The 279,656-nt window shown below is 40.3% G+C and overlaps 15 protein-coding genes and 2 long non-coding RNA genes across 36 annotated transcripts; 10 read left to right on the forward strand and 7 right to left on the reverse strand.

Moving 5' to 3' along the window:
* Window positions 1–4,192: 4,192 nt before the first annotated feature.
* Window positions 4,193–7,440, reverse strand: c2cd4a (C2 calcium dependent domain containing 4A). Its single transcript, XM_085166063.1, has 2 exons — window positions 7,271–7,440; window positions 4,193–7,154 (listed from the first exon to the last, which is right to left on the reverse strand). Exon 2 carries the CDS (start codon window positions 7,126–7,128, stop codon window positions 5,785–5,787), a length of 1,344 nt encoding a protein of 447 aa, XP_085022189.1. The 5' UTR covers window positions 7,129–7,154; window positions 7,271–7,440; the 3' UTR covers window positions 4,193–5,784.
* Window positions 7,441–9,692: 2,252 nt separating this feature from the next.
* Window positions 9,693–100,464, forward strand: tln2b (talin 2b). 3 transcript variants are annotated; one of them, XM_085165948.1, is made up of 57 exons: window positions 9,693–10,014; window positions 46,504–46,680; window positions 46,768–46,865; window positions 47,054–47,183; window positions 47,838–47,993; window positions 48,438–48,580; window positions 54,769–54,896; window positions 55,193–55,256; window positions 55,416–55,520; window positions 57,282–57,437; window positions 58,169–58,270; window positions 58,390–58,466; window positions 61,831–62,014; window positions 62,231–62,344; window positions 62,760–62,868; window positions 63,472–63,680; window positions 63,927–64,025; window positions 64,679–64,846; window positions 65,202–65,496; window positions 68,919–69,085; window positions 69,756–69,884; window positions 71,277–71,390; window positions 71,566–71,679; window positions 71,769–71,903; window positions 72,105–72,233; window positions 72,371–72,473; window positions 73,199–73,407; window positions 73,863–73,982; window positions 74,150–74,347; window positions 75,756–75,895; window positions 76,418–76,511; window positions 76,963–77,052; window positions 77,168–77,290; window positions 79,498–79,641; window positions 79,866–80,051; window positions 80,176–80,316; window positions 81,033–81,214; window positions 81,987–82,119; window positions 82,237–82,338; window positions 82,454–82,624; window positions 83,338–83,484; window positions 84,575–84,676; window positions 84,805–84,924; window positions 85,593–85,739; window positions 86,645–86,811; window positions 87,163–87,346; window positions 87,701–87,826; window positions 89,791–89,907; window positions 90,361–90,546; window positions 91,027–91,134; window positions 91,843–91,948; window positions 93,222–93,346; window positions 95,763–95,885; window positions 95,981–96,043; window positions 96,144–96,326; window positions 96,408–96,533; window positions 98,291–100,464. In XM_085165948.1, exons 2-57 carry the CDS (start codon window positions 46,545–46,547, stop codon window positions 98,417–98,419), a joined length of 7,656 nt encoding a protein of 2,551 aa, XP_085022074.1. In that variant the 5' UTR covers window positions 9,693–10,014; window positions 46,504–46,544; the 3' UTR covers window positions 98,420–100,464. The 3 variants fall into 3 exon arrangements, with proteins under 3 accessions (XP_085022074.1, XP_085022075.1, XP_085022073.1); XM_085165949.1 differs by having other exon boundaries at window positions 79,866–80,027; window positions 95,760–95,885; XM_085165947.1 differs by having other exon boundaries at window positions 9,694–10,014; window positions 95,760–95,885.
* Window positions 80,821–87,166, reverse strand: LOC146515518 (uncharacterized). The gene is made up of 2 exons (XR_014875031.1): window positions 87,047–87,166; window positions 80,821–84,984 (listed from the first exon to the last, which is right to left on the reverse strand). It is a non-coding gene; the product is annotated as an uncharacterized LOC146515518 (long non-coding RNA).
* An 11,452-nt stretch (window positions 100,465–111,916) lies between the features above and the next one.
* On the forward strand, window positions 111,917–122,963 carry tpm1 (tropomyosin 1 (alpha)). 9 transcript variants are annotated; one of them, XM_085166260.1, is made up of 10 exons: window positions 111,919–112,171; window positions 112,563–112,688; window positions 116,358–116,491; window positions 116,747–116,864; window positions 117,176–117,246; window positions 117,983–118,058; window positions 118,255–118,317; window positions 118,428–118,497; window positions 119,121–119,199; window positions 120,171–120,396. In XM_085166260.1, the coding sequence occupies exons 1-10, from the start codon at window positions 112,058–112,060 to the stop codon at window positions 120,172–120,174; spliced, it is 855 nt and encodes a 284-aa protein (XP_085022386.1). In that variant the 5' UTR covers window positions 111,919–112,057; the 3' UTR covers window positions 120,175–120,396. The 9 variants fall into 9 exon arrangements, with proteins under 9 accessions (XP_085022388.1, XP_085022387.1, XP_085022386.1 ...); XM_085166256.1 differs by lacking the exon at window positions 112,563–112,688 and adding an exon at window positions 112,868–112,993 and having other exon boundaries at window positions 111,923–112,171; XM_085166262.1 differs by lacking the exons at window positions 119,121–119,199; window positions 120,171–120,396 and adding an exon at window positions 122,087–122,963 and having other exon boundaries at window positions 111,917–112,171.
* A 2,794-nt stretch (window positions 122,964–125,757) lies between these two features.
* lactb (lactamase, beta) lies at window positions 125,758–130,807 on the forward strand. 3 transcript variants are annotated; one of them, XM_085166252.1, is made up of 7 exons: window positions 125,758–126,294; window positions 126,400–126,466; window positions 128,103–128,293; window positions 128,399–128,696; window positions 128,789–128,954; window positions 129,092–129,631; window positions 129,788–130,807. In XM_085166252.1, exons 1-6 carry the CDS (start codon window positions 125,920–125,922, stop codon window positions 129,615–129,617), a joined length of 1,623 nt encoding a protein of 540 aa, XP_085022378.1. In that variant the 5' UTR covers window positions 125,758–125,919; the 3' UTR covers window positions 129,618–129,631; window positions 129,788–130,807. The 3 variants fall into 3 exon arrangements, with proteins under 3 accessions (XP_085022378.1, XP_085022379.1, XP_085022380.1); XM_085166254.1 differs by having other exon boundaries at window positions 125,761–126,282; XM_085166253.1 differs by lacking the exon at window positions 129,788–130,807 and having other exon boundaries at window positions 125,760–126,294; window positions 129,092–129,736.
* Window positions 130,808–131,074: 267 nt separating this feature from the next.
* nrg4 (neuregulin 4) lies at window positions 131,075–132,391 on the reverse strand. Of its 3 annotated transcripts, XM_085166269.1 has the most exons (5): window positions 132,103–132,381; window positions 131,873–131,912; window positions 131,660–131,753; window positions 131,366–131,518; window positions 131,075–131,246 (listed from the first exon to the last, which is right to left on the reverse strand). In XM_085166269.1, the coding sequence occupies exons 2-5, from the start codon at window positions 131,880–131,882 to the stop codon at window positions 131,174–131,176; spliced, it is 330 nt and encodes a 109-aa protein (XP_085022395.1). In that variant the 5' UTR covers window positions 131,883–131,912; window positions 132,103–132,381; the 3' UTR covers window positions 131,075–131,173. The 3 variants fall into 3 exon arrangements, with proteins under 3 accessions (XP_085022395.1, XP_085022394.1, XP_085022392.1); XM_085166268.1 differs by having other exon boundaries at window positions 131,660–131,912; window positions 132,103–132,391; XM_085166266.1 differs by having other exon boundaries at window positions 131,660–132,391.
* A 1,229-nt stretch (window positions 132,392–133,620) lies between these two features.
* On the forward strand, window positions 133,621–162,012 carry tmem266 (transmembrane protein 266). Of its 2 annotated transcripts, XM_085166251.1 has the most exons (14): window positions 133,621–133,852; window positions 133,963–134,019; window positions 134,440–134,537; window positions 134,878–135,272; window positions 136,702–136,801; window positions 142,614–142,802; window positions 155,234–155,388; window positions 156,432–156,505; window positions 157,396–157,452; window positions 157,625–157,763; window positions 158,338–158,453; window positions 158,832–159,024; window positions 160,695–160,757; window positions 160,834–162,012. In XM_085166251.1, exons 5-14 carry the CDS (start codon window positions 136,788–136,790, stop codon window positions 161,469–161,471), a joined length of 1,638 nt encoding a protein of 545 aa, XP_085022377.1. In that variant the 5' UTR covers window positions 133,621–133,852; window positions 133,963–134,019; window positions 134,440–134,537; window positions 134,878–135,272; window positions 136,702–136,787; the 3' UTR covers window positions 161,472–162,012. The 2 variants fall into 2 exon arrangements, with proteins under 2 accessions (XP_085022377.1, XP_085022376.1); XM_085166250.1 differs by lacking the exons at window positions 133,621–133,852; window positions 133,963–134,019 and having other exon boundaries at window positions 134,430–134,537.
* Window positions 162,013–162,653: 641 nt separating this feature from the next.
* Window positions 162,654–176,450, reverse strand: etfa (electron transfer flavoprotein subunit alpha). The gene is made up of 12 exons (XM_085166255.1): window positions 176,303–176,450; window positions 174,154–174,303; window positions 168,278–168,359; window positions 167,762–167,844; window positions 167,443–167,542; window positions 167,181–167,291; window positions 166,921–167,022; window positions 166,722–166,790; window positions 166,548–166,630; window positions 165,310–165,375; window positions 164,354–164,434; window positions 162,654–162,913 (listed from the first exon to the last, which is right to left on the reverse strand). Exons 1-12 carry the CDS (start codon window positions 176,339–176,341, stop codon window positions 162,878–162,880), a joined length of 1,002 nt encoding a protein of 333 aa, XP_085022381.1. The 5' UTR covers window positions 176,342–176,450; the 3' UTR covers window positions 162,654–162,877.
* LOC146515524 (uncharacterized) lies at window positions 167,840–169,463 on the forward strand. Its single transcript, XR_014875079.1, has 2 exons — window positions 167,840–168,103; window positions 168,187–169,463. It is a non-coding gene; the product is annotated as an uncharacterized LOC146515524 (long non-coding RNA).
* A 2,108-nt stretch (window positions 176,451–178,558) lies between the features above and the next one.
* Window positions 178,559–184,547, forward strand: isl2a (ISL LIM homeobox 2a). The gene is made up of 6 exons (XM_085166118.1): window positions 178,559–179,024; window positions 179,466–179,655; window positions 180,007–180,266; window positions 180,609–180,895; window positions 181,710–181,877; window positions 182,322–184,547. The coding sequence occupies exons 1-6, from the start codon at window positions 178,832–178,834 to the stop codon at window positions 182,436–182,438; spliced, it is 1,215 nt and encodes a 404-aa protein (XP_085022244.1). The 5' UTR covers window positions 178,559–178,831; the 3' UTR covers window positions 182,439–184,547.
* Window positions 184,366–242,740, reverse strand: scaper (S-phase cyclin A-associated protein in the ER). 3 transcript variants are annotated; one of them, XM_085166112.1, is made up of 31 exons: window positions 242,402–242,740; window positions 235,529–235,646; window positions 234,696–234,772; window positions 233,082–233,279; window positions 230,501–230,601; window positions 229,293–229,406; window positions 228,668–228,783; window positions 228,283–228,569; window positions 227,434–227,778; window positions 226,047–226,214; window positions 225,834–225,900; window positions 225,631–225,748; window positions 225,175–225,286; window positions 224,611–224,751; window positions 224,374–224,529; window positions 224,140–224,282; window positions 223,507–223,588; window positions 223,260–223,412; window positions 221,975–222,082; window positions 218,130–218,266; window positions 214,297–214,362; window positions 213,680–213,806; window positions 206,204–206,319; window positions 199,558–199,681; window positions 197,422–197,651; window positions 195,701–195,856; window positions 193,400–193,634; window positions 191,861–192,010; window positions 186,248–186,439; window positions 185,339–185,387; window positions 184,366–185,095 (listed from the first exon to the last, which is right to left on the reverse strand). In XM_085166112.1, the coding sequence occupies exons 1-31, from the start codon at window positions 242,570–242,572 to the stop codon at window positions 184,998–185,000; spliced, it is 4,455 nt and encodes a 1,484-aa protein (XP_085022238.1). In that variant the 5' UTR covers window positions 242,573–242,740; the 3' UTR covers window positions 184,366–184,997. The 3 variants fall into 3 exon arrangements, with proteins under 3 accessions (XP_085022238.1, XP_085022239.1, XP_085022240.1); XM_085166113.1 differs by lacking the exon at window positions 242,402–242,740 and adding an exon at window positions 241,152–242,115; XM_085166114.1 differs by lacking the exon at window positions 227,434–227,778 and having other exon boundaries at window positions 242,402–242,739.
* An 817-nt stretch (window positions 242,741–243,557) lies between these two features.
* Window positions 243,558–247,955, forward strand: rcn2 (reticulocalbin 2). Of its 2 annotated transcripts, XM_085166120.1 has the most exons (9): window positions 243,558–243,620; window positions 244,052–244,192; window positions 244,286–244,388; window positions 244,471–244,667; window positions 244,751–244,864; window positions 244,978–245,071; window positions 245,175–245,314; window positions 245,719–245,803; window positions 246,764–246,874. In XM_085166120.1, the coding sequence occupies exons 1-8, from the start codon at window positions 243,618–243,620 to the stop codon at window positions 245,764–245,766; spliced, it is 840 nt and encodes a 279-aa protein (XP_085022246.1). In that variant the 5' UTR covers window positions 243,558–243,617; the 3' UTR covers window positions 245,767–245,803; window positions 246,764–246,874. The 2 variants fall into 2 exon arrangements, with proteins under 2 accessions (XP_085022246.1, XP_085022245.1); XM_085166119.1 differs by lacking the exon at window positions 245,719–245,803 and having other exon boundaries at window positions 246,764–247,955.
* Window positions 247,455–259,352, forward strand: pstpip1a (proline-serine-threonine phosphatase interacting protein 1a). Its single transcript, XM_085166117.1, has 15 exons — window positions 247,455–247,568; window positions 248,547–248,647; window positions 248,735–248,809; window positions 248,937–248,971; window positions 249,062–249,168; window positions 249,285–249,347; window positions 249,888–249,992; window positions 251,073–251,118; window positions 251,351–251,430; window positions 251,957–252,055; window positions 252,140–252,233; window positions 252,414–252,501; window positions 252,602–252,678; window positions 253,394–253,491; window positions 253,659–259,352. The coding sequence occupies exons 1-15, from the start codon at window positions 247,539–247,541 to the stop codon at window positions 253,788–253,790; spliced, it is 1,230 nt and encodes a 409-aa protein (XP_085022243.1). The 5' UTR covers window positions 247,455–247,538; the 3' UTR covers window positions 253,791–259,352.
* tspan3a (tetraspanin 3a) lies at window positions 254,117–260,469 on the reverse strand. 2 transcript variants are annotated; one of them, XM_085166123.1, is made up of 8 exons: window positions 260,264–260,469; window positions 259,160–259,351; window positions 258,900–258,974; window positions 258,599–258,700; window positions 258,324–258,476; window positions 258,123–258,206; window positions 257,483–257,618; window positions 254,117–254,995 (listed from the first exon to the last, which is right to left on the reverse strand). In XM_085166123.1, exons 1-7 carry the CDS (start codon window positions 260,324–260,326, stop codon window positions 257,526–257,528), a joined length of 762 nt encoding a protein of 253 aa, XP_085022249.1. In that variant the 5' UTR covers window positions 260,327–260,469; the 3' UTR covers window positions 254,117–254,995; window positions 257,483–257,525. The 2 variants fall into 2 exon arrangements, with proteins under 2 accessions (XP_085022249.1, XP_085022248.1); XM_085166122.1 differs by lacking the exon at window positions 254,117–254,995 and having other exon boundaries at window positions 256,761–257,618; window positions 260,264–260,468.
* A 73-nt stretch (window positions 260,470–260,542) lies between these two features.
* On the reverse strand, window positions 260,543–264,702 carry ch25hl1.2 (cholesterol 25-hydroxylase like 1, tandem duplicate 2). The gene has a single exon (XM_085166121.1). The coding sequence runs from the start codon at window positions 263,900–263,902 to the stop codon at window positions 263,069–263,071; it is 834 nt and encodes a 277-aa protein (XP_085022247.1). The 5' UTR covers window positions 263,903–264,702; the 3' UTR covers window positions 260,543–263,068.
* Window positions 264,703–264,811: 109 nt separating this feature from the next.
* Window positions 264,812–269,866, forward strand: LOC146515531 (uncharacterized). The gene is given in 12 exon segments (XM_085166116.1): window positions 264,812–264,961; window positions 266,113–266,673; window positions 267,209–267,268; window positions 267,382–267,434; window positions 267,519–267,663; window positions 267,763–268,103; window positions 268,200–268,428; window positions 268,540–268,654; window positions 268,828–268,939; window positions 269,041–269,152; window positions 269,424–269,536; window positions 269,687–269,866. Coding segments are annotated over 11 exon segments (1,899 nt in total). The 5' UTR covers window positions 264,812–264,961; window positions 266,113–266,124; the 3' UTR covers window positions 269,757–269,866.
* A 2,361-nt stretch (window positions 269,867–272,227) lies between these two features.
* On the forward strand, window positions 272,228–273,366 carry ch25hl1.1 (cholesterol 25-hydroxylase like 1, tandem duplicate 1). Its single transcript, XM_085165282.1, has one exon. It carries the CDS (start codon window positions 272,390–272,392, stop codon window positions 273,227–273,229), a length of 840 nt encoding a protein of 279 aa, XP_085021408.1. The 5' UTR covers window positions 272,228–272,389; the 3' UTR covers window positions 273,230–273,366.
* Window positions 273,367–279,656: the final 6,290 nt, after the last annotated feature.

Below are 279,656 nucleotides of genomic sequence, written 5' to 3' on the forward strand. Positions count from 1 at the left end.
TCCCTCCCATTGTTCTTCCTTCAGTGCTTTTGGGATTTTTTAAAGTTTGTATTCTGGACTTTATGAGCCACAAAAAAAGCACGTGTTTCATTAACTTCAAGTCCATCTCTTCAACCTTATCTGGTCCTATCTTCTTGAACTTCATGACACCTGAACAAATTTTAGGGGAATGTTTTGGGGTTTTGTTTGTTTGTTTTGTTTTATCTTTGTTTTGGTTGTTAAGCCACTAAAACTGACTTATGAATGATAAAATCAAAAATCAAAATATTACAAGCAGACTGTTACAACAAAAACACATTTTCCGCCATTTCTTTAGTTCAATCTATGGGAAATGCCGAAGATAACACAATTTGATTCAGATAAAATAGTATTGTTGCACCAACACGATCAATCCCAAAGAAAGATTAGTTAAAAACTTGGTATAGCTCAGCACGGTGTGCAGTATGACCTAATTGGACAAGTGGAGGAAAAAAGAAACAGGCTTAAATCACTACCTACAGCAGATGAACAATGTCTGAAAGTCATGTCATTAAGAAACAAACAAACACACAGAAACAAACTGACACAGGTCCTGAGAGATGCCGTTCTGGCCTGTCAGTTGATTCATCAACTGTGCACTGAAGCCTCATCAGAAATGGTCTCAGTGGTAGGGTGGCTGTCAAGAAACCTGGTTTCCCTTCCTTTTTAAGGATGCAAAATTAAGATACAGAATACAAAGAAATAAAATACCTCGAATACCAAACAATGATGAATAACTAGAAATGAACAAGTAATAGTAACCAAAATCGAAGACAAAGGAAAACATGAACCTAAAAATATATAAAAACTATATGAGAATGAAGGCTACAGAAGTAATGAAAAACTGGACTATAAGGACGCTAAACAACAACAACCCAAAACATAAGCAGACAGACTATTTAATAAAAACCCATTATTGTTGACAACAACAAACAAGCAGATCATTACATGAAGGAATCTTTTAAAAAACAAGCGCGTCCATGCTCACAGGTGTACACACAGGTGATCACACACACAAACTACACCCTTTTTGGCTCCTACCTCAAAGCACACTGTGCGCTGTCGATCTTACGTGCTGCACAATAATGTTTAATATTTAGTATTTACTGTCATATTCCCATATATCATTGTGATGTTGTTTATTCTATTACTCTCGTTTTCTTCTGCTTGTTTTCTTTTTTCTTTCTCTACAGGTGATCCAGGTGATCGATATATGTATTTTTTTTTCTGCTTATTCTGTTGGTTTTTGTTTTTTGCCGTTCTCCCCCGTCCCTCTTCTCAGCTGTTTTTCTTTCCCTCTTTCTTTCTCCCTTTTATTTCCCCTAGTCAATTCTGTCCCGTATTCAGGAAGTTAATATAAAATAAACAATAAAAGGCAAAGCTGGGATGGTCAATTTGGTAAAGTAAATCCGTTGGGCATCTTTCTTCGCCTTTAGACAATAATTCTGATGGCAAAAGAGCCAAACGGGACAGGCAAAAAGGAAAAAAAAAAAAAGACAACAACAAACAAAGACAGGACAGTATAATAACCAAAAGTGTGGCCTTGTTTTCTTACAGCGGCACTGTGCCATAGAGGAATAATTGGCTACTGTTTCATTTTTCAGCATGGCAATGATCACAGACACATTGCCAATGTGGTAAATGTATACCTAGGTAGAAAACATGAAATACTATGAGCCATAGATGGGCCTCTCCAGAGCCCGGACTTCAACTAAGGCAGCTAACATTCAAAGAAGAGCTTTGAATGTCCTTCAAGAAGCCTTGAGAACTATTCCTGAAGAGCTGTTTGTAAAGACATTACAAGAAAGCTTGACTGAGAGAGCTCAGCTCAAACAATACTGAATCATGAATCAAAAAATGCCCACTTGATGCTCACACCCACTTGCTCTTATTTCCATACCACATCCTCCATTCCTCTTTCTTTGTCATCCTCTCTTATACGTACGCAACACAGGAGCCAATGAATATTCAGTGAGGCATTCACAACAAAAATGGGGGTAAAAAAATGCAAAGAGCTGATTAACACTGTACTTCTTGGCGTCAATATATGCAATTTTAAGCATAGATTTATTATTTTCATTTCATACTTTTTCAGCTGTGTTGTTACATACATATATAACATCATATAAAACGAACTAAGAAAAGCTCCACTTTAACTCATGTGGGCAAAACTGACATCTGGTTGATATGGAATAAATGACTGAGCAGTTTTCCATGAACAAAAGTTCAATAATTAAAAAGGTGGAGCAATAGCGGCCCTGCTGCCCAGAATGTTCAAACACATTTAAGTGACATGCTTAAGTGTTTGTCATATGTTTTGTACCATTAAGAGCCTGGTAAAACAGAAAACAAGATAAGGAAACTGGTTGGAACAGACTCTTACGTAGGAAGCTGTAAAGCTGTAAAGAGAGATATGGCCGGGGAAGGGGACGGTTTGTATATCTTATGATAACATTTTATTTCCATTAAAAGAAACTAATGGACACTAAATATGTGTGGATGCAAGAAGAGAGCTGAATGCGAAAAATTAATTCATAGTAATGAAGACTGAAACATCTTTTATTATTTCTACTCGTTGCTGTCACTTCCAGGTGCCCATCTAATGTACTTTGTCAATATGCATTAGCTGGGCAAAGGCATCCTGGTGAATGAAGGTAACCAGGCAACTGTTTTCAGACACTTGAGATTAAGCCAGTGCACTTCCCCCTTTGTACGTTTATGTTCATAGTGCAGAGCTTGTAAGGAGCCAGATGTTTCCTACAGATAGTATAAAATGAAGCTTCTAGTAATTGAACAGAAACACAAACCGAATTTGAAATATGTTTTCGGTTTTTACCATGCAGATAAAGACAGAATTATTAGCCCCCGTATGAAGTTCAAGGTTATAGTCAAAATTTTCACAGGTGCTTTTCTTAACAGAGCAAGAGATTTTCAATATTTCCAACAGAGCGTTTTTTAAAATACTAGTTTTCCTTAAAAAACAGCATCTTTAGAAAGCATAAATGATTTGTATTTGCACAAAATGAAATAATTATTGCAGAAAAAAAACTCAAATTACCGTGGTCAATATTATTAGCCCAGAGAAAAACTGTTCATTTTATGGAACCATAACACAAAACACTGCAGTGCAAGGATATTATTTAACTTTGTAAAGCTCAACAATTGTCAAATCAATTGGCACTTGAGAAAGCATCATACCAAAAACAAAATAAATCAGTTTAGACTTAAGAAAAAAAAAACCCTGCTGATCCTTACATAGTAGGAGATGGATATACAAAGCATTTCCAAGTGTCAAGAACTGGAGTGTCATCAAAAAATTCAAAGAGAGTCGCAGAACAAACTTGGCAGAGGTAGGAAGCGAAAGAGTTCAAAGACTCTGGGAAGAAAACTTTGTATGAGATGTGCCTAAAGACCCCAGAACAACTCTAGTGGCTCAGCCACGTCAGGAATCATAGTTATGATTATAGTGAATTATAAAATAGTCGCTAGGACAGGAATGGACTGCAAGGTTGCACACCAAAATAAATTCAAAGCTGGTTTTGGGTTGTTGCTTTGTCTTCCAACGCAACAACCAAAAACATGCGATGCCCCTGGTGAAGAAAATCTGTGGACTGAACTGAAGACCAAGGTTCATGCCAGAGGACCATCAGATCTGGAGGAGCTTGAGAGATTTGCTAAAGAAGAATGGGCTGGGGTTGCTCAGGAGTTGTGTGTGAGACTTGTTGAAAACTACAAGACTGCAGCCTGTTGTCAAGCAAAAATGATATACAACTGATTATTAGCACCTGGGGTCTAATAATTTTCTGTTTTACAGAAACATAAAAAATTAATAAATTGGTAGTGACCATCACTGTTAATTTAGGGCGGCTGTTGAATAAACCTTACATTGAGTGATGGCACTATAAAAATGTTTTTATGTATTAATCTTATCTTTATATCTGTGAATTATAAGTCATGCTGAGATGGCCATCTACTTGACAAAAAGGGTGGAAACAGGAAAAAGCCTGACAATTGTTAAAGTGAGCCCTGTTTCCATGAAGTTCAATTATGGCTTTAATGCCATCATTTCAAATAAATAACTAATACGCCCACTAATTAAAAAAATTAAAAATGCCTGTATGTGGCACCAACATGGACGCAGAGTGTGTTGCTACTGTTGACTATCATGACTAGAGAAATCATTGATTGACGGGGTAAGGGGAATCACAGGTAATTCTCTTTTATGATGGGATATTTCACAGTTGAACCAACAGTCGATACAAAATGATCCAGCCGTATCAGCCTCCTTACGGAAATATTGAAATACATCCATTGCAAAGCTGCTGTTGAAACATTTTGTTGGGGAATTTTTAAAGGCTTGTTTAAAAGAATCAATATGACCTTTCACATTACAGTAATACAAATGTGTTGAACAACCAACTAAATAAAAAGGTTTATTTTCACACAAACAATTGAGAGGGGATTTTCGGGCCTTTCTGACTATTGTGGAGCTGTAGTTCAAACTAAAGCTGTGTTTGTCCAAAGGCTTTTCTCAGGGACACCATTCAAACTGTAATCCAGTAAACATATTCATTACAAACATGTGGCTTTATAATAATTAAAATCCAGCAGGTTATTGTTATAGCTTTGGTAGTATTTTTTTATTGTTAATGTATTTGTTTATTTTTCCCATTTCCTTGCATTACTGCACATCATTTTGTTATGTAGTTTAGTTTATAACCAAAAGTTGTAAGCCCCCCGTCAGAGATATTCTGAGCCTGGAGAAACATATTAATCTTTAACCAGTAGTTATCGTGGCAGCTGGTGCTTTTAAGCCGGATCTTTATTACTCAGAGCAGCAGGATATGCTTGGAGCGTGTCTGCATTTAGAGGTGCTGCTCTGCTCGGCCGAGTAAACATATGTGTATATACACATATTGCACTAAGATGCTGGTTTTTGGCTATTAAGGTGGCTGGAAGGAGCAAACATATTTAGCTCGTACACTGTATTTAAGGAAAAGCAGTGCATTATATTCAGAAATTAAAGGGACTTTTTGTTTGTTTGTTTGTTTTTATTTCCCATTTACATTTTTGCTTTGCTGTATTCTAAATAAAAGAGGATATTAGCAGGTTATTATTTGATATAGATTGACTTGTATGTGAAGAAAGACTGTTTTTTTAGGAAATATGAGAAAAAAAATCTTTCTTTAACTACAATTTGGTGCATGAGATACTCTTTTGATCTTCAGCAGATAATAATGAAATATGGCAGGAGGTGGCTGCATTACATCTGAAAAAAGAAAACAGAGCTTCTCTTGTGCACTGCTGAAATTATACATACTCAAAGGTGAAATGGAAAAAAGCCCATGTGAGGTTTCTGGGTTTTAGATATATTTTTCATCACAGAAAAGGTCAGGAAGAGGACAAAAGGCCTAGGAGAAATGGAGATGGGAGCCATCTCACTCCAGCGGATGGTACAGCCACATTAACAAATTAATCACTGACAGGCTGTAAAGGGATATTTTTAAATGCATGTTTTGTTTTTAACTTTTTCTTGGTGATTTGGACTTTTTTATGAATTAAAAATGTCTCTGTCCCAGGCTCAGTTTGTAATATCATGGTGTAACTTGTCCTAAATTTAAAATTTAAAACGTACTCAAAAAATGTACTCGAGACAGATAAAGTCAACTTTTTCCATAATTTAATTATTACAGAATCTTCTTTTATAATCCAAAAATTTTAATAAATAATTCAGTACATTAAAAAAAACTGCCAAAGTACTTCACTTTATAAGGTTACAATGCTTGAAAGAGGCAAATCACAATCACCAAGCAGATAGTCTCTTTTCAGAGTGGACATTTTGTTCACGACTTTAAAGCGAAGGGACCGCTGGCTGAGGTCTTCCTCTGAGATACCATCAAAGAAGAAATCCTCATTGAAGATCGGATTACGGCTCTTTCTGATGACAGTGCTGCGTTGCTTCTGGATTTTTCCGGGAATCAGAGACAGGCTGACACTACAGTTGATAATCTTGGGGTCTACAGACAGAGGATAAAGGCCCTCTGCACTGATGAGTCGAACTCGCAGTCTTCGGTTATCTGGACAGTATTCTGCTGAGAGTCTCAGACTGCCCTCTTTTCCAATGGGCACCATTTTTTCCTTCATGACCCTCTCTCTATGCAGAATCAAGTCCATGGGGAAAATGGTGGGTGGTGCCAGGCTGTAGTTGCTGGGCAGCCCTTCAGCTAACCCCTCTGATGCCCTCCTCATGACATTGGGGCTGTTGTCGGTAGAGCTGCCTTCATCTGTGGACAGGGAATTGTTCCTAGACACCATTGCTTTCCTTATGTTCCTTGACAACAGCAGTTCATGGCTCAGCGCTTTGAAGAGGGAAGACTTGGCAGGGCACCTGGCCAGCAGCGGTGAGCTGAAAGGAGAGGATTCAGTAGAGGAAGTGGTATCACTGTCTAGAGTGGTCTGCCAGTTTAGGGTGTAGCCTCTTGGGGAAAGCCTGGAGGTCAGGCTGTTAAGGCTGAAGGAGGAAGGAGAGGAGGAGGGCGAGGTGGAGGGGGTGAGTTTGGAACACATGCTGGATCGACTTCTGGGCAGCAGCAGGGGAGAAGAGCCTGGATCAGAATGGAAAATTGACTCCTTTCTTCTTGTGTGGGGGCTCTCTAGTAAAGTGCAAAAGCCATAGCTGGTCTGGGTTTTGGCTAAGTGTGGAAGCGATAAGGCAGCCTGGCTCTGAGGGTCTGCATTGGTGCTCTCTTCATCACTGCAGCCATCGTAGGGGCTCTCATCCACACTTTCTACCTGAATAATGTGTTGGTTGAACGGCTCATGAAACGTCATCTCCGTCTCAGGGCTGGGTCCTCCACCTGGAGGCACCTTCATAATGCGAGCTGCTCGGCTTTGCTCTGTGTTCTTCTCCTGCAAGGACAGGATCGTTGGGGGAATGCAGAATTCTGGGATGTTGTCAGGGGTGATGATATTAGGACATAGAGAAATCCGTTTGGATTTGTCTGCCTTTTCTCCCAGCATGATGTCACCAAGTTTATAGCTGAGTTCTGCTGTCAAGGTAGGCAGGTTAGTTCTCTCCACTGACATGCGGATCCTCTCCACCATCCACATGGGTCCTCTGGTAGAAATCCAAAACTCTGTGAAAAAATACAATAAAATAATACTTGAGTTGCTGAATTATGTTTTGAAATCAAATGTATTCACAAATAGTCAGGATATCCCCAACAAGTACTTGGCAGGAAGGTTTTCTTACCTTATATTCTGGGGCTATGGATAATCCACAGTATTATCCCAAAAAAGGACAAAAGCTCCAGTAAGGTGCTGAAAGATAGAGAAGTTGTAAGGGCTCTCTTGACAGCAGATGGAGGTCCTGCAGATCTGTGGCTCTTTGAGAGACGCAGGCGGTTTAAATGTAGCAGGAAACCAATAAATCTAACACACGCCTCCAGCTCAAACAGGATCCTCCTGCTCTCCTTAGCCGCTGGTTCCCATGGAAATATCTGAACCACAACAAAGCTCAGTGCGCCTGCAGTGGCTGCCGTGCTGTTTAGCAAGATAAGCGTGTTACTGTACTTTGAAAGTGAGCAGCTGCTTTTTAAACAAACTGTTTTTAAACAGATAGATGTTTGTTTTTCCATGGAAATTAAGTTAGAAGGTGGGCTTTACCTTGTTCTAAGAACATAAAAAAGGGGATCTGTTTGATAAGAGTTCTGAACACAATTAAATAATAACTCTTGCCATTGATGTCTAAATTGCATTGTCAAAAGTTCATGACACAAAACTGCCTTGCGTATTAACTTTAGGAGACATCATTTGGTTTAAAGAGTTTAAGAAAAATAAGCAACCTGGTTTTTAATATAATGCTGATGAGTGTTTTAATGAAATAAAGGTGGAAATTTCTGTTGTTTGAACCAGGTGAGGTTGTTTATATTTGCACTCTTGTCAATGTCATACTTTTATGTAATGTGGCAATATGCATCGAGCATATTGGTGATGTAATGATGCAAAAGTAATTTACTGCCATATCACTGCATCACCAATATTCCTGATGCAGTTTGCTTCATTACACACATGTCCTTATAAATGAGCGGAGTACATTTTCTGTCTTGAGAGTACTTTGAATGTTTATTTGAAATTTGAGAGAAAGATAGCTTTCCGCACTACGGGACTGGAGTTTTATGAAGGAAATCATCTGTGAAATTGGAAAAATTAAGAATGTGCTAAATGTGCTTGCTGTAACTCTTAAAATGATTGCAAGAATTGCAACAATATTTTCGATGGCATTAAAATACAGGATCTTTAGAATCTCTAAGGGAAATAGATTTTTTTTCACCTTACTTCTATCTTTACATTACTTTTCTTGGTTACAAAGATACAATCTGGAGAACTAAAAAAAAAAATAAAATAAAAAAAATCCCATAACCTGATTCTTTTATATACAGATCTACTGTATTTATATAGATATACAGAGTATTTATCTATAAAAGATGACGTTTGATATACTGAAGAAGGTCCTATCACAAATCTGGCTTTTGAAATATCAATATCATAATTAAACAAAGGCCAATGATAACATTTATTGGTATACTGAACATTGCTCTTTAGATCTTCACATATCAATGCAATGTTATGTCAATGCTTCCCTCTTGTGGTGAGACAGTTTGACACCTAGATTTAATTTTTCTTGGACAGCACAACAAAAGTTAGCTTTAACTATTAGTTAAACTCAAACACTGCATAGGAAAACCTACATCAGTTTTCTCTACTTTTTTTTAAATTACCTGGTACTTCTACATCAAAGGCAGTTTGACCATCTTCATATTGAAAAGACCCAAGTGGAAAAAAAACTCCACTCTGAACACGACAAAGTTCAAGTGGAGTAACTTGGTTACTGCGTGTTACCAGGCAATAAATGACAGGATGATGTCAGAGCTAACGCCGTACCTGGAAAGTGTCCTAAACGAGAGTCGCTACTTAGAAATGTTTGTCAAAATGTTCACGCCGCATCACTGATTCACACGTACCTTTCGAACACCTTGTACCCTTTATAGTATTGTATTATTTTGTGAAGTGAAGGCTAGTGTGAGAAAATGAAAAAACAAATCAAACACATTTTGATTGGGCTTTGTAGACTAGGATAATCGGTCCATAATATGTGATATTTTAATAGTCTTTTTGGAATACCAATCATCCGTACCTATTTTGAAAAATACTGACAATACTTTTCACTCTGTCCGAGTCCATCCCTTATTTTTCCAGAGATGAGCATGTCCTTGTATTTCCTGACCATAAATGCTTCCATATCTCCATTAGGGGGTAGTATATGTTTAGAAAACAATAGTGCACCCACCGATAGGGGAGGTGCTGGCCATATTGATACATTAAATAATATTCTCATTTTGTCGCTAAAATATATCTTAATGCCTTATCTTAATTTGATTGCTTGATTCTTGGGTTAGTGTAAGTGTAATTAATCACGAAAAACAGACAGATACTCTTTTTCAATGTTATGTGGGATGTATGTTCCTGCACGTTATAGCAAGACTTGTGGAGGTTGCCCCCACTTTAAACATAAACCTCCATGCCAGGCTTCCATTAACGCTTAGTGTGAAGACACGCTTTTGGCAGGTGCTCTACACTGCACAAATTAAAGCATTTTCAAAATAAGAGAGGTCAGTCTCTCAGATCTTCCGTGCGTCTTGCCAGGTTAATTTTATCTGCTCATCGCACCGGTAAGGCTGTAAATCTGTCTTCATCGGGATACATATTATCTGACACTGTGCGTGAGTGTGACGCCGCTTCCTTTTTGCGGCGCACAGATTTGTGGTCTTTTTTTTTCTTCTCCCCCCCTCATCCTTCTCCACTGTACGATAAACGAGGAGGGGCTTGATGCCGTGGAGGAGGGAGGCAGTCAGGCTGAGCTGACCCGCTTGCGGTGTGTGTCGCTTCGCCTACATCCAAGTCAGCTCGCATGCACTGACGAGTGAGGGACATCAGGTAGGATTTTGCCTTTTAAGAGATTCTATCCAGTTTCTTTTTAAATCCTGGCGTTATTCTTCAAGGTGCTGTTCCTCCCAAATGATCTCACTACAGGGAGGCGGACCGCTCGATGTTGGCTCAGCAGAAGCGCTGACAACATTTCACATGAGCAGTCTGCAGACGACCTTTTCACTTGATTAGTGTGATGTTTTCCACTCTGGTATTTCCTTTTGCTCTTCTTTGGACCTGACATCTGTCGATTCGTTTGCGCGTTAAAATAAGACTGGTAAATCTAGCCCATTTCTTCGCCTACTGTATAACTGATTGCTTTTGACATTGACAGATAAGAGGTAACAGTATTTGATTGACCCACTTGTTTGGCGTTGGTGTTGCATTTTAAATATCTAGGCTTCCCCAGTTTCGTCCTTAGAAGTAGGCTAAATAGGTAACTAATGTTGCTCAGCTCCAGCATCCTCGCTGCTCTGCAAAAAAAATGTTTTGTACAGTAACTTGGACTTGACCTGAATGTTATCTGGATCGGCTCAACATCAAAGCTGACATTGACGATGTGTAGTGCGCATGCAGGGATGTAGCCACTGGTGAATGACTTACTGTAGGTTAATGAAAATGTAGGGAGAATAAAATACTGGTCAGTATGTTAAGACTGTTAACGCTTGCAGGGACTGTTGTGCTTTGCCTCAGTTTTAAAAATCTGATCATTAATTCATCTTAGAAGAAAGATTAGTGCTTTTCCCTCATCTGACACCTTTACCAATCCTCAGAGTGAACGTTCACCTTATTTTCTCCATGATGCCAACAGGGAAGATGCATAACTTCTGAATGAAGGACACGTCTCCTTAACCATTAGAAGCCCTTCTGCCTCATACAGATGCGCTGTGAGGAGAGCTTTTTTGAGCTATGTGGGTGTTTCACAGATACAGGACTGTCAATGCTGCTTCAGCACAGTGACTCTGGGCTGAAGGTGCCAAACTGTAAATCCCCGAGATGGTTTTACATTGAGTAACATGGATCATATGTGTTATTACTGGTTTGACTCATATAGCAAACCACGTTAGCTGCAGACTTGCACAGCTTCTTTTCTCTGTAATGAAAAACTGTTTGTTGTTGTTGTTGTTGTTTTTAAAGTCCATTTCCTCTTAAGTATATAATACAGCAGCTGTGCATTTACCACAAGAGGCATCCTGGATATTGATGGTCAATTCAAGGATACCGATGCCGTCAGGGAGTTTCAGACAGTGGAGTGACATGTTTTACCTGAGTGATGTAACTAGAAAGGTCAAGCTGTCTCAGCATGATGTCGACAGCTGAGATTCTGGATGGCTTAAAGGCATCACTGGCATGCTAGAGCTTTGATTCCAACTGGGAGTACCCATCCTTAAAATGCACTCCCAAATGGTAAGGCACTAGAGAGTGTGGGATAAAAGCTTCCACCAACCACACATTTCCAGCAAGAAATGGTGTAGGAGTACCTCTGTAGTGTGTTTAAAGCACCACTAATGCAAAACACTCTTGCATTTTACAAGGTATTTTGTGTGCCTTCCTGACTTTGTATCGCTTGGTCTTACTTTAAAGTGTAAGCATAAGCATCATATACAGCTGTGGTCAGTTCACGTAGACTAAATTTCATGGTAATTTGGGTCTTTAAATGATTTCATTTAACTGTTAACTGCACAGCATACAGCTTTAATGACTTTAACAAGAATTGGGTGCACAAGTTTGAATTTATTGGATTTTTATATGGATTTTTCTCTAATCTCGCAGTAGAGTTAGACAAAAAGGAATTTTATCTTTATGTTGATGGCTTGTCAAAGAAGCCGAGAACCCGTTAAACTTGGTGCAAGGTTGATAGTCTTTTAGCGAACCATATGATGTATGCAGATGATCTTGTGGTCTTTAGTCTTTGTAGTGCTGGTCTCCAGCAGCTCATCCACATACAGTGGTGTGGAAAAGTGTTTGCCCCCTTCCCCATTTCATATTTTTTTCTATGTTTGTCACACTTAAATGTCTCAGATCACCAAACAAATTTAAATATTTAACAAAGAAAATATAGGTAAACATAAAATGCAGTTTCTAAATAAAGGTATTTTGAAACTGCTATCTGTGGTGTATCCCACAGATAGCTGAATTCAAACAAAGTGAAGATCTCTCAGTCTAGAAAAGGTTATAAAGTGATTTCTAAAGCAGTGGGACTCCAGCAAACCACAGTGAGAGACAATATCCACAAATGGCAAAAAAATGGCACAGTGATAAACCCTGAGTGGCTGGCTGACCAAAATTAGCCCAAGAGCACAGCGACGACTCATCCAAGAGGTCACAAAAGACCCCAGAACAGCATCCAAAGAACTGCAGGCCTCACTTGCCTCAGTTAAGGTCAGTGTTCATGATGCCACCATAAGAAATAGACTGGGCAAACACGGCCTGTTCTAAGATGAAAACCCCTGCTGAGCAAAAAGTTTGTCTCAGTTTTGACAGAAAACATCAAGACTTTGGGGAAAATACTGTGTGGACTGACAAGACAAAAGTTTAACTTTTTGGAAGGTGTTTGTCCCATTACATCTGGCATAAAAGTAACACAACATTTCAGAAAAGGAGCATCATACTAACAGTAAAATATTGTTGTGTTAGTTTGATAGTCTGGTGCTGTTTCACTGCATCAGGACCTGGAAGACTTGCTGTGGTAAATGGAACCATGAATTCTGTTGTCTACCAAAATATCCTGAAGGAGAATGTCAAGCCATCTCAAGCTGAAGCGCGTTTGGGTTCAGCAGCAGGACAATGATCCAAAACACACCAGTTCTGATTGGCTTAAGAAAAACAAAATTAAGACTTTGGAGTGGCCTAATCAAAGTCCTGATCTGAATCCGATTGAGATGCTGTGGGATGAATTTTAAAAAGGTGGTTCATGCTCGAAAACCCACCAATGTGGCTCAATTACAACAATTCTGCGTTGATGAGTGGGCCAAAATTCCTCGACAGCACTGGAAAAGACTCATTGCCAATAATCACAATGCTTAAGTGCAGTTGTTGCTGCTAAGGGTGGCCCAAACATGAAATCAGGAAGGGTGGTAAACACTTTTTCACATGTTCTGTTTATGGTGTGAAACACAGTTTCACAAAAAAGCCCATATGAGCACTGTAATGATTTGTAAAGCCAAGGAGGATAAACATCGACGATTTCCAGAGTTTCAAATGTCAAATAATAATCTTACTGTCTATAATAAGGTCAGACATCTTGAACATCTTATTACAGAACAAAAAAAAGTTAATGCATATACAGATTGAATAAAAATCTCTTTAGATCTGTGGAATTACAGAAAAGCAAGTTTATGGAAATTTCATGTAGTTTATAATGTCACCATTATGTAATTAATGAAAAGAGCAAGACGGCTCAGTGCAAACATGTAACTGCTGGAGTCAGTACATTTGAAGCTTTATTAAGAAATCTCATATATACATTGATTTCCAGGCTCAACACTTAACAAATATAAGGTGTGGTACCACACATTATCAGTTTTTATTGTGGAGACATTGGTATAGTTGTTGCTTTGAGGGAAGGCGATTTGGGTGCCTCGCACTGAACGGGCTTTCAAGCATAGTCCAGAAATTTTCAGGGTAGAGGTAAAGTCTTTGGGAAGTCCATTTCAGTAGCTTATTGTTAGCCTGCTTTATCCATTCCAAAAAACAACTTCAGTGCATGTTTGGCATCATTGTCCTGTTGGAACACCCAACTGTGTCCAAGTCTAGCTATTGATTTGAGGTGAAGCTGAAGAATTTGAAGATAGTCTTCCTTCATTACTCCATCCACTGCAATGTACCAGTACAACTAGAAGCAAAAAAGCCCCAAAGCATGATGTTACCACCATCATGCTTGACAGTTGATACAGTGTTCTTAAATTCGAAAGCCTCACTTTACCATGCCTCTTGTCATTATGGCCAAATATCTCAATCTTTGTCTCAGTTGACCATAAAACCTTTTTCAAGAAGGAACTTGGCTTGTTCATGTTGGTAGCTGCATATTTTAGTCAGTTTGAAGGTGTCCGTTTTGTAGCAGAGACTTCTGTCTTGGTTCACACCCTCTCAGTCAGTGATGTGAAGCTCACTTCACTGTGGACAGTGATCTTGGTGTCCAGCCATTTTTAGTTCATGGGCACCCAGAGCCTTCATATTTCCTGGGTTGTTCTTGAACACCCTAACCAGTTTCCTCTCATCCAAGGGTGAAAGTTTAGGTCTTCTTCCAGACTCTAGCAAAGTGGAGATGAAAAAGTTGAAAAAGTTGTACTTGCATACCTTGGAATCTGCAGTTGTTCAGAAATGGCTTGAAGAGACCTTCCTAACTTACATATATCTGCAATCTGCAGATCGAGTTCTTTGGATTTTCTTTTCACTTGTTGTTCACAATATAGGCCCATGGCTCACCTGTGTTTAAAAGAAGAGACCTTCTCCTGCCTGAGCATCTACAATGAGTTCTGTACGCTTTCTCCACAATACAGTATTACACAGATATAATTAGATCTCAGGAACACCAATGTCACAAGCTCACATGCAGCATGCATCTGCCAGCGGCAACTGACTGCTGCTTCAAACAAAACACTAGATGCTATTCACAAGACCCAAGGTTATGAAAGCAGAGTTTGTAAGCTTCATCCAAAAGAGATTTGAAAAGTTTAGCTCAGAACACAAATAGAGATTCAACACTTCTAAGATTAAATAATATTAAATATTTCAGTTTTATTGAGCACTGTCAATTATAACCAAGGACTATTTAAATTGTGGCTTTTCACATTTATTGCCAACTACTGCGGAGGCCATTACTGCAATGATTTTGTATTATAGGAAGCTATTAGCAACATCTTTGCTATCATAGCTGTAGTTCACACTTTCAGCTCAGTGCCTAATTTGCTAATTTACATGTTTCAAACGTGTTCATGAAATACACCACACTCTCTCATGAAACGCTTTTAGTCAGTGTTTGTTCAATTTCTGTGTTCTGGGGCGCAATAAGTAACACTTAAAACTGCTCCATGAGAACAATAACAAGGTCATTCATTTACGAGTAACTATTTTGAGCCACAAAACATCGAGAACAAGCAAATGCTAAAGACAGGGCCTCCTGCTGTTCATTAGAGAAGTGATTTTCCTCTCAGCTGTTGTAGTTGCTCTGTCATCAAGAATATATTCCTGGTTGGAATTCCCCAGGAAATGTTCAGTTGGAGGGTGGGAAGTAAGGGTTCTGAGAGTCATTGGAGAGTGTGATTGTTGAACTATATTGGATGCACGAGTGTGTAGGAGGTGGAAACTAAAACACACCCCATGCTGTCGGTGTGACCCAGCCTTTGTGTTCTGTGTTTACAAGGGAAATAGATTGGTCCTGTGTTTTCTCTCGCTGCTGTCACTGTGATCACAGCCTCTTTAGGGGCTGGCTTGCGTTTAGATTACTTTCTGTAGAACAAATGTATGAGCTGGCCACCATTCCCAAACCCCTGCTATTACAGCAATCTGAAAGAACAGTTTCTCGAATTTTTCCATACAGATGAATGTGGCAGACAGGCAATTTGTTAAAGCTATATATAATGCGGATTTTTAATCGGCAAACACTTGACCACATTTCTAATTTGCTTTCAGATATGAAGTGAGGTTGAGCTCTCTTTCAATTAAGAAATGTAGTGGGATTAGATTAGACTGACTCCACACTTGATTAATAATGGTTGGACATTACAGCATAGCATTTAGACAGATCACATCCACAAGTCACTCAGTTGTTAAATTGTTGGTGCGTGAGGTTTAATGCAATATTGTTTTATTTCGGTGCTTTTAACTCACAGAAAAGTTCAGAAAGCAGTTCATTAATAATTTGAATTTCTATTATATACACATTTATATACACTATAAATGTGCTTTAAACTGGTGTGGCTGTGCCGGGATAAATCAGCAGACTCAAAAAGTAGGTCAGTAGATGCCGACATGATGTAGTTTAGGTCAGTGGCAGTCGCACAGCCTGTGGCACTTCTCATCAGCATGTCAAATTAAAATGCCGGTTTGAAGTACTAGACAACAGGTTTACCTTCATTGCAATGCACACAGTACACTATCCCAAATTGTGTTAGTGACATAAAGTGGCATCCTCTTACTTTCTGTGAATTTTTTTTCACATAAATTATTTGTAAATTGAAGAGTAATTGCTATTTTCCACCTAATTTGTGTGTGTGTGTGTTTTGAGTTCAGGCCACTTTGTTGACATTTAATCAAGCGGTGAGCACTTATCTAAATATTTGAACAAAGAAATTAAATTGTTTGCTCCAGTTCATATCGTATAAATTACTCATTGAGGAATCCGTTGTACTGGTAAAGTGCCAGTGATCAGGGTTGTGTTCAGCGCTGTTGACCGCACATACACAAGGATTTTTTCAGTTAAAAAAACCCGATCAATGCTTTGGTTTTGAAGAGAAACATGATCTACTTTACTTGAATCAAACTAATGATCAGCGCTGAAGGTCATTTGATACATCCCATTAAAAGAGAAGCACAGCTCAACTTATGCCCCTTTGTCCCCAAAGAGTGAATATAGTTAGGTATTGCGTTTTCATTGTAGGAGCTGATTTGCTGCGTTTTTTAAAGTCAGTTTATTTTCCTCTGTTCTTACAGTGCAAACGGTTGCTTCAGACAGGTTATCGCCTGGTTGTCTGTGTTAAGTTACAATGGTTTGCATGTTCTCAGTGAATAGTGACCATGCTGTAACCTGCCCAGTTTCTCTTTGCACCATTGTAGACTTACTGGTAGTGCCTCCAAGCTTCCTCTGCCAGAAACAGTGTGTTTGTGGGAACTTTGTATTGATATACTCAAAAGAAATCAAAGACATAAGTTTCTTGTGCAGTCAAAGTCTTCTGAATAGCACCATTATAATAATAATAATGCCAGCTGTAATTGCTTTACTACAGTCTAATGTACTGTATAGTGGTGTTTATTTTTGTTCTGCTTTTGAAGACATTTCCATGTCCAGTTTCTGAAAGATCTCTCAAAGACATGATGGTACACCCACGATCCTCTTTTGTGAGAGCATTTTTCACTGGTATAGAGTTCCCTTAAAATGCCACTCAACCAAAGGTCAATGACAGTGTTGCCTAAATCCAACTAAACAAGACACCTGACATCACTGATGTGCGTGATAAATGCATCAAAGACAAATCCAGAGCACTGTAACGAAGTGCAGTTAAGACTTGAATCCCTTGATGGACCTAAGACACATTTTGTGGCTCGAAGACAAAAAAAGAGTAGCATTTGAAATATGAATGTGTCTACACCCTGCTAAATTTCAACATTTCTAAAATCCAATACACCGCTAAATATCTAAAAAACAATCAAGTATGCGGGTCTATGACACAGATATGGAGGTTCAGGAAAATAAAAACATCATGGCCACTGCAAGTGCAGGTGTATGGAACATGCAGCTGCACCGTGGGGGAAAAAACAGCCAGAGTGTGTGGAAATATTTCACGTCTGTGTCACATGATCATAGACACAGATGTTTAAGATCTGTACAGATAATTCAACGGGTGCTGGATTCAGCAACAGCCAGATATAGTAACTAAAATGACATTATTATAGTATCTTGGTTTTGGGACAATTGACGTGGCAGTGGTTTAACATCAAGGTTAATTGTGGGCTGTCAGGTCCTTTGTGTGTACAGTAGCTGTCAGCCTGTTTTTGCGACTGCTTGGGGAAAGGACTCCCCTGTCTGAAGAACAGCACTGAAATTACTGCTATCCTCTGCTCTGATCCTCTGCAGGCTGCTGACCAAGCGAGAACTCCTTCTTTTCTCCCCCTCTCTCCCCCCTGGCTCAGGGCTATGTAGTGTCAGCACCTCAGTTCTTCTTAGAGAACTGTGGACTCTCACAGACTATCAAAGTTATTTTATATTGGTATGTCTAAAGTGCATTTAGCAGCCGGATGCTGTAAATTGTAACTAATTGTGTTACTTAAGCATTGTATATTTAGATTAGGTGTACAGTATCTTATTGATATCTTATTCCAGTGTTTTTCTCTAATTTTTCTATGCAACTTTGCACTGTCCACTGTTGTAACAAAACAAATTTCCCACGCGTGGGACTAATAAAGGTTATCTCATCTTATCTCATCTTATCTTATCTTATCTTATCTTATCTTATCTTATCTTATCTTATCTTATCTTATCTTATCAGGAGTAGTGGCCTTGTGCTTAGAGCAAAATGATTGTCTGATTACATTGAGCAGAAGACACTATCAGGTTCTTTTTGAGGGGTTTTAGCAATTAGAGCTCATACAGCAACTCTTTTGGACTGAAACTGGATGAACATATCTTGCTGTTCTTTAGAAACATGTAGGCCTTTCGTAGTCACACATAAAATTTTAAAAAGTAGCTTTTTCAAAATTTACTTAGTGCTGATGTCATTTTATGTATATGGCTACAGACTGACCACATATGAAGTACGCCAAAGACAGAGGATCAGCAGAGCTGTTTCACTAATGCTGACTAACAGCAGCTAACACCAGCAACAAAACAGCAGCACTTACCGAGTGCTGTAGGATATCTTCAACAACTCACCTCTGTATCGCTGTCATCGGTCAGAAGTGAGCTTCACTGACTCATCGACTCGCATCCCTTTCATAAACTTTTACAACCTCCTCCACAGTGAACAGATGTAGACGCACATTGACAACTGAGGTAAAGAGCGGACTTGCAGCCTACACTGTAGAGGAACATAGGCCAGAGTTTGTCCTACACCGATCACTATAGTTAGAATTAAGCACTTGAAATTTGAAAACAGAATCCAGCTGACCGCAGTGTGCAATCTACTGACATCTGGAGGTGATATTTTACACACTGTAACATTAATTCACCAAACAGTAAAGCTCAAACTGTTGCCTAACAGCTAAGATGTTCTGAATATAAACCTGCTTCGAGGCTTTTTTGTGTGGAGCTTGTAAGCACTGAATCTCCGTATATTGATGGCTTTTTGTTATTTGTCTGTGCATGTCTGTGCATGTTAGACCCTGTCTTGTGGCTTGTCCAGGGTATCCTCTGCCTGTCACCAGGTAGTAAAGACTGGTTGGAAAGCAGTTAAAACAAATGGATAGGTGGAAATAAAATGTGCAGCATGTAACACCTGTTCTTTTCTCAGCAGTTGCAATCTTCTGACCTCATGAGTTTTTTGTCACAACCTTAGTTGTTATGCTGATTCATTAGGCCAAGTCCAACATAAATCATAAATTACCGCTGTGGGAATAAGGATAGGGTTTAATGATACAACAACTTTAGCAAATGAGGATATTTTCATTCAAATCATGTATTAATTATACAAAATACTGATGCTATGTACTGTAACCTTGCTTGAGTGTACATTGTTGTTCCTAGAAAAGAACGAGCACTGAATATAAATGCTGACTTTCTTAAGAACATGCATTGTTTGGCAAACCCGTAATCAATTTCCTGTTACTGTGTGAGCAGCCACTAAAACAGAGAAGAAAGCAGAAGACTCATAAAGCAGATGTTAACAAATATTTCTCTCTCAATGTTTTTTTAATCTACTATGATTCCCAATTTGCCTGTGGTTGTTAATGTGTGTTCATCTCTTGCAAAGTAAAATCACTTTGACCTTTACAGTGGGAAAGGAAAAAGACTTTTTGCTATAGAGCTGTTGGAACGGTCAACAAAAATAGCCCATCATATCATGTGTGCATTATTTGACTGTTTCCCTTCCATTATGCTCTCTAATTTCCTTCCTGCAGTCATTTGCTTGTGACAAATCTGTTACAAGCACAGGGAACATGCCTGCTGTGAACATGTGCATTATGGTAAAACAATTACTCAGCAGAATAATCATGTTATATATAGAAGATTTTTTCTGTTTCACTGTGAGTTTTGAAGTAGGTTGTCAAAGACATAAAAACAAGTGGTGATTGTTTCAATGAATTGCAGAACATCCTGAATAACTTTATGATGTAAGATGAGATATTAAAAAGCTTTAAATAGGGTATCAGCATAAACCTAAATTGTGTAAGCGCTTGCATATTTCACAGATTTCTTCCTCAGCGCTCGAGCTGTAAGATTTGATTTTTCATTTGGTGACAGCATATCTTAAATGATACTGTGTGCAATATTAATAAGATTAATGCCACAGCTTTATCAATCAAAGTGATGACTTACTGTTTTTGATTCCCTTATCGTTAATGGGTTTTTTACATGGACAGATGACAGTTTTTTTTAGACAAAAAGCAGCACTGTGTCTGCAAGCTTGTGTAAGTTTTCAAGTGAGCGTCTTAGCCCCAGGAAAAGAGAGAACCCTGAATATCATAAAAATTAGATTCATGCAAGCATGCAGTTACATTTCAAATGTATAAAAAAACATGAGTGTTATTTAAAATCATCATACCTTGATGTGCATTTGTAGAATTTACCTGCGTTCTTCAGGAAAGAATTTGAATGTTTTCGGTTTTGAATGCAGGGCCTGAAGTGCCGCTGGCAGCCCAGTAACTTTGTTACCATCCCTTGAAATACTGCAACATTTGTCACATTCCTGTCAGTGCGGGTGGCATAGGGAAAAAATGATGCTGTTGATATGGAGCACGGTGTGCTGACACCAAGTATCTAATTCCATAGCATATGAGGATGACTTGCAGGACACATGGCTCGGCATACTATCTCTCCCTCATATCTTGAAAAACGGTAAAAACACAACTTCTTTCCCATTTTCTGTCTTTTTATAAATAATGCCTGTCAATTTTTTCTGTTTTAAACCCCCAAACTGCTGCTGCGATACAGATAAGACTTTGGTATTGTGTTTTTATGCATTTACTGTTCAACAATATACACAAACTGCTGTACTGAACCATAAATTGTCACGCTGATAATAGATGGCTCTATATGCACTGCTCACTTTACGCAAGGAATCATCAAACCATTTTCTCATAGTGACAAATGTGAACAAATTGCATGCGTTGCGCTCTTCCAAATATATGCAAGATAAAATGTCATGCAAAAGCCAAGCATCAGTACATTAGGCAGCCTGAGAAGTGTATTTTGTCAAAGTGGCAGACACGCGTCTTTTCTTTTCCCAAATTGAGATGCCGTGTGGATGTTTAAAATGATATGGTGTTACATTTTTGCCACTATTACCATCTGCTCAGTCCACTATATGGCAGCTGTTTGCTTCTCCCTCTCTCCGTTGAGTCTTCAATTTCCATAGACACAGAGATTGATGGAGCTGCAGCTAATGGAGGGCTGCTGCCCACCCACAGTGGACACGCTACACTTGTGAGGCTATACCCACAAGATGACACTCTCCTTTCGGTCTGGCTGATCTGGTGTCGCATAACATACCCAAGTGTATCTGTGCCAGGCTCGGGTCAAAGGTCGTTCTAGTACAAATGAGCGCAACTGGTTCTTTGCTGATCATGCTTTTAAAAACAGAATGACTTAGATGATTTTTGGGGGGCTTGATACCTCTGGTAATGCTGAATTTCTCCTGGTTTGCTTCTGGTGTGTCTCATTCATTAGCTATGCTTTCTGCCCTTTTCATAATCTCAAATCAAATGTACTGCTGCCACATGTGGGATTATTGATGCTGTTATTTAATGACTGTCAGGATCTCTGGCATTTATTTGTGATCTATGGTCTCTGTGAAGAGCTCATACTGGGAAACATGCACTATATTTACAGTTTGATTTGATTTCTCTGTGCCTGGGAAAAGGCTGTCATAAATTACAGGAATCTCATGGAGTGAGGCACTGTGAAGCTTTATAAATTCCCCACAGGGAGGAGGGACAAAGAGACAGTGGAGGAGGCTGTGCTCTGAAAGGGCGATCTGTATGCGACTTCAGTGGGAGACAGCATCCTCGACTCATGGCACAAGCTCAGAGGCATTGCTTAGAATGTGGCTGGCTTGTCATGTAAGGCGAGGCTGGAAACGCTTCTCATTCAGTCCCTCTTTGTGTTGGTAATGTTTTTCATGATCGCTAAGGGCATTTAAGGAGCAACATCTTCAAGATGCTATTAGATATAGTCCTGCATTTTGGTGTTCTTAGCAGTCTTTTAGCAAATGACACTATCTAATTTGGACCATCAGCCCGATCTGCTGCCAATTTTTCGGTGCATACACCAGCACAGCACATCCTGGGTGTCGTCCAGTGAGATAGATCTGTCTCCCTCTCTTCGGTGCAGAACCGTGGGACTAATTGAATTACACTTCTTAGTCCCATGGGAGTGCACAACTAATCAGCTGGAATCTCAGTGTTTGAAGGGGATGGTATGTCGTATCAAGGCTATACAATGCTTCCCCTGTGAGAAAGCGTTTGTATAGTTTTCTGTGACTGTAACATCTCCAAAAGGTGCTTAATCGATTGTTCTTTAACCTCTTGCTCCGTTTCCTAAAACTCATTTAAATAAATGTTTTAATAACTGTGTTTCGTATGTTCCAATAGATTGTATTAATGTATTCTATATATTATAAGGATAATATTAACTATTATTACCTATTTAGAAGATAAGCTCATAATATCTTTTACAAGACAAAGATGGACAAGGAAGCAGCCATACAACCCAAAACATCTCAAAAAGTGGCTTCTGAAAAGAAACAAGCCTCAAAGTCTTCTTCCCTAGATCCCTTATGTTTTCAACAAGAGATAGAAGCATGTTTAAATTGAGGTCTTTCTGTAAATAATCACGCAATCGAGGTGCACAAGAAGAAAATGCTGTTTTCCCAAGGTATGTCAGAAGTCATCATACATACATCAAAAAGAAAGAGTTTAGAAGAGCATATCTGGTAACTGGGACAGAGAAGGGTGCAGAAGTCAACTGGAAGTTTACCTAAAAGGGCTTTATAGGGGAAAATATGCCAGTGCTGTTCTTTGAGTAGTCAATAACAGCCCACCATAATAACCAACCCACCAAATCATTAGGAATGCAATGGTGAGTTAGAGACTTTGCTTTTGCAATAAAATGTAGGGATTCCTAGAAAACTGAACAAGAAGCATGCATAAACTTGGGAAATTATTAGGATAACAGACCTTTCCATGCACAAAGAAGAGGAATGTGTGAATGCCAAACATTATTAAATGTTTTAAGGATACTGTGAAGCCATATAAAATAATGTGAAAATGTCAGCAACTAGTATTATAAAACTTTCTGATCATCATAATTTACAGATCATATTAACAAAACACCAGCCTTTTTTTGCTCGTATGAAATTGTTTTTGTTTGCTTTGTTTTCATCATGAAAGTTAATACCATGCTTATAAATTGACCTCTGGTTGCAGCTGCATGAAAGTGTGTTCTTGATTAGAAAACCACTCTCTTTCCTTGTTAAACACAGGTAAGGCTGTGGGGAGAACTCCAGTTGTCTCCTTCGTCTACTGTGGACCCCTTCGTCTGTGGCTTTCTTTGTTGTCACCCTTTCATAAATCAGATTTACTGCTACATCTGTAGTGCCCATACTAATGAAGTAACACCCAGTGCAGAGACACAGCATTGATTTCATTTCCTGCCTCTTTGCCTGCTCCCTGGGTAGCTCGATGGAGATTACATGATGATATCATATAAAAGAAGAGATTAAAAAATCTGTATCCAACTGCAGTGTCACAGCTGTGTGCTCAGCTTCACAATTAGGTGCTGGAGTTTAAGAGGGAACTGCAGAGATGACCCTCGGTACCATGGGATACGTTTTTTTTTTCTCTTTGGAGATGCTTGGAGCATAATTTTTTGTCTCGTTAAACCACATCGTTTCAGATGGGGAGATTTTTTTCTCTTCTCTTTTCTTTCTTTGTTATTGTTAGTTATACCATATCTGGTTGGGCTGAGCCCATTTTTGCCATCAGAACTAGTTTAATTCTTAATTACACAGATTTAACTAAACGTCACACCGCACAGTTGCTACAGATTTGTCGGGTGGACATCAGTAACTCAAATCTCTGATTCCACCACATCCCAAAGGTGATCTATTAGATTGAGATCTGGTGAGTGTGAAGGGCGTTTGAGAACAATGAACTCACTGTCATGTTCAAGAAATCAGTTTGAGATTAATTGCGCTTTGTGACGTGATGCAGTATCCTGCTTAAAACAGCCACTAGAACATGGGCGCACTGTGTTCATAAAGGGGGGGTTGAACATGGTCAACAACAATGCCCAGGTAGGCTGTGATGTTTTAACAATGCTCGATTGCAACTAAGGGGCAAAAGTGGGCCAGGAAAATCTCCCCACACCATTACACCACCAGCACAAGCCTGAACCACTGATACAAGGCAGGATGGATCCATGCTCTTGTGGTATTTACACCAAATTTTGACTAAACTATCTAAATGTTGCAATAATTTTTCACATTTTCTATATTAAATATATACATTGTAGCCTCAGCTTCCTGATCTTTGCTGATAGAAGTGGTAGCCGGTGTGGTCTTCTGTTGCTGTACATAATCTGCTTCAAGGTTTGACATGTTGTGCATTCAGACATGCTCTTCTGACTACCTTGGTTGTACCAAGTAGCTATTTGAGTTACTGTTGCCCTCCTGTCAGCTCAGTGCAGTCCAGCCATTCTTCTCTGATTTTTGGCAACAAGGCATTTTTCCCAGAGAGCTGCCCCTCACTGGATATTTTCTCTATTTTAGACCATTCTCTGTGAACCCTGGAGACGGTCATGTGGGATAATCCTAGTAGATCAGGAGTTTCTATAATAACAGCCAAGTCACTTTCAAAGTCACTTAAATCACCTTTCTCCCCCATTCTGATGCTCAGTTTGAACTTCAGCAGGTCATCTCGACCATGTCTGCATACTTAAATGCTTTGAGCTCCTGTCATATCATTGGCTGATTATATATTTATGTTAATGAGCAGTTGAAAGGAATGCTTAATGAAGTGGCTGGTGAGGGTATCTTGTATTTAAAATCACGAACTTTACAAGACAGCTGACTGACAACTAATAATGAGACAGATTTTAATGTAAACAATAACATTGTGAAAAAATTATTAACACCAGGTTTAAAAAATTGCTGAGAGGAAACCATTTACAACAAAAAAGTGCAGCCAAAAGGTATAAACATGTTTTGCTTGCTTCTGTGTTGACTTTCTCAAGCAGTTTTATGAGCTCTATTGCTCATCTTTCTTTTTGATCGTGCCATTAAACAAATGGCAGAAATAATGCATTAGATGGAGTGCATTACAATAAATACTCATGCAGTTTCTAGGATATTAGAATAAATATTCTAGTTCATTCTTTGCTAACTTTATGATCCCCAAGAGGAAGAATGTGGAAGATTAAGATGACAAGTTGATGATGCCCAAATGTTCTTAGGAACAGATCAAGAGAGAAAAAGAAAGAAGCTATATTTTGACTGTTTAATAATAACGCTAACTCATATGAAGAAGAATGATGTACATATAGTATAAACAGCTGATATTTTTAGTCAAGATAGATAATCGTCCATCTGATGTCCTTTGATTTTTGTTTGCATGTTTTTGATGTTTTGGCATCTTGTTTCTACCTGCTGTAGTTTTTCCTTGAAATTGTCTCCGTGACATCTCTTTGTGGCAGATGATTGTCATGTTCTGATCAGGCACCACTGCCACACTTCTCATTTCTCATTTAATGGCAAACTGTGGAAAGCAGTTATTGAAAATGACATTTATTCTGAAAAGGGTGCGGATAACATACAATTTCTGAGGTGTTGTTTTGTGTAGATAATGGACTGTTATCATAGTTACTCAAAAAGCAGAAATAATAAGTATTCAAGTTATCAGCTGGCTCAGTGCCCCCATTTAACTAATTAGAAGCCCGTGTCAGCATTAATGAGTTGTGCGCAATGGTGGCAGAATTCATTGGGCTAATTAGTGAATCTGAGAAAGCATGACACTCTGTGGCAATTTGCTGAGCTATACAGTCCATGGGTACCTCATAACTGACAGCCGTATGCAGGCCTGAGAATGACCATGGGTATAATAACTGTGGCAATCAGCCACGGGAAACATTACACATTATGCTGATGAACTGCACGTCTCATGCTTTAAGAAATGGGAGTGTGATGTAAAGTCTGATTTGCTGCACGTGTGTCATGGAAAAATCTGTTCCGCTGAGTGAGCAAATTAACTTTGTGTATGCAGAAATTAGGAGCAGATGATGAGAATATGCCATGAAAGAAATCTTTGTAATCTTCCGAATTTACATTCATCCATGCTATCTGTTTGCACCCCAGTTGTTGCCTTTGAGCTGTTCAACAGTGAACAGAAAGGTCAACATCTGGGATAGATATTGTCTCTGAAATTATTGGGGAAAAGCAGAACATTGTGTTTATTTATAAACTCAGATACAGTAAGTTGATTTCATTAATGACCAACGCAGTGTGCCAAGGGGACCGCAAATTAACGTGGGGCAGCAAACAAATACCACTTGTGAGGATGCAAGTAATCTACTAACAACAACACAGGCACAGCTTGTTACTTGAAATCTGACAAACATGATAAAGTTGTAGATTTTATTCATGTGTTTGTGAACAGTACAGCAGCACGGACCAAATGAGAGGCTGCTGAAGGACAAGCGGTCTGCTTTATAACTGGAAGTGTTAGTGGATCGCTCTACCAATTACAGGAAAATTACTCCAATGTTGCAATATTCAACCCACTCCCAAAAGGAACATCTGTAACTATATTGGGGGGAAGTTTAATGCATTAGGGGAAAGGTGAATTTCCGTGGAATGGAGTTGTTTTTTGTTGCTTCCAGCTGGTTCTGGGACTCTGTTTTCAACATTAAAACATTATTGTGTTTATGGATGCATTCTCCTAACTATATACAACACATGGCCTGCCTGATTATTAAAGTAACTATAAAAATCTGCCAATATGTAGCTGACAATTTAAAACAAACATTTATGGTACCATAATTAGATAAATAATCATAACATATTGACTGGCCTAGTGTTTAGTAGATCAAGATTTTTATCAGTCCCACAGAAAGCAGATATGTGATGGTTATTGTTAATTATTTATAGTGTATTATTGTGTTACAGGACTTTATGGGTGAACCCAAATTACTATTATAACTTTCAAATTAGCTCACTCTACCGCTCCACTCATCTTGGCCACTTTCCCTGAATTTTCTCTCCATCTGGTAGCTGAAAGTTGGCAACCATGTCACAAACGCAACAATATTTCAGTGTGGAGGGACTAAACGCAAAGCAGAATTAAAGTAGACATTATTTAATAGGCAGTAGTACGAGATTAGCATGACAGCTGTGGCAAGTAGATGTTATTTTGTCGTTTTTGTTCTTATAGTAAGGCTCATCTTTAACATATTATGATGCACTCGCCTAGATGCACAAGATTGGAGAACAAAAGTGTGATGCTAAATGTCATTTCACAAAAAGATACATGACCCTTTTGTTACGTGCTGTGATTAAGATTCGAGGAGTAGCATGTCTTTTTCCATTAATATCGTTGCAGAGATCCTTTTCACTCCCACAGGATTTGTCATTTACCAACCACTGGAGAGAAACCTACACAGTTTCTATGTTTTTTTAACAAGTTTTTCCGACTGTGTTTCAGTTTGAGTCATTATATATATCGGGCAAACTGACACAATTTGTTTTTGGTGGTATGTTTAAGAAATCATGAGAATCTTTCAGAAGGTTAGAGCTAACCTGCAGAGCGTGGAGATGAGTGGTGTAGCTCAGGGGATGTGATATCCTCAAGCACAGACAGATTTTTAGATTATTAAATGGAAATCTGCCAGTGATACATTTTCCTATACTTGTTAGCAACAATTAAACCTACTGTAACCCTTTCAGGAAGTAACCTGTGTATCTTTATAGAGCAGACTGTCTGGGTCTTGAATGTAGCAGAAGGGGCAGAATACCTTTTTGTGAGCAGGACACTCTCAGCTGTTCTCGTAGTCACTTCATCCTTTGTAACAAGCTTCGTCGTTGACAGGCAGGGTAGAAAACGGTGGCATTTTCAGTCTTGAAACCTGTGCACATAAAAACTAGGTGTGTGCACGTGAGATGAAAGCACAGAAAAGTGCCTTTGAGCAGAAAGGCATCCTTGCGAGGGAACATTAATTCTTTGCATTCACAAATCAGTCGTTTCTCTTGGAAAACGGCACCATCATTCAAAGAAGATCGCTTGGAGCTCGGTTCACAGAGGGTCTCTTAAGAGGATAAGCGTTCAGGGACCAGCAAAACCATTTAGCTTCCCCAATGGCATCTAGACCATATGAGAAATATAGATTCTTACTGGACTGAGCTAAAATTTGCATACATATTCATCTAAGAAACACATCCGTTTATCTGAGTACACAGTTATAATCAGATTAACTGCTGTGGCTTGATTGATATATTGATAAGGCAGCTAACTGGAAATGCACTCACTGATCTGCTATGTTCAATGAAAGAATGATCAGCCTCAGATACTATATGTCTGATTTTGTGCCAATTTAAACCATGAACTTGAATCAGTAAATACTGCAATGTGGATCACAGCAATAGCAAATAAGGCATTTTATTTACTTATTTTTGCTCACTGGTGATTTTTGTCGATGTTCAGTCAAAGGTACTTTTAAGATAAAAGTTGAACCAACATAGATCTCACCTTGAGCATTGCCTTGAACATCCTTGTTAGACTCTCTAGAAAATTCTCATCTCTTATTTATTCTTAAACACTTTCAATAGAAAGAATTTAAAAAATAAAACACGTGTCCACTTCAGGCATGAACCTGTGACCTTTTGGGCCCATTCGGTTTCCTATGGAGCTAACTGATGCGACACTTAAGTAATTATATTACTCTGGACAAATTCAATAAATGTGACAGACGTTAGATGCACATAAATATAAATCAGTGTTGCTTTAAACAAACCTGTCTAAAACTAGTCTTTGTAAATGGGAAAAACACGATATGTGGCCATCTGTTCAAAACCATGCACTAACCAGCTTGGAAAAAACCCCAAACAGTTGCATTTAAGTGCTGCATTGCAATAATTTGCACTGCGGTTAGCTTCACAGCAAGAAGGTCCTGAGTTCAATTCCACCATCAGGCCAGGGCCTTTCTGTGTGCAGCTTGCATGCTCTCTTCATGTTCATGTGGTACTCCGGCTACCTCCCACAGTCCAAAGACATGCAGTTTGCTGGGGATAGATTAATTGGATTGGTTAGGTTAATTTTCAATGCACTAGCAGTGTGACCTGGGAAAGGTGTCTAAACTTCTTAGGAACTATGATTGTTCTGCTGCATAAGAATTTGCCAAAAATCACATCTTCCATGAAAACATAGCTTCCCTGAAACTAAATACGTTATGTAACAGGCTATAAGCCTATCAGACTTTTTCTTATTAGTGAGAAATAATAATGACTAGTTGTTCCTAAAATAAGTATCTGCCTTCATGTCCTTTCCTCTGCCAGTTAATGTATAGAGGTTTTCTCCCTTTTGCGTGTTGTTTCTTGTGAGTTTGGTCAGTTTTAGTTAGCTGAGTTTCGGTTTGATGAAGCCATCAGTTTAACTCTTTTATAGATTTTTTTTGTTCTTTTATACATGTATTTGCATTTTTATAAATAGTGGTTCAGATGTTTTGAGTAAAATTAAACCCATTTAAAAAAAAAAACTTATTTCTTTTGCCTCACCAGTTCAAAATATATGATATTTACAGTGGGGCAAAAAAGTATTTAGTCAGCCACCGATTGTGCAAGTTCCCCCACTTAAAATGATGACAGAGGTCAGTAATTTGCACCAGAGGTACACTTCAACTGTGAGAGACAGAATGTGAAAAAAAAATCCATGAATTCACATGGTAGGATTTGTAAAGAATTTATTCGTAAATCAGGGTGGAAAATAAGTATTTGGTCAATAACAAAAATACAACTCAATACTTTGTAACATAACCTTTGTTGGCAATAACAGAGGTCAAACGTTTACTATAGGTCTTTACCAGGTTTGCACACACAGTAGCTGGTATTTTGGCTCATTCCTCCATGCAGATCTTCTCAAGAGCAGTGATGTTTTGGGGCTGTCGCCGAGCAACACGGACTTTCAACTCCCGCCACAGATTTTCTATGGGGTTGAGGTCTGGAGACTGGCTAGGCCACTCCAGGACTTTCAAATGCTTCTTACGGAGCCACTCCTTTGTTGCCCGGGCGGTGTGTTTTGGATCATTGTCATGTTGGAAGACCCAGCCTCGTTTCATCTTCAAAGTTCTCACTGATGGAAGGAGGTTTTGGCTCAAAATCTCACGATACTTGGCCCCATTCATTCTGTCCTTAACACGGATCAGTCGTCCTGTCCCCTTGGCAGAAAAACAGCCCCATAGCATGATGTTTCCACCCCCATGCTTCACAGTAGGTATGGTGTTCTTGGGATGCAACTCAGTATTCTTCTTCCTCCAAACACGACGAGTTGAGTTTATACCAAAAAGTTCTACTTTGGTTTCATCTGACCACATGACATTCTCCCAATCCTCTGCTGTATCATCCATGTGCTCTCTGGCAAACTTCAGACGGGCCTGGACATGCACTGGCTTCAGCAGCGGAACACGTCTGGCACTGCGGGATTTGATTCCCTGCCGTTGTAGTGTGTTACTGATGGTGACCTTTGTTACTTTGGTCCCAGCTCTCTGCAGGTCATTCACCAGGTCCCCCCGTGTGGTTCTGGGATCTTTGCTCACTGTTCTCATGATCATTTTGACCCCACGGGATGAGATCTTGCGTGGAGCCCCAGATCGAGGGAGATTATCAGTGGTCTTGTATGTCTTCCATTTTCTGATGATTGCTCCCACAGTTGATTTTTTCACACCAAGCTGCTTGCCTATTGTAGATTCACTCTTCCCAGTCTGGTGCAGGTCTACAATTCTTTTCCTGGTGTCCTTCGAAAGCTCTTTGGTCTTGGCCATGGCGGAGTTTGGAGTCTGACTGGTTGAGGCTGTGGACAGGTGTCTTTTATACAGATGATGAGGTCAAACAGGTGCCATTCATACAGGTAACGAGTGGGGGACAGAAAAGCTTCTTACAGAAGACGTTACAGGTCTGTGAGAGCCAGGGATTTTCCTTGTTTGAGGTGACCAAATACTTATTTTCCACCCTGATTTACGAATAAATTCTTTACAAATCCTACCATGTGAATTCATGGATTTTTTTTTTCACATTCTGTCTCTCACAGTTGAAGTGTACCTCTGGTGCAAATTACTGACCTCTGTCATCATTTTAAGTGGGGGAACTTGCACAATCGGTGGCTGACTAAATACTTTTTTGCCCCACTGTATATTGTATATTAAATATATGACATAAATTACAATTACTAAATAACATTATAATTATTTGAATAGTATGAAAGTAAAATGTATTTCTGTGGACCACCCACACTGTTGCTCAAACATGCTGTCATCTCTGGAAAAGTGAAATGCTGAGAATGAACAGCTGTGCCTTAATCTCCTAAACTTTGTTCCTTCTTAATGTGTTCTTATGTTCTTCTGTTTTTGATGAAGTACTATAATTACAGTTTGAATTACATTTTCTTACTGCATGAGTCACACAGACTACATTGCAAATGCAATCACAAACCTGATGGTATGAAGTAACTACTAAACTTTTTTAAACTTTCTGCACAGGCACGGTTAGTGTGTTTAGTGAAAGCATGATCATAAACCTAGTAAATGAAATCATTATTCATAACTTTATATGACTAAGAACAAATAATAGTAAACTCAGCATTTATTTATTTATTGCAGGCACTGAGTTAGGAATGATTTGTAATAGCCAGGTACATATATTTATACCTTTCTGGGGAAAAGGATCATTTATTTGCATTTTGACAGCTTCTCGATGATTTACCTCTTGCTTCACCTTCAGGAGAAAATTGCAGTTTCCTATTCTGATCCGCCCGTCTCTAACACTTTCTGGCTAATGGGCCATCTAGCTACAGAGCGTTGCAGCATGATGATGTGCTTTGCATTCAGCTAGGAGTGAGAGTCAGGGAGTGCAGTGTTGTTTGTCTACATCCACATTAGATGTTGTGCATCCAACAGTCTCTAAGCTCATTACAGTAATCAGGTTAAAGAGAGGAGAACTGGGGAGTGCTTGGCTTATGGCATGTTTCCTCTGGACTTCCCCAGTGAGAAGGAGAACCTCTCACACAGGCTCCGACTGAGCTTGTGGGACCCAGCCCTGCAGACGCCTGCTTCTAATGATCGGCTCCTGCTGCTTCTGTTTGTATGAAACCCACACTGGGGTATCCAAATGCACCCATGCTGTCATAATGACCAGCTTGTAATTGTAAAGCCCTTCTCATACACGCCCATTCTTTTCTGAGTTTTTGACCCATTTATTGTGGTTCGCGGAAATACGTTTAGTGAATAGAAAATCCTGCTTTGTGAAATGAACTGTGTTTTTTGTACATCTGGAGCAATCTGCAAGAATGCAATGGATAAAAAACACATGAGTATTTAATGTTTTCACAAATCTGCAAAAATAGTAGGGAACCTGTGAAATATACTTGACTGTACAAAGCAGAGAAAAAATGTTGCCTTTGGTTTTTGTTAGTTATAGTTGTATGAGTCACAAAAGCTGTAATTCAGAGAAATAATAGTGTTTGCCCTGCATTTGCCTCTCCTGTTTATGCCTTGGTTTCTCCTGAAATTCTTGAACTCTTACTGCTGTTTGTGTTTCGCCTTCCTTGCAAGAAGCTGCAGAAAAGTTCACTAAAAGTGTTTGAGACGCACTTCAGCTGGTCTGTGGCAGTGATGGGTTGTCTCGCTGAGTGTTTGCGAAGCCATTCAAGTAAGTTCAGTTACCAGCCTAAGAACTACTTCTCTTTTTATTATCAATTGATTTCTTAAGCACACTGCACCCATTTTTTTTCCCGCTTTGGAGCTGACAAAAGCCACCTGACCTGAGAAATTCCCAAAACCAAGGTTTCCATGGCAACCAGCAGATGTAGAGCATGAAATATGGAGTCTGTGAGCCCTTAACTAAGCATGGCAGCATCCCTTAAATGCTCCTCCACTCCATAGCATGTGGCTTCCCTATCTTAGCGAAGGTCCATGTCTGTGATGCTCCTCTGCCCCGCTGAGCACACACAAAAAAGGCTTTTAAACAGTCAGCATGGTTCTCATCAGTTGACCGTGTTGCACAATATGCCAAAGATTTCCACGCTGTGTGTGGGAGGGTGGTTACTTGACCAGATGTTTCTGATGTGGATTTAAGCCAGAGATGTTTGTTTCAGCTAATCAAAAAGATTTTTTGTTTAGGGTTGGAACTCCAGAGAGTAGGTGTTGTCTGTGCTTCTAGTCTTATAACAATATGAGGTAAAAAAAAAAACTCTTTCCCCTTCTTCTTCTTGTTTTTTTTTTTTTATAATCAAACATGCCTTTTTCTAAAGAAAATATTGTTGCGACTTCTGAGGGCTATGGAGTTTCTATAAATACTTTTGTCGAATTCAAAAGTCTGAAATTTGCCCTTTTCTGTTTGCTGTTTCTGTGCGCTTCAAAAACATTCTTCAAAAAGTCTCCCAATTTGTCAGCGGGTCTCCTGCACTCAGCCTCTTCTCATAGAACTTTCTGAAGTGTACAGTGTTTGTGTGAGGGCACATTGTTGTATACACCTTCCCCAGCCAATTTAAACATTTGATTCTCCAGTGCTTTTAGTCCTTGCTGAGAGAAAAACAAAGCTGCGAGGAGTCACACAATGATACAGTGCCTGGAATGTACTCCCAAGCTAACTAAATAATGGGTTTTCTTGTTTGCCTTGGTCTTCCACAGTTTGCTCTAAATTTTTAGTTTCATTCGAGATATTGACCAATCATTCATCATTTTTGGAGAGTTTGCACTAATGAAAGCTGTTTCATTATTGACTGGAGGGGAAAGGTTCTCACTTAAGGGGCCTTCTCTGTACGTTGTGCATCTGGCAGTCTTTGTGCATGTACATCTTCTTCACTATACTGTAGGGATCAATGCACCACTAGGCGATTTCACAGACAGTCTCTCATTCTCACAGCTCAGCTCTCCACACATAATACTATATTATGTTTCTCCGCAGAACCTTCAACAAAGCAGCGAAACTGAAATGACACTTTCATTGAAAGGTGTTTTCATTTTTCAGACATGCTCTATCAAAGTGAATCAAAGTCAACTCCTTCAATCTCTTTTTCTGCTTAACATCTCAACGTACTTGTGACAGGATAGCTGCGAGGCCCTGTGGATCAGCCAGGATTGCATAGTCGCGTACACAGAAGAAGCAGCCCTTAAATTGTCGACGCTCACGCTTAGACGCTCGTCTGGTTGACATTTAAAAGCCAGCTTTACCTAAATTCCTTAAATAACTGCAGACTATCCTACACCCAGATGACCGCAGAAAAAGATGCAGCCTTGGACCAGAGGGCAGGGGGGTGATGGTGGCTGCTCCTTCTGCTGCTGTCCAGCCTTATATGTCCAGGAAAAGGTGGGCACGGCAGCAGCCATGGCAACTTGGGCAGAGTTGGTGATCTGGAAACAATGGGCCAACAACATAGCCTCTCCCTGAACCTCCTCTCGCATAGTTTCACTCACTGTCAACAGTAGATATTACACTTACACAGACCGTTTTGATTATTATTATTACGAGCAAAACTCCTCCTACAGTTGGTTATTATCAGACCTGTGGTCCCTTTTTTCTTCGCTCATGTCGCAGTGTGTTCTGATATCAGCTACTACACACAATACATGTGATTTGTAAGGATTTGAACAGAGATGTTGATAATCGTGTTGCCCCAGGCAGTTAAAACACTAAGTTTCATTCGATAAAAATGTGTCTAGGAGTTTGGGAACAGACAGGCATACACTACAATCATATTAGTAACTATTAGTGAGTTCAGTAATTATTATTATTATTATGTTAATAAGGGTTAAGGGTTAATACTTTACAACTGGGCTAATTATTCTACTGATGATGCCCTTAGCTAGAGCGTGTTTCCTTTGCTTTCCTTTGTTTTGTTTTGCTTGAAGAGCCAGAACAACGAATCTCTACCATTGCGTCAAGATCCCTTCCTTACAGCATGCCAGAGGATATAAAATGCTGATAGAGTCCCTCACTGTATCACACTTTGGAGCGCAGCCAGCATATGTTCCATTCCAATGCTCTTGATACTGTAATCAGCATGCAAGTGGTAGTAGGCAAGTGTCGGCTACTGAAGTATGAGAAAGTGACTCAGTGGTTGGGAGGCAGCGCAGACAGAAGATTGGAGTCACCTGATTTGGAGGATATGAGACTCCAGGCAGAATATACTGAGCGATCATGGGAGCAAGAGTCGTGAGAGTGCAGTCTAATACTTAATCCTCTAATACTGCTGTCTTTGATTGTCCACTGGAGGGTGATTCATTTTTGAATATTTAAATATGTGAAGTCTGTAGGGTTTGCATACAGAGTCCGGGTGTGCCATCGTGTGTTATATGTCTCAAGCTCTGTGCCGCCATCATCGAACATAAAAGACACGATTCCATCTCGTTTGTTTTTCTGTCATTAAAAAATTGTGCTGTTCATTTTTTAACAAGTGTTGTCATTATCAGTTGTCTGATCAGCAGACAGCTCTTGCAAGCTGGAAAGACGTCATATGTTTGATGCTGGTGTATGGCGTTGGAAGGGAGGAGAGAAACTGGTGTTGAGAAACTTAGAGTGGGGTTGGCATCTTAATTGTGACCTTTATAATTGTGATGCAATGATTTCATGAGCCGCGTCGGCCTTGTACTTACATATTCTTCCACTAATTACTGTCACATCTGTGGAGTTTTTCCTTGCTACCCCTTAATCTTCCCAGTTCTAAAATTGTGTTATAGTTTATCACTGGTATATACTGTATTCCTACTATCCAAGCAGAATGTTTGAAAAATATGGATGAAAGAATCTATAAGAACACATCGTCTGACTCGGTTTAACTTTGCTGTGTACTGAAATTTATTTTGTGTTTAGAAAGGTTGCATACTATACAGCAGCGGTCCCCAACCCCCGGGCCTCGGACCGTTACCGGTCCGTGAGTCGTTTGGTACCGGGCCGCGAGAGTTGAGGCTCAGGTGTGAAATGTATGGTTTTCAGGGTTTTTATCGATTTTCAGCGTTATTTTGTTATCGTTTTATCTTTAACTCGGTTTTCCTGGGTCTTTTCACGTGTGTTATGAATAAATTTTCTTTTTTTCGGTACCGGTACTAGTTTTATTTTGTTGTATTTTTCCGCGACACCTTAAAGGCCGGTCTGTGAAAATATTGTCGGCCATAAATCGGTCCGTGGCGCAAAAAAGGTTGGGGACCGCTGCTATACAGGGTGTTATTAGAGAGCAGTAGTTGAAATGGTTAATTCAAATTGACTCTGCCCTTTTCTTCTGTGTGACCCTCAATTTGCACAGGGCTCAGTGGCATGTACTGTCTCATTGACTAAGTTGGCATCAACTTAGCATTCATGAGCGTTTTGCTAAAGGTCACAAATTACAGTCGAGAGTTAAGATCTGTCTAGGATCGCCCATTCTGCTGATGTCATTCAAGCTTATCAAAAGGACATTAAGATCTGGATAAAATCCAGTTGTGCCTGTTAGAGGCACAAAAACACTGTTTATTTGACTTTGTATTACTCATTAAGGTGACATCCCATTTTTAATCCATAGGGTTTAATATGTGAGAACATCCCAAATGTGTTCTGTTGGGTTGAGGTCAGGACACTGTGCAGGCCAGTCAAGTTCTTCCACACCAAACTCACTTATCCATGTCTTTATGGATTTTTATTTGTGCACTGGTGTGTAATCAACAGGAGGGGCCAACCCCAAACTGTTACCAGAAATTTGGGAACATGAAATTTTCAAAAATATCTTTGTATACTGAAGCATTAAGAGTTCCTTTCACTGGTACTAAAGGGCTGAGCCCCACACCATAATCGCCCCTCCAACAAACTTTCCACTTTCCACAGTTCACTCAGACAAGTTATCCTCCCAACCGCCAAAACCCAGACTATCCATCAGATTGCGAGACAGAGAAGCTTGATTTGTAACTCTAGAGAACACATCTCCACTGCTCTAGAGTTCAATCGCAGCGTGCTTTACACCAATGCATCCAAAGCTTTGCATTAAGTTTAGTGGTGTACGGCTTGGGTGTAGCTGTTTCTGTGGAAACCTATTCCATGAACCTCTCTACGCAATGTTCTTGAGCGAATCTAAAAGAAAGTTGGCAACTTCTGCACTCTCTGCAATGACCGCGCTCATAGCCGTGTTTCTATTGTTCTCATTTGCTTCCACTTTCTTATAATACCAATAGCAGTTGACTGTGGGATATTTAGTAGTGACTTGTTGCACCGGTGACATCCTATCACAGTATTTACTGAGCTCCCTAGAGCGACGCATTCTATCACACGTGTTTGTGGAAGCAGTCTGCATGCCAAGGTGCTTGATTTTATACACCTATGGCCAAGGAAGTGATTGGAATACCTGAGTTCAATGATGGGTAAGTGAATACGTTTGGGAATGTAGTGCAGATCAGTTATTGTTGGTGCTCATGTTCTGTCTAAAGTGTCGCTGTTGTCCCATGTTGAAGTGACCCTCATTAATTAAACAAACCTCCTTTTATACAGCAGAAAATGAAGTTTTCTCCATCCATTATATCTCCCCCTATGAGCTGAGTGAGGTAGTTGATTGCATAACAAAACTGAGTTTTATTACTGTTGCACACAAGACACATCTCAGATGACAGGGTAAATGGCAGGGTGATGCCATCAAAAACTGAAAGTATGAGTGCAAAAATGCATATGTGAAGTAGGAGATGTCCATCAAGTGACAAACTGTGATCAGCCCAGATTGTTTAGAGGTACCTGTTGAAACTGTTAGAAGGAAACTGTCCTTTTTTGACATAAAATAAAAAGCAGTCTGCTTGTGTCATTCTTTTACCTGTGCTGGCCGCTGGGACCACAGAGATGAGATGTTAGAACTGAGAGGCAATACTACTTTTTTTTTTTGGTTTTCTTTCTGTGAGCAGCAACTAAACACAAGATTATAGCTGAAAGCAGCAATCAGAGGGCAAAGCAGTAGGCACCAGCCTGTACAGCAAGAAGAAAGATGTTTTTTGTTTTGTTTTTTTTTGGCAAGATCTAGAAAGTGTTTGAGTCGATACAGCCATTTCAATATTATTTTTTTTTTACTTTTATAGAAATATGTATCTTCTACACTGATTTCAACTAGCTGTAATAAGCTAAAAATAAATTTCTGTAAGAGTTCATCTGTGTCGGTTCTCTTAAAGTTTCCTTTAGATGGTGGGCCTTGTATTTGTTTGTATTTACTTAACCCTGAGTCACAATTCAAGTTTGGTTTTGACTGATCAAAATGTTGCTTGGATATTACTTGATCTCTGTATTGGTGGCTTTGCACTGATTCTGACTGTTAATAATGGACGAACATTTTATAAAAATCCAAAATTCCATGATAACTTTTGTGAGACTGGGTATGAAGGTGATATGTGCATGTTTTTCTGAAGGTTTGGGCTTTTGAACTCTGCCACAAAGTTCATTGAGGCTGAATATTGACTGATTTGAGGAATCTAAATCTTTCTTTCTTTCTTTTTTTATTGATTGTACAGTAGTTATCAGGAGAAGAACATGTTAGTTTTTGGCTGACTACAGCCTGTCTAACCTTTCCATGTGGACATTTGCATGTTTGCATTGTGTGTGTGTGGGTTTCCTGGGGATACTCTGGATTCCTCTTACGTGTTAGGTTAATTGGCGATTCTAAATTTGACATAGGTGTGGATGTGATCGGGGATGGTTATGTCTCCATGTTAGAGCTGTGATGGGCTGCTAACCTGTCCAGGGTAAATCCAGCCTCTTGCCATGTGTTACTCATTGGCCACCAAGCCTATGCTACTTGAGCTGAATAATCTATGTAGTGATACTAACAGTAAAACCAAGTTTGATTATTAAGATCAGCATGAGCTTTCTGATGAAATGCCTTTTACAATGCTGAAGTCCTTTTTTAGGGCAAATTAGAATAATTCAACTATATTTGTGGATTATTAAAACACAAACAAAAAAGCATCCATTGTATTTTTCTGGTATTAAATTATAATCTGGATTTAATTGTGTGGAATTAATGCTTTCCATACTGAACATAGAAAAATATGTTCAATCTGGAAACCCTCAAACCCACCATATGGTCGGCAGTGAGCAGTGCATAATAGGCACACCTGCGTGGATTGAGTGGTTGAATGTACTTGACAAACACCTGTTCTGTATTTTATAGTCGTAATAATCATAAATACAGCGATCACGTACCCAAATATGTATCTGTGACATTGGATAAATCTGTAAAGAATTTACTTGTTACTCACTCCTCGGCATGAGCTAAGTGCTGCTCATTAACAGGGTAGTGGATAGCAGATTTTAATTATTACCATTTTTAAATAATTAAATATTTTTCTAAATTTTCTACATCACTTTTGCACTATTTTTATGTTCGTTTGAAATTTCACAACGCTGAACTACTGACTCCAAACATAGTCCCCGTTTCATGTTATTGCATCACTTTGTCTGCCATAGTTGTTATCAGACAAAAAGCAGATGTAGGCCAGTGGAGTAGAGGCCACTTGGTGTAAATTCTCATTAAGAGATTTATGGCTAAAACTGTGCTTGATAATGATAATGAAATCATTGTGGGGTAAGATTTTCTGTTGGGGACTGATCTGTATCCATCAGTGTATGTCATAAAATAAAAATGTTTGGGCAACATCTGCCCGAGCCACAGTTAACCGCTCCCACTGCGCAGCCAGGCCAACTCACAGTCAGTCTCCCAACTTAGTGAATGGCTCAAGGACTGACTGACTGACTGACTGATTGACTGACTGATTGACTAAAGGACCAACTCACTGGTTGACTGAGTCCAGCTGCGAGGGTGGAGTTCTCCTCCTACAGAAGCTGTTTCTGCCTCCATTGATTAGGAAGCCAATTCTTCAAATCTCTAAATGAGGGATGGTACATTCAGAATATTTTCTGTGTTGTACTGAGTCCAAACTGCTGGACCTCCTAACGTAATGACATGTCAGTGTAACTTAGAAGAATTGGCATAAGGATGCACTTGCCCAAGTTCTCAATTTACCAGCTAATGTATTGAGTGCTTGTCTAACCTTGAAATAGAATAAAGAACTGTAAAGGTTTTTGTTTTTTTTATTCCCTGTCAGCTACAAGTGTAAGTGAATGCCATTTGCTTTTAAAAATAAAGGAGAAAGTGTTAGATGTATTGCTCTGTTTCTGCTGTGGATCCTTTTGAAGCAGAGCTGCTGGAGGATGCTCTACTTCACTGGATATTTTTAGTGTAAGAGGAGCTGTTCTCTCCCTTCTTACAACAAGGACAAGAATCATAATTTCTGTCAGTATCTGTACCCACAAATTGCATTACAGCAGTGTGCATCACCCAAGAGCAAATCCTATAGTCCACACAATGGGTTACAGCTGCAAGGTTCTTTTATAAATGTAGCTGGAAAAAAAGGTTGATGTAACTGTGAATGTCTCTCATTTTAGACTCTGGGTCTAATGCTTTTTTAATCGTAATCAACAAGCACTGCTTGACTACCAGCCCATTAGTTAAAATAGTACTGTGCAAACCTCTTATAACAGCTTGTTCATAGTAATCATGCTGAACTTAAAATAGCAAGGGTCAGTGCAGCTTTATCATGCTGTCCATTGATTGCTATGTCCTGCATGAGCAATGATTAATTCATTTATGAAACATGTGGAGGAAATGATAAGGGTTAGATGAAAGCCTTTGACTTATTAATTATTTGAATTGCATTCAGATTGGTGCAGTGACTTTCTTTCTGCATGGAAATGGGCGAAAGGACACCTTGATACAAAATTTGATCGTAAACCTAGTGTACTACTGTATTGTTGCGCTATATATTCCTTCAAAGAATAGATCAAATATGCCCCACCCATCATTCTTTTGGCATTCCTTGAGTATTTAATTTTTTTTGCATCAGTGTACCATATTAGCTTCAGCTGAACAAAGGGTGTCTCTGTGGCTCCATGTGATTTTCAGATTAATAACCTGGGGCTATTAAAGCAACAATATGCGTCATATCTTACTCTGGAAAGAGTCTCTGTTGTTTTGCAACAGCAAGAAGTGGCCAGTCGAGATCCTGATTGGTGCTACTTTTGTTTCTTTAATGTCTGTTTCATATGGACATCAGAATCTCTGGTTTTCTTGTCTGCTACAGCATAGAAGTCACACAGCCAGCACAGGAAGTTTCACAATTTCAGCTTACTGCAGCGACCATGTCTCTAGTCGCCTAACGCCAGTGGTTGGGGCAGGGTAGTTTGTAACCAGTGCAAGAAGGTATATAAGTGCAGTGGAGGTAGGTTAAAAACCATAGCTCATGCTGCTCTCCAGTGGCCACTTGCCAAGAACTCTTTATTGTTTTTAGTGTTGGAGAGTAACTGGTTATATGTAATAGAGTAATTCAATTATAAAATTAATGTAGCTGTAATCAGATACTGTAAGAAGGCATGTAATTATAGTTGCTAATCAAAATCATCGGTAATTTCTTTAGTGAAGTGCTTCTATGCAGAAATTAATTCTGTTGCTTTGCAAACATACTTCAGTGTTTATACATGAAACATTGGATGGCTTACAAAGAGCTTCCAGAATGTACTTTTCTTTTTCTTTTCTTTCTTTTCTGTTGTTTGAATTTGCAACACCTCATCTGCCTGCTCAACACAAAGTAAGTCTGCTATCCCTAAGCCCAGCTGGCCACGCTAAATTCAGTAGCAATGTCATCTAACAAGAAAATGTCTTCCAATGTTTTCTCTTTGACTTTTGAAAACTTCTCCTATATTAACTTTATTAATGTATAAAGCATATAAAGGTTGACAAACCTAAAGAGCAAATCCTGCAGTGTATGCAGGAATTTCCTACTTTGTTGTAAAGTTTGTTGGAAAACAAATCAAAAAGTAATTATGATATAAGATTGTATATAATAAACGGGGTGGCTCAAGTGGTATAGCGTGTTGTCTACTAACTGGACAGTCAGTGAATGGATCCCTGACTTCTCCAGTCTGCATGCAGAAGCATGCAAAGCACCCTCTGCAAGATAGCAGACCTGAGTTACTCCCAATGGATCAAACCGAGTGTGAACAATGGAATGTGTGTTTGAATGGGTGAATGAGACAGCTGTAGAAAGATCTTTGAGTGCTCAACTGAGTAGAAAGACGCTATACAAGGGCTAGTCCATTTAAATTAAATAACCTTTCATAAGGACCTTTTACAACTTTTGTCATTATGTTAACTGATTTGTCCTCTGATTGCTTGTTTTTCACCATTGTACCGGCTAGCTTTAGCTGACTTTAGAGTGCTAACTTCAGTGAATACCATAGTGTATGTACATATTTGGAGTAGCCTGATAGCTACATTTTCAAGAGAAGGTGAAAAATGAAACGCTATCTTTTGAATATTGCCCATTTTAAAAAGTCTGCACTGTGTTTGTTGTAAATGAAGTCATAATAAAGATGTACAGTATTTATGGTGGCTGATTATCGCCTGTTTCCTTTGTAACACATCTGAGCTTGGTTGCTCTCAGTTTGTGGAGCTAAATATGAATTTAGTTTGTGAATTGCTTATATATTGAATTTAAATCCATAGCTGATTAAAAAGGCCCTGTCTTGCCATTACATGCCCCGCTGTTGAACTTTCCGCGTTCCAGATGGTATCCAGAGGCATACAGTGGACATGAAGGGAACTGACCTTGCTTTCAGTCAGGCAGGGATAAAAGGCTGATGTTTTGCTGAGAGTGTCAATGCAGGATGTAAAGAGGTGGCAGAGGAGGTGGGGTGTGGAGCGGTTTAGCCAGTTAACATTTTCTCATTGCACATATGCTTTAATGCTGCTGTTCGAACAGTAGAACTGCTGAAGTCGGGAATTACTCTCAGCTCTCCATTCATACAACATCTACCTTTCAAAATAATAATACACCATGGGCTGAAGATAATAATGCATACTATGTAGCTACACTACCCGCTGTTTTACTGACGGCTTAGCTCCAGAGTTACATTCACTTGCATCCCAGCTTGTTAAAATCTAATCGTTGGTCTTTACAATAGCTGTGCTTAGTTTAGAGCTGCCCTGTAATCTACCTTTTATCCCAGAGTGGCTGTTTTTTTATGCTCACAGTAATAGCTGCTGATTGTGTAAGTAGAATAAGAGTTGTTTGCATCCGCATGCCTATTCCTGTGACTTTTCTACAAATGCAGCAGAAAAAAATTCAAAGAAATAATTTTGGTCTTTCCAGTGTTGTAAGTTGCAGTGGAGTGACCTTGGAACCCCTGATGCACTGTGTGAAAATATTTTATACTCAAAGAAAAAGCTATTATATATATTTTTTATTCATTTACATTTATCATTGTGCCACTGTTTTTTTTTTTTGTTTCTTTTTTCAGAATATGTCTGTGAAGGTTCTCAGTCATCAGTCTCTTTTTTCAGAAGGTTTTGTCAACCTAAAGCAATCATTTCAGAGAGCAATGTGCCGCAGTGTCACGTTATCCTTCAAGGATTGTCATTCGCACTTCTTTTAAGCCTCATTCTGAGTCAGGTTTTTCATTTTGTTTGGAAGCATTTATAAAATCAGGTCTGATTAGGCCCAATATTGTTTTCTGTCTAGCCACCTCCTCAGTTGTTCGGTGACAGACTTGTTCAATAATCCGAGCAGTTGTAGCTCTCAGGTTCTGCATTGCTGCTGGTGTTACAGTCAGTCATTAGAGCTGTATCCTCTCCAGATGGCTTCTGACTTCCATCATCTCTATTGAATTGTACACGTTCAGACTCCCCAGCAAGCTGCTCTTTGGCCATTTTCATGTCTTAATATTTGCAGGAGCAAACAAACCTAATCTAATGCAGGACTCTGCTGATGGACTAGTGATGGTCAAAGGAGATGGAATTACAGAAATGTTTGTCTACCGTGCTGTTTTAGTGAGCGTAATAAAATACAAGAATATGAGGTTGAACAGAGAGGCACACACAGTCTTGATTAAAAAAAAGAAAGTATATCCTCCTTAAATTCTAAGGTTTTATATACCAGGACACATATAAGTATGGTCTGGTCCTCAGTGGGTCTTGGAATTAGATAAATACAACTTCAGATGACCCATGACATATTACACTGTGTCATTATTATACAATCTAAACCAAAATTCAGGAGCAGTCCATGCACATCCTTACTGCTGAGAATAAATAGGAATTTAAAGGGTTAAGTAGCAGCCAGGTGCTGTTAATCAGATCCACATCATTAAGTAATTATCAGCAAGCGTCGCCACAACTGTAAAAGCAGATGTTTTGGCATTTTGCTGGTCTGCAGCATTCAGGAGTGGATTAACACAATGACAAGGAGGAAAGACATCAGCGGTGATCTTATAGAACCAATTGCTGCCCATCAGTCTGGGAAGGGTTATAAGACCATCTCAAAACAATTTGAAGTGAATTATTCTACAATCAGAAAAATTATTAGTGGGAAAAGTCAAATTCTAGGCCTCAGCCTGATTGAAATTCTGTGGCGAGATTTTAGAAGAGCTCTGCATAAATGAATGGCTGCAGACCTCCATGAACTGAAACAATGTTGCAAAGAAGAATGAGCCAAAATTCCTCCACAATGATGTGCAATTTAAAAAATAATTAGTTCAAGTTACTGCTGCTAAAGGTGATTCTACAAGTTACTGAATCATGAGGTGCACTTGTTTTTTTACACAATGCATTTCCATTTTGCCTTAATGTTAGTTAAACAAACGATGACAGTGTAATATGTCAGGCGTTGTTCGTCTCAGGCTGCACTGACCTAATTTTAAGGCCTCGTAAGAACCAGGATGAGTTTTCACTGACAGAGGGTGTGCTTTCTTTTCACCATGACTGTGAGTTTTGTCTCATCTTTTCTCGAAAGCAGAGCTGAAGAAGTGTTGAATGCTTTCGAGTGTTTGCATGAGGATCTAAGTGAAAATTTTTCTCTCACACTACTGTAAGCTCAGGAATTATCATTATCCTTCTGGATTTCATCATGTGGTTTCTGCACTACTTACTCTCTGATGTCACCGATGCTACTGACAACTTACTAAAGCGACTGTTGCTGCAGACCCAGTCTCCACAAAGTATTTGTCATCACAGGTAACTGTTACTTTTTGGATGAGACGGCTTCTGTTTTGAGAAACGTCCACAAAAATGCAAACATTTTCTGCTCCCTCCTTATATTTAGCGTGTGGTGGGAGATGCTACGGAGCCTGCTGTATCGTCAGTCTGGGGGTCTCTTGCTGCTTGTCTGGAAGAGTGTATTTGTGGAAGTGCTGGATGACAAAAACTCAGTGGGACTTCTCTACCAGCCTGCATAGAGGAAAGCTCATGCGGCGCCATTACCCCTTCTTCTTTGTGCTCATCTTTTCCACTTTGTTTGAAGAAAAACTCGTAGAAGGAAAGGAGCTATTGGAGAGGAACTCACGTCTATGACAGAGGCTCCATCACAGATGGTCTCATTCACGCCATCATTATAGAAAATTTACTTCGCAGACTTTCTCTGCTTCGACTCAAAGGGGGCCTGTGGCTCAGCACAAAAAAACTCATTGTTTCCGAGTGTGGCTGAAGTCTGAATCCTGTCAGTGTGAAGACTTGAACTTTTGCCTTTATATTCAACCATTGAATAAAATGCTAAAAATTATTTTGGTGTCACGGTACATTTTAGAACATATAATCAAAAAAAGCATCAGATAGTGAAGTGTTAATTCAGAGCATAAATGTGTCTCTTTTTGATTTTCAGCTAAATATCTGGGATTTAGATCAGCAGTATGAATGTCTCCAGGTTTAAATGGATTTATCAGGCCACTGGCGATAAACTACCCAGGCTATAGGTAGTTTTATTTTATATTTATAAATTGAAGGTCAAGGAAAGCTGGAGGAACTCAGTCTCTTTCCTTTTTTTGCACACGCCTAAGAATGCCAGAATTGACTCACCCTAATAGCAGTAAATGATAAGACACCCACTGATTTGTCTCACACTGAAGTCTTCTTCCGGAGGAGAGTGCGAACAGGGAGAAGTGAGAATAATGATGCAGGGGTGGGGGGTGTTTTGACTTGTCTCTGTTATTCTTGCCAATTAGAGAGATTTGCACTTTTTTTCCCCGCGCTCTTCTCCTGAAAGGTTATGTTTCTTGCCTTAGTTCAGCTAATTCTACATATACTGCAATCACGCGGAAGCTCTTCTTGGGGTAACACTTTAATATCAGAACAACTCAGAAATGATGAGCTGCTAAGGCAGAGCACAATACACATTCAATTCCAGGTAAAAATGCCCCCGCAGGAGGTAATTGTGAGGATTTGTTCTGCGCCTTTAGGTGTTATATTCGGCCCCTGAGATTTCCTTTTCACAGTTTTGACCTGAGTGCTGTTGGAGAGAGCGTTTTAATAATGACCTGTTGACATAGACGCAAACACATTGGAGCATTGATATGACTTCATAATCTCTCCTTCTGTGTCTTCCAGGAGTATAGGTCGGTCGCAAGGCCGTTATACTACCCACCAAGATGGTGGCCTTGTCGTTGAAGATTTGCGTGCGCCAGTGCAATGTGGTGAAGACGATGCAGTTTGAACCGTCCACCCCTGTGTATGATGCCTGCAGAATCATCAGAGAGAGAGTCCCTGAAGCCCAGACAGGACAAGGTTGGAGGATGATTGGTGAAGCTGAGTTACATAATGGAACTTTATGGGCTTCTACATTTGTATTCTCTGTTGCTTTTTGTGTTTCAGCCTCGGATTATGGCCTCTTCCTGTCTGACGATGATCCCAGGAAAGGAATCTGGCTCGAGTCTGGAAGAACCCTGGATTACTACATGCTGCGAAACGGAGTAAGATTTAGTCATATAGTCCTGGGTGGAGAACTGTCAGTGTCAGTTATGGGTTCTTAAAGTGATCTATATTTTCTAGTGGAAGCCGAGACATTTATTCCTCCCAGCTTGCTGGAAGCGGCAGTTTACGGCTGAGGATGATTAGCAGGGCTGTGGATGTCATCGCGTTTCCTTTGCTGTTTTCTCAGGATGTCTTGGAGTATAAGAAGAAACAAAGGCCACAGAAGATCAAAATGCTGGATGGTGCCATTAAAACTATCATGGTGGATGACTCAAAAACAGTTGGCGAGCTGCTCGTCACCATATGCAGTAGAATAGGTTTGTGTCTGTGCTATGAGTTCGGTGAAGATTAATCATGTCACGCCACCACCCAAAGCTTAAATTATTCATCTTCTGTTTTATTTTTAGTCAAAGGCATACCACTGACTTCGTCTTCAGCTACATTAGGAGACTATGTTATTATGTGCTGTTTAGTTTGTATTTGAAAAGCATATTTGTCTATGCTTGATAAAGTCCTAATTGTGTTTTGCTTAGACCAATGTGGACATGATTCATCGGGATAAAACAAGCTTGTTTCTAATCAGCGACTTAAGTATTCTTCCTAATGCCCAGAAAATGCTGTCACTCCTTGTCATAGAGGTGTTCCCTAAGCTGTATATTTCAATTACAATGAGCTGCTCCCATGCCTAATTGGGTGAGGAAGAGAGGGATGTGTGTCTGGCAGATAGCTTTATTGGAAAATGTTTATTTAGAGTAGGGCTTTCTGCTTGGCTTCTTCTCCACTTCAGCTTCGATTTTAGTTTGCTGGCTCTATACCAGCTTTCCTGAACTTCTGTTTCAAAGCAGAGAGAAATGGATAAAAAGAGAGTTGCAACAGTATTGCAGTGATGCTTTTCTGTGTCGTGATTATTGAACCACTTACATGAAACATTTCCACCTCCTAAAGAAAAAAATCCCTGGCTAACTTTTCAGGAATCACCAACTATGAGGAATACTCCCTCATTCAAGAGGTGCCAGAGGATAAGAAGGAGGATGGAATGGGGACACTGAAGAAAGACAGGACCCTGCTGCTGAGAGATGAAAGGAAGATGGAAAAGCTCAAAGCAAAACTTCACACGGATGACGACTGTGAGTGCAAGCTTGAAAAAGCCAAAATGCTACTGGAATCTTGATGGCTTTACGGCAGCCATCTGACTCAACACCATCATATGGACGTGTACTTTATCACTCGAATCAAATTTATTGCATTGACATATGAAAGTTAATTAATTTTGTGTTATCTTTTTCCCCCCAGAGGACACCAAAAATGTTTTTGCAAATGTATAAATCAACCTTCAACTAGCTTTCGTCTCAGCAGAAAATAATGCAAATGAGACTCTTCACGGCCCGTCAGGATTTTCACTTCCCAGTATTAAATTTGGTAGATTTTTTGTCAAAGCTGACGGGTCTGCAGTTCTCAAAATCTCTGGTTAATTTCACTATTACCATCCTCCTCTTGTAACATCTTTGTAAAACTGAATGCCTGTTCATTTTGATGTATTTAGTAATGGAGCATGTGTATTGATTGGGCAGTGAACTGGCTGGACCACAGCAGGACATTCAGAGAACAAGGGGTGGAGGAAAGCGAGACTCTACTGCTCAGGCGAAAGTTCTTCTATTCAGACCAGAACGTGGATTCACGGGATCCTGTTCAGCTAAACCTGCTCTATGTTCAGGTAAACTTGTTACACACATCTTTATAACAAGATAGCAAAAGAGAGACCAATAAGTGAGAGACCCCAACCCCCCAAATGTAAGGCCCATAATAACCAAGCATATGAAATATTTCAGACACAGGACCCAATAACTGTGTCGTCTTTAGTGTTGGGAAGGTTACTTTTAAAATGTATTCCATTACAGAATACAGAATACATGCCCCAAAATGTATTCTGTAACGTATTCCGTTACGTTACTCAATGAGAGTAACGTATTCTGAATACTTTGGATTACTTAATATATTATCATGCTGTTTACAACTACATGAATGTACTATTGCTGTGATTTATTACTGTTACTAAAGGTCCGCGGCTCCGAACCGTAGTAAAGGGACCTCTGGCTAATACGGTGGGTTCTGTGTCGGGCTCGTAGCCGAAAACTAGCTTTACTTTGTTGTCTGGGTCAACTTTGCTAGCGAGAGACAGAGAGAGGCGTTGAAAGGCTGCTCCAACGGAACTTGTTGTTTTTGGAGGAAAACACGAACACGGTGTACAGTCTAGTCTTAATAGCTTACTTACAACTGGGCTCGTCAGGCACTCTTCTTGGCTGCAGTGGTTATTATTATATTTACATGCTTCCAGCTCCCGTTTTTGCTCGATGGCAGCTCGTACTTATCCTTTTTCTCCCTCCCTCGCTCACAGACACATAACGTGTATGGCAGTCCATTCTCCATGCAGCACGGACTACACTGCCTATGATGCTACATTCTTTAGAGCTATACCTGTAGCATTCTGCCTATTAGCTTAACACAACAACAACAAAAAGGCCTCTCTCACCCAGGAAACACGCAGAGAGAGAGCGTCACCCTGTAACCATGGCGACCATAACGCTGCCGCCTGGAACAACAGAACGTAGCTGTCAAACAAAACCCAAACAGGCCTGACCCGCGACAATATGAAACAGGGAAGTACCGCCGTGTAATCCATTTATTTCAACAAAGTAACTGTATTCTAAATACCACCTTTTTAAACGGTAACTGTAACGGAATACAGTTACTCATATTTTGTATTTTAAATACGTAACGGCGGTACATGTATTCCGTTACTCCCCAACACTGGTCGTCTTTGTGCCTGTAACTTCTGACCAGGCCCCGACAGACTGAAATGTGGTTAGCTTAGATGTGGTCCCGACAGGTTTGACTTGTTTCTTCGTTCTTACAATACAACAGCACAACAACACGGAAAGTTTGATCACCAGATGATGAAAGTAATATTTTTTTTTTTGGCTAATGTCTGCGGCAGAAAAAGTTATACATAGTAGTAGGACAGAGTTATTCAGAACTTTCTGTTTGCTTGGCATTGCTCACAATGCATAGTGAATACGGTCTGATAGAGCTCTATCCATCCATTCACTTTCTTCCATTTATCCAATTCATTTAAGACAGGCTGGAGCCCATCCCAGCTGTCGTAGGGCAAAAGGCAAGGTGCATGTTGGACAGGTCGCTACTCTGTCACAAAGCTAACACAGATAGATAACTACTCATAACAAAACCAGGAGAACAAGCAGACTCCCAACCATCCCAGTACAGTGGCTGGCAAAAGTATTCGGCCCCCTTGAACTTTTCCACATTTTGTCACATTACAGCCACAGACATGAATCAATTTTATTGGAATTCCACGTGAACGACCAATACAAAGTGGTGTACACGTGAGAAGTGGAATGAAAATTATACATGATTCCAAATAAAAAAATGAAAAGTTCAAGGGCGCCGAATACTTTTGCAAGCCACTGTATATTCAAACCCAAGACCTTCTTGAGAACACAGTGCTAACCACTGCAGCACTGTAGTGACCCCTATGAAATGTAACATTCATGGGATTAAAAAACTGGAGAGATGTGATTAAGGCAGTATAGCTCAAGTTTGAGATTTTTTACAGTATTTTAAACGTGCCGTGCAGAGGTGGCGGATGCACCTGCACGGCATCCGCAATCCGCCACAATAAGGTCTTATGTGCAAATTTCGGTTTTCCTGTCAGACCAAAACAAACAAAATGAGATTAGCATTGTTTGGTTTATTTTAATTCTAAATTAGATTAGGTGTACATTTGCTAAATATGAAATAAAATGTAGCCCTTTTTGCACAAAGAAATGATTATTTATTTAACTCCCTTCACTCCTGTTTACTGAGGGACTGCGCTGCAAGCCTCTGGACAAAATGCCACCAATTTCCGTACAATGGAATTAATAGGACGTGAAGCAGCTCGGGGAATGGCTCTGGTATCAGCATACATGTACTCTAATGCTAAATGCTTTCACTGATGAGAGCAGCGAGCGTAAATGAAAAGCAGAGTATTCGCACACAGTATAAAACAAAACAGGGAATTAAAAGAAGCTAAAATGCTCCATTAAGCTGAATGGAACTACAGAGCCTGTCAGGGTTCGTCACTACAAACAAGGCTTTTTTTTTAAAAAATCCGCTATTTCTATAAAATATTGATTATTGCAGCTTTAAATCACATTTTAATTGTAAACAAATAACAAATAAACGTGTTTTTCTGTATACAGACATGCACTCCAGAAACACATCCCTAGCCAGTAGGGAGGAAATCCCCCCACTGACATCTGGAGATGAACAGCAGGGTGTGGAGTGCCCAGACAAACACACATACTGTACAGATGTACCCTCTGAGATTGAGGGAGAGCTCGAGAGTAGTGTTAATGCATTGGATGCTCCCCCTCACAAAAATGCATAATCTCTGAAAGCAGCAGAGATGTATATCGCGGCTGAAATGTATCTATACATATATAGTTATTTATATTTGACTCTCCCGTCTTTTCAGTTCCTCCTTTCCTTGGAAGTTCTTGAATATGTTCAGAATTGACATCCTGCCATCCACCCTCTCTGTCTGCTACAGATGCTCTCCTCCCTTCTATCTGTCTGTTCCTGTTGTTGCCTCTATTTTTTGTACCCTCCATTTCCTTATTTTGCAGAGTCTCTGTCTCCACTCCCTTTCCATCGCTTACACATTCTAACAGTCGCATACATCTCCACCCTGTTACCCTGGCACACATTACAACACTGTGTGTATCATGCTCTCCTCTCAACACAGGCTCATATTTCCTTTCACAATAACAACTCCGCCCCCTGCCCTTGCCCTCCCCCATCTATCTTTCCCGCGTTCTCTTTCTCTCACACACACACACACACACACACAGACGCACGCACACACTTGGCTCGGCACAAGGCAGGAGCTCTAATTTGTCATTGTGTTAAAAAGACCGAACACAGCCAGAAGAGTGTATCATACCACAGGCTGCTCTTGCTCTTTCTCAGTGTTCCTTTTTGAATTTTTTTAGCCTACAAATGTTCCTCTTCGCCCTCTGTCATTCATAATTCCAGCAATTCTTAGAAACTCTGTACTATTATTGTGTAACTGTTCATGTAGTTCATGACATCATTGCTGGTCACTATTTGACAGGACCCTCCTGCCTCCTCCTATGTGATCTCATATATGTATTCATGATTTTAAGCTTACATGATTTCAAACTCAAACACCCTATTATGCCCACACACGCGCGCGCGCGCACACGCACTCTCGCACAAACATTAATGAAAGCTCTGCCAGTAAAAGAGTAATCTTCTTTACCACTTGACCGCTCCCTTTGTATTTATCCTAAAACCAGCATAAATCTCCATAGCAATAGTATCACCCACTGAGTTTTGCTTTTACATTTAACCCTTGATCACTTAATCAGATGTATTACATGTGTCAAAAGTTGGCGTATTTCAGTGCAGGGTCAGGTTAAGAATTTGTCTTCAGGACTTGATATTCTACGGGATGTAACACAGTTATAATGCTGATATTTTAGGGGTCAAATTCAACCTTTACTGCACAATACATATAGAAAGAGAAGAGGAAAAAAGAATCCATTATTTCTAACTGGTTTTAATATTTCAGTCAAGCACTGCTATTTGACTATATACCTTTGCCATCATTTATTTTTGTGGCTATGTGTGCTGTCTGCTCTGCTTGGCCAGAGTGGAACAGTTGACCTCAGCGTTGTTGCCTCAGGCTGTATGTGTCACAGCTTCTGATGTCTTGTGCTTCACTAAAACCAGTTCTTGTATCACTTACCATATCTGCTTCGAGAAATTCGGGGTCTGTCTTCACTCTGTTGCCTTTTTACAAATATGGTATAATATTTATCCGACTGGTTCTGTGCCTAATGTGACGATTGATCTGAAATCAGCCAGACTGTCAATTAATTCTTTATCAATGGTCAGCTCTTACAGAAAGTATAAAACTCCTCATGAAATGCATAAAAATCAGCTTCATTCATAATTCGCCATCACTAGCTCACATCCAGCTGTGTGCCTGTCAATTTCCAGTAATGCACGTACACAATTAAACGACTACAAGCTAAACAGCATGCTGTATTTACATTGAATACAGTGACACCAGATATTTACCTCACTTTACAAGTTATATTATCCAACAGAAATATTCTGATTGCTGATTATTTGAGAGTCGAGCCATCATTTCTGAGCCAAAACAGCAATTGAGGATGAACCCACTTTGGTTTCTGGCTGAGTGACAGCTGTTACATTTACTCTGCTGAATATTGACTCCCTTATCTCATTGCGTTGAGGAACAGTGAAGAGCATACTTTGCATTTGCAGTCAACCTTCACTTTCATTTAAGTAAGGGTTTAGTATCCACTGATATGAAACCCCATTAAGTTTTTCTAAATCAGATTTTGTTAAAAAAAAATTTTTAAATAAAAACATAAATGAAATACCATGTGCATGCCACAGCTGTTCTAAATTAACAGCAAAAAATAATTACCAAAATTATTTTTTATGTTTCTTTAACGGTTAATCCACCAGTATGTGCAAGGTCTAATGAAATGTATATTTTTATAAAAAATATAATTATGGTTGTTATGAATGAATTTTCAATTTTACCGTTTTACAAAATAGCAGAAATAACTGTAAAGCATGTTATTATTTTCTAATTAATTACTTCTTTTAGTTGTTTAATGTTACGCTTGATTAATTTCTGACTTCTCAGACAACTCCAATGTACATACCCACTCAAAATTAGGCATAAAAACATGAATTTGTTATTTACTTAATAAATACCAGTACACACACACACACACATGGATGGATGAACTATGCTTTACACATTGTAATACCTCTTCATGATCGTCTGGTGCAATTGCCACCTAAATATTTTTTCTAAATACTTGTGAACCAACTGGTAGAAGGAAAACTCGGTGTACAGTGAACAGTGTGTAGCGGAGTGAATGGCATGTGTGAGGGCTAATTTTAGAGTGTCTTCTGTGTCCAGCAAGAGCTTATGTACTCCACAGTGAATTGCACTTGGGAAAAGACTTGATTGTGAGTAGAGGAGATTGTTGTTCTCATTACAGCAGTGAGCTGCTGCTTAGTGTTTCATTGATGTAATGGGACGTAAGAATGAATCAAGTCCACGCTGTGTACTGATACGCTAATGCTAAGAGCATGGATGGAGCCTCTATCACCAGCAAGGCCTCTCAGCTTTGCGGCGATTAAATTTGCAACAGTGAACTCGAAAGAGAGAGAGCCGGGGGCAGAGCTGACTGCCCCCTGGAGCACACAGGTACAAGCATTATACAGAAAGGCCTCTGTTTCTGTGTCGCTCTAAAAGGTAGACATATTATAAAGAGCCTGAAAATGTATTGAATCATAAATGTCATCTCAGCAGCACCAAACAGACATAAGGATTTAAAAAATCCTTCATTAGATTGCTTAACACCATACTGAGGACCATTCTGTGATGCAGACGGGTACTGTGAAAGACTGGTGCATTTTTGTGATATCTTTTCCTTTTTAATAACACATAACTGAGTGTGATGACAAATACTCAAAACTGTTACATTTGAAAGCCGCCAGAATTGCTTTCATTGTCACAAACAAATCTTATTTGGCTCCCCTGTGTGCCTTAGTCTGAGATATGATGTATATTCTCTAGAAATGCACTCAGTCACTTAGATGACTTCATTCGTGATGCTACAGTGCACGCAAAGCGCACAATGAATTGTTCATTGGAGAGCTCTGTTTGGGTGAATTGTGGAGCATTCCCGTGTCTTCGTGGTCTATTTCCTGGATGTGTGTTACTGCCTTACACTTATCCACCCATACCTCTTTTCATGTCTCCTCCAGGCTAGAGATGATATATTGAATGGATCCCACCCTGTCTCCTTTGATAAAGCATGTGAGTTTGCGGGGATCCAGGCTCAGATCCAGTTCGGACCCCACGTGGAGCACAAGCACAAGCCTGGATTCCTGGAGTAAGTTTTTATTATGAAGAAGATGCCTTGATACGAAGATTCAGAATACTTGTTTAGCACATGTTGTACTTTTATACACAGACTTATGTCAGCTGTATGGTAGCTATTCCCTTCCATCAGTAATGGTTGTTACTTCAGGGATTTCCTCCCATGGAAAGCTCAGGGGTGATGTCAGCTGTTACAACTGTTTCCTGATATGTAGGCAGTAAGGCAAAAATGACCTCATAATTAGAGGTATGTTAGAAAAAGGAAATGCCTGTAGCTGAAACCAGTTAAAATGTCATTTGTCTCCGTAGCCTGAAGGAGTTCCTACCTAAAGAGTATATCAAGCAGAGAGGGGCCGAGAAGAAAATATTCCAAGTATGTACATTACACTTCTCAAATGCAGCATGCAAAAAGTGTAGTGTGTTCTCTGTTGAGGTGTAAAATACTTACATAACAGGCAGTACATGACATTTCAAGCATATTTACATATGTACTGATAAGTTTAAGTTGGAAATGTAACTGTTGTTTTTCTAGGAACATAAAAACTGTGGAGAGATGTCTGAGATAGAAGGAAAAGTAAAGTATGTGAAGCTTGCTAGGTCCCTCCAGACATATGGAGTGTCCTTCTTTCTCGTGAAGGTAAGAGTTAGCAGGCTTTTTTTCCCCCAAAAATACATTTTTATACAATTAAAATAAAAATATCCTCACCTTCTCACAAAATAAGGTTAATTGTAATTGGGTCTTTCATAAGTTATAGTTGATGAGGGATTGTTATACCTTTTAGATTTAACCTATTTAAGTACAGCTTTAAATAATCTGGCTAAACTGGTGATTTTGTTTCTTTCCCCGTTGTTACTAAATGTGCTAGTAAAAAATGCAGTCCAGCAATATGAAACTAAAACCTAAAACAAATGTTAATTTAATGATACAGGCATGCAATGCTTTTGTTCTATAGAGTGGCAGCTACGACCAGAAAGCTGCCCCAATATGCAGAGTGTTGTCACACAGGAATGAGAGCTTGCTGAAAACACCAAAAAGCCCCATTATCACAACAAATCTGAGTCAGAATCGGAGTGGAAGCGTGTGCGCTTGGAGTTCAGCGCTGTGAAATACTTGTGACAATAGCAATTCTGCTCTGTTCTGCTTTGGCAAACACAAAAGTGGAATAGAAGTGCAGCATGTGAATGGGATAAAGTTGCAGCAGGTATTATTAAAGCACTCTGACAGCGGCCCATTTGGCTACGGACTTGCAGGAAAGAGGGAAAAGAGCGAATGTGCAGTTGTCTGCTGGGGTCTTAATGGACGATAAATGGAATGTTTGGCCCCATAGTTAAAGTACACTGCAGGGTTCAAATTATCTTTGTGTGCATGGAAGAGTGCATGTGCATCTATGTGTGCGAGCGCTGTCTGTGCTCGATGAGGAGATGTAGTGATGGAGGTTTCAAGACTCTTAAATAATTCACTCCAGCTGCACTCTGCTCTTGATGCTTGCAAGGGCAAAAGCATAGGCCTGGCTTTGTTGGAGCATTTAATGTAACCTTCCATTTCTCACCTATGAGTGTCTAATCACTGCAGGTTTTAGGGCGAAAAGCTTTGTTTTACTGTAAGTGTGTGTGTGTGTGTGTGTCACGTGGGGGAAATGTAAGAAGCATATTTTCCCTAACCGATAACCAAGGTTAAGCAGTTTGAAATGATATTATACTTTCCACTTGAGATTAGAATACCACACTTCCTGCTTGAATGCGGCCTTGGTAATTATAACATTGAGGTGGCGTACCCTAAAACAATGGAAGTTTTTAATAAACCTTTGCACAAAGGTATCATGATCACTGGGATAATGTTATCTGTCCTTGTGTTTAAGAGCAGTGAGCTTGAAAAGCTCTTCTACTTATTGGCCTTTGTGTGGTTCTCAGGGCTTTTCATTTTGACCCTGTGATAAAAACAACAAAAGGACTGGACACATTAAACATGAGCAGTCTGCACTCCCCGTCTCTGCTCACTGTTAATTTTTGTTTTGTCCTTCCTATTCCCCTTGGACGGGAGCCAAGTGTAGGCTTGGTGTCTCAAGTGAGCTGTAATAGATTTTCAGTGGGCAGATAGTGGTGGGGCAGTGGAGCTGGTCAGACAGAGAGCTGGTGGAATAGCATGCTGCTGTGCTGACAGTCTGTGGAGACCCTGCTCAATAAAGCAGCAGTTAAACAAGACTGAACTCTGCTGGGTCACTTCGCAGCTGCCCTTCTCCTCCTCCACGTGGGGCTTCAAGCCACAGACACAGCCATGTGTATTACGGCAGCATCGGGAGAACGGAACAATGATCTTGCGTTTGCGCCTTGAATGAATCATCTGTGTAGGTGTTTAAGCACTGACATAAATGTCGTCTGATGTTTTCTTACTTGACAGGAAAAGATGAAGGGTAAAAATAAGCTGGTCCCGCGGCTGCTGGGGATAACCAAAGAGTCAGTGATGCGGGTGGATGAGAAGACGAAGGACGTGGTGCAAGAATGGCCACTGACAACAGTCAAGAGATGGGCAGCCTCCCCGAAGAGTTTCACCTTGGTACTGTGTCCTCAGCTCCACTTAGAGTGTGCTGTTATATACACTTCTAGTCCTATGCATTATTTGTATGCAGAGTGTGATATATACAACTCTTTGCTCTTTCCCCCATTTTTCTTCACTTCCCAATACAAACAGAATCCTAAAAATTGTAGAGATCTCAGACTGCAATATTGAATGGTTTTTGGCATTGCTAGCCGGCTATTTCTTCTGACTTAACAATAGATACCCAGGGGGAGAATGTGCAGAATTTGAATGTTTTATTTATCTGAAACCTTTTTCAATTTTCTTTACCAGCTGTTGGCTGTTTTCTTTCTGTACTGGAAGGGGTCCACTCCATTTAAAGATTAATAGATTATGCAAAGTACTCTGAGGTATATTTGCCAACATTGATTTAAACTAAGAATACTCGCCCACGTGTTTCTGTGGAACGCTTTGAAGTGAGCAGTTTTCAGATTCACTACATCTCATTTTTAATCAGCTCTTTGGAGAAATCGGATGCTCCGTGGAAGCAGGTTGCTTTTTTTTTTTTTCATTAAAAGCAGAAATGAGGAAGGTACTGCCATGTTTATTCAGCCCCAGTAAGGTTTTTTTTTTTAATCTATGCACAGATAGTAAGGGTTTTATCACGCATAGAGTATTTCTGCAGTCTTGGGTAGATGTTACTATAAAATAATTTCAAATGACTAACTTGTCTTGCCCTGAATCTTTGGACTCTTCCATGCATTACAAAGGATTTTGGAGAGTACCAGGAAAGCTACTACTCTGTCCAGACTACAGAGGGAGAGCAGATATCCCAACTCATTGCTGGGTATATTGACATCATTCTTAAAAAGGCAAGTAGTTGAAAATAAAGTAAAAACACATATCTATCTGAATCAATATGAGATACATCCACCTCTTCACATATTCAGCCCACAGTATTCACTGGTGTCTGTTAAACTTCGCTCTGCAGAAGCAGAGTAAGGATCGTTTTGGCCTTGAGGGGGATGAGGAATCCACCATGCTGGAGGAATCAGTTTCCCCTAAGAAGTGAGTAGTATCTAGTGTATAAAAATGCTGACCATTGTGATTCTCTTCACACAGTCTAGTTATTCATGAATTTAAAGCTTACTGTTTAATTGTGCATGTAATTACATTTCTGCCTGCCCAGCAGTGTACTCCCTGAGAGACATGATGTTAGAATTAAACACAAAAAACAGCACTTTAAACCTGAGACAATAACATTAATGCTCTTCTCGATACCCCAGAATACAATTTGTTAAATGGGTAGTTGTGTGATTTTTATAAAAGCTGCCTCAGGGTAAAGCTACAAGAATATAATTTTATTTTGGAAAAAAAAGTTGCATCATTTGGAGGTCAAGATATATCACCGGTAAAAAAAAGAAAAAAGAAAAAAAGAAACAGCTTGCTAGAAGCTGTTTTAGTCAGGTATTTTTTTCCTATTTGGTTTCTGTCTGTCCAGATTTTCCAGTGTAGCTCAGTGACTGATGGAAATCGAGGTAAAGCAGCTGGACTGGGGCTCTGTCACACAGAATCTGGAAATTTGTTATCACTGGAAATCCACATGGCTGTCAGTGAAACCGCTCTGGCAGAATGGGGCATCATATTCCTGCTGCTTGTGGACCAATTGACTCATGTTGTGGTTCTCAGTACAAAAACATAATTGCTGCCTCTCAAAACAAGCCGTAATTAACTGGTGGAGTCAGGAGCATCTGTTGAGTTAGGCATGAAAACACTGTTTTTTTGTACAGTATTTCTTCTGACGTTGCCTGCGTACTGTGGGAGCAGTTGTTGGTGCGTGATAATTGTTTTAATTATAATTCTGTCATTTTTGTCATTTAAGTTAGAAACAGTCACATTGTCATTTTGAAGAGTTATTTAAAAAGATCCTCCTAAGTAATACAAGGGAAAAGGTTACTCTAAAATGCCTACATATGCAAGTAATTTAGTTTTAAATTTTGTCTAGACGTACACATAAATTTATGTGATAGAAGATCAGATTAAAAGCCTGACAGATGAGAAGATAAACATATACGCCCTATGATCTTGGCATGAAACTGGACAAAGACCAAAGGTAAACAAATACAGAGACAAAGGCTGACTATTCAGAGATGAGACAATGAGTGTGTAACACTCTTACAGTACTATCGAACAGTAATATAAATAGCAAAACTCATAAGCAGAAAGAACATCATTAACCTCCTAGGACCTGGCGTCCAAATATGCGGACATCACATTTTGGATTGTCTAGACCACAATACTACATTTTGCTCTACAAGAGCCTGATATCCACTTACAAGGACATTATACCGCCACTGTTCGATTGAAATTTATAAACGAATGTCCTCATATGTGGATATCAGGCCCCTGTAGAACAAAATCGAGTAAAAAGATAATTCTTTGTTTTTACACAATCATCAGGTCCCAATCAGCCCAAATAGCAAAGAGGATAAAAAATGCATGCCATGAAAGAGTTCGGGTCTTCAGAGGTGAAACTAAGAAGACTAAATGTTAGAACTAGAACCTAAATCATTTCACCAGGTTGGAAAATAAATCCAAAACCACCAAAAATCAAGGCACATGCCCCAAAAACCTAGGATCCTGACAATATTTGGTTTAGTGTCCCTTAGCAAATTGTACTTGGGCCACATAGTTTTAGTTGCCATCAACATGCTTCTGGCATGTTGGATAATTAGGATAACCGCATGTTTTTAAGCGCTTAAAACAGGAAGTACTTAAAACATGCGGTTATACTAATTGGGCGTTTGTAAAGTCAGCAAAGATGCACAGAAAAGAAGACCAGACACCAGCGAGGGAGGATAAGAAAGACAGACGCAACAACATTGCCATCCCCTATGTAGCCGGTGTATCAGAGAAACTCAGGAGAGTTTTCTCCAAGCACGACATCCCAGTGTACTTCAGACCCAGCAACACACTCAGACAGAAACTGGTTCATCCACAAGACAAAATTCCAAAACACAAACTTAACAACGTGGTGTATGCTGTACAGTGCAGCGAGGAATGCCCAGACCTCTACATTGGAGAGACCAAACGGCCACTTCACAAGCGTATGGCACAACATAGAAGAGCCACCTCCACGGGACAAGACTCAGCAGTTCATCTGCATCTTAAGGATAAAGGACACTCTTTTGAGGATGCCAACGTTCACATTTTGGACAGAGAGGACAGATGGTTTGAAAGAGGAGTGAAAGAAGCCATTTATGTCCACTGTGAGCGACCATCTTTGAACAGAGGCGGTGGTTTACGACACCAACTGTCTGCCATCTATAATCCAGTTTTGAGTCCCCTCCCCAGACGCCTTAACGCCCACTCACATCCTGGGCCATCTGACCTCAGGAAATCACATGATAGGGTGGGGCCAGGTTTCACAATGAGCTCACCCGAAACCCTGGCTGATTGTGACCCACACCCGTTTTCACACCTCGGCTCATGTGTTTAGATAGAGGATCATCAGGGGGTCCTTTGTCCCTCTTTGGGGGGAAACTCCCACTGAGTTTAAATCTGGGACTCTCCACCAGTTTATCCTTTAGAACTGAAGAAGCTTGAGAGGTGAAACGTCTTCAAGCAACTTAAACAAGTCCAGACGCTTTTCTTTCCAAGCTCCTTAGACTAGCTCAACTTTACTTTGTCACATCTGACCATAAAAATGTTTTCAAGAAGGCATCTGAGTTGTCCCTTTGGGCAGCTGCAAATTTCAGTCGAGCTTGAAGGTGTGGATTTTGGAGCACAGATTTCTTTCTTGGTCAGCACCCTCTCAGTCCATTGCAATCTGAAACTCGCTTCACTGTGATCAGTGACACTGGTATTCCAGCACTTTGCAGTTGATGCCAGGCTTAAGTCTTGGTGGTTTCTGGGTTGTTCCTGAACCTAACCACCTGATGGTGACATTTTAGGTCTTCTTTCAGACATTTGTTTGAAATGATGATCTTGAAATATGCAGTTGTTTAGAAATGGGTCCAAAAGGCCTTCCCAACTTATAAATCTACAATTCTTCCTCTTCACAAAAAACATTTCAAAGAAACCATTTGAAGGCCAAAGTTACTATGACATTCATGCCCATGATGATTGTAAGTAACCTTCTGACCACAACAGTATGTACAAGCATATAATGTGTATAGGGAACAGCTGTGGCTTTGGAAACAGAGTGGGTTGGCCACTAATCATATGGTCGGTGTTTTGATCCAAACCTCAGTGCTCCTAATGTAAGTGAATGGATGAATGTGGCTTCTAGTATGAAGTACATTGAGTGGTCAATTAGACTGAAAAATGTTACAAATATGCAGTCTATTACAATACATAAAGTTAATGTTTTGGTGTGATTAATTATAAAATTCTTCTTACTGCTTTCTATTTCTTTTTCTTTTTTAATAAGGTCCACAATTTTGCAGCAGCAGTTCAATCGGGTAGGCCGTGTGGAGCACGGCTCGGTAGCCCTTCCAGGTATAATTCGGTCTGGGTCTATTGGCGGGCCTGACACTTTTAATATGGGTACTATGCCCTCTGCTCAGCAGCAAATCACCACAGGGCAAATGCACAGAGGACACATGCCTCCACTGGTGAGTAAGCGCTGACAAACATGCTGGTCTTTTTTTCTTTTCTTTTTTGCTTTGATTCAGATAGTAACTGAAACTGTAGCTTCCAAGCTGTGGGCCATTTAGGAAAAAATGTGCGACCTAAAGAAATCTGATCAAGACAGTTTCACAATCTTGCAATCAGACTCCTTTTGTTAGGCCATTTGCAAAAACTGTGTCTGTGTTGTTTGTTGCTGTCAGAGTCTAGCCCAGCAGGCCCTGATGGGGACCATCAACAGCAGTATGCAGGCTGTGCAGCAGGCCCAGGCTGACCTGGGACATGTCGATAATCTGCCTCCACTGGGCCATGACTTGGTGAGCCATATTACAACCAGTTACTTCAGTTGTGGAAAATATTTCAGAACAGTTGCACCATGCATAAATGGTGCACTCTACCACATTCCCACAATCCTAGCAATCCCTTGAGTTGTGCTTTTCTAACACTCGAGATTGTGTGCTTTCTGATATTACAGCCTCTGGATTTGCAAAGCAAAGATGGCTTAAAAAGAATCAAGCATTCTAATCACATCAAAGTCCATCAAATATCTCAAATATAATTAGGATGTAGGACTGACTGTAAATGTGGAGGCTGTATTTAATGCTTGAGTGTTTCCAAAGCCATAGGTGTTGTACTAGCCTAGTCCTTTAATCCTGTGAAAGAAAGCTGATATGAGCTGAAAATCACACACTACGATGAATGCCAATAGCTCTCATTTTCCTCCACCAAAAGGCATCCAGGGTTTGGGTTCAGAACAAAGTGGATGAATCCAAACATGAAATCCACTCTCAGGTTGATGCCATCACTGCTGGAACAGCATCTGTGGTCAATCTCACTGCAGGTGAGTGCCCAGGAGAATGCTAAATAACTAAAAAAAAAAAAAAGAAAAGGGATGGCATATGTTATTATTTTCTGGTTTTATTAATTTCTATATATGAGCTTTGGTTTCTGAAGTCTGCACTGGGCATAGTGCAAATGGTGTAAATCAATGTTTTCCAAGTCAGCGTTACTGAGATGGTATTAAAACTAAAATGTATGTCTCAATTTTGCCTCATAAATATTTCTATGATTCATAAATCTTGAACTTGTTGTCCTGAAGCTGAGTTTACTGCCAGTGTCTCTTTCAGCGCCTCATGATTTTTGGCGCAATGCCAGTCAGGTTCCAGCCAGCCTTTTGCTTGGTTTTAATCTTACCTTGCCATCTGTTTGGTTGCACGTATGCTAGCTTCTCTGTCTAATACAAAGCTTTTTTGTCAGCGTGCTCATCTTCCATTTCAAATGGGTTCAAGCTACAGCACTGACACTGATGTGCTTGTTGCAGCATGTGAAACACAAGCTTCTCCGTGGCTTAGCAAAATTAAGGTGGCAACAGCATAACATATTAAGATGCACAGCAGAGATGTAACCCGATTAGCTTGTAATGACGACTATCCATCCTCTGCAGGTGAGCCGACAGAAACTGACTACACAGCAGTGGGCTGCGCCATCACCACCATCTCCTCCAACCTGACGGAAATGTCTAAGGGTGTTAAGTTGCTTGCGGCATTAATGGACGATGAGGTGGGCAGTGGACACAAGCTCATGGGTGCTGCCAGGATGCTGGCAGGAGCTGTGTCAGATCTGCTCAGATCTGTTGAGCCCGCAGCCGCAGAGGTGAGGCACCTGCTGATTATTGTAGTGATTTGGACCTCATCCTTATCTCTAATCGCAGTAGTCACAAAGGCACACGCAGTTTTGAACTGCATTTTTTTTTTATCTGTGTCCCAGCAAAGATGTATTACAGAAGGTTTTACGGGGATGATTTTTTTGATCCTAAATTCTGTTTGGATAATTCATGGGAGCCTCTGTGAGAGCAAGCCAAGCCTGTGTAATGAATGTGATGATGTCATTCCCATACAGCCCAGGCAGACGGTGCTGACGGCAGCAGGAAGCATTGGACAAGCCAGCGGGGACCTGCTCCGTCACATGGGGGAGGGCGAGACTGATGAGAAGTTCCAGGTTGGACGCCACCCCCTCACTGTTTCTATGACACTGCTGGCCAAACAGGAAGGCACACAGGCACACACATTTTCTGAACTCGCTTTAAAAATGTCAATACAAAATTATGTAATAACCTCAGACTTTATTATTAGACCCTCACTTTATGTGGATTTGAAACAAAGTGTCAGAAGGAGAGCTTTTAGTAGTAAAGTGGCAATGCATTGTTCCAGACCTCCACTAACAGAACCGTTTCAGTAGCCTTCTCTAGCTGCCTAATTTATTCTTTTACTCTGAAATTCATTTACATGCCACATACACCTTAGTTTAGATGTCGTCTCGCAGCTTTTATACCACTCTCTTTAGTGTTAATGCCTGGAGAAGAGGGCTCATAAATCATCCACGGTCTTGTTCTCATTGACCTTGAGACAGCGTTCTTCTGTTACATTAACATAGTTTGTATTCCATTTGCTATACATAGTAGCACAGATGTGCTGCCTAAAATTCTTAACCATTTATCTCTTTCTGTTATGTGCTACGCTTGTTCCACATGCATTAGCTGTGCAGTAATCACTCTATATAGATTGAAGAAACATTTACTTCCCTGATCCCATCAGTCACATGTTTGCAGCTGCGCTGTGTTTCAGTGAAGGACATTGATTAATATGTTGCAGGACACCCTGATGAATCTGGCAAAAGCAGTGGCCAATGCAGCTGCTATGTTAGTCCTGAAGGCCAAGAACGTGGCCCAGGTGGCCGAAGACACCATATTGCAGAACCGGGTGATTGCAGCTGCCACTCAGTGTGCCCTGTCCACCTCACAGCTGGTCGCCTGCACTAAGGTACTGATGTAAAACTTGTTCGTCTCAGCAGCCCAGTAGGTAAAGGACAAACTATCAACCAGAAAATGATCCAAAAAAAAAAAAAAAATGGGACATATATGACATATTTAAAAAAAATATGTAATACTAATGTTTTATCCAATTGAAGCAGGTCATCATTGTATTTGTTGAATTCTTTAAATAGCAACTAAAGAAATGTATTCCGTATATATGTAGCAATATGTTTTATTTTAAAGCCTCACTTGTTGCATTTGGTTAGATGAGGTAAGATTATTTGTAGATACAGTTTGTGTCTTCAAATGTTCTCTGTTTTGTTTCCTTTGACTATTTCTGCCAACATCTGTGTGTGGTGCAGGTGGTGAGCCCAACCATCAGCTCCCCAGTGTGTCAGGAGCAGCTTGTCGAGGCCGGGAAGTTGGTGGACCGTTCCGTGGAAACCTGCGTCAAAGCTTGCCGCTCGGCCAGCGACGACGGTGAGCTGCTGAAGCAAGTTGGGGCAGCAGCTGGTGTGGTGAGCCAGGCTCTCAGCGACCTCCTGCAGCACGTCCGCCATTATGCCAGCTGCGGCGAGCCTATTGGACGTTATGACCAGGCCACGGATACGATTATGAACGTGACCGAAAACATTTTCACTTCCATGGGTGATGCTGGTGAGTGAATACCTGTGTTTATTTGAATTGTTTTAATGTGTTTTGGCTTTATCACAGAGGTGCTGAATGGTATATTTGTGTTTATGTGTATGTTAAGGGATCTTAAAAGTCCTCGACCTGTTTTGAAAGCTAACACTGTTCGTAATGGCTTGAACCATGAGGCCGAAGAATTTTCAAACACAGTCGATTCTCAAGGGGTTATGGGAAACATGTCATCCAAAACCACTACAAGAGTACTCAATCTGGTCCCAATCAGCATCAGGAAGACTTTGAAATTTAACAGGAAACACATGACCTGAGGATTTTTTGAGGGAACAAATGTTTAAATGCTGAGGCACTGCTACGCTTTTTCTCTCTCATTTCTCATTGTTGAGTTGATTGTCAACAGAGTGTGTTGGTTGAATCCCAAGAAATTAGCATGTAGGCTGTAACGCATATAAATGTATTTCATAGTCTTCTCTGGGTGAGCTATTTTTGAGCCGGAGGTGGGTGAGTGGGGAAACACAGCTCTTTGTAGCAGGTGTGTGTGGAGATGCAACATATATCAAAAGATTGTTTTATTTGTGGGAACAGGGATGACTCACTAGAAACCTAGCTATGAGAGTAGATGAAGATGAAGATGGTGTGAACCTGCACGGCTACAGAAATTTCTTACTGATGCACTAGGTTTGCCTGTTAGGATGAATTAATATACTGTGCTAATTTGTCGAACACTGAAATACTTACAGCTGTAATAGCTCTGGTCGTGTAAGTTTAAGTAGTATGATTTTTCAAATTTACATAAAAATTGTTTTACCTCTACAGTCTCATATGTAAGCTGGTAATGAGAGCCGAACTTACCAGTAACAGTCATCGTCCAATCACATCAATTATGCCTTTAATGAAGATCTGTATGTATTAATGAGGCACTATTATAGTAAAAGTGTTAGAAATCCTTTTAGTGGCCTCACAAGCGTTTTGTCTACATTTTCATAGGAGGCAATATTTCCAAAACCTTTTAAAAAAATATGCTGGCTGTCAAGGCTGATACAGATGTTAAAGTTTTTGTCAAAATTTCCCGAGGGGCTTTTTAACACAGCAAGAAAGTTTTAATTTAGAAAGCATAAATTAATTCTGTTTGCACACAACAACTGGTGGATCATATCAGAATAAATAAAAATGACCAGGGTCAAATATTAATAACCCACTGAAAAACTGACCTTTTTATTGAGCCATAGCACAAACAACTGCTGTGCAAAGATTTGCTTTAACTCTGTAATGCTCAAAGCTTGTACAATCAAGTTATTTTATGGTGTTTGTGTTAAAGAGTCATCAAGAAATTGTCAAAAATTCAAACAAAGCCACAAAGTACAGATCAGAGGAAGGATGTGGAAGATTTCAAGGTCTCTGAAAAGCAAACTAGTGAGAGACGTGTCTAGAGACCCAACAATAACTGCCAACACACTAGTGAATGATTTAGATATGTCAGGAAGTGGAGTCTCGGAGAACACAATCACTATCCTGCACAGGAATGGAGGATGAGGTTTCACACCAAGAACAACTCAATTTCTGCACATGAGATACCTTCAAGCCTGACTGAAGAATCTTAAGGACAACCTGGAGAATGATTATGTATACTGGAAGCATCTCTTTTGGTCAGATAAGATTCAATTAGAGCTCTTTGGACACAGAGATGTGTGGAGAAAGAAGGGAGTGGTGTACAATAAAAAATTACCATCTTCACTGTTGAAACACGGTGGTGGGAGTATTATCCCTGTGGGGATGCGTCCGTGCATCTGTAACTGAGAATCTTGTCAAGGTGGAAGGAATCATGAAGAAAGAAAGATATACAAAGATTTTGAAAGAAGGTTTTGACTAGTTTGCTCAAAGCCCTGACTTGAATCTGATTAAAAATCCGTGGGTTGAACTGAAGACCACGGTCCATGCCAGAAGACCATCAGAGACTCAGACATTCGCCAAAGAACAACGGGCTGGGGTTGATTAGGAGATGTGTGTGAGGCTTGTTGAAAACTACAACAAACGACTGCAGGTTATTGTCCAGCAAAATGATACACAATTGACTATTAGCTTGAGCAGGCTAATAATTTTGACCCTGCCAGCTTTAGTTTTTTTTTTAATTTTATCATTTTGTTTTAAAGTAATATAAGTATCAAAACTAAAACTAGGCTGTTTGGGAAAAGAGTGTTAAAAATCACTGGCTTTCTAATAAAAATGACATTTTTGTGGAGGTGCTAATAATTCTGTCTTCATTAGTATAGATGTCGTCACTGAAAAGACAAAAGAAAAATGTAAATGGACAAATCAGCTGAATTTCAGTTGTAACAGTTGTAATTAGGGATGGGTATTGATAAGATTTTCACGATTCAGATTCCATTTTCGATTCTGTTTAACGATTCGATTCTTTATCGATTCTCTTATCGATTTTTTTTTTTTTTTTAAAAAGGAGAACACTAAGGTCAATTAGCTTAGATCTTTGTTTTATATCTTCTCTTTGAACAAGATAGAAATTTAGGAGTAACATGGCCTTACAAACCCAACAGTGAGATCTTAACAGATCCAACCTACGGCTCTTCAATGGGGTGTCACAGGGTCCCCAGGAAAAAAAATTGTGAATGTAAAATAATAAAATAAATATTCTTCTGTAGCAATTACACAAGAATATCCAGTAATGTCCCTGCCTACAATTAAACACATTCACTTACCGAAAATCGGGGGCATCTGCTGTGGCAAATGGGTGCAAGCCTTTTACCACAAACTGAGTCACTGCTCGGTGACATTCGTCTATCCTGGCCTGAAAGGAGACGCTACCGGTAGACTGCAGCAAGAACTGCCAGCATCTGAGCCAGACTCTGTCTGTCTCTCTCATCATGGTCACCTAAACGCACAGTAATGGCAGGTTTTGTAATAAGGCAGATCGCGCTAACATAATATGCACTGTTAGTTGATTATTTACCTGCCGTATTAACGGGAGAGGACGTGCAAACGTTACCGCTGCTGCTGGGTTGAGATTCACGAGTCCGGAGCGGAATTAAAAACACGACATTGATTTAAGGTCATCGCGTGTTTTGTGAGCAAATGCTTTTGCATATTCGTGGTGTTTCCTCCCTTAAATTAAATATCTACTTTGCAAGTATTGCAAGTTGCCCTGTTGTCATCCATTCTCGTAAAGTATAACCAAACTTTTTAGCGTTTGAGCCGCCATGTTTCCTGCCAGGTAGATGACGCTCCGCAACGTGGTGACGTCATTCGGGGCGACTGGAATCGATAAGGGAATCGTTTGCAAAAATGGCAAACAATTCCAAGGAATTGAAACAGTGGGAACCGGTTCTCAACAAGAACCGGTTTTCGATACCCATCCCTAGTTGTAATAGATCATTTTAATGTTTATACGGGGCACTAACTTGGTGTTTGCGTGTGAACAGGTGAGATGGTCCGTCAGGCCAGAGTTTTAGCCCAAGCTACCTCTGACTTGGTCAATGCCATGAGATCAGATGCAGAGGCAGAAGTTGATGTTGACAACTCCAAAAAATTACTTGCTGCAGCCAAGCTCTTGGCTGATGCCACAGCTCGGATGGTGGAGGCTGCTAAGGTAGGAAAGCATCAGGCTTAACCTCACAATGCAGTGTGGTTAACATAATACCAGACAAGCTAACTGCTTTCAGTCATTATTACATTACTTTATTGTACCTTATTATATTCTACAAAATTTAACCTAGCTCTTGATGCAGTGCATTTTATTTTGTTGTTGTTACATCTAGAACAGTTTTAAAGGAATTGAACTGAATGTGTTGCCTTTGATAGAAAACAAGTGTTGGCATTACTGTATGCACTATCTACTAGCATCATTTCACATCCAAAATAAAAAGGCTGCTGCATCAGTGGCTCTTAATGAGCCCCTGGCACTGCTGAGCAGGATATTATCAGTGTGAAATACGCAGGCATGTGAAACGCTGCTTATGGCTCGTTAGATGTTTTTGATCTGTGACACATTAATCACCACGTCACTGCCATTATCAAAGAGGAAGTGAGGATCTGGCACTGACGGTTTCCTTGGAAACTGTCAAAAAGCAGACAGATCTAAATGACTATTTCCATCTATTGCACAACTTGCATAACCAGAGTTGTTTAAACTTTTATTGCTGAGATCTGATAGCTGTTGTTAGATTCTGTATGTGCAGTACAGTATGTGTGAGGGAGTGTGTGTCCGCGTGTGCACATCTGCACATGTGTACATGAATGTGTGTTAATGCGTCCCCCAGGGGGCAGCCGCCTACCCGGACAATGAAGACCAGCAACAGAGACTCAGAGAGGCAGCTGAAGGGCTACGTGTCGCCACTAACGCGGCGGCTCAGAACGCAATAAAGAAAAAAATAGTCAACAGGCTGGAGGTGAGTTAAAGGACTCAATGTGTCATCATTTTTTCTGTTCTCTGACCTTGATCAAAACATAAATCTTCTTCTTGTTTCACCTTACTGACAAAGGTGTGACCCAAACATCTCTTTCTGTTATTGTATAATACCTGCAAAAAAAGATGGTGTAAAAATAAAAGGAGAAAGAAAACACTGAAAAAAGGATGCAAATAACCATGTGCTTCAGCCCATATTAGTAGAAACAACTGCTGGGCAATTTATTATATTTGTATTATTTCTCTTTCCCATAGCACTGTGCTATAAGCCCCATTAGTGCTGTGAATGAGCCACCTAAGTGTAAAGATCTGTATTTAGCCCTTGGTATCAGTTTGCCTCTAATGACTTCCCGCTCTCTGCACAAGAACACACAGTGCAGTGTTCAGTTTTCTAGGCACATAAACTATGCATTACAGAGGGCTAGAATAAGCCTGCTATCAGACATGCAGCATCTCAGTCATCCTTCTTGCATCAGATGTTCACAGTAATGATGGTAATAGCATCCTCTATCGAGACAGCATGTAAGCTGGGGAAGACCAGAATGTTGAGCATATCCAAGTGGATGTGACAAATGTAACAGATGACACTATGACCCTTAAGACCCCTTAATTTATCCAGTTTTATACAGACAGCATGATGAGCATATCATTTTTATGTGTTCCACTGACAAGCCACAAACTGAAGTGGCAGTGTAATAGGTGGGGTTTGTTTGTCTGTTTCTCTGCAAGATTATGCAAAAGCTACCAAGCCGAATTTCATGAAACTTGATTGAGTGGGTTAAGTTCAAAGGAAGAAGACATTAAATTTTCTTTTGTATACTGATCACATTCTTTAAAATAGCAAAAGAAAAACAAGGGCACTTGATCTATCTATCTATCTGTCTATCTGTCTGTCTGTCTGTCTTTCACTCTTTCACTTTAGGGTTACGTGAAGTATTTGCACCTCTGTGTAAATCCCACACAGAATTCAACCTTAATTTCTCTATATAACGATACCATGTGTTACGTATATCTTTCCATCAGTATCTCCTCACCCATTTAACAGCTTTGTTTTCAGTCCCGTCATTGCTTCAAACCCTGTCTTGCATCTATGAATTAATGTAAGCTACACAGGCTTTTTTTAGCTTTAGTTCTGGAAATGTGCCCAAGCGAAGGCAGTACTGATCACTTCATGAAATCATGACCGAGCAGCGTAGATCCATCCATTTCCCTCTTCTTCCAAAACCTTTTGGTTGTGACCCCTTTTAGTCTGATTAGAACTCTGTTGGAGTACAGAACATGACAGCATAATACTGCGCAGAGCAAAAGTGAACATTCCTCTTAGCCAAGCAGCACTCTCTTACTTACATTTTCTCCATTTGTGTCTTCTGAACAGATCGCTGCTAAGCAGGCAGCGGCTGCTGCTACACAGACCATCGCAGCTGCCCAAAACGCAGCTGCTTCCAACAAAAATACAGCCTCACACCAACAGTTAGTTCACAGCTGCAAGGTATGATCCTGTAATCTTTGTGATGTGCTCTTTTGTACTAATGTTATAGCCTGTATTTACATATAATACATGTTGTCACAGGGAGTGTCTTGTTTGGGAGCCTTGTTAGCACCTTTCTCAGTAAGCCATGATGGTGGGGCATATGAAGCAAACATTATGTGGTGTTTAATTTCAGATGGTAGCAGATAGTATTCCCCAGTTGGTGCAGGGAATGAGGAGCAGCCAAGCCCAGCCTGAGGAGCTGGGCCCCCAACTCGCCCTCATCATGGCCAGCCAGAGCTTCTTACAGGTTTGTATTTCACCTTGACACAGTGAGTGACTGTGACCCTCTATCAAAGGAATCTCATTTCTTGGTGTGTTTCTATTACTGTCTCTCAGCCTGGGAGTAAGATGGTGGCGTCTGCAAAGTCAGCAGTTCCAACAGTGGCCGACCAAGCTGCTGCTATGCAACTGGGCCAGTGTGCCAAGAATTTAGCTACCTGCCTGGCGGAGCTCAGGACTGCCACGCAGAAGGTATCCTTACATAACGCCGTCAGCATGATTCTTTTCACTGATGCAGGCCATCGGTGAAAAGATTCACTGTCCAATTAGAGTCTAATTCTGTGATCTTACATCAAACATTTACATGCAGGATCACATCTTGTCTGCTGCGTATGGCTTGTGTATGGCTTGTGGGGGGGGGGGGGTTTAATTTTTTTTTTTTTTTTTTTAAAGGCACATGAAGCTTGTGGCCCTCTGGAGATTGACTTAGCCCTCAAAACTGTACAGACACTCAAGAGTGAACTTCAGGATGCCAAGATGTCTGTCATCGATGGCCAACTCAAACCACTTCCTGGAGAAACGGTCAGTAAATAGAAACAATTCCAGTTTGTCAAGGAAACATTAGGCTAGAGATAGCTGCTGTGTAGAGATACCAAAAGTCTAAAGAAATCTTAACCATGAGTCAAATGAGTTATTTATGTGTTCTGTCGCTTATACAGCTGGAAAAATGCGCTCAGGATTTGGGAAGTACGTCCAAGACTGTGGGTTCTTCCATGGCCCAGTTGCTGACATGCGCTGCACAAGGCAATGAACATTACACAGGTAGTGTATTTTATACACGAGTGGGGCTGAGAAGTTTGAGCAGCCATTTAGATACATATGGAATACTGCCTGTGACTTTTATTTAAAAGGAATTCTCAAAATTGTGCCGAGTGTCAATGAGGATAAACCAAGCTAAAGATGTTATTTTATTTGTGCTGTCATTGCCGCCTTGAACCGAACCCCGGGAATCCAACATGGCTTCACTGCTTTGCCGTCGGTTTTGGCTCAAACGGGGATCTCAGTGGAATTGAGATGAAGACGGATAAAGAATAACATTTATAACAATGAGTGCTCCGAGGCAGCACTTCATGCTGTGGCCCAGGGTGCTGCTCTCTACTCATTAATCTTTTTTTTTTCACTGGATTTAACATTCCATCAGCAAATGGCTCCACTCTGCTGGTTAATGCAATTTGATGCAATTTGCAGCTTTTTCTTTTTTTTTCCCAGTTCTATGTGTAATAAGTTGAGGGGACCTCCAGTGTGAGGCTTTATTTATCATATTAAGTGATTTATTTAAACAATGAAGTTATTTGAGTATAATGATTTTTTTCTTTTTTTCACAGTGTGGTGCTGCTAAATCCTGCTTGTTGACTTGCACAATGTCATTACAGTTTTAGTAAAGACAGGACAAACACATAGCTCTCAGTTAGTACTGCTTAAACAGGGCTGCTGAAATGCGACACTGGAATTAATGTATTTGCTAAATCGTCACTCGTTTTTCACAGGTGTTGCTGCTAGGGAAACAGCACAGGCTCTGAGGACATTAGCTCAAGCCGCTCGAGGTGTGGCAGCCAGCACCAAGGAGCCTCAGGCTGCAGCTGCCATGCTGGACTCAGCCCAGTGTGTGATGGAGGGCTCAGCCATGCTCATCCATGAAGCACATCAGGCCCTGGTTCATCCTGGTGATGCTGAGAGTCAGCAGAGACTAGCACAGGTAGCATACCACTTATTAGCATATAGATAGATAGATAGATAGATAGATAGATAGATAGATAGATAGACTGATTGATTGAGGAGCACTGATGGCCCCTGTCTCCCTCATCTACTGATTTGTAAAGATTTTTCCATTACAGTCGTCCCCTCTACTAAGTGTTGCTCTTTTTTTCCTGTCTGCTATGCATTTCTCGGCTGGTTTCCCTCTCTCAGGAGATGTTTTGCTGGAGTAAAACTGTTCATTCTCCTGCAGCCCTTCAGGGGATAAACATATTGTTTGGCATATATCTGTGACAGCAGCATAAATTAGTGACACGGATTATTGTGCACTGTTGTGAGCCCAATTTGCATTTGAGATATTTCTCCACATATAGCTTTGCTCTGGGGCTTTGTTGTGTAGCACATTTTTAGAATGACTAATGACGGACCATTGACAGATGTTGTACTGTGTTGCAGGTGGCCAAAGCTGTTTCGCACTCCCTTAATAATTGTGTGAATTGCCTGCCAGGCCAGAAGGATGTTGACATGGCCCTCAGGAGCATAGGCGAGGCCAGCAAGAAGCTACTAGTGGACTTTGTGAGTGTTGCTTAAGCTTTTTCTTAGGGATTTCTTGCCTTTTATGTTTGCATAATGACATGAGAGTATTTATATATCAACCCTTTATCCCCAAACAGAATATTTCCTTTTGCCTGCAGTTTTAATATTCCAAAGTGTGGCCTAATGTGCATGCCTTGTCTTTGAAGCTCCCTCCCTGCAGTAAGACATTCCAAGAGGCCCAGTCTGATCTGAACCACACAGCAGCTGAACTCAACCACTCCGCAGGCGAGGTCGTCCACTCCTCTCGTGGAAGAAGCAGCCAGCTGGCTGCAGCCTCAGGGAAGTTTAGCCAAGACTTTGATGAGTTCCTGGATGCTGGCATTGAGATGGCAGGACACACCCAGGTAGGTTTCATGACCATACAAAGACTTCACGCTCCAGTGACACAGTTTAATAGTGATCCAGTGCCAGCAGTTCATTTAAAGCTTTTATCAGGTAAACTCAAAAGCTTCAAATGCAGAGTGCATCTTTGCATTACTTTACTAACCAAGAGCTATCGCATTCAGTTAGCCACGCTAATTCCTCCAAAGAGCTCTAAAGTATTCAGATGCTTTGTGTGATGTTCTTGTTCTGAATATTTTGCTCATTCATTCACAATTCTAAATATCAGACACTGAAGAGGATGTACACTAGTACACATGGGAAATTTTATCTCATGTGTCCTGAAGATACTCCCACAGCTTGGACTGGTTTGTAGGTCCTGACTCCTGTCTAAGTAGAATACTATCAAACTGATCGCTCACCACCCAGAGACTGTGCTGGTCACTCCATGGTAAACAGAATAAAGGCGAACTAGGTATGTTGCATAATTTGGGGTTACATGTTGAGTTCGTTCTTTACCTTTTATGGGAGCAAATTAGCTCCAATGAAGTGGTGTCCACTGCATATGAAAAGTAAAGGGACTGCCTTTCTTGTTCAAGACTGTTTTTAACCTGTACTAATCTCTTACTTTATAACAGCTATCACATTTCTTCAACATGTCTGCATGGAACTAAACACCTCAGATGTTTATTTTGTTTGTCCACAACACATTTTTTTTCATATTCCCCTGATAATGTTTGTGTTTTTCTGCCACAAATGGCTCATTTTAGTGTATAGTCTCAGATATAGCTTTTTCTTTGTAACCATGGCTTCAAGGCCAGCGTCTTGGAATCACCTCTTCACTTTTGGCGCTGAAATAGATTTTTGTGGGTACCGTTTAATGAAGCTGCCAGTTGAGGACCCATGAGGTGTCGGTTTCAAAGTCTAGAGACTCTGATTAACTTGTCCCCTTGTTCTTTTCTACACCGGGGGCTCCTGCTTCTCTTTTATTCTAGTTAGAGCCGGTTTGTGTTGTCTGTGAAAAGAGGCGCGCACCGTTGTCGGAAATCTTTCCCACACGAAATAGCCTAAATGTCTTGGAACATATTACTTCTTTAATCAGAACAGCAGTTTGTAGCTGTGACAACAAAAATTAGAGTTAGGCTTTTTGATATTGATAAACTTGGAACACAATAATATTGCATACAAATCATTAATCGATAATTGTCACTTATTCACACAATATTAATTTGACTAAAAAACAAACATTACATAAATTTGACAATCAAAGACTCAAAAATACCTGTTATGTGACAAAAGAGGATAGCCATTACTGTAAAGTAGAACACTCTAACCAATACTGTTTAATAATTGTAACACAACATTTAATACAGATTTGAAACCATCAAAAACAAAATTCACCTGAATTTTTCTTCTTCCTTGCATGTGCAGAGTAAGGATGACCAGATCCAAGTCATCGGTAATCTGAAGAACATCTCCATGGCATCCAGTAAGCTGCTACTGGCTGCCAAGTCTCTGTCTGTGGATCCAGGTGCAGCCAATGCTAAGAATCTTCTAGCTGTGGCAGCAAGGTGCGATAAAGTGCAAGCAGTACCTGAAATGTGTCAGATTTTCTGAATGCTATGTTGTATTTGCCAGTGAGGTGAACAGCTCAGTAGTATATATCATGTGAATCCTGGCTCAAGATCTGTAGCAAGTAATGATAGCTATAGAAAACAGCTTCTTACTACATCTGTATGCCGCTCCTACAGTGTGTCTGTTCGGCATTGCTAGGGGGAGTACGTATCCTCCCCTTAGTGGAGAGAAGCCAAGCAGCTGGTCCCGCAGGGCTTTAGGCCTGACTGACTTCTCTCTGTCTAATTAGGAAGATGGAAGCCTTGGCTTGAGCCTGTCTGTGCTCAGCAAGGCTGAACACAAATTCGAGACAATCTCGGCACTCCTGTGAGCTGTGTTATCCAATCGCAGCGAGAAGCCGGCAGTACCATGCTTGAATAGGGGGGCTAAAAGCATGTGTGAGTGAAGCCAGCCTGTGCGTGCATGCAGAGGACACATGTGAGAGCTAAAGAGGCTGTGTGGCTGCCTGTGTGTTTCAGGGCGGTGACAGAGAGTATTAACCAGCTGATAACGCTCTGTACGCAGCAAGCAGCAGGACAAAAGGAGTGTGACAATGCCTTGAGGGAGTTGGAGGTAGCTTTCCTCACATACAGGATACCACACAGAGGTTTTCTGGTTTCTATGCATGCCTGTATTTCATGTTTTTTAAATAAAGTTTATGAGTTTTGTATTTTTTTTTCTCACGGTTTCCCACTATTTTCCATTAGATTCCTCCTATATCGCCATGTTTTATAGCTGGATAATACATTCAGAACAATAGTACAGTAGCTGCATTAGCAACACTAATATAACAGGAGCATTTTTACATTCTGAAGCCTACCGATGATTATACTATGAATAGTTTTAAATGATATTAATATTGTTCATTTAAGGCCTTGATTATGATGATTTATCTCTGCACAGATCAATTTATAATTATAATGTTAGCCTCAGGTCTGAATTAAGTAGCTGATAAATTTCCAAGGATATCAACGTAGAAATGCAATATTGTAGTTTAAGTTGTTGCGTCTCCGTCTGTATTCAGGCTGTCAGAGGTCTGCTGGAGAACCCCAGTGAGCCCGTCAACGAGCTCTCCTACTTTGATTGCATCGAGAGCGTCATGGAGAACTCAAAAGTACAGGCGTATAAAATAACCGAGTGCACTATGTACACTAACTGTCAAATATTTTACATGGTAGGCAGCTGAAGAGCTAATCTGTCCACATTTCCTCCATTTTCATGTGCCTCAGGTCCTAGGGGAGTCAATGGCAGGCATTTCTCAGCACTGTAAGACAGGTGATGTGGTGGCCTTCGGGGAGAGCGTGGGCTTGGCGTCCAAAGCTCTGTGTGGGCTGACAGAGGCTGCAGGACAGGTGAGATCACAGCGCCATACTAACTCGCTCTGACTTACCCTGCTTCTGCGCTCGCCTTCCCTTTTTCTCTTTATTTTTAGATACCTAGAATTAAACACGCACTTTGTTTAGAAAAGCAAATTGCTATCAATTTTTAAGGTTGACATAGCCCAAGACATACGGTGTAAAAGGAAATTGAGACATCTTCACAAGGTGGAAATCACTTTCACGCATGAATTGCTGCCCTGAACCCTTCTAGTCGATACCCAACAGAGGTGCAAATATCTGACATACTCAGAGCAGACATTAAACAATCTTCACCCTGCCAGCTGACTAGTACCAACTTTGTGTGATGTCCTATTGGATCGATCTGCACCAGTCTAAGAACAGTGGAGGTATTAGCCTTGTGAATCAACAGCTATGAATGATGTAACGGATCTCTGCCTTGGCCATGCACTACTGGGTTTTCCCCTGGTTGTCCCTCTGTGTTGTCTTGCAGGTTCCTAGTAGGTGGGGTTAATTAGTACAACTGGGAGCATTTAAGATCTGGCTTTCTTAGCTTTTGCAACCTCTTTATTAACCGAGCTTCAGCCTGGTTATTTAAGGTTTTACCCCATACAGAATCACACATCTGACTAGGGATGGGTATTGATAAGATTTTCACGATTCCGATTCCATTTTCGATTCTGTTTAACGATTCGATTCTTTATCGATTCTCTTATCGATTCTTTTTTTAAAAAAAGGAGAACATTAAGTTCGATTAGCTTAGAACTTTGTTTTATATCTTCTCTTTGAACAAGATAGAAATTTAGGAGTAACATGGCTTTACAAACCCAACAGTGAGATCTTAAGAGATCCACAGCCTACGGCTCTTCAATGGGGTGTCACTGGGTCCCCAGGAAAAAAAAATTGTAAATGTAAAATAATAAAATAAATATTCTTCTGTAGCAATAACAAAGTATAACATAAATTATTCAGTAGCAATTACACAAGAATATCCAGTAATGTCCCTGCCTACAATTAAACACATTCACTTACTGAAAATCATCTGCTGTGGCAAATGGGTGCAAGCCTTTGACCACAAACTTAGTCACTGCTCGGTGACATTCGTCTATCCTGGCCTGAAAGGAGACGCTACCGGTAGACTGCAGCGAGAACTGCCAGCATCTGAGCCAGACTCTGTCTGTCTCTCTCATCATGGTCATCTAAATGCACAGTAAAGGCAGATCGCGCTAACATAATATGCACTGTTAGTTGATTATTTACCTGCCGTATTAACGGGAGAGGACGTGCAAACGTTACCGCTGCTGCTGGGTTGAGATTCACGAGTCCGGAGCGGAATTAAAAGCACGACATTCATTTAAGGTTATCGCGTGTTTTGTGAGCAAATGCTTTTGCATATTCGTAGTGTTTCCTTCCTTAAATGAAATATCTACTTTGCAAGTATTGCAAGTTGCCCTGTTGTCATCCGTTCTCGTAAAGTATAACCAAAGTTTTGAGCGTTTGAGCCACTTACGCGCCATGTTTCCTGCCAGGTAAATGACGCTCCGCAACGTGGTGACGTCATTGGGGGCGACTGGAATCGATAAGGGAATCGTTTGCAAAAATGGCAAACAATTCCAAGGAATTGAAACAGTGGGAACCGGTTCTCAACAAGAACCGGTTTTCAATACCCATCCCTACATCTGACATTTGATCACTACTTGAAATGCAGAGGAGTGGGGTCATCTTCTTGTGTGTTCCACAGAAAATGTCAGATGATTGTGGGACATCCAGTCCTTTCTGTTGTGCTCTGTTGGTGGCCACACAGAGTCATTGTCTTTGTTGTTTTGTGTGGGCTTTGGGTTGTTGTGGGTTTTGGTGTAAAGCTCTTGTCCACTCAGTCATAGATATAGGCACTCGCATTGTTGTTGGCGTAGAGTATTTCAGTGTTTGTGCAGGTTCTCTTGATGGTTTTCATGGACCATGGTTGTTCAACATTTATCAGCTCTTGGTGTCCCAACCACAGACTGTTGAAACTGTATTGGTTACATTGGTTACACCATATTGTCAAAGGTAATCAAAGGTTTTATAGTTTCACAGTCTGTGGTTAGGACCCCATTCCTATGGAGTGGGTGTGGCAGCCTTGGCCACGGCCTGCTCTGTATTCCCCTTTGTGTCCCTTTGTGTTTGGGGGCTATCCAGTGTAACTGGGAGCACATAACAGGCTTTTGTTTTCTACTCCACAGGCCTCTTATCTTGTAGGTGTTTCTGATCCCAGTAGTCAGTCAGGCCACGAGGGGCTGGTGGATCCCATTCAGTTTGCACGAGCCCACCAAGCTATACAGATGGCTTGTCAGAACTTAGTGGATCCTGCCAGCAGTCCCTCACAGGTAAGATCCATTAAAGGCTGCAGAACATTAGTCCCCTGGCATATGGAGACTGAGTAGTCTTTAATAACTTGCTGTTAATTCTGTCATATCTCTTTAATTAAATACAGTTTTTAAGAATAAACCTGACCTCTGTGTTTAAAGAATCAATGCCCCCATGCCTTACCTAATTTTATTTTATACAGCTGTTCCTCTTTGTTAATGGTTTTGGTTCATTTGTTCATAAGGTCTTGTCTGCAGCAACAATTGTAGCCAAGCACACCTCGGCTCTCTGTAACGCCTGTCGCCTGGCCTCTTCTAAAACTTCCAACCCAGTGGCTAGGAGACAGTTTGTCCAGTCAGCCAAAGAGGTGGCCAACACCACAGCCAACCTCGTCAAAACCATCAAGGTCAACTCCCCAACTGATCAAAACGTTGAGTGTAAATTTGTTACAGATATCTTTTTCGTCAAGTGAGAAGATACAGATGTGTGTATAAATAGTTACACACTTACAAAAACAGCCAAATGAACAAATATACATGACTGTCTTATTTCAGGCCTTGGATGGGGATTTTTCCGAAGAGAACAGAAACAGGTGCCGCGTTGCTACAGCCCCGCTCCTCGAGGCTGTGGAAAACCTGACGACCTTTGCCAACAACCCTGATTTTGCAAGCATTCCAGCTCAGATCAGCAATGAGGTATTCGTTCAGTTGATGCTTGTTTATAATGCTCCTTTAAAATGTCCTTCACCTTTTCTAGTTAAATGACGGAAAGTTAATAAAAATCTTTTCAACAACGCAAATGAGATCTGTGACTGGTTTGTTTTTTTTAGGAGCAGTGAAAATGTTCAGTTCATCCTACAGAAGATATTGCGCTTTTCAGTGTGATTAGATGTGTGTTTGTGACTTGTGTATTCAGTTTGCTTAAAAACTGCCTTTTATTTGAGCCAACAAGCAAAGGTTTGTGCTGTGAGCAGGAGAGGAAATTGAATTGAGGTCCAGATATTTCAGTTCCTTTTGTTATTGTCAAGGAAGGGCTCAAAAAGAAGGATGTATTTTTTGTTCAATCTGAGTGGAATAGTTTGCACATAGTCCTCTAAAAGCTTTATGGCTGTAATCTGTTGGAGGGCAGTGTTTAACGGCACTTTCTCTTAGCACAGCTGCTCTAATCTTCAGCTTGTTAATCTAATTGTCAAGGGGGGGTTTTTGCTCGTATCATAAAGACTGAAGGTGTTTCTTCGTGAGTCTGTGTAAAGCTGCCTGTCTAATCTCATCCCTCCCTTTGATTGCACCTTTGATCTCGCTCAGGTAGTCAAGGAATATTAACAACTGTCAGACCAGTATAGCTAGCTCTTCACTGTCGAGCTGTTACCTGGGCTGTTGTTTCTCCTACACTAATCTTTTCATTTCCACAGGGCTCAGCAGCACAGGAGCCCATTGTGCGTTCAGCCCGCTCCATGCTCGATAGCTCCACTTACCTTCTAGAAACAGCCCGCTCACTGGTCCTTAACCCCAAAGATCCCCCCACCTGGTCCATACTAGCCGGCCACTCCAGGACAGTTTCTGACTCCATCAAGAGTCTCATCACCTCTATTAGGTTTGTATTAATCCCGCCTGTGATCATATCTGTCTCTGCAGCCATGTCTTCAAAGTTTAGAAAGGTTTCCTTGCAGTGAGAGAAAAGAAATTCTCATATTGGAGGACTTTTTTGTGACATCTTTTCAGCTAAGCAGGAAATTGCTGCATTAGTATATAGCTACTGAGTTCCCCACTGCTTAGTAATAGATTAGCGAACGGTGGGGCCCGCTACGGTGGATCTGAAACACATTTCATTATGTGGTGTCCTACCAGCTCTCACGGCAACTAAGACCTACAATTAACAGACATTAACATTTAACCTTGACTGTCAGTATTTTTCGAGTATTCAAGCATTTGGAGGAAACGTGTTGCCACTTTCTCTCGGGAGCTGAATGAAAAATGATGGCGTTCTCATGCCTGCATAACAAAAATGAGTTTCAAGCCAGTGGCTGATTAGCTAGGCAGACCATTGTGACTATGTGCTGATTGCCTGGTAAAGCCCATGGTAATAATATGACTGCAAGATTACAGATTGCATTACAGATTCATTTGTGAGCTTTAGGGCTTTAGGTGAATATATATTTTCTCGTTTTTTGATCTTTATTTTTTTAACCAAGCAAGCTTCTTTTCCTTGTTTTTACTGTTTATATTTATCTAAGCTGATCTGCTATGGGTAGATATGAGCATTATTTTTCTTACAACTCAAATCTCCAGATTTTCTTATTATATATTTATTTGCACATTAAGGTAGAGACATTTGTCTCTTTTTTTCCCATTATTTCTGGTGACAGGGACAAGGCACCGGGACAGAGGGAGTGTGATTACTCCATTGATAACATCAATAAGTGTATCCGGGACATTGAGCAAGCTTCACTAGCAGCGGTTGGCCAGACCCTACCCTGCAGAGATGATATCTCCATGGAAGTGAGTTCAAATCCCCCATCAGCTGTATCCTGTGTGAGAGGGAAGAGGAACTTAATGAGATCTGTAGTCTTTCTGTTGAGACTTTTACTGTAATTCTCTGCTGTTGTAACTCACCAGGCACTCCAGGAACAGCTGACATCCTCGGTACAGGAGATTGGTCATCTCATTGATCCAGTCTTTACAGCTGCCCGAGGCGAAGCTGCCCAACTAGGACACAAGGTGCTAGTCTGACAGTGTATCTCTTCATTCCCTCTGAATTTAGGAGGCAAACACACAGTTTTGTATGTTTTGGTTCAACTTTTCTCTAACTACTGTCCTAAATGCTTTGTCTCAGGTAACCCAGCTGGCCAGTTACTTTGAGCCACTCATTATGGCATCGGTGGGCCTGGCCTCTAAGCTGCATGACCACCAGCAGCAGATGACCATCCTGGACCAGACCAAGACGCTTGCTGAGTCCGCCCTGCAGATGCTCTATGCTGCCAAGGAAGGAGGGGGAAACCCAAAGGTAGTGCACAGAGTCAGTTTTACTATTCATGTCGATGCTGTGTTTTGCCTGACTTCAGAGATGAGCTGTAATGGAATGGAAAACAACGAGTTTCAAAAATAATGGAACATCTTTGTCCATCGTTGTCAGTCCATTCATTGTTGCACATTAATGAATCCCTTCTTTCACAGTTTCTCTAATTCTTTCAGCTATAAACCATTCGTATTATCAAACTGAGCAGAACAAAGCCTCAGGAGTTCTTTTTAAGTTTTCTATGTTAGTGCTGGAATTGATTTTAAGATTTAAGTGATTTTTTTTTAAAACCTGTTCATTGCACAACTTCTAATCCCATAAAAATAAAATTATAAAAGCCTGGGGTAGTCAGACAATCTGATAAGAAAAAAAAAAGCTTCTAAGGAGCTCATTTCAATGTTTTATGGCTGTAATGATGGCAGCAGAGTTTGAGTAAAAGCACAATCATTTCAGAATGGGCTACATTCTGAGATATAGATTTACTATTGTACAAACTAGACTAAGTTTGAATTATTAGCCAGCAGGGATGATATCTGTTCTTAAATCAGAAAGGAACCAGCCTGGTGACACGTCCTCTAGTTGGACACTGAGTTCTTACTAGCTTGAGGTGCACTGTAGAGCTGTTGTCAAGCTGATGAATTACCTCCTGGCTAAACCGAGATGGCGTCACAGTAACGTTAATCAGCTGCCCGTGTCCTCAGGCATCCCACACACACGATGCCATCAATGAAGCAGCCCAGCTGATGAAGGAGGCTGTTGACGACATCATGGTGACTCTGAACGAGGCAGCGAGCGAGGGTGGCATGGTTGGGGGTATGGTAGAGTCCATCGCTGAGGCTATGGGCAGGGTGAGTAAAGATTGTTGTTGTCATTCAGTTTCAAGAGAATGTTTCTTGGGTACTTTGAGTGGATTTCAAGTTGCCACTTGACCCCCGACTTGTCTGAAAGCAGAATGAGCTTTTTCTCAAAGCCACAGTGGGTGTTCTGAAAGAGTGTGCTTGTGTATGACTCTTATTAATCCAGAAGATGGCACGTTTTAAAATCCACAGCCCACTGGTGATGTTAGTTTTCAGTCATATTGCTAGAGGACATGTGTGTTGACAGTCTAGTTAATAACTGACAGCGACATGTGCAAACTCAGATGTAAAGCACTTGGCCCAGTTCAGCAAACACCTATTTTTTCCCTTCTTGTGCCTTTTGCACTTTTAATTAGAATGTGCACGTTATCTAGAAAATGGAATATCTGTGAAGAACACAAAGTGGAAACGGCTTAATAAATGTATACATTTAAAAAAATATATCATTTGACACGTAACTGTGAAATAAATGGGGTTGTATCTGCTTCAGGGGAAAAAAAATAAGGTTAGAATTAGCAAATTCAGCACAGCACTTTTAATCTATTAATTGTAGACTTGTAATGTGGGAAATTACATATGAATCCTTCACATGTGTAGTAAAGAATAAAAAATTTATAATGTTTTGGTGTAATCTGACATCCAGGACATTACAGGTATTTTGTCTATACTTCAAAAATCTAAGATTTATTGACTTTGTCATTGCACTGCAACCAACATGTTTACTAATTCACTGGACATTCTCCAGCTGAAAAAATAAAACACTCAGCGCTCTCCCTTTGGACTCAGAGCACAAATGCATCTGAAAAAGGCAGATAGCATATCATCCTTACATATTTAATGATCAGCCTGATCTGTCTGGTGTGCAAAAATGTTCCATTTCTTTCTGGAACATGCATCAATGGACAAAGCAAGATACACTTAAAGGATTTTCAAATGATGCAGAATAAAACTAACTCTGTATTGTTCATTATTAAGCGTGTTCATTTGAAATTAGGTTATTGATTTTCTAATTCATATTTGTGAATATTTGTTTATGTATACACCTTAAACCAAATTTGTAGCTACCGTTTAATCTTTACAGCTGGCTGAAGGAACACCCCCTGAACCCGAGGGTTCCTTTGTAGACTACCAAACCACCATGGTCAAATTTTCTAAGGCCATTGCCATCACAGCACAGGAGATGGTGAGCATGCAAATGCATTACAATATTCATGCGTAACTCATGTCTGCAGTATTTACATTAAATCTTTAATGCCAATGTTTGACAATAGTGCTGAAGGAACATTAATCAGTTGATGCATATTCTCGCAGATGACTAAGTCGGTAACCTGCCCCGAAGAGCTCGGTGGCCTTGCCTCTCAGGTGACGGTGGACTACGGACAGCTGGCACACCAAGGATACCTTGCTGCAGCCACCGCAGAGCCAGAGGAGGTGAGAACACTTTTTTTCTTTTTTCTTTTTTGTGGAGGATGTGGGGGGAACGTTACACTCCTGTATGGAAAAAAAAAATCATTATTCATTGCATCTTTTAGCAATTGTGCTGCAGAAATGTCAGACTGAGTTATCAGCATAGGTCTGCATTTTACACCAAAATGCTTCCGGATGTATTTGCTCACACACTGATCAGAGCAGATGTTTGGTGTTCTTTGATATGACGCCTCTTCCTCAAGGCTGCACCAGCGATGTGAGATCAAACAGAAATGTAACCCTCCAGCATCAGTCTCTCGCAGCACCCACGGACTCTTGACTTGAAGCTCTTCTCTGTTGTCCAGAGGACAGCAATGTGTGGAAATATTGCTCTAATAAGCACACAGCTCTTATCAATATCTTGTATATAACAGACTGCTGGTTACCATAGCGACATTTCGCCTCTACAAGTCTAAAAGCCTATAGTGATGCTTGTAATGAAGTACCACCCACCCATGAATTGCAGTCTGGAAATTAAAGGTGTAGTGCCAGCATTCCCTCTCTGAGGGTGCTTGAAATCATTTATCACCCACCCGCTGGATAAGAGAGATGCCAGTTAAGGAGATTATTGTGTAGTATAATGACACAAATGAGATGGCTGCAGTGAAGCTGATGCCTGGTTATGCTTTCAGGTTGGCTTCCAGATAAAGACGCGGGTGCAAGAATTGGGCCATGGCTGTATTTACCTGGTCCAGAAGGCTGGAGCCCTGCAGCTCAGCCCTACTGACAGCTTCTCCAAACGGGAGCTCATCGAGTGCGCCCGTGCAGTCACAGAGAAGGTAAGCGATATGGATAGAAACCTAAACGGCTCATTCGGGGGGAAAAGCTAATTTTCAACATTATTTTGACTTTCAAAATCTCATCTATGTAACATGAATTCAGTTTTAGCATTTTACAAAATGGTTAAATAATTGCTCAGTGTTATAGCTGTGTTCTTTAATTATAGCTAATCACATGACGCTATAAAGAAGATAAACTTGTGCAGTAATATATAATAATACAATAATTTATTATTATTATTTTTTTAATCTTACATTTTGTAGAAAAAAATGATTAAATGAATCTAATTTTAGCGTCGTCTCACTGTATTATTGTAGCACTCATGAGGCCATGTTCTTCTGACCATCCTCACACTGTGCAGCTGACAATATTAATGTCTCCACGCTGTGACCCTGGCAGCTTCTAGACATGCTGCTCACACATTTTGTCTTCACTCCAAGGAAATGATTTGATTCGGCGCTCATATCAGTCTTGAATAATTTGTGCTCGCACACTTGTTGATATGTGAAGCTTGTGCCTTGTTGAAATGCACACCTCAGGGCCCTCCATTTGTTTATGAGTGATGAGCAGACACGGTTCTTCGAGGGAGTTGTGTAACTTGCAGCATTAGGCTCACTGACTTAATGTGAATGCATAGCAGACTCTGATTTAACGTTTAGTGGGGCCCATTCCTCTTATTCCCAGCTTCCTTGTTTAATCCATATCTTCCAGATGTTTCTGAACATTTGCAGGGTAACTCATTTCACTTCTAAAAGTCTAAGACGACACCTTATAGAAAAGCAGCTGTACAATCATTAAACCGGCACAATATATCAACAAGGTTAACTTTTAGCTGTTTTACTCCTTCTAACAAGATGTTTAAGGGACCTTGCTGTCTAACTATTGTAACACATGCATGTTCCAGGTGTCCTTGGTACTTTCAGCCCTACAAGCAGGAAACAAAGGCACTCAGGCCTGTATCACTGCAGCAGGCGCAGTTTCTGGAATTATTGCTGACCTGGACACCACCATCATGTTCGCCTCAGCTGGAACACTTAACCCTGAGAGTGAAGAGTCCTTTGCAGACCACAGGTGCGATGAGACACAAGCAAGACATTCAGACAAAGACCAAAACTCTAAACCTCCTGTTACCATAGAGTCCCATTTGAGATGTTAAAAATGTAAAATGGATTTACAGATTCTCGGCACATGGGAGTTATATCTTTAAGTTGCTGCACTTACACTGTTCTCCATACACTTGAGCCTCAGTCTTGTTTCGATGACTCACTTGAAAGAAATGCAGCTGCCAATAAAGCTAAATACTGACCTGCATTTCACATAATGTGCAGTAGTTTTGCTCAGAAAGCAGTCATGGCTTCCTTTCCTATCGCTGTTAAGTGTGACTTTGGAGCGGATTGTGTCACAATGTGTCCCATCCTTTAGGGAAAGCATCTTGAAGACAGCCAAGGCACTAGTGGAAGACACCAAGCTGCTGGTTGCTGGGGCAGCGTCAACCCAGGAGAAACTGGCCCAGGCTGCCCAGTCTTCAGCCAAGACCATCACTCAGCTCACAGAGGTGGTCAAACTGGGAGCAACCAGTATGGGCTCTGAGGACCCAGAGACACAGGTAATCAGAATCTGAAATAGAGTGGTTAAAAAGGTATATATTTATCTCCAGAAAGCACTTTTATAATTCAGCAGTCATCATAATATGGTACTCTATTATTAGTCATCTACTATCTTTCTTGTAGATAGTAGTAAGTATGTAAGATTTTTCTATATAATTGCAGTTTGATCTGATACACATGGTCTCTTCCTTCCCCTGTGTATATGTCTCTATCTCTACCCTCCACTAAGTCTGAAGTATCATGACAAGGTGGGAGTGATAAGGACTGCAGTGGTAAATCCTCTCCCTAGGGCTCAACTGATAAACCTTTACTTTGACCATTGTGCCGTATTGATTCCAGCTCTATCCCCCCAGGTGGTTCTGATAAACGCAGTGCGGGATGTGGCCAAGGCTCTGGCCGAACTCATTGGTGCCACCAAATGTGCTGCAGGCAAACCAGCTGACGACCCCTCCATGTATCAGCTGAAGAGTGCTGCCAAGGTGAGGAAATAAACCACTCAAACTGTCATATCTGTTTAGCTGTGCAGTGATTTTTTTTTTCTTTCTTTTTTTTTTTTTTTTTGTGGCGCGTATCTTTAATTTATTGTTCAGCTGAGTCTCGCTCACAGAGAGGCTGCTCCATGTAGATATGTATTTATAAATTTTCTCCTTGCATTGTTGCTCTAGTTTGATATATGTGGTTGCAATGCAGCGTGAAGCTGTTTTTTGCAAGGAGGATATGACAGCTGTTATCGGGATGTGTAAGATTTGTCGTATCTGTGGGACTTGAGCCATCACTTTCTATGCAGGAGAGAGAGGGAGGGGACTGTGTGCTTTACTGAAAACTATAACAAGATGTTCTGCATTGTCGCTGCTGGAACTACAGTAATGCAGGGTTTTTGTACCGGCTTTAATATCAGTGGAAGGAAGACACAGGCACAATGTAGAAGATTCACAGTGTCATAAAATTTAAAAATACAGTGAAGATGGTGGTGCACATCTAATGTGGTGTGCATATTGCAAAAGGGATCAAAAATAAATTATATTAATACAGCTGATAGATGGCTTTTCTATGTATGAAGAGAATACAAATACAGATAAAATCAGTAATCAACACTAATCAGTTGAATCAGTTAGCTGAGGTTTTGTTGGTCTAATTTATAATTTATGCATCCCCTATTACTGTTTCTTTTAAGGGTATTAAATATCTAATACACCCGACAGGCATCCAGCAACAGATGGAACAGGTGAATTTTTTTAAATATTTGGTCTGGAAACAATGGTTTAGAACAGGGGTAGGCAACTCCAGGCCTCGAGTGCCGGTGTCCTGGAGATTTTAGATGTGTCCATGATCCATCACAGCTGATTTAAAGGGCTAAATGACTACTCAGCATTTCTTGAAGTTCTCCAGAGGCCTGGTAATGAACTAATCATTTTATTCAGTTGTGTTAACCCAGGGTGCGATCTAAAACCTGCAGGACACCAGCACTCGAGGCCTGGAGTTGCCTACCCCTGGTTTAGAAAATAAACTTCTGGTCCAAATGGGGGTTGTTGTATAGCTTCCTGCTGGGTGTATCTAATAGAATGACAAGCTGCCCAGTCTAGAGATGGGTAAAGTATTTAAACCTGAGGTTTTTTTTTTTAAGTATTTCTCAAAAGTGGAAAGGAATTGACAAACCTCTCAGAATCCACTCATCATGTGCCACTGTCACCTTATCTTTATATATATATATGTTTTGCTTCTTTTGTTTTCTCTTTTTTTCTCAGCACACAGTGTTTACATCTCTACACCTATCTGTGAAGGTTAAAATGTTCTGACGCTTCATCCCTGGTAGTTGTAAGGGAACTGGTGTAAAAGTAAAATCTGCTAATTAATAAAATATTCTGACTTATCCACTGTGGTGACTCCTTGTAAATAAGGGAGAAGCTAGTACTAGACTTTCAGATAAGTCTAGACAGCAGGAAAAATATCTCCAAACCTCCTGTACCTGTAAATGTTGCTCATGTTTTCTCATATAAACTGAATTGGGGCCCACCCATGAACATCCTCATGTTGACAGATTGTTTCAGTTCATCCAACATATGGTGACCTCCAAATGGGACCCTTCCAAACCCCTGGTGACGTTTCTCAAATTCCCAAGCACATAATGTACACTTTGCTTGAATACAGCACAGACAGAGCAGAATGTGTCGCCATGAGTCAGTGAAATTTTAATCGCTTTTTTCCCCACACCTGTGACAGTAAATAAACTACATTACCAGTATTTAATAATCCTGTATTTTAATTTGAAATGCACCACTCTGTCTTTATCTCCATTAGATAAGCACCCTCAACACCATTTTCCCTGTATAAGAATCACTGAAGAGAAAAGCAATAATAATGTAATATGTTTTGCCATTGAGGAGAAAGAGCTCCACCTCCTGGTTTGTCTATAGGTCTCATCGTTGCGCTCCCTATTTGACAGGTCATGGTCACCAACGTGACGTCGCTCCTCAAAACAGTGAAGGCAGTAGAGGATGAAGCCACCCGTGGGACGAGGGCACTGGAAGCCGCCATTGAGTGCATCAAGCAGGAGCTGACGGTAAGCGCACCTGACAGGTCAAAGTCTTCTTTATGATTTATTTGGAGTCAAAATGTTGAGACCGTGCTTTTCTGGAAAAAAGATCTCAAAGAAGATATGTGTCTGTAATTCAGGGGAAAACAGAGAAGCTTTTTGTTCTGTGTTCTTTTGTTATGGCCAGTTCTTTTCCTCCTGATTCCTTCTTAACTCCTGCAGGTTTCCCACAGCACTTATCAGGGTCTGGGTAGCAGATGTGAGTGAGAAAAGAAGATTTTAAGACAGTTTTTTTTCCCTTGAATAAACTGCTAATTCTATCAGACGACCTTACATTCTAATTATTCTGGTTTCTATGTCAATATTTTCTGTCAATTTTAAGACTATAACTGCTCTACAATATTCACGTGCACTCGTATATTATCATATCTGAGCTCCATGGCTATATCAACCTGTGCTTGTGGCTCATCATCGTGTCAGGTGTTCCAGTCCAAGGACGTCCCAGAAAAGTCCACTTCACCTGAGGAGTTCACCCGCATGACAAAGGGCATCACCATAGCAACAGCCAAGGCAGTGGCCGCAGGCAACTCTGCTCAGCAGGAGGATGTGATCGCCACTGCCAACCTGAGCCGCAAAGCCATCTCCGATATGCTGACTACCTGCAAGGTGCTAATCCACGCCGCTCGACCAAAGCAGACCTCACGCAGACAGCACCAGGCTGCCAGGGAGCATGTGAGCCCAGCCTGTGGAGAGCAGATATTACAGAGGCTAGTCTACTGTATGTCTGCTCCCACTGCTAATGACTCAGTCACTTTTCAAAGTCATGCAGCGAAGCATCACTCAGGACGTCCTTCAGCAAACAGCAGGGCGCTTGTAAAAAGACAAAAATAAAACCATGTACAAACATTGCAGGCTGTGGTTTTAAAAATCAAAGCACAACAGTGACTGAAGACTTGATTTTCTGGTAGCTTTGAATTTTATCTGTAATTGGAACTGTGTAATGTGCAAAATGCTCTCTCAATGTGCTCTCCCTGACCCCACGTAGCGCATTTGCACTCGTGTTAAATGTTACCTTTCCTATGGGAACAATTTCAGTGTCCTATCCTAAATCTCCTGTTCTCCTGTATTGTTTTCTTACCCTTACAGCAAGCAGCATATCACCCTGAAGTCAGTGAGGAACTGAGGAGTAAAGCCCTGCAATATGGCTCTGAGTGCACCACCGGATACATCAACCTTCTGGAGCAAGTCTTGCAGGTTGGAAAGAAGTAGTCTCATAAATAAAGGATACAAGTGATTTTGTGTGCATCTCCTGGCCTCTTGCACTCACCCTGCACTGATAAAAAAAAGTCTCAGACTTCCTCATAGGATAAAACGTAAAAATTGTGTTAGGCCGCTATGCAAGCCTTTAGAAAATCTGATTTTGTTTTTTGTTTATTTTTTCTGTTGTTGAATATATTTGCATAGAAATTAGCAACTCATTCTGGTGAAATTGCTTTGTTGCAAAAATTACTGCATGAAGACTGCGTGAAGACAAGTGTGTCCATGTGAGACAAATTGCCAGTTAATGCATTAAGTATCATAATTACGGATCTCGTTTGCATAATTAATGGGCACATCATACCGAGTCTGGCAAGACATCAGGCACATGAAGGACTTTAAAATCCACAACATATAACTTAATTACAGAAATAGTTGCTCAAGTAACAAAAACGGATCCTCAACTTTTACATTCTGCAACATAGGTTAGTGTCTTTCAGCAAGTTAATTATAAATTATACTCAGAATTCTTAACATGTAATCAAGAAAGGTTAAAAATGAACAGATTCGTTTTGTAAAGAATTATCTCTGACTAATCTTTTACCTTGTGTTTACCTTTGCTTCTTGTGTGTGTGTGTGTGTGTGTGTGTGTGTGTGTGTGTGTGTGTGTGTGCCTTCGCACATGTTTGGCTCTTGTGTTTTCAGGTGCTGCAGAAGCCCACACCAGAGCAGAAGCAGCAGCTGGCTGTGCACTCGAAGCATGTGGCAGCGTGTGCGACGGAGCTCGTCCAGATCGCCGAGGCCATGAAAGGTGAGTCCAGACGCACAGCTGATGACACACACGCTCTCACAGAACACACAAAAAAGAATAGCTTGATAGTCTTTACTTACGAGTGACCCCATCCTGACTGATGTCAGGATTTTATGGATGCACATAAAAGTTGTGCATGCTTAACTTTTCAAGTGTTTCTCTAAACAGTATTTTTGAAAAGGACACATTCATTTTATGAAGGTATGGGTGATAACCATAAAGTTTTGACTGAACGCTTTTGTTTTATAAATGACTGTAGGTACACTTGATGTAAAACCCTAAAGAGAAAACTGGATAATACATTTTTAAAGGAGGGGAATTTCCCCTAGGAGCCAACTCAATCAGATAAAATGTAAAAAAAAAAAAACATGACAGGATTGTGGAGATGGCAGAGATTAGTCAAAGGAGCCCTAATCCTCTTGTGCGTGAATATCATGGTGCTAGTCAAGCTCCCAAACCTGTGTGTGTGTGTGTGTGTGTGTGTGTGTGCACACCCTGATAAAGATGGGTCACGAGAATCACTTTAGAATATTGAAATCACACCAAAGAGTGATTACCGTGCTGTCTTTCAAATTAAGCTCTGTAGGATGGTTATGACACAAACATATTAGAGTGTTTTTTTTCTCTAGATGTTGCAATGCTCCATCTGACAGGAGTAATAGATTGTGTTTGGATGAGAATTAGATTTCAGCGTACTGCCTGAGACACAGCGGGGCTATCCACTTCACCTCTCTAATGTCCCATGTGTTCTCTCCCTCTCTCCTCCCTGCTCTTTCCTTGCTGCCTCAGACGGAGGTAAGTGGGATACGGTCTGTTTTGTTCCTCCAGATCACCTTTCATGCAGTCAGAAGGGGGTAGAGAGTAGATGGTTTCGGGGTAGGGTGGGGGTGCAGAACAGATTTCCCCAGAGCTCGAGATAATCTATGAAAACATCGTTCCATCTGCTTTACCAAGCTGTTCAAAAATGGCTACATTTTATGGGCACTTAAAAACGTACAAAAAAACAACGATCCATCAAGTGTGCATTTCGTCTAATTTTAGCCATCTTAATCAATTTTCAGACATTACTGTCATACTGCAAACAGTTTGTGGGAATGTATAGAAAGCTCAGATTTAAGACATACAAGGCATCCTGCGTGTGAATAGGAACATTTGTTTGAAGCAAAGCAGGGCTATTTCTTACATAAAATTATACCATCACTTTTTTCTTGTACTTGTCTGTTCAAAAACTATTGCGATAATCACTGTTTGGCTACGTTTTGATCTCTTCCAGGATCAGAGTGCGTGGACCCTGAGGACCCCACCGTCATCGCTGAGACTGAGCTGCTCGGAGCAGCAGCATCCATTGAAGCTGCAGCCAAGAAACTAGAGCAGCTGAAACCCAGGGCCAAGCCCAAGGTAAAAGTGGCCCTCTCAACCTTTTCCACCCACGCAAACCCACGCACAGGTTTTTGCCATTAATCAGCAGGGAGACAACGTGGGGTGTAGGCAGGAAAAGGTGACACCGGCTTTGAAGTGGAGTCTTTCTTTTTTTCTTTTTCTTTCTATTAACCGAGCTGCAAACGTGGGATCATAAAAGGATAAAATTATTCTGTTACACACGCCGTGTTGACTCAGACAACTCGGTCCAGTGATCTAACTTGTACGACTTTCTTCAAAGGTAGTTTGAGACTTTATTTTGAGTTGCACTGCCAAGAGACGCAATTACACAGCTGGGTCTTGAAGCTTATTTTGGAAGGGAGTTCAAAAGTGCAATGAACTGTTGTGACCCTTTGTGAAAGAGAGGTTCTCTGCCTTATTGGACACATTTCCTTTTGTTTCTTTGCAGTGTTCATCATTTCTAAAAGAAACAGGGAGGTTTTCTCAGCCTGTTGTTCACCTTCCCCCACGCGCACATTGCGGTATTCCCTAAAAAAACAGAGCGACTTTAGCCCTTAACAAGCAGATAACTGTGCTTTTGTGAAGTCGAATTACTCGCGTTTTGTATGCAATACAGGATTGTGGTTTGAGGTGTGCTCTGCATGATTGTGTCTGTCTCTGGAGACTGGATAGTTAGATCTATGTGGTCTTGCTTTTTGTGCCTCTAGTGCTTTTCCCCTTTTCTATCAGTTCAAACCTCTGTCTGTGTGTGATTTCAAAATCTCTATATTTATAATACATCAGCTTTTATGAAGACTCTATAATGCTCTGCTTTGTACTACAATTCCAGAGCTGCAGACTGCATTTATGATGACCTTTGTGTTTATGAAAGGGGATTAGTGGGTGAAAGGCGCTTCCTCTTTTTGATGTCAGTGTCTCCCTCTAGTGATCTAAGAGGAAGCTTTAGTATTTAAAAGGTCCTGAACTAATCTGTCCTTGTGAGCAATTTATTTTTATTTATATATATACATTTGTAACTGTGCTGTCCTGTCATTTGTTATCATGTAGCTTACAGGACAAAACTAAATCCCAGGTCTGAGATACAGATTTTATGGGGATGTGAAGCAAGATGGTGAACTGTACGAGCTATTTTTTTTTTTAATATCACAAAGCAGGCCTAATGTCTCTTAAAAAAAACACATGGGTTCAAACAGATGTTTAGGATATTTGTTTAAAACTGCTTGAATTCTTCCTCGTCTCCCCCCCCCCCCCCCTTCCTTTCTGCTCCTTCATCCCTCCCATCCAAAAGGAGGGAGGGCTCTCCTGCCCCCCAAGCATGCTTCCTTGCTCCCTACCCCTCAAGCCATTGTAGACCTGGAAGCCTTCTCTGCAGGGCTCTGTCTGATATGTTTGATATATTAGGTTGTTATTCAGTCCAACTATATATCAAACATATTCCTACAGTGTCCCGCCCTGTCTCCAGCCGCGTGTGCCTTATGTGTTTATGGAGGTCTGTGATCAACTGCATGCTGTTGACCGATGTTGCAGAGATGGCCATTTGTTGAATGTCCTTGAACTGATGCCTCTTGTTTACTTTGGTGCAATGACTGGATTTATTATATCACATATCTGCTGCCACTTTGTGTAACGCAAAAGCTTAAGCAGTACTGCTTATGTTCCATTATCAGGACAAAGATGCAATTGAGGACAACGTGTTGTTTTTTCTTTAATTTTGAAGGTTTTAGAAAGCTGTGTGGGACATTAGTCTAAAAAGTAGTACGAGGCAGAGTGTTTAGTTTGGATATACTGTATTTTTAAGGCATTCTAATGTATTTATAAAGCTTTTTAACACTCTTGAATGTAAGGTTCTAAAATCATTTGTGGGCATAATTATTCCAAGTTGGCACAGTATTATGAGATTCTTGGTGCTGGGTTACACAACACATTAAGTTTAGTCATCTATAAAGATGTGTATAGAGAACAGATTAAAATTTTGAAAAATGAAGCAGTTTCTCACAAACTTGTGCTTTACCATGGCTTTGAGCTTTAAAGTATCAGCACTGAGGTTATAGCACCATTCATCTAATAACACAAAGGATTTATGAGCAGTATTTGCCAGAATATAAGTAAATTGTAATAAAAGAAAACACCACAATTATCAAAGCTTTGGCAGTCTCCGTATACGGGTGTGAATGCGCAAGAGTGTGAAGCAGGTTTTGATTGGACGGACTGTGGAGGATCCGAGCTTGGCCAAGACACGTTGTAAAAATAAAAGCTGAAATTGTTTTTAAATTAGGATTGTACTCTGTATTTTAATTAGTCCTCTAAATGCATATGAGTGACTTGGTCCCCCACCCATAGATGTGTCTCCCAGGAGTGTAGATGCAAAGGTGATGATGTCTTTAACTAATTAAATTCACTTTAAATGTAAGTTATGTGGTTTACCTTCCAGCAGGCAGATGAGACGCTGGATTTTGAGGAGCAGATCTTAGAAGCAGCAAAGTCCATTGCTGCAGCAACTAGCGCTCTTGTTAAATCTGCATCTGCAGCTCAGAGAGAACTGGTGGCACAGGGCAAGGTCAGTCTACACAATCTGCAAACCTTAGGCACTTGTAAAGTACTCTGTAGTAACACAGTGCAACATCTGAATTTCTCCCCCAAACTCTTCCTCAGGTGGGATCCAATCAAGCCAATGCAGTCGACGATGGCCAGTGGTCACAGGGTCTCATATCAGCTGTAAGTCGCTGTGAATTATTCTAAAACCTTCCTTCTATAACACCAAATGAGGCGTTAAATAAAGCCAACTTGTTACATGCATATTTCTTCAATGCTGCAGGCACGTATGGTAGCAGCAGCCACCAGTAATCTGTGTGAGGCAGCTAATGCTTCAGTGCAGGGCCACGCCAGTGAGGAGAAGCTCATCTCTTCAGCCAAGCAGGTTGCAGCCTCGACAGCTCAGCTGCTGGTGGCCTGCAAGGTGAAGGCAGACCAGGATTCAGAAGCCATGAGGAGACTACAGGTAGTACTGAAACACACTTTTTAATTCGTCCCTGTAAACGTTTATTGCGCGCGTACTAATTTTGGGGATGTCACTAAAAAGGTGGCTGGTAATGCTGTGAAGCGAGCATCGGACAATCTAGTCAAGGCGGCTCAGAAAGCAGCATTTGACAAGACGGAGGATGACAGCGTTGTGGTGAAGACCAAGTTTGTTGGAGGCATAGCTCAGGTAAGAATCCTGGAAAGAAAAAAATGTTTGAGGGCTAGAAGAGAAATCACTACTTCTCTGTGATGTGCCCTTTTCTTGCCAATATGCCAAAATGCCACAGTTGTTTTTCTGAAATCGCTGAGAGCTGCTGTAGGTGAGAAGCCCGTCAGTTTTGTTTCTCACTTGTTTACCAGGTTTGCAAGGCATCCACAGCTGAATATCTTTTGAAAGCCTTTAGTGTATTTCTCTTCCGGCAGAAACAAATAACAGTACTTTCTGTGGCCGTGACTGGTTTCCCATATTAGTGCTGCACCCCAGCTGGACTTCAGCCTGTCACCTGTCACTGCTGAGTACTGTATTCAAAAGACATCAAAAAGGTTTAAGTTCATCAGTTGTTGTTTTTTTTATTCTGGTTTGTTCACATTCGTACAGGGTGAACATCCAGTCCTCAAGGGCCAGTGTCCTGAAAAACATGTGTCCCTGCTGCAACACACCTGGATAAAATTAGTAGGTCATTGGCAAAGCTTTATAGAACTTGACTGCATGCTGAGGTGGCAATTCAGCCATTTGATTCATGTTACAGCAGCTCATGAATGAATTAACACGGTGCGACAAAAGTACTTTTACAAGTACATTTTTTCAGAAAGTACATTTATTTAAATGTACTTGAGTAATGTTAGAGGTTGCCATCTCACCATGCAGTCAGTTCTTGCTAATGGCCTACGGATTTTATTCAGGTGTGTTGCAGCAGGGACACATTTAAAAGTTTCAGGACACCGGCCCTCGAGTTCGACACCCCTGGTCTAAGTAGTTAACACGTTTTGATTCTTCACAAAAATGTCACTCGTATATTTTCAATTTAATGTATATATTTATAACGTAGTTACAGTCAGTTACCTATTTTATGGTTTGCTGAGGTTTTATTAGATGATGATCAGTGGCGAAGGGATATCCTTCTGGACGTGCGAGTGAGGGTCAATGCCGCATGGATGAAGCGGCGTCAAGTGATGGGTGTGCTATGCAACCGTCGAATGCCGTTGAACGCCGTCGAACGCTCAAGGCGAAGATTTACAAGACTGTAGTCCGCCCGGTTGCCCTGTATGGATCGGAGTGCTGGCCAGCCACCGCCAAGCACGAACAGGCCCTGCACACGATGGAAATGCGAATGCTCAGGTGGTGTCTAGGCCTCACGCGTTGGGACCAAGTCAAGAATGAAGACGTCAGAAAGCGGCTCGGCATTGCACCAATCACGGTGAAAATGCGCAAGGCGCGGCTACGGTGGTACGGACACGTATTACGCTCAGACGACAGCTCAGTGGCGAAAACGGCAATGAGGCTTGAACCCGGTGGCCAGCGACCCCGTGGCAGGCTGACGAAACGGTGGATGGATAGAATAAAGGAAGACATGAAGATCGTCAATGCCGCCCCAGAAGATGCCCTCAATCGTGCCAAATGGAGACGGATTTGCCGCAAAGCGGACCCTGCTATGCAGGACAAACGCTAGGAAGAAGATGAGGTTTTATTAGATATTTAAATCTGACAAACTCCATTATTAATGAAGCTGTCTGATAATTGAGTACAATCAGCTCAGTTTGCCATAAAATTTCTAGCAAAATATATTTCGTACTGTTTAAATTTATATTTCTATCTACATAATGAAAGTCTTGGTGTTCTGCCATGTTCTGTGCTCGGGACATGGCAGCAAGGGTTTATCATGTCAGCCTATCCACAGGCATAGTAGTGGTGAATCTTCTGTCAATTGTTCTCATTTTCCTCAGATCATTGCAGCTCAGGAGGAGATGCTGAGGAAGGAGCGAGAGCTGGAGGAAGCTCGGAAGAAGCTGGCTCAGATCAGACAGCAGCAGTACAAGTTCCTGCCCAGCGAACTGAGGGAGGACGAAGGCTGACGGACGCAGCGGATGGGGACGTGCGCTGCGCCGACGAGACCTTCTTGTCACGGGGAGATGCCAGTCAAGTATTGGCTGTTTCAACTCTCATAAAACCAAGGACAATATAGCACTTGAAGCAGGCCTGTTTGGTGATAAAACAAGTGCCTGTGCTCGGTGTATTTCTGTGTGTATGTGGCTGTGTGTGTGCGTGTATGTATTTGTCAGTGAATGGCATTGACATTCAGACTTTAATATGAAGAAAGCTGTTCCTATAAGCAAGTTGAGAAAGTTTAAGTCGTACGATAAACGTGTCATTAATTTGTGGGTGTTACTGCATCATGAGCATTACTGACTGTTACAATCATGAATCAAAGAAATCTTGTATAATCACTGAATGTTCTCAAAAGTGTTTGAGGTTTAAAACGAATAGAAAGGAACTGGTGATATCGATGTAACCGGCAAATTCAATCTAAGGGTCCACAGTTTGTATTCCAGGTATACAAAGCATTAATAGAAAGGCAGGAAGATTTCTCACGTCTCATTTCACCACTGGCTTGCATGCACCATAATGTCTAAACATATCAGCGAAGCTACTAACCAATAGAGTAGTATAGAGTGAAAAGGCACTTGTATTTTACTAAAAAAAAAATGTGAACATGGGGTTTGCTGTTAAACTAGCAAATCTTGAAAAGAGAAAAATCAATGATTATGATTAAACTATGTTGTTCTGCTTGATGCCAAACGATGAGGGTCTCTAAATGATAATATAACATGACCACTGGCCATCACTAGCTATAAAGATGTTTATTCTTGACCACTTTCTTATATAGGTATAATCTGTGGTATTCAGAGTATCTGGATGATATGTGACCAAATATGTCTTGCTGCTTGTACATTGTCATTTGATGTAACCCATCCCCCCCGCTCACAGTTCTTCCCACACACGCTTATGTAAGGAATACTTGTTTACATTTTTTGTCATGTTTGTTCTCGCTCGTCTTTGTGTTTTTAATTCCTTCTCCATTTACACTGGCCAGATTCTCTTTGGGTGTCGCCAGTGCTTTTATTCTACATACACGCAGTCACTGCCCCTGTCCTGTTAAAGTCATTTCACTTCAGATGGTCTGTCTATAGCAATACTTTACACTGAATATTTGAGAAAGATAATAAGAGTCTGCGCTGTTATTGTTTGGAAGGGTGTGCAATCATATTGAACTCTAGGCTCTTGAATGAAATGAGCACACACTGTGCTATAAAGTGGCTCATAACTTTATGCACTGAATTTAAAGCTCCCATTATACTGAATGGAGGACAGTTGCTTAACAAACTAGAAGGAAATGGCATCACACTCTGACAAAACTGATTTTCTTTTCCTTTATTAATATATAATGTATTTCAAATTTTCAGCATTCAGCTCCACCATCTGTCCGCGTCAGTGTCTGGTCTGCATTTTTATTTTTTATTTTTTGTACTAGTGCCTTACTTGAGTCTGCCCTACGAGCAGCTGAAAACCAGGCTGGGTGGGAGCCTGAGCCTTGTCCTCTCTGGATCAAAGCATTATGCCAGTCTATTCCCTATTGGGGTCTTAATTTAAAAAAAAAAAAACCTTTGCCATACAGTACAATGCCTTGGCTGGTGGCCTACCTGCTGACAGTGTTCTAATGCTGATATAAAAGGGCATCTGTCGATACATTAGGATTTAAAGACTAACGCTAGACTGCATTCAATGAGCATGTGGCAATTTGTGTATGAAGTTAAGAAATTGTTTAAATTCATTATGCCAAGTCCCTCTTAAATGTTTCATTGTCTAACCACTATAAGAATTAAGTTTCTATCAGTAAATGTACGAATTACCCTGAAATATATTGTCTGACCGATTTGTCAAAGTATTAATGGAAAATAGAAAAAGTTATTAGCTCTGTTTATGAATACGTGTTGTGCTTTCTTTAACAGAATCTGTTTGTTTTCTGATTTGATGCTGTATGTATGATATTTATCTGGTCACAAAAGTATTTTTTGTATTCACCACAAATAAAGCTTTCAGACAACCGGTAACATTAAAATGATTGTTGCTTTTTTTTTTTCATGTGAAATAGTGTCCCCTGCAGCTCTACTACTACTCTGACCCCAGATAAGGAGACCAAAGTCAGGCAAAAGTACGTCTACTCTTTAATATATCTATATACATATATATTAATTTTTGAAACCTCAAGATAAAAGATGTCCAGTCGAATAAATCATCCTGCATTCTTGCCAGAAGATGTCAGCATTTATCCTTCATAGCTGAATCAGGAGGTCAGAGGATGTTCAAGTGGAAGGACTGGCAAAGTTAGCCAGACCAAATATGGACATTGTGGATGCATTTTTTTTCTCCTTGCTTTACAGGCCAGACCTTGAAATATGCAACAATCCCCACTTAGATATTTTGGTCAATAATGAGAGTTCACAGTATTTTTATACTCTGGGTTACTGTTCCACAGCTACAGCCTTTATAAGCCTCATGTTTGAAGATTTAGTCAATCAGGAGAGTGAACTTGACCTTTTTTTTCTTCTCGGGTGATACATCGCTTATTTCGTACTAAAGCTGATCCTTCTGTGCTCGAAGAAAATGTGGGCATAGTGTGCAAAGTATGGTTAAAGGTGGCCAGCACAGCACACTGTCCTTCTAATGAACACCATATTTGGTAGTTTGAATGTTTTGGTCTCATGCAAGGCAAGGCCACAGTGAAGAGGGGAAACTGAAGCCATGTGTTTAAGAGCGAGTACCCATCTACTACTCACCCTCTCCCCTTCATCTCCATTCAGTGCCTGAGACCAAAAAGATTTTTGTTTTGTTTTGTTTGTTTTTTGGTGAACTTTGGAAAAACTCAGCAAATTTACGAGTTAATAGAGAAACCGTTCAATTCCTTCCTGCTATTGACCTGCACTTAATAATTTTGCCATGAGCTAAGCTGCATTTATTGCTTTCTTCTGCAAAACACAAAAAGGGGTATTTTAACGCACACCCTTTTACATTTTCAGTGTGTGGCTTTTCTTAAGCGCTCTGTCTTTATTAGTCACTTGGCACATCGCATATTAAACAAGTGGAGCGTAAAGGAAAGAAGATGCAAGATATGTTTAGCTTAATTAGAGGAAAGTGTTTAGAAAACAAAAATTAAAGGTTGAAGGAAACTTCAGAACCTGCTAATAGTTTTTGAGTATTTAAAAGCTTCATGACACACTTAGTAATCCCTTGCACCGACAGTGTAAATCTCCGGCATCCTGAATGTTCTAAACTTGCTGTGTTGGAAAGTTTGTTTTGCTGTGTCTTGTGCCATGCCTAATCCCTGCAGTCTGGCAGCCATTTAGTCTAGGCTTTGTTCCACGCTCAAGTTCCTAAAAGTGAAGCCAGGCTAACACATAGTTGGGCCAAATGACACTTGATCACCTCTACACTTTAATCATTTCAGAGCTAATCTAAGGTCTGCTTAAGGCTGATACTGGTTTATATGTTTTCCAGTTTCAGTGGCAGGCATTTTAATGTAAGGTCAGAAGTAATGCAGGAATGGAATTAGGGCTTAACACTAATAAAAGCCTATGTGAGCTTGGGAGTTGTCACACTGGAAAGCTGTGTAGGCACTTTTTGATAATGCTCTGTCAAATTTTAGTTTTCCATGTCCTGGTTTGGATTTCAGGGATTTCTTTAATAGTGTAAACAGCGGTGAATGCTTTATATATTAAGAAAAACATTCATAAGTCTCGTGCTAAAAAAGCCTCTGTGTGAACTCACTGTATCATTATTATTATTTTGAATTCGGTTCAGGTAAGGCTAAACCAAAAGACTGAGAAAGTATAAAGGTCTGTGAATTCACAGAGAGTGAGACAGCCTTTGCCCTGAGCTATTTTTTCTTTTCACTTTTAGAGAACGTGATGAAAGAGGAAGAGAGGTTTGGAAAAAATGCACATCAGGAAAGGCTTTTGGGTTTTTGGGCTGGGCCTTTTTGTCCACAGCGTGCTACTGAGGTTTTTCTCTTTTATGTTGTTGCCTTTGTGCACAGACAACATTTTAACCTGACAGTGTCCTTCTTGGGTCTCTCTCTGAACAAGCAGCCTGTGAACAAAAAGTTATTGCTAGCTATAATCTCTGGGAATACAAGATGTTTTTCTTTCCAAGCGCACTCATTCTTCCACCTTTTTTACAGTAACATGTTTTTTTTATATATATAATCCTACTGAGACACATATTTCAGTGCAAAGAAGTCTAGAAGAAGGCCATAAAAATAGCTTATCAGTTCTCCAGCAGCCGTGTCAGGCTGAAAGTAATTTTCAAATTATTCAGGCTGATAAAACACTGGAAACCAGTATTGTTTATGGGTTGAATGGCTACTTGGCTTCAGTCCATTTTTTCCCAAAACTCTTACAAGGTCCAGACCCAAACAAGGTATGATAACATAAAAGACGAAGATATTTAACAAGCTGTTCCTTACAAAACTCTCCATGGAATTTGCTTTTCCTGTTATTTATATTATATCTTCACAATATTAGCATGGTTTTAATGTATTTTCCAAATCTGAAATTCAACCCTGCGTCTGGGGAAAGGCACTTTTACAGCCAAACAAAGTTTTCTTCAGCTAAAATGATAAACCACTTCATGTCTCACAGATACTGCCAAGAGCTTTGTGTAAATATGCTTGTACTGTCTTGGTAATCACATTGTCTAACAGTTATAGAAAAGAATACAGTGAGTAATTACATTATGGTTTTACCTAAATGAATGAGGTCATTGTTTCAGAGGATGCCTGCTGTTTAGGCATACTCACATACCACTGCTCTGAGAAGCAGAGCTCCCTAACATAAACCTGGGAGACAGCAGCTGATGGATCTTAAAGAGCATTTCACTCCACTCTGGAAAAACATGACTATTTTAGGTAATTAGCGGGGTTGTCCCAACATGTTGACTTCTCCACTTACAGTAACTAACAGTGTATAACCTTTCATTTAAAACTAAACAGAGTCAGTATAGATGATCTCTTTCATAACTTTGAGCTCGTTATTGTCTAATTGCTGTGATTTCACAAACTTAAAACACAGGTTAAAATAATAGTACAGGTATGTTCATACTTGGGCTACATAAAATAGAATACACCAATTTCCAAAAGATAAGAGCATAATGGGTGTATTTTTTAAAGGTAGGTAGGTTAGAAAACAGTCACACTCAGATTTTCAATCGGCCTGCTGAGTGACAAAATTCACTGTCTACCTCTCCCCTGACAGCACAGCAGCTCCTTCAGTCATCGCTTAAGGAAGGCACAGTATTTCTCAGTCAGCAAAGACAGGAGGGCTATATTGGGACTGAGCTGAGACTGAAAACTTGGGTGCTAAATTTGGAGAGCTTCACAAGTAACATCAGGAATATCTATTAAATGATATCCTCTGACTCCAAACACGTTCTTCCACAGTCAGGTTTTCCTCAGCGACTTACTTACACTTTGCTCGGTTTTGCTGAAAACGGTGTCGCGATAGAGAGCTGAGGAGCAGCCTGTCTCAGATGGTGCTGCCGGATGCATCTGATCTGCAGAGCCTCCTTGGATTTAAGCTGTCCAGAATGAAACGTAACACTCCGCCATCCAAATGCTTCTGTCTTAATAAGGAGACTTTGCTTAGCACTCGTCAGATGACAGGCCGCATTTCTGTGGAGGAGAAAAAAAAAAGAGTCATTGGCTCCTTTTCTTCACTCAATCCTGTGGCCTCCCCACCCTGTGTTAAAGCTGAATAAACACTCTCTGCTCAGCGAGGTTTTCTCAACGCTGACATCAAATTTCACACAATTTTGGTGTGAGAACCTACATTTAATGTGGCATTCTATTATTGACTTTTGTTTGCCAGCTTGCCTGCATACATATATATATCTATATCTATATAGATATAGATATATACAGAGAGAGATATAGATATAGATATGTATATCTATAGATATATAGATATAGACATAGGGGGCTTGGGGGCACCCCTGTTATGAACACAGAACATACATACATAATACATATGTACATATTACTCCAAAGTAATATGTACAATACTGTGCAAAAGTCTTGAGCCAAACCTCATGTCTTCATACTTTGTTCTCAATGAGCAACAAAAGTGGTTTCAAACAATAGTTCTCCAGGCAGGTATTCCAAAGTTTTCCTTTGGACACTGACTGCTTGTCCTTATTCTTATCCAATCATTGCAAAGGAGGCTTTTTGTTTTTTTGATTGATTTTTTTTTTTTTTTTTGGGGGGGGGGGGGGTTGTTTGTGTGTTTGTTTTTGCTACCCCACTTATCACTGACCTATCACTGATCTATTCAAGCACATAATATGCACCCAAGGGATGCATATTATGAACTCAAGGGATGAACCAATGTGTGTCTGCACAACTTTTAAATTGTATCTCCAGGTTCTTTGTTACTAGCAGCCTGTTATAAAGACGCAAGTGTTCTCATTTTCTTGGTCAAATCTACAGAAATACCAAACTCAGGAGAAAGGCACAATGGTGAACACAGAAAAGTAATGTCAGATTTTAATCCACCATACAATACCATCTGGAAAACATCTCATTAACAAAACATTAAGAAACAATTATAAATACACTGCCAGTGGAAAAGCAAACCATGGATAGAAACACACAGTGGAACACTATCAGTGGTAGATTGGCCTCCCCAGACCCCAAACCTCAACATTATTGCAGCAGCGTGGGGCCATTTCGACAGATGGCAGAACAAAAGGCAGCCAATATCCAAATAACATTTTTGAATGTCCTTCAAGTCGCCTGGAGAGCTACTCCTGAAGACTACTTAAAGAAATTACAGAAAAGCATAACTAAGAGAATCCTTGGTGTGCTGAATAAAGGTGGTGGTTAAACCAAATATTGACTTTAAATCTTGCCTTATATGCCTTATATATTGTCTTTCCATGTATGTTCATGCATGGAAAGACAACTGTTTCCAATTTTTCTGATTGAGACTTTTCGACAGTAACTTCTTTGATTCTGTGGGGTTTTGATGAAAACAGTTCTGAAGATGCACTTGAAGGAACAGTTGATAGCAAAGCCATTAAGAGCATATAAAGGACATGTGCTAATTGCACAAAGGTCAAGATGTGATTGATTAGGAAGCTAGGAATCATAAAGGAATAGCATTTAGATACCTCAGCTAACTTGACTCTATTCCCATAAATATAGTGGTTTAGGCCAGCTTCTTAAGCCAACACACTGGGAAGCCACAAGCGCTCACAAATGTGCACTCTCATTGCAATTTATCTGCTTCCCCCAGGCCTGGAAAAAGGAAAGGGTTGCTTTTGCTGCCTTCCAAAACCTGACTGGCTCACTAAAAGTAGTTTGTGCAGAAAAAAAAACATGCTTTAGATGAGGGCCCCCCACAAATATGCCAGTGATCCCACATCTGTCCATTGGCTTAATTCTGCCTTTTATGAAGTGAATTTCAGTGTAAATAAACCATTAGGTTTGCATACAAGCACGCATCAGTGCTCTGAGTACATTTTGCTGATAACATTTTCTGCATTTGTACTGAAGTACGATTTAATTCATCTAATTCACGAAGCAAGATTTTACATTCATGTCCTGGTGCTTTTATTTAATAAAGGGATCCTCCCACCACCAGTCTTTCCTGTTCTTTTGACGGGAGTGTCTTCAGGCAGCCTCAGCATAATGATCCTTTTATCATACTGTACATTGTTATCTCTGACATCCAAGGTCCCAGGGCAGGAACTAAGCAGACCACACCAAATGAGTGTCTATTTATTTTCATGTCTATCCGCTCAGCTGCTTTATGACCGACTTTGCACAACTGTTTTATCTAGATCCCTAGCTGTGTGGTGAGTCGTCGCTTTGCTGGGAAAACTGTCGTGGCATCTGATCAAACGTGGGGCCACAAGACAGGCTTTGGTATGAAAATGCAGGTGCTGCAGAGCTGTGGGTTCCTATGGCATTTCTCGCTGCGGAGAGGCCACTGTGACCCAGGCACAGTGAACACAGTGCGTGTGTTCAAACAGCCAGCCAGAACCACACTGGAATGTCTCATCACCAGAGGTTCTCACACACACTTCACATTATGGCCCTTTCATTTAGTCAGCTTGGAGTCTGGAACTCATACGAAAACATGATATGAACCATCGTCTCCTGTTTTGGATTTACAACATGCAAAGTCTTTTGCTTACTGACATGGCAGTCGTAAGTAAGGAAAATTACTCTGCCTCGAAAAGAATTCTCATAAGAGGATGCATTAAGAAAAGTTTGTATGAAGTGATTTAGATTACATCAAGCAAAACCACAGAAATACAACACAATCTCAGCATCCTCCTCCTCTGGCCATCCGTGCCAGAGAGCTCTGACAGGCAGGGAGAACAGTGGCTGAGCTAGAAGTGCATACCAAGACATTTTATAGCCCCAAGGAATGGAAAGAAATATCGAGTATGCTTTTGGACCTCACAAAAAGCCCCCGCAAGTTAGCCCTCTTATGTCTACCTCACTTACACCAGAGAGCCCATATATGGACACATATATGAAAGGTTTTTTCGTTCGTGCGCAAACACGGAAACTTCTAGCCCTGTGACACGAAGGGCAAAAGATTGAAGGCAAATATTTGAATAGAGCTGTCCTCGAGATATTTGGCAGCTGCGAACTCAGATGTACAATGCGACAATAATTGGGTGAGTACGTCAGCAAGCACAAAGCAATAGACGGGCATTTAAGTTAATGATAGAAAAAAAAACACAGGAAAGAGGTTTAGAAAGATGTTTTAACAGCTTTAAATCCACCAAGAGTAAATTTTTGGACTCCTTATCTGGAACCGGGAGATGTCGAAGCTGCCTGTAAACAACAGTTCACTGCACTTCCGGCTTGACTCGCCCTTCTGTGTACAAATAAACACAAAGGCCAAAAAATGTGATTTTGCTGGAGACATATTTGTAAAGCTGAATGTCTCACAAATCAGTGTTTTGTATTTTTTTCCTTTCACTATTCGTGCCTTGACATTTCTTGGCTTTTGAGAATTTGATTTTACACTAGGATTGTGGCATGGCATCCCACATAAGTGTGAAATGAATCGTGACAGTTCCCCACAGATGCCAACCCCACCCGCTTCTAGTCTAAGCTGACTGAGCAGCATCAGATATGGCTTACAGTCTTCCCTCTCTGTGTGTCCCCCCTCTAAGAGGGGAAGAACACAAACAAACTGTCTGGGAGGCGCCCTGCCGAGGCCACAAATATTCCTCCATTATGACTTCTACCCACATTTGTGTTTGCTCTACTGAACGTGTTAACTTTTGGAATTTTTCTCCATGGCTCAGCTTGTTTTTTCTCAATAACTTGTTGTGGCTTTCGTATTGTCACAGAGCTTTTCTGCACACTTGAAAAATGAGCTTTAAATCTCAGCTTTGACCGATTATGAATTTCAAAAATGCATTTAGAAATTCATTTCAGGACTCTCATAGACATATGTGTTTTTTATAAAACTGAAAGGTTTGTGTCTCATTCGTGGACTGTAAGAGGATTTTTTTTTCCCACAGCCTGTGGGATGACAGATCCTTTCTTTTAACAGCAGCTACTTGTGCTGTAGCAAAATCTTGGCACTGGAAGAAAGCTACCCATCTTCAGTGGAACACCTGCAGCTGAATTAGGTTGACCTTCATACCTAAGGAATTTGCCTTTGGCGAAAACTGTGAATTCTGATCAGCTCATACTGTACTCTCAGTGTTTGTCATTTAAACAATAGGTTTGCTGGGATTAAAACAGAAGGAACGTGTCGGTGTGATTTACACCCTTAATGACAGATTTATCACCACACAAAAAGGAGCGAATCAAAGTGTCACAGCCTCATTGCAACTATCCATCAAGTTAAATACTGTAGCTGTCTCTGTGCCATGGTTGGATGTCCACATGGTTAGATGTCCACCTGTGCTCAATAATAAACCAGTTCAAGTCTTACGACTACCAGTATATGTCAGTGGAACATTACTGTGGATAAACCCATCGTCAGTAGGGCATGGGCTGGGCTTGGGTTACATCTTAAGTTGCACCCTCCCAGAACCCCATCTCAGTTTTTGCTATGCTAAATGCCCCTGCATGGAGCTATCTAATCACGGGGGTACCATCCCAAAGGGCCAAGAAGTTTTCTATCTATATATATCTGGATGGTGTCTGCAGAAACCTTAAGATGGTATTTGACGAGGGGTCTGCAATCACTGTACTTCACTCAGCAGCCATGCACTCAACATGGAGGAGAACCACCCTTGAAACGTTCACTGCTGTGTATCGGTGCAATCAGTAATACCGTGCATCATTAGAAAATAATCACTCACAAGTTGGCTTGTGGTTTCAACGCATATGGCAAAACCTCAGGAAAGTTTTTAAGTGTTTTCCTGGAAGAACTTCCAGTCTTTGCATCCGATAACTTTTGTAAATGCACACAACACAATAAACAGAACAGAAGCAAATGGATCCTTTCTCTAATGTAGTAACATTTAAGCCACGACTAGACCCTAAATATCTCTCCCAAGTGTCCTCTTATGCAAACATGGGTTCAGGCACAGTGGCCAAGTAAAGCTCGGCTACTCCCAGAGCGTCAGCTGAGGAGAACCGGACATTCCACATACAGAGTGGTCTGTCATTGTAGGACTAACAGATTAACTATTACAGTGTTACAATATTATAAAGCAGCTCCAAATGGCTGCTTTGTGTCATTTAAATTCGGGGGGATCACAAACGGTCCGTAATTGAAAGACTTTCTTTCTACCAGCTTTTGACCTTTTTGCGTCTATATTTATGTGTTTAACACGCTCTAATTCGATTATGTATGGCATCCTTTTTTAAACCCTTATTTATAAACATGTGAGCTACAAAAGCTTTCACTGATTTGAATTTGAATATGACGATAGCCCCACCTGTCTCACTCAGCTGTCCCCTCCTGCAGACCAAATCGTGATACGGGGAGACAATCAGAATTCCAACATGACAGAGTATCCCAGACCTGTCCAGAAAATAGGCAACAGTTGTCTGATTGCAAGTCTGTGTTTTCAACCCACAGTAGGACGGAATTCTTCCTTGACTGTGTTCCCCTCAGTTGTTTCCACCTCTAAGGATAATTGTTAAGAATATTCACGGCCTTTAAATGAGTGTTTACTATTTTCAACACAGTAAATTCTTTACTGATGCGGCAAAGCTTTGTGGGAGAAGACTGCACAATAAGAGTGAAGTTATTTATAATGTTCCAACAAGTAAGTCCCAAAAAAGCATTTATCTTTAAATCCCAGCTTCAATGCTGCATATTGTAGGACGTAGGCTTAGACTAGGTTGGCAGCTTTAATGGGCTTCGGAGACCGAGTTTTTTCTTTTCTTTCAAAGAGCTCAAAATTACATGTCTAGATCTTTTCTTTTTCTTTTCTTTTTTCATTCTGCAGCCTTGAAAAAAAAAAAACACTTTTTCCATGTGGTGGCTTTCTTAAATGCCTTAAGCCTCAAATACTGAAAGAGTTTGTTATTGCCTTCTCATTTGTAAAAATGAAAGAAAACTTAAGTGTTACCTTCAGCTCGGCTCTTGTGTGAGAGTACCTTTAATTTTCCAGTGGAATGCAACTTGGAGCTCGGCAGGTTTTCACTAATATCTGGATTTCATTCAAAATAAACATATTAGGCCCTGGGGCATTCTTAATGTGCCAACGATTTACAGTAAAACATGATAAAAGGAGCTTATTTTCATTCCAGGGGTGCTACAGGAACTCTAGCATGCCATTTAACTGGAAATCCTGTTCAAGATAATGAATATGGAATTCCAAATCAAGAACAACCAGCAGTGCACTATAAATTATACATTACTGAAAACATAAATGGCAAACTGTGCATAGGTAGTGTAACCAGAAACATTCACAATACTGTGCACAATATGGCAACAAACAAAGAAAGAAAGGACTGAACACTCAAAGCATTAAATAAATGAAGTAGCTTAATTTACTAAGTCAGTCATGCAAGACTCAGGAAAGACCTCTGCAGCAACCTTCCAGACGTCCTTATTTATAGAGAAAACCTTTCCAGAGCTTTGATTTTAGTGTGAGAGAAGAGCAGTTAGACACAAACTCTGTAAACAGTGTCTTTCACTGCCATTAATAATTAGAAAACAAAGGCTGTTCCCAGATTAGCAAAATGCATTTTCTTTTAGGGCTCATGACAGTCAAATGTAAATAAAAACAAAAACAACCACTAATGGCTCAATTGGATAGAGACAAATAAATCAATAGGATAAGAAGTCTCATCTTTCTCTGGCACTGTAAAAATCATAATTTGCTCCTTATTATGTAATTATTTCTTTTATTCAGTCTGCTAAGCATAGCAACAATATTCTATAAAACAGGCCAAAGCCTGAGCAAGACAGGGATTATTTTAAGAGACATATCTAATGCCTTTAGACCTTCCACTCTTGGCACAGTGTCTTGGATCCATTACAGACTAAGGCAGGTGCATGGAAGAGAAGTCGATCCTAAAAATATCCTTGAGAAGACTAAAAGACACTTGGAGTGTCCTCGGTCACCGTAGTAGTGTGCTTTGACTTTTCACTAAGTTACTGCAGAGGGATCATTACTTGATATAATTTCTGTTAGGCATATTGTTATAATCGCATTGAATAGTAATTGCTTAAATTTAGTAAGGCTAGTAATAAATATGCAATATGATGTGAAATTTTCTTCTTCATTAGTTTTTAAAACAGTAAACATTTCACAAATCACAAGTCAATCAGTGACTTAGCTGCTCTTATTGAAGTACAAAGCTGCCAGGATGCTGTGATGCCAGACAAATGACACATCAACGGTTTACATGAGGGATATCTGATACATTATCAGGTAAACACTTCCCTCTGTTGAGCCCCCTAGACTGTGAACAATGCCTCTAGGGCTTGCGTGGCTAACCAAAAGCATCTCATATCACAAAGAGCCACTACAGCATATTCCAAGCGAACTTACACTCAGCCACCCAAACACACTCAGGCAGAGATAAAGAGCTACCATAGACTACACGGTGACAAAAGCTTGTTCTGCAGCTGGCTCTGGTCCCTCTCCCAGCTTTTCCAGAGCAAGAAGAGACGCAGGAAAACAGGAAGGCACTGCCACTGTGAAGTAAGACCAGAAAACATAATTTCTTTGCAAATTAAACATATGCCAACTTTCAGAAACTTTGGGAAAGTGCAGGCCACTCAATTCAGAGACAGAGGCTGCATGTTGCTTTTAAATGGGTGACCGGGGCGTTAACGCAAACGTAAACAGTCTTTTTCTGCATCTTCTCTGACATTAAATGGCAGGAACCCTTTCCGTGGGAGCATACCCATACTCGTCACACCCCATATAAAGGCGTCTCAAATGTATGGGAGCAACGAATAGCCAAGCAGATCCTTAAAAAAACGCCGGAGCACCCACACACGCCTCCTCCCAAAAAGTATTGGATGTCCAAAGGAATCCAGTCACTCCCCCACCACCACCACCTTGAAAGTACATATTTGACAGTGCAAAGTCAGGCAGAGCCTGCACTCCAGCTTAGCCTTCAGTTAGGCACAGACGCCCCAGCCCCTCTCCCACTCTCTCCTTGGTTTTCCGTTGGACGTTTTGTCGGTGCCGCCGAACAACACTAAGCAGCCATGGATGCCATTAAGAAGAAGATGCAGATGCTCAAGCTCGACAAGGAGAATGCCTTGGACAGAGCTGAGCAGGCCGAGTCAGACAAGAAAGCAGCAGAGGACAGAAGCAAACAGGTCGGCTGTTTTTTTTTGTTTTTTTTTTGTCCTTCTTCCTTTTGTGGGAAAACCCGAAAGATGCAGTAAAAATGCAGGAATACCAGTTTAAATGGACCGCCTCCTTAAAACGGATTAATTATTTTCATGGATAATCCCAGTTAAGGATTAAAATTAAGAATAATCCATCCTGTAAACATTTTTTGCATTTTTAATGTCATTTTTGAAGAATGATAAAAAAAAAATCATCCTCTCCACTGTTTTAGCAACTGTTGATGTAACCCATAAACCATATAACCCAGAAATCATTTTTGATTAAGTCAGTTTAAGAGAAATGTCGCTTGATCGTTGAAAACTGCATGTTTCTGTTATATTCTGTTTAACTGTATAATTTGTTCATATGCATGTGAAGTTAGAGGACGATATAAGAGAGATGGAAAAGAAATTGCGTATAACTGAGGACGAAAGAGATAAAGTGCTTGAGGAGTTCCAAACAGCTGAAGAAAAGCTGCTGACTGCTGAGGAGGTCGCCACCAAGGTATCTGATCCTGAAGTGCATGAGCTTCCCTAACTTTTCTCCTGTCTCTTTCTTTCCCGTGTGCTGTCCCCCCTCTCTCTCTCTCTTCTCTGTGTGTATGCGCTTTTGCGCCTGTGCGCGCTCACGCAACTCCGACCCTCCGCTGATCACCCCTGAAACTGTCCTGCACTGAAACTCAGCTTGAGGACGATTTGGTAGCTCTGCAGAAGAAACTGAAGGGAACTGAGGATGAGTTGGACAAGTACTCCGAGGCTCTTAAAGATGCCCAGGAGAAACTTGAGCTGGCTGAGAAGAAAGCCACCGATGTAAGTAAGGAAGGGATTTACAATGTCACCATTCCTACACGCTACCCCACATCTTCATTCTGCCACCTCTGAGGGAAGCGACAGTTCACCACCACTGCTCCAATCTGTGGATGCACTACAAACTTTTATTTATTTGTTTGTTTGTTTTTAATCAACCATTTAGACCCGTAGCTGGAACTGTCGTTTCTTGAATTGTCACACGCACAATCACAGTCCAAAGAAAGTCGGTTTAATTGTTCAAATATAGCACTTTCAAAACATCTATTTTTAAACTCAGTTAATCCTCCCCTGGAGCCTCGTCGGTATTTCTGTACAAATTTGTAACAATCTCTCGTGTTTGTGGACCGTGATCTCCGCCTTTTAGGTCTTTTCAGAGCGATAAGTCATGCAGACTGAACGCACAGCCTTCCCAAAAAGCTCAAGCGCCTAGATAAATATAGCCCACTGCTTTATATGGTCAAGATAGAGCTCACATCTGCGTGCTGCGCTCTTTGCTGACCAAAGGGAAAAAAAGCGTTTCCCTATCAAAAAGTCTTGAGCAGCACACAAATTAAAAAGGAAAAAAGAAAAGAAAAGAAAGCTGCAGCATTTTTTTCGATTGAATAAACGGTTCTTTAAAAAAGAAGAAGAAAACTTTGTTTTGTTGCCCCACTGTTTTATCCCCTTGGTAATAAATGCGTGACAAAAATAAATAAATAAAATAAATTATGTAAAGAATTCAGATTTTGTCATCTTAATGGCCTCATAAAGATAGATTTTTACGACAGGGGTCCCTCGAATGACAAGAGGTGACGGCCAACATCAAGTTCGGCAGATAGAGACGTTTGCTTATAAAACTCAATCAGACGAATCCGGTTACAGAGGGGAAACAAGCTGTAATAATCTTTTAATTGGATCTGAAAGTAGGGGGTGGGTGGGTGGTTAGGACAAACTGGGTCAAAAGTCAATTGAGTAATTGAGTCTTCTCAGCTCGTATTTGATTGGACATTTCATTCCCTATAGAAAACATATTGTGGTGTGCCCCCCCCAAAGAAAAAGATATTTACCAGATAGTTTGTGGGTTGTTCGAGTAACTTTAACTACTACTTATGTTTTATGGACTTGTTTTTCCCTTACATATTTTATGATTGGTTGTTCCGTGATATTTGCAAAGTTTCAACGGCAGCCTGTAATTACTGTAGCCAGTGAAGACTTATTGAATGTCCTGCACTCTCCAAAACATTTCACTGCCACGTATGTACTGCTCGCGGCTGACCCGCAGAGGGGGCTGTAGCACAGTGTACGCTACGAGTACGCTCCGCTGTGTGTGGGTCTGGGTGTGTTCACGTCATTAAACGGCATTGGTATTTTGTATCTTTTACATTTTATTATATTTTATTATTTTACAGTGGCAGTGCAGCATGTTATCGCCGTCTAAAGTTTTGCACAACCCCGCAGGTTACCGGTTATTTTTTCATGCTTCTTTTGAAATCACCGTACTTCCTGGTAAATACATTCACTGCACAGTGCGTCTCCAGAAGGCTTGCGCACTCTTTTGCCTCTCTTCACGTAGCCCTCTGCACAACCAAGGACGTCACCTCGTTCCTGGTGAAATTCTCGGAAACTGTGCTGCAGCGCAAAAGTGTAGTGCTGTTTTTTATATTATATATCTAAGTATATACAACGGTACATAAACAATGGCAGGAGTGACATCGCTGGATGCAGTGAAACGAAAGATCAAATCCTTACAAGAGCAGGCAGACGGTGCTGAAGACAGAGCCGAGAGATTACAGAAGGAGTTGCTTGCGCACAGGAAAGCCAGGGAACAAGTAAGCATGTTTACCGCGCTTAGAGCCTACCTGCGAGCGCACAATTGCCTCCTTTTTGTCTCTCTCTCTCTGTATCATTTCCTGTGCACTTGTTTGGAGTTCATGTAGGGCCATAGTTTGAATTGATACACAGTGAGATAGCGGGATTGCTCTTGACCCATCCCAGTGCTGGAAGCTGAGCTTTTACTTGGCTCTCCGTGTGCCACCGCAAGTCTCAGATGAAGCTTTGATAGCCCGCTGCTCCTGGATAAGCGCCTCTAATTGGCAACGTTAGGCCGCTGATGCCCTGTTGGCTCAGCAGCAACTGTGGCACTTTGTGCCATTGTATTGTCTCAGCTCCTTAAACGACTTCACTTGCATTTCCTTTCCGTTTATATATATATATATATATATATATATATATATATATATATATATATATATATATATATATATATATATATATATATATATGTTGCGATCCTTTAATTCATTGCTCCAGCCCAACCAGGAGCAGGCCACACATTTGAATAAAGTATTTTCAGCAACCAGGAAACTACCACTGTGGCAACATTCGAAGGTGCCAGTGTGCTCTGTCAGCTTATGCTCTTTGACTTGCCCTTATAAGGACAATATAGTTTCACAGCAACGAGCAACAGAACATAGCGGTAGTTATCTATACGGGAAATAAATCTTAGTGCACAGGCTCGCAGCAGTCAGAGTTAATCTCTTAGTGTAACAGCTTGTAATTAATGTTGACAAACTATAATGTATTAGAAATAGTAGTGACCACTAATGGGTTTATAGGTCATTAGAAACTTCCTCATCATGCTTTAAAAACATCCAGTGCACTCTGGCCCAGCGCTGCACACTTTAACCTAAGGCTGCAGGGGAAAGCTTCTGAAAAGACTTTTGCCTCGTGTGCAGGCTTCTGCCGAATGTATCTGCTTTTCAGTGACACCAGTGCAGGTCTTGATCCCTGCTGAGCAGTGTCAGAAAGCAGAAGTAGCTACACGTTTGAATAATCATAAAAAGACCCACCTTTTTTTTCCAATGTGTACTCGTGTATATCAGCTTTTCTGCAAAGATACCACCTCATTTAACACAGATTCCATAGCTTACACTGATGACCAGATAAATTACACTTAAATGTTTCAAACCCCAGGGAGCCTACTTTGTAGCTGTAGAATGCAAGCAGTCATTTCCAGAATTCATTAATTGCGCCAGGCCCTTTTGACTTGAGCCTTGTTAATGTCCTCTCAGGGGAGCTCAGTAATGAGGCGCGACATTCAGCCTTATGTTAGTTTGGGGAAATTATCATTATACATAGTCAATGAGGAGTAGGCCTGGTGGGAGGGCTTTTCCCAACAGGTGGCTTACAGATAACACTTCAGAACAACCACTATTACACTCTCTCAGTGGGCATAAAAACAATGGTGGCGACACCTACTCTAATAAACCAAGACATTCACCAGTTGCTTTCTTTGGACCGACTTTCTTGTTGTGCTATATGTGACTGATTTGTTGAGCATACCCGCAAAAACAATCTCCCGACATGATGTTTCTTCTTTCCTTAGGCTGAGGGAGAGGTCGCTTCCCTTAACAGACGTATCCAGCTGGTTGAGGAGGAGTTGGATCGCGCTCAGGAGCGTCTGGCCACTGCTCTGACCAAGCTGGAGGAGGCTGAGAAGGCTGCTGATGAGAGTGAGAGGTGAGTTTTGTGAGGCAGCTCAGGCTCAGACAGGGAGGTAAACAGGCCGTGTGAACATGTTTCCACTCCTTTGTAGACGGGCCTCTGCTCTTTTTTAATATCGGAAAACATTTAGGTATTCACCTTAGGAGCACATTAAAGATTTACTTGCCAGCACTACTATTTAACCACATAGGGTCCTCGGGGAAAACTGCAGGAAGTCTGTCAGGTCTCACCACTTAATTCTTAACATTCTTTGACTGTTCCCACACACAGAGGCATGAAGGTCATTGAGAACAGGGCCATGAAGGACGAGGAGAAGATGGAGCTGCAGGAGATCCAGCTGAAAGAGGCCAAACACATCGCTGAGGAGGCTGACCGCAAATATGAGGAGGCGAGTTTTTTTTAAGCATTTAGCTTTGAAATTGATAGCTCGGCAACAGACATTAATTCAGTTATAACAACCCTGAGCTCTTCATTCTGTTAAACTTGTTTTTACCCAGTCATAACACTTGAATTTTCACTGGAAAGTTTTTAATATGTCCTGTATCCTTTAAACCTTGTTTATAATTCACCAGAATTGGAGTTGTAAGGATAATCGTAAACGGGTGAAACACTCTGGGCTGGATGTAACCCAGTGCTAACTGTCTCACAGTCATTTCATGGTTCTTTTTTTCTAAAAACTTTGTTGTGCTACACCAAAAGGTTGCCCGTAAACTGGTCATCATTGAGGGTGATCTGGAGCGTACAGAGGAGCGCGCTGAGCTGTCAGAAGGGTAAGTCCTTTTGCCTTTTTTTTTTCACACACAAAATCTTTGCTTAAACTTGCACGTATGCTGGAATTGAAATACTCAGGAAGCTTCGAGCGCTAACACTTAAAAGTCTAGTAGTTGTTTCCATTTGAACTGTGTGCCTTGTGTTCTTACTGTATGTGCTGATTATTTGCATGCCCCTCGTGGTTTGAATGGTTTTGGCTTGCACATGCGCGCCACACCCACTAACAGGCGTGCTCGAAGAGTGGAGGATGAACTAAGGGTTTTGGAGCAAAGCATGAAATCACTAAACTCCACAGTCATACAGGTACTGCAAACAGAAAGCATAACACATTTGTATCTCTGAGTGGCTCTTCTCACTGCTTCGCTTGCTGTGCTTGCTCCTCTCCTTCATTGTGCTCTTTAATTCCAAGTGCAATTAGACTGTTTCATGCCTAACATGGCAGGGGCTGTGCAAGAATAACACCACAGAAAAGCATGATGTTTCAATCCAAACAGATAAAAAACACACTGCTACTGTGTTTTCTCACATTCCTGCTCTGTTAAGGCACTTTTGAGGTACTTGGCGTTCCCTCCTTGTTAAAACCCTGTAGTTTTTATTTATTATTTTGTTTCCTCTCCCCCTCCTTCCTTCTTTTTCCCTCCACCTTTTTATTTGTGTCTACCTCCGGATCTGTCCATCGTCGTCTCCCTCCTTTTTCCTACTCGTCCTTGGCAACTTTATCCCCTAAAACACCAGCAAATGCTCTGAGCTTGAGGAAGAGTTGAAAACTGTGACCAACAACCTGAAGTCACTGGAGGCACAGGCTGAGAAGGTACGTGCCACCCTTCCGGGCGACTGCATGCTGTCAAACCCTTGCAGCTCCCCTGCAGACTTGATGGATGGGGCGCAGAAGAGCCTCTTCACTTCTGTTTTTTTTTTAAAACTCATTTCTATAAATGCAGTGAAAGTATTTATCTCAACGCACATGTTTGCGATTCCTTATTGCTGTTGTTGTTTTTGACCCACAGTACTCACAGAAGGAGGACAAGTATGAGGAGGAGATCAAGGTCCTCACTGACAAGCTGAAGGAGGTACAGTTTCACAATGCCCCATCTGGTGTTTTAGGCTCACACCAGGATAATTTACACAAGTTTCCACATCAAGTGTTGGACTGACATCTGAATCTGTCTCTGTAATGCAGGCTGAGACTCGTGCTGAGTTCGCTGAGAGATCAGTAGCCAAGCTTGAGAAGACCATTGATGACCTGGAAGGTATGCTTTTTGGGGGTTTTTGTTGGCTTGCTTTTCTGCCTCCAAACCCAGAATGCTACTATTATTATTTTTGCAATGTTTATTGTATCATTGGAAGTGTTTTGGGTAAGTGTTTCAAAAAATCTCCTAGGTCCCTTTTTCACATTTCTTTTTGAACTCTATCCTGCTTCATCTTCTCTTTTTTTTCAGACAGCATCTTATTTCTATTTTGGTACTTCTTATCCTTTCACTATTACATTTAGTTGGTTGCTTTTTTCAGTTCCAGGTAGGAAAGGGTGGTTTTAAAGTTAAGCAGCGATATCAGGCTTAGGTGTTGATTTAGTCCTATAAGCACCACATTGCAGTGAAATACAGCCCATTTCTCAATGGTGCTGTAGAATCTAACCTTAGATCTGCTGCACATCCACTCTGTCTTTCTGGTGTAACTTTGTTTCCTTTTTTCCCCCCTCGTTTTTCTGTCCTCTCTCCATGTGTGTTTTTTCCTTCCCTGTCCTGCAAATGGTCTGGATGCTTCACCTTCCACCTCCTTGTGTCATGTTCCTCCTCCACCTTTTGCTTTCAATCACCTCCCTACCTCCCGCCCCACCCCCAACATGCACCTTTCACTCCTGGCCCACCAATAGATGAGTTGTATGCCCAGAAACTGAAGTACAAGGCCATCAGCGAGGAGCTGGACCACGCCCTCAACGACATGACTTCCATGTAATTTTTCTACTTGCCGTACCTGCTTGTTTCCACCATCATGCCCCCTCTCTCGCCTCTGGCCTGCACCTGTGTTACCTGCACATCAAATGCCTCACCTCTTTTGTCTCCCTCATTTATTATTTTACATGCTCACTAGAACTAAACATCTCATCTATACTAAAATTCCTTTTTTATATATAGTCTTATATATAAAGTTTCAAGTCTTAAAACAGAAATTTGTTGCCTCTGTACTTGAGCTGCTCCTGTACTAGATAATCCTGTCTTTAATTGTGTCCTTATGATGATACTGTATGCCTTTTGTGTCAGTATCTTTGACGTTTGAGAGTACAGAAAAAAAAACGAATGAAGTCATTTCATGCATGAACAGAACGCAGAATGTTAATATTTAGATTCTTTTATGTTCAAGTGCCCATTGTAATATCGTTGGACATTTTCACTTCTTAAGCAATGCATGCAAGCTGTTGATTGACAAAAACTGCAATAATGATTTTTTTCTTTCACTGAAACTGGTTTACTCCCATTTCTACTAATATGGTCTACTTCCGTTGAGAAGAAAGGCCCACACATGTGTTTGTGATACCCTCCTTTGCTATGTCAATATACCAGGTGAGGAGAAGAGACCATAGCGTAGCACCAGTGTGGCTGAGCCCACAGTTTTTCCTAAGTAAAATTCCCAGTGTGTAAAGATGAGAGCCACAACTGTCTGTCAGTTGAGCGCTGCACCTCGTGATGTAGCAGGAAGGTGTTGATGTAATCACAGGAAGGACTTGCCCCAACCCTTCAGTGTGTGTGTGTGTGTTTGCAAGTGTTTTTCAATGCACAGGATGCATTTACACTGTGCATTGTGGTTTTTGTGGTGCCCTTCCGTGACTCCCGTGTGTCTGGTGTATTTTGGTTAGCATTTTACATTTCCGTAGGTCCCCCTCCTGCTCCCCCCAGGTTCACTCTACTTCTTCTCTTCCACACAGATAAATTGTTTACACCTCATCAAAGACGCCTCCTGCCGGCTGAGCAGCATCTGTCTGCTCTCTCCAGCCTTTTCTCCATTTTTTCCCCCCTTCCCTCTCTGTCTTTGCTTCCCTTTCCCCCTCATGTCTTCATGTCAACATTACTTGCATCCCATCACTTGTACAGAATCCTAGAATCTTTCTGCGTTGTGTAAAAAAAAAATAAACGTCCTTCCTTCTATGTAAAGCTGTATCTCTTTTCTCTGTCCTTTTTATTTTTCATTCATATTTATTTTTCACTGGCTCTAATAAAACCAGGAAGCCTTGATTTTAAGTTATGTTATTGAATCATTTTCTCCTTTTTTTTCTTTTCTTGCATCTCAACAAACCACTAGGTCCTCACTCTTCCATGGTGTAGTTTTATGGATTTCAGTCGATGTTCATTTTCTTCTTCTTCCAAAGTTTTTCTTTTCTGTGAAGCTGATATAATAGGAATATCATAGCAATACTGAAAGCACAGAAACCTCCAGCATCCGTAGATACTTGACTGAAAGCTGAGTCTAGTTGACTGATGCATGCAAGCACTTTTGAACATGTAGTATTGTGATGGGAGTAATTGGCAGGAAGGATGTTCGAGCTGGTGGTAATTGGCGTTGGGCTGTTATCAGCAAGACTGTGGCAACGTAGAGTAATGGGTGGCGTGCAGAACAGTATGTAAGAGTTGTGGAACCTCATCTGACGATGACATATTGGATGAAACTGACTGACATCAGTGATTATGACAAACAGGATTTGTATGATATATGGTATCTTGTCATATATTTAAATAAATACACCATGACACATTCAGAGTCTTTGTATTAAAGTCATTGCCATAAATTGGGAGAGATCAAGATTAGCAGGAGTGAGCATGAAACCAAATTTGGCCTAAAGACTGGCTGAGGTTTAGCAGCCACATTAAAGATACTTACAGGAAACTGAGTGAATAATCAAGACAGAGTAGTGATTGAATTCATGATTTATTTTTCTGTTTCTTCATTTTTCAACTTAAATGGTTCCATTTTAGGATTTAGATCTTTGGCTCTTTTTTTGTCACAATGCTCTATCTTCTGTTTCTTATTCTATGCACAGCCCTGGCTCGCCTCTTGCAGACAAAAAGAAAAAGCAGGAACCATCAAAATACTTTATTTTGTAATATCATTTATTATTATGGCTATTTAGACCTTTTACAAAGATTAAACCAATCTCTCGGTGCTCCTTTCTAGAGAAGGTAGATGTCAAAGGGTATTCCACTTTCTCTTTTCCTGTTTTCCTCTGATTTCCTATTCTCTCTGTTTTTTCAACTTGCTTTCTGACTGCAAAGATCGCCTCTACCATCGACTTGAGAAAAACCGCCTTCTCTCTAATGAACTTCGCGTGGCCTTGAATGAGGACTAACTCGTTCATGCGTTTGTTCCGTTCACTGCGGTTTTGCTTTCAGTGTGCGTATGACAATCGGACCCAGCGTAAGATCCAAAGCTCTTCCGTTTGCATTGCCCGAGTACGATGCCTGTGCTGCTCGATGTGTCTGTGTCGCTGTTGGTGGAAGTGTATTTGAAACCGTAAAAATCAGGGATTATCTTTAATTACATATAATTTTCTAACCTTTAGTTTGGCATTAATAAACTGTTATAACCAACACTATAACAATCTACCTGTATACTGTTGCTGTGTGTTCTGTATCAGTTGCAGTGTATTTGTAATCTGCATGACCGCTTGCTATTCTGTGTTTCTCTTGTTTGCTGTCAGTGCTGTGCAGGTCGGGTTAAAAAGCACTCAGATTTACCAACTGACCTGAACAATGTAGCCAGCTTGATTATTAATGCAAGCTAACCAGCTGACTCACTTGTGTGCGCTTGTGTGACATTAAAATGTTTTCATTTTGATTGTTCTAACAGAGAAAGTATCACAAGCTAAAGAAGAGAACCTCGAAATGCACCAGATGCTGGACCAGACTCTAATGGAACTGAATAATTTGTGAAAGCACGGTCTGACCCCTCCCCTTGCCCCTCACACACACATACACTGTGGTTTTGGCTTTATGTATTTGCACCTTGCTTACCGTAAACCCCTTCTTCTCGTACCTTGCCAATGGTGGAGAACAAACAGCCAGATGCTATTCTTATTGCATCGTCCTGCCTTCAGCAGAACTCAAAGGGGAAGTAACGCTTAACCATTCCCTCTCATGAAGCCTAAACTGAGAAACACGGTTGTTTTCGCAAGCCAGTTTTTATCTTTGCCTTTTGCAATCCTTGATTTTTTTTTTTTTTTTTGACAAGTCATCTGGTGAAATGACCATTGACCAAGTACCATTGGTTACAAGATTGTTTTCTACAACTGCCTTTAAGCTGATCTGGTACGTAGCATTCTGCCTTGATCATGCACATACCAAAGGACAAAGTGGAGAAATTTTGCACTTAGTAAAACCTCAGCATTACGCATACAACAAACTATGTTAAAGAAGAGTCATTACACCCCAGCGAATATACACATGAAAGTCACCACAAGTGTATGTATACCCTGACAGTCACTGTCAGTATGTATACTGGTGCTACTGTAATGTTAAAGAAATGGCACAAGATTTCAGCCCTTTTTGTTGTTGTTGTTGTTGTTTAAAACCAAGGTTCAAAATTGTTTCATTTTGTCTGTATAGTATGATTTTTGGTGTACCGGTAGTGCTTTGTTCTAGCATTGTTTTAATGTACACGTCTCAAGTGTCATCATATCTAAAATGTAAAAAATATAAATATAAATAAAAGCATGTTTTGAAAGTTTTGTAACTTTGTTTGTGGTGCATACGTAGACTTTTTGTTTTGTTCATCACAGGTGACCTGTAGTTGAATGAAGCTTGATTGCAGTGCAAAAGAAAAGAGAAAGCTTATTTAATAGATTTTATTTTATCTTTCCATATGTAAAATGTATTACATTTTTCAAATAGCTAAAAATTAAATAAATCTATTAATTTTGCAGCATTTTCAAAACTTCTTTTTTCTTTTCCTTGGGCCTCAGTTTGACTGCCATCTTTTCAAAAGCATTGTAATGTGTTTCTTTGGTTCACTCCAGCTCACCCAAAACAGCTACAGTATTTGTTCAGTTCAGTCATTTACCCTCTGAAATCTTCTAAATAATTGATCTAAGAAACTATAATAATTTTACAATAAAACATCAGATATACACTCACTGGACACTTTATAGGTACACTGTGCTAGTACTGGGTTGGATACTCTTTTGCCTTAATTCTTCATGGCATAGACTCAACAAGATGCTGGAAACAGCATTTGTTGTCGGTTAAGAGATTTTGGTCCATGATCCCCCGATAGCATCACACAGTTGCTGCAGATTTATTGGCTGCACATCCATTATGAGAATCTGCCATCCCAAGGGTGCTCTATTGGACTGAGATCTGGTGACTGTGAATGCCATTTGAGTACATTATCATGTTCAAGAAACCAGTTTGAGATGATTTGAATATTGTGACATGGAGCTTTGTCCTCCTGGAATCAGTCATCAGAAGATGAGTACACTGTGGTCATAAATGGAGGGACATGGTCATCAACAATATTGCGGCATTTAAATGATGCTCAGTTGATATTAAGGAGCCCATAGTGTGCCAAGAAAATATTCCCCACACCATTACACCAACAACCCAAGACTGAACTGCTGATACGAGGAAGGATAGAATTATGCTTTCATGTTATTGTTCTATTACAGCAGAAATCAAGACCAGATAATATTTTTCCAATCTTCTATTGTCCAGTTTTGGTGAGCCTGTGTGACGGAAGTGGCATCCAATCTGGTCTTCTGCTGCTGTAGCCTATCTGCTTCGAGATTCAGCGTGATGTATATTCAGAGATACTCGTCTGCATACCTTGGCTGTAACAATTAGTTATTTGAATTACTGTTGCCTTCCTATCAGCTCAAAGTAGTCAGGCCATTGGCCTCTGACCTCTGACATAAACAAAGGCATTTTCACTCAGAGAACTGCAGCTTACTGGATCTTTTCTCATTTTTGGCCCATTTTCGGAAAGCCCTAGAGATAGTTGTGTGGGAAAACCCCAGTAGTTTGGGAAATATTCAGACTAGCACATCTGGCACCAACAACCATGCCACATTCAAAGTCACTTAAATCACTGTAAAACTTTACCCATTCTGATGTTTGAACTTAAGCAGGCAGCCTTTTTATCATATCTGTATGTCTAAATGCAGTAAATTGCTGCTATGTGACTTAACTTTTGGTGTTAAGCAGTTGAACATAAGTACCTAACAAAGTGGCTGGTGAGTGTACTATATAGTATGCAAAGTACTTCACTTTACTTGATAGATATCAGTGAAGTTAAAGTTGAAAAATAAAATTAACTTTCACGTACTATATGCACGTACAGTACGATGAATATATTAGTCACTAGTTTATGTTTGCACAGAACACTGTGCTTGCAGCAGTTAAATAACTGGCAAGCCCACTGACATTCCTTTGCTGCTACAGCAGTGGGTCTGTGTGTGGGTGAGAGAGAAAGAGAGCCAGAGTTTATTCTCAATGCGGTTGCACAAACCTGGAGTTTGGTCTCTAGCTTGTGTATGTAGGCCTATTGTGGTTATATGGGTTGGCATTCTTAGACACTGCAGAGGGAATGCTCCCCACTGTCTGTTCATGTGTGTCTGTGTTTTTTTAAACAAATGCATTTGTATATTAATGAAATGCATATTAAGAACGGTGACTTCACTTCATCTAAATATCAAATTACGTTAAACAAATTATGCCAAACCAATATTAGCTGGTTAGCCCAATCCCCAAAATCAAAACGGGGTACTGAATACTCTACAATCCCACGTTAACTGCTGGGAGATCAGAATTTACCCATGATAATAACACACCTTGTAAAGAGTACTGTAAACAAGTTGCTGTAAATTTTATGTTAACTTACTGAGATCCAGCTACAAGTCCGTTACTGTAAATTTAATTCACATGAGATCCCATAATTCAATTACTATAAATTAAATAACAGAAAGTTATCATACATTTCATTTACAGCATATTTACTGTAGATAATACAGCAAATTACTACCAGCGACTTTACTGTAAATGCAGTTGTAGCATGATGTAAAAAGTGTTTACAGTAAAGTTAGTAACTTTACTGTAACTTAAAGTAACTTTAACTTTAAGTAACTTTAAGTTACTATAAACAGTTGTTTCCAATAAATTAATGGTGTCCAGCTGCCAGCAAGTTGCTGCACAGAGTTACAACAACCTATGTACAGCACTTTCTCGTCTGAAAGCCAGGTTTTTTACTTTTACTTATTTATTTAATTGTTTGTGTCATTATTAGTAAAGTTAATCTACAGAATAAACGGTGTTTTTAGCATTTATTTCTCTAAATGAATATCCCTGCTGCTGTGTGCTTGTCTGTGTGTGATTTGTTGTAGTATTGTTAGCACTGAGTAGGCCAACATACACAGTACACACGTCAATAAAAGCTGATATTGTTCAAGGACAAGGTTTTATGTTCCCTGGTCTCACCCAATGACTGTATAAAAGTCAAGTCATTGGTCTCACCTCTAGCTACAAACCCTGCCCCTCGATCAACGTTCTTTGAATCATGATTTGATTTATTTGGTCTTGTTCGAGGCGTTCCGAACGAGGACGCGTACAGGAAGTAAACAAGCTGTTGACAACGGCGAGCAGATCATTGACTGGAGCCACTTGTCGCCGACAGAGAAGGAGTACTTTCTCACGATGTTGCGTTTGTTTTTGTCCAGGCAAAGTACTTTTTGTACCAAATGCAGCATGCTAGCAGCGCGCGAGTCGCCTGTGATGACCCCGCGTGCAGGAGCGCGAGCCAGACAGCAGCAGAAGTCAGATAGTATTTTTATTCAGCAACAAAGGCGATATGTGGGAGGACCAGCCTTTCGTAAATACCGGTTAAAGTCCACGATTTGGATGTATGGGGTTGGAGTGGGGATCGCTTTAGCTGTCGGGCTGAAATACAGCAGTGACCGTGCCAGCAGTTCCTGCGATGTTAAAGTTAAGAGAGCAGAGAAGACTGATCGATACAAAGATGCTATAAAAGTTAGCAGAGACCTTGTGGAGCGGATAAAGGTAGGCACAGAGGTAGGCTTATAACTTGCTTTGTAATTGATTGACTAGTGTCCCTTTGCTCTGTCTTATTAACCCGAAGTCCACCTGTAGCAACTCGGTCTGTCTGTGTGTTGGCAGGATGAGGTCGGTGCTCCGGGAGTGGTAGTTGGCGTCTCTGTGGATGGGGCTGAGGTCTGGTGTGAAGGTTGGTGACCATGCATCCCACTATTTTCATCCCATCCCACAATTCCCACATGCACAGTGTCCCACATTTTTAGTGTATGAAGTTTACAAAAGTTTTGCTGAAAGTGTGATTCAAAAACAGCTGATCCAAAAGAAACATGACATGACCGCACAGAAAAACAGCTGAAATAACGACTGCTATTATAGAAAAAGAGAATAACATTCTCCCATAAGATTATAAGAACAAACTAGTGCTCATTTCGGTACCTCTGGTGTGTACACTTGTGCTTTAAAATATAAATTAAATAAATAAGGGAGTGCGCACACATCGGATGTTGATGAATGAAATGGTAAGTCTTAAAATCTAACCTACCATACACTGTGTAATTTGTTGAGAACAAAATTGTGTAATAATGGTCAGTGGGAACCATTATTATTAACCCCTTGAGCGCTGGATTTTTTTTTTTTACAGGACTCTGAAAAACTAAATACAGCCTTACTGCTTCCATTTGAATTACAAGGATAACTCGCAGCTAGGTGGTGCTAGTCAAATGCAAATGCACACTCACTGATTATCAGCAAGTGTGAGCCCTATAGGCTTCAGTTAGCATGTTAAATGTTAAAGTTCATGTCAGTATAATTAGAAAAAATAAGCAAATATGTCTTGTTTGGACAGGGTTTCAGGAGCCTCTTCTCTCTAAAAAACAAACAAACAAAAAAACATGGCATGTGGAACTATGTTTTTTATACAGATCAGACCAACGTGGAGATGTTTGGCAAAAAACAAACAGCATATCAACACAAACGCCCCATACCAGCTATCAAGGCACAGGACCTGGGCACCTTGCAGGCACTGATTCAGCCATGAGCTCCTCTATATACCAAAGTCAAATGTGAGTCCATCTGTCTGACAGCTAAAGCTTCGGGCAAACTGAGTCATGTGATAGGACAATGATCCCAAGCACAGCGGCAAATCTACAACAGAATGGCTGAACAAATCAGTCAAAGTCCATACCTGAGTATGACTAAAATGCTGTGGCAGGACCTTAGGAGAGTAGTAGATAAATTAATCCCCGCAAACATCAATGATTTGAAGCGAAGTTTTACTAAATTGTGGGTCCAAATTCTTCCAGAATAATGTGACAGACCTACTAAAGGTGATACGACAAGCTACTGAATCATGGCGTGCACTTTAAATATGTAAAAATAGACACCGTTACAAATGTTTTAACAGTAATGTAACACTGGCTAAAGGTTAAAAAGGTTCACAGTTGTTGTACAAGAATGGCAGCAAGTCCTAAAATTTGTTATTGTTGCTATTGTCAGTGTTGGCAGGCTCTGAGTGGCTAAAAACAGACATTTTAGGTCAAAGCATGTAGCTGCTTTTGACTCAACTGGAGGTAGCCCACTGGTATCTGCTTGTATTAGTATTTCTGCATATTTATCATAGATTGTATTTAAATTGTGCTTTGTTGCAGTGCTAAAAAAAAAAAGCTACATTTAGATACATTTAAAGGGTCTGTGTTCAGTTTCCTTACTGCAGAATGTTTTAAAATATATTATTTATTAGGTTAATGCGTCATCTCTAAACACCAGTATATTTCCCTAAAAATGCATTGCCATTCTTATGACTTTTTAAAACTCTTTATCTAATTTAGGAATTGGTTATGCTGATTTGGAGAATCGTGTCCCATGCACGCCAGAAACGGTGATGAGAATCGCCAGCATCAGTAAGCCCCTCACCTCTGCAGCTGCTGCACGACTGTGCCAGGAGGGGAAACTAGATCTTGATGCCCCAGTCCAGAAATATGTCCCAGAGTTTCCCCAAAAACAGTTTGATGGGCAAGACGTAAGCAATTTCAAATACTGCAAAAAAAAGAAAATGACATGCAGTATCTCGTTCTTCTAGCATTCGCAGCGTTTATCTATTTGTTTGGTTTGTATTGTTTTTAAGGTCACAATAACCTCACGTATGCTTCTGTCCCACCTGAGTGGCATTCGGCATTACGAGAAAGATGCAAAGAAAGTGAAGGAGGACAAAGAAAAAGCCAAGCGACTTTTAAAGCCCCCGGTTAAAGAAAAAGAGAATGAAAAGAGTTCATCTGAAAGCAAAGACAACAAAGCCGCAACAGTTCAGAACACCAAGAAGAAAAAAGAGTTTGAGCACGAGGAATACTACTTAAAGGACAACTTTGAAAGTGTCATTCAGTCTTTGGACCTTTTTAAGAATGACCCCCTCATTTTCAAATCTGGTAAAGCTCAAACTTTATTTCGTTGTTTCTCTGTATTCACAGTTACAATGCTAACGTTTTGATAAGATGTATGTTTTACTCCATGCATGCAGGCACAACCTTTCTGTACTCCACTCATGCCTTCACGCTGCTTAGTGCTGTTGTGGAGCGGGCTGCTGGTCGGCGATTCCTGGACGTCATGACGGATATGTTCCGCGAGCTGGGAATGCTCAATACAGTGCCTGATGAGAATGACCCTATTATTTACAACCGCTCTAGGTAGTATATAATCTCCAGTCTCAAGTTATGTCCAAATTGCCTTAAAAACATGATGCTTATGCTTGTTTTTTGGGGGGTTTTTTTTTTTGATGAGGTATAGCAATGAGTTTGCACTATCTGTTTATGCAATTCCACAGGTTTTATCATCACAACAAGCGCGGACGTGTTGTGAATTGCCCGTACGTAGACAACTCCTACAAGTGGGCAGGAGGTGGTTTTCTTTCCACTGTGGAAAACCTGCTGCTCTTTGGAAATGCTCTGCTTTACAGCTACCAGGTGGCTCACTTGCAGGATACTAACGGCTTACTTCCTGGATTTCTCAAACCCAAAACAGCGATAGAGCTTTGGGCACCAGTTGATGGGACTGAAGCCAGCTGGGATAAGGACGGACTGTATGCTCAAGGCTGGTTGGTAGTGGAGAAGGTGCAAAAATATGGCCAGTGCAGGAAGCGCAGACACTATGTATCACACACAGGAGGTGCTGTGGGCGCTAGCAGTGTCCTCCTGGTGTTACCCAGCGAAGAGATAGACCAGTGCCAAGGACAGACCCCGATCCTCCCACAGGGGGTGGTGGTCACCATCATTGCTAACATGCAGTCCGTGGGACTCAACAACACTGCACTGAAAATTGCGAAGGAGTTTGATAATGCCAGAAGGAAGTAAAACTGTTTACACAGGTGTGTGAGTTTACCTGCAAGCAAACTTGGTGATCTTGTGTCATTTTGATAGAGCTTTTCAATGTGTCTGAACTTTAAGGAAATAAAATTAGTCTTAAGTATCCATTTATATAAATGTTTTGAGTTTATTTACATTAAACATTTTCTCAATTACAGCATTAAAGTAAGGAAGACATTCTGCCACTAGACGGAAGCAGTCCCCGCCCCCCTAAACAGACTCTAAATGGTAAATGGCCTGCAATGTGTAGAGCACTTTATTAGTCCCTAAGGACCCCAAAGCGCTTTACACATCCAGTCATCCACCCATTCACACACTCATTCACTCTGATACAAGTTTCTTGGATGTATATAAAAGGCAGTTCAATTCTCTCTTTAAAACCTAACACGTCAATCCAGAACATTTTTTAAATAAATTACTACTTTTAAGTAGAAAACATTTCACTCACAATCTATTTAAATCAGCTTTGCGTATTTTCTTCCTTTTAGGGCCGTCTATATACAGATATTTCCTTAAAGGGGGACTGACTACATATTTTTGCTCTCTAATGCTTTCACTGTAGCATTTTTTTAAAATACCAATATCAACAGCCACAGTGTCAGTCCTGCCCTAATGCTGGCAAGAATTCTAAAGTGAAACCATTCAGTTGGCATTCACAATGTTGTTTCTGCCCACACAGTTTCGTTTTTTTTTGTTTTTTTAATTTGTTAACAAATACAAACTATGGGAAATGCAGTCCAACAAGTCTGGATTTCCTCCTCTGTGCAGCAAATTGAAGCCAATTTGGTGACACCATTCTCATAAAACTCCTGGGATCACCCGTGCCCCTGTTTTTGTTAGATTTAAGGACACCGATGAATAGCTTGGGATAAGCTAATTATACAGACCCCTACACACATGCGTGTGTGTTCATGCATGTGTGCAGCATTGTGGGATCCAGTTTTAGTTTTAAAAACTGCAAAGGGCTGACATCTTTGTAAAGTGAGATCTCACTGACTGGTCCAGGACACCTCAATGAGCAATTATACTTTAAGAGATGTGATTAGATGTGAGATTAGGTTAAGAGTTGAGGCTTGGAATGAAGCATTGAAGAGGAAGAATTACTAGTGCGTTAACGTCTCACAAGTAAATAAGAGTGTGTAATGGCATGTCACCAGAAATCACACATTCAAATCATTTTTAAAAAAATGATGGAACATATTTACAAATGCAAAATATTTTCTAATAACATACAGCAACTTAGTTTATAATCCCACAACTGCCACAAATTTTAAAAAAGTCACACTTAAACTGCACTTTAATATGTTTTGACAAGGTGAAATGTGATTTAACATCAGAGCGATGGTGGTGTGATACTCGTCAATTTGCCCTTTAAGGTCAGTGCAGTAGTTTTTCACTCACTCTCTCTCATTTTTTTTTCTTTTTTTTGACTTTTTTCAAAGTCATTTTCAAAACCTCCGATAGCATGACAAGATAAATGACACTTCTCACAATTCGTTCCTGAAACCATCAAATGCACCACCAAATCAAATCAGAAGGAAGGATCATGCTCTTGATTGTACCTTCCAGTATTCTTGGTTGTGGTTCTGTTGTCTCTGTTCCTTCGCTTTTTGCATCCTGTGTGGTGGTAAGTAATGATTATAAGCTTAGAAAGTATGTACAGTAATACAGTAAGACGTCCTGGTGCTACTTGCAGATGCTTTGAGAGTGTTTACCTAAAATCACAATGTACTTACTTGAGTATGTAGTAGACAATAAATCCCAGCACTATCAAGATAAGGAGAGTAATGACAATCACAGCTGCAATTAAACCAGCCTCATCTGAAATGGGCTGTGTGACTCCGAGCTGGAACTGTTCACATCTGCTGCCTTTGTAGTTTGGGTTGCACCTGCATGCAGCGTTGTACAAATATTTGCAAATTCACAAACAGCATTGCCAGGTTGGGTAGTGTCCATTTTTTTTTTTTTTTTTACATTAAGATTTTTTTTCTAAGACAATTAAAAACACTGATTGATTTCAATAAACTTACACACAAGAAAGTGTGTCCATGGAAGATATTTTATAACATGTCCCTCCATTCATGCAGTAGGTGGCATCCTTTGCACTACAAGGGTTTCCATGATCTACAGAGATAAAAGAAGGTAGGATTGTTATAACAGAGCTGGAAAGATGCTTTTTCTTCATATATAGAATTTGTTCGCTCCTCAGAGGGTTTTAGTTTTATGATTGTTGGTATTATTACCTGCCATCATTGATAATGTTCTGTTTTTCCTGCTGTCTCACTAAGAACACGAGAAAGAATTTTGACAAAGAAAAGTACATGAGCACTCAACACGAGGAAAGCACGTTTTTAGGCAACATGTAAACAATTTCTGTGAATCTGACAGGAGGAGTCATAGCGTTATTGATTATTACATTAGAGAAATATATCTCTAATATATCTGTTTGAATAAATCAACAATCTGCCCTTACCAGCTCATAAAATCCCCGCTTTTGGGTGGTTAGCGCAGCTCCTGAGTCTAAGTCATAATGACACCTGGATCTCAGAGGACGTAGTCTTGAGAGTGAGCTCCTCCCTAGGCCTAAAAAAATGTTGAGATTGCAGTTTGTCCGCATTGCAAGTTAAATGTCAGGATACAGGCTGGTAATGTTTTAACATGAAATGAACAGTATTGTTGTTTTTGTTGTTGTATAAGCAATTCAAAATGGTTTTTGGAGGTCTGCAGAGCTTCCTGGAGGTCATTATAGCTTATATGACCTCTGTGAGTGTTAGAATCAAATGAAGACTGATTACATGACATGTTGGTTTTGCTTTTGTAGGATAAGTTTCGTCAGAAAACAGGTGACGAAACCGACTTCTGTGAATGCGAGCTTGGTATGTCTGGGTTTGGTACAACTGAAACTGAATGGCATGCAAAGAATGTGTGAATGTAATCGTGGCATGAGTTTATAGTCAGCGGAAGTACTGCACTAATTCTTGCATAGAGATAATTACTACACTGCTTAGAACCGTTAGGTGACTCATCAGCTGGCTATTTTTAATCTTTTATGATCATGTTTTTCTAAATTTATGGAACCCAGCATCATCCAGTGTGGCAACGGTAAACTGATTTAATTAGTTATCTGTTCAATTTGTGATTATTTAATGCCTCCTACACTTTTCGTTTAGCTAAGAATGTTATACCAAGGCACTGTTTTTCAAAGGATGTACAGTTAAGAACTAATTAACAGTAGCCAATCACTCAATGAGGCTTTATAGATAAGTTTGATTTGTATATACGCTGCTTTGTTTGCTTTATTTCACTCTTAAAACTTTAAATTTATCAAGAAATACTTTGTTTTATGATCTTTATGAAATCCCAAAAAGTTGATTCCGTTCATCATCATCAGTGAAAGAAACATTTCATCACTCATCCAAGTGAGTTCTTCCGTCTCAGCTGACTGTAGGTTTCCCCAATCTTATAAACAATACATTTGCAGAATGACTGAAACTAGCAGCACTGACAAACCTTTTGGGATTTCCTTACCTGGATGATTGAGCATGCATCAAGACCTTGATGAAAAAATACAAAAGGAGACGTTCACATTTTTCAAAGCTGTCTTAAAGCATTAGCTGATGCTCATGTATTGACCTACTTTGAAACAGGTTTGACTTGCTGTAATTATTTTGTTCTCTTCATATAGGCCATTACAAAAAGGCCTTTCATAATGATCATCTAGTTGGCAGTTGGAGTAAATATCCAGTGGGAGTAACTGTCTTCTTGTAACTACATTTCTTATTTGTTTTTCTTTCTGCTGCAGATAAGGAGGAAAAGACTGTATGGAAATAAAAGGTTTTCAGAATAAAAAGGCTGACTTAGCAAGATATGCAGTTAAAATTATATTAACTTATCTCATGATAACCTAAATATATTTTTAATGATTTTTTTTTTCAAATTTGTAATATGTTATATTTTTTTGTATACTTTGTATTACATCCTTAATTTGATGCTTGATCCACTTCTAAGCTCATCCTGACTTGCATTAACCTGCAAAATTTCTTCTTATAGTTTTGACTTTATTGTACTTCAGTGACTACAAAGCATCCATGGACTGATCTAGCACAACAGCCCCAGTGCTCCCTCCACCATGCTTCACAGCTGGATTGAAGTGTTCCTGCTCAAGTGCTCAAATGCCTTTGTTTCCTCAAACCTGGCCTACCTTTTTTTCCTCTTGCCAAAAAGTTCAGTGTTTGTCTCACCTCTTCACAGAACAGAAAATTAGGTAGACTGCGATATTTTTGTCAAGCTGTAAAGATCTTGCTGTGTTCTAGTGTTTCTTCACCTCTTGCAGGATTGCAGGATTGCTGAGCTCAATAACCCACCCTTCCAAGAAGTGTTTGGAGAACAGGTACACACATACTTTTTATTCAGCCTGCGCTTTTAGTGTGTGTGTTTAATAAAGATAAGACAGTGCCATTGTTTATACGTTTCATTGGTTGGTGTTTGGGTATCATTTTAATTTAGGTTTTAGAAATCTATTGGAAAGTGGTGGTAATTTTCTTTTAACTGTACCGGTACTTAAAAAAAGTTGCAGTGTCATCATACATTTATAAGTGCAGGCTTGATAGCTTAGTGCACTAAAAGTGAAAAACCTCATGAACATCTATTAAGGGATGACTTACTGTTTTTTATTTTCTGCAAAGGGATCTAAAGCCTTGTGAAATTGTTTAATACCGTTTATAAAAGCCATTAGTCACAACTTATAAACCCTTTATAAATGCTGCCATATGTGACGTTCGGGGATCTAAGTCCTGTTAATGCATTTTAGGATGCAATTGAAATGTCGCAGAGAGCCTGCTGCTGGGTGTGCTGCAGACTGATAAACTGCATTAAAATCACCACCGAGGGTCACAGAAACACTTCACTGTGAGTATTAGTGATATGTTTTTTCTTTTTTTCGCGCGGGTGGGTTTTTATCGCGAGGAGCTCTGAAGCTCAAGAGGTGAAGTGAAGCGAGAGTGGGCTTTTTCCTTTTTTTTTTTTCTTTTCTTTTCTTTTTTTTTTCTTTTTTTTACGTCGACGCTTCCAGGGTGGCATAGAAAGGAGGACTTTTGCGGGCTCTAATGGCTTAGTGGGTACACTGACTGCATACATGCTTGATATGACATCATTGCGAGGGTTTGGGGTAAATCTTAGGCTATCCGTTTTCCTCCCGGAGCACTGCTTGTCACACATCTGTAACCGCTGGAATCCTTTTTTTTTTCAGCACCTGGACAGCTCCCGGTCGTGAACCTCTTATTATTATCGGGCACATGGAGTCCCTGATGTGATTCTGGGGGAAGCCCTGCAAGCACATCATGCCTCCCTGCGAAGATGTCGTTATCACCCTGATTCAGTGACAGCCTCGTCGTCTCCTTCTGAAGGATGGTGCTTACAGTCCAGAGTAGGTGTTTTTGTCGTGCGCTATCTTCTGAGAGGCGATACGGGTGCTTGGCCAACGCAAATCTAAGGCTAATCGCAACCTACACACAGCAAGATCCGAGCTTCCCTCACACTGATCATCATCATCCACGGCGAGGAGGGAGATATAACCATCATCGCTGCGAGGGCAAAGGAGTCACGACCACACTTTGCACAATGTAGAGCAAGACAACACAAGAGGTTAGTGTGTTTAATTCCCCCAACCCCCTGTTTCTATTTTTCGAGGGGGTGTCTAATCTAAAGCGCATCGAGGAGTTGATGTGTCTCAGTTGGGTTGAGCATGAACATGAATGAGGCTCTATGGCCTCTAAGCACAGCGCGGAAAAAAAACAAAACAAAACACGTTAACAGCTAACTGTTCGTGTAGCAATGACTTGGTGAAAAACGTTTGCAAGTGAATCTCGGTTGCGCTAAATACAGAAAGCCTCAGACAGAAACGAGTCACAGAGAACTGAGAAGAGCCCAGGAAAATGTGCTGCATTTGTGGACCACCCCCCACCCACCGACCCTCGCTGATGAAGTACTTACTGAAGGCTGTACTTATAGTAATAAGGGTCAACCCAATTTGCTGATTGTGAAATTCGAGCTTTCTGATAGAGAGATGTCCAGAAATATTTTTGGTATGTAGTGCATTATCTCCAAAAAGGACTGGCACATATCTTTCAGTAGACTTGCCTTTCCAGTCACCTCCACAGTTACTCCTCACTTTTGGCACAGTGTTAACCTTTTTGACTTTACTCACCTCTCACTGGCCAGTTGTTTCTTTCTTCTTGCACGTTTAGGGGGTACTGCAACGAAACAGTATCACCCTCAGCCCTTGAATGACCTGGGCTGATTTATCCTGAGTAGCATTTAATCTGCTGTGCTTCACTACATTACTCTGCTGTGAATGCTGACTCCTCACCTCTGAATGTCCGGAGGCTTTTGTTATGCCTTTGTATCTAAAACACTACCACAAATTCATCAAATGCCTTCTAGATAATGAAGGCATGGCCAACACTATGCTATCATTGCCATTATTTTGCTTGTATTAGTCAAGATTTCATTCAATCTTAATTAAACGAGTGGCTGTGTTTTTGACTTTCCTCCCAGGTCATGATGTGTCCGTTTCAGTAACCGGAATGGGCTTTCACTAAACAGGCTTGGACATCAATGGTTCTCTATCCTGTGGCACAAAGAGCTAGCATCCTGGTGCACTTGCTATGCAAGAGGTGTGATGTTCCTCAGCCCCTGATTCACAGAGCGGAGCGTATATTGGAGGAGATTTAAAATCCATTACAGTTTATTGCTCCCCAGGAAAATAGTTGAACAGAGCATAGCTAAAGCTGGAGTTGGAGCAAGGCACCTTCAGGAAAAACATAAGCACAGATTTCTCATTGATAGCTCTGAATGCATTTGTGCTGCACGGCTACAATGTAGACGCCTCCTAATTTTGAGAATTGCTGTTTATTGTTAACCTTGGGGCAATCTGCCCACAAGACCTATTAGTTGCTGCTCTGGAGCTCCCAATCATAAGCCACAATAAGTTTCAGAAGAGGGAGCTTTCCTATTATTTACCTCTTTATGTGCTTTGTCTGTTTTTATCTTGTGTTTCCTGTATGTGTGGCAGGAGCCGAGTCTCTGCAGCGGTGAAATCATATTTCACACTTGGGGTTATTTAGCGTGGACGTCTATTTGCAGCAACAAGACCTCGACATGAGCAACACTCAGTAAGTATAACACCCTCCGGAGTCTTGTTTGAAACCATGTGTACGAGAGAGTGTGAAATCTTAAATCTCTATTTATGAACATGTTGCATTATGCGCAGTTAGTCTCGGTGTGGTGGGTTATGATTAGCAGAATGGGACCTGCACATGCTCGTGTGCCTCCCGCGAGTGACTTTAAACAGGGGATCAGGGAGAAAGTAGAGCTTGTCCTCGTCCAAGTATTTCCGGGAGCGAGAGAATGGACTGCCATCTCTTAACATTCAGGAGGGATGTTCACTTGTCATCTTCTCTTATTAATAATTACTCTGTGTGTGGTCCTCGAGACAGGCCGAGCATTCTGACGACAGCCACGGCCGTGGCTTAGGGAAGGGTAAAGAGAGTGAGCATGGGAATGGAGCTGAGGGGAGTAGCGTGGAGTGGGAGTTGAATGCAAAATAGGTTTAGTCAGCTGCATCTTCTGCAAGCCACGGGGTGCTGCTTCTAATACATACAAACAGAGGCTACTACCTGGGCTACAGAACAGCACAGAAGTAGAGGACAGAGGCGCATGACGTCTGTAGCCAGATCATATAGAGAATCGTTGACTGCTTAGTAGTACAGAGACATGATTTAGTGCTAAGTGCAGCTGACTGTCTGAGAAGTGGCAGATGGGGAAACTCGTTCAGATCTTCTGAATTATTTTTACCGCTTGAATCTGTATTAAATCTCCCACCTCCCTCCCACACGTGGTGTATTATTTGTTTCTAGAAATATGACGTTTATATTTATATATGATTAAGTCTTTTTTTCTGAGTGTCGTAGATTGGACAGATAGATTAGATTCCCCTTTAAGATTCATTAAATAGCTTAAAGTGTCTAACTATATAGCATATATGTGGCACCAAAACCAAGAAGTAATTGCGTCTTCCTCACTGTCTGTATAGTCAGTGAGGTAAATTAATGACCTTGTTCTTTTATGCGAGTAAGTAAAACACCTCTATGAGCCCCGCTGTTAGACTAGGTGATATTGGTGCTGGTCTGTATTTGTTTTTTAGCAGGGATCTCTGGATACTACATGTGAATGTTTCAGGCATCAAAGTCAAAACAAGGTCCCACTGAAACTCAGCATCACAGGGGTTGCCAAAAATATCCGATCCCTATAAATGCACCATTGTGGCAGAGGCTTGTGATGAAATCATGACAGCGAAGTGCTGTGCACCAAGGAGCAGCCAGTTTGTCCGCATTCTAACTCACTGGGTAAGACAAAGCAGCTGGGTTATAGATGGTCGGCCAGAGATACTGTGGCAGCGAGCGCTCCGAATGACAATGATACCAGTGCCCTCTGCAAACCAACAGTTCGTGCTGAGGCAGCACTTTTCAATGCAGTGACAGAAGCTGGAGATTTATTGCTCTGAACAGGTTATTTAAAATATTAAGTGACAGGCAGCAGTCTTAACCTTTCTGACAGAATCCAATAATGCATGCCATCTTCTTTTTTATTACCTTGTTATCATATGTTGTTGGCAGTTTAAAATCAACATTAGTAATTATTAATATAGCTACAAAATTCTCATACATAAACAAGACGAAGTAAACAAGATGAAGTAAATCACGTTCATCCATAACTCAATGAAGTACAGAGATTTGACGTCACTTAAATAAGCTAAATTCAGTTTCAGTCTTTCTTTCAAACTGAATTTAGTTTAGTTTAGTTTTGCACTCACGGTTAAGGTTACTATTAGGTTGCTGGTTCAGTTCCAACAAATAACAGAAATCCCCTTTGGGGTTGGGTCAGGAAGTGTAAAACTCTGCCAAATCAAGCACGCATAACTATCTACTTCCTCCTCCTCTTCTTCTTCTATATAAGGTAGTTTTTAGTTTTTACTTCATTGGTGTTTAGATTAATTAAAATAGTTACAGTTTCCTTACATGACAACCTTAAAGACCTGGCTGTATTAACCAATGCCATGTGTATGCATCTGTGTGGCATTTCTAAACATTAGTTTGTGAAGAAGAAAACTGCATATTTTGGGTTAGTGTTAAGCTCTCAGTTTTACTCTGTATAGGTGCAAGATTTTCCCTGCAGCCATGCATGCTCTCTCTTAACCTTGTTGCTTCCTTGTGGCGTGTACTAATATTGCATGCTTCCGAAAAGAGACTCGCCTTTGGCATGCTGCCGGCTGTCCTTGCCTCCATCACTGAGGGGGGCAGCAGGGTGTTCATATGTGAAGATTCCACTCACTCCCCACAATGGCAACCAGCCACTCCACTGCACCCTGCACATAATCACTCCTGGCCTGCTTTGTGAATGTCTGAAAATGTGATTTTGATGGACTAAACAGTTTGTGGCTGTCATCAGTCATTAGCGTCCTTGTTGCAGCTGGTCAGAAGTGCCAACTCCACAGATAACAACGCAGGCATGTTTTGTAGAGGACATAGTTATATATGGGCGTTTGACCCTGAAGCTGAGCACCAATTTCAAGCTGGACTCGCATAACAGATGTGTTAAAAGGAGACAGTCTGTGGCATTTTATCTACAAAAATCAGGGTAGAGTGTTTTGTTTTTGTTTGTTTGTTTGTTTGTAGTCCTTATGTTCAAATCTAAGAATATATTTCAAATGAATTCTTGTGAGAAGAACAACATAAGCTTTCAAGGAAGTCCAATACACAGCTGTTAGTCAAGAAATAAATCAGGAAAGAGAAGGACCTATTTTCTTTGAAGGTCTCCCTACGTTAACATTTACCATGAAGGTGGGTCTGCTCAGTGATCTTCTACTAACTGGTTCCACCCTTTCTGCTTCACCTCCAGCGCAGAGGTTGTAGAATTCACCAGCCCACTGGCTTTTGATCCCTCTGCCTTGTAATCAATGACTTCCCCCACTGTTAAGTACTCCGGTTATTGATGTCTCCTCTCTGGCTGCACTGGGACTGCAGCCAAGGAATGTGACTCTTCTCTTCCATGGTGCCTTATCCTTGTCTGCTATTGGTTGAGCTTGTGATATCACAGCCCTCCCTGCACATTTACGTTTTAAGATCTCATTCCCAGATCAAGTGACACCTTGTCCGGTCCTGCCAAATATAGCTAGCGTCACGGAGAACACAAAAAACCAAAGGGGGGAAAGATGGTTTGCTCTGCAATGCCCATTTATAAAATTTGACAAATACAGTTTTGTTCAAAGTGTATATAAAAGATGGATGTAGCCAACATGATGTCACCTAGGGGTTTCTAGACTGTGCATTTTGAAGCCTCAACATCAGTGTTTTGGTCTCCACTGTGTTACTTTTTTGAAGAGCAGCTGAATTACTAAGTTATCGTATAAGACCTGTAAGCCTGGTAAATCGTAAATAGACTGCACTTCATACAAACGCTTTTTTCTATGCTTAAGTTCTTTCTAGTTAATGCTCACACACACGCATTCACCAACGTTCTCATTAGTAAAAGGGTGGTTGTGACTCATGTAGAGCAGATACTCTACTAATCAGAAGGTTGGTGGTTTGATCCCTGGCTCCCCCAGTCTGCATGCCAAATATCCATGGGCAAGATATTAACCCCGAGTGAATGTGTGTGAGCAGATAGAAAGTGTAGAAAAGGGGCTTGTATGAATGGCTAAATGAGGTGCTCAAGTAAGAACCAGATCAATTACCATTTAGTAGATGACCAGCCACCTGACCCTACTTATTAGATGTATTCACAGACTTTATGGATGCACTGCACAGACATTATTAATTCGAATTATTGCTAAGTTGTCATGGTACTGGGTCGTGTGACCCAGTGTTCTGAGTTTCTTGATGTTTTGTTATTCATTTGAGTCTAGTTTCATTTCAGTTTATCTAGTTACATTCTGCCATGCCTAGGTTACAGTTTTAGTTCATGATTTATCAAGCTTCCCTTTTGTCTCATCCCTGTGTTAAGTTTCCCGCATCGGCTGATCATGTTAAGTCTACGTGTGTTTATCTGTCATGTTTCATGTCCAAGTTTTCTTTGTTTGTCAAGTTCGAGTCATGTCTGTGTCTTGTTATGTTTCCCGTTTTATTTTGAAAGAGTCTTATGTTCTTTGTTCATCATGTTTAGTTTTACTTCCCCTGTAGCGTCATTAGGTTCATGTGTATTAGCTGTTTCCTCATGTGTTTTCACTTCCCCTAATCACCCTTGTGTGTATTTACACAGTGTTTATAGTCTCCTTAGTTTCCCTAGTTTCATGTTTTTCTCGTGCCATCAGCCACAATAAAGGCTCGCTTTATTTTTTGAAACTTAGTTTTGTCTCCACTGTCTCTACTTCTGGGTCTACCTCATCTTCACACCGGAGCACCCCACCGTGACACTAAGTAACAAACTAGCAAATGCCACTCACTAGACATGAAACACAAATATGCTGGTTGGTTTGCACCACACAGTAAAATTTATTATTTGTCATAAACTTCCATTAAAATGCCCCAAAGGGCACCGACATCTCATATCAGCACACCTAACCTATCACATCTGTCAATCAAAGCTACCAGGCCCTGTGTGACAGGTGTCACTAAAATATAGAGCGCAAGCATGCTGTGAATTAGTAGTTATTGTGTGACTGCTGTTCCTGTTTCTCTTTATTGTGTGGATGCCTACAGCATCCACACGATTTTCACCATTAAAATTTCACAATATTCTGCTACTTCTGCTCATTCCTGCTATATCTATTTGTACCTTTAACTATTATACTTTTTAAAATTTTAAGCTTTTTATAAAAAATTTTTGTCCCATTGAAATGAATGGACCACATTATCAGTGTGGTCACTGATTTTGCTTGCTGACATGAGCTGTGTTCTAGCTCAGGGAAGTGAGCAGCCGTTTTCAGAGCAGGAGGCCCAGGTTCAAATCCCGCTTATGACAACATTTTTTTTTTCAGTTAACAGTTAAACCATTTTAACTCTTTTCAACACAAATTTCAGCTTCTTCACCCCTTTTCAGCAGAATTTTCATTTTTTCACCCCTTTTCAGCAAAAATTCCAGATTCTTCAGCTGTTTTTTTTATACTTCTTTGCCCCTTTTCAGTAGAAAGTTTTACTTTTTCACCTCTTTTCACCAGAATATTCAGCTTCTTGGCCTGTTTTCAGTGGAATTTTCAGTTTTTTCACCTCTTTTCGGCAGAAAGTTCAGCTTTTCCACCTGTTTTCACCACAAATTTCAGTTTCTTTACCTCTTTTCATCACAATTTTCAGTTTCTTTACCTCTTTTCAGCATAAAGTTCTGCTTCTTTGCCTCTTTTCAGCAGAAACTCCTGCTTCTTCAGCTGTTTTCAGCAGATTCACACTGCATTTTCACAGGAAATGCAACTCTTCTAGTTAAAATTGTAACTGTGCTCGGTTCAGGCAAATTTAAGTCATGGGTTTACACAGATTAATGCAAAACAGTGGCTTCCTGTAAGGTATGGGGCCAATCCACATTTATTCTACTTTGCTGTTGAAAGCAAGAGTCTTTTCTCATTAAAGCTGGTGTGTGTTTTGTTTTAGTGAACACACTATTTCCATGTGTGCAGTTAGGTGTTGAGAAGCAAGAACACAAAGAATTTCAGGATGTCGTGGTTGCACTGACTGAGGCATTTTCCTGGTGAGAATATTGGGTAATTTAAATAAGCGGCACATTTTCATTCAACCTTGCTCTAAAGGCTGCATGAAGCACTGTCACTTGTGCTTTATAACTCTCGCTGCTGCACACAGACAACATGTAAATACCAGTTGTCGCTATCGTATAATCAGCTAGAACTTGCAAAATTACTCATGGATGACTCTATCAGCAACCACTTCAGTTCTCTGACTTCACTGCTGCTCTGTTTATGGTGTGTATTGCATGTGACAGGGCTCCTCCCCAGGCCGGAGCCTCAGAGCTGGAGGTCATCTCCCAGCAGGTAGAGGACGACAACCAGTGTGTGGCCCCCGTCCAGCTGGTCAGCTTCACCTACAGAGATTTGCCTTTGGCGGCACTGGACATATCCCTCGCTGGATCCCAGCTCATATCTAACCCAGATGAAGAGGATAGCAGAGAGGGGTGAGTCCCGTCATTTGTTTGCTTGGCAGCTTGAGGTACCCCTTGGAGTGATTATATAACTATTAAGCACTTGTAACAAATAAAAGCAGCACAATGAGGTCAGCTTGTGATTTGTGCCTCAAACTTTGTGCATCTTGAGACAAGTGGAAACAAACCAGTGGCACGATTGCACATGGAAATTTTCTATAATTAATTTGTGTACTAAAAAGTCCCAAAATGTAATTATGTATTGATTGATGTTCTGGATATTTGCCTCCACAATTAGGAAGATACTAGAGATATGGTGACTGAGTCATTGTGTCTGCTTTTTGCGTGTTAGTGCCACATTCATAATTAAGGCAGAATTGCAATTACTGCAATCTATAATCTACCCTGGCGGGGGAGAAGCTCTGCCATCACTCTCTCCATTGCTCATTATTGCACATTGTAATTACACGTGGCATATTGAATCATTCCGCATTTTATATTGGAGTCCGAGAGTGGGGGATATTTTGCACTGAATTTATTAGTGTCACTGTGTTAAATGGACAATGTCTCCACTGATCTGTTCATTTCAGCTCAATGACACAGCGATTTCTCTCACCAGACAGGCTTCTGTTCACAATGTTGATTTCTGGCAGGAAAAAAAAGAGTGCTGTTAGCACCATAGCTGTCCTGACCTGTCAGAGCCCTGGTTCTCTCCATGAAGCCTGCTTGTCCTGCGTTTGTGTTGTTTGCTTATCACCATATCGCCGTTTGGCTGGCCCAGTGTTCTCAGGATAGGACACACCCCTCCTTGAGCACCCCTGTAGCGAGTGTCCATGGCTTTCCACTCAGGAAGCGTGACTCACAACCCAACCCTTTTGGCATGCTGCAATGCTGGCATCCATGCAGAAAAAGAAGACGAAGAGCATAAGGTTAATTAGAGCATCCAGGTTTTTTTGAGTTTTTTTGGGGGATTTTTTATTTTTTTTTGGGGGGGGGGGGGGTTGCCATCCAAGCCCTGGTGTGTCAGATGAAAATATCCCACTGGACTTTGCCTGATATGGCCTTGTCCAGGATGATGGCTCTGCGGGATGGAGGGCGAGAACAGATGGGTCCTGTCCCAAACACCCACTCTGTTATCGTACCTCATATTTTTCTCGCTCACTTGCTCACAAAATGAACAGAAAACAAGTGCATAGCAAAGCCACGGCAAAAGGGCAGAATCTGGCAGCCCAGCAAAATGATCATCACAGCAGGCAGTCTCAAAGGACACCATATGAAGCCCTGGTGCCCCAGAGATTTAGCATTGTGCTATGAAAAACTCATGCAGTGTCAAGATATGACTGTGGAGGATTTATGAAATCACCAGTGTAAATATGATTTGTGATGAAAAGTAAGTGGGTATTTAAAGCTGATTGAAGAAACCCCGTCTTTGTTTTTGGCGAGATTTGGAAGCACTCAGCACACTGATGAAACTATTAAGCAATCTCTCACCCATGAGAGCGTCACGCTGTGTTTGATGACCTTTTGCAGATTGGAATTCCTGATTTTCAGGTCACTGGAATTCCAGCCACATACCTGTCATTACTTTCACGAGTGCATTTGTCATTGTCGCTCTCTGTGACAGCGCCAGCGTCACAGGTTATAGCTACCTTTATGAATCAAGTGTGTAGCATCCAAGGAATGACACAGCGGTGGCCACAGAACTTTAAATGAGTCAATGCCGGCCTTCAATCAGGAGTGATGACTTGATCAAGCTATTATTATCTGTAATTGTGTTGGCCTCTTGTTTATTGGAATGTGCTCTTGTGAAAACTCTTCTACCAGGCATGTAATTGGCTAAATTTAGCTCTCTGTAAGTGATAGTTTACGGGACAGTAAACCTGCTTTCACTGCCTTTCTACGTGTTTTGGTTTGCAGTTATTTTTTGCTTCTGTGTTGGTGATTAGAAATCCTTTTCTTTTTTTCTAGCTATCATCACTTACTTTCACTCACTACAGCTCATGTCAAAGGCCTGCGTCTTTTCTTCTGGATATTCTGTGGAAGTAGACAACTATGTGCAGGTGTGAACAAACTTGTTTTATACCAGTAGTAGGAGATGAAAGACGATGATTCATTACTCAAGTCGAAATCCTCCATGGTGAAACTTTGGTTGTTGTTTTTTTCTTATTTTTGGTTTCTTTCCTTTTTTATTCCTGTGAAAAGTGAGCAGAAAAACAGCATACCAGAGATGCACATTTAGTCCTGCATAGCAGCTTCTCGTGGCTCTTTATCAGGAGACGTGGGCGACTACGTAGGAGGTGGATGTTCTTGTGGACTACCAGGGGCACACACAGTACTTGCAGATTCGGTGCAGTGGTGAGCAGGGAGGAATTATTAATAGATTTTTGGCTGCTCACTTTCCCCCAAAACTTGCTGTAATGTCCAAATTCAGGGCAGTGCAACTACCCATCCACCTTTGGTGACTTAAATATGGTCCCTTATCTTTTTATATTAAATAATAATAGTTTTTTGTTGTTGTTGTTGTTGTTTGTTTGTTTTTTATATAAACCCACTAACTACCCAGTTGTAGCAACCTAATCAACCTTGTGGCATTTAATGTGTAACAGGGCTAATGAAAATGGCCAGACCAGCCAGTTGTTTGTGTGCATCCAAAGCACATACCTACTGACTGTTAAAATATTGTAGTACTTGAATTATTTGCAAACCTGGAAGCTGGACAGAAAAAAAATAGCAGCGCGGTGAAGTGGGCATCTGTTCAGTCACAGGTTACTCTATTTCTTCAACACAAAAAATCTGTTTTGAAGCTGTGAAACCATCACTATCCCTCTAAAAAACTCTCAGAACTCTGTCGGCCAAGAAAAAATTATGACTGGTTTAAGCAATGGTACAGTAGCAAGGTGGCATATTTAGTTTTGCTTTACTCCTTGAGCTTAATGACCTTTAATACTAGGTGGAGTCTGATGCAACAACAGTGTATACACACAAAGCCAATTGTACACTGTTTCCCACACATAAAGGAAGAATGTAGACTGTATGGACCTCACAACACATGTTCTTTAGAATCAAGCTAATACAATGAGGTGGAGTTGAAACTCAAGCTGAGAGCTTGCATGTCTTGTTATAATAAATACCTGTTTTTTCCAAACACACCTATTTATACTAATATGTACAATTTACCATTCACAAAGTTTATTACAGATCATTTAGTTTGTGCTCAGTTTTATTGGGTGTGTTATTGTCATTGGAAATTGGTGGTGTAAATAGCTGTGAGGCTGCATATTGGCTTTCTTTCCTTGTGTGAATTGACGCGCCTCTTTGTCTCTTGTTTGCTATTCGACTGCTGCCCACGTTTGTCTCTGCTGGGGTCCTCTTTAGTTTTTTCTTCAGATTTCTTTCTTCTGTTTGTTATTGAGATCACTAAATACATATTCCAGTTGTTTTTCTCTTTTCTGCTTTGCTAACAAGTGTTTTAGAGTCCCATTTGGGACTTCTTTGCTGTTTTCTTTAGCTGTTATGGCTGTTATTCAAAAGCTATTTTGCAAACAGAAAATCTTTGTAGAAGTAACAATAAGGGAGTGCCTGCATCTGTTCATGCGTAAAGGTTGGAGCAGAAATCAGGCTTGTGCACATGCACACTGAGATTTATAAGAGGACAATATATATGCCCCAGATTACTGATATGATTTTTTTACAAAAAGAAAAGAATGCATCTGCACAATTCTGTCAGTCCAAACGCACTTTTAGACATGTATCTACAAAGAGTTTTATGCTTCTTTCCCTTAAAGAGTGTCTGCCTGGCCTCAGCCTTTAAACCCCGAGCTGTACATCCTAAGCTTGTCCTGTCTTATCATCCCCAGATCAGCCTGCTGTCCACAGCAGTAGTAACATATGCCACTGATTTCCAGGGGCCAGACTAGGAGGTGTGAAGCACTGCAGCAATGACAGATGGTTCATATGGGTTAACCTGCCATTTTGAGCGGAGAAGAGAGGCGGAGAGGATAAAGAGGAGAGAGAAATGGAGCAGACGACTTTCCTCCGCACTTTAATTCTCCAAGCTGCCAGCTGCAGATCATGCTAGATGATTCTGTTTGATGAGTGCCATTTCTCTGTGTGTTGTGTGGAATTAGCCCCGTGCCATGTTGCATGGAAATGTTAGGCATTAGATAAGGAAAAATTGTGCCCAGGCACCTAGACTAATTGCACTTGCTAACAAAATCTTTATTTACTGCCTGAAATAAAGCTCTCCACCCTCTTTCTCCCCATGAAAATGCATTAATATAGCAGCATGTCAAACTGCACATTATAAAAAAAAAAAGCCCAGGGTTGAAGTGCTCAAGGTTGAAATAAGATGTAATAATTAAAAAAAAATCCAGACTGTAGAATATAGCTATGAAGTACACTGCCAGAGTCTAGTGTGAAGCTTGGCAGCAGCAATATGTCATGGGGCTTTGGCACCAGAGCCATACTGTACCTGTTCTTTGTTGATGGATGTCTGAAAAGAGAACAGGATTTCTCTTTTTTTTCTCTTCCCTCTGACTCTATTTCAAACACACACAGTAACAGTCCTCTCTATCAAATTGGCTCTCTTGCCTGGCACCATGTGCGACACAATAGATGACATTTGAGTGCAGGGTTTGAGGGTTTGTTAATATTCACAGACATGCAAAGTGTGAGATTGCTTTTTAGGCTGAGAGCGAGAGAGATCAAGTGTCCTGGTGAAAAACCATTTATCAGGGACAGCTTGTCTGCTGCTCTGCACATGGAGCCCCATCCATCTCCATTTGCTTGGTATCTGTGGCCCATTTCTCTGGCTGGGACTATCGCCGAGCCCCTTCTGCTAGGCTGTACCACGGAGTGAAGTGATGATAGCTGATTGCTTTCAGAAACCAGTGGAAATATCTGGTTATACTGAGAAGCTGCATGAATTTTCCCAAAGAAGGTTAGAAGGATGCAGGTGGCACACCAGACACACATGCTAGGCCCTTAACTGTACTTATTGGCACATGCAAAAAGAACCAGACCAATAATATTTTTCAGACAGTATCAGTTCATCAGTCATGAAATGATTTTTACACAACGTAATGCAGGAAAAAAATGCTTGAGGTTATGCAGAAGTAGTGTCATGCTCAAGTCAGGGGGGTTCGAACCACTCAGTCATGATGTATTAGTTACAGTACATCATGCATAACCATTTGCCAGTTTTTAGCTACACTCGTTCAATTGCTTATTGTTGCAAAAAATCTAATTAGTCAATAATATGTCAGCAACTCAATACATGTAGGCATGTAGACATGCTTGAGATGACCTGCTCAATGAGGACAAAAGACAAAAAACTTTGATGATGGCATAGTTGTTGGGGCCGAATGGGGGCTGAGTATTTCACTGCTGATCTACTAGGATGTTATCACAAAACCACAGAGTTTACAGAGAATGATAAAGAAAAAATATCCAGTGAGCCACAGTTCTCTGGATGAAAGTGCCATGTTGATGTCAGAAGTCAGAGTAAAATGACCAGACTGCTCTGGGTTAATAGGAAGGCAATAATAACTAGAACAACTAGTCGTTACAACCAAGGTATGCAGAAGAGGATCTCTGAATGCACAATCCTGCCTTGTATTAGCTGTTTAACCTTGTGGTGGTGTAATGTTTTGAGGGATACTTTCTTGGCACACCTTGGGCTCCTTAATATCAACTGAGCATCATTTAAATCCCACAGCCCACCCGAGTGTTGTTGCTGACTACAGTGTACCCATCGTCTGATGACTTCTTCCAGGAGGACAATGATTCATGTCCCAAAGCTCAAATCATCTCAATCTGGTTTCTTGAACATGATGAGATTACTGTGCTCGGATGACCTCCACAGTCACCAGATCTCAATCCAATAGAGTACCTTTGTGACATTGTGAAATGAGAGATATCTCATACCAACATATCTGCAGTGTCTGTGTGATGCTATCATGCTAACATAGAGCAAAATCATCACGGGATGTTTCCAGCATCTGGTTGAATCTATGCCACAAGTAATAAAAAGTCAAACTTGCTACTAGGTATTTGTTATAAAATATGAAGTACAAAGAATTTATTATATGATCTATACATATGATAATTTTTACATTCTTAAAATAATTATCTGTATTGGTGTATTAGTAGTATATGATTCAATAATAAACCCATATTTTTTTAAAAATCTTGAATAAATCTTTTTACCTTGGTTTAGTACAGATAATTTGTCAGATAGGAATTTGTAAGATATTACTAGCAGCACTTAAGGTGATTTGCTGCTTAGCTGGTTTCTTCTTTCAGGGCTTCTTTCCTTCTTTTTGGTTCTAATAAGACATGACTTGATGACTCATCGGGCATTTTTACAGGAAAGGATTTTGTCAATTGTAAGTAGGCATTTTATTTCATATTCAATAAATCTGGGCAGTGCTTTCTCAGGAAACTGAAGTTCTCAAGTATGAAAAAAAATAATCAGTGTTCTGTATCGTATCTATTATGAAATGCCTCTTTAAGTGTAAAAAAGTAAGCTAAGAGATAGGTGTAAAGCAGAGTGCTTGAAGAGCCTGAATGAGATTAAGTCTTCTCAGTGCTGCTGTGGAGTAGCCTGCAGGCGCACACGGTTGTGGTCCATTTTCCCCTGTCCGATCCTGCTGAGTTCAGCAGATTGGTGCGAATTGGTTCAAGTTTATAGAGGAGGAACCACAGGGCTATATAGTTATTTGAGCAGGGCGAGAGAAATTGAAAGGAGACAGACAATCTGAGTCGAGCAGCACTTCAAAAATGTCTTGCTGTCAGATAGATCCACACGATGTCTGCAACTTAAACCAGAACATAGGATATCAACATAACCACTTAGATGAAAGTATCCATAGAGCTGTATGTGCAATGCACATGTGTAAGCACAAAGATGTTAGGATGCGGAATCCAGTTATCAACAAATCCATCCCTCCATCCATCTTATTCAATTCGGGCTCATGGGAGGGCTGGTACCTATCCCAGCTATCGTCGAGCGAGAGGCAGGGTACGACCTGGACAGGTTTACAGTCTGATGCAGGGCTGATAATTTACAAATCATTTTAACAGTTGAAACTCTTTATTGGACGTCACGGTGGGGCAGTGGTTAGCACGTTTGTGTCACAAGAAGAAGGCCCTAGGTTTGAATCCACCATCTGGAGTTTGTATGTTCTCCCCATGTCTACACAGTTTCTCCTTGGGTACTCTGGTTTCCTCACAAGACCAAATCAGGGGATCCACCTTTTGTTAGGATAATTTGTAAACCACTACACTTCAGAGATTAACCTTCCCCAGTGTTTATTTATTGAGAAAGCAGAGAGGGTGACATCTTTCTCTGTCAGTTTATCTGCTCTTTGTGTAACTAATTGAGGTGTGGATGTAAAAAAAAGTTATTTGAGTTATTTGTCTGTCTCTTTGTTACCATGGTGGCCCTAGTGTGTTAAAGAAAGGTCAATGAAGGTATGTGACTGACCTGTTACCAATTAACCTAATTAGCCATGAGACTTTCTACTGTTAAATGTTTTATAGCCTTGAAGGCAAAATATTTTTAAAAGCAATAGTGTCTCAGATTCAACATTTAATATCTGTGTGTACTATTTTCAATGAAATATAGATGATTTTGATGATTTGTAAGTCATTTAATTCACAGACACACATCCCAGAAGCTTTATAAAATTAATCTAAGGAGCAAATACTGCATCTGTTTGGTTAAACTCATGTTCTGTGCTCGTAACCTGAAACCAGTGGTCACATTCATTCATTCTGAATGGCCACTAGGCAGTGATCTGGGTCTTGGCCTGGTATTGAATGGACACTTTATGTATTTTAGACCTAAATCATAATTAATGGTGAATTTATGGCAAATGTCACCGCTCTGCACCCTGGTGTCCTTATTTTATTTTCACTGAATAGCCAATAAAGAGTTTCAGAAGGTAATTTACAAGACAGCATCAAGAGCAACTGTATATTAGTGCTTAATGTTTGCAGTTGTTTATTGCTTCCCTTTATGAGTGTGTGCGTGTGAGTGTGTGCGTGTGTGTGCTGTAATCAATTAATCAATACCTTTGAGGAGCTCATAGTCGCTCATTCCTTCTGGATAAATGTTCCCATTTGCAGCCTCCCCCATTCTCTCCTACCTACAAACTTATACGCACAAATAAAGCACCACTTCCCTGATTTAATTACCATCTAACTTGTACCTGATGAGTTTACGCTGTATTTTATCTTGTCTCAATTACTGGAGACAGTATAATAAAAGACATGCTCCTAGCATCCTAATCTCAGAGAGAGTTACTTAGCTGGGGATGGAGCCAAAACGCTGTCCCATCTGTGTGAATGGGCCCCAGCAGAGCAACCAGACACTTTCATCAGTGCCAGTCATTCTGGTTAACGTCTTTGTCTACTTTGTTGCTACTGTAGTGGCCATTCTGTAGCCAGCATCATGTACAGCATTGATCGATCTTATGATCTAATCCCCTTTTTCTCCGCTGCTGCCGGACTCCCTTCGATCTTTTGCCGCTGCAGCCACTGGTACATTGATGTCTTTATAAACCTGTCCACAGTTCATGCTACCCTGCATCTTTAATTCTTTAATTTCCTCTGTACACAGTGTCCCTTAAAGTATACACATGATGTTTCCCTGTGCACATACAAGGCACTTTTTGTTTTAGATTTGTCATACTTGCATGTTTCAGATCATCAAACTGATTTTAATTTTAGACAAACAAAACCCAAGTAAAGACAAAATAGTTTTCAAATGATGATTTAAAAACTTAACTGCTCCTTTGTTTAAAAAAAAATAGTAATAAGTAATAAGGGTGGGAGTGGGGGGAGGGGGGGGGGTTACAAAGCCATTTTTAGGGCTTTGGGACTCCAGCAAGGAAACCTGGAACAGTGGTTGATGGTGAACCTTCCCAGGGGTGGCCAGCCTACCAAAATTACTTAAAGAATGACTTATTGGGTCACAAAAAAACCCAGGACAACATCTGAAGAACTGCAAGCCTCACTTACCTCTGTTAAGGTCAGAGTTGATGATTCAATAATAAGAAAGAGACTGGGCAAAAATGGCATTGATGGGAGAGCGCCAAGGAGAAAAACCACTGCTGAGCAAAAAGAAAACAGAGACTCGTCTCACATTTGCCCAAAAAGAAAAACCATCTTGATGATAAAATTTAACTTTATCAGGTTTGAGACTTGTTACATATCGATTAAAACTAAGATAGTATTTCATAAATGGAACATCATACCAGCAGTCCAGCATGGTGGTGATAGTGTGATGGTCTGGGGCTGCTTTGCTGTTTCGGGATCTGGACAACTTGAAACCATAAATTCTGCTCTCTACCATAAAACCCTGAAAGAGAATGTCCGGCCACCAGGGGCTGAAGGGCAAACAAAATGAAACAAAATAAAGCTTTTGGAGCGACCTATTCAAAGTCCAGACTTAAATCTGATTGAGATGCTTTGGCATCATCCTATATTGGCCCCAAAACACTCAAAAACACTCCAAAGTGGCTAGATTCAAACAATTCTGCAAGAAAGAGTACAAAATTCTTCCACAGTGATCTGAAAGACTTATTGCCAGTTAGAAATGCTTGATTGCAGTTCTTGCTGCTAAGGGTGGCACAACCAGTTATTAGGTTTAGGGGGCATTTTTCCCCCTAATATATAAAATGATCATTTAAAAACTGTATTTTCTATTTACTTGGGTTATGAAGCATTAAAACTTGCTTAACGAGCAGAAACTTTTAAGTGTGACAAATACGCACACAACTAAAAAAAGAGGACAGGGCCAATTCTTTTTCTTATTATATGCGTGCATGAGAAATCCTTGAGGTATTACTCATTTGGTCTGAACCTGACTTGACCCCGCAAGACAGTGAGGTGATTTTCTTCCTTGGCTTGCTCCATCACTGAAGCCTCACTTCCTCATAAATACTTCAGGTTCTCAGTGTTCAAGGTTTAAAGCGATTTCCCTAAAATTAAGTTTCTGAGCTTGGGCTAATCCATCACTGCCATTTACTCTGCTTCCAGACAGGGTTTTTCTTTACAGGTTTATTAAATTAATACCTTTTCTGCCTGGCTTGTGGGAAAGGTCTGAATGAATTATGATTCCACACAGTATGAGTTAAATCATGCTTTTCAAACATGAAGATAAGTGAGGTGTCTCTCTTGGCGTGTGTGTTGCTCATTCTATCTCACTCTATCTAACTAATGGTGCACAAATGTCCTGTGACTGTGTGCGAGGCACATCATTAGGTAAATCTTTCTCTTTTTTTTTTTTCTTGGCTCTTCTCCACTGGCAGATGGGGTTTGACATTGTTCCCTGGGAACGGATTGGTGCTGGGGAAAGTCTCCGAGGTATTTGCTAATGATACCGTTATGCTGAACTACCTCTTTGTCACCTCAGGTGTTGAGCTACTAATCTGTTAGTATTGGCTGGTACAGAGGGTTGTTGCAGAGGGCCGAGAGCCACTGGGAGAGCAGTGGCACAGTGTGGCCAAGCTCCAGCCCCTCTGCTGACCTTGGTGAAGGATAGAAAGGATATGAAGCTGTGCTACACCAGAGCTGTAACTGCAAAACTGCAGCACTGCTTGGGATCGCCTCTTTCTTCCCACTTTCAAAGACGACCGTGTACTACTACGAAAGCCATTTCTGAAACGGAAGCATCAGGGAAATGGAAAAAAGAAGTCTAAGAAACAACAGCAGTCAGTCATACAGGCTGCAAATAAGCCACCATTTCAGCTAATTTATGTATATAATTGATTCTGAAGGTGAAAATAGATATGAACAATGCTGCTGTACTTGTCTGCATAAAATCAATCTATAGGACTGATGGCGAAAATTACAAAAAGGACCTAAAAATGAGAAAAATCCTTGAACTAAATTTGTATCTTTCTCTGTTCTCGTTTTCATTCTTCCTGTTCCAACTGCCCCTCCTTCCTTTCTGGCTCCCTCTCTGATTCTCTTTTGGATGAATCCCAATGCCTTTGAACCGGCTGCACCCCGCTTTCTCTCTCTCAGTGTCTGCTTCCTTCATTCTGAGCTCAAGCAAAGGAAAGAGTAGAATAAATTGCATCCTCTCTTCTCCTCTGACAGACATTGCCCGTAGCTTTACTCCTATGGGGGACAGGTAACAACAGATAGTGGTTATTTTCAAAGGACAGCACTGCCTTTCTCAGTGATGCTTGTGAAAAAGATGGCAACCCCGTGTGTGCGCATACACACTTTCCTGTTTAGAGTACCTCTGGTTAGCGTGCCTGGTTGGATGCATGACTGTAAACGCATTGGAAAAGCCCTGTGTGGCTCCTGCAAATGTATCACTATTTATGGAGTTCAAGGGCAGATTTAAGGCAAGTGTGACACTTATCTTCAGCCACAATGTACCTGTGCAAAGAAGAAGCACACTAGGGACACTCCAGACTAATGGAGTGTTCATATATCAACGTGGAGATGGCTGTATAAGGCACCAGTGGGAATAATAGCATGTAAAGTGCATCAAAGCCGGGATCGGGCAGTCCAACTAATGCAAGCTTTGCCTCTACTTCACTCTCATACACGCAGGCAGGTATGAGAGGAGAAACAATTCTTGTGCTGATAATAAAACAAAGTTGAAGAAATTGTCGTTCAGTTAAGAAAACATCTGCGTCATGCGTGTATGTGTGTCATGTGTGTGTATATGCATCCTCCAAATGGTGCAAGTGCAGCCCCACTGTTGTACCAGGAGAGCTGCATTATTGAACCAGTCAATCATACAGAGCTCAAACACGAGGGAACCAAGAAGTTAACTTTCAGCCAGGCTCTTAACAAAAAAGTCAACAAGCTAGACAGTTTCCTGAAAGAAAGTTTTGCCTTCTCAAGCAGAGACAAGAATTTCACTTTAAACTTGAGTGACCTTTCACCTCCTTTCTTGGTGCTCTGATGTTTTAGCATTAAATATATGTTTACTGTTTACAATTAGTGACTGGTATTGATTTAACTACACTGCTTAATGATGGCAGAAAAAACCAGACCTTAAAAAATGAAGGAAAAGTTGCAGAAAAAGCCAGAAAGAGGAGTTTTAAGAGGAACTGAGGGAAAGGACACCCTTTAATTCATACTTACGATTTCTTCATACTAATATATCATTTCAGTCCTAGCGAACTGTGTATTTATAATTCACATTCACTTTTTAAAATTCTTAAATCTAAGACTGTAAATTCGTTCCAGCATTCATTTCTTGCATTTTTTATGGCTTACATGAGGAATAGTGCCCTCTGCTGAGAAACATTTTAGGAGAATGTTGAACTGAGAAGGTTGAATACACTACAAATTTGCTCCATTTTGATGTTCCGTGTGTTTTATCGATTCGACCTTGAGTGTTCCCGTCAGATCTGAGTTCTGTTCAGCGAGACTCACGGCGTGTCTTCTCTGCCTTTCTGTGTCTCACGCCGCCTTGCTCCCCCTCCACTCAGGTCAAACTGGCTGAAGCCATGCTGTGGACGAAGGGCAGCGCTGTGGCAGGTCTGTCTGCTGTCGGCAGGCTTCAACTGCTTCCTAGTGGCCTGTGTCATTCTGGTGGTGGTGCTGCTGCTGCTGGAGCTGCTCATAGACACCAAGCTGTTACAGTGTGAGTGAAACCGAAGCGGGGAAAAATGTGGCTGGGATTTTTTTTTTCAAACTGGATACACCCTCATTTGCATAAAATGAATCATCAATGAAAATCATTGTGACGTAAATGTGAATTTAAGCAATCCTTGTCAAAACTACAATGACAATATATATTTATTAGTATTTTTAAAATCGTATAATAATTTATAAGTAAAGAACTTTGACTAGAAAGTTTTTGTTTTTGCAAAGAAAATAAATATAACCTCATCTCATAAATCTACTGTGTAATGAGTGAGTGTCATTTATGATCTGTTCTGGGACCCAAGGCTCTGATCAATCACGGTCTGGGGGGGGGGAAACCTTCCATTAGTATTCCACAGTTAACACTGAATGGCAGGTGCTTGAAATTCCAGTCCGACCCATCTCACCCCAGTATCACCCTTTATCTACATTATCTGGCTCGGTGGAGACATCCTCATCTATCATGAGCAGAGGGTCGGGAGCGTTGGCCTTTTTGATGTCAGAGGGCTAACACACATGGTCTTACACCAGCAATATCCAAATGCATTCAGGTCTTTACGGTTCCCCCGGGACCGACTCACTGACCAGACAAAAGGAAAGTGAGACAAATGCGTGAAGGGAGATAGCGGACAAAGGAATCGAGCAACGCGGAGTCGGCTGCCGGGTGATTGTGGGGAGGACTGGAGGAAGATGAATTGACTGATAGACAGATCACTGAGCACAGCAAACAGAGACAGATGGGGAAGACGTGGGGCGTGACGAGAAGCGCTTCAGCTGACAGCGTAGTGCTGTTTGAGCTTGTCCACAATTAGCCTGATGAATAGAAAGAAGACGCGTGCATGCACGGTATGCACTGGTTTCATACTTGTCATGATGCCTCATTCTTCAGTTGCGTTTCCCACAGATTTACTGCAACCTGTCAGTGTTATGCAGCATGTACAGTGCAGGTTGTTTGTTATATTCCTAACAAAATACAGCATCAACCTTTAACCACAGCTATCTCCTGATCAGTTTTTTCCTCTCTTTTCTTATTCCCTTTAGTTAATAATGCATTCCAGTTTGCCAGCATCATCCACTGGATCAGCCTGGCCATTCTTTCTGTGTTCTTCACTGAGGTGAGTCTTCCTCCACTCGACGCAAAAAAACAGTCTCACTTACAGCTGATGCAGCTGCCTCTTGATTAATGCTACGTTGTGCAGTATGTGTGGGCAAGTGAGTTGCACTGGCAGATTCTCATTACAATACTAATAACGCCATGAAATGCCCGATGCCCTCTGTCACGGCATGATTAGATTGTGATTAGTGCAGGTGAACGAGAGCACACCTCCGTTTATCGCGCTCATATATAAAAGATTTAAAATCGTGCACACGTACCCTGAATGTGCACGTATAACCACTGCTGTTAAAGCTGGCACGCCCGGTTCCTTCTTAGGTTATTCGATTGATCTGCGGCATTTGTTTTTAAACGGAACCCTTCGGGCTTTTCTGTGCTGCCAGTTTTAAATAATTTCGAGGCCCCAGGTAAGTTCATTGTATTGTATTGATCACCGTTTTCCTCAGAGCCAGCCGCATTTGTCTTAGTTTCTTAAACTTGACCATCTGAGTGGTAACTTTTGTTTCGCTGGAGTCAACAGAGGGAACCCCTCAGTGTTACTCTGAAGCAGTGGATTCAGCAGTTTGACTGGTTTGTGGAGTTTGTTCAGAATGGCAGAAGATGGAGGTTTGTTTGCTCTCCGCAGTCGCTGCTGTGTCAGCAGAAGGAGATAGTGCGGTGTCTCTAATTTTTGCTCTTGCTGCCTGTGAATACAACTGATGAATTCGCACTGAAAGAATCAAAGAGGGGATGAAATGTCCCGTTTATTATTGACAATGACCACAGACTGCACTCTATCTCTCTCTGTCTCTCTCCCTCAGTTTAGCTGTGATTGTATTCGTCCATCTTGCTCCTTTATAACTTGCTCACTGTCCCTATCTCTGCCCCCCACCCCCATTCCTACTGTCTCAGACCGTGTTCAGGATCGTGGTGTTGGGGATATGGGATTACATCGAGAACAAAGTAGAGGTAGGCTCCCGTGAGTCCCATTAGTCCTGACTTGGGGCCCTCTTTCACTGCAGTGTCATTCCTTCAATGTCATAGCTCAGACTGGCAACTACATAAGCTCAAAGCAGTATAGCAGTAACCTGGTCTGTGCGTGTGTGTGTGTGTGTGTGTTTGTGTGTGTGCACTTTCTCAGGTGTTTGATGGAGCTGTCATCGTACTCTCTCTGGCCCCCATGGTGGCCTCCACAGTGGCCAACGGCCCCAGCAGCCCCTGGGATGCTATCGGTCTCATCATTACGCTGCGGATCTGGAGGGTTAAAAGGATCATTGACGGTAAGGCTGGGAGGGGCTGGTGTCCCCTACATCCTGTCCTTTACTGTCAGTTAGATAATGCATAGTGCTCCCAGTGGTATCAGCCTCTTTAATCTGCAGGTTGTTGGCTCACTTGAGACTTTTATCATTTTTTTTTATTATTATTTTTACCAGTAATGATAGTAGAAGGACATAATATGCGATAATGGATTCAGTACTTACAGAAAAGCCACTATAGGCAAATAATTTGATCATTTTTTCAGTATTTTCATTTAGAGAGAATAAATAAATCCTTTTTTCATGTTCATGTCCTTTCTTATAGTTTTTCTAAGAGATACTTTTTTTTAAAAAAAAACAAAAAAAACACTTCTGTTTCAAGTCAGCTGTCAGCACCTACACAACCACTCAAATGATGCTGTGAAATCTAAAGCACTCCAAATATTCATTCAAATCTTCCCTTAAAACATACAGCTCTTTTTACACAAGCTTTGCAGCTAGTAGTCCATGTCATCTGGCACCAACTTTGAAAATATGATGGCTTTTATTTTACAAGATAAAAATATCTTACTGAGTGTAATATGTCCTTTTCTTCCAGCCTATGTCCTGCAAGTGAAGGTGGAAATGGAGCTGGAGATCCAACAGTATGAGAAGGCCAAGGCTGTGAGGGAGGAACAGCTTGATCGACTCACCCAGATCTGCCAAGAACAGGCCGTATGTGTCCTTATCTCTTCTCTATCCCTCGTGCAACTTTATAGCTGTGTGTGACCAGCAGAGGGCAGCAAAGTGATGCGCACTAAAATAATAAATCTGCGCTCAAAAAGACAAAGATGATAAGACAATCGATATGCATAATCTTTTTGCTGCAGTCTGGATATCACATAATCAGCACTATGCAATACCTCAGAGCAATATATGGGGTTGCGGTTCTGTCATTGTTTTAAGTCACATTACCAAAATAAAACAGTGAACATCACTGTGTTCTCCACTTCAATCCAGAAATGAAGACAAAGACTGTTTGTGTTCAAAACACTTGTGTGTCTTATTTTAAATTCTTCTGTCCTTTTCTCTCATCTCTTTTTCTTTTGTTAGTTTGAAATCAGGCAGCTCAGGGCCCACCTGGCTCAGCAGGACCTGGATCTTGTTGCCGAGCGTGAAGCAGCCATGCAGATCCACCATATGTGGGGTAAACAGAGCAGCAGTTTCCAGGAGGTGGACGGTCTGGCCCCTGGGGCCTCTGAGCATCACAGGCCAAACAAAGTTAGAGAGCCTGGGGGTGCTGCAGGTAACTGTCCAGAATACCCAAGCTCTTTGTATTACAAGTTATCAACGACCTGTGTGCATGGGAAGGAATCCAGGCCGCGCTTTCCGTGGTAAATCACGTCCATGCTTACACATGGAGAAGGGGGAATTGGTAGACTAAAAGAACCTGGCCAACCTTTGGGCTGGTTAGAAATTTTGAAAGAAATCCCTTCTGACTCAAAAACCTTGAACATTGCTCCGCTCTTCATGGTGGAGTGTTGGGCCATTAATCGTGGCCAACCTACACGACACAGTGTCGGTGTCCTGTTTTCAAAAACGTTCAGCTCAGAGTCCACATCAAAATTCTGGTGCCGCACATAGATGGACTATAAACCTTTCACACAGTGACAGGTCATAACTTACAGGACTTAAAAGCAACAAAGCACTGTCAGTACAGGTGATGTCAGGGCTCCAAACACTGAGGCTTTTCCTTTATCAAAGCTATAAATCACAGTGCGATCTATCATACATCTGAGCCTCAGTGTTTCTACTCAGACAACCTTTTAACTGGGCCTGAACCTCATATACTCATGTGGTATTGATCATCTGGTGATGGTCCTTTGGGACCTTGGAAAGCACTTAAGAGAAACTGTTTGACTCATTTACTATCTGTGAAACATTTCCACACACCAAAAGTGTTCATTACCATTGAGCTGAAATAATTTGTAAGCTAATATATTAATAGTAATTACTCATTAGTTTTTCAGTGGTAATAATATTTCAACCAAAAAGTATAAAACATTTGCTAAATTCATATTTTGTAATAAAATCAGTTTCCTGATTTATGTTTTATGTGATTGTAAGATGATCACCTTTTCAATTTGGACTGTTCTGTCACATAAAACAAGTACTTGAAAGAGTTTATTTTCATTTAAATTAAAGCATTGGTGTCAAACATAAGGCCCGGGGGCCAGAATCGGCCCAGCAAAGACTCCAATCCAGCCCCAGTGAACATGTTTTGAAAATGTGAAGGAGGGCATAGATTTTGGGCTTTTAACTGTATTTAAGTTTTACACTTTTTCCTACTGATAAAGACCTCCCCCACTGCCATTCATACTACACTACATTAAGTACTAGATGAGCAATAACAATTAAAATAGAGAAAGGTTCCTGCTTTTTCATTATCTGCCAGAGAAATTTCTATATTTTTTACTGTGTGAACAGTTTGTGTCTACTATGCAGTTCGTCTTGTTTCCACATGCTTAAATAATGTGAGTTGCTGTTGTGAGTTGATTCGCTGATTAGATATTTGCGTTAACCAGCAGCTGAACAGTTGGACTCAATAAATTATTGGTTAGTGAGTGTCTAGATTTTATTGTATTCCAAGTCACCAGTCATACACAATTTCAATTATGCAATTTTAAAGTAGTTGAAATTCTTATGATGTAGCTTGATGTTAATAAATTGTCCCTTAATGTCAAGAAAACTATATTCATGATTTTTGGAAATTGAAAAGAAGATGAAGAAAATATTGAATGACAGATCTGTAATAATAAAATTCTATGATGATGTAAAATTTTTAGGCATTGTGATCAATTGCAAATTAACATTGAATGAACAAACGAATAATCTGTAGTCCATGCTTTTAGTTTGGACTACAGATCAGCTTCCACGTTCACTCTGAATTCCATTTTTCCTCTTTTGTCTTTTTAGATCATCATGGTCAAGATGACATGAACAACTATATCAGCCAGTACTACAGTGAGCCAAGCAGTGGTAAGCTTCAGCAGACTCTTTCTTCAATCAAAGCACCACAATATTTCAGGCTCTTACACATTGTCTTATTTTGTAGACACAGGGATCCCAGACCCAGCGCGAGTCATTACAACAGCAGCCATAGATGTGCACCTGCCTAACAACCCAAGTCAGCTACCGCCCTCTTTGGTAAGCGCCGAAGCGGTGCCGTCCAGCCGTTTGCAGCGCACAGGCAGCTCGGTCAGCGAAGCCTCCACCACCACAGTGTCCCGCGCCAGCTTCAGCACCCGTCAGCACAGCATCAGCAGCCACACACTTGGCTCCACCATGGACTGCAGCTCCACAGTGCGCGAGGCCTCCACGTCCACAGACTACAGCGACCAACGTTGCTACCCTCCGCCCTACAGCAGCCCTCTGGCTCTGGGCACTCAGCCGAGAGGGAGCCCCAGCGCTGTGGTGCAGGAGTTGCTCTCTTCTCTGTCTGAGGACTCGTGTCTCACACAAAAGGGCCTCGACCCCGTCAACCTGAAACCACCCAGCCCAACAGGTTCCACGAAAACCAGCCCCGAGCTGGAACACAGGGTCAACATCTACAACAAGAGGAACCAGGAGAGCCGAGTCGGACTCAACTCCAAGACAGTCATCCATCTGCAGGGTAACGAGCCTCTCCTAGAGGAGAAGTATAGGATGATGGGGCCAGTAGATACTCAAATCAACCGTCTATCAGAGACATAAGAGCCTGTAAAATGTATAACTTCACAGGACTCGCTCTTTATTTCAGCCACAAAAATTATTGCTCTACTAAATTCCCAAACTTCGCTGCTGGGAGTCACTGGCACATAAACTGTATGTCTGACATCCTCTTTGTACTACTGGAGCTGAGAGGATGAACCCGTGGGAGCAGCACAAACAAAGGGCATGGATGAGAGAGGGAAGCAGACTTGTTATCAGGCAACACTTATCAGGAATTGACACTCATAAAAACACTTTTACTAAAAGAAACCAGCAACGGGGCTTTTGTCCAAAACTGAAAACTGAAAATCACTTTTGATACATTAAAGTCTGATTTCTAGGAAATGAAACCAGTGAGAGGATGGTGCTGAGGGCTTAGTTCCTCTGATACACTTTGTAGATGTGGAGATAATGGCGTAGGGACTGATTTGAGATATAAAGTGAAAGTTTCTTTCTGAGTGTAATATGTATATGAGCCGTTTTGTCTGTCTAGAATCTCCAAACTCATAAAGAAAAGTCCTCTTTGATGGACTGCTGCAGGGTACCATTGGATCTTCTTTCTAATCCGTTTCTATATTTGCGTTAACATTTTTAATCTAAATTCTGTGAGTGAAGAGAGTGCAGAATCCTTTTGATTGCTGGATGATTCGTGTTGAGTTTTTATCCAGATGCCATGACTGGAAACCCATCAAACCCAGCTGAGTCAATGTTTGAGATTTTGCAAACTATGGGATGACCATCACTTGACAAGCTAACTGAAAAACCTACCTACACATGACATACTTCACACAATTCAGGTCCATCTTTTTTTCTTTGTATTACTTTAATGCTTGGAAGTTGTGTAAATATTTCAGATTGGGTTTGGTCATCTAGTCGCAGCTCAAAAACAGCGAGGGACTCGAAAGCTAGAATAAAATGCTGAAGAGGACAGAATAGCATGAACCTCTCAGATTTGCCACCATATTGCAAAGTCTGTTTATTGTTCTGTCAACAGGCACTTTCTATCTTGATCATGGAAAGACATCATTGCAAAATGAACCCAATAAAGTGAAAAACATGGCAAGTTAATAAAACAAGTCATTAGTGTCAATTAAATAAACTTTCTAAGAGCATGTCATTAGTCACATAACCTCTAATTCAGCACGAAGAGCTACATCTTAGTAGAAGGAATCACAGAGCTGAGAATTTCCAAAGATCTCCTTTAATGTCCCAGAAAGTTACATACAAATAACACATGTACTACCGTAAGCAAAAAAAGGAAACCTGCAGCCAAAAGGTAAGTACAATGTATTCACTGAGAGTAACGGAGAGAAGATGATGAAATTCTCTGCAAGCAGGACTCGCAGCTTTAAATATTTCTTAAGGTGGAGACTGGTCGTTCTTAGATTCTGGTGGGAGTTTGTCTCTCTTCACTTGCTGAGAGCTTCAGTCATCTCAGGAACAGCCTTAAAAGAAAAACAGTGAAGACATTTAGTGTTGGTCCACTATTTTGCACTAACACTGTTCAACAAATGCATTGCATTACATTTCTCAGCCGCAGCCCTTTCAAGCCATTTATCACCAGTGACGTAATTCCCAGGTTTATTTGAAGATAAATGTTAATAAGAACCTGTCATCATTTTCCCCAGAATAATCCATATCGCAACATTTAGGAGTTTATTAGGCAAAGGATGCTGCATGTTGGTACTTGGAGATTTATCAATAGTACAGCAGGCTGCAGATACTGAAACATTCAATGATGAATTCAGAAAGACTTCAGGCCTAAAAAATAAATAACAACCCTGATAATGTAGTCTGTACAGTTTGGAAAAAACAGATTCAAAGGCCTCTTTTAGCTGCTAAATATAAGTGCAAGGCTATTAAAATTGTTGTTCTGGTGAGCTGAGCAACTTTCACATCAGAATCAGACCCTAGTTCAGTCCATATGGGGTAACAAACCTTTATTTGTCACATGCACAATTATACAGAGTACAACATGTAGTGAAATTCATGTGTCCGAACTGCGGACAGGCTGCAGACATTCCAGAGCTTGGTTTCTAGTTTATGAAGCGCCTTGAGGCGACATTTGTTGTGATTTGGCGCTATATAAATAAAATTGAATTGAATTGAATTAGTATGGGGGGGGGGGGGGGGGGGTGTCTAGCCACGACCCTTACTGGATACCGGGTGGGAATCAAACTTGTGACTCCCACTCCGAAGGTGTGTAGTCTTACCACTACACTACCCAGCTGGGTATCAATTCACCATTTGGAGGCAGTAGTAGAAAGCCTATCCATTTTAATCAGTTATCTGTGGAACGATCACACGTAAGATGATCTCATTGCCCGGTAGGTCGCAACTCTGCTGCCACAAGCTATTATTACTAATCACTGCTACAGAGTTGGTCAGGACACCTGGGCTGCTCAGGCACTACTGAGGACCTAAATAAAACATGATCACCAGGACACAAATGAAAACAGACTTTTGCAGGCAGCACTGGACTCCACTGAGTCATGCTAGTACACCTGGCTCGCCATCCCAAAGTATCAGCTAGACACCTGAATGCAACTGAGCATATAAGAGGCCTGGCAAGCAGAGGCTTTAAAACCACGCTGAAGCCAACTTCTGTAAGCTATTGATCTGTTTTTATATCTTCTGATATCAGGAGAGTTATAGCTTGCACTCTCCTCAGATTAATTCAAGAATTTAATAATTCAACGGTTGCACATTTCCATTAGGTGGAATAAGGCATCATGCAAAATTTATCCAGGAGAGAGCAAATGTTATATTCTGGCTATCACTCACGACTCGAGAAACATACAAAGTAAATCCAGGCATTGCTTGGTTGCTTCCTAATGTGGGATCATAGTGACATCATTATAGCCATATCAATCCCAGAGGCTTACTTTGAAAAGATCGGCTACCAAACCGTAGTCAGCCACCTGGAAAATAGGAGCTTCAGGGTCCTTGTTGATAGCAACAATAGTCTGAAGTGGGGAAAAAAAGACACAAACAACCAAAATGTTACATTTATGTTTCTTTAGATTTTACTTTAGTTTTCACAATGGACACAGAAAACGGACTGTTTAAAAAACAAAGTTGTGAACGGGCAGACTTTAATATGATGCTTCACTCCTGACACAATTTTATGATTTTGCAATTCGTTTTCCTTCATGTTCCACAAGAATACAACCAAAATACAAACAAGCTGGTAGCCAGTTGTGCAGAGTCCCGTCGAGCGATGCCCATTGAAAGAGACTGCCAACATGTGACCATCAGTCAGAATCAATCTGTCTGCATCAAATGCAGACAGATTGATGCATAAATTAGATGATAACTATTTGCAGATGTTCAGCATTCTCTCTGAGAGCGACTGCAGTCACTCCAAATCAGACTCCAAATGTTTGCAGAAAGGATGCCGTCTATCAGGCGAGATGAGGCCTGTTGTTCGTAGTATTTTAATTTATTTATTAAAATATCAATATTTGATGTCCCTGTATCGATCCAACATCGCCAAGCAAAATATCATTCTATTTATGCATTTGAGATGTATTGAATTTTTCCTCCCACTGCTAACATAAAAGATTCATGATATAAACAAGACAAAAACAATTAAAATCCACAGCAAAGGTCAAAATCATCTCAGTGGGTATTTTGAGCATAACCATACCAGGTAAACATGTTTTTGGATCACAATGTTAAGTCACCAGAGAACACCAAGTGCAACTTTATTCTTTTTTAAAAAAATATATATATATATTAGAAGTGAAACTTTCCATTCTGTTTATTACAAACTAACAAAGTTAAGAGAAGAAAATCAGAAAAATAGAAAATGGAGCACACACCGCTCCAGTGACTTTACCTTGCTATCCTTCATTCCTGCCAGGTGCTGGATTGCTCCTGAGATACCAACAGCAATGTACAACTCCTGTGAACATGAAAAGCACAATACAACCAGGCAAATGTTACATGTGTTACATGCTTAGGATCTGAAGTTTAAGCTCAAGGCTAGGCCATGGACTCTGGCTGCATAGTGTCTAGATGAGCCTGGAAAGGGTCGGCCATTACTACATCTCCTGAACCTTCCTTGGAAGAACGCTCCCAACCATTTTAATACCATATGAATATTTTAGTTCAGGGTTATTGTTGCACTTGGAAGTTTCAGAGGATAAGAACATCATTCTACAAACGTGATTGACTACGTTCTACCAGTCAGATGAAAAATCACATAAACTGCAGGTTTCCATTTCCACAAAGCAAACAGCACATTTTTTAAAATTAGTTTGTCATTCCAAATGGAGTTTTTTTTTATTTATATCTTAATAACACAATAATGACTTTATGTCAGTCAGCCAGAGCCCTTTTCACACACAGCTCTAACTGATTCCAATTAGTCAGATAAATAAATTAAGATAGACATACAAATCTCTAGACAGACATGTTTTATACTGTTTCGCCAATACTGCCAATTATTATTATTATTTTAAACCCTAAAACTCTGATATAGAGCAACATCAGAACTCTGATTACAGAAATGATTCCAGGACACCTGACTCTGATGTTTACACTAAACCATATGATAACATTTGCTTTAATTGGCATAGGAGAGCTTATCTAATGTGAATAAAATGAATCACTAAACATTCTTAGATTGGTGGGGTGAATAAACTAACCAGATTTAGACTGTATTTAATTAACTAAGCCAAATTCCAAATGCTTGTCATAACATTAAATAAATCTAATTTGGACAGTCTGGACTGGTCTGGGGCTCTGACCAGACATTCACTGCACTCCATTTTAATGGATCAGCTAAATCATTTAGGCGCCTGAAATGTGCCATCATGTATATTTTGTGAGGCCTAATGTGTGGGTAATCACAGCTGGGGTAACCTGACAGAATCACATAATGGGAAGTTAACCTTTTTATTTAAAGAAAAAAAAAAGAAAAAAAAAAGGGAATAGCAGCCATCATAATCATAGCGATTTGCTAGATGAAGGCTAACAGGCATCAGTCAAAAGCAAACTTACACAGACTTTGTCCCCTTTTAAACCTTAGTTTTCACTATAACCAATCAAAAATAGTTTGTTTTGTTAACCTACCGGTGCTACAATTTTGCCAGTCTGTCCAACCTGCATGTCGTTAGGGACGTAGCCAGCATCCACTGCAGCTCTGGATGCACCAACTGGAAAAAGAACATTTTGCAATTAAAATGGGGCCAAAAAAAGCAACCAAGCAAAGTGATAAATGACCCAAACTTTCCCAGAATAGAATACCTGCAGCATTCAGTTTGTCTGCAAGGTCATAAAGCAACTTGAAGTTTTCTCCATTCTTCAAGCCCCTACCTGAGGGAGGAAAAAAGAAAGGAAAAGAGAAACCATTAGTCTACTGTGCACATTGTTAAACTATACAATAGCAAGTCTATGTTACAAACAAATATTTTGCCAAATTCAAACTTCAACAGTTTATGCACACCTCCTGACACCACAACTTTAGCACTTGTCAGCTCTGGACGGTCACTCTTTGTCAGACTCTGTTTCAGCCACTCAGAAATTCCAACCGGAGAGGAAGCAGACACTGCAAATCAGACAAACCAGTAACAATAAAAAAAAAAAAAACAGTAACAAAAAACAAACAAATTTCAAACATAAAAACAAATAAGGTGCTGTTGAACATCATCCAAAATTTCACCTAGTTTCTAAGCGTGTTCAGGATAAATCTGTAAGCTACTACACCTTCTTCTGATGCAGCACCCCCTCCCTCTGTTGGAGCTGCTTCAAAGCAAGTCCCTCTGATGCTGAAGACCTTGATCGGCTCGTTGCATTTTACGGTGCTGAGGGCATTTCCTGTTTAATCCCAACATTTAATTAGATGACTACATTACAAAAAAGCTGACTTCCGTTATAAAAGCGAAAGTCAAACTGATGCAGTTCAACAAATCTGTAACTCAATGAGAATGCTAGATCTCAATATCATAACATGCTTACAAAAGATTACCTGCATAGATGGTCCTAACAAAAGTATCTGAAGATTTGACTTCAATAATATCTGAAACTGGGGCGACGTCCAACTTGGCAGCCACTCTGGGAAGCAGGTTCTACAAAAGAGGAAGGCAGCAACAGTATAGTTCACAGAGATGTTGCTTGGCATTTTGTTCACAGCAGGATTTTCACAAAATAACATCAACTAAGAGCTTCTGATTTCAGTTAAATATACACAATAGAATATTAGTTCATTTAGTGAGTAGACAAAAAAATAAAAGAGTAATAAAATACAGAAATTCAAGTTATACGAGCATTTGTCTATTGTGATTTACCTTTCCGAAAGCTGAGGCACCAGCACAGATGTGAGTGAAGTTGAACTGCTTTTGTGTCTGCAGGATAAGTGGAGTCAACTCCTCTAATAAAACAAACAAATCAGAATCAGCATACTTTATTAATACGTAAGGAAATTATGTGGGTTACAGTTGCTCCAATACAGTAACATTAACAGAAACAGACTAGATTGTTTAACAATACAATATGTTACAGATTTCGGAAATAGCACAATATATACAAATCACTCAATAATAAATAGTCCGATAGCAGAAACAACATTAGGCAGATGGCATACTACGAATGCTGTGACACCTGTTCTTAATCTCTTAACGATATGAGCGGTTAATTAAACCGCTCATATCGTTTAATTAACGATATGAGCGTTAATTCTCTGTGCACGTTACTCTCTGTTACGTGCACAGAGAGTAACGTGCACAGCTTTTACTCTCTGTGCACGTTAATTACCACATCACTCAGAGACTGACAAATATTTAAAAAAGAAGCGCCAACAATACCTGGTAGGCCACCTTTGTAAGAATCATGTTGGGCCACCAGGACCTTCTTCACACCTTTCACTTTGCTGATTTCCTCTGCAACCTGAAAACACAGAAACGACATCCAACTTTCTTTGTGCATATCTTCATGTGCAGCAAAATACACACTACAACATCCTACTCCAATAGTGAAGCACAAACACACCAACAATAGCAGAGGTGATCCATGCCTGCCTTTGTTGCATTTTGTTTTACTTTGTTGTTTAATAAAGGGGGAAGGGAAGCTGAATTTAGTCTCCATCTAAGCCATAGGCGTCAAACTCTGGCCCGCAGGCCAAATTTGGCCCGCAGCCTAATTACATTTGGCCCACGAAGCCATACCAAATTACTATTAGAGCTGGCCTACTAGTATTATACAGCTAATATATATATATTGTTTAGTATTAAGCTTTGCTTGTTCCATATTCAGTTTTCCAGCAAAACTTTTTTGAGTCCATAAGAAAAGATTCATTCTTATATCTGGAGGAAGATTTTTTTTCAATAAGTATTAATGTTAGCCCGCGACTTTGTTCCAGTTTTGAATTTTGGCCCACTGTGTATTTGAGTTTGACACCCCTGCCATAAGTCATTGTTGATTTTGTCTTCACTCTACATCCCCTGCCAAGCTGCACCTGTGATTCTGCGGCTGCTCGCTGATGAGCTGACAGATAAGATCTTTTCTTATCCTCTGCATCCTTACCCTATCACCTCTGCCTCCGACAGGGCGCCAGCCTGCCCTGTTGAAACACTATTTTTTTTCAGTGTTTCAACTGAAAAAATAGAATGCCATTGATTAAAAATAGAATGTCTTTGATCCAAAGTAGAATGCCTTTGATCCCTTGTGATGTCATCATCTTGCTGAGAGAAAAAACCCTTAAATAGGAGTTTTGCTCTGTTAAACTTTGCTGCTCAACGGACCTTGACCTGACAGTAAGCAAACCCTTTTGGAGAGTTTTGAGAGAATTTCGCGTTACTTAGCAATTCACTGACCAAGCCGACACATTTCACCATGTCAGCTAACCCATCCTTCCCCTCAAATGAGCTTGGAATAGTTAAAGGGAGCATTTTGGGAAACCACTACAAGGTAGAGGCTTTCCTTGGAGAAGGGGGCTTTGGTATTGTAGCCAAATGTCGTGATACCATGACCAACCGAGCTGTGGCTATTAAAGTCAACAAGAGCGACCCTGATATTCTGCAACAGGCAAAACTGGAAATTTTCATCCTGGAGCAGCTGAGAAGGTTGGATCCAGATGCCGCCAACATTGTTCAATGGAACGGCTTTTTCCACGACGGGGAGCGGGTTTGCTTAAAGTTCGAACTCCTTGATCAATGCCTGTGGGACTATATAGGGGACCGGAAAAACCAGGGTCTCCCCATAAGCAAAGTCAGGCCAATTTTAGGTCAGCTCACAAATGCTCTGTCCCACCTGGGTTCTGTGGGAATAGTGCACGCTGACCTCAAACCTGGAAACATCATGGTTGTAAACCGCCATGAGTCTCCCATCAAAGTCAAACTTATAGACTTTGGCCTCGCATGTCCTGCGTCTGCACACGGTTGGTTATAGTGCACCTGAAGTTATGCTTGGCCTTCCTTACAATGAAGCAAGTGACATGTGGTCTCTGGGGCTGGTGGCTGTGGAGCTTGGTACAGGGGTGCCACTCTACCCTGGAAATGAAGACTATGATGTTTTGAAATTCATCATAGAGACTCAGGGTCAGCCACCAGATCATGTTCTAGACTCTGGCGTGTACACTGAAGACTATTTCATTGAAGACAACGACAACCAACAGCGCTGGACATTTAAGACTGACCAACAATTTCAGTACGAGACAAGATATGAGTCCCTGGAGACAAGATACATAAAACTGACGCGTCTCGATGACCTCGAACAAGTAATGATGTTTAGAAGAGGACCTGAAAATGGCCAACGTTTGTTTGTAAGCTTAATTAAACAGATGTTGGCCTTGGATGCAAACCAGCGAATAACACCGTCGGAGGTTCTCCGGCATCCCTTTTTCAACCCTAAGAGTTCCCCTTGCATTGACATGAGTGCTGAAAGACCACAAAACCCTGTGGTCTTTCAGCACCCTTCAAACTTGAAATGCAAGAGATCAGAGAAAATCAACTGCAGTTTTCAAAACTCGGTTGAATTTTCTCAGCAAGTATTCGTCCACACATCAGCCAGCCCATCCTTCAGCTCAGATGAGCTTAAAATAGTTGAAGGGAGCATTTTGGGAAACCACTACAAGGTAGAGGCTTTCCTCGGAGAAGGGGGCTTTGGTATTGTAGCCAAATGCCGTGATACCAAAACCAACCAAGCTGTGGCTATTAAGGTGAACAAGAACCGCACTAATATTCTGCAACAGGCAAAACTGGAAATTTTCATCCTGGAGCAGCTGCGAAGGTTGGATCCAGATGCCGCCAACATTGTTCAATGGAACGGCTTTTTCCTTGACAGAGAGCGGGTTTGCCTGAAATTTGAACTCCTCGATCAATGCCTGTGGGACTACATACGGGACCCGAATAACCGGCGTCTTCCCATAAGCGAAGTCAGGCCAATTTTAGGTCAACTCACAAATGCTCTGTCCCACCTGGGTTCTGTGGGAATAGTGCACGCTGACCTCAAACCTGGAAACATCATGGTTGTAAATCGCTATGAGTCTCCAGTCAAAGTCAGACTTATAGACTTTGGCCTCGCATGTCCTGCGTCTGCAGTGATGCCTGGTGACCGTGTGGGGACAGTTGGTTACAGTGCACCTGAGGTTATGCTTGGCCTTCCTTACAATGAAGCAAGTGACATGTGGTCTCTGGGGCTGGTGGCTGTTGAGCTTGTTACAGGGGTGCCACTCTACCCTGGAAAAAAATATTATGATGTTTTGAAATTTATCATAGAGACTCAGGGTCAGCCACCAGATCATGTTCTCGATCCTGGCGTGTACACTGAAGACTATTTCACAAAAGACAACTACAACCAACAACGCTGGACATTTAAGACCGCCCAACAATTTAAATACGAGACAGGATATGAATCTTTGGAGACAAGATACATAAAACTTAACCGTCTGGATGACCTCGAACAAATAATGATGTTTAGACGAGGACCAGAAGATGGCCAACGCTTATTTGTCAGCCTAATTAAAGAGATGTTGGCCTTGGATGCACACCAGCGGATAACACCCTCTCAGGTTCTACGGCATCCTTTTTTCAACCCTGGCCTCTCCAACAGGTTCCCAAGTATCAACATTGAAAAACCATACAGAGTCAATCTTCAGCATGGCATCTTCCACCCTGGACAAAAGTGATAAAAACACAAACTGGGGTTGGAAAAGGATATTAACAGCAAATTACACTGGAATTATTAATTAAGCTGCTCCAATAATTATCACTTTTTTTTTTTTTTAATTTTCACTCCCCCCACCCCAACCAGTCGTGGCAGAGGGCTGTCCCTTCCTGAGCCTGGTTCTGTCGAAGGTTTCTTCCTTTTTAAAGGGGGTTTTTCCTTCCCACTGTCGCTAAATGCTTGCTCATAGGGAATCTTCTGATTGCTGGGGTGGCCAAAACTCTAGGGGAACTAGCAATTCTTGTGAAAATTTAAAAAAAAAAAAAAAGCCTACCAATATTCAAAGCAGAGCAGCGGACACCTTACCATCACATCAGTCCTTTAATCCGACCTAAAACACCATGTTTACAGAAATAAATTCCATACAAATTGGAAATAAATTGTTGTTTTTGATTGTTTATAAATATATAGTGCTACCCTTCAGCCTCCTAGTAGACATACCTGTGTTATAAATGTGAAACTCCTCCGATTTTCAGAAAAGTTGACCTCTGACCTTGAAGTCAAGGTCACTGAGATTTAAGCTTCACAGAGTTTTTCAGTAGATGCAACCATGGTATTGATTTGAAAAATCTACACAATCACAAACTTGGATGTCCACAGCGCCTCGCAATATACCAAAGATTAAGAGGTGGTTTTTTTGTAGGTTTTTATAAAGATTACAAAACACAAATAACAAAAATGCCAACGCTATTGTCATTTTTTGACAACGCTATTTTGATGTTGTCTAATGTAGTGCAAAAAAACAAAACAAACCCAAAATTTAATAAATAAAGTAAATAAGGTGTATACTACATAGTATACAAAATTTTAGTGGTCCACAATGAACAGAATGAAGGAAGTAAGTCTTTTATATGACAATGGTGTGAAAAAGCCTTTTTCCAATTTATTTGTATGTTTGTCACACTTAAACATTTCAGATCATCAAACATTTTTTTTTCTTTTTTATGTAAAAAGAAAAATCCTTTAACTGTCCAGTTTTCTTGATGTTATGATGCTTCTACAACTGGTTTGTCATTAATAAATCAGACTTTGGCTGCTGCAGCAGAAAAAGACAAAGAGAAAATGTAATCACACAAATCAGAAGTGCAGATTTACACTTTACCTGAAACAGAGCAAAAGTGCGTTTTAAATAGGTTAATGAATATTAAGTAATATAGGCTAGATGTCTGGACATTACTAGTTTCATTTGGGCCTTCTGGGCCATTAGTCCTCGGGCTTATTGCCAGTTACCAGCCAAATAGCTTGTGTATTTTATTATCTTAGTGTGTTAAAGATTCTAGTTCTTATTCTGGTCAAACTGTGCTTCATTATTTGTTTACAGCACAGCTACAGTTCCAGGTGACTTCAAGTCAAAAGTATACTACATGTCAATGGCCAGCAGCCTGTATTTAGTTTGAATATTGCAGTAAATGTACCTGGATCTGTTTCTATTGGGTTGTGAATTTGGTCTCACTGTTACATCCAACTTTTAGAGTGGGATAACGACAAAAAGAAACAAGAGAGAATGGATTTGTAGTTAGAAATCCAAAGTTGCTTCTGTTTTGCCCACTCACATTGATGATGATTTCACATCACTAAGCAGGTTATCAAATGTGGACAGAATGTTAGCAGAATCTTATAATCCTCATAAGCTTCTGTTTCTGTGTCATTCAATACAATGCGTTTATGTGTGACATACTGATATGAATCATAGTATCTTATGGAATTCCAAAAATGGCTGCCAGGACAGCTGCCACCACACTGATGTGACACACTACAAATCAACTCTTTGATGCTCTGTGCTGAGTCTGCACAATAACCTGCACTTAAACATTCATTTAATATCACGTGCACATATACACATACTGTCCCTCAAGAAGACACTGAGAAAAAATAAAGAATAACATTGAGACTGTAACTTTGCCATAAGTCATAAGTGTCAAACTCTGACACGTGGGCCTTATTACATTTGGCCTGCGAAGCCATACCAAATTACTATTAGAGCTGGCCTACTGGTATTATACAGCTAATATATATATTGTTTAGTATTAAGCTTTGCTTGTTCTATATTCAGTTTTCCAGCAAAACTTATTTGAGTCCATAAGAAAAGATTCATTCTTATATCTGGAGGAAGATTTTTTTTCAATAAGTATTAATGTTAGCCCGCGACTTTGTTCCAGTTTTGAATTTTGGCCCACTGTGTATTTGAGTTTGACACCCTAAGCCCTCCATGTACTTTTACATTAAACCCAATCAATTTTAGCTCTGGAGAGCTGGAAGAAGTGCTGAATAAAGCCTGTCCTACTGTGCCTGTGGCAGCAGGAGTGAGTCTGTAACTTTATCAGCACACCACCACTCTGGTCAGAACCAGATTTCCTGCTATCAGCCACTTTTATTGCACCCTTAACAAGTTTGTCATCGGTTTAACTAATATTTACTTCACGTTTGCTCCGTAATGGCAACACAATATGTCGTCATTTTAGTTATTCCATTTACATGCACGCACACACATACTCTGCACATCAAAAGCTTTACCTACCTTTGCACAGTTTGTTCCAGCGACCAGACAGGACACCTCTCCTCCCACTTTAGTAGCAGCCGTAATGGCATTGAGGGTAATCGGAGTTAATTTTTCATTGTTGTGCTCTGCAATGACCAAGGTGCTTTGAAACCTTTGCAGGAGACCAGTCTGAAAACACAATCAATCAACATGATAATATATCACTGTTTTGTTGGTTCTGCTGCCTAAAGATGTTAAAAATAAAATACATGCTTGGTAACATATGATTTCTGTATTCTTATCAAATTTGTTTTTCATTTGAAAAAAAAAAAAGATAGATATTGCTACCTAAAATTGACCACAGACACCATAATCATCACAGCACAATCATCCTGAAGTAGTGTTGAGCAGAAAAGCTGAATTCACTTTATCTTCATTTCTACCACACAATCCAATGTCATAAGTATCAACTGACCAATGTCATGTGTTCAAGAGTGAGCAGTAAAATTGTATAACTGGCAAATGTCCTACATAATAATTTTTACCTAATGCTTTACCTGTGTTTATACATGCATTATTTAGAATAAATGGTTGTGCATTAAATATTTTGATACAGAGTCTGAGATCATCTTTAGAAATAAATGCTGTGGGAAGGTGCACACATAATGTCCGGATAAAGGGCAAACAATTTTCAGTGCAGCCTCTAAAACGGCTGCATCTCACTCAGTCAAAGTAAAACAGGATGCTGCAAGCCTCATCTGGACATGACTTGACACAGTTAACCAGCCATGTGACGCAAAGGTCATTCAGATAAAGACCAGCAAATGGAGAAAAAGGACAGGCCATGTCAACTCAACCTGGGGTTCCCACAGAACAGTGTAAATATCTTTTTCCTGTGCAAAACATTATATGCACAATGCACAATAGAGTACTCGCAAAGGTTACACAGGACAGAAAATTATAGTTCCCACCTAAATTAAATGACAGATTTGAGTTTTGTAAACCTACCTATAAGTGCTCTGTCTTCATGACGTAACCTACTATGAGTTCAAGTTTCTATCAGGTTTGATGTATTTTAGAGGATTTGTGTCAGATCCAAAGAATTTTTAATAATGAATCTATAGCATACACGTGAAAAATAACACAAAACATTTGCAAAACTTTATAAATACCTTGCAATCAATAAATACTAAAAAACACTTACTCAATTCTTTTACTTTACGGCAATGTATACCCACTACAGCCTGTACATACTTATAGTTATAGCATATTCATAACATACCTTCATACCGTGTACATTGTAACATAACCATAATAGAACAATTTTTGTAACCTCATACCTATAACAGACCCATTTCTGTAATATATCTATATACTTATATTATTACTAATATATATTTTGTAATATATCTATATCACGGCTAAAGCACTTCTGGATGGACGCAAACTGCATTTCGTTGCCTTGTACTTGCGACATGTGCAATGACAATAAAGTTGAATTCTATTCTATGTTATTCTAGTCTATTCAGTGCAGGTTGGACTTGTGCAGTTTCAAGGTGATATAGGTGGTTTAATCTGGCAGATACTGGCCTGTGAAGCTAGATCAAGCTAGTTATTTTTGACATAATGAGTAAAATAATTTAGACATTTCTAAGTAACCCTTCCAAATTATCATTAACTATGGTAGGGCATGTAAAGGGGAAGGGGAGGGGGGTTAAACACAAACTGATTGGATAACAGGGAGAATCCCAAAATACAAAATACATAAGAAAACTACATTTTTCCTCCAACTTATTGCCTACACATCTCACCAGACATAGGTATTTTTAATTTTGACTCTTTGGTAACACCTGCAAGTGGCAGTTTCGTAACCGTTTCATAAGCATGAGGCTAGCCAGGCTAGCACTAACTAGCTTTCGTTCCAAAAATATTAACTCCTTTTTAAGCTATTTCACAAAGTAGAGATAGTATGCAGAACTATTGTCGCATTATGTTAACTAATACTGCCACATGTTTAAATTCCTTGTAGCACACTTGCGTCTGGAAACGACAATGACCCGGGTAATGTGTAGCTAAGTCATAAAGCAAGCTAGTAGCTGCTGCAAAGAAACCAGCGTTTACTGTTAAAAACTGATTTAACCAATTAATGCAATGCCTCACTGTAAGTTAGTGTTAGCGTTATTCTTACCAAATGTTTCAGATTTGATTTGTTAAGAGCTCTATTCATCTTGGACCCCGAAAGCTACAGCTCCCTTCCAGTCCTGCAGACACAAAACTGTGCCAAAGGTCATCTGACGTCGGTGAGGAATTCTCGCGAGATAGCTTCGATCAAGAACCGCAACTTCCGGCCAACGCTCTTGCTCCTCCCCCTCCCCTCTCTCTCCCTCTCTCTCTGTGAAGTTTAATATATTGACAGAAATATTAAACACCAAAATAAATAAATAAATAAAAAGAAGCTTTCTTTTTATGTTTTGTTTTCCGGGTCTTTTGTATTAATTTAATATTTGTTTTCCTCTTCAAATCAAGCAGAAGCACATTTAACTCTGATTGGAGAGCCTCCGCTACTTCCTTATATATGCAAGTGCTGCGTAGAGAAAACGCAAAATAACAAAAATAAAGAATAATAGAATAAATTTCGAGACAGAAAGAAAGAATACATTTTGAATAAATATTATCAAATATTATATAGATATACTCACACTTGATTCTTTGAAAGCCTTCTTTTGTGTGCAGTTTGAGAAGTGAAAATAAAGTGAAAGAAAGTTTTTCTCCCCTTACTTTATTTTTTAAACACAAATTAGCTACAACACTAAAAAGTACTTGCAAAATGAAATTAGCAATATCTATAAACTCAGCGTGCAGTACACGAGTTCCATACTATGAGATGAAACTATGTGAAATTGTTCCTTTTAAATATTTTTTTAAATATTTTTTTAAACTACTTTGAATAATCATAATTTCTTACAGTGTAATCCTCTGTTGGGCTACTGGGTCCTGACATTAAGGCAAATTTTACAGGTTATATGTAACACCAACCTGAACTCTAAGTGTAACTTGTTGGGGAGTTACAACGTGACTTAATGTAACTGCTCAATGGCAGTAGATGGCCTTCTTCAGCATACTTCTCTAGAAGAAAACCTCCAGGGGCATTAGAAAGCCCACGAGACTGACCAGACTAGAGAAATCCCCATATCCCAATAAGAGAAATGATCACCAGTGTCCTTAAACTATAGTACTTTAAATCTTATAATGGCCAATACCACTGGATGCGACAACTGATGGGATCCGAAGAAATGTGACTAGCACATTTACTCAAGTACTTTCCTAAAGTCCAGTTCTAGTGTACATGAGTTATGTTGCTTTCTCATTCTTCTCTACTTTATTTTTCATGCAAATATTTGTATTCCATTCTACTTATATTAAGTAATTGATCACTTACTGTGTTACTGATAAACTGCAACCCAGCAATATGTAAGTCATTAAAATCATCAGTTCTTTTTTTTTTTTTCATTTATTTTCCCCCCACTTGCAAAACAATTTTCCAACAAAAACTTGTATTTGAACCTATTTTTATTTAATAAACCTATAAGACACATGACAAAATTGTGTCCAGTATACCTATTTCCTGTGCACCCCTTGACTTGTTCTTGGTCCAGTGCCACCCAACTGATAAAACCCTGGAAACGCCCCTTATCGCAACCCGTAACAGGTCCAACCAAACTCAAAGAAGCCACACACTGAACTGAGGACTCACCATGCAAGACCTCCCCGAAGGTTTCTTTGTCCATGCCTCACGGATCAGGCCTGCAACATTATTTTCTGTTAGTTTTGATTTTGCAGCTGATCGACGTTTAAAAAAGAAAACAAATACTTGTTTTTTTTTTTCTTATTTGAATTTATAGATGCAACTCAAGATACCCAAGAACACCTTACAAGCAATTGCATGCTAAAATCACCGTATGAATAAAATAACAGTTTAAAAAAAAAACAGCGAGCACAGGGCTGCTTGATTAGGGCGGGTGGTGGATATGAACTACCTTCAACCTGAGGTATACATATAAAGGACACCTTGCAGATTGCTATTATAGGAGTTCCATTAGAGGAAAAACTTCAAGAGCTGTCCAAAGCAACGATCAAGATTTATGTTTCACTTCTCCAGCTGATTGATATTCAGCTGATCTATATTTCATCCAGTAGAGGGCTCCCTGCTGATGTGAGCATTACTTACTATGACAGCTTGAAGACAGGGTTGGAAAAACCACCTTATATGATATTTGCATAAAACAGCTACAGTTTAACCAAATAGGAAGAAAAAGAAGCAAAAGAAGAACTAGCTTTAAGGCTGTGTTTTCATTAAACCTTCAGATCAATATCACTTTAAACGCATCCTGCTAGCTTTAATAGCAAAAATCTCACAGCAGAAGCAAAAATTATAATCACATAAGAGTAGAGGAGATAAGGCCCGTGTGTACATTTTCAAGGCAAGGAATACTAACAAAAAAATACAACAACTGCATAATGCATCCAAGCCACACTTGCAGAAAATTAAAAAGAAAAATCGCACACACACACACACACACACACACACGCTCCTCCTGCACGCAAAACCAGCCCAAGAAGCCAATAGAACAGAAAGAGCAGGGGGTCTTGGAGGAGATTTGCATGGCACCCTCTCCCCGGACCCACAGACGTCCAGGTTTGCAGACGTCACTGGTCGATGATCTTTGTTTTCTCTCCACCTCTCGGAGGAGGAATACAAGTTTATCATCCAGCCCGGGACGGGACGGTCTCCTCTGCCTTTTGCTCCTCTTCTTCCTCCGTCTGTCGCCTTGCACTCGGCTATTTCTCCTGTATGGTGGATATCCTGCTCAACACTTCTTTCTTGGATGATATGGGGGATCATTCAAAAAGTAAGATTATTCCCTTTCTAATTCCCCTTCATTTTGTGCGTGCGAGGGGGTTTATTTGGACTTTTATGTCATTGACGCTGTTTAGACGCCTGGGTTTGATGATTAATCTCTTAATAATATTCACGGCTTGCAGAAAATTCCTAAAAATTTGCAAGAGATCCGTTTACAAAGCCTGTTCACACCTCACCTTTAACATAACTGGGCTATAAAAACGTGTGTGGTGGTCATGTTTTTTTAAACCCACGTCGTTATGCTTGGGGATATTTTTAGCCCCTGTGGCCTAATTCTAATTATTCAGCAATATTCTTGGAATGAACCTACAAGCTTGGTGTGATATGTACGTAATAGTTTCTCTTCTTAAGCTTGGCGTGGGTTTGAAGGGATGTCGTGAGGATTAAAAGAGCACATACGATCTTGCATTATTGCATTCCCACTTCACAGAGAAGTCAGGAATCGCAATGTGTGTGGGCTGTGGAAGTCAGATACACGACCAGTACATCCTGAGAGTGTCCCCGGACCTGGAGTGGCACGCAGCCTGCCTCAAGTGTGCAGAGTGCAACCAGCATCTGGACGAGACCTGCACTTGCTTCGTCCGAGACGGAAAGACTTACTGTAAAAGAGATTATGCAAGGTAGTAAGTCAGCAGAGTTTTCTGGATTTTCTTTTTTCCTTTTTTCTTTTTTAAAGAAACCGTTAAAAATACTGTTTATTTTTTATTTATTTTTTTAAAGGATGAGGCAAAATGTTAAGTCCATCATGATGGGCTATATTAATTGCAAATGCACAGGTTAATTAAAGCCCAGAGCTCAGTCTGATTTGAGTTATAGACAGGGCTTAAAATTACTGTCCCTGTGAAGTTAAGCTAGTGCTCGTTTTGTTAGGACCGTGAAGTGAGACCAGCATCAGATTTAAGTCCAAATAAATAATAAGAAATATACAGAATTAATGCATGGGACCAACACATCTCCGTGATCCTCTGCAGGTTATTTGGCATCAAATGTGCAAAGTGTAACATGGGCTTCTGTAGCAGCGACCTGGTGATGAGAGCCCGGGACAATGTGTATCACATGGAGTGCTTTCGGTGCTCGGTGTGCAGCCGACACCTCTTGCCGGGGGACGAGTTCTCCCTGCGGGACGACGAGCTGCTGTGCCGGGCGGACCACGGCTTGATGATGGAGAGGGCCTCAGCAGGGAGCCCGCTGAGCCCGGGGAACATTCACAACAGACCGCTACACATCTCAGGTACAAGCTGGCTTATTGTTCACATACCAGGCACATTATTATTATTATTATTATTATTATTATTATTATTATTATTATTATTATTATTATTATTATTATTATTATTCACATTTGTATGTATCTATTAACCGGTTATGTGTATATACACCAAATCTATTTTCACGATTAATAGGCCTCCATATTTAAATTGACTGTGTTGATACCACAATATATTTGACCGTTTACAGTGATACCTGTAATAAGACATGGGATATTTGTATTTTTTAAAGGCTTGTCTACTTTTGCCCCTTAAATAAAACATGCAGTTATTTAGTTTAACTTTTAAAATTTCCGTCTCCTTAGATCCAGTTTCGGTCCGGCACCCTCCACATCACCGGAACCACGTCCACAAGCCGTCCGAGAAGACTACCAGAGTGCGGACGGTGCTCAACGAGAAGCAGCTCCACACACTGCGGACCTGCTACAATGCCAATCCGAGACCGGACGCTCTGATGAAGGAGCAGCTGGTGGAGATGACCGGCCTGAGCCCCAGGGTGATCCGCGTCTGGTTTCAGAACAAACGCTGCAAAGACAAGAAGAAGTCCATCCTGATGAAACAGCTTCAGCAGCAGCAGCACAACGACAAAACCGTGAGTAAACAATTTCACCGGGGGAAAAAAAATAAACGTTTTCAGTTACAAATAATCTGACGTTTCAACACCTACAAACACAAGTCTACTTTGTAACTACTGCGCAGCAGCTTATCGTGGCAACTTTCATTTAAAGCAGGACAACTGAAGCCCAGTAATAACACGAAAAGGCAGTGCTGATGCTCATGACTAATGTATAACAATAATAAATTCATAGAAACGCTGATAAAAAAAAAAAAAGACAAAAAGGGGGGAAAGTCACAAATTAAATCATTTAAAATAAGTGTATTTTATTTTATGGAATTGTAAAGGAAATGTAAATTAACACTAAAAAAATAATAACAATAATAATAAAGCTTTGAAACACGCTCCATATACTGCTATTTTGCAGGTTACAATTATTATTATTATTATTATTATTATTATTATTATTATTATTATTATTATTATTATTATTATACGTGGAGATTTCCTGCATTTTAGTTTGTTCTTTTTTAAAGCGTATGAGCTGCATTTTATTTATTTCCATTACGTTTTATTTGTTTATAAGCTATAAGCTAAACCAAACAAACAAACAATGCGCCCCCCCCCCCCAAAAAAAAAAAGAAAAAAAGAAAAACCCCACAAAAAAAACCCCAAAACATAATAATGCAAAACGTAACAAAGGAAATAAACTAATAATTTAAACACATTGAGATTGGAAGGTTTTACTCGGCAAACAGCGCACTAACCTTTATCCCAGCTTTATCCATCCGCTGGCTAACGCATATTTGATTGAACTGAATATGTTGTATTTTTTTAATCTCTCTCATAGAATCTGCAGGGCCTGACAGGCACACCTCTGGTGGCAGGCAGTCCTATCCGCCACGACAACACCGTGCAGGGGAATCCTGTGGAGGTGCAGTCCTACCAGCCTCCATGGAAAACCCTCAGCGACTTCGCCCTGCAGACCGATCTAGACCAGCCTGCTTTCCAACAACTGGTGGGATTGAACGTCATAAATTATATTCAAAATGTTGAAATGGCATGAAGGGTGCTGCTTACATACATGCGCAGACAGGGGGAGGGTAAGAGCGAGACCTTAGTGATGAAAGACATTTATATAAAATTCACAGTTATAAATGGCTTTATCCATCAGATTGGAGACATTTAAACGCAAAATGCATGTTTTGTGCGTATCAAGTCACTTGATCTGGCGGTCATCTTATCGAAGATGGGGATTCATGAGATTATGCGAGGAATTTGGGCCTATAGTTTTAAATGGATTCATTTCATACTTTTAAATTTTTAAAAGTATGAAATGAATGAAATGTGTGTATATAAAGATATATTTAAAGGCTCCATTCACACATGTTGAAGTCTCCCTAATGTGGTTAAAAACGTAAGACATTTCCCTGCTGAATTGAATATTTCCCCCTTTTGGCAGGTGTCTTTCTCTGAAGCGGGCTCTCTGGGGAACTCCTCGGGCAGTGATGTGACCTCTCTGTCGTCTCAGTTGCCGGACACTCCGAACAGTATGGTGCCGAGTCCCGTGGACACGTGAGGAAGTACCGGGATCAGCTGGAGGCACCGAGCTGCAGGAATGCGCAAAAACCCTCAGTGACATTCAAAGAACGAATATAACAGCCAGGATGGATTTTGCTTGAGGATCATTTCATTCAAGTCCCCTTTGGAGGATTTGAGGTCTGACTGTTCCCTGTACATCTAGGTATCTGATCCCACTCTCCTGCCCCATGCCACTTCGGCAGGACACGCAGCTGTTCATGGACATTCTGGTTTTCGAGCTATATATGGGGCACCTTGCCTCCACAACGCCCACACCTGAACTGAACACAACGGGAATATATGGTGGGATTTAAACACGGGAGCCTGCTCTGGACGTCCGAACGCTAATAACTACAGTATGTTTTAAAGGAAAAAAAATACAAGCTGTGTAGATGTGCATGATTTCCACGTTCACTATCGACTATTGTAAATTATTGAAACAGATAAGAGAGAGATGCGCGCTGTTCGCGGTTCCTCCAGAAAAAAATAAGTTATTATTATTTATTATTGAAGGCAGACATGGCTGGACTAAACAATAAAGGGACTGATTATTGCATGCAAAATCCATTTGTTCCATAAACATTCAGAAGATTTTAATTATGGTCAGTGAAAATAAATCAGTTTTATGGGAAATGACAGCGCATCTGCTGCTTATAAAGTGTGACTTTGTTTAAAGTGGGGATTGATCTGGAAAAGCTCAGGGGGAAAAAAAGTGGTGCAAAAAAAGGAGAAAAACTCATTCCTTCGGCCAGTTCAATCTTTCAGTTTTACACACGTTCTTGCTTCTAGAGGTGCAAACCTCCACACCGTGAGGCAGGAGCCTGCAACACTGAATCTGCTTATATTTAGCGTTTCTGCGCCAAGTGGATCAGTGACTGATGGTTGACAATATATTATTATTAGGCATTTGGCACATGTATCACGGTTCACTGAGTGAGACACAATAGTCTGCGGCTTTTTTAATCTGACTTGATATGTTTTTATGGCTTTGAATGTTTACACTGGCTATATGAGTATTAATGCGCTCCTCCTTAGCCTGGGGCTGAAAATTATAGCAAATTGTGCGTAATGTTATGTTCCAGTTATGGTGATAAAATGATAAAAATCGAGCTTTTTTAGGGGGAAAAGTGCAAAGAAAAAAAAAGTAAACCATTACAACCACGTGAATCCCCGTGGTTAGGCTACAAGTCTAGACAGAGGACAGGCTTCGGCGGCCCCCTTATCTACATCTGGCATCACCTGCAAAGGATACGCTGAATGGGCCCAAAACAAAACGCGCAGCGCTGAGGGGACTCCCAGCCTGCGGACGCATTCTGGCGTGTCTTGAGTTTATTTTCATTCCAGTAGGAATCCTGAGCGACAAATAGCCGCTGGACAAGAGAGCATACAGGTCAAGCCGTCACTGACATCCTACACCCGCTACAATTTGTCGGGGAGGATCTTTTCTTTTTAAAAAAAAAAAAAAAAATCACTGAAGGAAACGAGATCTGATTAAAATGAACAATCCTGTTACCTGCTGGTAAATATTTAAAAGTGGTAAATTCGATACAGCAGTGGTAACTATTTATTTAATATTTTAAAAATAAGGCTATGGGGTGATATAACCTGTGGATTTTAACAAGGATTATCTTGTAACCCATCAGGACAACCTAAACTCGCAATGTCAAGACTGCATTTCCGCACAATGAAGTGAGTCTAACCTGTAGATTGCCGCATTTCAGTTTTTTCTTCTTGTAGTTCGATTTGGGCAGCTAGATCCAAAAAACCTCTATATGTCGCAACCAGTTCATATGTACTCGTGTGTCGTCAACGATAGCTCACATTGGGCATCATCATCCAACTCCATAGGAAGCCAAATTAAAGGTGGACATGGAGTTTAAATACATCTGCTCATTGTGAACAGAAAAAAATCTGACACCACATAATCACATATATTTATTTTATTTTTGATTACAAACTCAATAAATTATATTAATTTGTAAGTTCCTCCTAACAAAAAGTGAATGAACAGGAAAAAAATTTGAAATTTAAAAAATAGAACCTTTAACACATATCAGGAATCAAGGCAGGGCATTTTTTTTAAACTGGCATTATGTAGACTACAGAACATTCTAGTAATTCACATTCAACCAAATAATACACACACACACACACACATAGTATAGAAGAAAACATTTGGCAAATTATATATTACAGTATAAGTAAGTACTTCATGTTTAGATGGTCACTGCTGTAAGCTTTACTGTCTACAAACGGAACAAACAGAAGTAAATGGCTTATTTAGACGTTAAATGAAGTAGTTGTGTGCATGTTCTCACTGAAATGTACAAATAAGACATTTTGTGCAAATTCCTCTTAAACAACAGAATGACTTTCAAGAAATCAAAGTAGATGCACAAATATACAAGGCTTCTTTCTTTCTTGTACATCTGACACAGTTTGAAGAGCATATCTTTTACTCATGTGCAAAAACAAAAAAATAGCTGAAAACATCTCCACATCTTAGTGTCTTTTCTAACGATTAATACAGTGCTTTGTCATCACGTTTGCAGCACCATCAGTCCTCCTGCTTTTTGAGGAAAAACTGCAGCGCTGAATCCCACTGATCTCTTGGAAAGCGGTTGGACAGTTCACAGAAATCCAGTGGCTGAAAAACTGTAGACAGAAACAGAAATCCTTTTAAAACCCAGTGTAGAATTTCACAAAAACAAGTGGGTGCTGAAATTCTTCACGAAGACATTTTTATTAATCCTTTTAACAAAAAAAAAGAAAAAAGAAAAAAAAAAAAGCACATAACAAAACAGATCAAACTAATTGCAGATATGGTTTTAACCACCCCATGATATTAAAATATTTCTACACAACTAAAAATTTACTGAACTAAACTAAAGAACTTACCCATTTTACTTGGTTTATTGTCTGAATCCTTCTCCTCTGATGCACAATCCTAAGAGAATACAGAGGCTTTAGTATCATCATACAGTGCACTGCAGATTATGCAATATGAGTAATATCTGAATCAATTAAAATAAAAAATGTTCTCGTTGCAATTTACTCAGTAAGCTAAACCACTCCGGATTAAATCGTTCCACTCTGAGGAATGTTCCTGAGGTTAACACAGAGATGAGGGCAGCGGGGCAAGACGCCATGCGTTATTGCTTTGTTTGAAAGACGTGACAATAGCTTGTCTCCCTCTGAATGGAAGTTAATCTGTGTCTAAACAGTGGAGCTTGCAGAGAGGTGAGGGGGCTTGTTGTCAGGAGGAAGATGAAGGAGACAAGCTGTTTACTGGGAGGTGAACCAGTGGCAGGTAAATCCAGTGTGAAGGAAACCGTTTGTCTTTGTAAAGCCCGGCCTGTTACTGATTCACCGGGGCCTGGATGAGCAGTCGTCAATCAGCTGATGCACAGGGGCTTCCTTATGGTGTGAATGAGATTAACTGGGTGTGGATGCTCTATTTAGAAGACTGGACTCATTTATAATACTTTCCGCATTTCTGCAAATTCCTCTTCACAAGAAATCAAACAGATGCACTGATATAAGGTTCAGATGTTATGTGTGTGCATGTTTACTACTCTTATTTTGAGAAACATACAAATCACTCATACAGTTTAATTAAGCTTGCATCTCTAAGAGGAATTTATGCCCTACATGTTGGAATATACTTTACGTTTTTATACAAACACTGATGCTAAAGAGTAATTAGTGCTAAATGTATATATTCCAACACATATTAGTGATCAACAATTGTGTATATAGGTGTTTTTACAAAGCACAGTACAAGTGTGACAATGTTTCTATATTTACCTGAATGAATCTGGCCAGCAGCACGCAGCTCATCTCCTGCTGCAGGATGACCTTGTTCTCAGGGTTGTTGTAGCAGGCCGAGATGAGCGAGGGAAAGAGTACTCTGATGAGGCGTGGGTGGCTAAAGTACTGGAAGGGCAGCTGACACAGTTTCTGCAGTACGCTGGGCTGGCGGCCAGATTGCACTATCACCTGGAACACACAGGGAGCGGGGGATAGTCAGTCACCGAGCCAGTCGGTGGCACTGCTGGTTGTAAATCAACGCCCTGTACACCTCCCACATGTAAATCTGCCACTAAAAACAACACACCAACAGCCATTAGGAGGAGACCTGGGGGCGGTAGAGGGCACAGCCTCCCATGACACAATCACAGGCTATAAAACAATGATGGGATGTTTTGTTGCAAAAACGGTTATGGCGGAGCTGCTGTAACATGCACGAGGGGAAACGAGAAATGTGAAGCGATGTTATCATTTGTGACTTAAACGTCACTTTCGCATTTCGCGTTAAGGTCTTTAGCAGGAGGGAATCAGTGAAGGAGTGAAGCTCAGGTTGAGAGGGCATTAACAGGGCAACAGGGTGGGGTGGCGTGTGAAAGGCAGGCTCCACCGACAGCTTGGCCACCCCCACTTTAAGAAATGAGCAATACCATTAATGGCATTTTCACCAGGCTGACATCCTGCTCTCCATCACAGCCAGTCATTCTTACATCCGGACCACCAGTATTAAAACCAAATCACTCGCAGCCTCATTTGATTAGAAAGGTGGCTGCTGCAAAGAGAGGGGTCTCCGGCTAATGCTCTGGTCATCGCCCCTAAGCTCGGCAGGACCATCAGCACGCGGTCGAAAGCCGGGAGGTCAGCCTGTTAAAGCCTGGCTGGAAAAACATCCCGTGTTGCTTTACAGGTACAGACTCCGCGCCAATGGAAACCAGAAGGGCAAGGAGAGGTCCACGAGTCCCAGTGACATAAATTCACAAGATTTACAAGATTTTAAAAATACTCTCTGTAATACTCTTCCATTGGTTTCTCCTTTGATAATGCACTTTGAGTTCGAGCAGCCGGATAAACAAAGCGATAATTCATTGCTTTTTATCTGTTCAAGGTGAAGGTTCTCAGAGCTGGCCTCTACAGCGGAGTTCAAAGGGACACAAAACAGTGTCATTCCCCCATCATCATTTGTTTAAAGAATCCATATGGACAGTCTGAACTTTAAGGTAACACAAGTCCTTGAAAAGGGCAGAAGCAGTGAATTTGTCAACCTGAAATGTAAGCACTGAGAGAGAGCACGCAAATCATGTGTGCACTGGTGTGTATTACTATATCACTGAAAACCTTCTCTCAGTATCCGCAACACTTTTCACTCACTTTTCTTCCCCTAAGGAATTTGGGGACCCAGACATATCAATCCATTGACGAAAGCAAAAAGTTAGGTTCTGGTTGTTTCTACATGTAGGGCTGCTTATTTTCACAGGGTCTAGATTTAGTATTTTATTGCTACTTCTTCCATTAAAGCCTACATTTTATCTTTAGTGTTGCAACGCTGCCTGAAGATAAAACTGGAAACAAGGGCGTGGAAATTTATGCACTCGTATTCATCCGAAAGCCAAAACTATGATTATGCAAAAGCTAAAGCATCTCTTCGTTCTTGTATATTAACGCAGAGCATGTTGGGGTATCATAATTTAACACCGCAGCAAGTACTGCATGTTTGAGCTGGAGTTCTAAGGTGATCCAAAACACAAATCACCCAGGTATCTCATAATCCTCCACTACGCACAATTCCATCTTCAGCTGCCTAAACAAATTGTCCAACTTCAAGTGCCTGACGCAGAAAAGGCATAAAACACAGCCTGCTGGCAGCGACAGCCTGGAGGTAAAAAAACAAAGTCGCCTGCCAACTTTCCGCACCTCTACCAGGTGACGAGCGGCACCGGAGTCTGAAATGGCTTCCAGCTAAAGATTATGCTTTAGCATTACTTCTCCCGGCATAGCTGAAGTATCAGCGGCGCAAAAGCTCGACGTCATAAAACTAACAACAAGCATGTGAATCTCTGCGTCTGGTCCACGTATAACACAGGCCCTGTAAAACCTCAAGTGTCCTGGCTGCTCTGGTCTTTCTTAAGTTCAGAGACATGGCCTTTAAAAAAATATGTTTTTATGATGCTCCATTACATAACTTCCTCACTGGTCACAATGACAACAACAAGTGTGTAAAGTTAATGTTCTGAAACAAACAAATTCCTGGGAAAAAGCCAGAAACCACAGTTTAAAGGAGAAAAGGAAAAAAAAAAAGATTGTAATTATACAGTCTCACAATACAGCACACTTCTCAAATAACATAAATAGCCTGTATGGATGAGGTTGGCATTTATTTCTTACTGATTAAATTTGTAATGTCACAACTGTGGATACATTTCCAAACACCTTAGGAGGAACCAGAGCCAGAGTGGGGTCATATATCTGACACTTAAAGCCACAATATAAACCAGATTCAGTGGGACTCCTTTACTGATAAGAGAAGCAGCACAACAGACCACATAAAGCAAAGTTTCTCAAATAAGTGTTTAGTGCTTTTTTACAGCAGTTACAATGGCTGATGGGGATGTGTGCAGGACGCTGTGTAAACTTCCTCTGGACAATTGGACGCTAGCCGCAGACACTGACAAAAATGCTCCAACTTGACGTTTAAGGTAACTGTCAGTCGTTTCAAAAACGAGCTCACTGTTTACACAATAAAGCTCAATAACTCTTTATTTATGAGCTGCCGCTGTCATCCCATCCCAGATTTACCCAGTGATAATACTGCACTGAAGCTAGCATGACAACAGTGTTACAGACAAATGGAAACTCCTCACTGAAAGGCCCGCGGGAATAAAAACGTCCTCAGCTTCACTTAAAATCAGCTGGACCTGTGCTTCACCCCCGGAGCTGGGTGTAAATCATGGACTGAGCTAACAATCGGGCACTCTTCTGCCAGTTAGTGGAGTGTGTATGCATGTCTGTGTCTCTCTCTGCCTCTGTTTACTCTGCTGGGTGATACAGAGTGTGCATTTCCCGCTGCTGGCTCCCCATGGTCTGCACGAGCTGCACTTACCCTGCAGGCAGTAAGGGCTTGGTTGTCTTGGCAGTAATGGACTGCTGAAGGAAGAGTTTCAACATCAGGTTAACAGGAATTACAGGCCTAAAGCCTGGTGTGGGCCTGCGGGGCAGAGGAAACGCCCTCAAAGAGAATGGGAAGAAGAAGACTGACCCCACAGAGAATGATGAGCTCAGGAGGTGTGTGTGTGTGTGCGCGTGGGATGTTCAGTCTAGAGACAATCCATAGCTCATGTAAAGGCTACTGGTATAAAAACAACCGTTTATGAAATATAAGCACAGAAAAATTAGGTGCTCTCAGATGCCTCCACAGTGAAACATCCATACAGTACCTGAAATCAGACCCGCTGTGTGTGTGTTGACAGCACTTGTGTGTGGCTTCCTTTGCTTGCGTGTGTGTGGCAATTTTCCATGTGCTGTATTCTTAAGATTTCCACACTCTAAAATTGCTTTGTCTTTCTAAAAGGCGAGCAGGAGTCAGGTGGGTTAACATGTCACCAGTTTATAATTACTGCCCGTCAGTTTAAGATCCAACATCATCACTACGGATTAACGTATTAAAGACACGGAGATTAACAGTGCATCTCTCTGGTGAAAAAGGAAGTACAGTTTCATGTCAGTCAGCTACAAAACAGATTTCACTTTTGTTCTTTTTTGTGTCAAAAATTCTTTACAGACACAAGCAGCAGACAATGAAACACATGGCTACATGACTCGGTGGCCCCCGTAAGCAGGGACACACTTATGAAAACACACAACCCTACATATGTCACTCTCCCAATGGCTTTTTGTGTGACAAGGTGAATTATTCATGCGCCCCCAGAGCAGAGGGAATATATCACTATGTAAAGGGGCTGCTTCAAAGTTCTGCTTTTTATGAGCAGCTTTATTTCTAGAGCATATATATAAACAAAAGCTGGTGTGCTGACAGTGAATCAGCAGTCTCTGTGACCGCACAGGCCTTGGGTTGGGCCGCTTTTGTGTTCTGCCAGTGCTTACATTAGCTTGAGAAAAGCTCAAGCTGCTCTAAATATTCTCCTTAACGCCATCCATCTTTGGTGCAGAACTGAATGGACGCATTCCAGGAACTGGACCACTGGCAAAGATCAACTCTGTGCGAAGGTTGTGAGGGATCTTGTTTCCTGACAATCTATACACAAATGTGTGTGTGTGTTTTTCTTTTTCTTTTAAAGATCCAAATGCAAGGTAAGTTCAGGCAGCTTCCAGGTTGTGAAGGAATTACAGTTTTTGCATCAAATTAGCATCATGCAAATGTTTTAATAAAATATGGGATTACATGTGCTTTGTTAATCATCGCTGTGGCTGTGCAAAGACAAACAGTCTATCAAACGGTTAACGCTTAATTAGTCAAAATAATATGCAAACTGGAGCTACAATGTCCAACAAATGCAAATTGTGTACATCAGAATAATTAAATTGGGGTTTGCCCTCTGCTACTATCCAAAGTAACACATACACTGGAGGCACCTTTAATTAGAAGTAAAAAAAGAAAAAGAAAAAACGGCACATTAAAATCTGTAACCAGCCCATAAATTGTTGTGATAGGGGCTGATTGTAACAGTGTGGGTGTAGACTGAAGCGGTGGCTGCTGCCTGTGTGAGACAGGCTTAGCTTAATCAAAGGCCAGCCAACTGTAGCAAGACTAATCAGGGGGGCGGTAGACGGGCCATGCATGACAGCCAATTACACAGCAGCCAGGTCTGCACCATCGCATCCTGCTCACTTCCACAGAGCCTCCTAAGTAGTTGTAGCACCAGGACCAGCACACGGTCCCGCTTTTAAAAGGAGCGAACAATAGGTCGCTCTGTGGGACAATAGACGACACGCGGACCAAAACCAGGAAAGTGCCAAGGTGTGAATCTTTAAAGAGGTGCTTTTTGTTACAATTACAAAACGACATCCTTTTTAAACCCTTTTTAAAGAACAACAGTAAGAAGATTATCACCAGTCCTTTTTTAAACTCAACTGACAACTCTGAACAAGTGTGAGCAATGAATGTAACTAGTGCAAAAATATCTAATTAGCTGACAAATAACAGAAAATCTGTTGCAAGTTTTATAAGCGATTAACAGGATAAGTTGAGGTTAAATGATGCTCATCAGTTTTAGTGCTAAATAGGTAATCATTTAAAAAAAATTAGAGATTTTAGTTTTCATCAGATACAAAAAGCAATCTGAACAAATAGATGGCAAGAAATAAATCGAGAAAATCATATGATGATCTCATAATCCAAATTAAACTAATAACTTCTTAACGTCTTCTGAAGGACTCCAAACACAAATTTTCCAACAAGATTTTCTTTTCTTAAATGCCTCGTTTTTGAACAGTAAAAACTAGATGTCAAATTAAAAAAAAAAAAAAAAGACAAAAAGTTACTTCTCCCTTTATGATAAACAAAATATATATATGTGCAGTGTTTATGTTAAGAGTAGCTTGGTTTACAACACAATTAAATATGGTGCGCCAGTGTATCTTAGGTTCAAGCTAGTTTACCTGGTTGTCGGGATGGTTAACGGTGAAGTATCCCACACAGATGATGACTTCGTGCAGCAGCTCTTCAGATGATTGCTGGGTACAGTACCAGAGCAGGGAGCTGACGATGTGTCGGAAAGCTAGAGACAGGCCCTCTGCCCCTAGAACGGACTGACAGGTCACAGAAAAAGCATGTCAGCGTGCATCACAGGTAATTTAGATGTAAACTGACTATGACTGTTATTGTAAAGAGCTTTTACAACAATTACAACACACAGTAATAAAAGGTTATATATGTTTTGTTGGTGGGAACAAACTTGGTGTACGTGTATAAGCAAATCAAAGGGGGTCTGACCGTAAAACACCCCGATCCCACACTGAAATGACATACTATTAGCTGCCAGTAGACAGTATTTATTAAACATGTCAGCGTGACAAAGCGCTATAAGATCGTCACATGTTGCACTACAAGCTTGGTTGTGTTAGCATTTATACATAATAAAAAAAATAATGAATTAAATAAAAAAAATAGGAAAGTGAATTCAGGTTTTGTGTCATGAAACAAAAATATATTTAGCAAAAAAATAAATTTAGATTAAAAAAAGAAAACCCAAAAAGGAAAACTGGAAAATAATAGTGAACGGCACTGCATTCAAACAAAAACAGGCTCTTTCACTCTTTTTGATGAGGTTTTCCTAACAATGACTTGCAAGTTTGTTGCTGCATTTTTCTGCCAAAATGCAACTAACTGTATAACCCAGTTATATTTATACTGACTGAATTCTTGTGAAATTCCCTTCTAAACACAGCACTGAGAGCTTATGTGGTAGCAAGCTGAGCCTGATCAATAGCCTCAATGCAGATCAACCATCCATTTCAAGTATATTATGTACTAGCTGTTGCAGAGTGGTAATGCAAGACACGAGGTGATTACAACTCATGGCTTTTTTTCTTCTTCTTAAAAAACCAAAAAAAACCAACCAAAAACCAGAAACCACACATTACTTAAAATGTTCATAAAACCACGACAGTAAAACGCTTTCATTTCCAGCTGTTTTGAGTTGCCTGAATATGGCGGGTCAGTGAGAGGAAGCTGCTTCAAAGTAATTACCACAAGACATTAAGATAATTAACAGCATTCTCGCTCACTCTTCTGGCTTTCAGTCTATGCGGTGACTTAGCACAGTGAAGCTGTCGCCCTCCCCTCCTCGTGCTGGGTAATGTATGGCCCTGCATACAGTGATAATCACTCGCTTTCTGTTCTAACTGCTGACCCTTACTGCTCTATTCAACCACCCCAAAAAAATGACCTGGGGGTGGGAGGTGTTAAAGGGTACCTGTGTTTATGTGCACAGGTCATCTTTTCATGTGGAGAGTAAAGTCTTATAATGGAAATATACTAACACTCAGCTGATGATATACAAAGATTTATTAAATCCAGGGCACTTTTAACTAATTTAAATATTCTACTGCTTTATATTTATATTATGTAACTGTCAACAATGTGCAAAATCTCTATTAATAAATAAAAAGGAATCAGAATACATTTCATCATTTTACCTGGAAGGCAGACAGGTCAAGAAGGGCAAAACTGTTGAGGAAGCGGATGCCTTGTAAAGCCACCTGGATGACCCCAGGGCCGTATGGCTCCTGACTGTGGCAAGCAGACTCTGGCAAGAAACTGTGAAGCAGGATACAATACAGGGTGTGCACCACCCCTACCAAGTCTGTCGACTGCAAGAGTGCTGTCAGTCCAGTTGGGTCCTGGCGTTTATTGTCGAATATACTGGGAGCACTAAAGAGGAAGACATGCAACTGTATGCTCAGAAACAAAAATACAAAAACACAAAACTAAAATAAATCGATGGGGAAGAACACTGACAAATAGAACAATAATCATACTGGAACACATTACACAATACTTTAGGAAATACTTTAAATATTTTGTTCTTTTCTGCAGCTGATGCCACATCCCCAAACTAAGGAGACAAAAAACAGCTCAAACCTCGGCAGTTTCTTGATTTACTCACCAGACACAGGCTTAAAACAGATTTTCCTTTAGATAAGAGATACTACGCCGTTAACGCTGCTGCATTACCTGACTGGGGCGAGTGGAAGAGCACCAAGTTTGAAATGTGCTGTATATTACCCGGCAGCACTCAAGTTCATCTCCTGCCATTTGTGTGCCTCTGGTTTATTCATGGAATAACACTTTTTCATTTTGTTGCATGCAAGAAGCTTCCAAGCTGCTTCATTTTTGACTTAACAAGTATCATAAACTGACAGCCAGATTAGCTAAGGAGGGGGACCTTCAAGATTCAAGATTAGCCCTTTCCCTCGCACTCCTCCTACAGTAAACACAATAAACACAGCAATACCGCGATGTGAAGCTCATGGCAGTGATTTCAAGCTGGTAGACTGCAGTGAGTTGGCTGACAAGGTGCTGAGCGCTCTAGTAAATTTACTCAGAGTCTGTCTCGGGTTTGTTTGGCTCAACAAAGACGTTACCGTGTTGGTTAAGGGGACTAGCAACGCACTGTTTTTGTTATACTTGCATTTAATATAAAAATAAATTAAAAAATAAAATAAAATTACAAGATAATCTTGGCAGGCAGGCAAGTAGATCAAAGCAGGACAAAAGCATCATAAGAATTAAACAGTTTGTTGGTTTAGGTTTTTAAAAGTAAAAACGTCATAAAACCCAATCTGAGACTTGACTTGAGAAACCACTACAGGAGATAAGCATCAACATTACTGCAATCTTTAAAATGAAAAAAAGAAAGTAATTACTGCAGTAATGTTTTTCAAGACTCTCCGTTGCAATGCGGATGACTCCAGTGAAAACCCTAGGCTCGCACAGAGACAATTTAAGACTCCTGCAGCAGCACCCGCTATGATTTGCAGCCATGCAGAATGGAGGGTGTGTGACCTTTGGATGGAACCTACAGTGCATGCTGATACTTGATGTTAGCCAACAGGCTTTGTGTGAAATATGCTGCTAGGCAAGAACACAGCCTTGTAATGCCATTATAATCCCCTGACACAGCAACTGGCATGGCACAAATATCCCACTACCCCATGAGCACTCTTCTGCATGACACACAGATAGCCGTCGCGGGACAGAGCTCACCGGTTGCTGCTTTTAGCGTCATTAAACACCGTTTTCTCACAAATATTCAGTGTCATCCAGAGTTCTAGCTGTTCTTTGGCACTGCAGTGTGAAGCAACTGGTTATTAATAATGCAGCACATTATAGCTGGCAAGGTATAGCAACACAGTGTCTGACACTGAAAATGTTAAGTTTGTTTAGACAACACTGCTACTTAGATTTGGGATGTCAAATTGCATTTAAAATGTCATTTTGAATATTATTCTGATATTTCTGTTATTACGGTCCCCTTTTTCCCTTTAAAGTCAAAAACTGTGGCCCTGATGTCCCTTGGTGTGATAGTATGCTTAGCCTCCGTCAGCGGCGCCACTGAATCGCTTTGAGTAGAGGTCACCGTAGCACATGTGGGTGGGCTCCCCCTACACTGCAGGCTAAGGTTTATGGTGAGTGACAGAGCACTGGGTCAAGTAGATGCCTATCTCCATCTTCAATAACGACAGCTTAGCCAGCTTGCCGACTGGAGTGAATGACCTGCTGGCTGATTGCAGAGGAACGACAGATTTGTTTGAGTAACAAAGAGAGCCGTTTTTATGGATCCTTTTGACAGTCCAAAAAAAACAAAAAACCAAAACACAGACAGTGACTCAGCCTCTGTCATTACTTGTACAGAGAGGTGTGTGTACTGATTGTCAGAGGAAGATCAAGAGATCACAAAGATGTCGAGGTGTCTAACGAGTAAGAAACAGGCTCACCGTCCAGTTACGACAAAGCACAGCTTGCACATGCTGTGCAGCAGAGCCGAGGCTTGCTGGAGGAAGGCTGACATCTTGGGCTGCTCATCTACAGGACCTTGGACTGACAAGAAGCAGCCGTACAGCTTGTCAATCAACCCCATGTTTACCACATAGCTGGAAAGCAAACAGAGAGGAAAATGCATACCGGGGTTTATTCAATTTGTCCCAAAATGTTAAAACAAGTTAAAAGTGGGGAACATTCTTGGTAAAAAGCTAATCGCACAGGCAAACAAAGACCTTTACTGTGCATACCTTCACAGTGGTACAGCTGAAAGCCAATACCTCACCTAAGCCATCCACCCCCTGCTATTACTGTGATATCTTCAATTTGTCTTTGCCAATGACAGGTCTCATGATCATGTTCCCTGTACTCTTTCAGCCACAAATCACTGCTAATAGTATCATTAAAGGGCTGTTGTGGCCCCTGTGCCAGCCCAGCTCTGGGCCCTTAACAGTCTCCTGACCCGAGGCTAGTCTTCTCAAAGCTCCCGCATGCGTTAACCTTTGGGTACAAAGAGCTTACGGAAATCTAGAGGGAACTGCAGCTGCCAGTCCAGACTTTCAAGTTGCTGCTGTGCTTGCTGTGAAGTCAGTTTTCCTTCGTCTTATCACCATTTTCAACGTTCACTTCTTTTGTATAGCGTTTCTGTTTGAACTGTCACTCACTGATCTCCTCTCCAAACAGGTGATTATGAACTGAGATGGACACTTGAACCAAGTGCCATTGTTTTGACTTGATCCTCTTCCGCGTCTTTACTTGGGCTGAAAGGATCTTTCATCACACTTTTGTTCTGTGCCTGCTCTCTGTTTAAAAACCTGTTTGGTGGTCGCACTTGCCACTTCGTGTTGCATTATTTGACCATGCACTGGAAACACAACACATACAGTGGACTAAAAGCAGCCCAAAACAAACTGAGAAACCAACAATGGGCAGAAAGGATATGAGGAGATCCTTTAAAGTGCTATATACAATAGGTTGTTATAAAAAGGGAGACTTTTGCAAACACTTACAATGTTTTCATCTTATATTCTTCCTCGCATACACATTTTAAGACAGTTGAGGTAAATCTTGCATTTGTACTCAAGACTATCAGCCTGAAGACACCATTTTTCTCAGGCCCTCTCTTGCCTCTAGGGTTATAACTGGGTCAGTGGATGAGATTGGTGGGTCTGTGCAGCTGCTCTGTCCAGATGAATCATGGTTTGTGGGAGGGATACTGGAAAGACTGCACTAGTCCACAAGGTGTCATGAGGCCGGGCCTGCCTTTCCTCACAGTCCACATTTCTCCATCACAGCCTCGACTGCTATAGCACAGACCCACATAGCTTGAAAACCAGGTTCAAGGGTAACTTTCAAAGCTTTGGAAGTGAGCGTATCATGCCACTTTGTGACTCTCCCCCCCTGAGAAGCAGATTTTACTTAAAATGTAGAACAAGCTGGAAGGAAGCCAGATTATACCTCATTCTCACACTACTCCCATTCTAACAAGACGCTGCTTGGACCGCTTCCAAGCAAACTGTCATTCTGTCAGGATATTCTTTACATAAGGCATGTTGTTGACCAACTCTAAACCCAGTGAAGAGGAGTCCAGGAGTGATGTGCAGGAGAGAAAAAAGGGAGCCATGCAGGACGAGGAGAAGCAGCATGAGAGTAGTATAGAGCAACGGAGGGAAAATACCTGATTAGATCTTGTGTGCGAGTGTTGAAGGACTCTGCGGCAGAGCTCTTGACCTTGGCATCTTGGGAGGAAATGCACGTGTTTTCACCTTGCCCAGAGTCAGAGATATGAGGCCACAGGGACCCCAGGATGGTAGAAATGGTCTGAAGAAGGCCTGTCGTCAAACCCTCAAAGACTTGTTTGTTTACACTGCGCCCAAAAATGGACTTGTCCTCATCAGGGACGTAGAGCTGTTAGAATAAAAGGGGGGGGGGGGATGTTGAAATAAGAAAGCACAACAAGCAATTATAAACTTATTTTATCTACACTAGATTTTTTTTTCATGAACCCTAATGTTGAGAGACTACAGTAGAAATATAATATTAGAAGCTTGAAAACTTAGTTTTCAGCATAAACTTTAAATACAGTTTAATTAGCAAAGATGTTAATGTTAAATTCTTGCAGATTTTCCCCTGTTGGAAACAGAAAAGCAGCAGCATTAAATAAAATCATTTCTAACAAATTGTATTGTTATACTGTTAATTACATTTAATTCATGCAAGAATAATAGACCTTTTATCAGTGGATGAAAAATTAGTTTTTACTAACAGCTACAATTAACACCATTACGATATCACAATAACAATTTAACACTTCAAATAAAAATGCATGGAGGTGCCGAGGCTGTAACCATAACCATATGGCTACAGCCTCTTATACCTAAGCCATGTTACAACCAGAACAGTCTTAAAAAAAATTAACAACCATTTACACTTGTCTTATACTGACAATATTACATTTTAAAATATCAGAATGTAGTTAAAGTCATATCCCCTTCTCCAAAGAAATGCAAAAAGCTTTTCAAAGCATTTCTTGAGGTATGCAAACCTGAAACATGAAAAAGATATACAATAAACCAGCCACACGACAAGATATAGTCCCAAATAAAAAGGCTGCAGAAAGAAATCAAACAGCACAGCAACACAAGTATTCGTCTCATTTTTATTTCCAGGCAAACTTCACGAAAACAGCAGCCCGCCGCTAAAATATAGTGCTACTGTTTCATGTGAAACCCCGCAAAGGTCGAACCTTCCCATTTGGTCTAATGGTTAGGGTGAATGCTGACAGCGTAGGTAAATCCACCGACATTCTCCACAAATCTAATTAAAAGGGGGCATGTTCATATGGCAGTGCAACCCCCACTGCTTTACTCTCACACACATTCCAAAACATGGACGCGCACATGAATATGTGCAGGCATAGGCAAAACTCAAAGTTATATATATATAAGTTGTAAACTTAAAAAAATTAAACAAATAAAAATCACAACTTATGATCGAATCGGAGTTCGAGTGAATGTTGAGCTCAACTCTTAATCTGCAGTCAACGCGAGGAGAAAAGTTAGTTCATCCTCTGCGGTGCTGTTGGATATGTCAGTCAGCACAGCAGCTGTGGGGATATGTTTTATATAAACTGAAGCATACAGGCGAACCTCTCCCTCTGTGCCCTAAGGAAATATGACTGCTTGGATTGGAACTCGACTGGGGAAGGAAGCCCCAGTAGAGTTCATGCGTGCACCACAGCCCTGTGTCTGTGCCTTGTCCTGTCTGGGTTGCGAGTGTAGGCGGCCCCAGTGAGCCGCCACCGTTGGATGTGTGGAGCGGACTGATGTTTACAGTCCTTCTCTCAGAGTGCTGAGGGATATGGGGCTGACATGCCGCCGCAATGCAGCCTCCCATGCCCGCGTGCCTCCCTGAGTGACTATGCTCTCACATTCCCCTCAGTTGAGAGGCATCTGTGGAGAAGTCGGGCAACGGTTTGTTACTTGCTAGCTCTTTGTCATACTCTGTCTTTCATTAACACTGCGGTTGTAGCAGACAGCAGTAAAAACGCTGCTTCCTTTATGGTCAAGCCAGTGTATATGAGCAGATAAATGTAAAGAAAACATGGAATTCTTAACATGTGCAACATTTATGTGTGGCTAGGAGAGAGGCTGTGTTTGTTTGATCACACCTGGAAGCACCCTTTGAGCATGTTTGCCTCTATATTTCCTGTACTTAATAGGAATGTAAATAATGTTGTTGGCAGAAACTAATCACACAAAACACTGTATTACATTGCATCTCTCATCTTCTGCATTGGGATGCACACACTTACTGTTAGCTGATGCAGCAGCAGGTCCATCAGGAGGACTATCTTGTTGCTAAACAGCACATAGGAGCAGTTGAGCGCGCAGCAGGAGCATGCCAGGTTGTAGATATTTACAGCAGAACAGAGGGATCTAACAGAAAAAGATGACAAAACTGTTATTGATCAAAAGCTTGACATATGACAAACCTCAGGGCACAACGCTTTACCCCTTCCAATTTGTTAAAGAACATGAACTACTGGGATGTAAACGTGACCGGGGCACTGACAAGACTATCTGCAGGCATTAGAAAACCAAACACACTCTTCTATATTTGTGGTTCCTTAAGGGTGTAGTTTGTCTTCACGAGTCAAAAGCATATCTCACTGACAGCAAGAGTAAGGAAACCGATTTGAGATATAAAACACTCATATCAGCTACTTATGCGGACACTCCCTTCACGAGAGCCACCTTCAGAGGTGCTGAGTTCAATCTCGGTCTCATCTTGGCAGAGATGGTGCAGCATTTCCGCTGGAGAGATAAAACTATTTCTCTTAGCAGCTCCTCACAGCACAGCCGCCAGGCAGCCCCAGGCAGCAGTCAGCGCTGAGCCCGTCAGCGTGCCTCTGTATTATGTCTACTCTACAACAAGCCCCAGAGAAGATTAATGCTTCAGATAACTGACCAATCATTCTGCTGTGACTGCTACTCCCCCCCTTGCCCCGTTTCATCAGTTAATATTTTCTGACAACTGTATATTTTAGCCATTGGAGAAATAGCGTGTCCTATCTGCTCGCTGGAAGAAAGGAATCCGCCTCTCCAGTGCCTAAAGTAGGCTATGTTTATTTCAAGTGGTAAACATTTTGATATCTACCGAACCTTCACATCTGCTGCGCGTTTTCGGTCAAACCACACTGGCACTGTGAAGAAAAATGGATTAGGTGGAGGTTCACTAACGTCTGTCAATAACGCTGCCCACTTTTTTTTTTAACATTACTGACAGAACAGTTTAAAGCTCTAAGACATCCAACGGTGTAACAATATGAGAAACATTGTGTTTCGAGGATAGCAACCAAGTTTAACATCAAGGATTACATCCATACACCTGAAAACAATGAGAGAGCGCTAAACAATCACGTCAAAAAACTACAAACTGTATCATTAAATGTGCGGCAAATACATTGACAGATATTTGAGGAGTTCGTATCTTTATGAACTGGAAAAAGTTAACTAATGGTTAAGTGCACTGACACGGGGAGCGTTTGTAGAACAAGGTGAGGTAACATGAGAACTCAACCAAACTTTGCTTTGTGTGCAGTCATGCAGCATCAGATTCTCTCTGCTCGATTCTCGAGTCAACATTGCACAAAAATTAGCTTCGACGCAAACACCAAACCGACAACTCAAAAACTTTTCACCCATGAAAACACTGGTAGCTGCCGTGTACATTCCTCAAAGGGACACGAATTACTTTCGGTCACCGGTGTGTCATTCGAGATTATGTGACATCCGAGTAAAGTAGTGCACAATAGTAGAGTTATCATATTATCGATCAGATTAAATGGCAAGGAAGGGTTTGACTTGATCACTGTCATGTTAGCATTCAGGTTACACTGAGATTTTGAGGGTTTGCAATCTGCCAAATGCTTGTGTTGAATTTTGATGGATATAACTGTTTTTAGGACAAATAAAAGCAGAAAAAAAACGAAAGAAAACTCCAAATAAGTCATTAGAATTTATTTATTGCACTGCCAAATCCCCTTTTTATTGTCCAATCTAGTGCTACGGCGCCGACTTCATTTTGTTTCACATTTTGGCCGGTCTGTCCACAGCTGAGACTTTTTAAATGCAGTCTATCCGTGACTTCATTTTTTAAAGTGTTCCCATGGTGACAAAGTTTAGGTATACCCCTGTATTCACGTTGGCTGCTGCAAAACAGTTTTCCTTGTGAAAACTGCTGTTTCCACGGTTTAGCGTCCCATCCCTGTGACTAACTGGTGACCAGTCCAGGAAGTGTCAGCTGGGATACACTCCAGCTGCTCCAACAGCTCCTCAGCCACCACCACCCTACACTCCACCCTCTTAAAGGAGACTATAAGGACACACTGGATATTTACTTGACTAAATGATACTACAAAGTGTATTATTAGAACAAAAGAAAAAATAGTCCAACAGTAGTAGAACAGTTAAAACTACTTAAAAATGAATTCAAGGCAAGACTGATCAGGGTATTCTTATTAAATCGCTTGGAAAGTAGTAAGAGAGGCCTTCAACTCAATTAACTTCTCATGTAATGAGCATTCAGTTGCTTTGTAACACAGCTAATTAGGGCTGTCTATGGCCATCTTTTAACAAATGAGTAAGCTGTCAAAGGCGTGTTTGAGCTATATGCCCTTACACCAGCGTGTACAATGAACCACCGCGGTGATCTGTCTTTGGTTTCCTCCCACCTAATTGAGCTTGATGAGCACGACACCTGATAGTCCAGCCCCTCTGGGAATCTCACCCCTCTAAACAGCCCTCATTGACAGCTCCAGTCAAAGATTTTAAGGAACAATTTGGTAAAGTGCCACACCACCCTTTCTCGTGTTACACCAAAACTTTGTGGGGACTGATGTGCACCAGTCTATTTAAACTCTCCACATTCCTCACTCTACACCACTATGGGATTCTCATTACATTGGAAATATTGTGTTTACCAGGTTTCCAAAACTGCTGGCTATCCCAGCATTTAAGCTTTTAAGTATCAACATGGATCATCACTGGTGAACTTGGGAGCGGAGTTTAAGACAGACCATAATGTGTGAATAAAAGAACAATGTACGTTCTCTACACTAAATTTAATCCCACACAAGCAAGGAATATTATCTTACATGAAAGGTAGGCATATTCATACAGACATGAAAGTAGTGCACTTGATCTTGTCTCGCACCCCCATAAACCACTTAAAACCACAGGAGCCAGCTGGTTTTTAGAGATCACAATCAACAAGGATAGGCAAACAAATAATTCAATAATATAACAGCACAAAACTATTCCAGAAGCAGAGGATTTGGCTGCAAAAAAACTCAAAGTGTGGCTAATAAACTCTCTGGAATAAATCAGAAGTAACAACCATAAACACAGGTTCCCTAGCACTTGGATATACGGCTATGGATTGCAGCTATCTTTCACCCAAGTCCATTTATCAAGGTAAATGGCCAACTGTCTGTTCAGCTGACAACAGGACAACAAGCATATAAAAAGGGTCTTTATGCTTTTTGTCACTGCCTTGAGTTATCAGCAATGAGATCTGTGCTCCTCAACCTCAGTCTCACATTCCTCGCCCTTTCTGTGAGTTTCCTATGTGTGCAGTCAAGCCTGACGGGGGCAGCGCTGCAGAAATCTGACTAACTTCCAGATCAGGTTGAGCCCTTGCCTCTTAAACAGGGGAAGAAAAAGAACCCTAAGCCAAAATAAAAGGTGAGGAGCAGACCCATTTCCTTGTGCTGTCAAACAATCCCTTCATTCAGAGCTATCTAAATGACATTTAATTTGATTCTGCTGTTGATCTCTCCGATACCCTGAGTGCTTCCAAGACATCTACCCTGGCTGTCGTGCCACACTGGCCTGCTATGAAGGAGGAGAAATCTGATGAGCCGTCACGCCGCACCATGCACACAAGTGAAGGCACACACACCTACACACGCACACACTTCCAAATGGCGGAAAACATCCTGAAATAAAACCACAGGTAGCAGGTCTGATTTCACAGGATACAACAGGTCATGTGAGACAGAAGTGGAAAGACAAATTGGGTTAACACGCATGTCCAGGGACTGTAAACTTCTCTCTGGAGCTCACCTGTTACAATCACAGCGCCGTCTTTCTTTAAATTACTGGAAACTATCGACACAGAATATGACCAGACCCTCAGAAAATATATGTTTGAATTTCATCTTTGCTACCTAACGGCACAGATCAGCGCCTCTGTTCCTCTCATTGTTCAGTTTGTGTACAGGAAGATAACACTTTGCACTGAGACTGAGAACATTTGTGCATTTTGTTCCCTTCCCCACTGTGACCCCTATTCCAGTCACAAGGACAAGGCATCTGCAATCTAAATACCAACTCAGTATAAGTTTCCATCAGTGTACAAAAAAATACACTGGATTTAAGCTAAACTCATAATCTGCAGCTGTCATTATGGAAGGACAGTAAAAGGACACCGGCTACAGAAACGAGGATCAACCCCTTCATTTATTTCTCCCACACTAAAGAAACACTTTCAACTGAGTAGGACAAAACAGCTAGCTTCTGTGCAGCTGGCATGCATGATGAGGGGTAAGATTCAATGTTCATCTATAAGATGATGTAGTTATGTATGCAGTCTTAACCACAAATATCAAAAAGGAAACCCAACCATAAATAAGGTCTAGTGATTCCTGTAGACATCAAAGTTAAGAAGAAAAAAAACCCTGAATAATATTTGGTTTTGAACTGTTAATTTGATAATACATGTAGACTTGTAATGGATTTTTCACTATAATCTAAGACTGTATTGATACAACAATAAACTGTGATGGTACAACCCTCAGCTGTGTCACTTAACATTAAACAATGTCTCTAATAACAATGACTTAAAATGGCGACAAATATGAATTACTGGAAAAATCATGAAAACAATGAAAATCAAACGCAAGTTAAAAATCTAAACTGATGTAAATTCAACAAAGCTCATGCCAAAGTTTGGGATGTTATTGTGCCTCTTGTAAGAAATCTCTTCATCTGACGTTAACGACAGCGACTGCATAAACCCTGATCTAGTCACTCCAGCGACCACAGGGTTACACCAGAACATTAGTGGAGCCTCGTCGAGGAATTAGCTCATTAATGTAATGGTAACAAGATGGAATCAGCTTCCCTTGGGAGAGATATGGCAGGAGCATCTCGGCAGCTGCCTTTTTTTGTAAATCACTCTGCTTATCTGGTGGGAGGAGGTGATCAATATGGCAGCATCACTGTAAACAGATAATGTAGCTCACTCCGGGGTTAGCGTCTGTATAGCAGCCCATTAGGCCACACAGCAATCCAGATGACAGATAGTGATAAGCAGACGGCCGGGCTGTGTCCTTATGTTGCATCTCGTCATGAGCCAGCGACTGCACTGACCTGACTGACACAAGAACAGAGCGTGACCTCTGCTGCGATTTAAATTTTACAAAAACCATAAAGAAATCTCTGCTTACAACCCTCTGGGGTACAAAGCTACTGTAATAAGTGCATTCATTTATTAAACTGTTGTATATGTTGTAAACAAACTACCATACACATGCTTTTCTTCAGATAATCACAAAATCCTTTGTAGCTATTGAAAAGAACCATTCATTTTAGATATTTTCAATAATAAAAATAATTTCTTCCTCACTCAAGACTTTGCTTGTATTGTTACCCAACAATAGAAACACATGGCCCTAACAATCCACCTTTTCATTCAAGCATGTTAAAGAGATGTACAATGCCAAGGAGATTATTGTGCGCACATTTTGTGCTGCAAAGCATTCAGAAGTCTGCTTGAAATTCTTAAAGACTGCAATGATTGAGAAAGAGAGACCACAAAAAAAACCAGAAGAAACAATATACATGTGATGCCCTTTAAAAGCATTATAAATATAAGAAGCATTTGTCCATTAGCAGAGACTCAGAGACCAGTAAATGCTAATGAATGGGGGAAGCAAGGCCATTCAAGTCCATTACAGAGTCCCACTTGTGACTATGGCAGGCTCTCTGAAGTTATCTACTGGCAGGCCATGCAAGTGCCAGACCCACAACTCAAAAATATTCCGTACTCTAAATGATAGATGGGACACATGTGCTTTTTGTGTTTCGAGAGAAAAGAAAGAACACAAATTGATTACAGGAATGGAAATGCTTCCCATTTGTTGAAGGGCAGCGCTGTTATTCATTAATGCATTTTGAGAGTATTTATTGAGATGAAGCAACTGCAAACGCTGATAAAGTAGGTTAGCTGACATTAGCTCCCTCGCCTTATGCGATTGCAAAAACGTTCACATGGAGCAAACAGAGCAGCAACTGTCATTGAAAGGATAAAGTCATAGAGGAGTCATTGCAGAGGAGGACTGTAAAAGCTAAGAGTCTCTGTGAATTCAGCAGAGAACAGACAGACAAACAATGTGGATCATTCAGAAGCATCCCCATCCTTCCTTCCTTCCTTTCTTATCTTTTAGTTAGAAAAATACAAAAACAAACAAACAAAAAAGCAACATGTGATAATGTTAATACCACTGTATATTCAACGGTTTGGCTTTTATTTATTGCAACACAAAGCTGCACTAAGAGAACTTTGTCTTTTTAAAAATGAGTGTTTAAGGCGTGTACTGTCACAGATAACAAATAACCTAACCCGATTTGTTGTTTTGTGTTTTTGCTGTCCTCCATGATTATTGATTTAATTATTTTGTAGTCTAATCAGCATTTTAAAATTCAAATAGCTGTTAACATAAGCTAAAGGGACATATCACCCTGATGGCTTAAACTCCAACTCTGGTCAAGCCAGAAGCAATAAATAAATAAATAAATAGATAGAGGAAATAGCAAACAATTAAAACAAAAAACACATTTATATGTTTTGGATCACATGAATACAAAAATTCTTAATTTTTTGATGATACTCACTTGAGAGGAATGCGGGGAACTGCGGTGGGTGTGGAAGCAGCAGTGATGACCTGTAAAATCTGTTCCAGAGCAGACAGGCCACCGCCTACTTGGAAGGCCACTTGGTCTGCATTATTCTGTTGAGAACAGGACAGAGAAAGAGCGAGGGTAAGAAAGAAACAAAGGTGTAGTCAGGGGACAGCAAGCAGCCGGCCTGACAGGGGATTACATAGCTCTTGCTGGAGACGGAGCCTTTCTTTCTCCTACAGGGGTAAAGGATTGAAATGTGAAACAAAGTGATCCCTAAAGTATTCCTGTTTAATCTCAAAAGTGCACAACCTGACTCCGCCCCACAACAGTGAACTTTCAGTGAAAGGCAAAATGCTTTGCAGGCTCCGGTAAGCATCAGGGTGGTCTCAATGGATCACAACAGGCTAAGTAAAAGTGAGAAAATGCCACGCAGGCGATCTAAGAACAGAACAACCCAGAGAATTTGAACTGTTCTAATAGCAAGACACTATAGCTCTACTGGATCATTATCAATATTATTCATCTTCTTTGGGTTTGAAACTTTCCATTTTAGGTGAACTTTAATAAATGGCTGAATATCAAAGTGGCTCTGGTCAGTTCTTTTCATGCTTTTATTTACGACTGCTATATTATAGTTTACAAATACAAATGAGAGGGCAGTGGCTGATGCCACTAGCTGGCATGATTATAGAATACATTATTTCCAAACCAGAGTTGAAGGCTCTCACACCAATAATATGGCAATGCATTTCAGAAAGCTATAAAAACGTCAACAAAATTAATTGGTTAAGATTTATACATTAAATTTCCATCCAACTTTGTTGTAGACGGCAAAACCTTGAGACCAGGAGTTTTCAAAGTTTTGATCACTGAGTGCCAATATAGGGATGTGGCATATGATGATAGTCAACCTGGAAAAAGCACAAATTAAAGTCTTTTAGTCAGTGTTTTTGCCATCTTTGTTTAGGGGATATTGGAGTTTCCTCATGGAATTCAGTAACTTTGGATGGGTTTGTCGTTTTTTAAACTCTCAGTGAGCTGCCTTAGGAAAATGTAGTCAGCACTGATGGCTGAAACAGAAGAAAAATTGGAACACAAGTATAATGCTAAGTTAGCATCATTTTGAGTTCCTATATCACAAAATGACATGAACCGTGGGTAAATGAGATGCAGTGGTATATTTTTTTTTACTCTAGCACTACGTAAATTATTATCAGGGGCTTTGGCTTTAGACAAATAGGGATTCGATTGGTATGTATGTATGTATGTAAAACAATAAAAAAAAATAAGGTTCGATATTTTAAATTTTAATATCTTTGGGTATTTCCAACTTAGTAAAAAGATTGGCAGAAATAACCTTTGCATGAATCTCACTAACATTAAATAGAAAAAAATAGAGAAAGTTTTACTTTGTTCCTCTGTTCAAACCAAACTTCCTTTTTGAATCCTAACCCTTAATCGGCATTATTATTAGATACATCTGCTTGTCACACATCACTTGTCATGTAATCAGTGAGGAAATGAACTAATAACTACAGAATTTCAGCAGGAACAAATTAATATTTAAGAAATATTTCTTACTTAAAATGATATCCATTGGTTCCTCTTGTTGAATTATTTTTTCCTTACTCCACTTACAATATAAAAATACAAATAAAATGACTCTGCAAAGGAAACCTATAATTATAGCGGATTAGATTTCTAACATCATGTAAATAGATAGGCCCCGTCTCCTGTGACGATAGATTAATTGGCAGTATGTGGGATGCTGTTGCTACAGCTTCTCGTACATCAACAAATACAAATCCTGGAGTGGGTACTGACTATGAGGCATGTTTGTGCCTGGCTGGATGAAGAGCAGAGGAAGTGGAGGTGAGCTGCTGACGGAGGGCCTGCTTCACACAACTACAGAGAGCCTACAGGTCACTCCTCCACCTAATGAGGTTACGGTCTCCTCAAAGCTGTGACAGCACTAAAATCCAGCCACTTCACAGTGCTTTTGTTCCACAGATGGGAAGTTGCCAACAAGCCCGAACACACTGAAAGACAAACGCTTTACTAAATTACAGATAAGCTCTTCATCTGTCATCTGTGCCGGCTGCTGAGGTAACGGCTCCCTAATTCCGGTGTTAAGACGGAAAAAAATATTTAAACACGCAAAAAAAAAAAAAAAGTCTTTGCATTAAACATAATGGCAAAAGTCTCCATGACGCTCTCAAGAGTCAACGGGATCATTTTTAAAAGACCTTACTTGTGACTTTCCTTTACACTGCCAAAGGTTTCCGTGTTTAATCAATTAGGTCTCGATTACCGAACTTGGCTCAACCCCTCATCAACACACCAACCTAAAAGCTTCTGGGCTAAATGAGAAAAGGCAGCTCATTCATAGTAGCTTCTCAAATGGTATTAGAGTGGGTAACCGGGACCTGCCCAGTCCTGGTTGTCTCCTGCAAAAAAAATTAAAAAATAAAACAGAAAAGACTTTGTTGCTCAGTAGCTCCTTTCCTGTTCTGCTGACAGATTTATCTAGAACAATACGGGTGAAGGGATTAAGCTGAAGCTACCTGAACTGCTACCTTTAGGTCTACAGAAAACAAAATCAGACTGTGATGGTTTAAATAAAGCCTTGTTTTGTATGATAGCAGCCTGCGATCTAGAATTGCTGATCTTTCCGCCATGTAATGCAGTTGCATTTCTAAGCAAATGGAACAAGCATCTGGCGATGATATATCCTTTCTCCAAACCCAAGGCGGAGCAACAGTATTCGTGTTTATATGAAGGTAATTACAATGACAGCATATATACACAGTAAGCTGAATTTGCATGCACACTTAACTGAATGAAAACGGTGTTCTGTTTCTCTAAGATCATGGGATTCACAACTTGCATTCCTAAGAGACAGCTACAATAAAGATCCTCCATCCAGGGCTCCCAACAGGATACTCCAACACTTTGGGTAAGACTGCAAATAAGTACATTTCCCCAGAGTAGATAAGATTATCAGTTAGCAGTTCCCTCCCTACTCATTGTGGCCACCTTAGCTCAAAAACAAACAGGGAAACTAAATCTTACGCATTAACTCTAATGTTGCAAGAACTGGGTTGATGACCAAGCAAGTTGTTGGAGACTATATTCTTAGCCACATATCAGTGAGGTGATAGCATTGCCAACAAACCCTATTAAACCAACCCACGATAGGGCGATCGTGGCTCAAAGAGTTGGCAGTTCGTCTTGTAACCGGAAGGTTGCCGGTCCGAGCCCCGGCTCGGACAGTCTCGGTCGTTGTGTCCTTGGGCAAGACACTTCACCTACCGCCTACTGGTGATGGCCAGAGGGGCTGATGGCGCGATATGGCAGCCTTGCTTCTGTCAGTCTGCCCCAGGGCAGCTGTGGCTACAACTGTAGCTTGCCTCCACCAGTGTTTGAATGTGAGAGTGAATGAATAGTGGAATTGTACAGCGCTTTGAGGGCCCCGAAAAGCGCTATATAAATGCAATCCATTATTATTATTATTATGTCTTCTTCTTAGTCATTCTCTTGCATGTTTTTGCAGAACAGTATGGTGGCACAATGAAGCTGACCTTTCTCTATAAAACATCTTCGCTTCATCCTAAAAGATATTGTGTGGCAGTTGGTAAGTACTTCAGTATTCCTGCTTAAGTTATGGCCTAAAACATGTCTTATGAGGTCACACAATCTGTACATATCAAAGACGATCTTATAGTTGCAATGTGGGCTGTGAAATCCAGTGTAAAATATTGTCAGTATATCTAAAACAATTACTGCATGCACATAAAGTTTTACTGTAGGCTGAATGTTATCCCTTGCTCTAATTCTTTGCATTAAACCAGGTTAACCATAGCCAAAGTATGATCATAGATTAAAGACGAGTAACAGTGCTTGAAGTTCTAATTGGTCTTTGAGCAGTAGCAACCTGGTCAAACAGAAAACTTAAGAATTAAAAAAAAAAGACTGGGCAAAGACAGAAAGTCAGAGGCAGCTCCTGAATAATGCATCAGGAGGACTTAATCTAATTTTCGCCCTGGGTAACTATTGTTACACCGGCTGATGGGAGGACCAAAGCAGCTGGTAATTTTTGCAACAGTGACCAGAAGAAATTGCTTTTCATAGTCTCCTAAAACCAGACAATCCAATCAAATCAAAGAGGAAGGCACAACTGGGCTACCTCACGAACAGATGGAAAAGAACTGGCAAAGTAAATTAAGGCAAGACTTAAACTTTCATCTGGGTCTTCATTTATGTCAAGGGTTCATCCTCCCTCACAACCAAGTACACCAGATGATCATCTCCTTACATATATGTCATCATTATACAGCATGCCAAGTTTTCTGTAAACCACAATAAGGCTGCAGGACTAAACACTTTAAAGTCAAAATTTCTAAGTATAAACATGTGTTTATACAAGTCATAATGGCATATGATTTAGGAGGCTGCGTGGAATCATCCATTTCCACATTTGCTCTTCATTCACAAACGTTGTTTATTTCACGAAAAAAAACACATGATCAATCAAAAGGCCACAAAAACCAAAACCTACCACAGAAGCCACAAACTGTCTTCAGCTAAAACTAATACAGTAAGAGGTTTAAAGCTATTCCACTACCCACTGGTCTCATGGTGGAGAAATAACAGGGCTGTTTGGAAGACAGAAATGACAGCCTATAGTTACATTTCTGTAACACTGGAGCTAAAACTAAGAGACACTTTTCATCTTCCGCCAACGATCCAAATAATTTTTAGAATTATTTTCCCCATTTGGTTAAGCCAAAGAAAAACCTCCAGGTCTGATATAAGGATTTCAAATAAAATATATCAAACTTATCTGAAAAGTCTGCTTTATGAGTGACTTCATTTTTGGGGGGGATAATTTAGAAAAATGAAACGATCATGTCAGCCTAGATTTCCCCAGGTCTACACAGATCATTCATTGGCACACTACATATTTAAGGACTGATGCTTTTGGGAGAACCTGTTTTCGACAGTAAATGGCAAAAAACCATAAGAAACAAGAAATATAGCAATAGAGTTGTTTTTGCACATAAATGTGATTCATGTCCTTTCTTACATGTAGCACAAATCAAGAGATAGTCCGCTTCAGACGCATTATCACTTCTGCCAATATTCCAATTGGTTTAGGTTAGGAAACTGTTTGAGCAGAGAGTGCAGCAGGCAGGATACAGAATGAAAACTCACTAGCTGCACTGAGCCTTTATGCTATTCTATGCAGTTTAAAGATTGTGATCACACTGCTGACAATAGTTGTGTTCTCACATGTACCTACACCAAGCTATATCTACAAAGGTTCAGAGCTGCTGTGCATGTGCTTGTCTGAGAACATCTCAACATCTGAGTTTGCAACTCTCTTCAAAATAAACTGTTTATTTTAAACCAGAAATTAAAATTCAACTTCTTTTACAATGTGCCAGAACAATATGTTTATAATTTCACATTTCTTAAATTAACTAAGTAATGTGTTCTCCCTCTCGGTTTTTTTTCTTTTTTTGGAAAAACTTCTGACGCTGCTGATCTGGGTTTTAACCTGTCAGTCAGCTGGAGGCCCCAGTGAGAAACCCTGTAATCCTTCCACTCTGCCCTTCACCTTCCCCCATGTCCCCAGATACAGCTCCCACCAATCCCACTACTCACTCAAATCAAGCTGTGAGTGCTACCTAATGAAAACGAAACAATCTTGGTGCAGTATTTGGCTCTCAGACCCATGCTCCTGCCCTTTTCTAGACAAGCTTCAGCTGAAGGGAATGGTAAAGACTTTGAGCAATATATAAATACAAGTGCTTAACAATAAGGCGAGTGTGCATTAGAAAGAAAGGGGGAGCACATTGGGAGAATTGCTTCTCTTAATCACCCTAAGTAAGGAGGGAGGGGGCGAAAAAAAAAAATCAGGTTTGACACAAGAAAAATCATTAGAGGCCACAGGGGGAGAAACACAGTGGGGTCAGAGACTAGACGTAGCCTAGAGAGAAAAGAAGGAGTGAGTGGTGGTGGTGGTGGTGGTGGGGGGGGGTTGGGACCCAAGCAGCAGCGCAGGAGAGGAGCATCGTGTGTTGTTGAAGGGATTAGGAGAGAAAGTGGAGACTGAATCAGATATGGGGGAGAAAAACAAATCTGTAGGTGAGTCAATGACATGAGAGATGCTTGTTAGGTCAAATAATCAAAACGGCTCCGACTTGAAGTGACTCAGGGGCCAGACAGCCATGCTGATGGAGACTCTATTTATTTGACTTTGTCAAGGGATTAAGGAGAGAAGCACTCCCCAGACTGCCTCATTGGTTAATCATGATTCGACACAACTTTGAATGGATACCACTGCAAAAAGATGGTAAAGGAGAGCTTGACAAAATACTTCACAGACTTGCTTTTAAACTGAGGAAAAAGACAAGGCAAAAGGACTTTCACTTCATTTGCTTATTGCAAGTGACACCACTGTTGAATGCAGTGCATCTCCTCTGGCCCACTGACCTGTGACCTCCCACTGGGAGCACGTGGAGCTGAGAGGAGGAGTCCTCGTGTAGTAACAGCTTGCGCGCTAGTCACATCACACCGGTCCCCTCCTCTCTCCTTACAAAACACCATGCCACCCACCTCTGCCACTTTATTCTCCGTCTCCCTGGGGAAATTCGGTAATAGCCTCTCCAGCCGGCCCCGTCACTACTGATGGGACACCATAATGTCTCTATCCTCACGCCCAGAGGCATGCTCAGTGGGATGTTTTGATGGTTCAAACCACAACTTGGCAGGAAATTTATGCCTCATTACAGGAAGTGGGCCGTATATTCTCCTCATCATAAACACGGTGGCAGGTGTTTTAATTCCAACCCTCAAAGTCTCAAATTGATGTGACTTTTACTGTCTAAAAAAAAAAAAAAAAAGTAAAAAAAGGCAACAAGGCTTATAGAGCCTTGTTTCACCTGAACTGCATTCAAGAAAGTTTGCCATTACATTTTTAAATCATTTATTTATACAGTTGTGGTAGGAGTATTTACAATAAAAGCCAACCCCTCCTTGTTTTGTATAGTCAAATTAAAAGATCTTTGCTAAATAAAGTCTTGTGCATCAATGACATTTCATCTGGAAATCCAATTTAGCAAAGTCTAAACCAGCGACATCTGAGTCGTGCAAACCACACAGACACAAGACAATGCTTGCTCTCGTGCTAGGAAGCTTCTCTATTGGTACCATGTGCACAGTGTAAACACTGTTAATCTGGTCTTCATTAGCCAATAACCAAAGGCAAGTTGGTATGCAGAAAGCGAAAACACAGCTCATAACTAAAAAGACGGCTGGCATGACCTCTGCACTGTGGCAGACTGCTCAGTGTAAAACCATAGATCAGTCTAGCATATTATGTAACCCAAAAACCTTTGTGATAGACCTTTATATTAAAGAAAAGGATGGCTTTAAGTGCATAAAAACATAACAGACAGTTACCTGCTTCTCCAAGATGCGTGAGATCTCTCCCAGAGTTCGGTCCAGACCAGACACTTTGTTGTTGGCCCACTGCCCGCTATCTTGGCCCTGCAACTGCTTCAACAGGTCTTTCACTAACCGCTGCAACCTGAACATAACAGCCAAAAGTTATAAATCTTTTAAAACATCGGTCCTTAATTTAGGATTTTCATACCACCGGTAAAGCTAAAATGTTTAACCAATTAACTGATTAGTCTACAAAAAACAAAAAGATGATTAAAGAACTCTTCGAGTCAATTTTAGGAACACTTTACAAAAACAAATAATAATAGAATAATAGAACATTTACATTTTTTATATTTTTGACACTTGAGATATAACGGCACTGTGAATCATGGTTAATTAATAATAATTATTATTATTAAAAATAATTGAATTTAAAATCTAAAAGTGAGTGTATCGTTTTCCACTTGGGAAAGCCATGTTCCAATTTACTTACAGATTTAAACATGTGATTAAGAAAAAAAAATAAGCAATGGATTGCAGCACTACAAACATCAGGGAAAAATTATTAATACAGATGAAAAATGTCAAATTTTTTTAAAAAGGGAAAACCCCAAACAAAAGAAAACACTTACTTGGCCTTGTATGGGGAGTCAGGGACCTGAGTCTTTGCCTCCATTGATGTCTCATATTCCTTTGCTCTAAAGAGAGAGAAGTAGGAAACAGTCCTTGAATCCCAGGAAAAAAGTGTTTGGCCCGTCAGTAACGAACACGAAGGATCAAAGTGTGAGGAGAGAGAGAGAAAATACTTCAAACCGAGTCTGTTTATTTGGCCTGTCAGCCAATCACCATGTAACTTGGCTTAAAATAATCAGACAGCAGCACTGCAGGGACCTGTGTTTTGCTGCCATCTACTCATGTCACCAAGGCTTAATTCCCTCCTGCCATTTTTAACAAGGAGACTAGAGTTCTTTGCTGCCCTCGCTGTCAAACGGTTAATGGGGGTTAGAAGCAATACAACCATGGCTATTAGAGAACTGTCATCTCCATGGCGTTAGTCAACATCTCCAGTCTGAAAAAGGCAAACTTTGTGTTTGTGCATGTTTGTGGGTGAAAATGAGTTATGGAGAGGTCCATTTATCTGTCAATCACACACTCCCAGACATGATAAGTAACTATTGATCAGAGGTTGACAGGGCACCTTCCGGCTAATCGTCTCTACACTGATAGAATCAAACTCCTCCCGGAAGACGACAAGTGGATTTCCCCCAACAGGCCATTCCTGCTCCAACTAAAGTCTGCCCTTGAACACGAGAGATTGTGAAGAGTAGATTGTTCATCCAAAAGACACTGACATTTTCCCCTCACAGTTTGACCAAAATGACTAAAAATCATGGATAGCCAGTGCACAAATTTAAGCAGTCAGAAATTATATATCAATGCTAATTTTGTATCTATTAATTTGAGGCCATTGGTTTAATCTTCAGGTCCTCTAGTTCACATACAGTGTCCTTAGGTGAGCTAGTGAACACAAAATTGCCTCTAATGCATTCCAATGTGAATGACTGGGTGAATGTACCCTATAGTGAAAAGCGCTAGTCCATTTAACTGATTATGTTATTTAAAATTAATTTATCATAAATATCCTTAAAATCAGCTTTACTAACAGAAAAGAAAAATTACTTACTTAAAAAATAATCATTAGAACTGATTTTCAACAGTTATAAGCAAAGGGATTTTTTTCCCCTTTGCTTATAACTGTTGAAAATCAGTGGCCTGATTCAGCGTTCATTCTGAATATGTAGAGATTTTATGTGCCACGTGAGCAGGATAAATAGGTAGCACAGACATGGTTTAACAAGGACTTGAACTATATCCACTCTGTTTGCCATTCATGAGATTACAATATTAATCTGACAGGTTTATATCTAATCAGGTTAAACAGGGAGCAATTGCTACACAATTTATTATAGTCATGTAAAAAATGGGCAATAAATCTTAGTGTTCGGCAATAACGGAGAAAGCCCATTTCTACAGGGTAGGGCTATAAGCACTTCATAATACACGAGATCTCGATTCCTTTTAATTATCCCATTTTGTTTACAGAGAATTTTCTCCACGTTTACATCCAAATCATGGCTACACTGCAAAACAGACCCACTTTGAGGTCATAACAAGCGGTAAAACTGACAATGGTTCAATAATTCAATCTAGTCCATTTAGCTTGTCTGTGTATTATTAAGGACATATGTTTTTCCTTTAAGGGAACCTCTTTTTTCTCCCTTTATCTAAGGAATCAGGGTGGTAACACAAGCTAAGGCCATGCTTAGCACCTCATGCAGTTCTCCATACTCTATAAGGCGTGTCTACATATTCACGTCGCTCTTAGATCCACGTAGCCAACAAAACAAACCACAAGCAACCAGAAACAGGCAAGAAGCTCACATCTGAGTATCAGTGTGTACTCTGCTTTGAAAGTCCAGAACTCATCCTGACACTGACAGGCTACTTACATTAAATTTTAATAGCTTATTTTCCCTTCCAAAAAATTTATTATAGAGGAGTTACGCCAAATAAGTGGGCTAAAGTATGTGTGTGCCACTTTATGACACAACAGGGCTCCATGCAGGCCTAGTTTAAACTCCTGTGAGACACACTCACATTTTACGGACACCATACGGTGTTCCAATAAAACGGTTCATTTCCACCCAGCGGTGAAGCAGCTCACCTTTATGTTTACAGGGGCTCTGTGTTATTTATGACCTCTGAAGGCCTGCTGCCTTTGAGTGCTAGTCTCAGCAGAGCTGGTGCGCGAGTGATGGTGAACAGAGGCAGATCATGTTGTCACTTTCTCAGTACCGCTGAGTCTCACAAAGCCAAAAACAGCAGAGCTGAGAATAAAACATTGCAGTAGAAAGGCAGTTTCAGCTTGTAGTTGCCTCTTTGGAATACATTTTTCCTTCTGAACTATAAATTATTAAAACAGCGAAAACTCAATCATTGCCAAATTTTCAGCTTAATTGTGATAAGATTTTAGAGGATCGTTAGGTCAGCCTACACTCACAAAACAGCACAAACCCCTGCGATAACAAACGATGACATGTACTTGACCACCATAGCCAGTCTTTTTTCTCTCTCTCTCCCTCTCTTTACCAAAAATAAATAAATATTAATGACGAAAACAAAGCTATCCAACCTTAAACTTCATGAGTGGTGGTGAATGTTTAGAGAGCAGGAGAAACAAATGTTTAGTCATGCCATTAACATTACATTATCAGCACACCCTCCATTATATTGTTATTGGTAAACGGACTGCTCTATAGTGAGTAAAATGCTCGTGCGTCCACATGCACTGACCGGACGTCAGGGTTTGCTCGAGGACACTTAACCCCTTGAGGACAGGAGGAGGAGGGGGTTCAAAGTACCAACACTACAACACCTGCTCTACTTCGGGAGCCACAGTCGCGTCATTACATTGGTATATTTGTGTGTACATAAAGTCTTTATGCTCTTCCTCTGGCGTGTATCACCACTGTTTTTTCATTTAATTACATCTTCAAGCTCGGTTGTAAAAGCGAATATTAAAAGTGAAAAGAATAGTAATGTTTTGATATGGTTCCTGGCCAGTAACGATGAGTCATCAAATTCAGCTTAGGGAATCAGTTTTCAGTGATCAAACATGGAAGATGAGGCATCCAAAGCAGTAGCTAGCTGGATCAAGAGTGTCGTTGAAAAAACACAAAACAAAAACATGTTCAGCAGATCACTTTTTCTTAATGTCTGCATACACATTTGTTGTTAATATGATTTTTCAGCCCGTGACTAAGTTTGATGGACATAATATGCTGATTTATGATTCATTCTTTCTTTTTATTGTGCGATTGCTGTCTTTTGAGGGTAAGTCTTACAATCTTCCCAATAATAAGCATCGGTACCATCTCACAGTAAGTACTGCATGTCTCATCCATCAATCTTCTTTTTGACAGCCAGCTGGATTGATTGAGTTCAGGTCCAGGTTCTGACACACAGCAGCGTCACCTCCTATTTGTTGATTGCTATTGATTTTCTTTGATACTTCATTTAAAAATCAATAATTCAGAACAAGAAAAATAGGCATGGCTCATACATACTTGAACATACATCGCTGGTACTGAGGAAGGCTTCAGATTTGGCAATGCCATGGCAGTAATTTGGAGGAAAGCTCTTTACAGGTGAAAGCCGGGGAGCCACGGATCGATTTGCAGCTTTGCTCCCCAATCACGGAAAGTGGTCATAAATTAACATCATCAGTGTTACCTTGTAGAAAGCCTGGATGCACGTAACATCTGTTTTCCATATCGTTGTCACTCATAAAAAGAAAAAGAAAGGAAAAAAAAAAGTCCTGGCTGAGGTTTGTCCTCTCCTGCCTGCGAGAGGGTGGTGAGAAAAATCGAGACCGACAGTAACAGAGAGAAAATGGATGAATTACCTGGAGTTCATCCTGGCGCGGAGCTTTTTGGCCTTCTTTCGTGCCTTCTGCCGCTCTTCTCCATCCTTCACGCTTTCCGAAGAAACAGAGCTGTCCGTCAAAATATCCACAATGTATTTCTTTAAGGAAAGATGCTCCTAGAGCCGGGAAGAAAAAAAAGAATATCAAAAGCTACTAACAAATTGTTCTCAGATTATTGGTTATAACAAACTCCAACATCCGCACCAGAAGGAAAATAAGTAATTTTATGCAAGTGCATAACTTTAGCACTCATTTCCTGGAAAACAGACAGTGTACTTTTATGGAAACAAATATAGGTTGCCCCATGTCAGCCACAACACAACACTGCTGCTTGCACCAAATATACTGTACCTGTACAAACAGCAATTAAACAGCATTTGCTTGCTACTTTTTACGTACAATTTTAACACTATTCACTTTATACGCAGTAAACTGAAGGAAGGCAAAGACCAAAAGAAAGACTACACTGACATATCGCAGGAAAAGTAGTGTCTGTGTTTGTTTCTCCTCTTTGAGTAGTGAAGATGAGTTCCAAAGGTTTTTTCCTCCCTCAGAATTCTGACTTTAATCTGAATTTGACAAAAAACAAAAAGACGTCCCCACTTTGTACTTTTTCCTGTGACCCTAATCCTTTTCCATATTATTAGACGCGACTTGTAGTCTTATGAATGTGTTATGTGACACATTGTTGCATACCTCTCAGTAACACCACTGAATACTGTAATTACTCTCAGTAATGAATGCTCTTTTGAAGCCACCTGCCTGCCCACGAACATGCTGCAGGCCAGGAGGTGTTGCTTCCTGTCAGACAATTATGATATTTCTACTCATAGACAAGAGAATATAACCCAATTTGAACAGCATGACACATGCGGAAGAAACAAATTACTAAATTACACTGTCATCCAGCACCCCAAAGGATACAATGGCCCCAGACAAAAGGTTTCAGTTATGTAGGCAAGTTAACTTGTGTGATGCCACAGCCTTTGGTCAAAGTTTTTCCTGCACCTGCTCCCTGAATAGGGCTCTTCACCGAGAGGCGTCATATGAAACAGTTGTCATTAGTTGGGCTCAAGTGTGGTCTCAAGCAAAACGAGTGCCACAAAACTAATGCCTAAAACTAAAGGTTTACTTGCTGTGGAAAACATAGTTTATAACTAAAGATTCACAGGATTTCAACTGCAAGACCATGGGAGACTAAGAATGGGACATTTGCTTCAAATACATATAAAATTGAAAAGAGAGAGAAAGAGAGCGAGAGAAAAACTAAGACACTGTCTTAATGTTCAAGAAAAGAATAAAAGAAATCAAGGCACTTCATTTGGAAGCATTCTTGAAGGATTTTTTTTTTTTTCAAAAGTAACAGAGTGTGACTCTAGTTCTAGTTTCTATACAAAGACGACACAAAACACGGCAGTTTAAATTTGACCATACGCACAATCACAATATTAAATTCAATTAAATCTCAATATACATTCCTCATTTAAAGATGAAGCAAGATTTTCAAAGCTTCAGGACCGATTCACTGAAATGAATGTGACTGTAGTTTCCTCTGATTTGCATTTGCACACCTCTGCCCTCGATTCACTGATATCACAGGTCACTAATATCTCGTGACCGTAGCTATCCCTCGCTTAGAAGACAGCAGCTCAGTAATCTCTCAGAGAGGCCATCCTGTGAACTAGCTGCTCACTTAATGGAATTGCTTCACCAACAGATCTGTTGGAAAAGACTAGTTACATAAAACATATCCATTGGGATATAAATTCTGTTTTTCTTTGTTTTGTCTTTTTTGAAGGTTGTTATGTAAACTTTGTGAATTTAGGATGAGAAGATTTAACAACATATACTTACCTACCAAAGGAACCTCTGCAACAAAACTACACAAACACTGGTCAAAGGGCATTGCAGCTACACGTTGCCTCTAGTGAGAGAAACTAGATAGTACTATAAACATCTCATCTTCCTCTTGACACAAACTGCCCTTTAACAGATCAAAAAGACAGCCTACAGAAATACAAATTCTACAGGATATGCTCATCCAGCCCATCTTTTCTACCATACAAAGGCCAACGTGGTAGACTTCCATTTGGCCTACACAAACAGCCTTTTCATGCAGTCTCTTTGATAAAGAGATAAGACTCGGCTGCTTGTTGAGCAAATCACACAGTCATAAAAAAAGTACAGAAGTCATAAAGAAAGCAAACAAAAAAGCAAATCAACTATTCTTTCATTATCAGGTAAATAATCTTAAATCGCTTGAACTACACAAATAAATTCTGGTTGAGAGACTGCTCTTTTAAACAGCAGCTTTGTTGCTATACCGAATCGACAGCACATCTCAAAACCCTTTTGTGGTGGGAGAAACTTTCTGGACATTTCAACAGGCGTCTCTATTTGTATCTATCAGTACAGCTTCAACAAGTCCTCGAGGACTACTCGGTGCCTCACATAAGTCAGTTCTGATACCCGATGCAGCGTGGCGATCACTCTACTCATCGTGCTTGCCAGTCGCTAAAGACAAGAACAGCCTTTCCTCTGAGAAACCTATTTATTAATGACCCTAGATATAAATTCCTTGCGTTATATGGGTTTTGGATGTTATTTCATTATATCAAAGCAGGAAAAAAAAGGAAAGCAATCTCAAGTCCTCTACCCGTATATCGATCCACCCTGTTGAATACAAGTGTATTTTCAATTTAATTCACAAGTCTCTCAGAATGGAAGAGAATGAAAAAAATATGAGGGCACATCGGCTTCTGCTGAAAAACTATGGAGTGACCTCACAGACCTCACAGCACAGTTGGACAAACCATCTTCATTTTAATTAAAAATCCTTCGCTGCAGGAAGAGTTATGGAGCCACAGTGAAAAATAGTTGGCAGCGGTGTGAATGAAATTGTGAAACTGAGCTTTGATATAAATAATATGTGGCGCAGATGAATCTATCCAAACAAAGTCTCTTCACTTTAAATAAGAAAAGATCATTCTGGACATCTAAATGTTATATATTAGAGGTACAGGAATGGCTAAAGCCTCAGTCCTGTAATAACACATCTAATACAAATTGTCCAAGCATGACATCAAGATTAAGATGCAGGATATTATGAGGATGACCTCAGCAACGACCTAAATTCTGAATGATTAGTGCTGAAAAATGACAAGTTAAGGTTGTATTAGGATTACTGCTAAAAATGTAGTGAATCAAACAAATACAAGGCATAAGTGTTCATATATAAACTGTTTTTCTCCCCAAACCCAAGGTTATGATGCTGTCAAAAAGGAAACAAAAAGAAACTGCATTTGGAAAGGAAATGATTAAAAAAAAATGAAAGTTATTAATTATTCCTCACTGGAAAAAAAAGCCTTGAATGAAGGAGCTGCTGAAGCCAAAGGTTCTGCGTACAGCACCAACAGTTGTCACCTTCACAATGAGCCCTGCTGAAAAGCCAATCTCATATTACAGCCTGAGAGGTTACCTTGCATTAATGAGCTGCCTTCCCATAGAAAAGTGCTCCATGACACACAAAAAATAAAAAAGCCTGGAGACAAGAGGGTGATGTCAGTCCTCCACTGAAGCGCTGAACCTTAACTGAGTACATTTCAAGGCTCATTTGTAATCTCACAAAGCCAGCTACAGGCCTGTGGCAGTATATAAGAGGACATATAAACATCAATAATGACCGTGTCATAAAAGACAACTGCTGTGCTCTTTGTCTATTTTTTTTTTATTTTTTTTTTTACATGAAACAGGCAGCAACAGGGCAATATTCTTTGGCAGAGTGAGAGGATGTTTGTTCCCAGCTGGGTCACAGTGATACGCACCACTTCCTCATCGGAGAGCTCCCGTCCCTGGATGCTGCTACTGTCTCGCACGGCCTGTTGGTGCCTCTTGCCCTTGGTGTGGCTGAACAGGTGCACCTCTGAGGTTATCTACAAATACAAACAGAGTGGTCAGAGGTCAGTGCTGTGGACACAATGGAGAAAGAGGCAGGAGAAGGTCAACAGGGCCCCATGTTGCCGTGGTGAAACAATATACCGCAGGGACACATACACTGGGACAAGAACTGCCTCCTCTAAAGCTTAGTTTAGAAAGGGATTTATTATGTTTAGTTCAAGCTCCATATACTCTGCTATAGTAGATTTGCACGACTGACTGTTCAGAATACTTATCTTATCATATTTTGGGTCTTGTAACCCCTAGGTTCATTCACTAAAATAAGCCCAAACCAGTGGATGAAGATCTTGGGGCTGACAACGGTTAGAGCAATTGCCATACATTATGCTGCAGTGATACTTTTGTATCTCACTTAATTGTTCTGGTTTTTATTATATAAACGGAACTTAGGGCAACCATGTACATACAAGGAAAAAAAAAAGAAAAGCAAGCTGATGACAACAGTTGACTCATCACAGATTGCTAACTAGCTGTAGTGGATGTTTGAGAAACGGGAACTAGAAGAGACAGGTGTACAACAGGCAATGTTTTCCTGCCATTTCTGGAAACAGGCCCATTTGGAATGGTTTGTGTTTAATATAATTAAATAAAGTGCTTGCTGCTGACCCATCTATGATCCCTGGTGTCAGATGCTGGCCAAGGTCATCTAACATTTTAACAAGATTCCTCCCCCCCCACCCCTTTTTCTGATGCTGGTTTGAAAACTCAAGGTGTCCCACCCTTGTTTTGGTGGCAGCCAGTTAATCAGAGATAAACGTGTCTGCGCGTTGCCTGATGCTTCAAAGAAAGAAAGGAGGGGGGGAAAAAAGGCATAATCATGGCCAGTCATAAATCTGTGTTTAGGAGACTGTGTTTAATCGGTGCTGTTAAATCCTCATTTAAATGTGGCCTCTTTCAAAACTCCTCTGAATCACCTTCAGGTTAGTAATTCTGTGTACATACAGCCTGTCAAATGAGGTCTTTTTTTTTTTTGCTTTCCTCATGTTTATATATAGCAAAGACGCATAAATATATTAGTTCAGGAGATCAAAATAAAAATATTTAAGTTAATTGGTAAAGTTAGTTGTAGAGTTAGTTAATAGTTTGGATACTGCATTAAATATTAGTGAAGTAGTCTAACTGATCCAGAGACTGATTGGAAACTTTACATACCACAACTCCACACAGTGAACACTGTTTCTTGCGCTCATATGGTGTCAGTTTAGGTGCGTAGTCTGTGTTAGCATGTCGACCGCTGCTGAGCTCAGCAGCCTTTTCTTTCCTCTGTTCGATTTGCTCCATATGCCTGCGGCTGCTCTCATCATGCTATGGAAGGAACCAAAAAACCCAGGTCATACGAGAAACATGGACTCTTGTCTAATGTTTGTTAAAGAAGCAAGGTGGCGGTGTATAAACTTACCTTCATCTGAATTTTCTTCTGCAGTTCCTCCATGGCTTCTTGTTGAGCAGCGCTGAGAGCAGCCAGACGCTCCTCTCGGTCTCTGCAGATGGGACATAAAATGACAAATAAGTGCATCTAAAAGCAAGTCTTAAAAAGACAGCAAGAATCAAAGTGATGCAGCCTGTTTAATCAGAGGGTGCTTTTCAATTTTTGACACTACGACTTGTAGATTTCATTTGAATAGAACGGCTATTTTAGCTCATCAATCCACCCCCTCAGTAATCCATAATAACAGAGAAAACATCTACAATAAAACACTTAACTACATCATTCATAAAAAATAGCTAGACACTTTGCTGGGCCACTTAAAGTTGTGGTAAGCTGTATTCTGCTTACTCGAATAATTTAGCACCTCCTCCAATGTTTCATTGTGAGCAGGAAAAACTGCACAACTATATCAGGACAGTTTAGAAAGTCACAGACAACTGACACTGTATGAAAGTCTCGTCCTGGGCTATTGATTGGTGACTAAAGAATAAAAATCAGATATCTTCCCATTTAAACCTTAATCTCTCAATCTTAAACCGACCCCTCAAAGGGGGACAAAAAGTACGTTTTCCACTCATGCTGAAGTGATTTGGAAGTACAAACCTCGCTCTTTCCCGTGCTGCATCCTCTCGGGCTTTCTCCTTTTCCTGCCTCTGCTGTTCAATACGAGCCTCCTGCTCCTTCCTCTTCATCAGCAGCTCCTCCATTCTTGCCTGTCGCTCTGCTTCCAGGAGTCGCTTACGCTCCTACACAGGAGCGGAATAGAGTGGGGATTGGTAATTTAAAAATCCTATTAGAGAACAAAAATGAAGGCAAAAAAAGGTTTTTCTTAATCACCTGCACAGCCTCATCTCTGGCCTGCTTCTCCTCCTGCCTCCTTTGTCTCTCTTCCTGCAGTTCATTAAGGCGTTGCTCATATTCACTTAACTTGGCAAGGGCATCGTGCCTTTTATTTTGGGCTTCCAGGGTGTTGATGAAAGCAATTTCATTCACCTGCAAAAATACATCCTTGAATGACAATATGAAAATATATATATATAAAATGCATGACTGCAAGAGATTCGCTCTTAATACCTTGGCCTCCTCTTCTTGGGCTTTCTTCACAATAGCCTGCAGTTGCAGCTCCCTCTTAAACTCGGCGTGCAACAGTTTTTCCTCCATCATTCTCCGCCGCTGCTCCAACAACTCCTCTTTCCATTTCCTCACATCTTTTTCCTGCAGAAAGTGAAAAGCAAGAAGCAAGAAAAATCCACAGAGTATTCTTTAAGACCAAACAGACAATAGATTCCTGACCGCTCGGTTTCTAACCTCTCTCGGTGTGTTCACGTGGGGATTAATGAGACTAAACACCACTTCATGGATTTATGTGGTTAACCTGAATTATTCTGGGACTAACTCATCTTGCCATGGCTGAGAGTAGAAAAACAAACTTCATGAAAGACTGTTGATTTTGGCTGGGAGTCTCCATTACGACTGCCTGTGGCCAGCTGGCCTAGATGTGACTGGAATGGGTTACAATATTTGGTGATTCTATCGGGCAGTGTGCTGACAGAATCTCTCGCTGCGAGCCAGGCTAAGCTTAGCTTGCATGGAACTTCTTCGCGGTGCTTTCCGTCAAGTTCATGCAGACTTACTCACCCTCTCCAACAGCTTCTGCAGCTTGAGCGTCTTTTCTTCTCTGAGTTTGTCCCTCAGCTGCTGCGCCTTCAGCTGTTTCTCCTCATGTTTCTTCTTTGACTCTGCAATGGTCCTGTCAAAAATATGGAAATGCATCATTCATCTCTTTCCCTCTCCTTATCAACAATGTGGAAGGCAGACGCAGACCCTAACAGACACCTAGGGCCTGTTTAGACATTCTGGGTGGTAAGCTAAAAAGAAAGAGGTCAGACACAGTAAGTGAGCCTTTGATTTTCCGGATGCAGGGATCAATCCTTGTCAAAGTAAGGGGAGGGGAGAGGGCTGCTAAAGAGTAAACCTGGGTGCTGTTCAGGAAGGCAAAAAGAAAAAGACTGAACTGTGCTGATCTTGTTAGTTTGAGTTACGAAATAAGCCAACTAGCCGGGAAAAAAGAAAATGCAATATATCATGTGGTACCTTTTACGTGATGGTGAGGACAATTTCTCATGCATGTGGATGCCGTGTCCAGGAGGCCGAGCGGGCTCTTCCTCTACCATGTCGCCCCATGATGTAGTCTGCCGCCACGGTTCCCGAGCTACAGGAAGGACAACAAAAATAGACTTGAGTGCAGTGTTTACCTTTACAAAAAGTGTTTAAATCTCAGATGTTGCCTTTCATACCATCGTAATCCGCCAGCATGTCATTCCAATCTATATTAGCTCCACAGCTTCCATTACCGATGCTGGCCTGTGGTAAATATTTGAGTTGTTGTTTTGTTTTTTAAATAGTAGATTCACAATAAGAAAAAAACATTTTAAATACCATTTTTAATGACTGTCAAATTAAAAGTACCAAACATTCAAAAGCATAATAAAAAACATGACGGATCTTACAGAGAAGTCACTTTCATTGTCAGTCTCCAGGTCATTGTTCTCAGCCTGAATCTCTCTCGTCAACTGCTCCTCCTCAGCAATGGCACTAGCGATTGCCTCTTCGTTAGCTTTCTCCAGCCGGTCTGCCAGCTCCTCTTTCTTGGCCAGGACCTCTGCCATAGACTGGGGCTGAACAGAGAGCACAGATTCCACCTCACACACATTTCACATCCCATAAATGTTAAAACGATCCCACTGTACACCAAGTACTCTATTAAATATTGGTTTACAATATTGGTTTAATTTTTTGTGTTGATTTGAAAAATAAAAGTTGCAGAATTGATTCCTCTTTAATCAAAAATAGCACTGAAGAAACGTAAGTAGTTAGATTACATGAAAGCTATATTATCCAATATCTCTCCAGCACTTCACCATTGAAACCCTACTTTCCTGAACTATTCCTGAACCACGAGAGAAACTGCTGGTCGATGAGTAAATGCTATTAAATACTAAACAAAACAGGGTCATGTTTGTAATTGAAGAAAAGCATTCGTGAGAACACCTGTATATATTTTAGCTTCTGTAAAGGTGATTTGATTTGTCACTGGAACCAAATATAAGGGGGGATAACATACCAACCCAATCACAGTTTGTACCACACAATCACCACAATTCTCACAAGTGAGGAAGCATCCAAAATACATGCATGGCACATTAACAGTGAGGATGAAGAGATGGTGGAAGGAGGCATGGTTTTGCTCTATGAAACTGGCAGTTTATTTAAGGGTTTTATGTATGAGGAATTGAGGTATTATTGTGAAAATAAGGGATTATTTCGGGCAGGAATTACTCTAAATCAAGCGTAAACTAACAAGGAAGAGGCTTCTCAAAAGGATCTGCATTTGCAGCAGTATACACGAGTAGTTTTCAGTCTTCAGTGTAGGTATACCAGTATTCTGCAAAAGATCAGACTAGTTAATATTCAGACTAAGTGAAGGTTCTACATAATATAAATCATATTTAAATGCAAATTCATCCTTTAATTAAATGTAACTGTGTGTTTGCATTCTCCAAATGAGGCCTTAAAGAAAAGACAAAGCCTGAAGCAGAAGACAACAGTAATTAGAAACTTTATACGAAAATAAATAAATAAATAATTCAGTTTAACTGAACACAAAATGCTGCACAAACTTGGTTGGAGTAGGTTGAATACAATCTACATCTACACACAACTGTTCTTAACAGTGAATGGTACCACAACAACACTACACAGAGCTATATACTCTTGCCTGCACATTTGGTCTGGAGGTCTCTTAAGATTGACTTTGTTTAGGCGGTGAAAGACCCTTGGGGATCCCTGCCCTCCCAGCCCTCCCCTCCCTCTGCTCCTCCATCTCTCAGCACTCACAGTAGAAAGCTCTGTGGGGTCCAGCACACTCTCCAGTTTCACCGCTGCCATGGGAGTCTCAGCCTGTCCTGCAGCAGATGTGGCCATGCCCTGTGACGTGCCCCCCTCAGCCCCACTGTCCCCAAAGGCCAACTGTGTACTGAGGCCATCCGTCTGGGGTAGATCTAGTGATGTGGCGAGGGTCACGACAGAAACTGGGACTGATAAGGTAATGTCTGTTGGTGAGGTTATGGATGGGGTGTGCTCTGGGGGTTGGAATGGGGTAAGGGCTGCTATGGTGGGAGGCACGTCTTCACAGGGTGCGTCGACACACTGCCCCGAGCCTTGTGCACTCTCTGCTGGGGGCTGCACCGACAGTCACACACACACACAAACACACGCAAACTCAATTAAAGACATGCATATATAAAGCAATTCATGAAAGCAATACAAAAATAAAATAAAACCAAAACAGTCACTATTCAACACACAGCTGAAAAACAAATCATGCAAGGAAGCTGGAACCGACATGCCCTAAATATCCACTTATGATTAAAATAAACAAAGAATGCAAATACAATTTAGATAGCTATAACACACCCTTACCAAGTGTGTCTTAATGCATTGTCTGCGTATTTATTTCATGACAGTGAAGATGGGCTTTATGCCTCTGAAATGTCAGCGCGCAATCAATCGTTTCAAAGTTGATATCCCCGTCTCGACAGTCTGTCTATGAATACCATCAAGCCCAAACAAAAACAAATACGGCTGATAAAATGGTCTAGTGTTACAATACATGCTTATCATGAATAATTGATATCCAGGGACTGTTCGGGCAGAAAGACGTCACAAGGTACTAAACATTAGTACCTCCATTATTTGTCCATTCTTTGGACCTTCAACCTCCTCTTGTGGCTCAGGCTCCGAAGGGATTTGCTGCTTGGTGTCTGTCTGACTCGCGTCCTTGTGCCGGGGACACTCGGGACGGAATTGCTCATTTGCTTGTGGTGGCACACGCGACTGGTTACCCTTATTGCTGTCCTGTTTTGGGGTGACGCAAGCCAAGACAGGACTGACCTTGGCAACCATGGCGGCAGAGCGAGGTTTGGCAGTGCGTCCTCGCTGTACCGTTTCCCAGCCTTCTGCGTCCTTTTTACCTGTGAACACACAAGGCGCTCCGTAAATCAAGGAGAAGATTAAATTGCACTCTCTTTTAAGTACAGAGTGAAGTGCGATTTTATGAGGGGTTTCTTACCAGGTTTTTCTGCCTGGGATGTTGTGGGTTGACAAGAGCCAAGGACGGACTGAGTGCACTTTACTCGGTCTGCCCAGCTGGGGCCTGTGTGAGAGTGCCTGGTTGCAGGAGGACCACTGATGAAGACACATACAGAGCATGCATCAGAACAAACAAATGGCCATTAAACTCAACAGGTACAATCCCCTCCTTCCAAGTCTGAGCAGCTCCTACTGTGTTGCCTGTCTGTAAAGCTTCAGCAATCTTAAGAAAGCGTCTAGCCAAAGCATCTGAGTACATTCCACTGTGAGATAGCAATGGACGTATTGGACAACAGGCCTCCGTCATGATCAATATCCATTTCCTGCAGCATCAGATTACAGAGCGGTGCACATATTGAACCGATGCTTCAGCAGTCTTTAACTGACACTTTCATCTACACCTTCCACTGATTCTGCGGCCCAAGAGTGAGACACTCAACAAATTGCATTAAACAAATGCTTCATTGGCTGTCTTGCTAGATAGTCTGCACTTCCTAACCTCTACAAAAACAACCATAATGCATCATAACAAATATTGATTGGTGAATCATAGGATGCCTTATGATACAATGCTAGACTGGAAACAATAACAGGTAAAAGCTTACCCAAAGTTGAGGGCGCGACGTGCACCTGGCGTAGGTACCATTCTGTCTGTGGGGCTTGGCATTACATGACGTCCCGGAGACATCTTACGCACCTCCCAGGCTAAAGAAGTTGGCCTGAACAAAAGTGAAAGTGCCGTACATCACTAAACTTTTTCTAGTTGCCAAACACAAACACTTGACTCACACATTTGCCAAATCAGTCAGATGGTTGATTCACTTGTAGCAATGTATGCAATAAATGAAGCATGTAAAAGTTCCAGGTTGTTCTATTGATTAACAGCCCGTTTCAAATTTACAGCTGCAATGGTCACTGTGTTAAAGAGAAGCCAATAAACTCCTGGATCTCTTTGAATTAAAGCCAAGGCTATTGATTCATTCTGTTTGTGACTCAAAGCCAGGGACCGGACACCCGCATTTTTGGTTCCACCTCAGGGAGCAATTCAAAGTGGAAAGAGAATGAGAGTGAAAAAAAAAAACAAAAAAACAATGGGCCTCATTCGAGTTTGGAAATGCCCCTTACCCTGACCAGAAAATAGTACCGTTCAAGAGTACTGTCGGATTCAGGAAAAAAAAGCACACAAACCAATTTTGTTCTGACAGAACAAAACTGTGGGTATGGTAGTAAATCAAAATCGGACCAGCTTTGGTTTCACATCTGCAATCTGCATGCTACCATGCGTCTGTTTCTCTATATAAGAAAACAAGTTTCCCTAAGTGGATTTCCTTGGGAGTGACATATTGTGCATTAAATATCTGGAACGTTTTGTGCCCTTTATTTTGTCTGGTCTTTGTGTTGGTAAAAACTAGTATTGAAAAGGTTGCATATGTTTAATGGAGGAGAGGGGGGGCTAGCTTACACATTGTCAGTTAATATACTATGTTCTAAACATGCAGTTTAATTCCTTATTATTGTTTATGAACATTTTTTGGTTTAGCTTGCTTTGGAAAACTGTAAATAGTAACTAATAAGACACCAATACTACATGACAGTTCAAATATGTGTCTTTACATTTTTTTGATACAGTCTGGCTTCCATCAACTGTTAGCATGATTTGAGGCAAATTTAAATGTCCTCATAAAATAATGTACTAAATGTGTTTGCACATAGATTTGTGCACAAAATGTATGCCTAGTTTACAGTCAGATTGTTTGTGAGCAATGCTTGTGAATGAGGTCCACTGAAAAAGTGAAGAGCATCTTAAAATGACCTGTTCTGAGCATCTGTTTTCTCCAACTTCTCCTGAAGGTTGATCCAGTCTATGAGAGCTTTGAAGTCCCGTACATAGTTGTCCAGCATCATCAACACCTCCTGAAGACAGCAGGTATAACAGTACGGAGACACCACAATTTAGAAAACACAAAATATGAATAATAAAAAAATAATAAAAAATATAGCACACAAAAACCCCTCAAGTTTAAAATAAATAACTGATGGATGTGCACTCAATATTTGCTCAACACTAAAAGCATTTTAAAATCTTCTTACATATACCTGCAAACACCAAGAAAAATCCATCGCCGTGTCTGCTGTAAATTGTGCAAACCACAAAGCAGAATTCATAGTCATACGTTTCCAAAAGGTTATTTAAAAATAATCATTAGCTGATTTTGATCTGAGTTTGTAGTCAGAAATTTTAAATTCACTTGTTCCAGCGTTTAGGTCCATTTGAGTATATTGAACATATATTATTGACTAAAATAAGATATTTCAGTGTGGTACCATGGGCCACGGGAAATAAGGTTTGGCATGTTTAACCCTTTTGTGACACTTTATTATCAAAAGGATAAACTGAAAAATAATAAGTGAAAAACAGCCTTTTTATTATCTTCGTCACAGATTGTTTTTCCAAAAAACAAAAAAAAATTGTGCTTAATGAATTAAAAACTGACAAAAGAGAACTTGCAAAGTTTTGCTAGAAAGCACGAGCTGACCCACAAAGTTTCAATGAATGTTAAGAAAAACACTTGACTGAAAGCTTCAAGAACAATGAAGGCAAATTCCTTTTAACAAATGCCCATTATCTGCACTTGTACTCAGCCGGTGTTGGTTACTCAGAGGTGGTAGGCTGTGGAGGGTTTTTTTTCTCCCCAGAGCTCTAATGAAACAGACACAACTGATTGATGGGGAGCATGAAGGGAGTGGTAATTGAGAGTAAACCTTCACAGTGCTTTTAGTTAATAGACAAGTCAGTCCAGTGAAAGATGCATTGAGCAGGTTTGCTGATTAGGGCTGGTTAACAGCCAGTGTCTACTGCTGCGGCTCGCTTCATTTGGTAATGAAGGTTTGCTGTGCATTTGACAGCTAAACCAACATTGAGTGAAAGCACCATAAAGCAGAGGACAGAGAACAGACACGCTTAGCCAAAAATAACCACCAAATAATAATTCATGAGAAATGGATTCAACCTTCACGAGGCATTGTCATAAAGCAAGACGGCCAGTAAAAGCTTGTGGTCCAAACAAAAATGATCAGCCATGTCATGTTCAGTCAAGGTCAGACTTATTGACTTCTGGGAAGGAAATATTTTATAGTTCACATTGTCTTGTTTTTTATTTGAACACCAGAAGTCCAGAATAGCAGGTTTCTGTCCATGTACACAAATTAGAAAATACAAGTCTTAACTGACCTCAAAGCAAGAAGAATACAGAGTATGTTTCTTGCCTGTACTGGGTGATATTGCTAAAAAAAAAAAAAGAAGTTAAAAATGGGTAAAATAAGCAGTTTGTGTGAAGTAATTAGAACTGAGGTTGTGGGGATTATGCTTAAACACAGGAATCATTCTGCTGTATGGACAATTACCCTGTAAATGGAAAAACATTAGGTCAGGGCTACATTCCCCTCAAAATTGCATAAAGTATTACAGTAACAGAGCTGCGGCAGAGAATTACTTCCTGATAATGATTGTGTTGATGTTCATAAGTTTTTAGGTGGAAAAAATGGTGAGCCGTTTGTGTGAGAGAGTACACATGCTGATTGCCCACAGCTACACCAGGGGATTGTGGCTGGGGGCTATCAGAGCACTCTGCTTCCCCTCCAGATGACTCCATCATTTATCAGTGTCCATTAAGCCCAAGCTGGGTGGGATGGGGGATTATGAACAGCGCCCAGCTTCATGGCCATTAGACAGCATTAGCGTGTCGAGAGATATAGTGGTATGAGAAAGGAAAAAACACAACTAGCAGCTTGTTGTCTGACACAGGACACATGACAGCATGCTGATCACGCCACAGGGAGCTGCGCTGTGGCAATGACAGCGAGCCGACCACACCAGAGGGCTGTGGTACTGACCGCAGACCGTTACCAGGACAATGATCAGCATAATGCAGCACGGCAGAAGAATCAATGACCGGTACTATCACGCCCATATGCTCTGGAGCGACATATCAGTGCTACCAAAATACACTTCCGCAAAGCAGAGAATCCGAAATGTTGGCGGTTTATGTCAAAGAGCGGAAACTGCCAAACCCTGTTATTAACATGCATACGTATTGTTTACAGTCAGTCATCAATATTGTTCATGCCAATGTGAAGAGAGAGCCCTGTGATAATTGTCTCACCAGCAAGCCTTCAGAGAGCCCTGCTGACATTAAGCAGACTCGAGAGGAATGTGAGATGTTTGTCATGCTTTCAATGTCCCCCTCTAGTGTTCACAAATCATACGACATTTCAAACTTGCTAAAGACATTTGTACTGGTCAGGACATAAACCCAGTGATCCCAAAACTAGGATCAGCATTCCTATGCGGACCCCCCCCCCCCTTTTTTTTTTGCTCCTCGATGCAGACTGACCTTGCATTCTAAGACGCTCTGATCAGATTCACAAGTGACGTAAATCTCATCCACAGCCCGACGCAGGTTGTCAAAGAGGAATGCCCAGTAGCGCGCTCGCAGGTCCACCTTTCGGGGCTGTCTGACTTTTGAGGGGCTCTTCTCTGGCCCCTTTTCCAGCAAAGCTCCAGCTGTCCCTTTATTTTCCAGAGCAGCATTCTGTGAAGAAAGAGCAAACTGAAAAGCTCCGTCTTTCCCCTACCATTTACAGGTGCCCTGTAAGGATTTCTGCTGACTAAGGCACCGAACATAGGTGTCACAGCGCCAAGATAATAGCAAATATGCTGGAAACATTATGTTGAACTACCACTTTGAATGCAAACACCACAGAAAACACCACGAGAAGAGCCCCACGAACAATAAGAGATAACATTTAGGAAAATGGCAAGAAAAGTTTTTAAAAACGTAAACATACACATTATCGCAATCTCTTGACACATTATCTGTACTTAAGGCCAAAAGTAAAACACAAAGTACTCCAGTTTATTAATGAGTCCCTTTATAACAATATGGTATGCTTTACTTTTAAGCTTTAGTTTATTCATTTGTTTTATTTCAATATCTAACTCACAAATTTAAAACAAATATCACTTCAAAGCCTTTAATAAACACTCACTGCTTAGTGATTTAAAAAAAACAAAACAAAATAACAACAACATTAAACTAAAATTTGAAAATTTAAAAAAAATATATCAAATTTGAGATCTGCAGGTAAAGAAGTTTGGACAGTAGCCCAATAGCTTCTCATAACTGGGAATCTGATAAGGAAATGACTTCTGACTGAGCTCAATTAATCTTTTATTCTGAAAATCTCCGGTGTCCAATAAATAAAGAATAAGTTATATTATAAATTTTACCTCACTGCATATTTTTGGTTTTGAAATGACAGCATTCACTATTTTCAAACAGCTACTTGCACTAAATAATGAAGATTTCCAACTAAACCCTGATCAGTTTAAAATAATGATAAAAACTAAATGTTGAATGAGAAGAAACTTTGACTGCTGAAGCACTGACATCACAGTGAGCTGAATTTTTAACATCATGTCGCTGGATTTGTAGGGAAAGCACAAACACTGACTGCACAGCAGTGTTACAGAGTCATGCTACTTTTACCTCATTACTGGGCTTTTTTATATGGAAGCCCACTCACAAAGAAACTAACATTATTAAACATTTAACAGTCCAGTTGATGCAATAATCTCTTGTATTGGTAGGCACAAATAGTTTACCAAATTTCAGTTGCATATGAGAGAGGAGTACACACTGTGAAGGCCCATCAGAGCGCTAACTTGAGGCAGATTTTGGTTGCATCCAGGAGAAAAATATTAAAGGATTTCATACAAAATTTTAAAACAGTACTTTGCCTTTTGCCCCTCTTTTTGACCACATCTTCCTCTTTGACATAAACATGAATCCCAAACCAAGACTGCAAAAGAGGGGAGTTTCGCAACCACCACAGACACGCTTACATCAAGTTCGTGTTTTTTAGGGTTTCAGGGGCATGAGGCAGAAGTCAAAGATGAAATAAGTTAGTAAAAAGTGCCCTCTAGTGTTGGAGGACGGTATTCCAACCTGCTTTTTATTCCTTTGTTGTCCAGAATTGATTCTCTGAGACCTGGAACTGCCACTGGAGTTGCCTTTGGACTTTGCTAAGTAAAGAGGAGAGAGGAAAAAAATATGAGGCTTGCATTTAGATAGTGGATAAATAATCAGAGCTTAAATCTGGCCAACAATGAATATATAATTGTTGTGACAAAAAAATATGTCACATGTGTAAAAAAGAATCATTGAGAAGTGAAATACAAAATAAACACTTAATTGTAAATGATTAATTATAGAGTTGCAGAGGATTATGTAAGCCTTGTGTAAAAAAACAAACAAACATACAAACTACAATTTGAAAAGCTGGACCTTAATTCATCCTCAAACTTTGGAGCAAAAACAAGGCCTTAAATAAATAAAACTGAACTGACCCACAAATAAAAGAGAAACAGAGTGAAAATGAGAAAATGGGTGAGCATGTTGAGTGGGTTTCTCAGAAGGGTTAAGATTAGACTATTTCAAAGACAACCCCCCCATTGTCACCATTTAAAAACAAAAATATATTTTATTTATTCTAAAACACAAGAGCATGCATCAAGTTTAAACAGTCTGCTTAAGAAATTTGAAGTACTCATTTCATCAGTTGAGCCATGAGAAGAAAAATAACCATCTGGTTCCAGTTGACAGCGTACAACAAAATTTTTAATGAATAACATATAAAATGCTGAACAATATTGGCAAAGACAGATAGCCCGTGACCCCAGAATATGGTTATCACCTTTAATGAATTATCCGCAACAACATCTGCAGCATCATAAATTAACGGCATAAAGAAAAAATGTACTTTGCATTAAACTACCAACCTTCCTCCTCTTTGCTCTCTAGAGGGACGCTCCAGGCAATGAGGTTTCGAGCAGCACGGCCCTCTTCAGCAACTATCTTTCGCACTTTGTCATGGCTGTTGGAGCGCTGAAATGAAGCCTGCAGGACAGACATAAGACTCAACACATTAAATCTGACTGGATTTTCCCTCTTCATTTTATTCTCGACCTAACAAAGGATGAATCAGAGTGTTAGTCACATTATTTGTGCCAGCAACATCAAGGTTCGCAAAACTTTGGGCCGGCACTCTTCAGTTTTTGGTAGCCCAAAATAAATTTAAGTAGCCCGAATAAAAAAGAGAGCAAATTTTTTTATGTTTTGTTTCCTTTACAATAGGGCTGCTCGATTATGGCAAAAATGATAATCACGATTATTTTCACTGAAATTGAGATCTCGATTATTTGACGATATTTATTTAACAATAACAATGTATTGAATAATGACTTTAAAGATTGTCAAAAATAATATAAAATAGTGTGCAAATACTGATAACAGTGCAAATGTTTGCAATATAAAAATAAATGAAAAATGTAAACATCTATGTTTAGTGAACTTTGCAGTGTTGCTCTGTGGTGCAGCTACGACACCGTAGCAAAGTTTACACACTATGTCTACTTGATCCACGTCTGACTCCGCGAACCCATAATGTTTCCACACCACTGAAGTTTTTTTTACCTCTCTTTTCAACCAACAGCAGTCACTCTCCTCTCCAAATAACTTCTGCTTAGCTTTCCGAGCTTCCCTCGGGTCCTCTTAATGTTGTGACACGTGTTCGAAATGCAGAGAGGTGCGCTCGATTTGCCACACGGAGAAGCGCGAGAGTAAAGCACGAGGGAGGGGCTAATAATCGGCTCAGTCATTTTTAATGATCGTCGAAAGCCCAGATCGTAATCGAGATTAAAATTCGATTAATTGAGCAGCCCTACTTTACAATATTATACATTAAAGTATAATATTGTAAGGGAAACAAAAATTAATCAAAAAATTTTTAAAATACAAATCACAACAACTGTATAAAAATTACAACCATCAACTCAAATACTTGGTTCTAATTGAACAGAAATTTCTATGAACTTGCAAGAACTGTGTAGAACATGAATCAGTCTGTGTCAGATCCTGAATCGGAAATTTCCACTGAAGTCACGGGTAAGAGGCAAGTGGAACCAAGATCTAGGCCATTTGCTTTTTGAAGTTTGCAAAGACTCCTAAATTTTACCAATGGTAGTTCACTCTTTGCAACATAGTACGCTGTTCTAAACAGATTTTTCAGAACTTCTTCTCATGCTTGGTTTATTTTTAGTATGTTTTTTGCAATTGCTGTTTGTTCTGGGAAAGACATTGCAGACTGGGCAATAATGCATTTCTTGCATTTCTCATGGGTTCTGATGGGGTCTTTCTTAAAATTACTGGTCCCAGTAACAAAGGCTCTTGTTGACTCAGAAATTGAATGAAACTCACAACACACCTGGCAGAACATCATGTTATGCACTTTCTTTTTGCCTCAGTCTAATTTGTCATAACTTTTCCGTTTTGTGGTAGGCTTTTCTTTGGCTGCACCTTCTTCAACCTGACCTGTCTTATTTGGCTGAGCAGAACTAAAATACCGGCGTAAATCCTGCTGCTTTTACACACGTACTGACATAACGGTCAGCGATTCTCTGCGCAATCAACCTCTATGACATGTTTAAGCTTGCTGTGGGAGATTTCACTTGTCACGATTGAATAGTAAGCTAATGAGTGATAAGACAATGTCAGAGGAATTGGTGCGCAATTAATTGTCACTCACCAATCAGTGCTCCCGCACTCTACACACCGTTCGCGCGATCGCAAAGTGACAGTGAAAGCAAAAAACAAGCACAAATTCAAACGCGATTTCAATATGTCACATATTGACAGTGGCTCATCGATGCCAATGACAGAATTACTCAGTTACATTTTCGAAAGAATGCAAAAGCATTGACATATATTTTTCCTATGATAGCCCGACGGGCAGGGCTAAGATAGATTTTGGTAGCCCGACTGGAAAAATCGCTAGCCTCGGGACGTCGGGCTAGCGATTTTGCGAGCCCTGAACATGTCTCAAAAAATCTTGGAATGGAGGCAACAAAAGGGTTGAGGGAGTTTTTCAGAAGTAAAGATGGGCAAAGGCTCAATCTGGAGAAGTGAATGTGTGTGTGATAAGGCTGGAAAATCAGCACTGGCCACCGTGACCATTGGACCGTCAGCTGGCACTGCATTAAAAATGTTTTATTCTTTTATAATGATCACTGGATGCATTCAGGAACACTTCTAGAAATCACTGTCTAAACACAGCTCACCATACCATCCACAAATGCAGGTTAAACCTCTTCCACCACAGTCTATGGGCCAAAGCTAGAAAGATGATGATAAACCACACACAGTAGCCATTAAAACAGCATGGCTTCATAGCTGAAGAGTCTGGGCCCTAAACTGGCCTGCCTGCACCCCAGACCTTTCACCACCAATACAATAATGATGACCCAGGACTCTTTGAGCAGCTAGAATCCTGTATCAACAAGAATGGGACGACACTCATCTCATAAAAGACAACAGCTGATCTTCTCAGTTCCCAGAAGTTTATGGACTCTTGTTAAAAGAAGAAAAGATGCTACACATTGTCAAACATGTTCTTGTCACAGACTTTTTTTGTTGCCATCACAAAACTACCTGATTTTTTTTCTTTATAAAGTACAGTAAGTAATTTGTGATGTTATTTAAACGAATAAAACCCAAAACAAAAACATGTTGTACTCATAAATATACACTGATTACTGTGCAATGACATCTTCTAACAAACTGACATGTTCTCATAAACTTAGAAGTAATCTAGTAATACTTCAGACATGTGACTGGTTTGTGTAAATCACCATGTTGTCCCGCCATCTTGAATACTATAGCTGAGGTGAGTGACGGCATTCTGGCTAATCACATTTTATGTATGTGGCCTGAGATCGGCCACATATGTAGTTCGCCTCATAAGTTACTTTTAATTTAAAAACCACAAATAGCACTTTTAAACTATACATAACCATTTAACATTTGTACATGTACATTTTTTTATCAACTCTTTCTCAGTATGCTTTTATCCTCCTCGACCACTGCTCCGTCCCTCATTCCACCTCAGCGTCTTTCTCCTCACCTAAAACCTAATCTCCTGAATTAAAGTCAGGGCTCTAACACAGGAAAATGGACATTAACATGCTCGTTTATTCCCGATATTATTGCAATTACTTATTGCCAGCAAATTAGACAGGCAACGAGCCAGATAAAACAACAAACAGCTGGTTGTAAGCTAACATCGTGCCAGCTAATATTCGGCTTGAGTGACATTTAAAGCAACAAAAAAAAAAAAACTTTAATTAGGGCAGTAAGAACACAGAATTGCTATTGCAATCTACTGACATCTAGTGGTGAGATTTTACACACTGTACCTTTAAAATGGCACATTTTCTCAGTTCAAACATTTGCTATGTTTTCTATCATCTAGTGTGAATAGAGCATGGGTTTATGACATTTGCAAATCCATGCGCTCTCTTTTAATGTACATTTTACAGACCCTGTTCAAATTGGAGCCTGCACTGTCTTATTTTATTATCACTACAATAAATTAAGTAAACATTCACAGCTTAAAGTAAATAAATAAAATATGTTTGTGACCCACTTTTTATGTTCAGCATAAATAGAATTGTAGATAACATAAAATACATACTGACTAATTCTCACCCAGTTCTTTCAACAATAATAGTTTTATGAGCAATGAGCAGGCCTGAAGCCTAAGCACTGTTGCTATGGTTACTTCAGTTTTAATACACCTCAGACACTGATTTTGTTCAGCCGTTAAAACAGTGTTCCGCAGTACAGTGTGTTTTCATTGCCCCAAAAAACAAAACATCACGGGCAAAAACACTCAAACAAGGAAATCAATGGTACTTTATGTTAATTCGGAGCATTTTTGGCAGATTTTTATGTCAAACAGTAAGCAAAAAGTACATTTATAGCAATTTTAAAATTTTGCCATAAAAGCTCTGATTATGTTGCTTTGATATAAAAGTGTATGGAAGCGGTCTACGGGGTCATACTGTGACAAGGAACAGCTAGAGGCTGAGGCTCTAAACCCGTTCTGTGCAAAGGATGCATCATGGTTGACCTACACATTGAGTATGCATCAGTGAACTTGACTTTAACCCTGGGTGAAGTCGACACTGCGAACCAAAACAAATACAGCGACATCACATTCATTAAGAACCCATGTGATGAAATGTAGCATCGGCATCTTTCTGGATCCATATCTCATAGAGAAAATATTTGGCTATTTGTATCTCTTAGACAGCTGATGCATTACTGCAGAAAGAAAAAGTGGCTGAATAATAACAGCGCAAAAAAGTGGTGTACCACTGCAGTCTGCTTGATTTAATTTGGTTCTTACATAACTAAATATTCTGATTTCTGGCAATCAGAGGTTTATCATTCTGCATCTTCCACTTAGTGTGTTTCTCCCCTAGAATAGACCGTACCACTTCTGCACTTGTCATAAATTATTTACTCTGTTGACTAGAGTCCAGACCAAACTTGAATATTTTAGACAACTATGAATCATAGTTTTATACCTAATGAAAATAACTATATAAAATAACAAACATTTAAAAAAATCAAAACTGAGAGCCAGTTCTTCTCTTAACAGAAATGAGTCATGGAACAAATCATTCTCTCTTTTCCTGGATGTCTCTCATGAGCGCTACTGTTCAGATAAAAAAAAAAAAAAAAATGTCCTTCTACCACATTTGCAACATTTGAGGCATACGTTTTCAGAGGTAAAAAAGTAAAAATTAGGGCATAGCTTAAAATAAAAACAGTATATACATACACCACCTTAAATTCAAAAATCACAGAATAATGTGAACATGGCTCATTAGGCATTACACATGCAGAAACAGAATGCGTGTATCGGTCTGATACCATTTAATGTCCCTAAGGGAGATACCCAGCTGACCTACTTTGGTGAGCAAAATTCTTTACATATCAAGTGGCCTGAGCTTTATTTTGTCAAATGGAGAATAAGACGACACAAATATTTTAAAAAAATAAATAAATACAATAAATCATTCAACAACACAAATCCACCAAAGTAGCAAGAGCTACTGATGCAGCCTGTCCTATCTCTTTACAGTAAATGTTTACTCTGTATCTCCAGTGCTTGGCAGCCAGTGGATTACAAATAAGTGTTTTGAAAATACCTTACCTACTCGCAACTGATGGCTATCAGAGTGCAGCAACCTGAGGCCAAAAAGGCTTAAAGCAACATTCTCTTTATCCACTTAATCAGCTACAAACAAGCTGTCTCCCATTGCACCATAGAAGAGAAAGATACAATGTGGAGCCTATCTTCTGCTTTCTTCTTTGATCAGGCAGTCCTTCCACATGCACAAGAGAGCATGTTTATTTTCTAGACTGTGCTGAGTAAGGGGCAAGTGTAAGGTTTCCCTTCTGGCAAGGTCTACAAACAGAAGTAGCAAGACAGTGGAGTGGGTGAGAACAAGCTCATTAGTAAAAGCAGTAAAAATCCAAACATCACAGGATACGTACAGAATAGAAGTACAATCTGTAAGCAGGCTCTTCGTCTTTATCCACTCCTGACATACTTGACAGCCCACTTCAGGCAACCTGTTCCCTCTCACCAGCATTGCCACTTGTGCAAGGTGACATCGTCATCTGACAGCAGGACCAAAATAGACTCCCTCTGTGTAGTCCACACTGTTATAGCAACTTGCCCAGCTGTGTCAACTCCTCTCCCAGTGGCAAGTGAGAGACAAATGCTCAGTAGCCCACCACGCCTACCTTTTACTTTGACTATTCTGTTTGCAACTCTTGCCTGTAATCTAGTCTGAGCCCCTAGCACTCTGCTGAGTTAGCAGCCACCTCTTAGGCCCGACTCCCTGCCTGCTGCTGCCTATCTGCCTACCACTGCATGCAGCTTCCTATATTTACAGCTCCCCTCCTCTCACTGCTCTGCATCAGAGCCCCCGCTCTCTCCCTCTCTCTCCGCTTCTCATTTCTCACTCTTCACTCTCCTTCTACCACAACACTGTGCAGTCATGTGCACAAAGCAGGCCTGGCTCTCTGCCCCCCATCCTGTACTTGCCAGTGATGAGAGTATAGCTGCAGGGTCAGAGACAGTGTGTGCGAACGCAGTGCATTAGCCACACAAAGTGATGCTTTAGATCTGAATGGACCAGGCATTCAGTGATTCATATGCTGCTGTGGGACAAGACATACAAGGCCACATGGGTTTGACCAAATACAAATGGTGCAAACTTGGAAAGTCTGTAATAACACTTTGGGACAAAGAAAGGAATCAACATATTTTGATATAGGCCTGTTTACATTACTGCTGTTTTACTTTGCAAAACAGTCCCTTTACTTTCACAGTTTTGCTTTAATAACATGACAATACATGTATGCAGAGAATTTGTAAAAATGATTAGCATCTTCACAAATGTAAATTTTATTGGGTAAACTATTACTACCACCACTACTACTACTACTACTACTACTAATAATAATAATAATACTAATAATAATAATAATAATAATAATAATAATAATAATAATAATGGTGATGATGATGTAGGCATTTTTCTTAACCAAGAGGACAAAAAAAGGTAGAAACGAGATTTGACAATATCACACCATCAGAAAGTAAGGTCACCCAAAATATGTTTATTTATCGCGAGAACTTGAATTCCTAGCAAGGAATATCAAGGAATTTTTATGTTCTTGATTAAATCAAATGTTTTACTTCAGTTGTTAGTTGCGAAAAACAAAGCAGCGCATACCTTCAAAGCAGTTATGGATGCATTCTTGCTTTTGCCACCTCCATGCGAGGAGCCTGAGCTGTTGCTACCAGACCTTTCCCTCCCGTCCCCGCCTTGGTTGCTAACTCTTGGGCCGAGACGGTGCTGCCCAGCTCCGCGCCGCCGTCCATCATAGCGGTTGTCTTTGGACATCGACCCGCCTAGTGTTCAACGCTCAGTCGGTGACAAATTAAAGTCTACGAGTAAAGTCGCCCTGTTGTCAGAGGTGATGGGAAAAACATGTCAGATAAATACATGACACTGTGGATAGCCTAACAGATGCAGGAAGTCTGAGCACCTTGCGTTTTGACTGGCGTTTAGATGGTCCAATGAATTCGTCGTATGGTAGAACGAACAATGGCGCCAGCCAATCAAGTAAATTATAGTAAGGTCAAAGGGTGGGATGCATTTTTGAGGAGGCGGGACTTCGAATTGTCTACCATGGCAACCACTAAGATCAGGCGGGACATTCAAGGAAGTTTGGTTGATTTGGTAGTACGTCAAGTCACCTTCAAACCGAAGGAAGACCACGAGGTGGAAAACCTGACTTCAAAATAAAGTCTTCTGGGGGGAAAAAGTACATCACATTACACTAGCATTAAATCACTAGTAAATCGCGGGGGCAGTGTTTTTTTGTTTTTTTTTCGTTGTTGTTTTGCTGTATACATATTAAGTATATCAAAAGGCATTGGAACCTGGTTCCATATAAGCTCTTTTTTCTTTTTTTCTTTTTTTTAAATCAAATTGGCTTGCTTGCTATCCAGTGGGTAACAGCAATGACTACATAAGCCTTACAAACGACTGCAAACTACAACTTCATAAACAAGTACAAACGAGCATATTTAAAAGAGATTGAAAAGAGATTTAAAAGAACATCTTACTAAACTTTTTTGTATGTGGGTTAAATGTATATTCTGTGTTACATGTACTCTTTTCCATTCTTTATCATTTTCTTTTTCTTTTCCTCCTTGTTTCCTAAACATTGTGTAAATGTTGTGCCTGTGTGTAAACTAGTGAGGTAGCCATTGAAGCCTATTAGCCTTGAATAAAGCGCACATAACACATTTGAGAGGCGGCATATTGACAAATTTTTTTTGGAGTTTGCATAATTGTTTTATTTTGAAGTTTTTAATCGGATGTTCGTCGTTCCTCTAGGTAGAGACTACGGTGGAGGCTTGAGTTGTACGAAGAACTTCCCATGGTAATAACACCTACGTTATCCTATATTATTTGAGTAATATAAGGGTGTTTTGGCTTGTTCGCGTCTCTTTTATATGTCTGTTTGTTTGTTTGTTTTAAAGAACGCTGTTGTTGCTTTATTTTTCTTGACTTCCCTATGGTTGTCGTATTCATCCTCTCTCTTTCCCTCTGTGTTTCAAGCACCTGAACAGAAAAAATAAATACATAACGTTTCGACGACTTCCAGTTTATCTGGGTGATCCTTCGCCTTTCACTCCGTCCTTTTTACCGTCTCAGAAACAGTGTTTCACATTAGCCTTATCTCTCTTTTGTTTTTATCTTTCACCTGTTGGCCACCAGATAGCACAGTTGCATTTTGTCAAGTCTGTTTGCAGTGTGCACTTGTTTTCAGTTCCAGTGTTGTTTCAATCCTAGCGTGTTATAACTCAACAGATGACATCCTCTACATTTTTGGTACTGCTGCTTCTTCAGTTCGACTTTGGACAAAGCTCCCATAAACATCTGCATGATGATCATTACATCGGACAGCAGCACAACCCTGAACACGACATGAATGTACTGCTGGGAGATGAGGTGGCTTTTTTCACATTTTTTTGCACTTTAGAGCTCCATTTCTATCCTTCATCCAGCATCTCCTCACTTTCTTGCCCTGCTTCTTTTACGCAGAGGACTGATGAGATAAAGAAACTCAGCCCAGCAGATCAGAAGATAAAAATGATGGATATTGTAAAGAAGATTGATACAAATGGTGACAATCTGCTAAGTGCAGGTATATTTGTGCTTCTCCCAGTAAAGCACAGACAAACAAAGAGGATTAGTAATCACACTCAGGCTGTCTGTTTTATCCATAGAGGAGATTACTCTCTGGATTCAGCACGTCTACAGAAAATATGCTCTGGATGATGCGGAGGAGCGCTTCCCTGAGTTTGACACCAATAAGGATGGTGCTATAACATGGGAAGAATACAACACGGTGGCTCATGACCAGCTCTTTAGTTTTGATGACGATGTTGTTCTGGAGGATCCAGAGCAAGAGTCTCTTAGACATGTGAGCAGACTTTAACTCTCTTCTTACACATCACAGATTAATATATCAATCAGAACTCTAACAAGGGCTCATACACCATGCAGCTCCATCGAAAGGAGAGGAGGCGCTTTGACTTTGCTGATGTGGATGGCACACCTGGCCTCAATGTGATAGAGTTTCTCGCCTTCACCCACCCTTCTGAAGTGGATCACATGGCTGTGAGACATTTAACTCCTACTCGTGCAAAACCTGATATGATAATGCATGTTTCCATCCACACTAAGTGTGCTCTTTGAGTTTCTATTGGGGGTTTCTTTTATTTTTCTAATAGGATTTTGCCATTGAGGATGTCTTGAGTGAATATGATACAGATAAAGATGGATTCATCAGCCTGAGTGAATTTATTGGAGACGTTCGCGGCGATGGTAAGGCTGCGGAGATTAAACCAAGCATGCAGCCTTTTTGTTCTCTTTCTCGTCTGTGCAGTGTTAACATTTCTCTTTTTTCTATGTATATTTTTTCAATCAGATGGTGCCCCTTCGAAGTGGGAGATCGAAGAAACAGTGCGATTTAAAGAGCTGTATGATCAAGATAAGGATGGCAAGCTGAATCGAGAGGAGCAGCTCCGCTGGATTGCACCGAACAGCTACGGATCAGCAAGAGAAGAAGTAATGTCTTCTATCATGTGCTCAGCTTTTTTTTCTTTTTCTTTTTTTTCTGCTTATAGTGGATAAAATAAAGAGTGAAATTATTATAAGCGCGACATTTTAGAAGAAGAACAAGTTTAAACTCCTGAGCTTCTAGCTGAAATTCAAAATAAAGAATTACTAAGGATTATGAATTATTAACAAAGCATTTAACCCTTAACCTCTTGAGATCTGATATCTTGTGTTTGCTTTTTTAATTTCCCCTGGATATTTGGGATTATGTGAATCTGTTAAGCTCCATCTTTTAACAGAAATATATGTGCAGTTTAAGATATGTCATATGGGGATGAGTTTATTTTAAAGTGTGAAAGAATAAAATCAATCAAATTGTGCATTTGACTAATTCTTCATTCTTTATTGAGCAGAATGAAGGATTAGGTGCAGAAAAGCCAATATCTAATGTCCCCATGTGAGGATGCAGGGTCTCAGGAGGCCAGCAGACCACTTAAGGTGAAAAATAGTAAACACTTGTGAGGGAGAGAAATGTTCTCTGAATAGCAGTGAGTTATTTTAGCGCTGCAGATGAGATCATGTTGCAATAATAATGGTGATGCGTCTCTCAAATAGTTCCACACAAAGCCAAGACATACCTCTATTTAACTTTGATGCAGCCCAACAAATGTCCCATTTCTGCATAGACAGCCAGGTCATATTCAAACTGAAACTTTAGCTGACCGTCCTGACCATGTCTACATGCCTAAATGCATGCATGCTGCTTAAATACTGCTGTCATGTGAGAGTACATATTTGCATTGTTTGTTTGAACAGGTGCACCAAAGTGCACCTTCTGATACAGTAAACTAACATTACCAATATGTAATTATAATAACAATAGAAGTTTATCAGAAAACCCTTAAGACACACCCAAACTTGCCTCACAGCGCACCGTTTGTGACCTCATGTCCTAAGAGGTGCACGTGCATCTCCTCCTCAATGTTGTAAGGCTTTTAAGACATGAACATGTTTGCAACACTACAAGCAGCAAGGGTGACTTGCATCTGTGGCAATTTCCCATCAGCAGAGTTGCCATGCAAACAACTTGAGCACCATAACAGTCTCATATTGTGCAAATGTTTAACATCATCTACATCTACGTGGAAGTAAGTCTGCGTTTTGCAGGTTAAAGGATCGTACAGTGAATGGAAAAGGGATGTTTATTTTACGATAATTTTCTTAGCTTTTTGGGGTTTTTTTTGTTATCTTTCTATTTTTTTGATGGTCTAACCGCACCTTTTAAAAGCATGCGTCATACCTAGAAATGAGGTCATGGAATATCCTGTATATTAGACCCTTCTTTGCCCAGAGGTCCTGGAAAATTTTCTTCAATTAATCCGCAGTTAAGGCTTCTTTTCTCTCCAAGATGATTTGGTAGCATATACACTGATATTTTTGCTCTCCTGCCGTCAACAGGCTCTTCACCTCATCAAGGAAATGGACCTCGATGGAGATGGACAGATCTCAGAGGCTGAAGTTTTGAAAAATCAAGAAACATTCATGAACAGCGAAGTAACAGACTACGGCAGACATCTGCACCTGACACATGATGAATTATAACAGTCTCCTTTGGTTTAATGTAGAGCTGTTATTTGTTTCAGTAAATGATTTCATGTCGTTTTTTCCCTCCCTGTCTGTTATAGAAAGGTTGTGGTATTTACGTCACACACCAGTGATCTCAGCAGTCACAGATCCTTTGCGTGTTATATCTGATCTGTTGTTCGGCTCGTGTACAATATGTCACAAAATGTGAACAAAAGCTGAAGACTTACACAACAGTACATGTTTCTGGGCAAAGTACTGGATTGCATAATGTAGGGAATTCCTTGTATTACCCTTAAAGAGCAAGAAGCATCACAAAGTGGAATTTTCAGTTTTCATGAAAAAGTACTGAATCCAATTCACATTAAACAAAGTAGATTTTGTTTTGGTTCCATGCTACATTTTTTTTTCTTAAATAGTGTCCGCTATCACTTCAGCTTTTGGTAAGTGCTGACATGTTGCAGCTCTTCCTCATTTAAATCAAATGAGTAAGTGAGTGAGAGCTCCAGCATGAAGCTTCGCTTCCTGAATGTGTCATGATCTGTTTCACTTGTATCAAGCCACAGCCAGCTACGCTGCTCGGAGTTAAAAGTGACTGAAAGTTGAGTGCACTCTACAGCTGGGACTATTTTTTTAATATACGGCCAGGATGACATTACAGTTTAAAGATGCCTTTTGGGTGAGTCGTTGTCATGCTGCTAATTTTTCTTTACTTCTGGGTGCTTTGCATGTGCAGGATTAAAGTAGGCTACAGGTTTTATTGAACCGTGAAGCCAAACTTTCTGAAACTACATAATGTATCTGCACACTACTAAGCATGTACCAGAGATTTACTTAGTTTGTCATAGCCTCTCCATAGGTAGTTCACTCCTTTATCGTTCAGCTTTTTTTTTCTCATTTGAAAACACACTGAATTGTTACAGTAAGTGATGACCAGTGGAAGCATTTTTATATCTAGATTGTGGTCATCATGTCCAGTTTATCTAGACTGAAGTGTCACACGATGTAAAGGATTCTTTCTCAGCTCAACCTTTTCATAATAAATAAATTAAAAAATGGCTCAGCACAGTTGAGGGCTTCTTTTTTCATCGGGCGGATACAAGGTCATTTTAGAACATCTATGTGCCACCGTGCTAAATACACGAGCAAAACCACAAGAACTGGGTTGTCAGAAAGCGCAATCAACTTGTATAACTTAGAAGGTTAACTTTATACCGCAAAGTTATGTGCTTCCTTATTCCTATCTACCTTATCTCAGTGTTTTATATGAATGTAACTTCTTTTTTTTTACATGAATAGAGATGTTTGGTACTCTACCCACACGGTTGCTTTCCATTCAGAACCTGCTGTGAAACAGTATATAATAGTTTCCATTCAAATGCTGGTGAGATGCACAGTGTGTGTCTCCATGGCAAAAAAAAAAAAACAGTCTCAAAATATCTAAGCAAACCTCACTGATAGTCATTCAAATCCTCGGCTCCTCTCTAAAGGTGATCACTGATTTTTTTTAAACGTGGAGGAACAGTAAAGTTTTCTTACAAATGAGCGTGGTTTTGGATTCGTTTTTACTTTCATTCCAAAACTGAATATCGGTGTGTGATTTCTATTATGGCTGAGAACTTTGTTAGTGAGCGTAGCTGGTGTTTTATCAACCCAGGGATCAGACTTCATCAGCAATGTTGGTTATGAGACGATTCTTCAGAGGCTTAATGATGGTCGGCGGACGTGCAAAGAAGTGGAGGAGCTCTTGAAAATGAGGTGGGCTCTATGATTTTGGCTAGATTTGTACATTTGAAAGTTATTGCATTAACATATGGCTGCATTTATTCCCAAATGTCAATGCAGAGCAACAGCAGAGGAGAAATATGGAAAAGAGCTTATCACCATTGCCCGCAAAGCCGGGGGCATGTATGAAATCTGGTAGGTATCAGGGAGAAATTGCTTATCACTACACTTACTGCATCTAAGCAATAATTCTGTGTTATAAGAAAAAGTCGGTGCTTTTTTTTTTTTTTTTAAATAAATGACCTATGTTTTATTTTCACAGCACTTTGAGAGCATCTTTTGATGAAATGAAAACACGTAAGCAGAAGATATCACATTATTTTACCAAAGCCGTTGTTACCCGGTCCATCCTTCATGTTCTTAGCCCCATGTCTTGTCCCTTTTCAGAAATTGAAAACATCGGAAATTTGCACATTCAGTTGTCTGGGCTCCTAAAGGAGGAGGTGAAGAGAGTGGAGCAGTTTAGAGAGCGACAGAAAGAACAGCGGAAAAAGGTGCCCATTTGAATGCTCATCTTGTTTGCATAAACAGGATATTTTTATTTATTTATTTGGTTGCTTCTCTGTGTGATTTCCTGGTAACAGCAATGACTTTTGTTCTCAATTCTTAGTATGAAGTCATCATGGAGAAGGTCCAGAAGACAAAAGTCTCCCTCTACAAGAAAACATTAGAGGTGAGCTCAGCTCTTGCTATCATGATGACAGACCACAGGTTTGTGGTAGTTATTGTTTTTACTTTCAGACACATAATGGTTTGAGCTTGAGTGAGGACATTTATTATTCATTACATAAAAGGCTTTAAATAGAAGGAACAATGTCATTGACGTTTCTCTGTAAGGCCTGTCGGGCCTTGAGCCTCACTGTAACCCTAAAGCATTGTTGTGCATGTTTTAAAAGGCAAATTGTTTAAGAAGTCAATACAGCATGTAAAAAAGGGGGCAGATTTTGCACACTGGTGTTACCACTGTAGATAAACAAAGATGCCTGTTCTCTGCTGAGAGGAAGGAAGTGAGTGAACTATTTTGTTTCTCCGGGTGCAAATGCTTGACATCTCTTTTTTTTTCTTTCTTTTTTTTTTGACTAAACCCCCCTCCAACTGTCTCTTCCCTCCACCTCCCACTCCCTTTCCTGTCAAGGCCTCATAAAGCAAGGTTTTGATGAGCAGTGCATGGGTTTTGTAGTTTCACATGGTTTCGGTTTGATTTCTCTTCCAGTCCAAAAGATCCTATGAGCAGCGCTGCAAAGAGGCAGATGAGGCAGAGCTAACGGCTGAGAAGCTGGGCACCGCCCCCACAGCCACTCCCAAACAGATTGAAAAGGTAGGTTTGCTCTACTGTGTGATTATTTGACCAAACTGTTGTTTTTGTTCCAGTTCACCCGTTTCAGTCTGAGCAAAGTCATTTAATATGATTTTTACATTGCTAAATAAGCTTGAGTTGACTCTGTTTATAACTTTTTAATGAATAATCATTTCAACGGTAGAACTGCAGGAAACATTTTTTTCAGACTCACTGGTGCATGTGGGTTAATAGTTTCAAGTTTTATTCTTGTCAGAGTTGTCAATGATTCCAAGCATTAGTATTGGCATCAAGCATCAAGCCAAGCTTGCATGTACACGTTTTTAAATTTAGGGCGAGCTTAGAAAAACTTCAGCAGAGGAACATAAAAGAAAAGGAAAAGCTTTCTAGAGTTAAACTCTGAATCTACATCATTCTGAGCAAAGTAGTTTAAATATCTGACTGACTAACAATAAGAGTGTCTTACGCACTCGCATTTAGTCACTAACAATATCTATGATATTCCACTTGAAAGCATGAAAAAACTTTACACAGAGAAATACAAAAAACGGTGAAGATTTACTAAGAAATCAGTAACTGGGTACTTTTTGTAAAACTTGGGATCATTGAGTGTTAATGAGTTACTAGAGAACATATAATTTATTAACTGAGGATTAGCTGATTATGTCAAGTGTCAGAATGACTTCCTGAACAAGTTATTGTTGCTTAAGTCCAAACTGGCTGCCTATTTGTCTAAAACTTGACACATTAGTTCCTCTTTCTGTGAAAAAAAAAAGAACAGAAATAGACACTTTTAAGTTGTATTTTAAGTAAACTGATACATCTCACTAACAAGTTACTGTTATATCTATTACTATGTTAATACTGTTCCCCCATTGCTTCACGATTATTGCTTCACATAAAACCTAATTGGTCTTATGTTGATATCCATCCATCCATCCCATTCCATTTTTCCATTTTATTAAAACTGAATCCTCTTGTTTGATTTTATTGTTTGAGTAACTATAAGCTGTGGGTTTACATGTGGGTTTATATTAATTGTGGTATTATCATTATTATAATTTTTTGTGTCTCATATTTTTGCTCTTTTTTATTTATCAGATGAACAACAAATCCAAACAGTGCAGAGAGGCTGCAGAAGAGGCTGGTAAGGACAACTAATAAGCAAAATTACGTAGGATGTTTGAAATGCATGTAGGAAACTGATTCACAAGACATGATTTTGTTTTTTAGGTTGGTGCTCATATGAACTTCTCTTTTACTTGAAGACACGATAAATAGCTCAAAGTGCAGCTATTTATTTTATCTTCAGGATAAACTGAACATTAAAACTCAAAATGTTTAGTTTGGTTTTTGCAATTTGCTCATTTTTCCTTTAGAGAAACAGTACACGACAAACATTGAACAGCTTGACAAGATCCGTCAAGAGTGGGAATCGACTCACACTGACACATGCGAGGTATGCTTTTAAAATGTGCATTTTCTCTCTCAAATTGAAACGGCGCGCTATGGCTTAATATTTTTCTAGAATATACAGCGTCAGTATTTGAGGCCTGCTATGCCTTTGAGCGAGTGTAATACTTCCCATTCACAGAGTATAGTGACACATAGTGAGTCACTAATGTGTCCAGAACATTTCCGGGCAATAAGACCTCTCTTTATGTGATAAGATCAACAAAGCTGAACTAACCATTCAACAACTTCACACAACCCTATAAGAACACTTGCAGATGTCAACTCATAACACATTTACATACAAATGAAAACCCATGCTCAAATATATCTAAAAAAAATGTTTGTTTGTTTGTTTGTTTTTGGGGTGGCAGGGGCAAGGTACTAAAACCTACCTACCTACTTTGAGCTCACCGAAGGCTTAAGCTTCCACTTCTGCAGGAAGCTGCTAGTTGCAACACTTTATTTTTAAGACTATATAAATACAGTTTCTAGCCTCAACATAAGTGTCCACTCAAACTGCTCTTTTGTAGATATTTCAGCAGCAAGAAGAAGACCGCATCAGTGTCGTTAGAAATGCCTTGTGGGTGCATTGTAACCACTTATCAATGCAATGTGTGAAAGAAGATGAGGTGAGTGCAGCTGCTTTTCATGCACCTGAATTGGACAGAGAGGTAGCATGCTTACAATGTTTTCTGGACAAACTGTTCTTTCAGTGCTATGAAAATGTGAGGAAGTCGCTGCAAATGTGTGACATCGTCACAGACAACAACGGCTTTGTTGAGATGAAAAGCACTGGCTCAACCCCCCCCAGGTAGGTATTCAACCTGCTGCCTTCCTGATTTGGATTTGAATATGTTCTAAGGTGAACATTTTAATATTATCTTTCAACTCTAAAGCATGCGACGGAATGCTTAGCAGCAGAAACAGGAAAGATGAATGGTGTACCAGGCTACTGGAGCTGTAAAAACAGATTTTTCTTTCTTTCCACAGCTCCAGTTGAATATCAAAATTACTACGATAAGAATCCTACAGCTGAGAGAAACGGCGGTGTTGGATTTGTTGGAGTCATGAAGAGGTCCGATTGTCACCACATCAAGAGAATAATAAACATAGCTTGTACTTCTTGAGCAATGTCTTTTGTGTATCGCTTACTGAATACTTTCCTCAATTTCTAGGTTTTCAAATCTTCTGCAGGGGAACTGTTCCAGTGGCTCGAAAGTAAACATCAACGAAGGAGTTCCCCAATCTGCAGGTAAAGTACCATCGTGTTGGGATGACACTGCAGTTTCTTACTGGAAGTAAACAAATGTGCAAGTCTTTTAATCTTGGTAACAAACGGTGTAGAACAGCTCTAAGTTCTTCTTTATACAAATGATTTCCAAGCTCGGGAATGAATGCAAGGTTGTGCTTATGACGTTATAGTGGGAAATGTGGAAGCAGAGCAGCGAATCTGACGCAGTACAAGTTTTGATTCCGAATTTTAAAAAAAAGTCCATAATTAGAGCCTAACTGGTTCAGTTGGTGAAAGAGTACTTCAGCTGACGTTATCTGGCTGTGGGGTCAGACCAAGGGAATGGTAATACTGCTGCACACCGCACCAAAAAACTAAATGACCTGATCAGATGTGTACTTTGAGCTGAATATTGTGAGTGTGTGTGCTATACACAGTAACGGGGTGGCTGTGGCTCAGGTGGTAGAGCAGATCAGCTATTGATCGGAAGGTTGGTGGTTCGATCCTTGGCTTCCCCAGTCTGCATGCCAAATATCTTTGGATACTAACCCCAAGTTGCCCTCCGATGCGTTCATCAGAGTGTGAATGTAGTTTAGTTTGCGCTTGAGTTTAGAAGTGCTCGTGTGAATGGGTGAATGAGGCATGTTGTATAGAGCGCTTCGAGTACTCCGGGGGAGTAGAAAAGCGCTATATAAGAATGAGTCCATTTACCATTTAACATGTGATGTGTCTTCAGGAGAAACATCAGATGGAGTATATGCGTCCATTCCTGGATTCCAGGCGTCCCAAATGGGAAGTGATGAATACAAGGCGATATACGACTATGTGGCACAGGTCAGGTTCTGGGCACAGATTTTTAACTTCTACATAAGACACTTTCATGGCTCTAACATAGTAAAATAGGTTTTAGAGTAACATTATTTGCAAATCCTTGCATTCTAGTTCTAAGCCTTTTGACTGATTTGAAAGATCACCCTTTGATTGTTTCTGTACCTGTTTAGGGAGAGGATGAACTCCCTCTATCTGTTGGAGATATTGTGATTGTCTTGGAACAAGGTGAAGATGGCTGGTGGACAGTGAAAAGAAATGGTATTTCTGGACTGGTTCCAGGCTCGTATCTTGCTAAAGAATGAGTCTAACAGCCGTATGTAGGACTGCGTAACTGCTACATTTCTGTGTACATGTTGTAAAGACTATGGAATAGAATAACCCCAGAGCTTCATCTTATCCGCCATTACCTTTCTGTTGTAAGTATCACTGAAGCACTTGTAGGATTTAGAATTTTGATACCCTGTTATGGAGAGAAATCAGTCTCAAAGGTGTCACAGATGTGCATGATTACAATCTACAAGTACAAACTAGGATATATAAATGTGTGCTACAGCTGGTGGAAAATTTTAAGAATGCACAAATGTGTGCTCTACACCCAAATACAAAGCCATTTGAACACATTTAAAAATATTTTATATTAGTTTATTATTCTTGAATAAATGGTGATCATGCATGCACAAATTTTAAAGCTTGACTTTACAGATCTGATCATTTACACTTTCAAAAAGCTTCCTCTGCTTACAGGTGTCAATTAAATGACCGTAATCTGATAAGGACGGATCATGTCAGGTGTGCAATTGGGGTATGAGATACTTCTCGTTTCTTTCAGCAGTGCACAGATCCATAAATGCATGTTGTTTTTAAATGCTAGAAAAAAACTGGGACATCTCTTTTCTGCTTATTCCTATCCTAATTCAAATAAATCACGTGTATTTTCTAAATGAACAGAATAGCTTGTTAGCCCTCGACTGGAACACAAACCAATTACAAATGCTATACAGACTGATGCATAGTATATGCTAAAGTAGTAAAACCTATAAGCTAATATAGACTAATAGTTAAACCTATAAAGTAGTTTACAAGTGAAGCAAAATAAAACAGACAAGTCACAAAGACATCTGCTTTAAAAGCAAAAAAGGGGGGAAACAGAGGTAAAAAAAATTATTGTATTTCTTTGTGCAGATATCCCTGACCCAATATCTGCTACTGGTACTAAGAGTTCAAAGTTATAGCTGGAAGAAATGTTTGCAAAATGTGCAGGAAGCCAGCGCACTGCGACATTTTAACACGCACAATTTAGAGGGTTGCTGGTAAAGGGCCCAGTGTGAACAATTTCAACAGCACCGCTTTCAACATCCTGTGAAAGCTGAAGATGCTGTGACAGAGCCTCAGCTAAAGCTATTCTTGACCACATACAAAATCAAGATAGCAAATATCCAGTGGTGTGTATTGCAGTCTCACCCCAGTGTACTTCAGTGGAACCTGTGAAGGGAGAAGCGACGTCCCCCTATATTTTAAGTAAACACAAAGAGTAGTGTTTTTTTTTACCTGCAGATTTTAAAAAATCCTTTCTATGACAGTTTGTGTATGTTTTTAACAGACTTGAGGAATCAGAACCATGAAAGGGAAACTAACTTTCATGGTTAGTAGTTGACAGTGGTACAATGCATCAAGCCTCCACAAAACATTATTCCCCAGTGTTCTGCATAAGCCACAGTGAAATCAAACTTTTTAATTAATCTTAGACTCATGCATGACTGTTAATGACCTATTTTAAACCACCTTGCACATGGGGTCAACAATGATAGTCATATTTTACTCATCTTAGCCAAATACCCACACATCTTGCTGATTTCTCTCCATTTTAAAACGGAAGTGTACCGGTTAGTTAAGAGCCTCAAAAGTAAAGCGAAAGACACTAAAGATGAAAGATTTTAGGACTAATAAACTAAACACATAATCCTAAAATTGATTGAATGTGAGCAATAGTGCAATTTATTTTCAACAAATTCAGCTGTTCAGGAATAACAGTCTATACTTGACTGCTTATTTTTTAATTACACTTATAGATATGTCTTATTAGTGTCTTATTTAAAGTTCATGTGTTTTTGTAAGTTTATTATGAATAGTTTATTCATAATAAACTATGACATACTATTATTAAAGTTCTCACTTCAAATACTTATGACTAATGAAAACAAAATCAAAATGGCTTGTGAATAAAAAATTAATGCTAGGAGCTAATTGACATCTGCAGATGTCAAAATGCTGACAGTTCAGGATCACTCATTAGGCTTACATTAATCTTAGTTTAGACGAATAACCGTGACCATTTATTAATCTTCATAGGCTGCTGAGTAGTATCTGTAATAGATAATCGTATGTGTTCTAGTCGAGAGGTGATGATTGTATTTTGTTTATTTAGAAAAAAAAAGGTTATTTGAAGTCATGTAGGAAGCCCAGATGTCCCACTCGCACTCGAATGCAGCATGTGTTTGGGGCTGAAAGAGTGAAGTGCAAACATTATCAGATTTGTGATTTGTGGGTAAAGTGTTTTCTGTTTGTGTGTGCGTTGGAGAACGAATTTGGACATTTCTAAATTGCACACAAATCATTGTACATTGTATTTAAACTTTTAATTTATGCTTTTGAGGTCAAAAAGGGAAAGATTAAAAATGAGACCATCAGTAGGACAGTTCAGAGCAGTTTAGAGACAAACTTAGGAGAAGATGTAATGGATGTAGTGAAGGAGGAGACGCAGAGGGTGGTCACATCATACACATTTGTGAAACTTGTGAGACTCATTTCTCTTTACAGCCCCTAGTGGCAGCAATATAAAAGCCTGTGGAAGTAATGCATACTATACAAAATGTAAAAAAAAAAGGCCTTTGTATATTTTCAATGTGCAGATAATTGTAGTCTGAACACAACAAATGCATGTAACGTGTTTATTTATATTTATTAAATTGAACTGAAAAGACAAACCTTCTATTGTTTTTTTTGTTTTGTTTTTTAAAAACACCGTTAGCTTTTGCATTGCAGTAAATACTATTTCTTTGTTTTATTAGAACAGTCTATTCTTAGATTATGTGGCTAACAACTCTTTGCTCTCTGGTTTCTGATTATGCAGGAGTGGGCGTTGCTGCCAAGTTTTTCTCAGGTAAATAAAGCAGAGATATTTACCAGAAATCATATGAGTCTAAAATCGTAATTTCTTTTGACACCAGTGTCTTCTGACCTTTGACTCTTTGATAGCAACAAGAACAAACAGAAACCGGAAAACATTCGATTTAATTTTAAATATGCTGCAATTACATTCTGGAGTCTTGCCGCTGCTACATTTTAGCAAGTCATGTTCTAAAACTACCATTGGTAGACTGCAAACAGAAAGGGACAAAGTCAATGCATTACACTCCAAATACCCCGAATACTAAAAGGACTGATTCAAAAGATAAAGCTCAAATAAGTAAAAGCCAGTGAAGTTACACAGTTTACACACAAAAACATGCAGTGGCCTTTACTTCTACTGCAGTTTAAGTATTTCTTGACAGAATACTGCTGATGAAAAATAAAGTTTAAAACGTATGTGAGCTGCAGGAGTAGTTCTCATAGTAATATAGTAGTAGCAGTAGTAATAGCAGTTGAAGTACAAGGTAAATTATATTCTTTCTTTCAAGTACATGACAGATTAAAAAAAAAAAAATACAATGTGTTAGCCGTACATATAGTGCAAAAAATAAGAGGGAACTGCACTACCCACATAAAAACTCTGAACATAACCAAACCGGGTTTCAGTTGGTATAAGCGGGGCTTTCCCACCACAATGCCTTCCACAGAGCAAATAATGCCAACGTTTCAATCTCAAGGACCTTTATAAAGAATTTGGACAACAGCTTTTTGGGAAAAAAAACAAAAAAAAAACAGGTAAAACACACAAGTTAACTTGGTTAGTGCGTTAAGGTTAGTGTGGTAATAGATTATTTCATGCTCTCACCTATAAATCCTTAATTAATGTTATGGTGAGAAATGCTTTCTCTTTATGCATAGGTGCCCCCTGTAACTAGCAGCTCGTAGGCAGGATCCCGGCTTCTCCGGCACAGCACGACACATGCACACAGCATCCCCAGCATCTAAAGGAAATGCAACACTCAGTTAAAAGTACTCACACATTATAAGGTGGGAAGTCCCGCAACGTATAGCAGCACGCATTATACCAGACTTTAAAATATGTGTTGCTTTCATCATGGAACACTGGCTTGCACTGTGGTCGTTGCCTTTGAATAGCTTGACACTTCTGCTTCTAACGCTTAGAAAAGGTATGCCAAAATCATTTTACATCATAGGCCACATGCAGCCCACATTACAGAAAATATATTAATTAAAAATTAGGGGCCGGATTTGACCTGGGCCTTATAATTGACACCTTTGACTTACAGCATGGTAAGTGCAAATAAGTTTTTACCAGTGAGGAACTGGTTTCTTGGGAGTAGGTGGTGTGAAGCTGAAGCCTGTCACCTGCTACTCCATACTAAAAGTAATTTGAAATATAGCTACCCAGTTCTGAGTAACCAGCTGTAATATTCAAAACTATTGATGGTATACCTAAGAAGCCATCTTCTTCCTGAGTTAAATACCTGCATGGCAGCAAATGTCAGCGCAGTCCAGATGACATACATCATGATCTCCTGTAGTTTCTTCACAACAAGTGCTTCACAACCCTATAGAAACATATAATATACATATTTAGATGAATATACAAGAAGAAGCTGTCATGTTAAAAATAAATAAATATGTATCCAGCATGACAACTTGCGAGGAGATAAGAGTTTGTTTACTTCTTGGTAGAGAGCTTCAGGATGAGTAAGAGACCCCGTACAGGTTCCAATGTTAGATTTGCAGCAGCTGATGGGTACGCTGTTGTTTTTTGATTTTTCATACCAGCGTGTGTGCTGCCAGTCTGAGTAATTGTGAATCCCACAACACTGAAGCTAAAGATAAAGAATCAAAAGTAATGTCAATTTCTTGCAAATACACATCAAAAACAAAACAAAACACACCACACACAAAAGAGACAGACAGCTGATAAAGAGAATATGATTTTTATCCTCACCTGTCTCTGAACATAGTCAATGGCACGGCTCTGGGCGTTGCTATTTGTGCCGTTGTACTCATCATAAACTTTCATAATAGAACTATTAACTTCATTTTCAACCTGGGAAGAGTTTAAAAAAAAAAAAAAGGTGAGGCCTAAGCGTTTGTTGACACATCTTCTTGAACAAATCAACTTTACACCAGAGTCACTTAATAGAATTTTCAGCGGTTGACTGTCTGGGTGTTATCAGAGAGATCTACTGTGCTAAAGGCTCAGAAAAACAAACAAACATGTAGCAAGCTGTATTTGACTTCCTCACCTTTGCTCTGTAAATGTATCCGAGAACCACCACTGCCACTTCTGTCATGAAAACCAACAGGAGAATGACGACAAACTGTGGATTGAATTTCAAGATTAAAGACAAAGGGACAGTTGTCAAAAGGTTATCTTTGGTCTGGTTTAAGTTACACTCACCCTACCTGTTAATTCATGCTTGGTGTTTTGCATTCAGGGTGCAATATAATGCATCGTGAACTACACCTTTAATATTTAGCACACTCTTTAAACTGGTTTACTGACCGATGTAAGTCCACAGTAGCTCTCCCTCACTGTAGCGCAGCATCCAATTAGCCCAATGATGAATAGAAGGGCTCCAACTGCAATGATGATCACCGCTGGGATAAGAGTGTACACATCTTCAAAGAAGTGATCATAATCATCATATGTAATGAAGACATAGGCTCCAACATAGCAAAGGATGCCAGCAGCGGCCTGTGGGTGACAAGAAAAACAAAAAACATTACAATAAATAGTATCCATCCATCCAGGTATTATGTTTCAATTTACCCAATTCAGAGTCAAGGGCCTATCTCAGCAGTCACTGGGCAAAAAGCTAACACAGAGAGACAAACAACCATTTACACTTAACCTAACCCCTTTAGACTGTATGAGAAAGAGACAGGCGAGAACATGCTAATTCTGCATATAAAGGCCCCAACCTGGATTTGAACCTAACGCCTTCTCGCTGTGAAGCAACCGTGCTGCAGCGATTAGCACAATAAGTGTATTGCCACCGTGGCACAGACCTTTGCCATAGGGCCGTTTCACATGTGTCTTAGTGCACCAGGCAAGAACTCTAATTCTTAAAAACAACATGCTAGGATCGGTTTTACATAACTACTGTACAGTTAATCAACACTAACTGTCCTCATCCCCAGAGACTATCATGTACAATAAAGTGGACCTTAATATTATACTCCAGTACATTTCAAAGAAACATGCTGAGAGTTAGATTTACTTTGTAGCCATGTCCAATAAATAAAATAAAAAGAAATAATGCATCTGCTTAAACTTCTGTTAAAGTTCTTAAGTTATGATAACACAGCAATAGCTATGTCACACAAATACACAAAAAGGTAGCTTCACTTCAGGAAGCAACATAGCAAACAGTTCTTTTAATATAAAACGTAATGACACATGGTTCATTTAATATAAGCTCATAGCGGAAACCTAAATATTTCATCAGTAACAGTCACGTTTTTGAGCTGCCTCCTGAAGCTAGCCCCTCACTAGTGAGACAAAGGTCGCAGCAAGCTAAGCAGCTGACGGCACACAAACACACAGCTAGCTACAGCCGGTTAAATGTGACGCACGTTTAAAACCGACATAAACCTCCAAACTTACCCAAAAAATCAGGTTTAGAAAGACCAACACCGTCTTCGACGATGTGATGCCACACTGCCCCATCGTCAACACGGGTTTTTAAAGCTGTTCGTTTCGGAAAAATAATGCAGGTTTCTAGTCAGACATCTCCCAGCTGGCCCCACCATTCGCTCTCCATAACCTTAACAACACACCGTTGGACAGCTGCCTGCGACACAGCGCCCCCAACAGCAGAACTGCGACAACACACCCTGCACAAACACACAAGTTAACCACGCCCCCAAAATGGTGACTGGCCAAGAAGCTATTATTGTGTTACAAATGATAAAAATGTAGCAAATGTAGCAAATGTTAAAAACCCGAGATATCAATTTTATTTATATATAAAGCTGCTAGTTGCCATCTAGTGGTATGATATAAACTCACCGCCACTTTGTTAGGTACACTTCTACACCTGCTCGTTAATGCAAATATGAAATCAGCCTCTATTACATGATAGAGTAACTCTGAACGTGGCATGGTTGTGTAGAGGTGGATCTATACTGTTTTATCTGCCCTTTAAACTGAGTCAGTAATCAGATAGGCAGTGTTTTTTTTTGTTTTTTTTTAACTTGCTGTGCCGACATAATTGTTTGAATCAACATGGATCAGATTTTTCTATCTGCATGTTTCCACAGGACAATGTGCATCCCAAAATGCATGCCCCTGTACCGCCTTTGCGGACACCTCATGGAGAATACGCACACTGGCCAATTCATTAGGTACACCTGTTCAACAACTTATTCACGCAAATACTTAATCAACCAATCACATGGCAGCAACTCACACACCACCTGCGGAAGTTCAAACTGAGCATCAGAAAGGTGATTAAAGTGACAGGCTGCATGCTCCAGCTGCCTGTCACCTTGCTGCTAGAAAACCTGCATTTTGCCAATGAGGGACAGTACAGGATATTTGTATTTTATTCTGTTCAATTTTATGTTTGTTGTTTTGGATTAGTCTGAGTATTTCTGTTAGTCTGATCTACTGGGATTTTCACACACAAACCTTTCTTGGGTTAATAGAAAACAGCCAGAAAAAGAGAAATTATGCAGTGATTGAATGAGCTGACAGGGATGCACCAGTAACTTAAACAACCACTTGTTACAACCAAAGCATGTAGAACAGGACCTGAATATGCCATACATCAGTGACAGAAGACCGCATAAGTGCCACCTTTGTCAGCTGACAAATCTGCAACAACAGTGTGATGCTATCAAGTAAACACGAGCCAAACTCTTTGAAGAGTGTTTGCAGTATCTTGTTAGATCTAGGCCACAAAGAATTACAAGTCTTGCCACAAAATGTGCTAAACACAGTACTAGTAAGGTGCATCTAATACAGTGACTGTTTAATTAAGGGTTGTCAAACTCATTTTAGTTCACAGGCCACAAACTACACATTGTAGTACAACTATTGCATAATAACATATAATCCTCTAAAGGTCTTCTTTATTAATGAGTAAAGAAGTGCAAATACATAAGTAGCATCTAATAAGCTAACCATTTCTGAAACAGTTAACATGTGAAAGTTTTGTACCTTTATAGATCCACTGTCGAGTGTTTTATCTTTATGATTCCTATCATTTGTCTACATTTAAAATACTTTTATGTTCCCCATTCAATTTTGCTCTTGTTTCTTCTTTTTTTGGCTGGTCGCCTTAGGGGTTGCCACAGCAGATTATCTGTCTTCATCTCACCTTATCAATCATTAAATCCATTCATTTTATCTCTGGTCTTCCTCTCTCCTCCACTATCCCTCCTCTGCATATGTCCAAACCATCTCAGCCTTGCCTCTCTAAATTTGTCTCCACACTGCTCAACCTGAGCTGCCATCTTGGCTTCTTGTCTTTTTTGTCAACGCCACCATCTCCAAACCATACATCATAGCAGATTTTACTACCTTCACTGCTCTAATAAGCAGTTTTTCCACTTTAACAAAACCATCCAATGGGCCAAAATTGACCTTCTATCAGGCTGGCTGTTTCCTGAGGGCTCCATGCTTGACATTCCTGGTTTAATTCTCATCCTTGACTCTCATACTTAAAACATTTCAAGTGTGGAATTACTAGTCAGGTTATGTGATCTCAAAAACAGAGGAGGAGCAATGTTTAAAATTTAAAAAGATAATTTCTTTCTAAAAAATAAATAAATAGAAGCATCTCTAATCAGGTCATTAAAAATATCATGTACCTTTTGCTGTGGCTTTTACACAGAAATTTATTAAATTACAACCATTAGGAATACAGTATATCAGCAGAACACTGTTGTGAGCAAATACTGCAGCAGCTGATGTTTATCTGTTGTCACATCAATTTTTTTGCCTGCATGAAAGTTTAAAGATAAATAAAGATAAGTAAAGTTAAAAATAATGAAAACTTCTTTGTTTCCCTGGGAATAAAGTCAGAATAAATAACCACAAAAAGAACCAACTAAACACAGAGTCACATTACTTGACTCGGGATTACACAATTGCATTGCTAGATACATTCTTGTTGTAGTTTCAAATAAACATGCACTGAAAACACAAGGATTCATATAAGGGAGAAACTGATAAGCCATGCCCAAAGCTCAAGATCACTTTCAAAGTTTAGAAACCACACATTTAGATTATGCACATAGTTCAAATGTTAACATTTTCATTGAATTGGCAACTGTCACTAAAGACACAGAAAACTATCAACACAGTACTGACAGTAATTTTGCTCTATTTGTGTGCAAATATGTTTTACAGGCACATGATTTGAAAAAGAAGCACAAAAACACACGTCTCACTGCTTGCAATAGTTTACTTCGTAGCTGAGGAGAAACTAAAATCAGCATGTGTGCCAAATATTTTGTCCCAGTGACTGAAGTGCGGTGCAAAGTTTGTATTGGGTTTCTGATGGTGCACGTCATGTTTGCTGGGCCCTCCGTAGATGCCAAATGGTATCAGACGAGATGTGGACCAGGGGAAATCATAGCCGCAGTGATCTTCTATAGAAACATACACATGCAACACCATGAAGGCCCATGTAGTGAACAGGTGACATCTCAGGATCACAGGATTCAGGGTGGTCCAGAAGCCCACTGTAACCAGCTCCCAGCCACCAAGACACTGAGTCGCAAGAGCAAAGGGAGACGAGTAATTGTGATGGATGGCGTGGAAGGTGACATACAGCCAGCGGATCCTGTGATGGAGCAGGTGCCAAATGAAGTACTGCAAGTCAAAAAGCAGGAGGTTGCCTATCGCCCCGGCGATCAGCTCCAGTAGGAACGGAGCCTGGTCTGGCAGGTCGGCGGGTGGCCTCCACGCCCACTGGGCCACAGATGCTGGAAGCACAAGAAACACATGGTTGTACAAGGTGACACCTGCACAGTGCAGCAATGCAGAGGCCGTTGGTCGACGGCTCGGCTGTATCTTGAATTGCTGAACCCACGGCCATTTATCCCCCATTATGTCACAAAGAAGGAAAGGGATGCAGAAGACAAAGTATGAAGAGACAGTCAGCACAATGGGGAAGAGCGGAGATCGCAAATAGTCTGTGTAGTTGAGCCTCAGGCTGTCCCACAGAGGCTGCAGCAAAGACATTTCTCTTGACCAACTCATCCAAATATCTACACTGGTTTCTACAAGATCCATGATGAATTAAAAAAAGAAAAAAAACACAGTGAAGGTGTCTGAGGAATGAAGGTGCTTCAGCCAGAAACAGCAGCTTTGGCAAACACTTTTTCCATGTGTGTGTCGGCTTAGGCTTTTCTGTCTGTGTGGTATCAAGTGGCAGCCAGGTACAATAAATTATTTATACACCCTGTGCAACAGGTAACTTATAGCTCTCCACACAGGAACTGTTGACATATAGGTGATTATTCTGTCTTCTGTTTATGCTGCATCTCCTGTTTGGTTGGTGTATTTTTTCATTTTCACTTATATAAAATAAATACTGTGACGTCTTGCACAGGTCTAGCAATAAAAACAGATGAGTTAAAGAAGAGACATATAGGACAAAAGAGAATGGGAATTTAAAAAAAATCTGAAAAACCATAGAAACAACTATCAGGTCTTTACAGGAAAATAAATATATTTAAAATTAAATACAAGGTCATACGTATTTAAAGCAGTTCATACTGTAGAAGGCAGAAGAGGAAGATAGCCCCACCACAAAGTCCATTTACTTATCAGATGCTTTCCTTCATAACAAAAGATGTTACCAGCGGATGATGTTTTCACTGTATAGCTGTTTTGGATTTCATTTTTAGCCCCTCAGTTCAGGATTATCCATGCTAGCTTTGTTCTCCTGTGCTCAAAGGCTCCAGAACAGCTACTGACAATTTATTCAAGTTTATTTTTGTTTCCTTTGATTTTATTTAATTGTTTCTACCTAGAAATATTTTATTTACCGTCCCTGGCACCAGTTTTTATATGTGCATATTATTTTGGAGCCTATATGTATTATTCGAATACGTTTCGAGGAATAATAGTATTAAAACCCTTTTTGTCGCATATTATGACGCATAACTCTTGCGCTGATGTTTTTACAGTCCACGGTTAAGACGTTTTATAGCACGTATCGCTGACCGTGCAGTCACCTGATATGTAGCAGCCTTAAAGGGTTGTTTGAGGGTTTTTGTTTTTTTAAGACTGGTACTTGTCGTTATCACGCTTGACAAGCTTTTACGAGAAACTCCGTGCATAAACGAGGTAATTTCGTCTTTTTAATTAACTCCTTTATAAAGTAAACATTAGCATACGTACAGTCGTACGTAAAGTTTAGCTAACTTTGCTAGCTAAATCGTGAACGTTTGAGTTTTGTATCATTTTCGATGTTGACTAGCTTTTTACTGCTAAGTTAGTAATTATGACAGAGAAATACTGCCCATATACTATTTATGATATCGCATTAACGGTGGGTGATTTCTAGTTATAGCTGTAAGTGGTGGAGATGGTCAAAAGACACCGGTCAGGTCAAGTGTAACAAATTTCAGCAAAAGCATTTAACTTCGTTGTCATTCTTACGCTCACAGAAAAAATAAATAGGTCAAGTTGACATATAAAACTGGTTAAAGTCCATCCCCTGACGCAGGGGATGCTCAGAACTCACCATAGCGTGTATGTGCACGTCTTTCATGGCTTGAAAGAGTTTATTTTATTTAAACGAAAGACCACTGATACTGTAGAATTTGGCAGTGTTCCAATACAAAGGAAAAATAGGCCGGTATCACAAATACTGACACCCAGTTTATGAAGGGGAGAAACGTGTGTGGATTAATGAAGTTAATGCATATGCTTAATCTGAATGCTTTTTAATGACAAATAAATATGTGATTTTTGCTTTCCACTGTCAGTTAACACAACAAAACACATTTCACAGCGTTTTGAAACATTTTTTTTTTCTTTTGAGACCCGGAAAGTAAACAAACTTGCCCCAAAAGGACTTTGTGTCGACTTGTTTTGTTTTTAACGTGCTGTTTAAATAAAAAAAAAAAAACCCTTGAAAATTAACATAAAAGGGTTATTTTAGTCAGATATTTTCATATTTCATGTCTGAGATATTTCTTTCCGGTCAACTCAAGTAATTAACACGTTACAATAGGCCTAATATATTATTTGAATGTCAATGTAACAATCATGATGACTATTCTCACTCCCATGACTGCAAGACAACAAATCACAGCATAGCAGGGAGGAGGACGAGGGTGCTTGAAAGGAGTGAGTGGTGTTTGCACAAACTATCGATATCAATCCACCCACCTGTAATTTACAGCACTGTATGATCTGTTTCTTGAGTTTAATGAAGGCTTGTATTAGTAGAATAGGCCAAGCCCGTCTGAAACTTGTTTTCATTCATCCAGGTATTAATAACAATGGTGAATAGTGAGGAAGAGAGGATGGAAGAAGGTGGTTTAGAGGGAGTAACTCCAGCACAGCAGCTGTGCCGCTTCTTTTCTCAAGGACGTCATTGCAACTTTGGGAAAAAGTGTAAATTTCTGCATGTAAGAGATGATGGCAAAGCTCATGGGAAGGAAACCGTCAGCACATCCTACCCAGCTGCATCAGTGGGCCACAGGCCATCACCTGTCCGCCGGACATGCCGCTACTTCATCGCAGGACACTGCACCATGGAAGACAGATGTCGGTTCTGGCATCCACCACAGTTAGCCCTACTGGATGACCAGCCTGTTCCAGGTAATCAGACGAGAGCTGAACAGAGAATTCAACCAGTGCATCACCCCAGCGTCCTTCAGGAGGTGAAGCTGAGTGACATGACAGAGGATATCGCCAAACAGCTACGAGACACAGAGATTGGTCAGCTGAAGAAGCGTTTTCCCAAAGATCAGCTGATTATTCAGGAACGTAGTGATGGGAAAGTTACTTATTACCGTGCAACTGTAGAGGCCACAGATCCAGACTGGGTAAACACTTCATTTGTTCTTCAAGAGCTTAGTGGGAAAACCCATATAGACATCACTTCTCTTAATACAGTACAACTCTGTTTTAATTTGTAAGCAAGTTCTCTCCTTAATTGAGAGCAACACAGAAGACCAGTGATGTCACAGAGTAACAAATACTGAAGTTTGTTTCTATTCATAAGGCAACATGAAAGCTCACACAGTAAATTTTAATTCAGTTGGTAATTGGTGCAAGATAATTCAGGCCCAGTGTTAAACTGAAACACTAAGCTTGAATTGTTGTAATGCGAAAGAGTTAAAGATTTATTTATTTATTTAAGCATGTATATTTACAGTTGTACTACTTTAAATTGTCTGTAAGCTACCAACTGCTGTAAGACCTAAAAGTCCAGTCTGATCACAATTTAGGCCACAATTCACAATTATTAATGAGCTAACTTTAATACTTTGGTAATATTATCAGGTTGAAAAAATGAACAGAGCAGTTCATTGCAGTCTTACCTGGAAATTTATTCTGATGTTGCATTTTAACTTACAGCCTTTTGATCTGAAAGAAATTGACATCATGGTGAGCTTTCCAGACAACTACCCACAAGAGGTAAGGACCGCTGCTTCTTCTTAAACCACAGTTTCTCTAATATACCACACTAAGAATGATTGTCATGGAAAGAACAGTTTGTCATCATTTTGATATTTATTTATTTTTCTTAGATTTTTACTTTGGATATACCCCTGGACCAGGATCTGCCTTCTGTAATGGCGAGGTAAACGTAGTTGTGGTTCATTTTTATGTGTTTTTTGCATTGATAGCTGTTGCAGTCATCTCTACAAAATCTTTTGCTAAATAGGCATGTACAGCAAGCATCGTTGGAGTGGCTTCAAGCCAAGCATGCGACCAATCAGCTCATGGGAAAGGTAGAGCTGCTTTTCAGGCCTTTTCTTCGCTGGCTGGATCGCAGCTTGGAGAGGCTGTTTACTGAAGGAGCCCGGCAGGTGAGATTGAAGTCTAATCATTGTGTTTCAAGCTCAGTATATATATCAAAATGACCTGCAAGATCTCTTTCTCTCTTGCTCTTTTTTTTTTTTTTGCAGTTGAAAAAAGACATTGATTTAGAAAAAGCTGGACTGTAGTTTATACCCTATCAGGAGCTCCAGGTAACTGTGTCTGAAACATCTGAGCCTGCGTCTGATGCTGCTGCTGCAGACAGAGATGAGGATATTGAAATGACACAGGAGGAAGGGAAGTTGGTGCAGCAGGAGAATCTAGGTGGTGATGAAGGGACAGAGAAAGAGGAGACGAGTCATCTGGTAGAGAACATTAAGATCAGCGACCCTCGCCGAGGCACAGAGGTAAAGCTGCTGGGATTGATGCTGGGAGAGAACACCGCCACTGTAGTCGCCCCGCAAATTACTGTTTCTCTTCAGTGTAACAGGTAATGAAGATAAGAAAGCATTAGACACTGTTTTTTGTTTTGTTTTTTCAGAGTGCGAGCTCATCCACAGTTCTAACATTCTAACTCTGTTTACAGGTGTAAGGTGACTGCAGACCTGACACTCACTGGAAGGACCCCCTGCTCGGCTCAGTGTGAAAACTGTACCACAAGCATAAGTGCAGCATTCAGACCCTGCATGCTTCACCATTACAGTGATGTCCTGGGTTACTTGGATCTCCAAAACACTACAGCTGTGGACCTAGTACTTCAGGAGTGTGAACTCACTGTGGGCTGCCTCAGCTGTTCCCAGGAGGGCCCAGTGCAGGTGACGAAACATGTTATGCTTAACATACCAGAATAGCTGCGCTGTGAAATTTCATGCAACTGAAAACAAATCTGTGTTTTTGTGTGTTTGTTTGTTTGTTTTTTTCATCAGAACCTTGCCTATGGACAAACAAAGGAGTTTAATTGTGAAAACTGCCACACCAAACTCAGCATCCTGGCTGAGAGCACTAAATTTCACTACATTCAGCCTCGCACCAATAAAACAGGTCAGAGCTCATCTACATATGACATCATTGTAATATAAGGATATGTCAACAGTTTAAAAAACTAAAGCTACTCGATTAAGCATGAGCATTTATAGACACTGAAATAAACTTACGCCTCATCAGACCACAAGGGCTAAACTACTGTGTCTGTTTTGCCTTCTCATTTTGTGCAGGGTCAAGTGGTGTCAGTTACAAGACATTAAGAGATCCTGCTGTGCAAAAAGGGAAGCCACTGCCAGAAAAAGGAACATGCAAACATTTCAAACAAAGCCACCGCTGGCTAAGGTATTGTCCTCCCTCTGACCTTTCTCTTTTTTATGTGTCGGTACAAGAGGTTTAATAAATGCACGTGGGAGTCGGTGAAAGATTTGTACCCATTTTTTCAGGTTTCCCTGCTGTGGTCGGACCTACCCCTGCGATGTGTGCCACGATGAGAACCAGGACCACCCCATGGAACTCGCCACGCGGATGATTTGTGGTTTCTGTGCTAAAGAACAGGTGGACTATAGATTTGAAATTTCATTAAATCTTACTTGTCAGTCTGTATATTAGTATAAACCTTACAGTCTGCTCATTGAAAGTCTAATATAAAGTCTAATAACCAAGGTAAAGTATCAGTGGATGTATAACAGGAAAGGCTCTGTTTGAGTTGCAAATTAATTATTTTTCATTAAAAATGTATTTGCTTACATCTGGGAATATAAATGCATGGTAGATTTAGGCTCTAAATGATAACAAAATGTCATCCAAACTGTGTTTGCTCTTGCAGCCATATGGCAATGGAAAGCCATGCATCAGCTGTGGAGGCATGATGACGAGAGGCACGTACACCAGCCACTGGGAGGGAGGACAGGGGTGTAGAAACAAAGTCAAAATGAGCAGGTACTTACTTACATTAAGGTTCATATCCTGGGAACTAATAATTAAAATTTTATGGGATTAGTTTTTCTTTTTTCTTTCTTTCTTTCTTTTTAAAAAAAACAACAACTCTGATTTTAAAAAATTTAAGGTTTCATTCTCCTTTCTCTTCAGAAATGATCGACAGAAATATGCCAACTCCAACAAAACGGTTTCGAGGAAGGCAGCCGCTGAGAAGAAGTAGTTGGTGAAGAAGAGCCTCATTGCATTCTTTTATCACAAATCATTACAATACACAAATCATTATTTCAATGAAACTGTCCTTTTCCACAATAAATTCTGTGTTTGTGATCATTTGGTGTCAGAACCATTAATATTATTACAATGTGGTATTTAAACTCTTAAGATTAAATATGATTTCAGTTAGAGGACTTTGTGCTCCTTAAAGCCATAAGGTCAGTTTACAGAACATTAAATTACATTGAAGTGTCCTGGTATTTGCAATATTATATTAGTTATTGCAGTATTAAATGTTCCTTAAGATTAGAATCTTATTTTCAGAGGTCATCTGGCGAAGAAAGGGCAGCATTAGCAGGATTGACCCAGTGACTTAAAGTGTATGGAGGTCAGTTGGTCTCATTACACAGATTAAACACTAAACTTAACCTAGTTAGTCTAATCTAGCTGACCCTGTTGACCCTCTTGTAACAGCAATCTACAGCCAAAATGCACAGAGGACTGTGCAAAAGTCTCAAGTCATCCCTCATTTTTTTTTAATGTGTACTTTCAAGGAGGCAGACTTTCTTGTAATTTTAAGGTGATATTGGGGAAACAACTCTCCATACTTTGGACATTCCCCTCTTTTTCATTTAATTTCAGTCCCATCCATTTACAGAGGAATACATTTTTGAGTTGTTAGCTTTAATTTTTTAAGCAATATTAATATCGACATATGAATCATTCAAATATATAAAAACTACCTTTAAGGGAATTAGATGTCTTTTGGAAAAAGTGTTAGGCACTTTGTTACTAGCAGCTTGTAGCAAAAAACATTTTTTTTCCCCCCCATTTATTAAATTGGCTCTACCAATAAAAGACAAAGATGACACAGTTTGCTAGGCATAAAATTGTAGTTTTACACCAACATTAGCGATTAGCTGAAAACTTGACATAGGATCGCCATGGTGTGGAGTGTCTTTAAGCTCATCACCACTGCATGGGAGAGACTGAGGTGTGGGAAAACTACACAAGAACTGACTGAAAATCAGTGGCAACAGGTCTGACGGTGATTAATCAAACTTTGAAATCTTCGGTTCAAATTGTCTTTAATATGTATAAATGAGGACAGAAGAGTGGCAGTGAGTGTCTACAGTCGTCTGTAAAACACGGCGGAGGCTGTGTCCTGGTTTGCAGCTGTATTTCGGCCAATGGCGTTTAAGATCTTGTCAAAATTAATGATTTGGCTCCAGCATGCAACACCATCTGAAAAGAGTCCGAACGGCACTTCATTGTTCAGGCAATGCAGTAAAAGCATACCTGGATAGAAAACTAGAATAAATATGATAGACTTTTAATCTCCTTTGGAGTGAACTCTGCTTTCCTTTATATGCTATATTTACATGTATGTTTACACACATCTCAATTAATCGCTGCGCACAGATAACACTCCAGCTTTTCACTGAGCCATTAATGAGTGTAAGAGCGAAATATACAACGAACTAAACAAAAGAGAAATAAGTCCGTTTCCGAACATCAAGACAACCAAAAAAAATCCTTGAAATATTCCTACTGTGAGTCAAACACTTGCCTGGTCTTTGTCTTCAGAATTCATTTTGTTAAACAAACAAACAAAAACAATAGCACATCTGAAGAAAAAGAAAACTGAAGATCGATCCTAACCTGGCAGTCAGTACTTCATCATTCACAAGCTTTGTGATCCTGTAAAACTCACTACAGAGTCGGACCATTTTCAAATTAACTCTCAATCTCGAAAAACGGACGCTGACCTGAGGAAATGTTACAGGCTTGACTCCTTCCCTGTCCAATTTGCAGATGTGGGTCAAGGAGGCGGGCACGCGCCAAATAGCGCCAAATGGCACTGGATGTACTGTTTGAATGAACCACCTGGGTGTGAGGAGGAAAACACAGACTTAGACTTAGAATATTGCGCACATATTTATTTTGTTAAAAGAAATTACATTACTTTATTCGCGTAAACGCTACGGTTATGTGTTTAAGGTTTAAGTCGACACCATAATAATAATAATAATAATAATAATAATAATAATAATAATAATAATAATAATAATAATAATAATAATAATAATAATAATTTCATATATATATACAATAGTATATAGAGTACATAGAGTATATGGTGCATATATTTCATCAGACATGTGATTGTTGACCAGCATAATAGGAAGATGCAAAGTGACCAATAAAAAGGTATACACAGCTTTAGTCATCTTTTTTTTAATGTATCAGCAACAGAAAGGCAGAAAAAAGCAGAGAAATACTCTGATATTCTGATTGTTTTCCTCTAAATGAGATGACACCATTATATGTTATATTGTCAACAAAGAAAACAATCAGCTTATTGTGAGATGAGGAGATATTCTCCAAACTGGGACACCAAAAAGCTTAGGACATTTACAAAAGGCTGTTTTGCCTTCTTTTCTTGCATTCATTGAACCGTTGGTGTTCCCTTTGGCATTGATATGGCATTTTTTGTACATTAAGCTGCTCGGGGGAAAAAAAGGTGGCGGTGTGACTGCGAGCAAAGCCCCTCCAGTTAAACACCTCTATATAAGGCAGAACCTTGTCTTGAATCATAAGACTTGCACAACAAGCAGCCTTCATTGGTATCACACCAAGATGCTGAACATCATTGAACCTTACCTGCAGTTCTTGCCTTGCAGGAGCTCAGACCATCTTCTGCAGCCATTCTGGGATTATTTACTTTTTCACTATATGCCTCTCATCTCATCCCCATTTTTCCCCGTCCTACTCGCCTTTTCTAGCTATTTTTTCTTCAGCTTACCTTTTTCTGTGTTGGACCTCTTGGGAGAAAAGGTGCCTTTATTCCATCAGTACAAGATCCAACCAAACAGGAAGCCAACTTTGAAAATGATGAGTGACAACTTCATGGTCACTTTTTATAACCACATCTTCTTTGTTTTACCAGCTGTAATAATTGGTATTTTCATTATGCCTGCACCACCACTGCCACGAGATGCTCCCACAGTATATGAACTGTTTATTGGTATGCTGGCTGTACTGCTCCTCTTTGACACTCAGTACTTTATTTGGCATTTCATGCATCATAAGCATCCTCAGCTTTACCGCTGGATCCATGCAGTCCACCATGAATACATAGCACCTTTCTCATGGTCAAGTCAGCGGCTCAGCATCCCAGAGCTGATGACGGTGGGATTCTGGAGCAATTATGATCCAATTCTTCTAAACTGTCACCCGCTGACCACATGGTGCATTACAGTTTTTAGCATCTGGATGTCTGTTGAAGACCACATAGGCTATGACTTGCCATGGACCTTGAACCACCTGGTGCCTTTGGGGCTGCTGGGTGGAGCACCAGCGCATGACATGCACCACCAGAGGCCGAGCACCAACTATGCTCCTTTCTTCAGCCACTGGGACAGAATTTTTGGCACTGCTGCCCCTTTGAAGAAAGAAAATGAACTGAAAAGCAAATAAGAACTGTTCTGTCAATAAAGCCTGTTTTTTTTTATGTGGCATTGTTAGCACTGCAACACTGTTTTAATGCCCAATCCTTTAATTACTGCTTGCTCTATGTGGGGCCCTTGCTGTCTCCACACTCTTTGGCAGTGTATATATATTGTGAAATCAGTATTTTGAATTAGGTTCTCTTATACCCATAGTCAAGGTAGATGAGTTATGTTAAACAGCTGTAGAACATAATTATATTCCTTAGTCTAGGATGTGTGCAAAATATGTAACTTAGTTTTCCTTACATCTTTAGGTTAAAGAACATGACCCCCTTTGCATTTTCTTATAGTATGATTAGACCAAATGTCTCAGTATATTTTGTTAGAAGGATAGACAAAAGTTCAAGTATATCTCTGGGGATTAAAAGAATGTGACCATCCTTTGGGTTCTGTTAGACAAGTGGGCGCCACCATTTATCTGCTGTGAATGTTTTACACTGTTTTCTTGTCATGTCAGACTGCTTAAATCACTCTCTGAGAATGTTGTGTGCAAAAGACCTTGTGCCGAAATTAAGAAGAAACAGACCACATTCTGTGCCCCCACCCTTGTAGGAGGTAGAAAGACAGGGAGCCCGAGGTCATAACTTAGGCGCCACGACAGATAAGAGAGTGTGAATGTTTAGGTTTACGACCAGGTGGGGGCTAGTAGAAAACTATAAAAAGCTGTGGAATACATCGCCATTTTGAGACTTGCTGTGACCCTCTTACGCATCTCTCCCCATCCGGATGGTTGTTATGCTCAAAGTGTGAAAATTGTATGGAAATAAAGGATTGTTGATTGAGCATTTATACACCGAGTAAGTGTCCTTCCTTCAGCCCAAAGATTCAAAGAACTGGGTAAATTCAACAACTTGGTGCCGGTGACCCGGATCTTTTGGTGTGCTGAGGAGGGGCAGATTTGGCCTGTGGTGAGATCGTGCGACAAAGCGAACGGAGGACCGGTCCAAACATAAAAAGGTAAGCACAGCCTGTTGTATTATAAATACCAAATGTGCATATTGGGCTTTCCAAATTAATCTGTTCACTGGGTTACACGTATTTTCACATTAAATTGTCGGTGTCTGGTTTTCGGCGCAAGATACTAACAACATAAGTTGAGGCTGAATTCAAGTGTTAAAGGAATTTTCTAGCAAGATACTAATAATATTCTACGTTGAGACTAGAAATCCAGTGTGTTAAAGGAACTGGCTCTAGCAAGATACTAATCATATTCTACGTTGAGACTAGAGTGCAGCCCACTTTTACCCTACATAATTAATTTTGTCTATGACTGGCTTCTGTTGCAAGAAATGTGGAAAAACTTTCAAAACGCGGCCAAAGTATAGAATATGAAATAGAGGTGAAATAGAGTCTAACTTATGGTGCGCTTGCATTTTCAAAGGTGAGCTCAGAGGGGGAGCTCACCCCTCTGAGCTCCCCCTCAGAGGGGGGCAAGCGCGTCTCACCAGCAAGCGCTGGTGAGACGCGCTTGCTGTGTTTCTGTGTACTGCTGATGAGACGCAATTGCTGTGTTTCTGTGTGAAATATAAACACGGTAACAGTGACGGTTAATGTGTGAATGGGAGGACATTAGAGCAAAGACACATTTTAGGATCAAAGGTTGATGCCTAGTGGACCTGTGGAAATTGGTTTTGTTCATGGTGTGGCAACCCTCCTGCCTGTGGACGCGCAGTCAGGTCCAGCGGCGTCTGGTTAGCCGAGGTGGTGACTTGGGAACTGAGGACTCCCGCATAGCCACAGAATAATATTGAAAACGTCTGTGTAATCACGGTTTACGTTTTATTCTGGAGGAGAACATAGAACAAGACACATTTTGCGAACAAAGGTTGAGTTCTAAGAATAGTCAGAGAAATAAGGTTAAATAAGGTTAAAAGGTTGAAAAAGGTTGTATTCCTCGTTTCAGTGGTTGAAATTGTTGTTTGCCTGTCCCCTGACGAGTGTTAAATTAAATAAAGAGGGTATTTGGAGCCACATAGAGATAGACGGGCTGAATTGGGTGTATTGCTCTGTGGTGTAAAAAAAAAAAAAAAAAAAAAAGGAGAGAGAGAGAAAAAGAGTCGGAGGTGTGTAGTTTGTGTGAAAGCGCCGTTAGAGTCGGCGTCTTGCCTGAAGTACGGGAGTTAATTAAAGTAACAGAATAATTTGTGTCTAAAAGTGTTTGTGTTGTGCAGAAATTGCGGCAAGAGACGGTGTCGTGAATTGTTGCAAACTGTGAAATCATTTGGAGAATTTAAAGGTGTGCAGTGGTGTGAAAATGTTGGGTTCTCAGTCTATCATAGAAAAGGGAGGTGTGCAGGGTGAGTGGAAAACTTTTGAGAGGCAGAGAGAGGAGTTGCTGAGGGCGCTGCAGGTCATGCGACCTGGGAGTGCGCCAGAGAAAAATTAGAGGTTGCAGCTGTGGCAAAGGGGAGTAAGGAGTTGTGTGATAAAGAAGGAGTGATTGTAAATATAAGACGTCTTTGTAATATAATAGAGAGTTGAGTGTGAAACGAGGCTGTGTGTGACGATAGCGCGCTGCGAGCTAGTTTAGACGGTGTGTGAACATGCAAATGAGGTGGCTGCTGTGAACCCCACAGAGGACTTCCTGTTTAGTGTGTTATTGAGTTTTATAAGTATGATTTGCAAACAATGATAAATGCCTGTAATTAAAACGCTGATTTTGTTGATTATAATATTATAAATACAGTTTTTGAATGACTACGGTGAATGTTTGATGTTTGGCTGGGTTTTGATATAGGAGAGATGGCTTGGTGGCTGCTGGGGGTGAGTGTCGGTGGCCGGAAATCTGCATGCCCATAAAAGGCAACTGCCTGACTGTGTGAACTATGCACCAAGAGAGAGAGAGAGTAAAATCTAGGCAGATGAACCAAATGGATGTTTTAAGAAAAAATAGTAAATGAATGTTTTAGTCTCTTAATACAGGTGGATTTCTCTCAACCTGGAAACCTGAGTACAGCGGCAAAAGGATAGACTAACAAAATTGGGACGACAGACAGGCCAAGCTCTGGCTCAAAATTTTACAGCTTGACCTCTTACGTTGTCCTCACCCTGAAAAGAAGCTTAAAGGACATCTTCTCCTCCAGTTATCGGTTACCATTACTGGAAATTTTCAGGCAAGTTTTTCACTGAATTGTTTTTGACACCATGTGTCCCTGAATCTCACAAGCAAGCTCTAATTCCTGGCTGAAGACATGGAATGCTGTTATTTAAGGTGGGAAATCAAAATTTGGGAAACAAAATTAAAAACACACACAATTAGAGAAATGCCTTGTTGGAGAAAAAATAAATAAAAAAGTTAAAATAACCCACCCACAAACGCACACACACGCAATGAAGAAACAGCTTACATTCATGAACACGTGAAGAGTTTCCAGCAAGGTTAAAGCAGCAAAACTTAACATACACATGTTGTTAAATGATAAAGTTTATCGACTACTAACAAATAAACTCTCTGGGTTGCAGGACAATAACTTAACTTCAAAAAGACAGACACTGGTATGACAAAACCAGTGATGAAATAATAAATTTAGTGGTTAAAAGAGTCAAATTGTGACATGTTTTCTTAATATAAGTGATTATTGAATGAAATAAAATTACTTTTTTGAATTATTAAAGAATTTTAACGTGTACCTGTGTTGTCCTGTCAACTTGGTGGGTTATGACTTGATTATATTGTGAGAAAAAACAAAAAAAAGGGGGGGAGAAGGCTGACACAGGGCCTGGCCCCCTCTCTGAATAACACAGCCAAAACAACATCATTTTCCTGTTCGTCTGTTTTTGTTTTGTTTTTGTTTTTTCTCTTTATGCTTAATTACAGGCTGCTTTGTCGGCCCGGAAAGCCGAGGCTGACCTGGACTCCTGCTCTCCCCTCTACTACCTTTGCTCTCCCTTCTACCATCTTTGATGTGACCCTGACTAAATGCTACAGCAGCTGGACTCACAACAACAGCCTGAGAATGTCAACAGTGCTGCAGGAAAAAGATCTCATGCAGCGGAGACGGAGAACGTTAAATCCAAGGCCCGTTTCACTACACGGGGGGATTTCCAGACGGCTTCAGCTGACAGAGCTGTGACGAGACGCCTATTAAGCCCGGATGAAAGGTGAGGCCGAGCAAAAGAATGCTGACCTTAACAACTCTGCATTAAAACTGTGCAGGACAGTGATGGACCAACACGGATGATCGGGCAGCAAAAAGGGCGTGCCAGAGACACGAGGAGTAACTGAGGTCAGGAGGCACCTCAGATTGGACAAAAGCACCAGAAGAACATAAGCTGAAGGCACAGGTGTCGGGGCTCAGCCTGGAGCTGACCTCTGAGAAGAGCCGAACAGCAGAGCTGCAGAAGGCCGTGGAGCAAAGCAAGGAAAACATCAATAAACTTCAATCTGACGTGTACAGAAAAGACTCTGAGGTTTCTGCCCTCAGTGAGAGCTCGAGACATCAGAGCAGAAACTGAGCATGGCTCAGGAGGAGCTGGACAAGGAGAAGATGCAGGACACTGGAGAAAAGGACTGCCTCAATTGGGGCCAGAACCAGTATGGACAGAACTTTGGGCAGCAGCACCAAGGGATGCAAATGGACTGGAAAGGGGGAGGCAGGACCCCAGAGCGCGCTTCAGGCCCTGGTTTACCCAGAACACCAGAACAGGAAAGTGATGAACACAAACACACACACAAACACACACATCTACACACACTGACTGAGAATTAAGAGAAACGCATACATTAACACATATGCACTCGTTGATTGACTGAGAAATGACACACACACACACACACAAATCGAAATGCTGATTCAATTCACTGAGAAGTGATCCACACATACACACACACACACACACGTTTGTGCAATGAAGAGTGATACACACACGCTGATGCAATGAAGAATGCTTTGCTAACAAATGCTATGCTGATACGCAAAATGCTGCACACAAACGTCCAAATACAGAATCTGTTACAACAACAAGAAGCCATTGATTGTTTATTGGTTAAATGCATTTCATGTCACCCAGAGGGCATTTGTGTAGATTTAGGGGACAGGGTCTAAAGCAGTTTGGTTATGAAAACAATGTCTGTGAGTGATGTCTGTTTATGGCTCAAGGCCTTGACTGAATTGTTTACTGTGCTTCACACAGCCTGATAAGGAACAGTGGTACAGAGTGAAAATGATGAATTAACGGTGTGAGCCTTATTTCGGGGCACCACATTTTTGTGATTGGGATTTAATTGAAGGAGGAACACACTGAAAATAAAAAATAAAAATTTAAAAAAGAGAAAAGGGGGCCAGCCCTTGGATTTACGTAAGTATCCCAGGTGTATTTAACACAATTGCCTGAGGCTTTAAAGATCTGTACAAAATTCAACAGGAAATCATAGCTTCCCTGTATTTCCTACACTGTCTGGTTAGTTTGCAGTGGTTTCTCTCTGGGTATTCTGGTTTCCTGCCACAGTGAAAAGTCATGCAGCTGTTAGAGCTAGGTTAATTGATGATTCTAAATTATTTGTGAATGTAAGTGTAAATGGTTGTTTGTTTCTAGGTGATAGACTGGTGACCTGTTCGGGGTGCACCCTGCCTCGTAACCTATCACTTTCTGGTGAAGTTTTGGTTGATTTTGGGTTTCGCTTAACACTAGGTTGATTTTATCAGTGAGGTTTGAATTGTTTTCTTTCTCTAAGAGAGAGAAAGGTGGTTTTATGCTTGGACAGGTTTCTAATGGGCCCCAGTATTTGTTATTATATGAGTATTTTATTGGTTACGTTTGTTTTTGCTTTTGTTACAGTGCACTGAAATAAGAACATCTGAGAGGAGTGATCCACCGGTGGTGATATTTTGGTATTCTGTGAGTTCCTGATTTAACAAATCAGCTCTTTAATCCAGGCCTGAGAGATTGGACTTTAAAGCGCTATAAAATATTCTTACTGAAAACAGTTGCAAAGTATTTTTCTCCATGATTATAATGGGCTCTGGAGAAATTCACTTATATGGGACATAGATCACATGAGAAGTCCTGAGCCTAAAAGGATTGCAGCGAGTCAATCCAGTCCAAAAAACAAGGAACTGTTTTTCCTTTAAAATGATGACGTCATCTTGCTGGTGATGGAGCCTCGAATAGGTTGCGTGTGAGACTCCATTATCAGCAATATCATGAATGTGTGTGAATGTATGCATGTGACTGGACTGTGATGGACTGACGACTAAAAGTTTTAACTGACTTGACACTGAGACAAAAACGGTACCGACTTTAGGATTAGTAAATGTCCACAAACAATCCCCCTTCCCAATCCCTCCATTAAAGGAAGAATATGCAGCGCCACCCTGTCAAATGCCAGTGCCGGTGGGGCTCAGTGATGAATCAGGTGAGCTTCATGACTGAATTAAAACATAGATGCCCCTGCT

The sequence above is a fragment of the Neolamprologus multifasciatus genome, chromosome 7 (genome assembly GCF_963576455.1).
Source record: "Neolamprologus multifasciatus chromosome 7, fNeoMul1.2, whole genome shotgun sequence".
Taxonomy (NCBI): Eukaryota; Metazoa; Chordata; class Actinopteri; order Cichliformes; family Cichlidae; genus Neolamprologus; species Neolamprologus multifasciatus.

Excerpts from the sequence above, each read along its gene's own strand:
- c2cd4a (XM_085166063.1), bottom strand. The coding sequence starts at position 7,128 with ATGTGGATGGTGGAGAGGATCCGCATGTCAGTGGAGAGAACTAACCTG.
- tln2b (XM_085165947.1), top strand. The coding sequence starts at position 46,545 with ATGGTGGCCTTGTCGTTGAAGATTTGCGTGCGCCAGTGCAATGTGGTG. Across the intron at positions 73,408-73,862 it reads GTCAGCAGAGACTAGCACAG|GTGGCCAAAGCTGTTTCGCA; the intron begins GTAGCATACCAC and ends ACTGTGTTGCAG. Across the intron at positions 96,534-98,290 it reads TTGTTGGAGGCATAGCTCAG|ATCATTGCAGCTCAGGAGGA; the intron begins GTAAGAATCCTG and ends CATTTTCCTCAG.
- tpm1 (XM_085166262.1), top strand. The coding sequence starts at position 112,058 with ATGGATGCCATTAAGAAGAAGATGCAGATGCTCAAGCTCGACAAGGAG. Across the intron at positions 112,689-116,357 it reads CTGAGGAGGTCGCCACCAAG|GCTGAGGGAGAGGTCGCTTC; the intron begins GTATCTGATCCT and ends TTCTTTCCTTAG. Across the intron at positions 118,318-118,427 it reads TCACTGACAAGCTGAAGGAG|GCTGAGACTCGTGCTGAGTT; the intron begins GTACAGTTTCAC and ends TCTGTAATGCAG.
- lactb (XM_085166252.1), top strand. The coding sequence starts at position 125,920 with ATGTTGCGTTTGTTTTTGTCCAGGCAAAGTACTTTTTGTACCAAATGC. Across the intron at positions 126,295-126,399 it reads GGATAAAGGTAGGCACAGAG|GATGAGGTCGGTGCTCCGGG; the intron begins GTAGGCTTATAA and ends GTGTGTTGGCAG. Across the intron at positions 126,467-128,102 it reads GGCTGAGGTCTGGTGTGAAG|GAATTGGTTATGCTGATTTG; the intron begins GTTGGTGACCAT and ends TATCTAATTTAG.
- nrg4 (XM_085166268.1), bottom strand. The coding sequence starts at position 131,814 with ATGAAGAAAAAGCATCTTTCCAGCTCTGTTATAACAATCCTACCTTCT. Across the intron at positions 131,519-131,659 it reads ATGGACACACTTTCTTGTGT|GTGCAACCCAAACTACAAAG; the intron begins GTAAGTTTATTG and ends CGCTGCATGCAG. Across the intron at positions 131,247-131,365 it reads ATTGTCTACTACATACTCAA|GATGCAAAAAGCGAAGGAAC; the intron begins GTAAGTACATTG and ends ACCACCACACAG.
- tmem266 (XM_085166251.1), top strand. Across the intron at positions 157,453-157,624 it reads ACATCGAGAACAAAGTAGAG|GTGTTTGATGGAGCTGTCAT; the intron begins GTAGGCTCCCGT and ends GCACTTTCTCAG. Across the intron at positions 158,454-158,831 it reads AGATCTGCCAAGAACAGGCC|TTTGAAATCAGGCAGCTCAG; the intron begins GTATGTGTCCTT and ends TTCTTTTGTTAG.
- etfa (XM_085166255.1), bottom strand. The coding sequence starts at position 176,341 with ATGAATAGAGCTCTTAACAAATCAAATCTGAAACATTTG. Across the intron at positions 167,543-167,761 it reads GTGCCTCAGCTTTCGGAAAG|AACCTGCTTCCCAGAGTGGC; the intron begins GTAAATCACAAT and ends CCTCTTTTGTAG. Across the intron at positions 167,292-167,442 it reads TGTTAGGACCATCTATGCAG|GAAATGCCCTCAGCACCGTA; the intron begins GTAATCTTTTGT and ends GGGATTAAACAG.
- isl2a (XM_085166118.1), top strand. The coding sequence starts at position 178,832 with ATGATCTTTGTTTTCTCTCCACCTCTCGGAGGAGGAATACAAGTTTAT. Across the intron at positions 179,025-179,465 it reads TATGGGGGATCATTCAAAAA|AGAAGTCAGGAATCGCAATG; the intron begins GTAAGATTATTC and ends CCCACTTCACAG. Across the intron at positions 180,896-181,709 it reads AGCAGCACAACGACAAAACC|AATCTGCAGGGCCTGACAGG; the intron begins GTGAGTAAACAA and ends TCTCTCTCATAG.
- scaper (XM_085166112.1), bottom strand. The coding sequence starts at position 242,572 with ATGTCCAAAGACAACCGCTATGATGGACGGCGGCGCGGAGCTGGGCAG. Across the intron at positions 229,407-230,500 it reads AAAACAGATGCTCAGAACAG|GCCAACTTCTTTAGCCTGGG; the intron begins GTCATTTTAAGA and ends ACTTTTGTTCAG. Across the intron at positions 193,635-195,700 it reads TGCTTTGTCGTAACTGGACG|TGCTCCCAGTATATTCGACA; the intron begins GTGAGCCTGTTT and ends CTTCCTCTTTAG.
- rcn2 (XM_085166119.1), top strand. Across the intron at positions 244,668-244,750 it reads AGCAAGAGTCTCTTAGACAT|CTCCATCGAAAGGAGAGGAG; the intron begins GTGAGCAGACTT and ends TACACCATGCAG. Across the intron at positions 244,865-244,977 it reads CTGAAGTGGATCACATGGCT|GATTTTGCCATTGAGGATGT; the intron begins GTGAGACATTTA and ends TTTTTCTAATAG.
- pstpip1a (XM_085166117.1), top strand. The coding sequence starts at position 247,539 with ATGACATTACAGTTTAAAGATGCCTTTTGG. Across the intron at positions 249,169-249,284 it reads AGAAAGAACAGCGGAAAAAG|TATGAAGTCATCATGGAGAA; the intron begins GTGCCCATTTGA and ends CTCAATTCTTAG. Across the intron at positions 253,492-253,658 it reads TATACGACTATGTGGCACAG|GGAGAGGATGAACTCCCTCT; the intron begins GTCAGGTTCTGG and ends GTACCTGTTTAG.
- tspan3a (XM_085166123.1), bottom strand. The coding sequence starts at position 260,326 with ATGGGGCAGTGTGGCATCACATCGTCGAAGACGGTGTTGGTCTTTCTA. Across the intron at positions 258,477-258,598 it reads TTGACTATGTTCAGAGACAG|CTTCAGTGTTGTGGGATTCA; the intron begins GTGAGGATAAAA and ends CTTTATCTTTAG. Across the intron at positions 258,207-258,323 it reads CTGAAGCTCTCTACCAAGAA|GGTTGTGAAGCACTTGTTGT; the intron begins GTAAACAAACTC and ends ATGTTTCTATAG.
- ch25hl1.2 (XM_085166121.1), bottom strand. The coding sequence starts at position 263,902 with ATGGATCTTGTAGAAACCAGTGTAGATATTTGGATGAGTTGGTCAAGA.
- ch25hl1.1 (XM_085165282.1), top strand. The coding sequence starts at position 272,390 with ATGCTGAACATCATTGAACCTTACCTGCAGTTCTTGCCTTGCAGGAGC.